The sequence below is a fragment of the Triturus cristatus genome, chromosome 1_2 (assembly GCF_964204655.1).
Source record: "Triturus cristatus chromosome 1_2, aTriCri1.1, whole genome shotgun sequence".
Taxonomy (NCBI): Eukaryota; Metazoa; Chordata; class Amphibia; order Caudata; family Salamandridae; genus Triturus; species Triturus cristatus.
Window position 1 is genome coordinate 788,999,881 of NC_140580.1, and position 288,358 is coordinate 789,288,238.

Below are 288,358 nucleotides of genomic sequence, written 5' to 3' on the forward strand. Positions count from 1 at the left end.
AGTGCCCAGACATGTGAGGGGTGGGTGCTTTCACTCCCAGCAGTGCCCAGACATGTGAGGGGTGGGTGCCCATCACTCCCAGCAGTGCCCAGACATATGAGGGGTGGGTGCCTATCACTCCCAGCAGTGCCCAGACATGTGAGGGGTGGGTGCAGAGGACTCCCAGCAGTGCCCAGACATATGAGGGATGGGTGCCTATCACTCCCAGCAGGGCCCAGACATGTGAGGGGTGGGTGCAGAGGACTCCCAGCAGTGCCCAGACATGTGAGGGGTGGGTGTCTATCACTCCCAGCAGTGCCCAGACATGTGAGGGGTGGGTGCCCATCACTCCCAGCAGTGCCCAGACATATGAGGGGTGGGTGCCTATCACTCCCAGCAGTGCCCAGACATGTGAGGGGTGGGTGCAGAGGACTCCCAGCAGTGCCAGACATGTGAGGGGTGGGTGCCTATCACTCCCAGCAGTGCCCAGACATGTGAGGGGTGGGTGCAGAGGACTCCCAGCAGTGCCCAGACATATGAGGGGTGGGTGCCTATCGCTCCCAGCAGTGCCCAGACATGTGAGGGGTGGGTGCAGAGGACTCCCAGCAGTGGACAGAGACATGGGGGGGTGTACATCATAATCAGATGACCACAGCTCCATGGGTGAATGTACGTATCCCTAACTAGGGACAATGAGGATAGTGCCATAACAACACATCACTGACAGCATTGTCCCACTCCCAGGAGGAAGGAGGTCTAACCCCCACTGCATGACACACCACATGTGGGTGTGAGGACAAATAACACATGCATACCCACCCCTGGCAGATGCAGCACAATACACACACTGAGATCATGCCACAAGACTGTATAGTCATGTCACTGCCTAACAAACTAAAAGAGCCAAAGAGAACACACACTGTCACGCACATCCCAGGACTGATAGGAATGTTCAGGTGCTGGGCTAGCCACCAAGATGTTGTCTGTCATGGAAGGAATAGTATGGAGTTCCCACAGATACAATGCCCACAATTGTGAGTCAGGTGTTCAAATACCCAGCAGAACAAGTACCATATGTGTACTAGGCTGGGATTACACACATGCATTGTGCGGAAAAGGGACCATTTATCCATGAAGGCATGGCAAAATACTCTATACACAAGTACAGTGAGTACCAAGGATGGCACAGATGATGCAGGCAGACACATTGCTGAGCAGGCATGCCCAGAGTTGAAGGGATCCATCACCAACAAAGGACATGTAGACACAGGGCAACACAACAATTGTGCAACTCTCTGCAGGGGAGATGTCAGGTGCCACAGAGGAAGGAACACCCCTTGGGACAATGTCTCCAAACACAAAGAGCATACATGACAAAGAATCTTTGCAGAGATCGCGTGATGGCACACAGATACCAGGTTCCACCCCATGAGCAGCAGACCACAACATATCCCTGAAACTTAACACATGCCCACAACCCCAACTCCTGTAGCATCAGCATCAACATCAATACCTGAAATGCAAGACTTTTCCAAAGAAAAAGAAAATGCTTTATTCAGCATGAAAATAATAATGTGTAAACGAGACTATTCACAAAGGCCAATGGCCAGTCCATATCAGCAGTCCTTGGGGGGGGCACATGGCCATGCGTCTCCCCTAGCTTGCCTGCACATCACAAGAGTGTTTCGTCGACTGGGGGAGGGCATCATGTGGGGAAGGACCAGGCACCGCAGGGACAGGAGGGGGAAGGGTAGTTGTGGTGGGTGCAGGGACGGACGACTCCACCACAGGGGGTGGGGCAGCGCCAAAGGTGGAGGCGAGCTCGGCGCTGCACACTTCTGCCAGTTCTTCAAGCGTCTCCCCTGCACCCGGAGAAACAAAAGGCCCCAAGGAGGGGGGGGGGGGTCGGAGGGATGGGTTACAGCGCTACTGGGGGAGGTGGTGGACGGGCTGGGGGACTTAACTCCCCTACCCGTGGAGTGCCTTGACCGTTTACGTCCAGGTGAACTAGTGGGGCTGAGGCCCAGCCCAGCAAAGTAGGCCTCCTTCTCCGAATCTGGGGCAGGGGAGCCAAGGGGAGTGACATCGGAGGGACTGGGGAGTGAGTCATGTGGATGAGGACTGTGGCTACGTGCATGCCTGTGTGCCCCAGACCCAGTGGGTGTGCCTGCTACCCCCTGAGTGTGCGTGTCAGGAGGTGTGCGCTTGCCCTTACGTGGTGGTGTGCAGCTTGTGTCGGGTGGGGCGCGTGTGTGTGGATGTCTGGGTGTGCTTGGGACAGGCATGGGTGTTGGACTTGTGGATGGGCCAGGGGTAGGGGGGGAGGCAGAGCTGCAGGTGACTCACTACTGCCGTCAGTGACGAGTCCAGGGACCTCAGCAACATCCGTTGGTCAGATATCACTGATGACATGCCCTCCATGTACGACACCATCTGGGTCAGCAGTCTGGTGTGGCCATGGAGGACAGTCAGGATCAATGTCTGCCCAACTTGCAACTGCCACTGAATGTCCACAGACTCGGCAGTGAGGGCAGCAGGGGGAACAGGGGCAGGGGGTGCGGTGCCTGGCACAAAGGAGACACGGTGTGGCCTAGCACGGACAGAAGGGACCCAAGCAAGTTGGAGGGCGGTGATGGGAATGGAGGGGGCGGCGAGAGATGTACTGCTGCTTTCAGCTCTGGGAGCAGCCTCCGCCCCCTCTGGGAGCTCAGCCTCGGACCCGTCTGCCTCGTAGTCTGTGTTGGTACTGGGCAGGTCCTCCGCCTCACTCCCCTCGCCCTCCGTGCCACTTGGTTCCGCCGACTCCTCAGCAGTGGTGGTACCACTGCTCGATCCCTCCTCCACGTCCGTGCAGGTGTCTCCCTCGGTGTCCTCCGATGATGCTGTGGGCAAGGTGAAGAGACAGGAAAAAATCAGTCACCTGTATACAGCTGACACATGAGTCCAAACAAAATAGGCAACAGTGCATATCAGGAAAGGCATCAGGAGTAACATCTAGGATACTCCCCACATATGTAAGCCCTGCACTCCCCAGTTGGTTGACGCACCATGCCACTTGCAAACAATGAAAATTAGAACACAACAGCAAATGACTTGAATTCACAAGATCATGAGAAGCTAGTGTCTGGGATCAGTTGAGCACAGCAAGACTATGAAGGCATGCCACCTCTTGTTCACTGGGAAACAAACAGTATTGTCGCACCCAAGGCCAAATGCCACATGCCAATGCAGAAGGTGTCCCCAGACTCAGAGACCTGTGAGTACTTTTGACACCCCAAAGAAATACATTGTGACTCCTGGAGAATCACAACCCTTTACAAAATGGACATGTCTAGCATGTGTGAATGTGGCACTCTGTGAACACAATACACATGTGTCTGTATAGCAGAAGTCACACAAGGAGGTGCACACCAAACTACATGTACACAGTCATTGTCTGAGCTGCCAGACTCATTCAAATCAGCCACTGTTAGGAAGAAATGGCCTAGCAGTAAGTAGCAGTAAGTACATATACATGGCAACAGGGTGGCTGGATGACTTGACACTCGTAATTTTGTATCAGCAACAACCAAGGACTAACCCAAATGCTAGCACACTGTGGGAACATGTATATGTATGAACTCCAAACAAGTGTTGTCCAAACTGTGAATTACTTTTAAATGTGCCAGCGTGTCCCTGGAAAGTGTAAAGGTGGTGTCTTGTGCACTTCCCTGGGAGACATCTGTCATGCAGGCACATCATTGTCCTTCACAACCAAACAACAAGGTCAAGCATATGAAACATTGAGACTTGTTGACAGGTGTAGTGAGTGCCAATGGACAACTTGAATAATGTCATTTGTCACATGGCTATCCGTCACCTGGTCACACAGTTGGCTACACATATGACCTACTGACTGTCATCTGGAGTGGCACACATGTCCACTCCCAGGACAATGCATGAGCTAATGGGCCTGCAATTGTTTAGCAAAAAAGCCTAGCTGTACTGTGGGTTCCCCCTCATGGCAAGCCAGAATGTACCCACAGATGTCAGCACACAAAGTCACAACTGTGTAGCATCTGAACAACACACACGTGCCAAAAATGTCCAAGCAGGATACATGATTGCCAAGAACTGACACAGGCAATGAAGCACCAACAGCAAGCAATGGCCAACATCACGGGGGCACTGCACGATGACTTTCTGTACTGCGAATCATCACACACAAGTCAGAACTGGCAATGAAACATCAGGGTTGAACATGTACGCCCCTCCCGCGCACACCCACCCATACCTGAGTCAATGTGACTGATACCAATCAAGAAGTGAGAGCACTTATTCAGGGTTACAATAACTGTGCTTGAAAAGTAGCTTCATTAACACGACATCACCTTGTAGAGCTGCCAAAACATATTGTTCACAAACAAACATCAACAGATTGTTGTGAATAGCCACACAGGCACTGCCCAGTGTGAGTATGCACAAGCAAACTGCTGTATCCCTGTCCAGTGGGCAAATGTATCACACATGTGAAAACTACTACCCAGGCCAGGGAACAATGCCACAGAGGCAGAGCCATTATGAACCCACAGTGAATGTGCACAGTCTTGGATGACACACATGAGTAGGAGAACAGGCTGTGACAGGGGACTGTAGTGTGCACACTGCTCCATGGTCCTGGAATGAGCTGACTGTTACAGGAGCAACCGTCCCGGCACTATGCATATATCCCACTCATGCACATCATGTCTGAGGCCCCAACATTGGTAATGCATGCAGCAAGTCTGTTCATTTTAAACCTCACACACCTATGTTGGGACTCTGCATCAGTGGCAACAAATATGCACCCCCTAATGACTGTACAGGACAGGGCACAGGCAGACCACCCCCACACATGATGCTGAAAGCAGTGTGCACCTTGATAAACTGGCAGCCTAGATGACCATGTGCAATAGTGATCACACACAGACCAGGTAACACATGTCAAGGAGGGGATGGGAGGAAGAACAGCACAGGTTGACTGTGGGGGAACAAGATATGCACTGCACATATATACCCTGGCAGTGTCTCCAGGCGACTGAGCAGCAACAAAAGCTGCCGACACACAACAAACACACATGTACCTACCCCCTTCCTGCTGCTGTAACTCCCGTATCCGCCTATCCGGGTCAGGGAAGACCACCGCCAGGACACGCTGCATCTGGTGGGTCAGGCGCCGGCACCCGCCATGCTTGCGAGGAGCCTCCTCCTTCAGCATGACCCGGGCGATCCTCCGGGTCCAGCACCGGATGTCCTGCCATCTCTTCCTCACTTGTGGCAGGCGCCGACTGCGACCCTCTGCCGATTGCACGGCCTTGACGGCGTCCTTCCAGATCTTCCCCTTGTGGTAGGGGGATACCTGTGTGGATGACAAAGTGGGACAACATCACTACACCTGCACCATGTCACAGAGACACACAGTTGAACATCTTAGATTTGTGGAACAGGGCATAGTATGCTGGCAAGTAATAGCACCTCAGTCATAGGGACTTTTTCCACTGGGGACGCAGCAATGCACTACATGGCATAGTAAGTACACAGGTGGCATGAGGGGTGCGAACCAATCCCTGATCATGGCACACACTGTGCATCCCAAGCAACACAAGGCTGATGGACAGCAACGCTAAGCAGTCACATGCGCCAGGCCACTGACAAAACATCAGCAGATTACACAGACACACACAGGCACACATCAATCACCTGCCATTGGCAACAGCAGATGCAAACCTCACTCTGCACATGTGCCACTTGCCAGGGGGGGGTCACAGGTGTGGGGCTACCTCAGCAAGTCAGACACACAGCACGGCTTACTTCACACATCAGATGGATTGAGCAGTTGCCTCCTCCATGCAGCTGTGGTGCAACACTTCACATAGACACTCATCCACATGACAAGAAACATTCACACACATCAATGTCCAGGGGGCGTACACATAATTTGGACACTCTCACCACTCTCACCACTGCTCCACTCAACTCTCACACACTTCTGTGGGCGCAGTCACCTGTCACACCGGGGTGAACACTGAATCACCGCAGGACAATAGAACAAGAATGCCCAAGAGGATTTGACTGGCGGAATGTGCCATGCACTATGCAGTGAATGTCACAGTAAGCACAATGCAAGTGAGGAGTGCACACATGAACTACATCAAGCCCTGCATGAGAGACATAAGCCATCCCCCCCCCCCGCGGGACCCACTCCACCCAACATTACATGTCTGTCACACCTGGCCACAATGCCAGAAGTGACAGACACAATAAAGGTGCACAGGCAAAGGTACTGGAGTCAGCACTCACCTGCTCCCCTGGTCGACCATACAGCATGGGGTACTGTGGGAGGATCACATCCAGCAGGGCCTCGTTCTCCTCCTGGGTGAAAGTCTGGGCCCTCTCCACAGTCCTTGACATGGTGCCAGAGTGAGACAATACAGCAGCAGTGGTATCGACTGACATGTTGTGCAGGCAAGTGCCCTCTCATGGGTTCTGCCTGCCTTATATCTGCCTTGCTGGCTTATTTCATATACAGGAGTACAGAGTGATTGGTCAGACTCATTTGCATCCTACGTTTCCTCCAATCCCTTTAAACATACACCAATGACAGCCTTTGCATCTTTCGATTTAGCAGCATCATGTCAAGTCAACAACGACTTTGCAACATTGTTAAATGTGGCCAACTGATTTTTCCAGATCACATGGTGTAAAAATTTGAACTTGAAACTCGGTATCCATGACAACCAGCATGCATTTAGGCCCTAATACTTGTCTCCCCATTGTAATTCTTAAATCCCCAAACAGGTACGGCGCTTTTCACACGTACCCCTAGGGACCATCACTACAGTGATATGGGCCGTACTCACGCGTGTACGGCCCGTATCACTGGGGCCTACGGTACCCCCAACGATAGTGATAGGCATGTGCTCACGCATGTACGGGCCATACACGCGTGAGTACGTGCCGTATCACTAGGGCCTACGGTACCCCCAACCATAGTGATAGGCACGTACTCACGCATGTACAGCCCATACATGCGTGAGTACGTGCCTATCACTATGGTTGGGGGTACCGTAGGCCCTAGTGATACGCCACTTACTCACGCGTGTACGGCCCGTACACGCGTGAGTACGTGCCGTATCACTAGGGCCTACGGTACCCCCAACCATAGTGATAGGGACGTACTCACGCGTGTACGGCCCGTATCACTGGGGCCTTCGGTACCCCGAACGATCGTGATAGGCACGTACTCACGCGTGTACGGGCCGTACACGCGTGAGTACGTACCGTATCACTAGGGCCTACGGTACCCCCAACCATGGTGATAGGCACATACTCACGCGTGTACGGCCCGTACATGCTTGAGTACATGGCGTATCACTAGGGCCAACGGTACCCCCAACCATAGTGATAGGCACGTACTCACGCGTGTACGGGCCATACACGCGTGAGTACGTGGCGTATCACTAAGGCCTACGGTACCCCCAACCATAGTGATCGGCACGTACTCACGCGTGTACGGCCCGTATCACTGGGGCCTACGGTACCCCCAACTATAGTGTTAGGCACGTACTCACGCGTGTACAGGCCGTACACGCGTGAGTACATGCCGTATCACAAGGGCCTACGGCACCCCAACCATAGTGATAGGCACGTACTCACGCGTGTACCGCCCGTACACGCGTGAGTATGTGGCGTATCACTAGGGCCTACGGTACCCCCATCCATAGTGATAGGCACGTACTCACGCGTGTACCGCCCGTATCACTGGGGCCTACGGTACCCCCAACGATAATGATAGGCACATACTCACGCGTGTACAGGCCGTACACGCGTGAGTACGTGCCGTATCAGTAGGGCCTACGGTACCCCCAACGATAGTGATAGGCACGTACTCACGCGTGTACGGGCCGTACACGCGTGAGTACGTGCCGTATCACTAGAGCCTACGGTACCCCCAACCATAGTGATTGGCACGTACTCACGCATGTACGGCCCATACACGCGTGAGTACGGGCCCTACACACGCCCTCAGAGCGTGTGTACTGCGTTTCACTGCTTACACTGGTGATAGGAGGCGCACACGAAAGGAATGGAGGTGTCAGACTCGCACAAGGCTGTACATCAAGTCATTGTCAGTGCAGTCCTTCATGTGCAGGGCCTAGGTGTGTCAGGCAGTGATGTGGCACATGTCTCCTCATGTTGTGGCACAATAGATGTGTAATGAGCTGTTTACACATGTCATGTGTGATGGGGCACTACGTGGCACACTTCCCCTTCACACTTTGCACATGTGTGCATGTGCGACACACGTGTCAAGCACTGCATCACTGGTATGGCACAGTCTGCAACACCCGCAACTGTCCCCTGATGCCAGGTACACGGATATTTACACCTGACATGTGACTCCCAGTGTGCCACGATGTGACTATGTCATGTGTGTGTCATGTGTTCCCATGAGCTTTCCGCTGGTGTTCCGTCAACTCCACCTGCTGTTGCAGCATCCAACATGTGTATGTGTGCATTTGTGCATGACACACATATACGCACACCATGCCACATGTGGACTCACACGTTACATGTGTCATGATGTTTTGTAGATGACTTCCTGACATGAGGCAATGTCTGCGTTGTCTCAATGTCTGTGACATAAGTTTTTGACATGGACCCCTTAATGGAAATGTGTGTAATCTGTCCATTTCCAGATAACATGTGACCTGTGCGTCTAGACTCCCGCCAGCTGTCTGTATGAGATGACATCCTTCTAATGCTGATATGTGGATGTCTGTCACTCATGTAATGTGTCTGGCTTGTCACTTACACTGGCCAACCACTATTTCATGGCATGTCACGTCAACATTGCCATGCAACTATTGTGGCTGGCTGTTCATAGGAGTATCACCTGGCTGGCCCACGTGTCCTGGATGTATTGCACAGCACAGACTCTGTATTAAGCAGATGTGTATTAGCTGTTGACCATGTGCTCACCTCAGTGACATTGGTGTGGTAATGTACTCACCCTTCGTTATTCCTTCCAAATCTCTGCAGGGCACCACCTCTCCCCAGACTAATGCCAGACCTGGATGCCATGCGTGTACATGACTGCATACGCAAATACAGATTCTCGCAAGAGTTGATAGAGGATTTGACCTGCCGGCTTGCACCACACCTCCAACCACAACACAGGTATCCTACAGCTCTGACCCCCAAGGTGAAGGTGATGGCAGCCCTACATTTTTTTGCAACCGGCACATTTCAATTGACCCTAGCTGATGTCGGTGGCATGTCCCAGACTATGTTCAGCCATGTCCTGCATGATGTTATAGAAGCCATGTTGTTGCACCTGGATGAATTCATCCATTTTCCCACTCGTGAGCAGTTGACAGGTGTCAAGGGTGAGTTCTATGCCCTGGGAGGGATGCCTCATGTAATTGGGGCCATTGATGGGACACATGTGGCTTTGGTACCACCACAGGCACAGGAGGTAGCCTGTAGAAACAGAAAACATTACCACTCCATTAATGCCCTTGTGGTGTGTCTGCTAACATGCTGATTTCTCATGTCTGTGCACGTTTTCCAGGGTCCGCACACGATACATACATCATGAGGCGTAGCAGGGTGACAGAAATGATGCTGCAGCTGCACGCGGAACGAGCATGTCTTGTTGGTGGGTATACTCTGTTAGTCCTGTGTTCAGCGCTATCTTTGTTTCTTATGGCATCTCCTGACCCACTTCTTCACATGATGTTTCCATGTAGGGGACTCTGGCTATCCCAACATGCCATGGCTGATGACGCCTCTCCGCAACCCCAGAACAGCCGCAGAACACCGGTACAACGACACCAATGGGCAGACGAGGCGCGTGATTGAGAGGACGTTTGGACTCCTGAAGAGCAGATTCCAGTGCCTCCACAAGACCGGCGGCGCACTCCCATATGCCCCGGTGAAGGTCTGCAAAATCTTCATTGTGTGCTGCATGCTGCACAACATGGCAGTGGAGAAGGCCGTGCCACTCATCCTTGATCCGGATGAGCAGGATCATCCACCCGTGGAGGATGAAGGGCTCGGGCACGGGGCAAGTGAGGATGAGGATGAGGATGAGGACATCCGGAGTCAGCTTATCCGCAACTTCTTCTCATGATGGTGAGTCCCTGTGTCTGAGTGTGCACGCTTTGAGCCTTGTGTGGCATGTGTTGCAATGTGTGTGTCGAGCTGACTGTGTGCTAAGTGACTTGGAGGTGTGTTCTGATGTGTCATTCAAGTGATGATGTCATTCCACACATATTAGCTGGGACACTAAATTTGTTAAGGGCGTGGTGACAACATCATTCCTGTAGAGTACATGTACATGTCTGCGGATTACTGGCTCTTCGCTGACTTGTTGTGTGTCTGTCCTCCCCAGGTTCTTGCGGCTGTCGTCTGCTCATGTCATCATTGCCCTCCTGCTATTCCTCATGAGTATAGCAACGTGTGCTGGATCAGAGTTACATGCACAGACATGGTGACAAGTAATTTGGGGTAAGGAGTGCAGCAAGGCATTTTGTGGGTGGTACGTGTTTGTGATATGTGGGGACTGCTCCTGTGCATGTTGTGTTACCATGCATACATGTCGACTCACCATGGGCCACATGACGTGTTGCATGGCTCCCATGAATTGATGGTCACCCTTCCTGGCAGTCATCTGTAATGGTGTGTGGATTCTGATGGAGGCATCAATGTGTGTATAACGGCTTCAAGGAACATACGGGATGCTAATGGTGGACATAGTGTGGGACATCCCCATATGAGGCTCAATAGGGAATTGTAGACTCTCCGTGTGCAGCAAGGGGTGTTAGGCTCAACCCCTTCACTTGTGTGCCAGCTCAGTAGGATTTACACATCTGTGTGTTGAAGGGGGTGTCCAGTGTAGGTCACACATGGTCAGCCAAATGACCTGTGAGTCTGTTCCAATTGATGCATTTCCCTTAGTGTGCGGCTGAGTAATAAAGGTGTTTATCACACTCCAAGGTACCTCATCTCTGTCAATGCAGGTCTCTTGCCACTTTGCATGCGGCATATCTGGCATAGTTGTGGAAGATTATGCATAGGAGTCCATGTAAATTTAGCAACATGCATGCAGTTGCTCATGGGTTAGGCTCCCTATTGGGCATGAAGTACATGGTCGTGTATGTTTTTTGGCATGTTGGTCCGCACAATGGGCCACCAACAGCTGCTGAGGGTGTGTCTCCTGTGCGCAGGTCGGCCTTCAGTTTCCTGATCCGGTGTCATGCTTCTTTGGTGATTGTGCATGCATTGTCTCTGGGTGTGCCATGTGACACTGGACACTCCTTACTTTACACACGCGCCTGTTGCAGTTGTCCTTCTGACATCCTAGTCTATGTGTGCAAATTCTGTCATTTTGCGAGGAGATGCCACCTGCTGCTGCAGCCCCTGCAGCAAGGGCCAACAGAGTATCCAGATTTGGCAACACACACGCCTCCAGGATGCTCCTCACTTCCTCCCTCCACCCATTCATTTTGCTGTCCTCAGCTTGTCTATGCCACTGTTGCCGCCACGCGTGCCAAAGGCTGGACCATCAGCACATGCAAGGTGCACATTGCACCACCATCCTGTCCTTGCATTACCCACATCACACTACAGTCTGATGTATCAGCCACACTCCGAGCTATGTCCATACGCACATCTAACGCCTGCTGTCAGATATACAATGGGCACACACACGACACCTTTGCATGCTGAGTGTGCAACTCCAACTGCCTACACTGCGCTGCCCCGCCTTCTAGGCCCTGTCACACCAACCAGGTCACGTCCCTAATACTCCCCACCAGCTCTGTGGCCCAGCAGGGGCATGGGAGTGGGACTCAAGGCTTCAGCATGTAATATGGTGTCATTGTCTGGGACATGGCATAGGTATCATCTCTCAGCATGTCAATCTACAGAGTGTCCAGGACCCCCCTCTCCACCATCACATGCGCACAGCACCTCATCATCAGCTTGTATGCCATTGACAGCCAGGTGCTCCTCACCCTCAACAAGGACACAGACATTGTCAGTTCCGTCATTCAAGTATGCATGAGATCTATTGATGGATGGCTGTACACGAGCACCCTGAGGCTGGACTTGTACAGGACTGAGGTGAACATCTGAGGATTGTCCCCTTCCAGCTGGGTCAAGTGCCTGTGTCCCACCCGCAAGAGCCCTGCACAAGCACCCAGTACCACACATACAAGATGGTGTGCATCATGTTTGGCTCGCTCACATATGCCATGCTAGTCCACAGCATCTGTACCTCATGCTGCAACGCCCTCTGCATTATGCAACATGATCCACAGATAGATCCACTCCAAGAAAAGACAGACCATCCCCCAGGTCCATGACAACATCCGTGTCACATACTGCCCTGCCCTCTACGGAGCAAGTACATCCAAACTCCCAGGAAACTGGTACACTTCCAGGGTGCATCTGCACACCTCAGATTCAACACCCTGCGCCCCAGCCACCTCACCGTCCACCATGGATAGCTGCAATGGATCACTGTCTGCTGCAGGGTGACCTCCACACTCCCCACCCACACTCAGGAGGCAGTCCACAACCCCGACCCCAACCAACCTTGTACGTCTGTCATCCTAGATCCCGTTGGGCCATCTCCGTGCATCCAACCTTGCCCTGGCCACCGTTCTTCACATCCACCGTACTCCAGCATACAGGACATTGTTCTCCCACCTGGCCACACATACCTGGGAATCCCTCCCCGGGAACCTCCACATGAGCCATGACCTCTACGCCTTGATGATAATCTCCCAAATAGGTCTCTCCGCACAGTTTAGCAAGACCCCCTCAGCAGCCGGAGGCCATCACAGGTGAGTGTTGCGCTCCATGCCTACATTGAATGATACCTTGTGACCCATGTGTGTCCTGTACCAGACTCTGATCCCAGGGTATGGTTAGCTGGAGTTGGTTCAACGCTCAGGCATAGTTTGACATTTCCACACACATATGTCGTTGAATGATGCAAAATGACAGGAACGTCTCATGTCCAAAGTGAAATATTTATTTACGGTGGGGTAAGTGGTTTGGTAGATACAATTGGGTGCTGTACCGGGGGAATAGAATCCAAAGTTCACAGGGGGAGATGGTATCCTTGGCATTGGAAGTCATCAGAGTCTAGACCACAGTGTTGGTCATCATTGGTCAGACTGTGACCAGCAAGTCCATGTGGCAGAGAATGTCATTGGATGAGGTGCTGCTGTTGCGCCGGAGGGCCAGGTGCCAGGCCAGGTGACCTGGGAGATGGGGATGGTCAGCTGACTCTCACGGTCTTTTCCGTGGACGACCCACCTTCCTCCGGGGACCCTCAGATGCAGGCCTTGACGATGCTGGGGACGCTCCGTCAGATGAATCCTCCTCCTCCTCCCTCCCTGTGTCTGGTGCTGGTCTACGCCTGGTGGCACAGGGAGGGTTTGCCAGGCTTTGGGCGATCTGACCGAGTGATTGGCTCACGTCCCTGTGCACCGCCAGGAGCTCAGCCAGTCTTGCCTACATCCGTCCTTGGTGTTGTTGATGACTAGCATGATGCTCGACCTACAGGTTCTTAATGTCATCGAGGGTCCCCTGCATCTCGGAGAGTCTTGACATGACCTGGTTGATGCCTCTGGTGTCACGCCGGTATGAATCCAGGATGTTGCGTATGTGTGACATACCGGGGTCCTGAGCTGGCTGGTCAGGTTCGCGCCTCCGCCTGCCTCCACTCCCACCACCCCTGCCCACTTGAGCCTGGCCTGCCCTTGTGGGCACATCGGGTCTACGGGACCCCTGAGGGATGGCATTTGCAGGGTTGCCTGCCTCCTCCTGGGTGCCCGGAGAACCTTGCCCCTCCTGGTCAGACTGGCTGTGTTGTTCAGTGTGAGCAGGGCTCCTGGGTGTGTCCTGGGATGTGGCAGGAATGGGGATGGTGGTTGGCACAGATGTACCTGACGCAGGTGCTGCAGGGGCTTGGGCACCAGAGGGTCCAGGTTGGTCGGGGTCATCCACGGAGTGGTGAGAGTCGTCGCTGCCGGTGGGATCGTCTTCACGCGGTACCTGGGACTGTGATTCTTCCCCCCCAGTGTTGGGGGGAGATCGACGACGTTGCCCTGTGTGTGAGAGAGAGACAATATTAATGATGTTTCATGAGACATCTATGTTTCATACATATTCAACTTGACACATTTCCTCCAGGTAGTTGGATGTGCCTAGCATTCCTCTCAATGTCCACTTGGGGATGGGTATGTTGCAGGGGACAGATTGGGATGTTCTCTTGAGTGTTTGACCTGTAGATTGTTTGCCCCGGGTGTGTGTGCTTGTGTTAGGGGGGTGGGTTGTGACCGGGCCTGCTGTTGTGTGTAGTGTGATTTGTCATTGGGTCTCCCAGGTGATGTGTCTGTCCCCTCATGCTGCATGCTGGCATGATAGTGAGTGTGAGTTCCTGTGCTAGATAGCTGTGCTTGTGGAGTTGGTGTTTGAGTGTACAGTGGTCCCAGGAGGGCCTTGTGCTGCATACAGCAGGGCCAAGTGTCATCTACCTTGTCAGTACTTTGACAGTCCCTGTGCATTGTGCATGGTTATGTACCTATGCCATATGGGCTGAGGGCATTGGTGTCTGCGTCTCATTTCCACAATGTGTTGTGTGGGGCCCACCCTCCCAGCCTCCCGGACATCCAGTCTTGTGTTTGTGGTTGTTGTAGGCTTGGACATGGCCTTGCCTTGATTTGTGAAGGGTGCATGGTGACGTTAGTGGCATCTGCGTGGTTTTTTAGTGTGGTTGTTTGTGGTGAGTGCTTGGGGGACATTGGGTGCATTTGGTGTGTATGTGGTGTGGACCCCATTGCCCCCATGTTACGTAAGTTGTTTGTGTACTCACCAGGCTCTGCGACTCCTTCGACTCCGTGTACTCCCAACGGCGGTCGCAGGGCCATCACCTTCTCCTCCCAGGGATGGTAGTGTACGGGTCTGCGGGGCGGCCTACCTCCAGTGATGTTAGTCTGGGCATATTCTTCATTCATTTTCCTCTTGACCGCCCTGCGCAGATCGTACCACCTGGCTTGGCATTCATGCCTGGTCCTTCGGATGGGCGCAACAGCATTCACCTTGTCGACAATCCTCTGCCACATGGCAGATTTTGCAGATATGCTGGTCTGTCTGACCAATGTTCCAAACAACTGTGGCTCGACTCTGATGACTTCGTTGACAAGGAGGTCCAGCTTCGCCGTTGTGAACTTTGGATTCTTGTCTGAATGCATGGTGTGGGGTGTGGGTGTGGGTGTGGATGGTTGTGGGTGTGTGAATGTGACGGTGTGTGTGTGAATGTGAAGAGGGGGATGTTTGTGGATGAGGTTGTGTGAAGGTGTGTGATTGAAGGTGTAGTGGAGGTATGAGTGATGTGGAGTAGTTTCTCTGTGGAGTTGTTTCTCAGTGGGGTCTGGCAGCAGTGGGTCTGTTGCAAAGGTTCATGGGTTGTGTGTGTGGGCCCTTTTTATTGGTCCATTTTTGGTAGTGGCTGTGTTTGAATTTTGGTGGGTGTGTTAGAAGTGGTGGTTGTGATTTGGGGCCTCTGTTTGCCTGTTTGGATGTGCCAGGTCAGTCATTGAGATGTATGTTGTCATGTAGACATGTTTTGTGGTGTTGTGCGAGTCGAATTGACCTCCTTGTGCTGTTTTACAGTGTTCTGGTTCTGTAACAGTCATTTTCGCGTAGGTACGATCCGTACATACGCGATGCTGGGTGAGGGTGCTGGGGTACGGTGTTGGAGTGTCGCGCGTACATGCGGTGGGGGTTCGGTGCATACAGGTGCAGCCCTGGGGTACGGCGCGTACATGCAGGGGTGCGGCGCGTACATGGGGGGGTAAGGCGCGTACATGCGGTGGGGGTACGGTGCATACACGTGGGGCCCTGGGGTACGGCACGTACATGCGGGGGGGTAAGGCGCGTACATGCGGTGGGGGTACGGTGCGTACACGTGCGGCCCTGGAGTACGGCGCGTACATGCGGGGGTGCGGCGCGTACATGGGGGGTAAGGCGCGTACATGCGATGGGGGTACGGTGCGTACACGTGCGGCCCTGGGGTACGGTGCGTACATGCGGCGGTACGGCGCGTACATGGGGGGGTACGGCGCGTACAGTTGCGGGGCTGGGGTACAGTGCAGACAAGGTGGTGTACGGTGCTGACATATTTGGGGGTGGGGGGGGGCTGTACGGCTCGTACACGGGCATGAGTTTACCCGTGTACATGTGTGCACCAGCGTTGGCTCCGTACGGGCCTTTTTATGTGTTGAATAATTATTATTTTGGGGTATAAAAAATATTTAATAGTTCAATATTTTTTAATTGGTAATTAATGTTTCATAATTATTATTTTGTGGTATAATTTTTTTTTAATTGTTCAATATTTTTTAATTGGTAATTACTTTTTAATAATGCATATGTGTTTGGTTATGAACATATTTTATTGTTTAATATTGATTATTTGGTAATTAATATTTATTAATTATTTTTTATTGGTATTTATTATTAAGTTATTGTTAATTAAATATTCATTGGTAGTTATGTTTGTAATAATTATTTATTGGTATTTGTAAATATTTTTGAGTTATTTAATAATTAAATCACTAATTATTTTAAATAATTATTTTATTTATAAGTTTGTTATTTTTAACTTCTACGCTATCCAACACTTTCCCTACTGTTGCACTCTCTGGAGTTGGAATAGTAATTTTTATCCCTACGCTATCCAACACTTTCCGTACTGTTGCACTCTCTGGAGTTGGAATAGTAATTTTGACCCTTACGCTATCCAACACTTTCCCTACTGTTGAACTCTGTGGAGTTGGAATAGTAATTTATACCCCTACTCTATCCAACACTTTCCCTACTGTTGCACTCTCTGGAGTGGGAATAGTAATTTTTACCCCTACGCTATCCAACACTTTCCCTACTGTTGCACTCTCTGGAGTGGGAATAGTAATTTTTACCCCTTCACTATCCAACACTTTCCCTACTGTTGCACTCTCTGGAGTGGGAATAGTAATTTTTACCCCTACGCTATCCAACACTTTCCCTACTGTTGCACTCTCTGGAGTGGGAATATTAATTTATACCCCTACGCTATCCAACACTTTCCCTACTGGTGCACTCTCTGGAGTTGGAATAGTAATTTTTACCCCTACGCTATCCAACACTTTCCCTAATGTTGCACTCTCTGGAGTGGGAATAGTAATTTTTACCCCTACGCTATCCAACACTTTCCCTACTGTTGCACTCTCTGGAGTGGGAATAGTAATTTTTACCCCTACGCTATCCAACACTTTCCCTACTGTTGCACTCTCTGGAGTTGGACTAGTAATTTTTACCCCTACGCTATCCAACACTTTCCCTAATGTTGCACTCTCTGGAGTGGGAATAGTAATTTTTACCCCTACGCTATCCAACACTTTCTCTACTGTTGCACTCTCTGGAGTTGGAATAGTCATTTTTCCCCCTACGCTATCCAACATTTTCCTTACTGTTGTTTTTTTTGGAGCTGGAGTAGTAGTTTTATTGTCTGTGCTATTTAATATTTTTTGTATTATTTTAGCTGATGTAATATATAATTAATTTTAACAATATTCAAATTAAATGTAATTTTTTAAATGTGTTATATAATATTATTTAATTTTTATTCATGTTATTGTTTTATGTGTATGATACATTTGTAATTTATAATATTTTTTAATAATTTATAAGTTAATAAAACAATTATTAAAACTGATTATTAAAGTAAGTATGTATATTATATATTACATGTATATGTTTAATTAATGTTTAATTAAATTATATATATTAATTATTAATTTTAAACATTATAAAATATATTTAATTATGTTTATTTTATTTATAAGTATTATTTGGTTTATTTTACATATATTTGTTTAAACTAAAAAATACCCTATATTTTTAATAACAATATTTTTGACATTCTATATTTTATTTTCGATATTTTTGTACTTACCATGTTGCAGATAGGATGTCGATATTCTTGACATTGATATTTTTGCTCCGATATTTTTGTAGGTCGATTTTTTGACCTTCGATATTTTGTCAGTGATCTAAATTTGGTATATCCTCCACAAGAATGCCCAAGATCTCCTCTTCCTTACGAAAACATGGCTGACCACTGAGTCGGCAGCTCACATTGCCACAGCTATCCTAGCAGGATAGAAGCTCACATAACAGGACAGCCAACACAAACCAAGAGGAGAAACCATAATAATATTTATAGACTTAACTGCACTACAACCACAGAGACAGCAACCTCCTACATGGAGCACCTACATTTCAAGCTACTAGCATCAGCAACATACACCCTGAGCAGAACTCTTGTCTACCACCCACCAGGACATCGAGACACTTTTGCCAACAACATCGCTGACTTCACCACCCCCCTCACTATCTACTCCAACAATTACACCCTACTAGGAGACTTCAACGTCCTCCTGAAAGACAAGAAGGAGAACAAAACTATCAGACTCTTCCAGAGCCTAGAGAACCCGGAACTGACACATCACCGGACCCACACACGCAACAACTGAACACAACATTGAGCCTGTCTTCACTATTGTCAATGGCATTGAAATCACCACAACCACATCACTCACCTTGACTGACCACACCAGCATCCAATTCCAATTTAGCATCCCCCGCGTACCTAGACCCGCTATCACAGGCATGGCTTGGCGCAGCTGGAGCAGCATCCGAGAACCCAACTTGGTCTACACCCTGCGCCTTAATCAACTAACTTCTACTGACAACCTCAACAGCGACATCAAAGATCTCAATGAGTGGATCACAAAACACATCAATTCACTCGGATATCGTAAACACAATACACAGAGGAAACCCAGAAGCAGGCCAGCTTGTACACCGAGGAACTCCACGCAACCAAACACCACTGTAAACAATGGAAAGAAGATGGAGAACAAAACACCTAGAAAATAATGAAAAACATACATAAGTGCCCTGAGACGCTACCTCCAACAAATCAAAGAAACCAAGAAGAAGGTCCTAGCAGCGTGCATAGACAGCAGCTCCAACAGCGGCAAACAAATCTTCACGATTATCAAAAACTTCACTTCACCAGCTGCCATCAACAGCATCACCCCCTCGTAAGAACTGTGAGTAAATCTCAAAATTCTTCAGCAACAAAATAAAAGCCATATATAACAACCTCTACCTTCAACTGGGCCCTGTACCCTCATCCCTAGCCTACCCACAAACACCCACAGAAAAATCCTGACCACTAGGGAAACATTACCCATGGAAGATACAGCCAGCACTATGAAAACCATTCACTCTGGGGCACCAAAGGACCCGTGCCCCCACCACATCTATAATATGGATTCTACCTCTATCAGCGAAGTTTTCAACTGCATCCTGAATAGCTGCATCAACTGTGAGATGTCCCCCGAAACACATGATGGTCAACGCATTGCTAAAGAAACCCTCTGCAGACCCCACTCAACCTCAGTAAACCTACCACCCTACACATTGTAGGCCAAGAACCTCATATGTGGAGTTCCCCAAGGATCATTTCACATCAACATACTCTCCTACATAGACAACACCCATCTGATACTCTTCCTATCAGACAAGACCCCCACTATAAAAAATAACTTCACCTCCAGCATAACTGTTGGAACCACATGGATGAAATTTAAATGCTTTCAACTCATCACACACAAAACTGAAGTGATCTTTGGATGTAAATTCTCTGCTTGGAACTGAACTTGGTGGCCAGCTGACCTCTGCCCCACACCCAGCAACACTGCCAAAGCCAGAAATCTTGGAATCATCCTGGACAACAAGCTTGACATGACATCCCAAGTAAATGCAGTGACCTACACTTGCTTCCACCTCCTTAGAATGTTACAAAATATCTTCAAATAGCTACCAGAGAACACCAGGAAAATGGTTACACACGCCCTGATTACTGGCAAACTTGACTACGGCAACACACTCTACGCAGGAATCACTAAGAAGCTCCTGAACAGGCTCCAAATTATTCAAAATGCTGCAGAAAGACTCATCCTCTACCTCCCTCACTGCATACACCACATCTCAGAGAACTGCACTGGCTCCCAATCCACAAACGCACCCTGTTCAAACTGCTCACACACAGATACAAGGCATTTACTTTACAGCCACATGCACTTCCACACACCTTCGCCTCTGCTCAGCCAGACTCCCACTGTCACACATACCCCACATCTGTTGTCCATGACTTCTTCTTTTTCCCTCGAAAGTATGGCACAACCTCCATCACCACATGAGAGCCTCCTCGTTGCTTCTCAAGTTCCGCAAGAAACTGAATACCTGGCTTTTCAAATAACCTAACTAAGGAGACAGCTGCCTAACCCACCTGCAAAGCGCCTGGATATTCTCACGGTGATTAGCATACTATGCAAATACACATAGCACTCATCTCGCACTGTAACGTGAAAGGTGCGTTCTGCCAGGTAGATAGGCAGGAGATTTTACCATCTAGTTTGGAATTTTGCACTTAAAGAACTTGCAGATCAAGCCTATGTGCCATACTCGGTCAAATGCTTTGGCTAAATCAAAAAGACTACTCCATTTGATTTGTTGATGTTAAATCCATGGCTTAATATGTCCAACACTCTGAGAAGTTGAAGATTTGTTGAATGTTCTTTTTACGTAGCCCAGACTGCTCTGTGAAGAGAAGGTTTTTGCTAGATGCAATGTCGCTGCGACGGAAAAGAATGACCTTTTCAAAGAAGTTTGATAATCCAGATAGCAGAATTATAGGACAGTAGTTTGTAGGATCTCTTAGTGATTTCCCAGGTTTAGGAAATATGATGTGTCTTCCTTCTCAGGATTTAGAGAAGTACTGGCGCTGGATACATGTTTTGAAGATCTCAGCAAGGCGATCCACTGCTGTATTTGAAAGCATCTTGATTTCCTGGTTAATTAGGCAGCCTCCACAACATTACCCCAGATTAAGTATCCACTACAGGGCCCAGCCTGCTCCACTTCTGATCCATTGCCGCCACGCACAGCTATTAACATCAGCACCAATCCGGCCCTTGACTCTGTCTTTCCAGCAGAGCTACAGGTTTCTCCCTCCATCTGGTTCAGCTATCAGGATGCAGGTCAGGCATCCCAGGGCCCCTCTTTACATAGCGTGGCTGCTATCTTGATTGAACAGGGTTTGTCTGATGTAGATCAGGCACATGGCAATGCACCCTGTCTCGGTCCCAAGCAGTCAATGTACCCGTAACTCTGTCTTGGGAGCAACATAGGTGCTCGATTTAGGTCCAGGGGAATCCCAAGGGACCCCGAAGGAATGTCAGAATGAGGAGGTCTAAGTGGAGGAGAGAGGTGTATGTCTAATCATGGCACCATCTTGACTTGCACCTTGTTTAACAATTGTTTAGCGCTCCAGCTGTGTAAGGCTTGCATTATATAAAATGGCAAATAAATAAAGTAATAAAGTCACCTGGTTTCACCACTTTTATGACTGTAGGTAGCGACCAAACAACAGGAGAATGTTCGTGCACAAACTTAATAGGTCAAAGTTCACTGTAGCTACAGATTTGTAAAGAAAAGAGGCTAGCAGAGCAAGACAGCATTGCTGAAGGCTCAATGCTGGAACGTGGGGGCCCCTGGATCAGCCTTCCGGCAGCTATTCTGGGTAGGATCCCAGGGAAACATGCTGAATTTGTACTGATGTCATTTTCGGACACCAGGACACATTTCAGCAGTGCCCATATGTTGTTTGTGCTTCCTTAGCTACACTTTGAGCTTGGCTCAAACAAAGACTTATTTAAGGGGCCATCAGTCCTTCTTTTGATCAAATATCAGCCTGGCTGGGAATCATCTAAAGCCTAACATCTTGATGCCAATGCAATGGAAGCGAACAAATTAGCACAGCCTGTTATCGCTTCACACATTTTTAAGAGAAACTATGAATTGGACACAGGGGTGGGTTCTGGTGTGATCCTCCCGCTCCAGACTAAAACTCCGATAAGGGCACAATGTTCTTAACGGCGTCCTAGCAATCTTTGGGGACTCTGTTGGGTGCAGATCACAGCATGTGGGCTTGACCTACTGGTATCAGCAGTATTTCTTCGCTCTGGGCGACGACCTAAACCCTTGTCCAAAGTGGTACCAGGAGACCCTCCTGGCATAGGGTGTTGCCATTACTTATGCAATGGCCCTCACTAAGGTAGCCCCTCCCAGCATATTGGGTCTCTGATTTTGGAAATCACAAGTCCAGCACTCCTATCCCAAAATCAGTTCACCTGTGACACCCTTTGGCATACGAGGTTATTGCGGCATGGAAGACCTGGTAATTTCGGCACATCTCTTCCGGCATGGCTCAGCACAAAGCGGCCCTCTTCTGGCAAATGGGGGGTCACATAATCGATACAGCACATGGGCAACGACCCGAAAGGTGCACAGCCTCACACCTCACTCAGAATATTTGTGCAGGGCTCCCCACTGGACCTCGCCTCAACGAATGCCTCTCTCTCCCTCACAGGACACACTGGTTTTAGCAAGCAGGCAGGCAATGGTGCTCCAGGCTCAAGGGCAGGTGATCTTGGTGTCCTGGGCGATATCTCCTCACCCAGCAGGGAGACTAGCAGGCCTTTGTCCCCACTCCTGGTCACAGGCATAAGTCTTGCAGAGCTTAGTTTCCATCTGACTATGGGTTCTATACGTCTCTGCTCCCTATCATTTGTAAAGAGCTCTGATACCTGCGAAGGTCATGTTCGCGCAATATAAAACTTTTCAAATAAAAATAATTAAATAAAATAACGTTTGGGGTTTCAACCTCCCCTTCTTATAGTCCTTTTGCAGATACCAAATGTGATTTAGGGTCTGAGTCTTTGAAGTTTTATGTTGGGGTTCTTCTTTCCTTTTCTTCCATCCTCTGAGAGAATGTCTGTCACAGCAGGCATGGCGCTGAAGCTGATTGACCCACAGGACAATACATGGGATGGCCAGAGTTCACACCTGGATTTAAAATGGTGAGTAAGCCTGTAGGCCTGTAGGGGAAAAAGGACATGTTCACTACTACTGATCACAACATGGTAAGCTGCCACCTCCACGCTCGTAATGCTTAACATTTGGTGAACGGTATAAACACAATGGGGTAACCCTGTGTCCCTCAGAGCCTGGGTAAGTATATAGAAGGCTACAGTGGGTCTGTCGGGGAGAACCAATTACATCGCTGCTAAGGAAAATTCTTATTGAACATCTTTTTTGTGATCAATATGTAAGAGAGTATCACACATGGGATAAATCACAGCAGGCAACAAAGCCAATCTAGGGACACAACAATATAGGGCAATGACTCAAAGTTGCTTGCAAAGATTGTTATTATTTGTTCCTTTTTGAATTTGTATCAAACATTTCAGAGATACTTCTTCAAAGGGCTGTCAAGATGAGGCGCAATTTTCAAGTGACAAGTATGTCAAAGTGACAATGGGTGCTCAGTGCTCGTGGTGCAGTGCATATATACAGGAGTGAAGCTATGTACAGGTATATACAAATTGAAGAATGGTCCGAACAAACACGGGAACAATATCTCTTGTGGTGGCAATACCGCTCAGTAGTATAAATCAAGAATTTGTTATGGCTGAGCCATATATTAGCGTTGACGTTTCGACCCTGACAATGCGTTAGTGATGTGTCATGGCGGGTCTTCTTCAGGACAAAAGGACAGCCCAACGAGTGGGAGGTATCCCTTGGCGTCCCTCATTGTGTGGGGGCTGCCAGACAGATCTGTACTTGTCAGGAAGACTCAGAGGGGTAGAATCTTGAATAAGAACGCTAAAGGAGTATTCGTATTGGAATCGTGGTGTTCAACAAACCAGGCGTGTGTCCTAGGACTAGTAGAATGATTTGTTAGTTATTCAAATGTACACATCCAGGCAAAAGTCCTTGGATACAAGCTCTTCTTCGGATTGCGTGTCTGTCTGTTTCAAACCTCCCCCCCTCAAGTAAAATGGATTTTAAAATGATTACTGATTTAAGTCATGTGAATTCCAGGTAACAGGTAATCCTGTACTAATGGGCTGAAGTTGTTCATGTCATCTGCACTATAGCCACCCGAGGGGTTGTTTCCAAAAGTCTGTTTTATTAACAACATCACCACCACCACCACCACCACCAATACCACCAATATCAATACCACCAATACCACCACCACTACCAATACACCACCACCAATACTACCAACACCACCAATACCACCACCACCAATACCACCACAAATAACAACACCACCACCACCAGTTCCACCACCAATACCACCACGTCCAATACATCACCATCAATACCAATACCACAACTCACAATACCACCACCAATAACATCACCACCAATACCACCACCTCCAATGTCACCACAACCAATACCACCACCAACACCACCACTAATACCACCACCACCAATACCACCACCACCAATCCAATGCCACCACCACCAATACCACCGTCAATACCAATACCACACTCCACCAATACCACCAACAACACCACCACCAATACCACCACCAATAATACCACCACCACCAATACCACCACCACCAATACTACCACCAATAACAAAACCACTGATTCCACCACCACCACAAATACCACCAACACCAATACCACCACCAACAATACCACCAATACCACCACCAATTTCGCCACCACAAATACCACCAGCACCACCAAAACCACCACCAATACCAGCACTACCAGCAATACCATCACCAATACACCACCACTAACGCCAATACCACCACCACCAATACCACTACCACCAATACCAATACTACCACCACCAATACCACCACCAATACCACCACCACCAATACCACCACCACCACCAATACAACCACCAATACCACCACCACCACCAATACGAATACCACCACCAATACCACCACCACCAATACCACCACCACCACAAATACCACCACCACCAATACCACCACCAATACCACCACCACTACCAATATCATCACCAATACCACCACCAATTCCACTAATACCAATACCACCATCAATACCAATACCACCAACACCTATACCACAAATACCATCACCAATACCACCACCACAACCTCCAATACCACTACCAATACCACCCCCACCAATACGAATACCACCACCAATACTACCAATACCATCACCATCAATACCACCACCACCAATACCAGCACCACCAATACCACCGCCATCACCAATACCACCACCACCAATACCACCACCACCACCAATACCACCACTAATACCATCACCACCAATTCCACCACCAATACCACCACCACCACCACCACCAATACCACCATCACCAACACCACCACCAATACCACTACCAATACCACCACCAGCACCAACAATACCACCACCAATACATCACCACCAATACATCACCACCACCAATACCACCACCACCACCAATACCACTACCAATATCACCACCACCAATACCACCACCAGCACCACCAATACCACCACCAATACCACCATCAATACCTATACCACCACCAATACCACCACCACCTATACCACCAATACCACCAGCAATACAACCACCACCAATACCACCACCAATGCCACCAACCCCAATAGCACAACCAATACCACCACCAATACCACCACCACCAATATCACCTCCATCAATACCACAAATACCAATACCACCATCACCAATCCAATACCACCACCACCAATACCAATACCACCACCAATACCACAACCACCACCAATACCAACACCATTACCACCACCACCAATAACACACACAAATGCCACCAATACCAGTATCACCACCACCAATACCACCACCACCACTACCAATACCACCACTACCAATACCATACCACCACCAATGCCACCACCACCAATACCACCACCAGTACTGCTAATACCAGCACCACCAATACCACCACAAATACCACCACCACCAATACAACCAATAACACCACCACAAATACCAATACCACCACCTCAGCGCCTCTCGCTCACTAGTAATAGTAGGGGCACTGTACGAAGACAGCTGCAGCCGAGATCATCCCTCCCTCACTCCCTCCATGCCTTAAAAAAACACCCCCGCACCGGGAGGTGAGGCCAGGGCCCTACTACAGCTGGAGTGCTTTTTACTAGGTCAAAGATAGCAATAACATTACGCAATGCCACACTGCACGCTCAAATCACGGAGAGGGCAGGAAATAGCCCCCTCCCGCTCTTTCTCCAGAGCTGCGACAGTGTAATCACAGAGCGAAAGGTGTTGGAGCGCTTTGTTAGTGTTTATAGCTCAGATCATATATAATTCTCACTTCACACTTTGTGTCTGTGTAATTTACAACACTTACACATCTTCTTCACTGTACTATTTATCACTACTTTGAAGACATCTCAGGCCGGTCTTTTCCTCTGATATTTACAATCTAACAAGCGATGGAGAAGGCCCTTTATTGCAATGCAACATGATTCTGGTGAAGTAAAAAAGGGAGTGAAAGAATTTCCTATAGGGAACACACAAGATGAGAGGGAAGGCATTTTCTCAGTCAGGCCAGCGGACCACTTGAGGTGTCAAGTTGAATTACCCCCAGAAGCGGTCCCCTATGTGGGAGTGCTCACGAGAGTTCCGATACTGGAAAAGGGCAAAAAGGAAGGGTTTTTTGAGCTTAAAAATAAAACTATGCATTGGCTTACCCTAAACAAGCACCTTCCCTTCAATGTCAATGGAGAGATATTGCATGTTCGACGACTCCCTTGGCTGGGACGTAGAGCTAAGGACATCGAGGGGGATTTAATTGTCATCAATTTTAGAGATCCTAGAGCTGTCATCCACATTCTTAATTACACATTAGGCAAAAGTAACGGCTCTATTACGCCTTGTGATCTGACATATTTTTACCCAAGATCCTCAGTTACCCATAAGATGCATTCCGGGGTTTTAGCTCGAACACAGATATAACTACCTGTACCACCTATACCCCTTGATAATCAGCGCACAACTTATGCACCAATTTCTGTGGCTTGTGAAAATGCATCCGATTGGGTCACTGTACCTTCTATGAGCCACAGAAATGGTTTTAGGAGGACAGATTTTCGGCCACCATTTACCCCGTTGGAAGTTGCAAATAGATTTGATGCCTTTTCAGGCTTTGATGATTGCGATTGACGGGGGGGTTCCTTATCAATAAGCCCACCACTATGGAGCTTCAGGACGAGATTATTGAGTCAATTTCTCTGGTGCAAACTTTTTCACCAGAACAATCTACTCATCCTGTAATTGCTCCTTCTTTTTCCTTTGACCAGCATGTATCGTCCTATAAGCATGTATCTGCACCAGAAGCTGGCTCTGCCATGACTAACGACCTCTTTGGTTCCTTCACAATGATCCAACTAGTCGAGATCTAACGACTACCCACGTCAAAATCCTTTCTTTGAATGTGGCAGGACTTAAGAGCAAATTACCCATTCCTGAGTGGGGCTCTTTTATGGCCCTTCACGATATTTGTATGCTACAAGAAACCTGGGCACTAAAAAATAGTTCAGCCCAGGGATTTGCTACATTTGACATTTTGGCCAATAAGGGCGAGAGGGGTAGACCTGCGGGGGGATTGTCCATATGGGTTGGCACGCACTTGGGAGTCAAGGCAACACAAATTAGTACTAATTCGCCGGACGTTCAGTGCGTATTGTTATCTACACCAAATGGGTCAAATATCGCCCTGTTTAATGTATATTCAAGACCAGTTAGGCGGGGCCTTGTGTCAGAGGCTATTGAAACTTTGTTGACCCTTATTCAGTCAATGGACCCTTCTAATGTGTTAATTCTGGGTGGTGATTTCAACTGTCATTTCGAGCCACTCATGGATTCAAATATGGGTGGCTCGGATGACGTTGATTCACTGTGGGCTATCCCTCAACCATTGACTTCTCGGGTCAAGGCTTGGACCCCTTTAGTTTTACAATTGCAGTCATTTGAGCTTACAACCTCATTACGAGCCTGTAATGGGAGGGTCGAGCCAGACAGACCAGGGAAAGCAACATTTTATCGGCTTAATCAGTCCTCATTAATTGATTACATTTTCTTGGAGGCTAGGCATTGGGATAGGGTGCATGAGTTCAGAGTTATTGAAAGAAGTGACAGTGATCATAATGCCCTGGTACTCTCACTCAAGATGGGGAGCTTCGGGCTTAAATGCCAAATTTCGGATGATCATTCTGCCACTGTGCCTTTAATCATAACAAACTGTAGGCGCAGAGTTAAATGGCCAGATTTCCAGATGTCCGCTAGCAAGCTTGCTGCCTTATATAAGACTATTATCCCATTTATTGAGGAAATGGGGAAATTTGGTCACTTAGGCAGGGCATCTGAAATTCATATCAACTTGGTAGCAGCAATCAAAGATATTCTCTGTCCTGAGAGAAGGGTTACTCGCCCACAGACTACGCCTCTCCAGTGGTACAATGCTTTATGCCGGGCTACTAGAAAGGCACTCTTTAGAGCTTTAAAAACCAACAATAGGGAAGCCGTTAAGGCGCAGCGTTCTGCGTACAAAAAGGCACTTAGTGACGCAAAAAAGGAATGGGAAGTTGCTAAATGGGAGAATCTGGGTTCTGCACTTGATAATAATTCCAAATTATTTTGGTCCATAGTAGCAACTGGACTCAGTGGGCATACCCCGGTTCTTGCCCCCAACATCGCCCCTTCTGTTTGGCAAAGCCACTTTTGTGCCCTTTATGGCACTTCTGAGTCTGGTGGTATGGTTGTTAATACCATTGAATCTCAGCAATCCCTTAGTGCGAGTGGTACTGAAGAGTATGTACGGCCAATTGCCGTCCGCCCATGCCTTTCCACAGATGAATTAATCACCTTGCGTGAGGTAGAGATTGCATTAGGAAACTTGCTCCCAAACAAGGCTCCTGGCTTGGATAAACTGCCAGGGGATCTGTTTGGGACGCAACCAAAAATCTGGGCCCCCTATTTAGTCACCTTATTTAATGGCATCCTGCAGGGGGACGATCTCCCGCCCACTTGGTTAGGAGCAGAAATTGTGCCGATCCTAAAAAAGGGCTGTCCTTTAACCCCTTCAAATTATAGACCCATCAGCTTAATTGACACATCACAAAAGCTGATGGGGAGGGTTATCCTTGATAGGATCCTTGGGTGGATCGAGGAAAAGGGGATACTTTCCACACTCCAGGCAGGATTTAGGTCTGGCACTTCTACTCTGGACCAGATATTTCGCCTGCAGGTCCTGTACTGGAAAACAGCTAAGGTGGAGGGTGGCAGCCTCTACCTTGTGTTCGTGGACCTGCGGGCTGCCTTCGATCTGGTCCCACGTGGGAAACTCTGGAGAGTGCTTGTGGATATGGGTCTTCCGCCCTATTTGTTAGCTATTCTCTCGAGGTTACACCAAAATACTTTTGCGCAGGTAAGGTGTGGAAGGTATGGTGAACTCACAGATCAATTTCCCGCTTTAAAAGGAGTTCGCCAAGGGTGCGTTCTGGCACCTACCCATTTCAGCCTTTATATCAATGGCCTCATAAAACACTTGAATGGTGTGATTAATAATGACGCCCCTAGACTGGCTACAGGTAGAGTGCCCGCTCTGATGTTCGCGGACGACACACTTTTGTTGTCCAGAACATCATCGGGCATTCAAAATACTCTTGATGGTTTTGTAGAGTTCTGCCATCTCCGGGGGTTGGAAATCAATATAGGAAAAACAAAGTTCATGATTTTCAACCCCCCTAAGCGCACACGTCCTAATCCAGTACTTTATTGTAGCCCCCTGGAAAGGGTTAAAACATTTATCTATTTGGGCATTACCCTTAAAGAGAAATTTGATTGGCATAAGCAGATTGCTAGATCCACGCTTAGGCTCACTCAGTTAGCGGGGGGACTAAGCAAAGTTTTTAAGGAATCCACCTTCAGGCCAGTCTCCCCCGCACTTAAAATATATAGCCACCAAGCAAGAACGGCAGCAACTTACGGGGCTGAACTCTGGGGGCACAAGCAGACCTTGGATCTTAAAAGGGTGGAGCAGTCTTTTGTCAGAAATGTAATTGGTCTACCGCCTAGTACGCCTTTGATCCCTCTCAGATTCGATCTTGGGTTGATTCCAATTGAGGAGATCATAAGCGCTAGACCAATTATGTACTGGAAGAGGTTGTGGTCTGTTTCAGAATTGGCTGACTATAGAGTAGAATTTTCTGAGATTTGGCCTATTCTTAGACATAAAGCGATCCCTTGGCTTCAGCATATCAGTACAGCTTGTACTCGGCTTGGCTTCTCCGGACTATGGGATAGTCCGGAGACTAATTGCATTGGGATATCTAAGAATATACTCCTTTCTCATATTCATATGCTAAACCATCAGATGTTAATGAGCTCTACATCATTAGGTAGGCTGTCATCTGAGTTCCTCTTAATAAAAACAGAGCCCAAGGCCGAGGAATTCATGGATTTAATTGAACCTCCAGCTGCCCGTAAACTGTATATCCAGCTAAGACACGGCACCCTTCCCATAAGGTCTTTCACTTCTAAATGGACCAAATCGAACACTGTAGCTTGCCCTGCATGCACCTACAATATTGAGAATATCTCTCATGTTTCGTTTTTCTGTCCTGCCTATTCTGCACTTAGAAAACGTTGGTTGATCCCTATTTGCAGGAACTTGGGATTCCTGCATTTTACACAGGCTTGCAGGATATTGACTTACGATACCCATCCTCCTATTGGGCCCGATTCACAGAACTAACTTAAGACAAAATCCTAAACTTACTACCATTTTGGTATTCACAGAAGGCACTTACTCATTTTGGTATTCACAGAAGGCACTTACTCATTTCGGTATTCACAGAAGTTAGGACTCCTAACTTTAGGACTCCTAAATGCCTTCTGTGAATACCGAAAGTCTTAAAATTAGGATTTTTCTCAATTTAGTACTAAATTGAGAAAAATCCTAATTTTAAGACTTTCGGTATTCACAGAAGGCATTTAGGAGTCCTAAAGTTAGGACTCCTAACTTCTGTGAATACCGAAATGAGTAAGTGCCTTCTGTGAATACCAAAATGAGTAAGTGCCTTCTGTGAATACCAAAATGGTAGTAAGTTTAGGATTTTGTCTTAAGTTAGTTCTGTGAATCGGGCCCTCTGTGTTTGCGGTTTCTCGCTTCCTGTTGTATATGTGGCGTAGTAGGCAGAACTTTTTAACTTAACTGTTGTATTTATTGCTTTATTTTTTTTAATGTTTTTTGTAATTTTTATGGTCTGTTGACCGAAATAAAGTTATTACAACAACAACAGCAATGCAATAGGTATCGCATTTGCGAGAGTTGTAAATGGGATTGCCTTTTATTTATGTTTTAAAAACCAAAACATAAATAAATGGCATTGTCATTTACAATGCCAATAGCTCAAACTGGCATGAATGCGAGACCTATTGCATTAAAAATGCTTGCTTTAATCCAGCCCCAATTTGTAGAGTTCTTATTACCTCTGTTTCTGATCACTTGTTGCATTCACGTTATTGGGTGTATTTCAGGAAATATGCTATGGCCTCCCTGTAGCTGGAGGAGGGAGGGGTTGAGGAGGGGTCTCCTGGCAGTGGGAGGCCTGGGCGCTGTCTTCCTCCCCGCGCAATGGGTGCCACTGCATGGAATTAACCCCTTGTGCTCGGTAGCCAGCCGTACCTCGCCGTGCAGAGACTGTTTTCCTAAATTAGACCCTGGCCTTCCCTCTCGCCGCTACAAGTCCATATAACTCATAAAATAGCAGGCAGGCTCGTTTCTGCTCCAGTGACTTTCTTAGCCGGGTCACCGCACGTGGAGCCAGCCCAGCTGCAGATGGCAGCTCAATCCTCCCGTGAAAGGAAGGCCCGAGTTGGTGAACCTTCCACCCCCCTCCTCCTCCGCCTCTTCCCGCTTTGGAACAAAACACAGCTCTCCGGATCCCGAGACTCAATTCGGCCGAAGGAGCGAGCGAGAGATTTCCTCTTCCAGGCAGCAATAAGCGATTTGGCAGGCACCCAGCGCAGTTGGATCCGGTCCACCAAGTTGACGGGGAATTTTCGATACATGTAAACGTAGCACTTTTCAAGAAACCAGGGCCCGCATTAATCGCCAGGGGAACTGGACACAAACAGCACAGACGTAGAAAATAAAAGACGCGCTCGCTCCGGGACCACCCAACACTTCAGCGGTGAGTTACTTCATAATCTGTTAGTGTGAGGGGGGGAGGTGCGGTGCTGGTGCCAGGAAGCCCAGCAGGTCCAACAGTTAGCGCTGAAGAGCTTGAAAGTAGAGTAGCGTTAGCAAGAAAGATCGACTTGCACCCTGCATACCCCAATGCCTGCGTCCTCAGCTATTCCACGGGAACACGTACCAGTTATGTAGTGTCTGCAGCCGTGGTTTTAGAGCTGTGGTCTGGGAACATTTGAATCAGTTAGAAATGGCACTTCCTAACCCCAAATGTTCATTATTGGCTATATAAACAAGCATTGACAAAGTTAACAGTTCGGACTGTTGTACATTCGGAACTCGGAAAATTTTATCAAACGTCGCAAACGCACACAGAACAGGTACAGCGAAGCCAGCAGCGGTGCAAGCTTCCTACCCACGGAAAAGGTTCGGCAGAAGGAAGTGGAGTAAGCTTGCTTTACGCGCAGATAGGCACAGCCGAAGTACACGTAGTGCAAACATCAGATACAACCACAACAGACGAGTTGTGGCACGGGCAGCAGCACTACAAACTTACCTCATCCACAAAGCAAGCTTCCCTCAGGCGCACTGAACAGGTGCAGCTGTCCGCGGTGCAAGCTTCTCTTACGTACACATAAGAGTGTACAAGACAGGAAGTTCACAGAGAGAGCAGTTGCAGAGCCAGCCAGGGGTCTGGCTTGACTCTAACAGCCAAAACACGAGCCCAGTCATAAAAGGTTATGCATGTAACATATACTGCAAAAGTCTTGTAAAAACGCGATAAAGACTTTCAGATTATAATTTTTATTCTAGGAGCGAACCAAGAGATGTCAGTGTATCATGTGCACTGTATACATGGCCGCCGATGTTATACGTCGAACAACATTATCTATTACGCCACACGCGTGTGTTTTTTAAAATATATAGCATGCTTCCAAGTTTCAAGTTTAAGTTTATTGTTTAGTTATTTAAAACCTTAACAATTGTGGCAAAGAAAAGCGATCGCAACTACATTTATCAGATTGAACAGATTACTTTGAATTGAATTCACATGATCCTGATCGGTTTTAACTAAATAGTTAGTTGCTAATCCTTAGCAACACCTAATACTTCACAACCAATTGTAAAACCTATTAAACCTTATTTAAACCTGAAAACAATCTGAAGCTTTCTTCTGCGAAGGAGACAAAATCATTTGCAATACGAGACATTCCCACCGTCTGAATATTGCATGGTGCATGGGAGTAATGTTGGAGATACATTGTGCTAAAGTGCCTATGTGCGTTAAATAACTCATCCTGCTGTTTCAATGTTCTTGGTTGAGTACTTTCTTGCCCTTACAAAACGTTTTAAAATACACAGTCAGTCATAAAGCCTTATTTACGGGAGAGGGTGTGGCCTAACGGCTAGAGCGGTGGACCACGAAGCTGGGGAACTTGGTTCGAGGCTCAGCAGGGAGGATCAACACCAGCGATTCTGGGCAAATCACTTAATCTCCACGTGCCTAGCAAAAAAACACAAACAAAATGAGTGCTTGTGTAATACCTTCGGGTCTAGTCGCGCTATATAAAACTAAAAAAAAAAAACAGTTAAACCCTTTTGAGACACTCGGGCTAACCAGGTACGAACGAATCAGCAGTACTAGACCCTGGGTCCACCTAGTTCTTACATTTGGGCCGGGCAAAAGATGTATGACCTCTCTGGGGAGCTGTGGCTTTTCTTGATAAAGCTGGTACTTCAATGCCCTCACGTATTTGGCACATCGCCCCAGAACCCTTGGTGACCTGCTAATATTAAAGCAAATAAAGGAAGCCTGTGTGCAAGTCCGTGCTCCCTCGGGCAAAAGTCTCTTGTTTTAGTAAAAGTCTCTGTTGCAGATCTAGAACGGAGCAACAACACAACTAATGAGCCACGATTCTTGCCTTTTGTGGCATAACCTGCAGGCGCTGACGGTGCCCAGTCCAGGCCACCGTGGATTAAAGTCCTGAATAGGGAGAGTGAGTAGTCTCATGTGAAGTATCTGATCCAAGAGGAAAACCGCTATCTTACATCTACTGTTAAGGGCAGGAGCCATGAGGCATATGGCTGCCTTCCTATACAAAACGTCACTGGAAGATAGGGTGGGTAGATCCCTGCTAGACAGGCGTGGGAGGAGGCTTTAAGAGCCCCCTTAGAGGACGCGGTTTGGAATGCAAGGTGTTTGTAATGCCTGGTTTAGATTGACACATTTCAACTATCTGCACCGTACATACCTAGCACCGATTAAACTTAGAAGGATGTATGTGGGGAGAGGGGCAGTGTGTCCCAGGTGCCGGGGGACGGTGCATCGTTTCTCCTTATGCATGGGAATGCCGGGTGGTCCTGCAATATTGGCAGAATGTGGTAGAACGAATGAGGGAGGTGACCGGTCTGATCCAAGCAGCTACCCTGCAGGTTTGCCTATTGGGTATAGTTAAGAAACCAAGGAAGGGTAAGATAACGTTGGAAATTCCTGCAGTTGGCGTTGGCAAAGCGGAGAGTGGCCATTGGATGGATGAGTCAGAGAACGCCATCCTTACAGCTATGGCACAAAGACATGATGGAATGGGCATAGACGGAGGAAGTGTACATGAAGAGGACCCGTAGAGATGATAGGCTGGAGGAGGATTTGACAGAGTGGGCGGCTCTCATGGGTAGCATTTCTCAGGATTCAGGGGAGAATGGAGCTGCAGCTGAGGAAGGAGACAGCTCACAGGGAAAGGGACACCCAAGAGGTATAGCCCAGCATACTCAGACATGTGTCTTACGGAGGGTGCATTGATCATCAATAGGTTGAGAACCGTGGCGGGTTGGGAATCAATCGTAATGTGGCCCAACACTAGGGTCAATTAGGAAAATATACAGCTCCCAAAAGGACCAGAAGGAAGCCTGTTGGGGGGGTTGTGACTGGCACTGTACTTCATGTTGGGACGAAAGCCTTGTTTTTCCTTTCTGTTATGTGTCTATGATTATACAATGCAAGCTTTTGTAGAAGAAATGTGATGCACAGATGGGTACATATCACTTGACATTTTAATTCGATTATCAAGAAAAAGCTGTGTAAACAGAAATGTAATAAAAAGATTGCAAAAATAAAAGTATCTGAGCCCTGGTCGCTGCATTAACTGAATCCAAAAGGTAGGGTTGTGGTTTCCCCACTTGAACATGCGTCCTAAATCAAATTTCTCAGGCCCACTGAAGTGATTTCCATGGGATCCCACAGGTTGGATAAGAGCTGAAGCTGGTGTTTGTACCCTGGTTTCCTAGTTGCACTGTTCAGCTATTGGATATTTCCTTCTTGTTTCCCTTCACCGACAGTGTAAAATGATTACTCTTCAATTATTTCAAAGCTAAATTACAGCGCTATGTTGAATAAATATATAGGAAATATCACAACATCTTTCTTGAACAACGTTCAGCGTAAGAGAATGCAGGACAATCTTTTTATGTTAATATCCTTGACTTCTCCTGATCTAGTAGTAACAATCATTGGCCGAGCCAATAGGTCTCACATATGCAAGAGCTATTGGCTTTGCCAATATGTTTTAGCAATGTTGTACACCAGCGTGACTGCTGTTCATCATGACTAAAAGTTAGTGGGGAAAAGGAGAGTAGAATGTCATAAAGTGGAGTGGAGAGTTATAGAGTGGCGTAGAGAGTCGTGGAGTGGTGTAGTGTGGCGTTGATTTGAGTGGCTTTGAGTGGAGGGAGTAGAGTGTCGTGGAGTAGAAGGGCATAAATTGGAGAAGAGTTGAGTGGTGTATAGTGGAGAAGAGTGTCAGAGTGGAGAAGAGTGTTGTGGAGTGGAGTGGCATAAAGTGTTGTGGAGTGGTATAGGGCAGACTGGAGTGGCAAAGAGGGTTTTTCATAGAGTGTAGTAGAGTAGAGTGACGCTGAGCGGAGTAGATAGTAGTAAAGTGGAGTGGTATAGAGTGGAGTTGTGTAGTTGAGTGGAATGGTGTAGAGTGTTGTAGAGTTGAGTGCCATATAGTAGAGAGGAATGGTATAGATTGTAAGAGTGTAGTGGCTTAGAGTGGAATGGAGTGGCACAGAGTGGAGTGGAGTAGTGTGTCACAGAATAGACTGAAGTAAAGTGGCATAGAGGGAGTTGCGTAGAGTGTCGTAGAGTGGAGTAGTGTCATAGAGTTTTGTAGAGTGGAGTGGCATAGAGTGGAGTAAAGATTAATGGTTAGAGTGCCATATTGTGGAGAGTAGTGTCATTGAGTGGACTGTCGTAGAGTGGACTAAAGTGAAGTGGCATAAAGTACAGTGGGGAAGAGTTGATTGGCATAGAATACATTGGTTTTGAGTAAAGTAGTATTGATTACAGTGACGTAAAGTAGAGTGGAGCAGAGTAGATTGCAGAGGCATAGAGATCAATGGCGTAGAGTGTATTGGCGCAGAGTGGAGTAGAGTGGTGTAGAGTGCAGTGGCATAGAGTGCAGTGCGTTAGAGTACACTGTTTCAGAGTAGAGTGGCGTTGACTGGAGTTGTGTAGGTTAGAGTGGAGTGGTGCAGGGTAGAGTGTAGAGTGGCGTAGATGGCAGTGGTCTAGAGTAGATTGGTGTAGAGTGCAGAGGCATGGAATGCAGTGGTGCAGAATAGATTAGAGAGGCATGGAGTGATGCAGAGTAGAGTGGTGTAGAGTGTAGTGGCATAGAGTTTATTGGTGTAGAGTGTAGTAGAGTGCCGTAGAGTTGAGTGGTGCTGAGTAGAGTGCAGTATCAAAGAGTGCAGTGGCATAAAGTCGAGTGTCAGTGAGTTCAGTGGTGGAGAGTGTAGTCCTGCAGAGTAGTGTCATAGAATGCAGTGTTGTAGAGTGCAGTTGCGCAAAGTTTTGCAGAGTAGAGTATAATGGCATACAGTGCAGCGGTGCAGAGTAGATTGGTGAAGGGTGCAGCAACATAGAGTAGAGTGGTTTAGAGTGCAGTGTCGTGGAGTGCAGTGATGCATCACAGATTAGAGTGACATAGAGTGGAGTGATGCGAGTAGAGTGGCGTAGAGTGTATTGACTTTGAATAAAGTGGTGTAGAATGCAATGGCTTAGAGAGCAGTGGAGTGGTGTAGAGTGCAGTTGCGTAGCGTGAACTGGCATAGAGTGGAATGGCGCAGAGCGGGTTAGAGTGGCAAAGAGTGCAGTGGAGTATAGTAGATTGTTTCAGAGTAGAGTGAAATGGAGTAGAGCACACTGGCATAGAGTAGAGTGTCGTAGAGTGCAGTGTCATAGATTGCAGTGGTGCAGAGTAGATTATAGTGGTTTAGAGTGGATTGGCGTACAGTGCAGTGATGAAGAGTGCAGTGGTGCAGAGTAGTGTGGGATAAAGTTCATTGGCATAGAGAAGAGTGGTGTAGAGTAGAGAGGCATTGAGTGGAGTGGCATAGTGTGGAGTTTTGAAGAGTAAGCTTTAGTGACGTGGAGTGGAGTGGTGTAGTGTGGAGTGGTGCAGATTATAGTGCAGTGACACAGTGTGGAGTGGCATAGTGTGTAGTGGTGCAGAGGAGAGTGCATTGGGGTAAAGGGGAGTATGCATGGTGTGGCAGGGCACTGCTATTACAGACAGCACATCTTCAATTGAAATGACCATTACATTTGCACAAGCATACAGTTTGTAACTGTTGGCTTTCCATATTTTGAAACATCTGCACAGTTCATTTACAGACACTTACATATTGTTTTGTGTTAGAAACAAATATAGCATTGTACAGCACACCCTAGTAGCCAGCATGATTGTTATATAAATCCTTTCACTTTGAGGCCAGAGAAAGAAAAGTAAACACCAAGCTCCCTGGAAGACAGAGCCTTACACTTGAATGCACAGCAAATGTGACAAGATAAGAACAAGATTTAAAGGCCTGTTTACTGAAATTCATTACTGGCGTAAGGATGCAGTAAATAGGCATTGGGCATGGGAAGGTAGGAACTCAAGCTGGGCAGCTTTAAACAAATACAGCCAGCAAGTAGAAAGCAAGCAATTGTGAACCACAAAGCCATAGGTAGGTAATGGGAAGAAGCATTCTCAGGGAAGCTTTCTGAATGTCCACAAGGTGATGTTGGCAAACCAGATGGCTGTGCTGTCTGCTAGGTGAAGAGAGTCAGCACCTTAGTGATGGTAACTACATTGATTAGCAGAACTAAAAGGACTCTGACCTCCCGCAGGTCTTCAGTGTGGCAGGCACATATAAGTTGCAGCTCAGCATGTCTCCCAGATACATACAGCAAATGAGCATGGGCAAAGCTGATAGGTTGCGCCTATGCAAAATTTATTGGCTTTGTAATTTATTTTTAGTTATGTTGTATGATATGTTATGATTTTGTAAGGCCTGTCATGATATTGTATGGCATTTTATTGTATGGCCCGTAATAGTATGGTATAGTTTGATATGGTGATAAGTATAGTATGTAATGGCCTGTCAATGTTTAGTATGGTATGAAATGGCCTGCTATTGTATATAATAGCATGCTAAAATATGGTATGGTATGGCATGACCTGTCATATGGTATGGTATGACCTGTCATTGTATAGTATACTGCAGTATGTTATGGAATGGCCTGTAATGGATCATATGGTATGATAAAGTATGGTATGCCTTGTTATTGTATAGTATGGCATTAGAAATTGGTTTTCTGGTTGGTTGAGGAGTGCACCCTGTTCAAGTAGGAACCACAATCCTAGTCAGGGTAAGTCAGATTCCCCCCCAAATGTACCGGTGTTCACGCTCTGGTAGCTTGGCACATAGCAGTCAGGTTTAACTTAGGATTGTGAGAAGTTGGCCTGGCATATGCTGGTCACTAGTTATAGTGGCCACCATTGCACCAGTCCAAATCGACTCTTATGGTAGATAGGTTTAAGACAACCTTTTAAAGAGTCTCTGAGGAATGTAAAGCAGCTTGTTTTACCTTATAATCTCTTGAATTACTAAATGAAAGGACACCACACAGGTATATATATCAAATATATATGTATTTATTTCTAGACACACTCTACTAATCTCTTTATGAGATTAGAAGACAAGTACACATTCAAATGTCAACAGTTCTCAATAAATTAAGCACAAATATGGCTGGAGCCCTAGGGGCGTACCAGACCATATGCTAAAAAAATGGGTTAACAAACACGACTTGCAAAATGACAAAGCCTAGGGCCTTGGGAATCGCTGGGGCTTTACTACTGCAGTGTTAGCAGGTAAGTAATCAGCCCACGGGAGACGCGTGCAGTGTCTAAACACAGCCGCGGGTTTCCTATTGGTTTCAATGGGGCAAGTCGCGGTTTGTATTTTAAAGTTTTAGGGCACTTCTGGGAAGTCAACAAGCAAGCCACTTACAAGGTAAGTATTTTGAGGGCCAACACACACTTGGGCACCTGAGTGCACGAGTTACCTCACCCAGGGAAGCCGGGTGCATAGGTGTCTTTTGGTGTCGGGTCGAGATGCTGTTTTCAATGGAGATCACTGAAGACTTGCTGCTTGTGACGACTGGAGAGGCGCCCGCTGGAATCCGAAGGGAGATTGAAGATGGAGAAGACCTGAAAATTGAGGGCACAGTGTTCAAGGTCACTTGCCAGTGACCGGTGGCCAGCAAGATGGATGACCACCGATGTCGCGTCAATTCAGGCTGTTGATGGAGTTTTGTCTCTTTGCTCACGAGGTACGGAGTGATCGACGATGACCAGCAGCTGGATTTGGAGGGTCCCACAACGTCTGCAGCTGATGGAGGTGTCGGCAACCGGATTGGAGCCAACAAGCCTTGGCAACTGCAAGTCTCGTGTAGACTGAAGATTGACGATGATGCAGACCAGCAAGGTCTGATGGACTTACCCAGCGAAGGTAAGTGAGGGCAGAACTGGAGCAACCAGGAGAGCCCTTGAAGTTGATTAGAAAGTCTTCGGGGGAGTCACTAGCCAACAGGCAGGTAACCGCGAAGATGCCTTCACAGGAAAAACCTCACAGGAGCCCACGGCCACTTGGGGCGAGGTAGGCAGCTGATTTTTGGTACAAGACCTGCTGGGGACTTGGGCCACAAATGGTCCAATGCACAACTTATAGATTGTTGTTTAGGGTTTGCACTCGACAATAGTGCACGGTCCCCGGGTATTGCTGTTTCTCGTCACTCGTGGGGTCCACTCGCCGCAGCTTCACTGGGGACTCACAGGGGCCGTCGAGAAGTCAGGAAATCCACTTCCGGGGCAACAGGGACTTCAAACTCCGGCGGGAGCGGCAAAGTTTGCAACCATTGATTCAAGTTACTGGTGCCTGCCAAGCAGCGGAGTCACTCCTTGACTCCAAGGGAGATTCTTCTGTCTTCCAAAGGTAGTGGAATGTTGAAGGGCCAGGATTCTTCTTTGTAGAGCGTCGTCCAGGGTTATCTGTATTGCATTGGCAATGCTTGGTATCTTATAGTGAAGATAGGGGAGGGACTAGCTCTATGAGCACTCCTCTAGGAGGGTCAGGGTAGTGGGTGGTTACACCCACTTCCCTTTGTCCAGTTTCGCACCAGAGCAGGGGCAGGTAGCCCCTGAACCGGTTTGAGCTGGCATATGCACATAGGAGCCTACTGCTCCCCCAGTGCAGGACTTCAAAGCACTCTAAGAGTGTACCCACCCAGCTCCAATACACTAAATCCTGTCTGGGAGGTGGTAACACCTCCCTGTGACAGGATGCCTTTTGTTGGGCTTCCTCCACTGCGAGTTTCGGTCAGCAGCAGGAGGGCAGCCCAGTGTCTGTGCTGGTGGCATCCATTTTGTGATGCCAGGGCTCTATGAGATTTCTACCGTTTAGTACAGTGGGTACATGTCATCCCCTCTAGAAGGATGGGATCATACTACCACACCAGTTACTGCTGTGGGGGTATGATTCCAAGTTGTTTGACACCAAACACGACATGTTTTGATGCAGTCATTCCAAAGTTAGCATTTACCGCGAGGTTATAATGCACTTAAGAGTATATGGTTTAACCGCATCCACAAACAGCAGCAGAGAATAGACTCTGCCAGCTGCAGAGGGGTCCTGCTCATGCAGAAGCACCCCCTCACATAGTAAACCAAGCACCCTGCCCTCAGGATTGATAGGGCCTGCTATAGGGGTGGCTGATAGGTTTATATGTGTGTGTATGGTGAGATATAGGAACCTATACCTCAGTGAGGAGTGCTAACACTACCTCACACAGGCCTGTGGTGTCAGATTGAGAATGCTTCCCAGGGTATTATGCCACTCCTGGGAGGCCTGTGGAGTACCAATGCCCTAGGTACCTAAGGTACCATATACTAGGGGCTCATAAGGTACCACAGTATCCAATCACTAGTGCATCTAATATGCACACCAAGTTGTTTAGAGAGATCAGTGAGGCTGGGGCCCTGATTAGCAGGGATCCAGCCAGACTATAGCCAGAAACCAGTGTAAACATCAGAAAAAAAGTGGGGGCAACATAAGTGCAGATCCTACTCTCCTACAAGGATGCAATGTGTTAAGTATTTGTGCAACACTTCAAGCAGTAAAACAGTGAAAACATCACACAAAGCGATACCACACCTAGATATAAAAATAGAGCTCAATTTATTGAACAAAACAAGACATAAAGAACAAAAATCCCAAAAGTATAACCGGAGATATGAATTTTTAAAGAATAAACTGAAATGTACTGCTTAAAGCATAACGAGCCCCTCGGGGCTATTAGATAGGGTCAAATTCAAAAGTTCAGCCGGACCGAAATGGAGCGCGGGTGGAGTATAGGGATCAGTTTTGACCCGTTCAAACAGTAGCTTGGCTCACTGTTGTGTTGATGCCGAGAGGACAAGATGCTTGGAGCAAAGGAAGCGATGCATCAGTGTTGGTCCTTAGGATGTAGGCTCAGATATGTGTCGGAAATGGAAGAGATGCACAGCGCTATCGGCGATGCGATTGCCTCGATGCTCGCAGCAGCTTTGATGGAGATGCAGTGTCCTTGATCCTCACAGCATCTGTGATGCATCGGCGTTGATGAAGATGCGCCGGTTCCAAGCGGTGCAACGATGTTAATGTGTGGATTTTGGCAGTTGCGGCACTTTATACCTACTTCCAAGGGAGCAGGACTAGATTGGCTCATTTTTGCAGGGCAAGACATTCAGATGGCAGAGCCCAGGTGCTGTAGATAGATGAGTTGGAAATTCCTGATGTCCCTGATACTTTAGGGGCTTAAAAGTAAATTAACAATGCAATTGTGGACAAACCAACGTTACCATATTTATAGCAGAGAACGATTGCACTTTGGCACTAGTTAGCAGTGGTAAAGTGCCCAGGGTCCTAAAGCCAGCAAAAACAAAGTCAGCAAAAACAGGAGATCTGAAGGCAAAAAGTCAGAGGGAACCACATCAAGGATGCCAGGTCTAACATATGATATGGCATGTTATGATATGGGCTGTTTTTAAATAAAGTATAGTATGTTATGGTATAGCATATCTTTGTATAGTTTGGTATGTTATAGGCTGTCATTGCATAGTATGGTATGATAATGTATGATATGCCTTGGTATTGTGTAATATCGTAGGGTATGTTATGGCCTGGCCTAATATATAGCATGGTATGTTATGTTATGGCTTGTCTTTGTATAGTATTGTATGGAATGGCCTGGTATTGTATAGTATGGTATGGTAAAAGAAAGACATGTTTACATTATATTTCTAAGTCTTTTATTATAACCCCTGAGACCAGGGATAGTCAAGACAATTCCAAAGGTAAATGATGCCTGTGCCCCTTTGCTATGTATCCCTTCTGTAGCAAGTAGGCATCGTGCAATAATTAATTCCTCACACGTTACACTGTGCAGACAAATGGCTGTATTTACTGCTGCAAGAGCGCCGGTATCACATTCCCTCTTATTGGCTGCATCAGTCCATCCAGGCTGCTTTCTGCAGAATCTTGCTCTAGGCCCTTTACCGTCCACTTCCTGGCTTCTTATTACATAATTATTCACACAAGTGCTCACAAATAAATAGTTCTCATTTGATTCTTAGAGGTGGTAAAGGGGTCATGGGAACCCAGCCCTGGACAAAAGCTAATATGTTGGAAGGGTTAGATTATTTAGATGCCACACACAACTAGAGCCAAGAAGCAGCGGAACACTTTCACAGAGAGTATTTTTTTATTGTAGCAGAAGCCTTTGCAACAAACATAAAGCTGGGTAATCGTGGTATTTGGTTGACGTAATACATCAAATTAATTTAGGTAAATGTAGTACCATTTCGCCCAAAAAAAGACACTGGTGCATTGAATTTGTGAACAGTGTGAGTATTGGACGCCCATTAAAGAGACATTCAGTTGCTCCGGCTAAGCTGTAAAAGTGGAGGAGTAACTAAAGGGCATATCATTACAGCTTGACCTGCCAAGTTTGGAACTGGGGAGCCAGGTTGGAGTGCTGGTGTTGGCTTAACTCCTGTGATACTGGCGCGTGCACAGAAACACACTCTGCTTGAGACCAACATGGTGGGTAGAGAAGTATGCAGGGGAGACAGCTGGGTAAAACATGCACTCTCACAAAGTGCTTCAGAGAATAGAAACAAGCAACAGGGCAAGAGGGATAATGGCAAAAAGCAACGAAGTGGAAGGGAGAAACAAAAGAATCCTCTATATGAATGCAACCAGAGGAAGGACACCTATAAAGAAATGGATCAGGACTTGGTCCATGCTCCACACAAAAGAAGAGGAAGTGAAGCAAGCAAGCGCTGTCCAATTTGGAGGTAGCAAGTAAGAGAGACAATGAAGCACATGAACCATAAGCAATGGGCTGGCTCCAATCCTCTTGTTGTGTTGATATCTCTTGCAAGAGAGAGCGCAAGCGCAGTCTCAGGTGAGCCCCAAAGAGCACCTCTTTAAATTGTGCTCTCATCTGTTCTGCATCTAGCCTTTTTTTGTCTCCCAAAACTGCATTTGGGAGGGAAAACTCAGTGCCTGGAATGCTTGGCTTGACTGTAATTTGGCTGCTCAATCCCAATGAACAAGCACTGAGCCAGAGTCAGCCATTTAGCTTGAGCCAGGATTTAAGTTTGTATGGTTAGTCCACCTTCACATAAACACAGAACAGATATATCCCCGGAATCATTAGTAGTGCTTGTCTCAGACAAACTCACACACACAAACACACATGCACACAAACCGGTCCTCACAGTGTGGGTTATACATGCCCACCCACACAGACCAACACACACACACTGACACCCTACAACAGAGACAGCAGCATTGCAAGTAGCAGCAGTAAAAGCTCCTCTTTCACTCAAATAGCAGTTACTATACAGGCAGCACCAGTGACAGAACAAGTACTGTACAGGCAACACCAGTGTGGATGTGCCAAACATACAGGACAAGTGGCAGCAAATCAAGTGCACAATCACACACACACACACACACACACATACACGTTAAAACAGATATGACAGGTGTGTTGCAGTATGGGCATCAGGAGCTCATGTTTCACTAAAACACAAAAAGTATATCACAAGCAATGGCTGCGCAAGGTTCCTCAAGCACAGAAGAGGTGCGGCAGCGTGGCACAGGTTTCATTCATCATAGATTCTCTAGCTCTCCTGCCATCTCTCTCACACGCTCTATTGGCTGCTAACAAACCTAGGGCCCTTTTCAGCACTTTTATCGCCTTCCTCTCCCCTAAGGTGATGCAAAGCTCTCTTACACCCTCAACACTTCTGTGTGAGGAGCTTGCGGATTTCTTTAAAAACAAAATCAAAGTAATCTATAACCAATGTCAGAAACAGGGCTTAGCAGTAGACCGCCCAGTGAAGGCACTGTCTTTTGGACTGGTGCTGAGGATTTTGAGCCCATTCCCCCTGAAGATTCGGCTATGCTCCTGGCTAACTGAGTCTGGATCTCCTTGGGGCTGCTGCCTGCCTGATATACTAAAGTCAGTCCTGCGTATCATCAATCCAATCCTCAGCAAAATCATGAACTCCTCTTTGGAGTCTGCTATGGTGCACAAGAGGTGGAAACAGGACCACCTGCTTCCACTGCTAAGAAAACCTAACAAAGACCCTAAGTTACTCAATAACGTTAGACCAATTTCCCTCTTTCAGGAACCAGTCAAAATGCGGAGGAAGACGGTCAATAAGCAGATATGCTTGTCCCTTGAATCAAACGCCCTCCTTTATGATACACAGGCTGGCTTTTGGACTAGATACAGTACTCAGTCCGCCTTACTGGAGTTTGCAGAATGAATCAAACTCAACCTTGATCTGAGTGCATCTGCGATGATCATTCTTTTAGACCTGTCATCAGCATTTCACATGGTCTCGCATCCCATTCCACTGAACAAACTCGACAGGATTTGAATTCAAGGGAATGCGTTGGCATGGATCAAAATGTACCTTGAGGAGAAGTGTCAGGCGGTATTCCTTTCTCCCTTTTGCTCAGACCCTAGACCGCTCAAGTATGGGGTGCCGCAGGGCTCTGCCTTGAGCCCTACGCTTTTCAATACCTACCTTAAGCTCATGGCCAAAGCTAGTTTAAGAGCTGGGTCTGAGGATAATTTCATATATTGACGAAACGCAGCTGATGGTTTCTTTCCAGAATGGAGCCTCTGATGCTCTTAAGTCACTCAAGGACTGCCTCAAAGCAGTATGTGATTGGATGGGCAAAAGCTGTCTCAAACTAAATTCCGATAAAACAGATATTCAATTTTTGGCATAAGTACCATCCTTGACCCTCTGAGCTGGTGGACACCTGAGTTGGGGGCTTCCCCCATGCCATCGACCTGTGTTAGGAATCTGGCTATCAAATTCTACTCAGCCCTATCGTTTGAACCACAGGACAAAGCAGTCTCGTCTAGCAATTTTGCTACTCTGGAATCTCAGAGAAGGATGCTACACTTGTTATCTGTGACTTTGCGTACCACTGTGATCCATGATCCTGTCATCACTAAATTGAACTATGCCAACAGTCTTTACGTGGGCTTGCTGGCTCACCCTCTGCAACAGCTGAAGATTATAAAGAATGCCGCCACCTGCCTTATTCTCCACATCCCGATTCGGCAGTCGGTGTCTATACATCTTCGCCAGCTCCACTGGCTCCCTGTGAACAGTCGGATCGAATTCAAGGTGCTAATTTGTACGTGTAGAGCCTTGGAGAACAAGTGACCTCTATACCTTAGATGCAGGCTCAAGCCCTACCACCAAAGCGGATCCCTCAAGTCTAACGCCCAGAGGCTCCTGCATATCTCGAGTATTCATAGGCCGCAACTCGTTGGGAGGTCCTACACCTTCTCGACGACTAAGCTCTGGAATATGCTTCCATTCAACCTTCGCCTTGCACCCTCAGAAAAGCTCCTCAGAAAAGGCCTAAAGACTCACCTGTTTAAGGGTTATATCCATTCTGTTATTTATTGCAGTCCAGCTGTTAGCGCCGATACTTCAGCTGTTAGCGCCGATAAGCTCCCTCTGGAGTAATCGCGCGATCTACAAATGCCATTGTATTGTATTCTATCTCTCTCTCCCTCCCTCCCTCCCTCCATCTGTGTACATCTCTCTCTTTCACACACTCTGCTGAACATTCCTCTCCAATAGAAGGGAAACATTGGCTAATGGAAGGGATGTCTGGGAATTGCATGGTGTTAACATTTATAAAAATTCAATAACATTTTGCAGTACTGCAGCTTTGTTTGTGAAACTTTGGCAGTTGAAAAATTGTAACAAAAATAAAATTTGTTCTAGAAATTGAAAGAGGTAATGAACGTCTCCCTCATTTTGTGTTTAGAATAAAAGAGAGAATTGGTACTGGTCTCTTTGGCCCTCTGCATAAGTTTTGGATATGTGCGCGTAATCTGGCGGGTGGATTTAAATGTAAAATGGGGTACATGGCCTCCAGGGGCCCAAACACAAACCCTGAAATCAGAGGTCCCGGGGACCCAAATCTGGGGGCAGATTTATCAAGCAGTTCTGTTGCACTTGCTCCACGCAATGCGGCACAAGGGTGATGCAGCTACTAAGTAAGATTTATCAAGCCACGCAAGGCCACCTTGCATGGCCCTGCATAGTTTGATAAATCTAGAGTAACGCAACGCAGCGTAAATTGCTCCAGTGGGTTACTCTGCCCCAGGGAAGCATTCCATGGTTGGAGTGCGGGTGTTCCCACGTATCCACCCATGGATTTTAGCGCATTCCCAGATTTACCATTACTGGTACACCTGGGAATGCGTCAAAATACAGCGCCTCCCCAGGTGAGGCATAGCAAAGAGAAATATCTTAATTTCTCCTTGCTTTTGTCTCTTTCTATGTGTGTTGCATTCTGTAGCACACATAGAAAGATTAAAATGCCTCAGGGTTTTGTTATTTTGCTAGAAAGTGTCCCTTTCTGTGCAAAAACCATCCTGTCTGCAATGCTGTCACCCTTGCACAATGGCGCAAGGGTGCCTGCATTGGCGCTAGGCAGCAGATTGTGCGCCAGCACAAGAAAAGGACAGGAGTGTGCTGTATAATGTTAAATACGAGGCATTCTTGCCCTTTCACACAGCACAAGTGGCTTGCTGCACTGCGTGAAAGTTTGATAAATGTGGGCCCTGGAGTCAGGAAAAGCCATCTGGTCCTGTGAATTGGATTGAAGCACTTCTTTATAACTGGGTGGGTGGATGAGGCTTCAAAGAGAAGAAGAGCACGCCCAAGAATTCTCTGCCCACTTGTGAATGACTAGGCTTTAACAAAATCACACCCAGAGGAGTTGGTCCAACTGCTAGGGCGGTCGACCTTGTATCTGGTGAACCCGGTTCGTGTCTCGCCAAGGACTGCAACATCCTGTGATTCTGGGCAAATCACTTCTGGGCATATTATCGAAGAACAGCGTTAAATAGCGCTCAGCGGGCTTAGCGAGGATTTGCCTAACGCTGGCTATCGCCGAGACATCGCGTAATTTACAACGCTTATCTCCATGGCGATGTGAAATCCGACGATGGCCTGCGAAATGCAGGATTATTGCTGGAAATCCAGCAATAATCCTGCAGGGATAGAGGAATACTTGATAATAGGGAAATGTGGATTTAGCCACTCAATCCACCTCCCATCTAAAATATATGTTAGTCAGGAAAAAAGCAGACGTACAATAACGGCGATAACTGTTGTTAGCGTGTCTTTAAATATCGCTAAGGATGTCCTGGGCCGTATTGTAAATACGGCGAAGGACAGTTAGCGATAATTTCCCATCTGTTTTCCCAGGGAACGCCTACTTTTCATCTCATTAGAGAGGCGTTCACAAAACGGGAGCAGAATCAAGGAAACACGCGCTAGCGTGTCCTTGTAAATAATGCGATAATATTATCGCCCCTTTTCGTCTGAAAATGGACGCTAAAGCGGCGATAATATCATCGCCGCACCTTGATGATATGCCCCTTAATCTACCCATGCCTAACAAAAATGATTGTGTCCTCATGTGATGAAACTGGTGCTCGTGTAAAGCGCTCTGATACCCTATACCTTCAGGTCAAGTTCACTATATAAAACTCTGTAAAATAAAAATAACAAGCATTGGCATAGCCAATAGGTCTCGCTTTTGGGAACTGTTTAGCTACGCAACAGTTGCATAACTAAATACTTATAAGGTCCCAAAAGCGAGACCTATAGGCTATGCAAAGCGGCCGTGCGGCCGCGAAAGTGAAAGTGATCGCGATCACGATCAAACATCAAACATTAAAGCGGCCGCGAAAGTGAAAGTAATTGTGGTAAAGCGCGGCGCGCGCGCCCGCGCACATGCGCCGTAGCTCTAGGCTGGCCTGGTAGCACTTTTTGGAGCCCTCTCAATAAGTCTCGCCAGACCAGCGCATGCGCTGGGTCAGGCGAGACCTAAAAATCCATGCCTGTTCCCTTCCTATATCCCCATTCAATGTTATTCAAGATTTCCTTTCCCCCTTGCCCCACACACAGCTGCCAGAATCCAGAGGAAGCTGTGACGAAACACAATGGAGTCCACACTCCAAATAGTTTAGTATTGTTCAAGTGTGAAAGTCAAATCGAACTGCTGAGTTTCTTAGGAAGAGCACAAAGAAGACATTTCTTAATGAGGGGCAGTATACAAATGCAGTCTGGCGTATTTGGCTTGTTGTTTTATTTGGGGTGAATGATCATGATAAGGATCCGGCCCTTTTCCCCAAAACGTTATTTGTGCTAATAGAATGTTGGGGCCAATGATTTCCTTTCTTTCCTGGCATCTGTTCGCATCAAACATTATCCTTACTCAAGGCCTGGAATGACCTCCCCATTCACCTCCGAACCTCCTCCTCCCTCGCTGAATTCAGGAGCGGCCTCAACATCTGGATGTTCGAATAGCTCCCCCCACACAGCGCCTGGATACCCCTGTGGTGATTAGTGCGCTTTACAACTACTGACTGATTGAATTGTTGAAGCAATGCGCCCCGAACCATGATGCAGAGCAATGGAAGCACTGTTCGGAGGCCAGAACAAACGTAGGGGCAGATTTACAAGCCCCTTGCGCCACTTTTGCGTCACTTATGACATGGGAAAAGTGACGCAAAAGTGGTGCACGGGGCTTGTAAATCTGCCCCGTAGTCTCACACAACTTCCCACATCTCACTGTTGTACTACAAATGCAGTATATTTTAGTCCCAGCAGTGTTAAAGGAGTGTCAAATAAAAAGTGGACTTTTGAAATGTTTTTGACTGCAAGTAGGCTGTACGTTTCATGCATCTTCCCTTCTCTTTAATGATAGGAAATCTTCCTGACCCGGATGCTCCAAATGTCTGCTTGCTGTGGTACTCATAAAATAGATGAAATGTCCCCATATCTGCATAAAATGTTGAATGTTGGCGAGGTACTGTCCTCTGTGATTGTTTTAGTGTGATGGAATGAATGAATGTATGAATGAATGTGTATTGCAGAAGGTAGGAGAGTGCAGCAGGAGCTACCGTAGTGTAAGGAGCTTGTACTCTCATGGTGCAGCTTGCGTTCTCGTCTCCTTTGCAGTGGGGATTGCCAGTCAGCGCCGTCCATCAGCCTGTGGACTCAGTTTTCACCTTTGCAGAATGAGCTCCATGTGTGACAGACCTCCTGCAGTCCTTTACCTGCCTGTGCGGATCACCTCTAAAGACCTTGGTTCCACTTGGGACTTCAATCACCTCCTGTTTGGAACAAGTGATAAATTGGACCATTGGAAATTCTGCAAATGGGGGGAGTGAAGAGCGCACAGCAGGGAAGCCCTGACCATGGGGGGAACATTTACAGCTCCCCCTGTGGTGCATGAGAAGAACGGGCAGGCAGGGGCGTAACGCAAAATGATGGGTCCCCTCCTCAGAATGTGTTGAGGGGCCCCTCAGACTTACATAGCTAGCAGATATCCATAGGGTATGTGGTATTTTGGTTCCTTTTTAGGTCTCGACTGGCGAATGCAGCGCGAAAGCGCTGTCGCCAGCGAGATCTATTGTTGCTGACTTGCCTCGGAAGTGGGACAGGAGCAGGGCTTTTGGCGGATTGGGTCTTGTGTACGCACACGTGAACACGCACGTCCACACACGCGATGTGCACAGCTCCTGTCCCCCTTCCGACCACATGCCATCCCCGTTGGAGCGGCCCGCTGCAAGACGGGGCCGCTCAGAATGCCAAAAGGACACTATGCCTCGATCAGGCACCAAAAATAGCCCACACGGAGCCCTCCAGCCCTTCTTCACTCACCGGGCTGCTCTTCTGGCGGGGCTCCTCCTCGCGACGGCAGCACTTCTCTTGCGGGGCTTCCCTGCACTCCTGGGTGCCCCGCGCTGCCGTCGGCAGCCTCGGCCGCTGCACTCTTCACCTGGGCCCCTCCTGGGACCCGGGCTTTTCTCCACTCCGGCCGCCACCGCGGGGCTCTCCCTTCAGCATGGGAGCCCCGCGTTAGCACGGCATGCCAGTTTCTCTTCCTGCCGGAGCAGGCCCCGCCCACGTCCCGGGCAAGGGCGCCTGACTTCCGGTTTGTTAGCGTCCGGGACTGAATACTAGAAGTTAACAAGCATTTGCAATGCAATAGGTCTCGCATTGACGCGAGTTTGAGCTATTGACATTTGCAAATAATAATGCCTTTTATTTTTGTTTTCTTTTTAAAAACATAAATAAAAGGCATTGTTATTTACAATGTCAATAGCTCAAACTCGTGTCAATGCGAGACCTATTGCATTGCAAATGCGTGTTGTTATTGCATCCAGATATATAATGCAACCAGAGCTGGACTGGCCGTAGCGGGCACCGGGCAATCCCCCGGTGCGCCGCACGGGTGGGGGCCGGTTTTTGACCCCTGGGGGCCGTTTTCGTTACAGGGCCGTTTTTGCAGCATAGCTGCAAAATCGGCCCTGTTTCAAAATCGGCCGAAAACCGGCCCTCGCAAAGAGCTCAGCTGCACCCCCAAGCCCCGGGGGGCCGGCTGAGCACTTTGCCAGGCCGGTTTTGGTTCCCAGTCCGGCCCTGAATGCAACCTCTGACGTGTACTGAAAACCAGCCTCGACTATTGGCTTTGTTAACGGTTGTTAGCTGTGCAAGATAACTGATTGTACTGTAAATAATATTGGAAATATTTCAATTCTGAAATTGTGAGACTGTGAATTAAACATTCCTGAGGCTTGTGGAATGTGTAGTGGTCTGCAGAGTGTCCCAATCACTCCTGTTAAGTTCTCTTTAGGTATATATGTATGCCCTTTTTAGCTCCACCTTTCATTATCTGTATATCTTGCACCTCATCTCTGTCCTCTACAGCGCTCTCTTTTCTTTCTCTCCGAATGGTCTTCCTCACATTTTCTTCACTCACAACCCCCTAAACGCACAGCGCACCCGCTCACCTGTAAGCCTTGACAATATTTTGACAACTGTGTACCTCCGTCATACAAATTTGCACAGAATCATAATTGTAACTGGAGCCCAGGTTGGAGCCAGACAATGATCAGTGACTTGCTGCCGAAGGCACCTAGAGGACTTGAAATCAGCCTCATGTGAAGACTTCTTGTCCGTAGACCCATCCACTTATTCCACAAGATCCCACTTAATATTACCAGAGAAATATTGGGAGTAAAAAAAAACAGGGTTGTGACCTTTTCGACACAATGACCAGACAGAATATAGTTGAGGGCATACAGAGGAGTTACCAAGAGTCTGCCTACGCTGCATAAAGAGGTGGAGCGATCCAAGGGAAGTGAGATGAAGTAAGAAGGTCTAAAGAAGTTTCAGATTATTTCAGAGATATTTGAGAAAAGGGAGCTGAGGATCCCGTCAGTCCTGGACAAGAGCTGTTGAGAGATCAAGGAAAGAAGAGCGTTGAAAGAGTGGGACACTCTTCCATCTGTACCCAATCAAAATCAGTCCCTGTTTGATGGATCAACCAACAGTTTGTCTTATTCTTGTCTCCTCTCAACAGAGAAAATCACTATTGTAGCTGTGGGGCACCCTGCAAAATATGAGGGGTCCTTCAGTTGCCCATATTTCACATATATTCATTGGTGTTGGACTGACAGCACCCTATCCCGATGGATTGGGGGCCACTGAAAGGCTGAGGCCCCCTGCCCTGCAGGAGCTGCAAGGCTCTGTGTTCAGCCCCTCCCTGTTACAGCTTACACGTGGCAGGTAACAGACAACCATGAAGAGGACCCTCTAGCCCTGTCTTAGATCATTTTAAAATGTGCTTTGAAACCAAGGCCCAGTGGATAGCAAGTGCCCACATCCCACTGGGCCCTGCAAGGTCCTTGTTACAGTCATGCCTCGGCGCTCTCCTTGTTACAGTCAAGCCTCCGCACTCTCTCTCTCTCTCTCTCTCTCTCACCCACCCCCTCCCCCCCTCCCGCCCAGAGGCCCCATTGTGCTGGGCCCCTATGAACTAGCCAAGAAATGATTGCGTTGATTCCCGTAGGAGTAACGTCTCTTATTCAGCACTCCGATATAGGTAAATGTTCAAATAATTGTGCAACAATTGTAGAATTTGTAATTACAAGGCGTCTTTTATTTCAAACGATCCTTATGTAATTTAGTGTTCATTCAATTATACTCATAATTTTCAGTCGGTAAATTTCATTATTCATCACATGTCTGCCCAATGCATTTCGGGCGAACCCTTCGTCAGGGGACTTAATTCTGAAAACATTAAAACGAATGTCATGAAACAAGGTATAACACAAATAACAAACAATCAATTTCACTGTTCTCATGCTGATGGAAGTGATTATGGCATAGCTGTGAATTGGTGTATGAGATAAAGGTGAAAGGAAAGGGTACCGGACCACTTGAAAGAATTGATAATAAACCGTTGTTGTGAATCAGTAGTTCAAGATTAAAAATAAACGGACCAAAGTGCTTTATTGTGTCAAAAACGATTTGACGTGAGTAAAATACGATGTGTGAAAGAAAAAGGATGTAGCAAATACAAGGTCATGCGAGAGACGTGCTCGATAATGGTAAAGAAAAGGGAATTAAACGCTGTGATTCGACGATATACAATGTTAGATTCTGACCTGTCTATTAGGTTGTGAAAGTCTTAAAAGCATGACGAAAGGATCCATAAGGTAACAGGACAATAGAAACAAACGTTCTGAAAAACATAAAATGGCATCGTGTAAACATTCTGCCATGTGTGGATGTTAATTGACAATTACGAAAAGAAATAATAGTGCGGACATAGCGCGTACGTGTAAGCTTACCACGGTGTTGAATTTCAATCGGTTTCCTCTTTACTGACTTCCTAGGTTCCTTCGAAAATGATAGGACCTGGTGTGTTAAGGATATGACGGTGACGTGGTCACGTGTTCATCAAAAGTAAAGAAAGACTCAAACGATGCGGTTTCGGCCAAACTTTCGTGGCGTTATGATATTAAATAAATTCACTACATAAAAGTGATGACAACCTAAGTTACTGTCACGAAGGTGTAATAATTAAAATACTGGGTAAAACCGAAGTGTGATAATAAGTGTGAACACCAACATTCGTGTGTTCATCCGACGATGTCAATAAAGTTAAAAGACACCGTGATGGTATAAAAAAAAAAAGGGGTTACGGGAAAGAATACAGTGAGGTATACGAAAAATCATAGTGATGTCAAATAATTGTAATGTACCAGGTGATCTGGGGAATGAAGCTACGAAAATTGATTATAGTGGGGTTAATTCTGCTCAAAACGTAGAAGAAAGTGTAAATCGAACTTCATGATATGTATCAGTGTAATGTGTGGACTGGAATAATATTTTACAAAAAACATTATATCACAAAAAACAATTCAGGTCTAGCCGTTCATTAAGACCCTTTGGCTGTAGGGTATTGAGATGGGTAATCCAGAATATCTCTCTGCGAAGAAGATGTTGGGAATTGTCTCTTCCAGGAAGGATGGGTACCTGTTCCAGTATGCAGAAACGTAGTTGGCTTGGGTTGTGGTACTGTTGATTGAAATGCGTGGCTACGGTCGATTTGATGTTCTTGAGTCTGATGTTGCTTTTGTGTTCTATAATTCTTGTTTTTAATTTTCTCTGGGTTTTTCCAACATATGCTAGATCACATGGGCATTTCAACATATATATAACGTTGTTACTGTCACATGTACCAGTTACTCGTAATTTTATGACTGATCCTTTGGTGGGGTGTAGTATTTCGTTACCCTTAATTATAGCGTTGCAATTGCTACAATTGTAGCAGGGCACAGTGCCACGATATTGTATTTTGGAAACGTCTTCCTTTGGTTGTAATAATTCCTTGAAATTACGGGTGCGTTTGTATGCAAATCTTGGATTGTTAGAGAAAATTCCTTTAAAATCTTCTTCATGTGCTAATAATGGCCAGTGTTTGAGAATTGTTTTCTTGATTTTGTAACTTCGTGTGGAAAATTTAGAGATGAACACTTGTCTTTGTTCATCGATTTTGGGTTGTGTGATTAACAACTGTGATCTTTCAAGCTTCCCGACTCTTTCTTGGGCATCATTAAGTGTGGTTTCAGGATATCCTCTCTGTTTGAATTTTTGGATGATGATCGTTTGCGATTCTTTGTAATGATCCGAGTTTGAAGAAATTCTTTTGATCCGTAGTAGTTGCGAAAAAGGTAAATGTTGTTTTAATGAAGGTTGATGGAAACTTGAGAAATGTAAAAAATTGTTTTTATCGGTGGGTTTGGTGAAAACTCTGGTGTCAAGTTTTCCATTGTTGTTAATGACTAGTACATCCAAAAATGGGATTTCTCTTTTATTGATGTTGAATGTAAAGCCTATTCTGTCATCAACTTGGTTAAGCGCTTCAATAGCTGTTATTAATGATGATTCCGAGCCATTCCACAGTATGAAAATGTCATCTATATACCTTTTGTATAAGATGAGGTTCCGATTCCAATTCGGGTGACTTAGGATGTGATCTTGTTCATATTTGTACATAAAAAGATTTGCGTATGCTGGTGCTGCACAATTTCCCATTGATGTTCCTGATGACTGGATAAAAAAGTGTTCACCCCATTTGAAATAGCTGTGATATAAGGTGAAATGTAGTCATTCCATCAAAAATACTTTAAACATCTCTTCCTGATCGTTCAATGTTAGGTGGAATTCTACTGCTTGTAGTCCCAGGTTGTGGGGTATAGATGTATATAGAGATTTAACATCAATGGTACAAAGTGTCATGTCTTTGGTGAATGGTGATTTGTGAGTTTCCAGTAGACTAAGGAAGTGAGACGTATCTTTGATGTAGGTGCTCATACTTTGAACAATCGGTTGCAGGTGTTTGTCCAGAAATTTTCCTACTGGTTCATGAATGGAATTTATTGTGGAAACAACGGGACGAAACGGTGGAGTATAGGCGTTCTTGTGAATTTTTGGGATCATGTAAATGTAAGGGATGGCAGGGTTGGCTTTGATCAAGTATTCTTTTTCTTTGGAGCTGATGATTCCTTGGTTTATGGCTGTGTCAATGATTAGGTTAAGAATGTTCATAAATTCGTTGGTGGGGTCTGTGTCATATCTCAAATAGATATTGGTGTCATTGACATGTTCATTGACGTTTTTGTTGTAAAATTCAGTATCCATAATAACCAGAGCGCCGCCCTTGTCGGCTTGTTGGATGGTAATATCTTTGTTCATGGCTAGTTGCTGTAAGGCTTGTCTTTCCTTCTGAGTGATATTAGTGGCTTTTGATCGTGGTTGTTTGAATATGTTTTGAACGTCTTTCAAAACGATTTTTTCAAAAGCATCCAGTACTTTGTGGCTTACTGGTGAAACGAATTTGCTTGGGTTTCTCCAACCTAATAATTTGTTTGGAGGTGGTTCAGCTGGTGGATCAAGAACATTTGGAAAAAAAATTCTTAACCTTAATGTTCGAAAAAATTTGTAAATGCTTACTTGTGTCTCTAAAAGATTAGAGTGGTATGTTGGGACGTACGAAGTTCCTTTTTGTAGTGTTTGTAACTGGAAACTTGAGATAGATTGCTTTGATATGTTCACGACTAAGGTCTCTGACTCCTTGTGTTTTTGTCGATTGGGTCCGCCGTAGGTTTTCTTTTTTGACCTGCTCCTCCTGGTTCTTCTTGTGACCCTGTTCCTTGCTCTAAAAAAGACGTATCTTTAGATGTTGAGGGTGCGTCATTTTGTGATGTGGAAAAAGGTGTTCTTTCTGGTCTTGAATAAGTATTAGTGGGTGGAGGCTGTTTTCTGTGCTGAGGTTCATCGGAAGAAGAGGTTTCTTCCGAGGATCTACCTGTAGTTGTTCTCTGTTGTCTCCGGCGTGCATATATATCCGCCCAGGTGTAAACCTCTCCGAGTCTGTAATCCGTTGTATCTCTTTTGAATTACCTGATCTTTCGGTCGTTAATTTCTTTGGAATAAGTCTCCAGTTGGTCATTGATGTCTTTTAGGACTGTGTTCCATTCTTCTTTGTTTAGAGAAGTGCTTAATTCCTCTTTCAATGAAGTCGCTTCTTTGTTTAGATCTTCAATGAGTTTTGCCAATTCTTCAATGATCAATAATATCAGGTCTAAGGAGCATTTGTTGAGAATTGCGAACCACTTCCCCTATGAACTAGCAACATACAATCAACAATGTTGCAAGTTTGTAACTTTCTGCTGGGTAAAACACGGTGTTGTTTGTTTCCTGAGTGATTTACTGTAACTGCAAGCATCCTGCAGAGAAGACCCTTCTGGATAGAGTAACCTGGAATCTCCACTTCAACACGAGGGCTGCGGGGTCCTGTGTTACACTCCTGTATTGTAGTAGACAATACCAAGCGTACCCCAGTGGATCAACTCTATGAGGACCTAAGGCCTGTGGTGGAAGCACTGAGAAGGGAAAAACATGAGGATCAAAGATGAAGTAGAGAAGATGTCAGATACCATCAAGGCATCCCTGAAAGGAAATGCCTGCGCAATCCATTGGTCTCAGTTAATCCCCTCTCAATCAGTGTCCAGGGAGAGAATGAAGCCAGAGAGAGCGGAGAAAATGAGCCTATTACTTCTTAGTGATCTCTTCATGACTCCAAATCAGGAGCTTCTGCTTGCAGACTTGATCCCCGGTCCACCCTTCCAGCATAGCACCAATAATACTGGCTTGTTAACGCAGGAAGTGCTAGAGTAAGGAAGGAGCCTTATTGGTAGTGGAAATAAAGAAAGGACTACCCATAGGTACTGGGCTTGGGTGGGTGCTGCATGTAAGGCTGCGCCTCATTCACATGGACTGGGACGAGGAGCAATGTGAGGAGGTAATGGCCTTATTGAGTTAGTAGCCTTGGTTTCTTGAATGGTAACTCTTTCAAGGCAATGACCGAGCAGAACCATACATTTCTACCTCCAGAGCAAAAGGCTAAGCCCAGGTCTTGCAGCCAGGCTCAAAATGGGCAAAATACAAAATTCTGATCAGCAAGGATTACATGCCAGCACTAAAGGACAAAAAAATAATTCGCAGAACTTTATCATGATTAATGTGCCTGAAATGTCAAGACAAGAACCCTAAAAAGCCCACGTTGAACACTTTTTTCTTGCGCCACCCTGAGAAACCCTTACGCCACTATGGATGCACCGTATTTACAATACGGCGCACCATGGCACAAGGATTGACAGATGCGTCAGAAATTCTGATGCGTCTGTTGGGGCAAAAGTCACGCATTGCTGGAGTTGTGTCGCAAGCACGACACAACTCCAGCAATGCATTTTGAGGCCTTTTCCCTTTACACTGCTTCAATCCTTAAACCTGCTTCAAGCAGGCGTAAGGTTTTGACGCAGTGGCGTCCCAGAAGTGATGCAGTGAAATCTTGTAGATTTCGCTGCGTCACTTTTACGAGGCTTTCCTGCGTGGTAACGCCCACCCTGCATACATTATTCCTGATGCAGGTATAATGTGACTCAGGGCTTTACAACGTGACGCACATCTCCCTAGATGTGTCACGTTGTAAATTGCCCACATTTTTTATGCCACCGCTGCGTCACAATAGTGAAGCAACAGCGGCGCAGAGGGTGTCGAAAGGGGCTTGTAAATCCACCCCCCTATCTCTTAGATTCGGCGCATGCCTGCCCTTTTGTTTTGACGTAGGGCAGCGCAGCAAGATTCCTTAATGAATGAGGCCCACAGCGTTTGTTTATCTTGCTCATGACCGCCCCTTACTATGGCAGCTGGTCTCGTTTCATGATGTAGTTTAAATTTCATTCATATTTCTCTTCCTTTTAGGAGGCTACTTGTTGACTGCATTGCCTCCTGCCGCTCAAAACGCATTCTGTCTATATGGACATTGTCACATTTCAATCTAAGCATTTCCTCCTAATGTATGTTTTCCCTTTAGTTTTCCTCTCTGTTTTATTGTGTTGCTGGTTGCAATATTATGCTCTGTTTGTTCTGACGCACCAAAAGACACTGTGCGGTCATTTCAACTCGAAATCAAAATGTATTGAATGAGTGAATGAATGAAAGAATAGCATTCTACCTCACAGCTCTGCAAGAGAATCATCGTTCGGTAAATTATGGCTAGGAGTGGGTCCATGGGGCAATCAGAAAACGCGGGCAGTGTAGTGCCTCGGTGAGAACATTTAAAAGAGGTTTTCGCGTTTGGATCCTTATTCAATAAAGCACCTGTCTCAGTCTCCCAAAATATTTTTTTTTAAACTTTATTTCTTAACGTCGCCCACATAAGTTTCCTTTTTTGAGTGGAGCTAGTTTGAAAAACACGTTTATTTTTTATATGGCTTAAAAAATAGCTTTACTGCTAGTAATGGGAATCTTTGTTTTTTAACAGTGCAGCCAAGTTTTATGTCAGCCTCTCACTCCTAGGTCTTTCCAATGTACAGGAATTCTTTGGTGGGCAGTAGTCCTATGAAAAGAGTGAGGGAGAAGGCAAAGGTAAGTGCAAGCAAACGAACAGATGTCATGCATAAGTGCATGCAGCAGTCATGGAAATGGGCAGGCTAAATGGAGTGACTTTCAGACTATGGATCACATTTATGGTTTGGCGACCCAGCCACCAAACTGCTCTGGCGTTGCACTCTGTCATGCATCACAGCATTGAAGTCCTGCGAGGCCATGACACCCTGGGGAGTTGTAAGGGCACAGACCAGGGTATTGTATCTCTTCAGTACCACTGGCTTTAGGAGATTGGTTTGCAAATATTCTCTAAAGAGCCGGCGGGCGCAGGCACTCGTGTGTGGGGGGATGGGGTTGCACTAGAGGGTGTGTAGCTTGGGAAGACTTAGCTCTTTGTTTACACTTCTTGACCTCGAGTCTGATGTTGTTCTGGCTTCCTACGTTTCAAAAGTGAGTCAGATGTTCCCTACAATTTCCAGCTCGTCAACTGGTAACTTTGTGCTGTGAGTCCAGAGGTGATACGTTCAGGGTACAAGGTTCTTCCTAACAAATTGATGATGGCGCTTACGCTGTCACCCTTTGTCACCAACTTTGAATGTAACTATTCCTCGACCAATGATATATTGTATTGTTGACACTCGGTACAGTGCTTTAGAATTGCAAATAAATACAATTACACTGAAGGTCTCGTGACACCAGGGACCGGATGTGAACACAAGCGTCGTAGGGTGGAACAACTACCCAAATAAGTGCAGATAAATTATCTGCCATTTCAGTCACCTTTCTACATGAAAACTTCACTTGAGTTTAGACTCTTTACTCTGCGGGCTTTTTGAGTGCAGAAGCAAAGAGGCAACAACTACACAGAGATGAGATGGAAGGCATAGACACATAAATAACCTTAAAGCTATTTAAAGAGTAACTCTACAAGAACTTTGAAATGGCACTTGTGAATATATTAAAGGGATCTAAAAGATATTTTCCAAGGGAGGGCTGAACTATGTCCTGTAAACCAAAGCTTCCACTGTGAGCAAGGGTTAAAGTACATGATATCAGGATAATATTGGACCTGGACAGCTGGGCTGGTCTCATCTCCCACCAGTTTTAAATACGTTTATTTGTGTTCAGCATATGTATAACCAAATGCTACCACTAATGTAGGCCCGAAAGGCCGTACTTGAATTTTTTGATGCATGATCCGTTGAGCATAGTGTTGTTGTGTGGCTTATGTGTGGAGTGTCGGGTGTTGTGTGTGAGAACAGTCTTGTTGGTGCACACTTGGCACTATGCATATGGTGTCTCTATCACAGAAAAGTGTGGGGCTGCATAGCTCAACCTGGAAGCCCTTGGGTTTATAGCTTTCTGGTTCATACCCTTCATCCGTATCGTACTAGCACTTTATCAGGCTGTGGTTCTTCGATGCGCCTTTTCTTGAAGGGACTTGTTGATGTTTGAGTGGTGTGGTTCATACAGGAGGGGGAACAGTCATATCATCACTACTTTGCAGAATTTCAGGTGAGTTGAGAGCTTTCTCATTCACGGTTTGAGGATGTCATCGACTTTGACAGAAGTAAAATATTTGCACCAACCTTGCAATACTTCCTTACCTGATGATTGTTAGAGACAATGCCTTATGTATAATATGAGGTATTAGAGGCTCATTCCGATGGCGGACGGACTTAAGTCTATCTGCCATCCTCGCGGAAATTGGGGCCGCCCGGCCCTATGGCGGTGGTCCCGCACTGCAAATTACAATGTGACCGCCACTGTGGCGGCTGCAAAAGGCATTTTTAACATTGCAGTTGGTGCTGCTGGCTGCAGCACCTGCCACAAGGTTAAAAGTGCAGGTTGTGCATTTCCCTGCACTACGTGGCAGGCACCCCAGCATAAGGGTGGGTCCGCAGCAGCTCCCAAAGTACATCCCCGCCAGCCCTTGAATGGCGGTTGAACCGCCATTCAAAGGCTGGTGGGAATGCTGCATCCTAATGTGGCCGACAGTGCCTGCTAGGCACCGCCACCATTCTGGGTATGCTGGCCAGAACCGACAGGCAATTGTAACGATTGCCTGTGTCAGACTCGTGGCAGACGGGCTTTCCGTCCGCCAGCACTCCGCCCTCCATCCTTATTTGGTGGGCGGAGAATGGCCACACGATAGCGGTGAACCTGCCACCCACAGGCTGTCGGTGGCGGGGTCACCGCCATCGTAATGACCCCCTTAGTCCAGCTTTAAATGATGATTGGTGTTCTACTATTTAGGTACTCCTCTCCTGGTACCTTGTCATTCGGGCATTTTGAGCAATGAATGCAAGTTCTAAGAAACTGGTGTCATGAATCACCAACCGCTTCTTCTAAAGGTCACATGGTGCCCAATCTACCCATGGTCAGGGGCATAGCTTCAGGTGGGGGGTGTTTGCGGTGTTACAGCCCCCCTAATAAACATATTTTCTGATAAAAAAGTTGGGTGCAAGTAGTTTCAGATGTGTATGGTGAAGTGTCTGCTGGATTGTCCATAGAGTTTTACATATTCACAGACAAAAACGCACATACAGTTTTCCCTCTCTCCGTTTTGAAAGTCTTCAAAATGTTAGTTATTTTTACACAATTTTGTGCTTTCTCTAACGTAGTAACCCTTCCATGCTGCATTCCTCTCCCTTTCCAATGTCCCTTAAGCTCCTCCTTGTTGTATAATGTATTTTACCATTAAATGCCAGCATGAATGTTGGAAAATATTCAAACCCCCTCAATCTTTCGGACCAAGCTACGCCCTTGCCCATGGTGTGCCAATGTAGAGTCACATCGTAACTTGTGTATCAACCTTTGCTCTGTTAGGACAGGCCCATGGTTGCATTGTGCATTATAGGTTAAGTCTTTCTAGCGGGGATTCGAACGAGTATCTTAAAAGTGAGAAAAAATTGCAACGAGCGCAGGACACCTGTAGTACTTTCCAAGTAACTGAGGGGCATATGTACAAGGAAGTGACGGAGCATGGTGTTAGCCTTCTTAGCTTAACGCCGCACTCCGCCACTTCTGAAACGCAGGGCTGCACAGTATTTACAACAATACGGTGCAGCCCTGTGTTTCCCCCTGCCGTGGCACTACATTTAGCTGCCTGGCGCCAACGCATAATGCAAGGGTGCCACCTGCATTGTGGAGAATGATTGTTTATGTGCAGGAAGGTGTCCCTTCCTGCACATAAACAGTGTTAAATGGCAATTTGGAACTTTTATGTGTGCTGCTTTGTGCAGCAACATAGAAGTTGGAACTCGTCATTTTTAAAATGATTGTTTATGTGCAGGAAGGGACACCTTCCTGCACATAAACAATCATGTATGGTGTTTTGCTATTTCTATGTGTGCTGCACAATGCAGCACACAGAAAAACAGCAAAAACGAGGAGAAATAATGCATTTCTTCTCGTTTCGCCAGGGTAAGACCAGGTTTTTCTTGGTCTTAAGTTTGGCACTGCCCCTTATTTACGCCACCCTCGTAAATATCAGGCAGCATCAAAATCAATGGGTGTTGCCTTCGGAACGCACACCACAATACCCATTGCCCACCCCTTAGCGTGAAAGGGGGCCTTATTTACAAGGCAGTGTTAAGCCACGTTAAGTGGCTTAACTCTGCCTTGTAAATAAGGCGAAACACGTATCGCCACCACAGCGTCAAAAAAAGTGACGTTATGGTGGCGATAGGGGCTTGTAAATATGCCCCTGAGATTGTGAACGCACTGCTATCCTAAGGGTACTTGAAGTACTTCAAAGTTGGGCGGTCGGAAAGCTCCCTCCCTCAAAGCCCAAACATGAGAGCAGGCAGAAAAAAAAGCTTTGCTGTCGGGCTTACACATGGGCACCGTGAAGGGTTACTTATTCATCCATTCCACAGGTTCCTATGGAAACCTGAGTCGCATTCCAATAGAGAACTCTGCCCCAGTGTTCACCAGTGCAACTGGCGGTGCCTGGCATTTCAGTGTAGTTAGATGCATCCCGGAGTTACCTTGTGCTCGATTCCAGGGTGATTTGTGCCTACAACTATTTCTTTTTTCCCCTTTTAAGTAGGGGGCTGGAAATGAAATATATTGGCTTTTGTAGCATTTTAGACCCACCCTTTCTAAAGTGCATCTTCCTGAACATCAGGTCAGCTCCGGAGAATTAAATGGAATTGCAGACTTGAGACCTCATTGCGAGTGTCTCTTTAATTTCAGTGGGATCGGTAACTGCTGTCACAAGTAACATCAACATTTCAAGGTTGTGGGTGTACCGTTTGCCCGGTGTTTTCCTCCCACAAGACTTCACTTGCTTGGAGAAGGCACATTCTAAGAGAAGAAAACTGGGGGAAACGACGAATTACTTGGGAAATTGAATTGTCCAGGTACTTCCTCAATTTTTAGGGTAACCACAGGGTGCCACTCATAATTTCCGATTACCTGCCCACACCACCACCACACCCGGAGTTACCAGTACCCCAGATATCGTCAACTCTAGGGTAGCTCAGAAGGAGTTGCTTAATCTATTCTTTGTATATATGATGCCTTGCCTTTCCCAGTCAATTTTACACATATGAAAAGTGTCTAAATATAGTCATATTGAGGTATACAAAAGTGATGGCTGTAATGCTTGATTTAATCTCAGTCACAGGTAATTTCTCTAGTCATATCCTAATCCATTGATTATTTGCCCACCGTGCCGCCTCAGATTAGACTCAGTCACATGCCAATCAGTCGGTCCTCTCTGAACTGGAACACATGCAGTCCAAGACAGGTTTTAGCCTAGTTTGGCCTCATCAGTCGAGTGCAGTTGATTCTAGTGCCATAGTGAGCACAGGACCCACATTTGGGCATCCCTGTAGCACTAGGGTGTCGCACTAAGAAGTACAAACAATGATGAACTGAATGCCTGAATTAATCTCAGCCAATAATTATTACAGTAATTATTCAGGCTGCATCCAAATCCATCATATTTATGCCCACCATGCCACCTCATATTAAACCCAGCCATATGGAAATCCAACAGAAGCGGTCCAGCCTGATCTGCCAAGTCACCAAATCCCCCAATACATACCCCAAACCCCCCAAAAGAATTAATTTTTAAATTAACAAACATGTAGTTATACAGTTTAACATGAAATCAATTACAAAATAAAGATATTAAGCAATTAACAATAATTAATATATACGTTCAAAAAACTACCCACTCAATCCTTAATATACTCCACAATCTAAAGCACAATACAATAATTATAAAATAAAAACATGTTAAGAAATATTTGTTATTTAAAATTAATTAAATATCTCAAACAATAATATCCAATTTAGAAATTAGAATAATACATTTATTAATAATTTTAAATCAATTAATATATAATTAGTTAAAACGCTACCTGCCCAACCCCACAAGAACTGATGCAACCTGAAACTAAAATTGGAATATATTTTATAAATAATAAGCATATAAACAAATAAATTGCAATTACAAAATTAATTATTTATCATATATATTAGTTAACATTTATTATTACATACTGTAAATGAAAATCACTACCCACCCATTGGCCCAAAAAAGTCGACAACTCTGCAAAATACACATGAGTATAATATTATTTAACAATAATTTTAAATAAATGTTGCAATAACCTAAATAAAGAATAAAAACAACACAATACAATAAAAAGTATAATAAAATATAACATAATACTAAACAACATTTTAACCTTTAATATTATGTTTCCAGCCTAAAAAAATATCTATTTTCCTTCGCTATTTTTGCCCACAATATTTTGTATTCAGGGTATTTTAACCACAATACGTAGATGGAACACCGTTATGGTATCATTCATATCATTATTGGTTGATGTTATAGCATCAAATTGAGTCTTGCATGCATCCTAACGGTTGGGTATTTCTGTAAAATATTTTGGGGTACTCGGGCAGGCAGCGGTTACTGGACAGTATACTGTTTCTATACTATTATTCCCCATTGGTGTCCAAGGGCCACCATTTCTATGGCTTTCCAATTGAATAGCCGAATGATTCATCTTTGGCATTAGATTCACTCTCAGTAGAGGAGGTGAGCTGCCAGGTCTTGGTCTAGGAAGTTATAGGTGGTGGGACCAAGTACTTAAAACTAAATAGCATCAAGGATCTGCCAGTGCTAAAAGTTTTGTAATAGAACTATTATTTATTGGTAGCTAAGGAACCCTAACAGCCAATTTGATCTTACTGGGCTGTGTGCACACTGGGGACTCAGGTACTTTTAGGGCTTGTTGGGCTCTGTCTAGTGCATGTTTGTTTCTTCACATGGGATGCTGTTTTGCATAAGAAAAAAAACTTGCTCTAGAAAGGCCCAAAAAGTCCCACAGTCCCTGGTTTTTCGCATAGGGATATAGGATGTGATGATTTACAGTCAATCCCTGAAAGACGTCCAGTTCGTGCACACCTCCCTCTTGCAAAGGATTCAGTTTCAAAATGTAACCAGTTTCCCCAAAAAAGTCTCATGGTAGTGTCCAGCACAAAAACATTGCCCAGTACCTAGAATCGGATTAAGGCCTCACCCAGCATTCTGATAATGGAGGTTGCCACTTGGCACAATCCAAGTCATAGTGAAATGGCCTCTCAACATTGTAATTGCTAGCTGATAGTTTCTCACAGTTCACTTTCCATTCGGTTACCCTCACTAAACCCTCACATCTTTAACTTTTTCAAAAGGCTTTAGATGTTATCCCTCGGTTGTATGACACAACTATGCATGCCTAAACCACGCATGCCTTAACCACGCGGTGTTTCCAATGACCGTGTCTTTACTACGCATGCCTTTACAATGAATGTCGTTGTAAAGATATGTTTGGTAAAGGTATATGTGTGGTAAAGATCCCACCCCAGCACCCCCTGCCCCGAGTCCTAAAATACAGGCCACCTGCTTTATAAGCTGCCCACCCCAGCCCTATTAATTACCCTGACCCCCTACACTGAGCCCTAAAATCCTGCCCCCTTGCCCAAAAAAACGACCTGAACCCAGCACCTCCGCCCTGAGCCCTAAAACCTGCCCCCAGCTCTGAAAACTGCCCCTTCCCCATGCACTGAGCCCTAAAACTCGGCCCTCTGCCCTGAAAACTACCCCTACCCCAGCCCCTCGCCCAGACCACTAAAATCAGCCCTCCACCCATCTGCTCAAATAGCTAGAACGCTGACTGCCTGAACCACACATATGCGTGGTTAAGGCAAGGGTTGTTCAGCTTGCAGGGAAATTGCACGCGTGCTTAGGCCCACATTGTAAAAGCCGTTCCCCCTATTCCTCTTTACCCAGAGATGACCATACAGCAAGCCTTGTATTCAGTGAAGGAGTGACTATTATCAGGATTTTATGTTGACAAAGGTATTTACCGATTCCATACTACCCAGTGAATTACAGGCATTTACTACTTCCAGCCTGGATCAGAACATCGGGGTCCACAACTAAGAAACGTTTTCACTTTCTTTAGAAGGTTGGTAGGAGGCCTATTTGTTTTTCAGCAATGTCGTCCTTGAAGGTGAGTTTGGCGTCCAAAGAGAATTCAAGTAACTGGCATTTGGTGAAAGTTCAGACTTGAAGCTGTCAAGGTTCCTGTCATTGAGCCAGGTTTGTACTATTTCTTGTGCACTATTTTTGGTGAGTAACAGGAATTGTGTATTGGAGTTGAGCTTCAGGTAGGATGATGAGGCAATAGCCTCTGTTAATGGGAAGGTAAGTACACTTTTGTAGAAACATGTAATATTTTACATTAGCATAAGCAACAGCCATATTGGCTGTAGCTTCCACTTCATTTCCTTCATCCTCTGCTGTTCGCCATTTCACCCTGCTTGAGTCATCAACTTTCGTTGACCTCTTTCGAAATGGCTCAGTAATGTATGTGCTGGGGGTTTGTAGCTGCCGGTGCACCTGGTCTTAGAGGCTATCTATTGATCGTTTACTGCTGCCATATGCATTCCTGCTCCCCCTCCCTATTTGCTGACCAAGTGATCATGCATCTGCCCTTGTTTGCCGATAGCTATTTCTGTGTTTAAACTTGTTCTTTCCATTTCTGTCCATATGCTTACATTGCAACAAAACTGTCTATAAGGACGATGGTTTGTGAGTAGAGTGTACCTCCTCCTACAATACTTGAGAGTGTTGTGTGGACGTGGTCCCGCAAATGAGTGATTAATAAACTTGTTGTTTTACTTCAACTCCAGTGCCGATCTCTCTTTTTGTTAGTCTTCGGACCCGTGGTCACTTTTGGGTACATTACTATAGTTGGCGCCCAGCACGTGGGGCCCATCGGAGATGCGGCCGTCCGAACGAGTGGTCTCGATGGAGGATCGAAATATTACTGAGGATGCGCACTGCATGAGGAGACCCTTGTCTTTGCAGGCCGACGTGACTTTTCCGGTTTTCCTGATGTAACCCTCCGGGTGGTGGCCAGTCTCTACTGGGGCTTTCTTTGGCATATTCTGCAGTGACCATTAGGTCGACCAGAGATCGGCAGGTGGGAGTTGGAGACTTCTGTTTGGTAAGGTCGCTGATACGGCACTCTTGATTTGCTTGGTTTGGTTTTTTGGTTTGGTTTTGGTATTCATTCTTTACAAAGACTGAAGGCAGGTAATGTGGAGATTTTTCTCCTTTTGGAATACTTGCCTGGAGTAGTAATATTTTACATATACTTGTGAAAACATGCCTGTTCTCAGCACACCCCGTAAGTGGTGATGCTGCTCTTGTGGTACCAAGAATGCTTTAGAACAAAGTCAGCCGGCTCCTCCAGAATGGACGCCAAATAGAGAGATGTATATCAAATATGGTATTTGTCCCATAATGTACGGTTCATTGTGGAACAAATACACAAAGAACAAGTCCGATTTACAATGGCCAGTGAATGGGTCATTCGATTCTAAAAAGGTTCAGTATGTAGAACAGTGTTTATTTAAAAGAAAGAGTAGACAGGATATGTTTGATTGTATGCGTATGTGGGATAAAGAAGTGCGAGAGAGAGCAAAGAGAGCCGAAGCTATAGCAGAGAAAGAGCAGCGGAAAACGATATATCAGAAAGGGGTGGAATTAAAAGACAAAGAAATGAAGGAAAGAATAGAAAAGAAAGATAGAGAACGTTGATTAACGATAAATGGCCAGTATCCTATTCGGCGCCCTATCTATCCACTACTTAGTACGCCTCAGGATGATTGCATCCTATTAGAACGACCCCCACCCCGTATAAATTTCCCACTCCAATTGCCCCTGAGGATGAGGCTTCTGATGAGGAGCTGTCTTCCTCAGAGGATAAAGATAAAGACAAGCAAGTTGGGCGACAGACTCGCTCTACTTTGACTAAAGCAGAAAAGGGTACATTAAAAAGCACTGCTAAAGAGGAAGCTCATCGGACTACTACAGTGATGATCCTCATAAATATGGTTCAACCTTGGAAAGATATAGACCATTTATATTTCGTAGAAGAATTCTGTTGGGAGGTAATATATGGTTGGCGGCATATTTCTGACGAAACAGAACCAGCTGATCTGAACGTTGATTATAAGCGGTTAGTAGATGGGACTTACCTTTTTTCAGATATACCTGATACGATGAGACGAATAGTTAAATTACGAAATGAAACATTACATTTACGTAAGGAGCAAGAATTAGCTAGAAAGAGTAAAGTAGTAGAAGCAGTTCAATCCCAGGTAGAGAAATCAGATGTTCCGTTGAAAGAAGGTAATTCCGTCAGTAATAAAGTTACTATGAAAACAATGCGTCAAGCCACACCCCTGTATGTTCCCCCGAAGGTTGCGGGAACAAATGATGATAAAACTTCAGATGATGCAAAGGGATATTTTATATATAATTGGGTTTATACTCCTTGGAGCAGAACAGATGTTATGGCTCTTAAGGCTGCTTTGCCTGACCCTCGGAAAAATCCCGCCGCCTTTTATGAGGAGGTGGAAGGAGCCATCAGCTCCTACACTATGACCTTACCAGATATTGATATGTTCTTCAGGCTTATTTTGCCCCCTGATATGTGGGAACAATCCGTAAAATAGATAACAATGTGGCATTTGGTGATACCTGGGAACATTTAGAAGAAATAGATGCGGACAAGGAGCCTGCGCAGAAACCTCGGATGGAGATATTAGATCTTCCTAAAGCTTTTGTGACTAAGTTGAAGACTCTCATACCCCCTAAGAAAATAGATTGGACTACGTTTGCGTCTTGTAAACAGAAAAAGGATGAGTCAGTTTCTGATTTCTTTTCAAGATTTGAGGAGACATTCCATGATTTCAGCGGCCAGTCATTGGCCGGTGATACGGGTAAGCATTTGTTTGTCGACAAATTTGTCGCTAATATGTTACCAGAAATAGCTAGTCGCTTAAAGGCTAGTGAGAGTTCTTGGACCACGTCTTTCCCAGTTTCCCTTTTGACCATGGCCCAATATTATGAACGACAGGAACAGGAAGCGAAAGGCAGGGAGGATAAGAAGTTTAAAGACTTAAAGACAAAAGTTATGATGGCCCAAGTATATTGTCCACCATTTAGGGGAGGTGGAAGAGGCGGACGTGCAGTGTATACACCCGGAGCGCTCCCTCTTTCTCGAGCAAATTTGTCTCCTAATCACTGTGCCTATTGTAAAGAGACTGGTCATTGGCGTTCTGAGTGCCCTCTTTTGCGAGGTCAGCAGCACCAGCGGGGAAGGGGAAGTATGAGAGGACGCGCAGGGAATTCAGGAAACAGAGGAGAAGCAGGAGCTCGTCCCAGGTTTTAGGTAGTTGAACAAGGGCCAAATTACTCTAATACTTTTGCTAGACGAAATCAATACCAAATGTCTGATTATTCTGCTGATGCACTTGCAGATTCCGATTACGCATAGGGATGCCTAGAATGGGGTAAGGGACCGGTTGAGGTGCCAGTAGATCAAATGGGTCCTTATGTTGACGCAAATGTCTTTTGATCTACGATTGGTTTCTGGTTGACACAGGGGCTACCCATAGTGCTCTGTCTAAAAGATTGGTTCCTAGGGCTCCCCTGTCTGGCACAATGATAATATCGATAGGATTCGATGGAACACTTACACTTAGCCCGCTATCACAGCCACTTGAATTTGGACTTGACAAATTCACTGCAGCATGTCCATTTTTGCTTTCCCCTAACACGCCGGACAACATTATGGGTATTGATATGCTTAAATATTTTTGTGCTACAATACGTTGTTCTCCGGAAGCTGTGCGTGTTATTTTGAATGACAATTATCCAATGGTTGAGAGGTTCTGTCTTATCAATGAGGATGCCGCTCTGGCGTCCCTACCTTGTACTCTGTGGGCAACATCAGATACTGACGTGGGTCAAATGGTTATTCCACCTGTGCATATCCAAGTAATGGAAGGTGTTTCATTGCCTCGACTGCCCCAATTCAAAATATCCCGAGAAGGTGAAGAAGCATTAGCAAACATTGTTCAGGATTTGATCAAAGTGGGAGTAGTGGAAGAAGTCCCCCATAATACTTGCAATAGCCCTATCCTTCCTATTTTGAAAAAAGACACTGACACTAAAATCTACAGATTTATTATTGATTTGTGGGAGGTTAATAAACTTGTAGTGCCCCAATATCCGGTAGTTTCTGATATCACAACCCTTCTCACTTTGGTCCCTCCCACTGCCACTACATTTTCAGTGATCGATTTAAAAAACAAATTTTTCTCAATACCCATTCACCCTGAAAGCCGTTATCTGTTTGGATTCACATTGAAAAATAGATCCTTCTGGTTCTGCAGAGCTCTACAGGGCTATACAGTCAGGCATTAAAAAGACAGCTTGATTCCTTTCCTGTACCAAAAGGGGTGGCCCTTATTCAATACGTCGACAAAATCTTGTTAGCTGCAGATACCCCTGAGCAGTGTGAAGAAGGAACACTGTTATTGTTTTAATTTCTTGCCTCTCATAATCACAGTCTCGCGAAAGAAATTGCAATATTGTAGACAGCAGGTTACCTATTTAGGTCACCTCCTGTCTAAGGAGGGACGTGCACTCACACCAAATCGCATTCAGACCATTTTAGATACTCCTGTGCCCTGTACTCAGAAGGATGTCCGTACACTGTTTGGCCTTACTTCTTGTTGTAGGCAGTGGATCCCCAGTTTTTCGCACATTATTAAACCTTTGTTGGCCCTTTTGAGTAAAGACACTCCGATGCCCCTCCCATGGACTACTGAATATCAGAATGCCTTCCAACAGTTACGCCAAGCTCTTTGCTGTGCACCAGTATTAGAAACTCCAGACTACACTTAGGGGCATATTCACAAGAAACTATCGCCGAGTCAACGGCACTTTATCGCAGCCAAAGTTGCGATAAATCCATTGCTCCATTCACAAGCTGGTGCTAACAGCACCTGTTAGAAGGCGACCTTAGAGGAGCCCGGAGGGGGCCCTGGCTATCCTGAGACCAACCCTCGAGGTATCGTAGCCGGGCACTGGCGGGAGACTCCTCAGGGGAGGAATCTCGTATCTAGGATAGTACACTCTGCACCACACGACAAAGAGACACCACACCAGGAGTTCTTAAGAGCAAATCTTTATCAGATCAGAGTTGTAGGATCTTTATGATCAGCAAGGCAAATATATACAAGTGGAGCGCGGGCTCACAGAGTCTTGGAGGGGGGTAGGAGGTAGCGGGACAGTCTTTGGGGATATGGATCAAATGCAGGAGCGTAACCGGCGCACAGCTCACAATCCTCGAGCTGGGGGATACGCTTGTCGTCGTCGGGGTCCGGCGGGACCAAGAGAGTCTGTGGGAGCCGCAAGTCACTCAGCAGGGCTCAAGCACAAGTCGGAGGTCTTACGATCTTTCGGGGAGCCGCGAGTCACTCAGCAGGGCTCAAGCACAAGTTCGGAGGTCTTACGATCTTCAGGGAGCCGCGAGTCACTCAGCAGGGCTCAAGCACAAGTTTGGAGGTCTTACGATCTTCAGGGAGCCGCGAGTCACTCAGCAGGGCTCAAGCACAAGTTCGGAGGTCTTACGATCTTCAGGGAGCCGCGAGTCACTCAGCAGGGCTCAGGTGTTTCCAAAGGCGAATCTGCCGGACAGTCCCAGAGCACCCCTTGTTATAGGACGACTCCTCTTTGATGTCCGGAGTCTGTGCAGGCAAGGGTCTTGTCACCTGGGGGTCGCTTGTCGGGGTTTCCTGCCATTGTCTTTTGATCCTTTCAGGGCCGGGTCGGGAGGAGTCCCAGACACCCAGCAGGCGTGGAGCCAGCCCTCGGGGAGGCCGGCGGGCCGTGGGCTCGGGGGCTGCGTGAGGTGCAGGGGTCAGGTTATGTGGTGTGGGGACAGGGATGGCTATGTTATGAGGGCCGGGTCTAACACGCGTCCCCCCCAGCTGAAAGCCGGAGAGAACTACCCATCCTCTTGGGGGTTCTCTTCGCTGAGGCGGAAGAACCGGGAGAGGCCATCGGCGTTGGCGTGGTCAGTACCAGGGCGATGTTCCACGGTGAAATCCATCCCCTGGAGGGAGATTGACCACCGCAGTAGCTTGGGGTTTTCTCCTCGCATCTGCATGAGCCATCGCAAGGGGCGATGGTCGGTTTGGACCTTGAAATGGGTGCCGAACAGGTAAGGGCATAACTTCTTGAGGGCCCAGGCTACGGCGAATGCCTCGCGCTCGATGGTGCTCCATCTCTGTTCTCTGGGCAACAGCCTTCGGCTGAGGAAGGCTACGGGCTGGTCTAGGCCTTGGTCATTCACCTGGGACAGGACGGCCCCAATTCCATGCTCGGAGGCGTCCGTTTGGACCACAAACTCCTTGGAGTAGTCGGGGGCCTGGAGGACGGGGGCAGTGCACATGGCCGCTTTCAGGGCATCGAACGCCTCTTGGCAGGCAGAGGTCCACTGCACTTTCTTGGGTTGTTTCTTGGACGTGAGTTCCGTGAGGGGACCGACGAGGCTGCCGTACCCCCGGATGAATCTCCGGTAGTAGCCCGTGAGGCCCAGAAAAGCTCGGACCTCCGTTTGGGTTGTGGGGGGTTCCCAGGCTAGGATGGCGTCGATTTTGGGCTGTAGAGGGGCGACCTGGCCGCTTCCGACCTGGTGCCCCAGGTAGGTTACCGAACCTTGCCCAATCTGGCATTTGCTGGCTTTCACGGTGAGGCCTGCCTGGCGTGGGGCGGTTAGCACCCTCAGGTGCTGGAGGTGCTCGCTCCATTCGGAACTAAAAACTGCGATATCGTCTAGATAGGCAGCGCTGAATTTTTCCAGCCCGGCCAGGACTCTATTTACCAGTCGCTGGAAGGTGGCCGGGGCATTTTTCATCCCGAAGAGCATCACGCGAAAGCGATAGTGCCCATCCGGGGTGGAGAAGGCGGACCGCTCCTTGGCTGCTTCTGTGAGCGCAATTTGCCAGTAGCCGCAGGTGAGATCAAAGGTGCTGAGGAACCGAGCAGCCCCGAGTCGGTCAATGAGCTCGTCGGCTCGGGGAATGGGGGGGGCATCGGCTCGGGTGACTTCATTGAGTCCCCGGTAGTCCACGCAGAAGCGGAGTTCTGGGGCGACCCCGGGGGCAGCTGCTTTCGGGACCAGGACCACGGGGCTGGCCCACGGACTGTCTGAGGGTTCGATCACTCCTAAGGTCAACATCTTCGAGACCTCGGCTTGAATGCAGGACCGGACCCGATCAGGGACTCTGTAGGCTCGGTGTTTCACCGGCGGGCTGTCTCCGGTATCCACGTCATGGACACACCAGTCGGTGACTTTGGGGACCAGGGAGAAGAGGTCGGAAAACTGCCCTAGGAGCTGGCGGCAATCCTCACGTTGCTGGGAAGTGAGGGATGGGGAGAGGTTCACTCCCTCTACGGAGCCGTCCTTCTCTTTGGTGCACAGGAGATCAGGGAGGGGATCCGACTCCTCCTCGGACCCGTCATCAGTGGCCAGCCGGAGGCTCAGCTCCGTCCGCACAAAGTGGAGCTTGAGGCGGTTCACATGGAGGACCCGGAGGGGGTCCCGTGGTGACTGGACGTCCACCAAGTACGTGACCGGGCTCTTCCGCTCAACCACTTTGAAGGGCCCGGTCCATTTATCCTGGAGGGCGCAGGGTTTCACGGGGGCCATGACCCATACCTGCTGGCCCGGCTGAAACTCGACCAGAGTGGCATTCTGGTCGTACCAGCGCTTCATCTCTTCCTGGCTCGCCTCCAGGTTGGCCTCGGCCATCTCTCGGAACTTCCTAGTCTGGTTTCGGAGGGTCAGGACATATCGGAACACATCTCGGGGGTGGCCTCGGGGCGCCGCCTCCCACCCTTCCTTGACCAGGCTGAGGGGCCCCCGGACGGGGTGCCCATAGAGTAACTCAAAGGGGCTGAACCCCAAGGATTTCTGGGGAACTTCTCGGTAGGCGAACAGGAGGCAGGGGAGCAGGACGTCCCACTTACGCCGGAGGGGCTCTTCCAGGCCCGCGATCATCCCCTTCAGAGTCCGGTTAAACCGCTCTACCAGGCCGTTTCCTTGGGGGTGGTACGGGGTGGTGAATTTATAGGACACTCCGCATTGTTGCCACAAGGATGTCATGTATCTGGAGATGAAGTTCGTACCGCGATCGCTCACGACCTCGCGGGGAAAACCCATACGGGAGAAGATTCCCATCAACGCCCGGCCCACTACGGGGGCTGTGACGGTGCGCAGGGGTATGGCTTCAGGGTATCGGGTGGCATGATCCACCAGGACGAGGATAAAGCGGTGCCCTTGGGAGGTTGGGGGGTCCAGAGGCCCCACGATGTCGATCCCGGCCCGCTCAAAAGGGGTACTGACGACAGGGAAGGGTTGGAGGGGAGCCTTGCACTTTCCTCCGTTCTTCCCACTGGCCTGGCACGTGGGACAGGACTTGCAGTGGGCTTCTACATCTGCTTTCATTCTGGGCCAGTAGAAGTGAGTCACGAGGCGACAGTAGGTTTTGTCCTGTCCCAAGTGGCCTGCGAGGGGAACGTCGTGGGCCAAGCCCAGGAGGAGGTCTCGGAAGCGTAGGGGTACCACCAGCACCCGGGCGGATCCTAGCTCCACCGACTTCTGCTCGCTGTACAAAAGGTCATTCTCCCAATACACCCGGTGCGTTCCAGTTTGGTCGCCCGCGGCCTGGGCCTCTGCCTGTTGCCGGGGCCCGACCAGGGAAGGACAGGTAGCCTGCTCTCGGCAGAACTCCTCTCGGGAGGGGCCCCCCTCGTGGCGCCACTTGGCCAATTCGGGCAGATCGCCTAACGCGGTGACCTGTGCGGAGTCGGAAGGTGGGGGTTCGTCACTGGCGACCGACCCTTCTTGTGGGGGGATGTGGGGACCCTCGGCGGGGACCATCCTATCTTCAGTGGTCGGGGCGTCGTCAACTTCCCCCAGGGGGGTCAGTCGGGCCGCCATGGATCGGGTGGTGGCGCACACCCACTCAGGGAGACCCATCATCCCTAGGTGGGTCTTGCGCTCGACTTGTTTCCAGGGGGAACTTTCCAGGTCGTTCCCCAGGAGACAGTCGACTGGCTGGGAGGTTCTCACTGCGACTTTCAGTTTACCGACCACCCCTCCCCATTCAAAAGGCACCAGGGCTACTTTACACAGACTTTCCGTGTTGTCAGCGGAAATGACCGGGCAAAAGACGTTGGGGAGGACCTGGTCTTCGTTGACCAAATGACTGAGGACACCGGTGATGCTGGCCCCGGTGTCACGGAGGGCTTCTACTTGGTGGCCATTGATCGTTACGAGCTGCCCATATTTCTTCGTGTTGGAGGGCAGGAGGCTTCCAGGGACCATTTCTTATCTCCTAAGGATACTAGGCCCATGGCTGCGGGTTCCCACTCTACAGTCTCCTCAACCTCCTCCTCCAGTGCTACATTGGCTATCTGTCTAGCGGGGCTTGCTGCCTGGGTGGTGTGTGGGGCCATGGGGCATTCAGGGTCGTTGGCGTAATGCCCGGGCTTCTGACAACAGAAACAAGTGATGGTCACCCGGTGCCCCCGTCTCAGGGGGGGCCGGATACAGCTGGTGGGGGTGCCGGGAAAGGCAGAGGTTGGGTCTTCGGGGGACTGGACTGGGACACTCTCTGCCCTCCCTGGTTCCCCCCCCTCTCTGGCTGGGTGGTCCCTGACTGGCTCGGGGGTACTCTCTTACAGGGCCCCGGGAGACCCGGGTGTTGGTCCAGCGATCCGCCTCGACAGCCAGCTTTCTCGGATCCGTGAGCTTGCTGTCGAGCAGATGCTGGCGCAGTTCCACAAAGCAGTTCGCAGCCAGGTGTTCCCACAACATAAGGTCGGTTAGTTCTTCTAGGGTGGTTACCTTGCTGCCCTTGATCCACCCATCGAATGCGCGGCTGAAGAAGTTTACATACTCCACCCAGGTGGTGCCCGGGATCTTCCTGCAGTCCCGGAACCGCTGGCGGTACATCTCCGGGGTGAGGCCGTACCTTGTGAGGAGGGCCTCTTTCATGTGGTCGTAGGAGGTCTGCATGGAGGTTGGTAGGTCGAGCAGGGTGTCTCTCCCTTCGCTCAGGAATCGTCCCCACAACCCGGCCCCCCAATCCTTCTGCGGGACCCGATGGGAGGTCATGGCGACCTCGTAGGCCCTGAACCACTGTTGAATGTCAACGTTTTTGTAATATTCTTTGACCACATCCTTGGGGATGTGGACCTTCTGCTCCGCCGGGGAGGCCGCCTCTCGGTTCCCCGGGGGCCGCGCTTCTTCGCTTTTTGCTTTTAACTCCATTTCCTTCAAGCTGCGTTCGTGCTCCAGTTGAAGTCTCCTTCCTTCGTGTTCCCGTTGGAGTTTCTTCTCTTCTAGTTCTCCTTGCACCCGCATCTGTTCCACTGCTAGCTTTTTCTCGGCTAATTTCAACTCGCCCTCGATTTTGAGTTTGGCTAATTCGAGTTTGTGATGGCGACTTCTTTCTCTGTCTGCGAGTTCCTCCGGGGATAGGCCCCCGTCTGGTACGAAGCTTCGCACCTGGTTGCTGCTGCATTCTCCTTGAGAGGGTCCAGCTTCGTCGTGGGGCTCCACCGCTCCTTCTGGGCGGGGGGCTCCAGAATCCACCCAAGCTTTTAGTGCCTTCTGCATATCTTCTTTGGTGTTGAGACCAGTGGTAGCGATTTTGAGTTCTTTGCAGAATTGCTTCAATTCTCTGTGTGTGTACTCCTCCAGTTGTTCCGCCTGGAACACGGTACTGGTGTCGTTTTCTGTGAGAACCACGGCGTTTCCTTCTGCCATCTTTGTCGGTAGTGCGTCAGCCGTTCACGGTACGATCTCTAGATTATGGGCCCGAATCCCACCGCTGCCACCAATGTTAGAAGGCGACCTCAGAGGAGCCCGGAGGGGGCCCTGGCTATCCTGAGACCAACCCTCGAGGTATCGTAGCCGGGCACTGGCGTGAGACTTCTCAGGGGAGGAATCTCGTATCTAGGATCGTACACTCGGCACCACACGACAAAGAGACACCACACCGGGAGTTCTTAAGAGCAAATCTTTATCAGATCGGAGTTGTAGGATCTTTATGATCAGCAAGGCAAATATATACAAGTGGAGCGCGGGCTCACAGATTCTTGGAGGGGGGGTAGGAGGTAGCGGGACAGTCTTTGGGGATATGGATCAAATGCAGGAGCGTACCCGGCGCACAGCTCACAATCCTCGAGCTGGGGGATACGCTTGTCATCGTCGGGGTCCGGCGGGACCAAGAGTCTGTGGGAGCCGCGAGTCCGAGGAGGACAGATCGAGGCTGACTGCGGGAGTGTGCGAGCATTGAAAAACTATAGCTCACTACCCCCCTCCCGGACCCATGATGTTAGTAACATCGAGTACTTAAACATTTATAGCCCCGGAAATACTAGGATGGCTACTTGGTAAAACCGTGAGTTTTGCCATTTCGTTCTCCACAGGTTAGGGTGCGCCTTAGCGTGCGCATACCGCCGTGGAGACCCTTGTGGTCCTGATGAAAGCTTAGCCAATTGGACACATTTAAGCAGAAACATGTCATGTCGACCTTATCACTAATTGGTTAAGCTCTGGTTAACCTAACAAACCAGAACTTGCCCAATTCACGTTTTTATTGGTCTTTGGTTTGCCGACATTAAATTAGTTGACGGTTAAAACCATTTACCTTTTAATTTCACTCCCCTCCACTTTCAGAAACCAGCTCCGCTGTAACTCAGGCGTTGTAGCACACCAGAGAGGCACTCGGCCTCTCTGGTGGGAACCCGATGATGAAGCATGTCACCAACTAGGTGGGTGAGTGAGGGTTCTTTTAACAATTCTTTTTGGTTTTTGCCCGTGTTTTTTTGCTCCTTCTTTTTCCCTTGTCACTCTTTAGTTGTTTAACTGATTTTTTCAGCCTGCCAGGTGTGTGTTGCAGGCCTGGCGCTGCTTATCGCTGATTTCCTCCTCGCGCTTTGGCCAATCGCGTGTTTTTTGGTGTTGTGGTTTGTGTTTTTATCTCCGTCGTGGTGGTTGTATCGCGGATATTGTCTGCGGTGTCGGTGGACTATCGCATGGTACCGCCTTGTTGTGAATTCCACGTTGACACGGGGTTATTTTTCCTCGATGGGCTGCGATATTGGAAGTGGCGGTACGCTACTCTTGCGGTAGTTATCACACATTCTTGTGAATATCCCCACTAAGACTTTCACACTCTATGTACACGAGAGGGAAGGCTGTGCCCTCTCGGTTTAACACAGATACATGGTGATAAATAACATCCTTGTGCATATTTCTCAGCTATCCTTGACCCAGTCGCTCGCGCACTGCCTGGATGTTTCCAAGTGGTAGCAGCAACGGCTGTATCTATACGTCAGAGTGAAGGAATAGTTTTGCTACACAAACTGCTTGTGTTAGTACCCCATCCATTGATGCTTTACTAAATCAAACGAAAACACAGCATTTGACTAGTGCTCGCTTGACAGGATATGAATTGACACTTTTGGCCCCTCATATCACATTGAAAAGATGTTTGACACTAAATCCTGCTACACTACTACCATTTCCAGCTACTCAGCCTCAGTCACAAGAACCAAAGATTGTATATTTCTCACTGAAGAGCAAACAAAGGGTCGTGTTGACCTACAAGATATTCCTCTCTCTATTGTTGATGGGGAGTTATGGGTTGATGGGTCATGTCTGAAATTACCCAATGGCACTACATCTGATGCCTATGCTATTACGACACTTCAGACAGTAGTTGAGACAGCTCGCATCCCACAGAAGTCGGCCCAAGCAGCCGAACTGATTGCACTGACGAGAGCATGTGCACTTAGTACAAACTTACTTGTCAACATTTTCACCGACAGCCAGTACGCATTTGGGGTGGCACACAATTTTGGCCGCTTATGGAAAGAAAGGGGTTTCCTCACCTCACATGGGACATGAAGAATTAGTGCATAATCTTCTTACTGCCCTAACTTTACCTAAGGAAGTGGCAATTGTTAAGTGTAGTGCACACAAGAAAGTGACTGATAAAATAGGAGCAGGTAATGCCTTTGCGGATCACACAGCCCGTGAGACCACAATGCAGCAAAGCACCACATCTATGTATGTGGTTAAGTCACAAGCTGAACGTTGGCATGATGCCAGGCAGGAAGTGCTGGACATGCAACAATCTGCTTCTGCTGACGAACTAGACCAATGGTCTAAGAAGGGAACACTGGATGATGAGGGCTGCTGGAGGAATGAAGATATGACCAAATGGAGGTTACCCACAGCATACTTATACCCCATGATTCACATGGCCCATGGGCCGGCACATGTTGGTGCATCCTCAATGGCAAAACAACTCATCTGTCTTGCGTTACTTCATGTCAGGTAGGCATTATGTAAGCATTCTCATGCATCCATCCATGTATTTTGATGCAAACCCAGATTTACAAAGGCTTTACACCTGGGTGTGTGCCAAAATGAAGTGCCTACCCAACAGAGCTCTGAACAAGTGAATTTAGAAGGTAGACGGAAAGAGACAGAATGTTTTTTTATGGGAGCATTTAAGTCCCGTGTTGGAGGTCTTTTGGGAGTTGTATTGAAAGTTTGATTTTCAGGATATAGAGGACCAATATGGAGATGTTAGCTATCATTTGGGTGCGTGAGTTTACAAGTAGAAAGAATTCGCTTACGTAACTAACTCTAGTTTTACTTGAACAAATGGCGGTATATAATTTTCTCAGGCTGGCCATGTGTGACTCATCGTATAAATATTGCTGCAGGATAGTGCGGAATCAGACACCAATAATGAGTCGGGTGACTCTTGCGTAAATGTACAGTCGAACTTGAATGGATGCCCATATATATAATGCCCAGACTGGCCATTTGTTACAAATTTTTTTGTAGTTCGAAACCAAAGATTTGAGAGGGAGCGTCCACATTGAGAACCTCTATAAAGACATATAACCCACGCCGGAGGATCGTGTGGGTCGGAAGTATTACCGCACGTTAAGTAGGTACCCGAATTAGTGACAAATTATGTCCTTGGATGATTCAGACTTCTGTTTTGAACTTTGCAGTAGATACAAAGAGAAGCCAATTGAGGTTTGTGTATCGAATTTCTTTACTTCTTGCACGTGTGGGTGGCAGGGCACTCACTTTTGGGTTATCCGGTTGTTGGTTGACTGCATAGCATCTACGGTATGCAGGACGAGTGGTGAATAGTCACATAGTAGACTTGTTTTTACACATAACACATAACACATTATGTCCATATGAGTTTGGAGCTGATTATGACAAATAATAAGAAATGTGTGTAATGCGTAGCATGAGTAGGAATTGGAGGAGGATAACTAATGTTGCAATATGTAGTGTTCACACTATAAACATTTTACACAGCGTGTCACAGTGGAGGAACAGTGGTGCAATGTCTTAGAGCCATGTACTTGTTAATAATGTAATAATAGTTACTGTGGTCTATTTTTTATAGCCTTGAAAAAGTTGCATTGTAAATGTAAGAAAGGCGACGAAACACGTGTTGGCTTTGGGCTCTCGACCTGTCACAGTAACTTACATAAAGAAGAATCAACAACAGAATAAAAGACTAAAGATTCTAATTAATTTGTTTTGTTTGGTACATATGTTCTGATTGACTTACTTAGCTACTGACGTCACAGTGCTAATGCTTTAAATCGCACGTATGCTAGGGAATTTTGTAAATACCTACCCAACAGAGGCATAACGAGGAGAAATATCTTTGGCCCTGATTATGATGTCGGTGGGACTGCCACCGACAGGCCGTCGGTGGCGGTCCTACCGGTATCCAGAAAAGCAGTCCAACCACCACATTACAATGCAGTAGGTTGGACCGCAGAGGTTGGAGGGACCGACCGACGCCTCCGATAGGTTCAAGAAGCCTGTCGGAGCATCGTCCGACTGTAATCCTTACAAATGGGGCGGTGCCTGCGGAGGCACTTCCGTAGGGATTACGATGGCCCTTTTCCGATTGACTTTTCATGGCGGACTGACCACCATTAAAAGGAAGCCGGAATGGGAATTTGGGAACCCGTATCAGGGCCCGTCCCTCGTGGGCCTCCGCTATGGGTGCCCCCCAAACATCCATGTGCCTAAGCACACAAAGTGCATAGATGCTTGAAAAACTCATTTATCATTGCGGCTTGTGCTGTGGCCCTTTTCAAGCTGCAATGGTAAAAGGCATTTTTACGACCGCCTACACGGCGGTCGCATTGTAATCTGTTAGGTGGAACAGCCGACATATAGTCAGTCAGACACCTGCCCGACACAATGGCGGTCGGACCGCCATCATAATCAGGCCATGTATTTCTTCCTATTATTTTCTCTGCACACTTGGAAAGAGGAAAATGTCCCTTTGGGTTGTTTTTGGGCAGGGAGGTACCCCTTCCTGCTCAAAAACAATCCTGCCCATAACACAGATATCCTTGCATAACAGTGCAAGGGTGCCTGCGTTGGCAATAGGCAGCAGACAGTGCGCCAGCCCAAGGAGAGAGCAGAAAGCCCCATATCGTTCAAAATATAGAGCATTTCTGATCTCTCCCAATGCATCACAGCAAATTCCCCTGCTGCGACATGTGTGAAATAATAGTAAATCTGCCCCTTTATTTATCTACTTAGGTTTCATCATACAGAAGTGCTGAGGAGAACGCTTAAAAATAGTCACCCCGCTCGGCATTCAGTGGTACCTTAAGTGCATCCGGTGTGCTGGTGGATACATTTAAGGCACAAAGATCCCTCCAGATTGGTAGATATCCCACAAACCAGCGCAATTGCGGTGGGCAGTCCTTTGCCAGAATAGAGGGTGGAGTTGCGGGCCTCCGGTGACCCAATAGGTCACCCACCCAGATCTGTTGGCAGGGCCACTGGAATTATATGATTTTGATACAGCATCATTTTCCGCATAGTTATGGATTTGCTGGATTTGCCACATAATCCATGGTCTGTTGCATAATATGTCGATTTTACCCCCCCAAAATATTTCTAGCTCAAACTGATCAAAAGTTACTAAAAACGCTGCAACACGTATTTCTACACAGGTGAAGAGCCTTCACGAAGGTCAACTGGTCTCCTTTGAATTGCCTATTACTGACTATGTGTGTTAAACTGTTACTAACGAGGTGGTACCTTTGCCCAGACAGTGTTAGATGTGTAGAAAAATATTACGCCGCATAATTTTCAATTTCTTGTTGCATAAATTCCTAAACTGTGCTGCATAATTAGGTACTTCCCTGTTGCAGAATTCCAGTGGCCATGTCTATAGGACTCCCTTAAGGATTGGTCTGGAGAAGCGTGCCACAAAACCGTGTTTATATAGTGGTTCGTTTTCAATACGTTTCTTACTACAAACAGATATATAGTAGCCCACAAGGAATATGGGAGAAGACGCTCAATTGGAAGGATCTCCCCAAAAGAGTGTTTTTTGTTTCATTGTAGTTTTTCTAGTGGGGTTACTTTTTCCGCCGAAAGGAACCCGTGTGAATGGAAAATACGCAGGTGTATTTGTGTACACGTAGCAGGAGCAAGTGGAGGGGTGTGATTCCAACATCTGAGGTTGGCCAGGGCAGGATGTAATCACGTGAGAGCACGCACTGACCCGGCACTGGAGTTGGTGACACGGGTCGCACGTTCACTTTATAAAATACACAGATCCCTTTGTTTTCCTCACAGTGCGTTCCACTGAGTACCTATAAAAGGCCAAGGGGGTAATACGCAAGCGAACAGCCAGGATTTAATGAATGACGGGATTAGAAAGCTTGTGTTTCAGCAAATACCCATTACATTTTTGGCACCAATGGGGATTATTTTGCAAATAAGCCCCATTGTGCCCGCAGCACAGCTACGGATTTTTGGCCCACGCCGGAAATGCCCGTTGAAAAGCTGTAATGTGAAAATACACCTTCGAATTGGCATATCCAGTGTTGACGTCACTGAGACACTGTGGCTTTATCCGAATCTTGGCTTGCTGTTTGTTGAAATGCAATTCATGGCATACATCTAGGACGTCATCAGATGCCACAGGAAGCTTCAAACCTGGGCCTACTGCCAGTGGATGAGGGTAAGAAATTGTTACTGTTCCTAGAAGGCAAAAATCCCGCCGCCAGTACATTCTCCAGCGACTGGTGTACTATGGAACAGGTGCAAGCACACTGTACCTCACGTTCAATCGTCTCTGCTGAACTGCTGAATCTCTAGGAGTCTGGTGTACTGTTTAATTTACCAAGCGCAGATAAAGCCAGTTGGTCTAGATTTTTTTAGAGTGTTGAGTTTTTGTTTGAGTGTATAGATAGATGAGAGAGTGAATGTGGGAATGAGTCAGCAGGTGAATGAATGGATAGATGAGTTAGTGTCTGGATAGATGAATGGCCGAGTGCATGAGCCAGTGGGTGGGTAAGCAAGTTAGTGCATGGCTGGCTGAGTGGCTGAGTGCAGAGATGGATAGTTGAAAGGGGAATAAGTGCTGGGATGTGTGAATTTGTTAAGTGCTTGAATGATGGATGAATGGGAGAGTGAGTGTATGGCAGGATGAATAAGTGAATTAAGGATTGAGTGAGTGAGTGATAGGATGGGAAAATGGATGCCTCAGTGAATGGTGGAGTCAATGTGAAAATGGTTGAGTGAGTGCATGGGTGGTTGAATAGGTGGACGAGTGGGTATTCCTATAGTTTTCTCCCAGTGAAGCAAGCCAGGAATTATGTTTACCTTAGGATGCCGTTCACTATGATGATGAGGATTATTATTATTAAGGACAATGTCTTAAGATGGCATCCTGGTGGGCGAGCCTTAAAGAGGCTCCTGCGCTTGGGATTTTTTTTCAGTGAATATCCCTGATTTAACTGCCATCGAGACCCTCAGTCAACAGCAATTGCTTTACCTGCATGCCTGCTTCATCTTGATCATCTTTGGTCTCCATCTGGTCCCTGACACTACTCTCCAAACGTCCCTGCGGCTCCTGGTGGGGAGCATCCGCTGCTCACTCAGACATCCCCGAGGCTCTCAACCCCTGGCGGACTGGTGGGGAGCGTCCCTATGCTGATCACGGTGAGCATGCCTAGATTAAGTTGACTATAGCCCACGTTCCGTTGGGGCCCATGAGACGCATTTGTCAGAGGTATGGGGTGTGTCTGCAGGAGATTTGGGGTTCATTTGTTGTGAAAGAGTCTGCCATCTTGCCAACAATGTACTCCGTCGGAACGTTTGTAGATGTCCAGCGCTCCTCGCCTGACCCGGTACTCTATGACAATGTCACTGCACTGCACTGTGCCCTGATGCTTTCACACTTGGGGTCTTAAGAAAAACAGATGCCAAGCTCCTGGTTCCCTCCTTACTTCCCTCAGAGTTCCCAGTTCAATATCTGCATCCCGCTGTGCATTCCTGATTGCTTTGGTTAAAGCCAGCCATCTTGCCGACATGGCTGTCTGGACTAGGACATTTACCAGGGCCCGGTGTCCTCTGCCCAACTCAAGAACCTACAGCGCTGCCCCCACATTATCGCTCCACTGCACTGTGCCTTTCCAAGCCAAGATTTGACCTGGCCAGTTTATCACGGCATCCAGTTGCTGCTCAATGGAACCTCGGGCACTTGGCCTGTACAACGTTGAGAATCTCATGTCCCTGCTAAAACCCTAAATCAGCTGCTGCTCCGCGATAGGTCTCCGCCTGTGATGTCGCCCCTCCTCCACTGTGCCACAGCTTGAAGCCGAAATGCTGAGCAACACATAGGACAATGCTCCCAGCCAATCCTGCTACCACAGGGTAGCCCTTGGTACTTGTAGGATCCCTCCCAGGCTGCCTGCCCAATTAACTCCAATCCAGCCTAATCAATCTGAACCGAGAACATCGCCCACGTTATATTGCATGCTGCTGAACTGTCGATCAGCAGTTAGGCATGCCACCGCATTAGCGGAAACCATCCTACTACATAAAATTGACATTTGATCCCTGACTGAAACCTGGCCAAAAGCCCATTCATCCACTATTATCGATCTCCTCAACCCACTGAACTTCTCAATCATTTGCTGTGACCGTAAGGATCATACTGGTGGTGGTTTAGCTATCATACACAAAATCGTTCTATGCCTAAAACCCTTCTACATAGCCAAATTCTCTACCTTTGAAGATCTAGGAGTTGATCGCGCGCCTCTAAAGGCTCCAATCCTATCACATTCCATGTCATCTACCACCCACCAGGTGAAAAAACACAATTTCTCGAAGATCTAACAGACCTAATAATGAATAACTCCTTGAAGGACATCACAGACATTATACTAGGAGGTCTGAACCTGCACTTGAACAATGCCGAAGATACAACAGTACAAGCCTTATCCACCCTCCTTAAAACAAAAAATCTCACTAAACATTGCAAGAAGCAAACTCACATTAAAGGCTCCACCCTTGATGCAATCATTTCCAACCATAATACCATTTCCCTCCATTCCATGCTATTCACCGACTGGACCGACCACCTCCTATTTCTATTCAAACTCAATGTCAACCAACCTAAGCGCCACATCCAAACTAATCGTCCTAAGTACTGGGTGAGGAATGCGCACCAAATCCCTCAACCAGAGTTAGAATCCCTAATCAGGTCCCAAATTCTACCTCCACCCGACCTTACTTCCATTGATGACCTCACCTCCTGCTATAACACAAAAATTGCAGAATTTCTGACACTGTCGGCCCTTTAAAACTCGAAAGATCAAGAAATATCCCCTCCAGAACCTGTTTCAACAAAGACCTTAATACAGAGAGGCAACAACTTCTGGAGACAATGGGGACTGCCGACGCCGGGCCGGCGGTGGCGGTCCCTCAGCCATCTGACTCCCATTTCCCCCTGCCACATTAGGATGGCGGGGGGAATCACTTTGTGACCGCCGCGGTCACAAAGACCGCCCTCCACGCTTCCGCCAAACGCAATTATCACGATTGCCTGGCGGAGCGGTCAGCATGGATAAATTGGCGGCGGTGCCTAGGAGGCACCGCCTGCCAGATTACAATGCTGGTGTCAGCCAGCCTTTCCGTGGTGGTGGAACCGCCATGGAAAAGCTGGCGGAGGTTGGGTTCGGGGGCCCGTTGTGGGCCTCCTCTGTGTGGGGGGAGGGTGTATGTCCACTGGGGGGTACCCATGGTACCCCCCAACATTTCCATGCACAAGGTGCACCGCGTGGTGCGTGCCAGGTTGTGCATGGAAATGCACTACGTGGCATTTTGGCATTGGGAACGGTGCTACAGCCGCAAGCACCATCCGCAATGATTAGGGCCCTGGATGTGCGCGCCATAGTGGCGGTCACGTCCTAATTCACTCAGCGGGACCGCCGCCTTACCAGCGGGTGGTCCCAGCACAGCAATGATGGTGAGCGGACATCGTAATGAGCCCCAATGTTTCTCGCTGACCCATCTTTCATGCTCTCCTCCCAGCTGAATGCCTAAAATACAAAAAACATATATACAGAAAGAAATCCTCTTTCTTTCAAGTCCAACTTGACCATTCCAGAAACAGACCTAAAGACCTTTTTAGCATCATCAAACAGCAAACCTCCTCTTTACCACAACACTCCACTGATGACTCGGCCAAGTGCTGTGAAGAGTTCGCCAAATTCTTATCTGAAAAAATAGCAAACAAAATACTTTCACTGGACCCCCCCACCTCATCACCCCTTACCATACATGCCCTTTCACCAGAGATGGTCCCCCACTACCACACCCTCTACCAATGGAAGTCCCCCCCAACCTACCTCCTCACTGAGCCAGAACACTAGAAAAACAATGTAACCTGGACCAAATTTGAAAATATCTCTGAAGAAGAAGCCATTACAAAACTTGCATACATTTACAGCGCAGTATGTTGGGTTGTTTTGCTTTGTATTTCTCAGACATAAAGCCATGTTGATGTATGCATATCTATCTGTATGTATAAGCGGTCCACTAGGGCCCTGCTATAGCAAAATGTTTATAAAATATGTTGTGGAAAAAAAAGACTTTCATGCATGAAGCCGACATCGCACCTCTCTTACCGACTTCCCTCCTCTCTTTTCAAACATTTCAGACACCCTCCCTTAAACTTGGCCAAGTCACCCCCCTCATCAAAAACCCGGACGCCGACTCGAATGACCTTAACAATTAGAGACCTATAACTAACCTCCCTCTTCTTGCCAAAACTATTGAAAAATGTATGCCCTCTCAACTTAACGACCACATTGAAAAATTCACCCTAGACTGCAGAGCGGAGACTGAAATACTAAACATCACTGATGATTTACACGGATCTCTAGATGATGGGCAGGCTTGCCTCTTAATCCTCCTGGACCTTTTAGCGGCCTTTGATACAGTCAACCACAACATTCTCCTAGACACTCTCTCACAGCATGCCTGCATCAACGGTACTGTCCTTCAGTGGTTTGCCTCATTCCGAACCAGCAAATCTCACCTAATCAAACAAAAATATTCCACCGCACCAGCCTTATTAGTCTCACAAGGAATTCCTCAAGGATCAATCTTGTCCCCTGCCCTGTTCAAACTCTATATGGAACCCCTTGCAGTGATCCTGAAACAAGCCAGAATTGCCTACCATGTCTATGCAGATGACACCCAACTCTACATTAAAATCTCACAATCTAAAGACATCTAGCACTTAAATAACATGCTGTCCATGGTACAATCCTGGCTGACCAGCAACCAGTTAAAGCTTAACCCCATCAAAACCAAACTCCCCCTCATCCAACCAAATGGAAAGTTCTATCCAACTGGCTTGACAACCTAACTGTTTCAAACTGCAAACTATCTCCAACTTTGTTAAGTTACTCAAGATTACACTTGATAAAAACCTGAGCATAAAAGACCATATTAATGACTCATCGAAAAGCGCCTTCTAAAAGTTGAAACACCTGAAAAAAATCAAACCCTTTATCCGCCATGAAGACCTAAAGATCGTAGTGCAATCGCTAGTCGTCTCCAAACTGGAATACAGTATTGAATGGTCACTGGTACTCCACCGTATCGGTATATTAAAATCCACACTCAATGCAGCGGCTAGACTTCTCTCCAGAGAGAGCTGCTTGATCGCATCACTCTCACACTTCTCTACACTGAAAAGCCAAACTACATTGCACACAAACTACCCAAAACTGGCCAAAAGAGGCGTCTGTGAAGCTCAAACCCCTTTCTCCCGATTCCGCCCAAATTTGAGAAAGAAAAATTACCCGTTCATTCTCTGGGAATGCACCTAGAATGTGGAACGCTCAACCACAGGATCTACGTGACAATCATTTCTACACTTTAGAAAAAAACTTAAATTACTTCTCAACAAATACCTATGCCCTCCCTCCTAATATAAATTGACCTGCCTTGATGCACTTCCCTCCCCAACCGCCAAAGATCCAAAGCACCATTACCTCTGGAAATAACTGCGCATTTGTTCCTTCAACTTCTGAAATAACCTACCATCGATACCTCCAAGCTAATATACATTATTACCCTGTATGCCTACCGTTTTTCTGATCTATTCCTTGTAAATAATGCTCTGCAAACTCTGTAAAACGCTCTGATACCCTAGGGCCAAGTCCGCTCTACGCACAACTCAATAAATAAGATAAATACTAAAATTAATTATTATTATTGTTGTTATTATTATTAATAATTATTATTACAATACCTTAGGATGCCGTATATTATTGTTGTTATTAATACTATTGTTGTATTCATTATTATAATTAACAAAAATAAAAACAATATTAATGATAATAATAGTGAACAGCATACTCAAGCATGTGTCTGTGTCCTTGTCATAGACATCCTTCGTGCCTTTCACCTTCTCATTGACACTCTGTGGGTCCTGGTCAGGTGTTTGTATCCTGACACACTGCTTGTTCCTGAGGAGGCAGTCATAGCTGCCAAATTTTGAGATTGCATGTGTGTGGCATTTTCATGTTTTTTGTTCTGCTGTGTGTGTCTCATGCCTTAAGTGAGACTTATGAGGGGAAATTCATCACAAGTAAAACAAAGCAGTTATTTCCCAGTAATATGTTAAATATCAGAAATTATCCACTTTTATGTAAGGTAATTGTTTGGAAATGGCCGTTTAGCAGTCCAAAAGACAGTGATCCAATTAATAAGCTGGATCCGGCTGAAGGTTTCAATCACGCAGGACTTTTGAGGTTTGTCACTCCCCATGGTTTCTGCTTCCAGTGAGAGGGATGTAGACAAGCATGCATGCACCTACAAACTTTGGAATATTGCAAATTATTCTGTTCAGTAGGGCTTTACAAAATACATGATCTGCAAACATAAACCTATAACCAACAAAAGCACTGTATTCTCATAACGTATGTTAATAGGCCTAATGAAGTTAACCAAAGCTACAATTCCCAAAAAATTATGTTTAAGGAGTGCTCAGAACTAAGTTATCTATTCCTCAGTTCCATGAGATGATAATTCATTATTATTAGCTTGAAAGGCTGTTTAGATATCGCAATACAATAGACATAATTTTCTTGAGCTGAGCTGGTTAAAATGCAGAGTAGGCATTGCCAGGATTTTAGCCGGTGACCACAAGATTATGGCGGCTATAGGTAGCTGTGGCTCAAAGTTTAACCTATCCTGTCATAAATGAATGTCAAAACAGTAAATCTTCCATCAGCTCAGTCTCACAAAAATCACAAGAATTGCATCACATTTCCCAGATTCAGAAACTTTGATATTACCAAGAAACCAGCATTGGCTAAGCCAGTAGGCTTCGCCTACTAGAACTATTGACTTTGCCAATGCCTTTTAGCCATGTTGTACAGCAGAGCTTGCTGTGTCTTAGAGCTTTTTTCTGGGTTTTTTGGTGGGTTGGGAGGGAGATTTAGTGGGAAGGAGCAGCAACCCAGGACAGGGGCAACTAACGATGCAGGACAGGTTGCAAGCAAATACAGACAGCACCAGGCGAGGGGGCAAGCAACAACCCGGAATTGGGGCTAGCAACAAACAACAAGGGAAAGGGGATGAAGCAATTAACAGCAAGGGATGGGTGAACAAGCAATAAAATAAGCAGGACTTGGGGCAACCAACAAACAACATAGGACTGGGGAAAACCAACAAACAATGCGGGATAGCTGGAAAGTAACAAACAACTCAGGACAGAGGGCAAGCAACAAACAACGGGGGGAGCACTAAACAGCATGGAGCGGGGGCAAGCAAAAAACAATGCGGAACAGTGGGCAAGCAATCAACAACACAGGGTTCAGGGAAAGCAACGATAGACTTGGGGATTGGCAAGTAAGAAACAACGCGGGCCAGTGGGCAACCATAAACAACGCAGAATGGGCGTAAACAACAAACACAGGATGGGGGAGCAAGCAAAAAACAACTCACGATGGCCTAATGTCAAAGCCTTGTTTCCTGTAACCCCTAGAATGTGTAACACCAGCCAGTCCTTATCTCTCCTGCCAACAACAATTTGCATTGTAGGACATATAGTTCAGATTTTTCCCATTAGATACATGGCCTTCTCAGTTCTGGTATCCAAGTGGTGTTGACTTTAAAGAAAGATTGTCTACAATGCCACAAATCCAACCTTTCGGGCCAAAACAAATTATATTGTGTTTTTAACATGTCGATTATACAGCAGGGCTGATGTTGTACATGTAAACAACGTATAGCACTGTCATGTATAAAAAAAAAGTTGTACTGTACTGAGATTTACTTTGCAGGTTTCCTTTTGGCACACCGCTTGCAAAGCTTCCGAGTAATTGCTGTACACAGAAATTAATTTTTATACGTGCCAAAGAATGTGAGTGTGGACAGCCTGGTGCCAACAGTTAAACATAATAACATGTGTTGCTGCCTTCGGAGTTTAGTACCAGGCTAACACAGCAGCAAGTACATATGTAGATAACAGTGATTTATTAAATAAAGCGACAGCCTCGCTGAAGCACTGTTGCCCACAGTCCTCATTGTATGCTGCGTTGCCGATATGTGGCCTGGGATCAAGACTTAAAGGTGTGCAGGGATGCTGGATAGCTCTACTTCCGCACAGCACAGTGACAGCTCTCTGACATGATAGTTGCGCACTATCGAGGAGCAAAAAGAATGGTCTCACGGCGGGGCGGCAAGCAACACGACCCAGTGCTTGGGCAGTTTCCATGGCAACCACCTCCCCTCCGTCGGCCAGGAAAAATCATCTTGCAGCTGTAAACTGTAAACCAGTGCTTTCCAAACTTTTCATGTTGGTGACACACTTTTTAGACATGCATCATTTCGCGACACAGTAATTGAGTTCTACCAGCAAAATATATGATTTGTAAAATAATAACATACATACATTTCCAAGACTGCTGTCATTTAGGAGCAACAATATGTAAATATGTGCAAGAATTAAAATAATAATTTGTGGGGGGTGGCTCAGAGCACTGCACTGCAGGAGCCACCGGAAGTCTACTCACCACCACTGCTGCTGCCGGATGCTTCAACGGGTCTGCAGGTGGGTGGCTGTGAGCAGCAGCGGTGCTCTGACTCCAATCATGGCTCGCTGTCCACCACAGGAGACTCTTCCTCTTCCGCAGGAACAGGTAATGCATCAGTAGCATGCACAGTACCGTCCTGCATGACGCCTAGACCGTGTTGCCTAGACACATTGTGTGACACACCTACAGACAGCAGCTGACACACTAACGTGTCGCGACACACAGTTTGGAAAGCACTGCTGTAAACATTCCCATTGCTCAGCATTCACTAACAAATAATTTAATATATTTCATATATAGTGAGCAGCTGTGGCAAAGGGCAGGAGCTCAGAGTTGAGTGACATTACAAGTCATTGCAGGAATATGAAGAGAATCGCTGATATGTATCAGTGTAACCTGTGATGAGTGGCAATTGGTTGGGCTGTGCAGTTAAATTTACTGTTCCCACTCCAACTTAAGCAACAGTGGGGAAAGTGCTGGACTTTGGAAAAGTTAGATTTATTATTCTCGCTGCAAAGTAAGGAACAATGGGGAAAGTGTGGACTTTAGAAGAGTTAGACTTACTATTCCCACTCCACTCTAAGCAACAGAAGCGAAGGTTTTGGACGTTGGAGGGGATAGATTGACTATTCCCACTCCTTTGTAAGCAATAGTAGAGAATGGTTGGGACTTTGAAGTAGTTAGATTTACTGTTCCAACTCCAACTTAAGCAAAATTAAAGAAAGTGTTAGACTTTGGAAGGGTTACACATATCACTCCAACTCGTAATCATTTTAAAAAAATAAACATTTAAATACCAGCAACTTAAAAGTATGGTAACAAATTCAAAATAAAAAGCATTTACTATACAAATAAATACAATTAAATCTAAATAACTGCAAATAAAGAAAACAATAATAAATAAAACAATAATAACATTAAAATAGTAATTAAACAAAAAAATACAATTAAAACCAATAAATATAAAAAACATTTTGCAAAGTTTATTGTTAAATACACGCATCAGTGAATTAACAATTAAAATACTACAAATAATTAACATAACAAATATTTTAATAATCTACATAATTATCAATCAAATATTTATTCAACATAAAAATTAAGTTGAAGAAACCAAATTATAATTTAAATAACCTACCACCCTAGTCACCTACAAACCCTAGAACCAGCTGCTGAATTATATATTAGTTTTGAAACTATATAAAGAATACACTTAAAAAAATCACAAATACACTTAGATAATTTAAATGACAATTAATTGAATAAACAATTTGCATAATTAACTGACTATTTAATATTTAATTAGATAAAAATTAATTTATAAAAAAATCCCACCCTATTCCCCTGGAAACCCAGTAACCCACAAAAAGCACAACATAAAATGTAAATTGAAAATCACAAAAGACACTTAAATAAAAAAAATAGCAATTATTCAACTAAACAATTTCCATAATTAATTACAACTTATATATTAAATTAACATAAAAATATTTTAAAATTGAAAATAATTTAAATACATTTCCACACCACTCCCCTACAAACCCAACAACCCACTACTAATTCATAAATTTCTAAAACATTTGATTAATGATATTAACACCTAAAACTAATATACCAACTAATATAATCAATTAATGTAACAATATTTAATACAACTATGTTAGAGTAAACAATGTGATATACAATATTGAAAAAAAAATGGCGCTAGGTGGCGCACGACCAAGATGGCCGCACGCCTGTGAGGCTCTGGTCGCTTGGCCTGTAATCCTGTCAATTATCCTTTGCCTCTGCTACACCATCCGCAGGAGTGCACTGGGTTTTAATAGCACAGCAAGTCGGCTGTCTCCGGTACTAGTTTCAGCCGAAGGCGACGCTCCGTGAAGCAGTCGGAGCTGTTTGCAGTGAGTGGCGGGGGGCGCACTGGAACCCTGTCTGGAGCTCCGCCCGGCTGTGCTTGGCACCTGAGTTCCACGGTGCCCGTATGGTTGGTGGGCCGCGTCCGGGGCATCGCGAGCTGAAGAGAGAAGCAACGGACCTTGCGCCCATCACCGCAGCAATCCTACAGCAACGCGGCAGGGGAGAAGCGGTGAGTGAGACGGGCTCGCGCTTTCAGGCCCGGCCATGGCCCGCCTGGACATACACCCGCGGTGTGGGGCGGCGGCACAGATTTCTGCGGCCTGGGCCTCCTTGCCTGCCTGACCTTGGGGGAAACTGCTGCATCCAGCGTTCAATAAGACTGTGTCTCCATGCGCCTGGTGGGCCCCTGCTCCTACGCGAATATTGCCTGTAATTACCACGACGGGGCAAGACACGCGTAGCTGCCTAAACGTCAAAACCACAAACAGAGCTGCACAGGCCTCAGGACATAACACCGGCACCCATAATTTGGATGGCCTAGAATGGTAACGCTGGGCCCTTACCTATTGGGCTGGACTGAACCCTGCACATAAGCCGGGGCCTACGTAAATAACAGGGGCCCTGTAAAAACAAAAAAACTCAGTCTTTCACATCCTCCAACCTGCACTAAATGCGATTGCACACTTGGCGATTTAGTACTCACTGAATGCAGCGCTGACAGTCTCTGCCTGACCACTGCATGGAAATCATTTGGGCTGGACTACCCTGGATGTTTCTTGGGGTGCAATACACGCTGTTTTGATCAAGCTTACATTTGGCCTGCTGGCTACATAATTTTCTTCTCCTCCAGGGTGACTTGGCGGACCCACGCGCAACTTGTGCTTCGTCACCTTCGGGGGGCCATCTGCATGGGGGTCGCATAAGCATTGGCAGCACGTCCCTTGCCGGTATGCCAACCCCATCTTGCTCTGACTGACCTGGCAGCTAGAGTTGGTTGTGTGGATCTCCGAGGGTCTGCGAGGTTTTGAGACACAATACGCCACGGCAGTGCACATTTGTGATCCTCGTGGCCCCTCCCTGTCGTTTCTGAGCTCCAATGTGCTGTCATTCTCACCCATGCTTGGAGGTGTAACGACACCGGAACTACAGCCCTCCACTGCTGTCATGGGAAAGCCGGATGGTCGACAGCCTAAATTGGTGTTTGAGGCCAAGAGGGTGGCCACACGCTCCAACTCGGAGGACACCAGCCCGGCGACTGGTGAGATGTCGCACACGCCGCCCCCCACGCAGGGAGATGAAGTCAAGACGTTACTACTGGCCCTGCAACATAGCGTGTCCAATTTGTCAGGGAAAATGGACACCATTAACACTCGCCTGGACTTTCTAGTCTAGAAAGTGAACAAACATGATGGGCAGCTAAAAGAAGCTGAGAGATGCATATCGGACAATGAGGATGCCACCTCACAACTACAGCAGCAGGTGTCGCACATGGATAAGTTGCTCAAGGTGCTTGCTGCAAAGAATGAAGACCTTGAAGCCCGCAGCTGCCGGAACAACATCAGGATCGTGGGCATACCAGAAAGCACCAACACAGGTCGCATGGAGGAGTATGTTGAGCAGCTGTTACGCGGCGCCAGCGAAGACGATCCTTTCTCCGCCCAATTTATCGTGGAGCGCGCACACCGATCGCTGGGGCCTCGTCCTCCTCCTGGAGGACCCCCCAGACCAATTGTGGCTTGACTCCTCAATTATCGTGATCGAGATGCGGCCCTAAAGCTGGCGAGAGAAAATAAGACTTTGCGATACGAGGGAGTTGAATTCCCCACCTTTCCCGACTTTACAGTTGTGGTGCAGGAGGCGCGCTGAAAATTCATTGGAGTCAAGCAAAAGCTCCGTAAAGCCCAGATTGAGTATGCCCTTCTATATCCGGCTCGCCTGAGGGTGTCCCATCGAGGGAAGAGCACCATCTTCATGAACCCACACCAGGCGGAAGAATTCCTAAAACGCTTCACCGACGCTCTCCTGGAGGTGCATCCAGTGATCATGCTTCTAGATCGCCTTCTCCTCACATGGAATGACGACTTCTTCCAAGTGCACGGTTGGTGTTGGTAACCATGAGGCCCCCTACGGGATTGGCCTCCAATGGATTGATGACCCCTTCCAGCTGCATAGTCTTGTGTTGCGAACTATGTGGCCCTCATGGTATTGGAAACGTTTACTTCGTTTTACTTCGCATGTTACTACGGACAGTCTGCTAAGAATGGTTGGCGAAGATGTATTGGCCCGGAGTCATTTTACCGGAGAATACCGGATGAACTCAAATAAGTGACCATTCATGATGCGGACATGACATGCACTCTTTTTATTGATTTTGCTTGTAACTATGTTCCATAATAGTAGATGGTATAACTTTATGAAGAGCCAAGCCCCCTCTCCACCCCCCCGGACTGTTCTCTCCTTACTGGAACATGGAGACCGTCACTGAACAGGGTTGTGGGAGGAGAGCTTTCTGTGTTGCCCTGGCGACCCCCCTCATGGGCGATCCCCCTTATAAATTTTTTTTTTTAATGTTGTCAATAAGCTCAGTTTCTCTTTGGTGCGCAATGTTATGGTTTCATTGGGACTTGAATGGGTGGGACAATCCCGGCACGATTGGGGTGCTGTTGTGGGTGGGGGTGGATGGGGTTTTCTTATTGCATTGCAGAGGTTCCAACATGAAGCATAGCCGGTCGTATGCACTGACACACATGGTAGCATGTACACACAAATTTAGTCCTGTGACATCACTTGTTATTCATCTAAGGCATTGTAATGGCATCGAACGCTGACCCCTTACGTGTAAATATGCTCACATGGAATGTCGGAGGCTTGGGTGGCCCATGTAAGTGTCGACAAATGTTGGCATATCTCGACAGACATCAGATACATATAGCAATGCTCCAGGAGACGCATACAGACCCCCACAGGTTAGCCTGTTTTGGCAACAGATGGGCATCGGTCAGAGTCTTTTCCTCCTACTCGACATACTCCAGGGGCACGCTGATTCTGGTAAAGAAAGGCACTCCCTTTGTCCTGGGCGGCTCGCTGGGCGACTCATCTGGTAGACACTGCCTGCTTTGGGGAGTCCTGGGAACGCAATCAGTTACTCTGGCATGTTGTTATGGACCTAATATCGATGACCCCGACTGCTACACTACTCTTTGGGGGCAGATCCTACAGGTGGGTTCTATGCACGTTCTTTGGGGGGATCTTAATACGGCATTATGTCCTACACTAGATCGCTCCCATCCTCAACTACACCATTACACAAAGACCCAGGAGACTCTATCACAACTTTTCTTGGCACACAGGCTCATTGATGCGTGGAGATATGACCACCCGGGGTGCAGGTAGGGCACGTATCACACCACGGCCCGTGCTGCTTGGTCTCGCCTTGACTACTGGATTATTTCCCATGGAGTGGTGCCCTGGGTCGCCGCCACAACCCACATGGCCAGAACATTCTCAGACCATGTACCTGTACTCTTGCAGGTCTCCCCTCCGAACTCCATAGCCTCCCCCTTTAGTTGGAGACTGGTGCCCGAGGCACTCTTGGACATGGTCTTTCAGAAGGAGCTAGGAGAAGAGATTACCGATTTTTTTGACCGGAACAAGGGTTCAGTAGATAGTATGAGCATTCTCTGGGAAGCTTTTAAAGTTACAATTCGCGGATTTTGTATGGCAAAGAGCTTTGGAGTGCTCAGCAACATCCGGCGCAGTTTGAGGCGACTAGAGGGTGAACTAAAAAAACTAGAGGCGGACATTTGGCGCGAACCTTCAGGTACACAGAGAGCCGCGCTACGGGACAAACTTACCGAATACACGGATACTGCTGAACGGGAGATTCGTTTCCGGGGAAAACATTTTATGACGCGTCGATACGGTGAAGGGGAGAGGCCAGGTAGGGCACTAGCCCAGGATATACAAAAACCTAGGTTCTCCAACTATGTTACAGATGTTCTCGATGCATCGGGCACATGTCACAGGGATAGTCGTGGAATTCTTCACATGTTTACCTCCTTTTATGAGACCCTGTACTCCACCCAACGAACGCCCCCCCCGGACTTTATCCCCTTTCTTAATGATATTGCTCTGGGCTGGCTGGGTGACTCCCAACGAGAGTTTCTGGCTGCGCCTTTTGAGAAAGATGAGTTCCGTGAGGCGATCATGAAAATAAAATCCGGAAAAACCCCGGGGTCGGACGGCCTACCGGTGGATTTCTACAAGTCCTATATTGAACAGTTGATACCTATACTGTGTGAAGTTTACGAAGAGGCCCTGGAGGCTCAAATTCATCCGGACACTATGAAGGAAGCACTCATCATCTCCCTCTTAAAGCCAGGTAAACCTGCGGATCATTGCGATTCGTACAGGCCTCTATCTCTTATTAACACAGATGCAAAGATTCTCGCGAAACTCCTGGCAAATCGCTTGACCCAATTAATGGAGAAACTTGAGTTACCCGATCAGGCAGGCTTTATACCAGGAAGGGCAACTTCCCATAACCTGCGCACACTATTCTCTGTTATGCATAATATTGATCCCCAGCTGGCATTAGTGGCTGCCTTTGATTCGGTTGAATGGGATTACCTGTTCACCATTCTCCAATGCATGGGATTCCCTGTTAGATTTATTACGTGGGTACGCAGTCTTTATACTTCTCCCACTGCTCGGGTGCGCATAAATGGCCATACTTCCTCCTCCTTCATGCTTACGAGAGGCACCTGTCAGGGATGCCCTCTCTCCCCGCTGCTATTTTCCCTTGCAATCGAGCCCCTCGCGGCGAGATTGCGACAACATCACCAAGACGAAGCCCTTAGATGTTTCCTATGTCCCATATTAATTTCGCTGTATGCGGATGATGTCACTTTATATGTAAAAAACCCGGTTCAAAATCTCAATCCGCTACTGCGAGAGTGTGTTCAATTTGGGGGACTCTCGGTAATTACTATTAACTGGGCCAAATCCCAGATCTTCCCACTACTATTAACTGGGCCAAATCCCAGAACTTCCCACTCACTTTGGCGGTGGTGCCATTTTCTACCGATTACCCTATTGAGTGGTGTACCGAGGGTGTGAACTATTTAGGGGTGCAAGTCACCAATGATCGGGAGGAACTACTATGCTGCAATTACGGCCGCGGGCTCGAACACATTACAGGCTGCATCACTAGATGGATAGCCCTCCCACTCACCATGGCGGGACGTATATTGCTTATAAAAATGATTATCCTCCCCAAATTCTTATATTTCTTCCTAAATATGCCGCTCTTCCCTGGAAAGGCTTTCTTTACTATGCTCAGATCGGAACTTATACAGTTGATTTGGGGTGGTAAACAACCACGTCTGCAATGGGATATACTTACTCGCCCTTATTTCCGAGGAGAGTTTGACGTGCTCAATTTTGAACTGTATTATTCGTGTGCTCAGGCCCACTTTGCACACTTTTGGTTTCACCCCCCCAGATACGGAACATTGGCTGGCACATCCTATCCCACTGGACGGGGTGATCTTGCCAATCCCTGACAATCCCTGAGAGCCGACCTGAAGAGCCATCATCCGTTGATTGCATGGTTAAAGCATGGCAACGCCTCTCCCTTATACTCTGGGCGCAGATGATCTATTCTCCGCTACTCCCACTTACGTATCACCTCAAAATGCCACTGCTCCTGGAGGGAATATTTTCCATGGTCAAATCTAAATTCCACCTCACCTGCTGGGGTGACCTTTACATCAATAGTAAATTCAAAGACATGGCACAACTTTTTCACAAAGCCCAAGTGTCCTCTATGGATATCTTTCTGTACGCGCGTCTGCGGCAGGGTATAAAGTAGCACACACCAACATACCCTAATGAGCCCCCTACATTAGCACCATTGCACCACATGCTGCGCACCACGTGTCTACTTTATACCACAGTCTATACACTGAACTAGATTACACTCCTTGTCAGGCACGCGCCAAATGGAGCGCGGAATTGGGGGAAGACATCACAGACCAACAGTGGGACTATTGCTGCAACCAGACCGAAACTGTTTCCTCGAACAGTCGACTACACATCACACACTATAAATGTGTACATCGTTTATATTATATACCTGTCCGATTGCACCGCTGTGGATTGCGCAACAAAGCTCGCTGTGATAGATGCAAGGCAGACAAAGCTGGTTTCTTCCATTTGTCATGGTATTGTGGGGCAGTACACTTCTACTGGCAATAAGTATTTACATTTCATTTCAACTTTATTTCGGCCACTTGGGCCATAAAAGAATAAAAGACATAAACATACAATAAATAACATGTTATGCACCACATTAAAATACTCATTTAGAGTTAGCAGCATAGCAACATTCAGATCAGTCCATCCTCAATTTTTGGGCTTTACATAACGATTGCGGCTGATCCACATAGCTGTTAAAAATTTCGCTACCGCAAATACTATTGGTGGTGATAAGTCAGTTTTTAAAATCCTATAAGCTGAAATGTAATGCTTAAAACCCAGGTTTTTTAAAAGTGGAAGAAGCCAGTATCTCCGTGGTCTGTGGTAGGCTTGGCAGAAGAAAATTATATGCAAGTCAGACTCTGATGGGTGGCCACACGCTGGGCATAGAGTTGTTGAGTTAGGGGACCAGCTGACAGTATGGGCTCCAAGAGGCAAAGTACCGTAGCGCCATTGTAGGTAAAGCTTCCTGGTTAATGTTGGTTCAATATCATCTAGGACTGGTTCCCGGGTGTATGTATCTTTAAATGCCAGGAACTGTTCAGTAAGGGACCCAGCCCTAGCCTTCATAACTAGGGTACGTAAGTTGTGCTCATAGTAAGTTGAGGAGATAGTTTTGCGGGAAGACATTGGGCATGTATTAACTGGGTCAGTCCACAGATCAGATCTTCCTATTAATTCACAGGAATGTTTAATATAAGCAAGCCATGGTACTTGATCAATTCTTATAAGGCGCAGAATATCTTGTAGCTCTTTTCTGTAATTCTCAAGCTCTGGGGTACGCCATAATTTATGCCAGAAAATTAGAGGTTTGAGGCCTAGTTCCACCGCAATGGGTTTTAAGCCCAAGTCCAATCTTAAGGGTAATAGCGGGGTGCTTGATGGTAGAGCTGTCAGCTGCCTCAAGAAGTTGTTCTCTACAACCTGTATTTTCTGGATAGGTACATGTCCCCAGATTTCGCCCCCATATAGCCCAGCCGCCCTAGCCTGGGTTTTGTAAATGTGAAGGCGTCGGCCTAATGGTTTGTAGCTCAGCCCACTCAGCATCCTGGAAATGGCGCCCGTCATCTGGGTTAGCTTCAGATTCACTTTTGTCTGATGTGAATCCCACCTCATTAGGGGATTAAAGATAACCCCCAAGTATTCAAAGGTGTATACCCTCTCAAGACTGGAAGTCCCTATCCGCGGGCTAGATCGGGTAGAGGCAGGTGGGTTGAAGATCATATATTTTGTTTTTGTAGTGTTGATCTCCAAACCATGCGACTTGCAGAAGTCGACAAAGCCGTCAAGGACCCTTTGTATACCCATAGGTGATTTGGAGAGCAACAGGGTATCATCAGCAAACATAATTGCCGGTACCCTGTTGCCCGCCAACCTTGGGGCGTCGATGTTACTAATCCCGTCAAGATGGTTAAAGATCCCGTTGACAAAGAGGCAAAAAAGGGTGGGTGCAAGCACACAACCCTGTCTAACCCCCCTGTCAACGGGAAAAGGATCTGAAAGGGTACCTCCTCTGCCACATCTTACCCTTGCGTAGTTGCCCTGATGTAGTTTTTCCAGAATAAAGAGTAGATCAGCAGGAACCCCTGTAGCTGCCAAAACTGCCCAGAGTTTGTCCCTAGGGACTAAATCAAACGCCGCCCGCAGGTCGACGAATATTGTGTATAGACTGCCCCCCTCGATTGTTACTGTTTTCCAATAGAGAAGATTCAATCGGAAGATCTGGTCCACCGTCGAAACCCCCCTTCTGAAACCTGCCTGAATTGACTCAAGATGTTATTGTCATCGATCCAGGCCTGAAGCCGGTTCAGAATCACTCTACCAAAGATCTTTTGTGAGACATCTATGAGGCTTATGGGTCTGTAATTGGCTGGGAGCAGAGGAGAGCCCTTCTTAAAAATGGGAACAATCTCTGCGCCCAGCCAAGTAGCAGGAATCTCCATGCCTCTCAGAATGTGGTTAAATAATAAAACTAGATATGGAGTCCAGACATCCACATCCTGCTTAAAAAGGTCACCTGGGATACCATCCAACCCTGGGGCCTTGCCTGAAGCTAATCCAGCTATAGCCGCTCTAACCTCCTTGAATGTAAACAGGGAGATTTCTTTAGGATCCTCAGTGCATAAAGGGTAGAAAGCAGCCTGCTCCCCATCTGGTAGTTGGTATAGCGATTTAAAATGATCAGACCATGCACTAGGTGAAATGTTCGGCTCCAGTGCAGGGGCCAATTCCAGTGAGCCAGTGTTCACTGTTCGCCAAAATGTTCGTGAGTCCCCCCTGGCTAATGATACAGAAAGGGATTCCCATTTCTGGTGTTCCCATTCTCTTTTCGCATTACAGATTAAAGTTTTGTAAGCGGATCTCTTGGCTCTAATTATCTCGCTTCCCAGACCTGCTTTGATAGAGGTCAAGAGGCTTGATTTTGCAGTACGACAGGTCCTATTATACCAAATTGGGCCAGCTGCACAGGCAGTTGGCCTCCTTAGGGTACGAGTAAGTGTTGCAGATACTGTCTCAGAGAGGGTTCTATGGCACTGCCCTACTTGTTCATGGTTACTCTGGTTTATATCATTAACCATGATTTCCTGAACTTTTTCGAGTATAGGGACAACCCTTTGATAGAGTATGGGTATCCTCTCTGGGTTAGAGATGAATATCTCCCACTTTACTCTTCGTTTATTTTGAGTCAGGCCAAGACCGGTGTCCCGGGAATCCCTCAATTCCAGCCTAGAATCTATACCAGGATGAGCAAATTCTAGTTTCAGTGCATTATGGTCACTGTCATCCCTAGGCAATACCCAGAAGTCAATGATACTTGACCACATTGGTAGTGGGGCCAGTATATAGTCCAGTCTTGACTCCCTACCCTTGCTGTTAAAAGTGAAGCTAGCTGGGTTATCTGAGGTAGACCTGCCGTTACATGCCCTCAGACCAAATTTTAAGGTTAAGGCGGTAACTTGTGTAGCTAGGGGGTCCAAGCTCTGGGGGCTGTTGCTCGCAGGGGGGGTATGGACCACTCCATGTCCTCCTCCATTGCTAAATCCAACAGTAATCCCGGAAGGGGCTCATAATGGGAGTTAAAATCTCCTCCTATCAAGAAGTGAGTGCCCTGTGGAATGTCATCTAAAACTCCTGAGAGCTCCTCTATCGTACTTGAAGTCTGGGAAATCTTGGTTGGCCTGGAGTATACATTAATTAGCAGAAGGCTGTTTGCGTTCGGCCAGTCAAGCCGAACCATAAGAATGTTCGGCGAATTTTGTGGATATGCAATAGCCTTACAACCCAGATCGGTGGCTACCCAGGTAGCCAGACCACCTGAGGGGCGTCCAATGCCGGCCCATGTTGCCTGCACAGAAAATGCAGCGAAGCCTGTTTGGGTGAGATGTTCTCTCGCCCAGGTTTCCTGAAAGAGGCAAATGTCTTGGGCCTGGATACATTCTCTCCATTCTGGGCAGTTGGCTTTATTTACCAAACCTGCCACATTCCAGGACAGGATCTTGAGGGAGGGACGGTTAGATATTTCCGGAGCAATAATTGCAGAGACATCGTTCTCCCCCCTATCCTGGCCTGGAAATTCCAAAGCCCGTGATTTCGCCACTTGGGGTGCAGATACCTCATGTGGGCAACACGTTGGGAGAAAAGAACCCATGTTTTTATCCCTAACTTGATGTACTCCAAGTATTTTTATATTTTCAGAAGGAGTAGTTGGCCTAAACGGTTTGTTAATAATGTCATTGGGCCCTGTTATTACCGCCCCTTTCGACTTTATTGGTCAATCGACCATATCAAGACTGCTAAATCTATTTTGAGTTAATAAGCAGTCAAAGCGTGGAGGCTTGGAGTGTGGAATTGCTCTAAAACCTGAGGGGGCCTGATTTCTAGACCTTCTGGACACAAGTTCCCAACAATCTTCTCCCCGTTCAGGATCAACGGTTGGATAAAAAAAGGATAGAGGGAGGGAATGAATCTGTGATCCTTGGGGCTGTATTTGAAGCTTTGGAACACATGAGTCTCCTAGAAATACCGATGTCACCGTTGCTTGCACTATTGGGGTATACAGAGGTGATACCAGCTGCCCAGTGAAGATTTGTCGCCTTTAGCATGGTACTGGCCAGGCGTAGGGTGGCTTGCAGGTGGGGTAGAGGCAGAGCGCCAAAATTTAAGGAATGGCTTACAGACCTGATGCTATGGCAGGAGCAGCTAAATACATATGCCGAATAATTGCCAGCGCCTTCCAGACCACGGGACATATGGGCCCCCCTCACTATGTACCTCATTGAACATCCACTGGTGCCCGCTTCTGACACAAGTTAGTGCCTAAATACGATGTTTGCTCTGAAGTGTACACTATTGGGGGAGAGTGCTTTGAACATTGCTGACATTTGTACTGAATGTATAGAATGTTTGTTTCTATTTATTGTGAGAGTTCCTTTCTAGGTCTCTGCATTATACTCATTTACAGGAGATCCCTCTTGGGAGCCACCTAGCTCCAGATGACCAGCATATGTCACATTTAAATGACTTTCATGCTAATCTCATTAATGCATACATTGATGTATTATGGCTGGACATGCCCAAGTGAATATTTATGTAATGGAACAACAGGTTCGACATGTTATTTTTTGCAGAATAAAATTTCATAAATCTTTTTTTTTTTTTAATATTGAAAAAAAACTATATTATATGCATAAAACAATGATATTCTTACCTTCTATATTCTGTTCCTCGATATTTTGGTGGTGACAATATTTTCTGAAACAATATTTATGAAAGACAGTATTTTTGAATCAATGTTCTTTTATTCACCGATGTACACCATGAAATATGTAGTTATAATAACGAACTTGTATCTCCGTTGTTGAATTCACCCAATGTGACCTCGCCCTCAACTGTGAGTCAGAAATACGTAGTTAGGCAGGCCCTGCGACCTAGGCCTGAAGCAACTGATTGACAGATCACAGGTGGGGGGACAAGTAACGCTTAGACAAAGCACACCAACAGGAAAACCCGGATCGATCCCACAGACAGCCAGCAACACCACAATAGGCTCAGGAAATTGGCCCCAATAAAACACTTTTAGCCAGAGGGGCGCACATTCTCAAAAACACCATAAAGTTAGATGCCACACTAAGGGGTCTATTAGGATGGCGGTTGGAAAATCACCCCAACCGCCATGGTCGCCATAATCGCCGGTCCAATTAGTATGCTCCGCAGTCGAAATCCGACCGCGGCGGTACGATCGTGGCCTTTGCTTTGCGGTTGCTGCTGCCAGCAGCACCACTGCGATGTCAAAAGGAGCATGTCCTGCATATCCCTACACTGCGTGGCAGGCATTGCGAGGTGCATGGACATGTAGTGGGGTACCATGAGTACCCCCCAGTGCACCCACACCCCCCACACATTGGGGGCCCGCAATGGGCCCCCCCCGAGACATTCTCCTTATGCCTTTACATGGCGGTTCCACCGCAGCGGAAAGGCTGGCTTCCGCCAGCATCATAATCATGCCGGCGGAGCCTGGCCCTGCACCGGCCCCATTTTAGCGGTCCAGCTCTTCCTGCCAGGCAAGCATGCCCACTGCTACTGGCGGAAAAGTGGCAGGTGGGATTTCACACTGCTGCGGTCAACACCGCCATGCTAGAGTGATCGGCGGTTTCCAGATTTCGATGGCGGACGGATGGTCGCCGCCGGCCCGGCCGTTATCACCGCCGTTCGGGGCGGCCATCCGTCCGCCATCCTAATAGACCCCTAAGTTAGGCACACACTCAATCAGAACACAGCATGCATACTACACGCAGTGATGACATGTTCCTAATGTCGGACATCCAGACACGTACCCACTGGCCCTGCATTTTGTTCACACAAGGACGAGGCCCAAGCACACCAATAAAGGGTTCGACACCCTCTGCCTGCTATTTCATCTCCCTTCTTTTCGACGGAAGTTCACTCCAACGGGGTGTAGACCCTTAATACCCTTCTTATGTTTCTATTCAAGACAGTGTAGGAGTATTCTTCCCATTTTAATAATCACTCTTGGTCACTTCCATTTTCATGTGCATCCATGTATTCTTAGCAAGACAGTTGTTTCAGTGGCAAATGAATCTGGAGAACAGCTAGGAGTACAGGACTTTGCGTCCGCCGGGGTCCCCCCCGCCATAGTAACATGGCGGGGGGGGGGGAATGGGTGGCAGGCGGTGTATAATGGTATAATTATAATAGACCCCATAGAGTGTATTTTTATCTAATTTAGACACCAAATCTAACAGAATAGCATACATACTAGTAGGAGAGTGCAAATGTTTTTTTAATAGATTGTAACTGGGGATCGCAGGAACTTTGCAAATAAATGTCTTCGTTTTATTATGTATTTATCTTTTTAATCAGTGATTGACTGTGATTTGGATTTGTTTTAAGAATCTTTTGTATACTATTGTGCTTATATGGCTGTGTCTCACTGCCGAAATAAAGATTTTCAAATGAAATGAGTGCAGAAAAATATATAGACAAAATAACATTGTCGTCAATGGCAAAATCCACTAGTGACAGTCGGTCACTTGCAAGTCGAGTTAATTAGAACCCTTATAGGGTTACAGTCATGTGGGTGCCTGAACCAGGCCACAACAGTCAAACCAATTTTACCTATCCCATGGAGTCTGGGTGCAGAGTTGTTCTGGCTGTCCTTGCTGCTGAATGGGAGCAATAGATTGTGCAGTTTGTACCGGTGCTGCAAGAAACAAAATGCAAAAACACAGCTGGTACACAGCTGCTGATGGTGAATGATGGTTGCACTGTGACCAAGAAGAAGACATGGCAGCAGTAACTACAACGAAAAGCTTCTGAAACGTCACTGGGTCCAAGGGAGTAACGTAGCTGCCTGCAACTTTGGAGCAGGCGAAACTACAGCTCCCACAATGCACTGGACCACCTGTATTTGGGTGATCTCTCGGAGGGCCCAAAGGCCAGTGATTCTTTGGATCCTGCGAATGTTTTTACCTGCAGTTTGCTTCCACAAGGGTGCCTCTCTTCGCGAGCGTCGAGTTTTAGCCAAGGACTAGGGTTGTTCACTCAGTTCCAAGTTGCCTCAGGGACAAAGTATCCCGCTTTTGCTTTGTGCTGGTGGGCAAAGTCCTGTTGTCGGCAAAACGGGTATCCTCTTGGTCCTTCTTTGAAGTAAGTTGTTCAGATCTGAGGTTTTGGTGTCAAGGGAGTTCCTTAAATCCTAGATTTAGGGGACTTAGGGGTATGGGAGCTGGTAGCTAATGGGTAGCTAGTCCCTGCAGCTACTCCACCCCTGATGTGACCACATCCGGTTGTGAGGGTCACCTTTTCTACCCAGAACCCACTATTTCTGCCCTCCTAAAGATGGCAGAGTTCAGCTTTAGGTGTACAGCCCAGGCTACCCACCCTAGAGGTGTGGCCAACCTTCCTAGGGGTGTACACCTCCTGCATAGCTAATTTCTTGTCTTGTCTGGTTCCAAGCATGCTGGGGGCAAGGGCAGGGCTGTTACCTCCTCGGAGGGACAGCCCAGATGCATTTCAGAGGTGGTGCATCCTTTGATGCTCGCCACTCTTTTACCTCCTCAGGGGACAGCCCAGATGCATTTCAGAGGTGGTGCATCCTTTGATGCTCGCCACTCTTTTACCTCCTCAGGGGGACAGCCCAGATGCATTTCAGAGGAGGTGCATCCTTCGAAGCTCACCACTCTGATGTGCCAATTCCCTAGCCAGCTGGGGAGGAGAGAGGTGTGACCTCCTTCCTACTCAGCTGGTATTTCTGACTCCTGGGAGTGATCACACTGCCTGGCAGAAGGTCAGAATCCTGTCTTGGCGGCAGAAGACACGGGAAAGCATGGGCTGGTCAGCCAGAGCATAGTAAAGACGGGGGCAACCAGGGAGCAAACTCTAAGATGCCATCTGGGTTCATGCCACGTCACCCAGGGCACGAGAATCGTGTCGGGTGAGAAGGCACGTTGTTCGATACCAAACATGACTTATTTTAGTAGTACCATAATGGAGCTGCCAATCTCAAGAGTGCCCGGCTGGCAGCCCATGTTATCCTATGGACAGCAGATGCATACAGTATTTTCCAATTGGGAATGCTACTAAAAGGACATATAGGCTTGCACTTATTTTTCCACACCTGTAATTCCTCCTAGGCCCGGGAGGCCTACCTTAGGGTTGCCTCAGATACATCAAAGGCAGTGTAGTCAAGTTCGAACACTGCTTCTGTTGTCTTCAAGGACAGTCCTGCTGTCAGTAGTTCGCATGGGTCGCCCAGGGTGTCACAAAACCATGCTGCAGCCCTGGGGACCCCTTTACCACCAATGCCCTGGGTATCCCTGGTACCTTTTTCTAGGAACTTATAAGGGGGTAAAGCTTTTGCCAATTTGAGATTACCAAGTTGAGCATAACTGTTTTTAGGGCTGAGCACAGGCACTGGAGTCTCAACCATCATCATTTGGAGCAAAACGTGGGATGGTGACCATAGAAAAAGAGGCACTTTCCTACAATTTGTACAATGGTAATAAATTATGTATTACTCTCTGCTCGTCTGTGTATATGGTTCAAGCAGTGCTGTTTTTCTTGTACAAACGGATGTCTAAGTAGAACCACTGCTAGATCCCATTGCATAGGTCCATAATGTGATCAGGGAAGATAAAGCAGATGATGGCCTAGAGTACATCCCCACTCTACTAAAGTGAAAACATGGGTTTTGAAATTTGCACCGTAGTCACCAATGACTGAATCTGTGTTTCTATTGTCACTGTCTTGACATGTATAATAGACATGCTGATGTGAATAGTATAATATGTTATTTAATTCAACTTTGGAGAGTGAGGAATGGGCAGGACTGACATGTGCGAAGCTTCAGGTTGGCTATGATGCTCCTGTTCTTTCTTAGAGAATTTTATAAATATACATCTTGATATATATTTTATGGACCACTGATACAGATTTTTAGTTATGGTTACCTCTAACTTGCCATTTTTCTATTTTTAGATCTTACTTTCCATTTTCCATTGAAAAGAAACCTTGCTTTGCTTATAAATTTGGCACCATTTCACAATTCCTCATGAAAATCAAAAGGTGAGGAGGGCAACAGATATGAGTTTACAATTTTAACTCTCAGGAAAATTTGCTTTATGCTTCAGTAAAAATCGCTGAATGGAATTATAGCAGACTTTGCATAAAACTAGAACTTCACACACTGGTGGGCCTTTGGTTGAGTAGTTTCTAAAAAATAATAGCCTTGCAAATAGGTACCAGGCGGGTTTTTAACTTAGAGATATTGGAACCTTGATTTGCAGACCCTTACTTGACCCAATCTTCAAATCCTCTGAAAATATTGAATTGGATAAATAGGTGAATCCCATAGACAAAGAGGATATTTCTCTTCACCCAGTTCGGAATTCCCTGAGTCGTTTGTGGATCCAAACAATCTGTTTGGCTGGCAGCCGCTAAAAATGTTTATTGCAGTGTCCTTTAGATGATGCTAGCCACCAACGACGTGTACTGACAAAATTAACAGACAAGACAAAGAGGACTAGACGAGCATCCCCTGACCTCAGGGAGGGGGTTGACGAGTGTCAGAGGGGCAGATACTGCCATCAAAAGTAAAATAAATACACCTCAGGTTTACTTGCAGGTTTTTGGATACAGCTTCAGGTCTGCAAATGTACAGGTAGATCTAGGAGTGGGTCTGGGTTTTTCGACATTCTTTTTTTGACCAAAAATCACAGTGCATATATGTATGACAAATATCAGGTACAAACACACAGGGACCCTGGGGGGGAGTTGAAGGCCTGCCCATATCCAAGGAGTGTTGGACACCAGTGATAGGTTGGCCACTTGTAGAGGGCTTGGCGCAAGCCAACCGCTACTCCAGTGTGGAGTGACTACCCGCAGAGGATTGGACACATGGCCTGGCGAAAGGCCAGACTCAGCTTTGTACCCCGGGGATAAGCCACCCATGAAGGATTGAGTACAGTCCTTTTCTGTGGTAGATTTGCTGTGGCTCTGCTGGAAAAAAAGGGTACCAGACCCACCAGCTTAGTTTGGATGGCTGGTCTGATGCCATTTCCAGGGGCGTCTCGCCTGTCTGCAGTGGCTGTGCCCTCAGGAACCCGCCTTCCACGACCATCCTTAAAAAGGCAGATGGTTGGACAGAACCCCGATGCCTTGGTGACTATAGACCGTGGGCAGACAGGAGTTTGCAGCATTTTTGAAAGATGTTTAATTATTACCCATTCTAAATCAGGGCATTTATTTTTTCTTTAATTGATTACTGGTTTAGGGCAAACACAAACATATTAACTAATACATATCAGATAGTACTGTTCCATTCATATGTACTTTTCTGAATGTCTTTCCTTTTATTTCTTGCATGATAAATAAGTATATAACTATTCTTTGTTTTACTTGCTTTTCCTCCACACGCTCACACAACAGCTTTACATTCCTTCAACAGTTTAAACATCAGGCCTTACGCCGCCGGAAGGTCACTTTTTGTGGCGTCCCCTGGCGCAGGAGCCTGCTCCATATTTACGAGGCAGCACTAAGCCACTTTTTTTGGCTTAATGCTGTCTCGTAAATATCGTTCCCTTAAGGGTCATCATGCAATGGGTGTTGCTGAGGGTGTTCCCAGCAACATCCATGGCTTTTTGACACTGCCCCAGATTTACGAGAAATCATAAATCTGAGGCAGCGCCAAAAACGTACGCCTGCTCAGGGGAGGCGCAAGGAAGGCACAACGAGGAGAAATATCTTTATTTCTCCTCGTTTTTCCTTTTCTATGTATGCTGCATTCTGCCAGTGTTGGCGCCAGGTGCCAGTGTTGGCGCACGGCAGCCGATTGTACATCGGTGCAGGGGAAAAAGACAGGAATGTGCCATATCTGATAGATACAGCTCATTCCTGTCCTTTTCTTTTGCCGTAGGGTAGTGCCACTGGAAGGCCTGCGGCGCTGCCCTATGGCAAAACCTCATAAATGAGGCCCATGATTCTACTGGCTACTTCAAATTATTTCAGAAATTTGAGGTCCTACTGGCACTTTCGCGCTGCCTGAACCTCATTTTATTGACGTTCCAGTGGCGCAATGGGCATATTTATAAGACAATGTAAAGCCACTTTACTTGGCTTTTCATGGCCTTATAAATATGTGGGTGTTCCCATGCAAAACCCATGGAACCTGACACATTCCCAGATTTACAAGAAATCATAACCCTGGGAATAAGAAAGAACCTAAGGCCAGCCAGGGGTGGCGTTTTAGAGGGGTAACGAGGAGAAATTATTTTATTTCTCCCATTCTGCAGCACACATGGAAAAAGGAAATCGCCTCTTCTAATTAATTTTGTGTAGGAAGCTGTCCCTTATTGCACAAAATATATCATCCTCGCAATGCAGGCACCCTTGCACCATGTTGCAAGCATGGGTGTAACACAGGCCCCCGCATCCCCCGCGGTGCGGGGGAGCCTCCCAGCTGCAGGGGGCCCCCTCAGCACAGCGCTCGGGTCTGAGCGCTCCGGATAAAATCCGGAGCAGGGGCCCCTCTGTGTACATTGCAGGGGGGCCCCTTAAACTTTCGTTACGCCACTGGTTGCAAGGGTGCTTGCGTTGGCGCACGGCAGCAAAATGTGCGCTGGCGCAGGGGAAAAGGACAGGAATGCGCCGTATCACATAGATACAGCGCATTCCTGCCCTTTTGCTTTGAGGAAGGCGGAGCAGCAAGATTCCTTGCGGCGCTGCCCTACGTCTGCCCGTGATTTGTAACTCTGTTTTTTATGTTGCAACCCTAGAACAGTCCGACCCCGTGCCCCTCCCTTCATTTGGCATTTTAAGAATTCTGTTTTTTATGAAGGAATGTTTTTCTTATTCTGCAGGTGATTTTTTTTTGCCTTTTTTATTTTTTACATCTGAACCCTCATTAATCCTAATACTGTTTGGCAAACAGTGCACATTATTTATTAATCAGACTGATGAAGCTACATTTACGCTGGTATATCTCCTTTCTTTTAATCCCGTTTATCCAGGAGGGTTGAAAATTGTTTTGTTGCTATGACAGTGTGATCTGAGACCTGAAATTTTGTCAGGAACATGGTTCTCCGAGTACATTTATTTTTATATATCCTTACATCTGCAAGATTAAAATCACATCCATTAGACTCTCGCTTTGATGTGTTGTAGCCTTGCATCCGTGAATGTTTTTACTTCATATGCATTTATCAGAATAAATGATCTTAGTCATGCTGTGCCCTTTGGTGGACTTTACTTCTTTGGACCTTGTTGGTATCCGTGAGAGGCTCTACTGTTCAAAATCACATTGTTTTTTTTTCATTGGTGCCTGCCTTTGGCAAGATGGAAAGTATCTCACAATTACCACTACCGTATAGTCAATGGTCTTGTCTAAGTGCTGCGCCCATTCTCCCCAGAGGCAATAGACCAGGCCTTGTGCGTGGTACCTTCAGAATTGCCATCGAACATACCCTGTTGGTAGTGTGGGCAAGAGTAATGGGCAAAGGACTACTCCAAAACGATAGCCCAGTGCCCATTACCCACCCACCCCTATGGGACTTGCTACCATTAGTGCTGCACCGAAAGTATGTACTAAGGACATACCCTATGTTGAGTAGAATGTAACTTAAGATGTCATGTCCCTTATCTGAGGTCATGAGCCGTGCACTGGGGAAACTGATAGCATCAATGCCATCAGGGATGACATTAAATAGCATGTCACTGATGTACATAGTCTGTGACATCACCGACCCATTAAGGGTTTCTCTTTTCCACATTGTTTATTGATAGTAATATGAGGCCTTTTGCCCAAAATCCACAGGGCATGGTTCAAACTCCTGCCTTGCAGTCTTTGAGTGCAACACGATTTGGTACGTCATGGGTTCTCTTCCCTGTATATTAATGTCTAATTGCAGATAAAAGCACCTCGCTCTTGCAAATGCATTTAATGTAGTGATGTCGTCGACGTAGCCAATGGTGTGATAATATCTGATTTACCGGTCTTCTGTGATGTCTTGTCCAAAACAGACCTTTTTGCATAAAATATAGATAAAAAGGCGATCAGAAATGGGTGCCCATGCACACTTAAAAAGGCCATGAAATTACATCAACATCATTATGTAGTGATGAAATGGGTGACAGTACACTGATCATTACTAAAAATCCTTACAATTAATTTATATAGGAAAACAAGCCTGCAACTCTAGTGCCTGTCCACACTGTCATGGTGTATTGAAAACATGACCAGTTTACCTTAATTGTCCCTGAAGACATGAATAGTTATTTAAAGGCCATTGCATGACCTAAATAGCATCACATCTACTAAAGGCACTAACCTATTCACCTAAGACACCTGCTATTCTAACCTGGTCTATCAGGCACACAACTTGTGCTGTTATGTCCTTAGGACTTGGCAATGAAGAACAGAAAGAAAATAATGACCCCTACACCCTGAGAGACACCACATTAGCTTTTGTTTTCTCCCACCTTGGAAGTTTTTTTGGGAAAAACAAAAATAGTGTTAAAAGTTTGGTGGAAGATAATTTAAAACGATGGCGGCTGTCCACCAAATTTTTTGTACCGTGAAGGGAAGCACCAATATCTTGAAGTAACAGAGAGTATCACTGGACCATTGGTCCTCTCTAAATTTGACAGATGGTAGTCAATCAGGATGGACGAGATAATGTACCTGACAGATGGAGTTTCTCCAACAGAATATAACCCTCAGATTACTTTTAAAGAAATAATGGAATGTATGACATTACAACGCAAGCAATTGCAACGCATGCCTTTACAACGCGGTTTTCACATCGCAACTACCATTAAAACACATGATTTTACAACGCATGGCATTGCAACTCATTTTTAGAAACTACCATTACAATGCATACCATTACAATGCATACCATTACAACGCATAATACTTTTGGGGCAAAAGTGGGGTAAGTGTTGGATAATGTAGGGCTAAAAATTACTATTCCCAATCCAGTGAGTGCAACAGTAGGGTAGGTGTTGGATAGTGTAGGGGTAAAAATACTATCCCCATGTACCTGTGGAAATATGGATTTTCCTGGTCAGTTATGTCCCCTATCTTGGACCCCAACGGTCCCATGTGCATGTCACAAGTACATGTATGTTTCCCTCCAGTTCCAGTTATGAAGACGCAAACACATGTGCGTCCACCGTCCACATGTCCTTTGACAGATCCGCCATGAATAGGCCGGATATTCCATTCCTAAATATGAAAGGCCACCGGCTTTATATGGTTCACTTATGCCACTTTACAGTCCAGGCAAGTAGGCCCTGATTCTGTCATCAAAACTCCTCTTGCCTTCTCCCTCTGAAAGCTCCAGTCCGAGCCTGCATCTGTGACCATGAACTTTGTCTCATTCTCTGCGCGGCTCACGAAGCCTGACATCAGCCTACTCTCTGCCAAGAACTGTATTTCACCTTCGAATTATCTGCCTCTCCCCCAGCCGATGCATTCCTGCCTAGTAGTTTAAGTAAACATTCTTCCAGTTATCAAGCAAAAAGGCCTATCTTCTCTGTCCTCATGCAAGTAATTCATAGCCCTGTTACTAGGAAATATTCTGCCTCTCGCATTTCAGTGTAGACACTTAGACGCTTGTGCACGTACACACAGTCAGTATAGAATAGATTCTGTCCGAGAGTCCTTCCTTGTGGATAACATAGTTCTTTAAACATAGGATGTTAGATATGATTTGGGATTAGGTTGACTTGACCCCCCAGACTTTTTGTCTCCACATGTAGAGCTAAATGTCAAGTCCCCGTCACCCCCTAGTTGCACGTCAATTACACGTCATACTGCTGCGCGCGCATTTAGGCCAAGTATATCTTATAGATCCACCTATGTATGACATCATAACCAATCATGTTCCTTTTCACTCATTATTACACCCATTTTCTAGTTATGCAGACCAAACGTCAATGTCCTTATCAATTGTTACGCCTACTGTATTCATTTCATTGTAATGTATGTTCTATAAAAGCAATTTCCTGTCAATAAAGTATGTACTTCACTTCCTGAACCCCCGTGGTGACGGAACCTGAAGGCCGCGACTCGAGTCGGCCATTTTGGAATAAAGCCCATTCAGAAACCTCTTATACCACGGATTCTGCCTCTTATTATTCTGAGCTATTTTATTTAAGACTCCGTATGAAATTCAGTCCAGGTAATAGAATATTTACCACATAATGGCGCCCGAACAGGGACACTTTCTCATCTCACGCGCCGGCGGTGCGTTGCAGGCCCGGTCTCCTGCCACAGCTGGACGGACCATAACGCGTACCAGCAGGATTTCCTGTAGCTCCCTCCGGTCAAGCGGGGGCGACTGAGGCTGCGATCAACCCAGACGAGGCGGTGAGAAGTGCGAAGTATCCCGACCAGAGCCTAGCTGAGAGAGCAAGATCCGAGGTATACAGAGGCCCACCAGGTTTTCGAAGTCCCGATGTCCAGAGGGTCCGATGTCCGCAGTCATCGAGTCCAGTCCATTCTCCGAGGCCTTCCGTTTCAAGGAGCTACCCGGTGAGTACCATCGCCGGGGAGGCGTGTTGACGCGCACATAGGTTGTGCCGGTCAAGACGGATTTGGGTACACAAATCCGGTCTGCACTGTTTAGCAGTGTATATGTACTGTTTAGCAGTATATCAAGTATTCCGAAGTATCTAGTTATTGTCGAGAATTAAGCTTGGTGATTAGTTATGCAGACGATCATCATTGTTGTTTCAGTTAAAGGTTTAATGTTTAATGTTTAAAGTGTTTAAATATGTTCTGTATATCGTGGTATGAATGACTGTTCATTATCGTGTTTACTGTATTAAGTCTGTTCAAATTCAAGTATCAGGTCAAAATCAAGTATAAGGTCAGTTCTCAATATGCCGCTCTTTTCGAAATTAAGACAGATCACTACTAGGAAAGGGGTACTCGAAGAAGCCGTCCCTATTCCTCCTAGGGATACTCCAGGGCACTTCATGTATCACAAACATGGCTTAGACGCTATATTATTTCTTGATTTATGGGTAGATTACACCAAGGGATTGCCAGAAAGTCAAAGGTGGCCCGCAGCGGGAACCTGGGATGCAGAGTGCATCATGAAAGTCGAGGAAGAATTATGGAAAAGAAAGGTCAGACAGTCACAGAAAGACGCTGTTGAGTTATGGCGTAAAGAATCTCATAGACGTACAGAAAAAGCACGTAGACAGGAAGAGAAGAGTAAAGAAAGTTCAAATAAAGTTCAAGAAAATCTATTAATTGAGGAAGGTATCAGAGTGAAATCAGAACAAGTGGATAGACAGAGAAATGCCCTTATGAATGGTATGTATCCCCTTCTAGCCGAAGGATTACCTAAGGCTGTTCCAGAGATACCAAAAGACTTGCCACCCCCATTGTTTCCAATCAAGGCACATCCTAAGGGGCACCCTAGAACAGCGGAAGATGTTTTTCTTTCCTCATATTTAGATGACGCAGCTCCCGAGTATGCTAATTCCGCCCCACATAGACCGCATACCAGGGAGGTCCAACGCCAAGATCCAGCACCCGTATCCCTACAGCAACAAGTCGAGTCACAAATTCCGGCAAGCACATCTGTCTCCGCATCTGTCCCTACAGGTACTTCCATGGCTGTGTCCACACCTATAGTTGCTGTGTCACGTTCGACGAATCCATTCACACCCGACGCCCCAGATGGGGCCACGGGAGGTGCTAGCAATACTTTTACGCCACCTAGAATAAATAAACTTGTTTTTCAAGAGTCAGCGCATTCACGTACACCCAAATTCGTAAGTGAACGTGCGCTTAAGGAACTTCTTATAGATTGTAGATATGACCCAGTGGTCGGTAAAGAGGACGAAATGGTCCTGGCATCATTACGCATCAGACGAGCCGCAGGATATTTAGCGAAGTTACCAGGAATGACTGCGCATCTAGAGAAAATATATCATTTTGTTCAAACAGGGCGAGATCCAGAATGTATTAATAGAGCTATGGAATTCCAGAAAGTAGAGATACAGGGGGAACTGTTACGTTTCCTCATAAACTGTGTGATCAGAAATCAAGACCGACCGGGGGTAGACCCGAATGCAATGCTTATTCTTACAAGATGGAGCCAGAATATATCAGAAGGGAGACACGATAAGCAAAATTGTATAATAGCCATGTGCCGAAAGATCCGTAAAGAAATAGAACGTATTCATGAAGAAAGATTGGAAACAGACGAGTTCGAGCAAGATGAAATGTCCGAATCAGGGGATTCCGTAAGACAATCGGACACCATAGCCTATGTAGGTAGAGGAAGATCCTGTAATAATACTAGATGTTTTTCTGATCCAATACACTCTGTATGTCCAAATAATAGCAGAACGTATCCGACGCCAATAATAAATCTGAAGTCTCCTGAACATTCGTTTCAAGCCGCAGATAAAATACTCCGAGAACGAAGGGGTTACCACCTCCTCGATTCCATGGATGAGCAAGAATTAGCCAGATCAGCCGTCCACTGGATTGACAGTCCTGGAAAATACGGTGATGAGACCGTAGCACACACGTTTTTTAACCTCAGTCCAGATGAACAACGTTTAGCTGGGATCTATATGATTCAGCAACTCCTTATATTATATAAGAACCAACATGCTGATCCTGGTCCTTTACCTGATATATTAACTGAACTACTCACGAATAGATGGAGAGGTTCTAGTAACAAGTTAATTAAAGAAATATTAGTGTCACGTAAACAGTACGTCCTTTTTGTAAGCCCAGATCCTTTCTCGCTGCCCAGCAAGGAAAGAATGCCGGATTACATGGATAGACAAAATCCCTTACGAGAAGTGCACCCAATAAAAGGCGAAGACAATCAGTTTCACCGTGTATTTGTATACACACCCATAACAAAAATTGAATTGCTAGAAATGAAGAAAGTAGTACCCAGTCATGACAAAGACCCAGCGGGTTTTCACCGAGAAATTAAAGACATGTTACTGATGGGAGAGTATACCTATCCTGATATTATGACGATATTAAAGGTGCTAATGCCTGCTGGCATTTATGAAAAACTGAAAGAAAAAGAGTGGGAAGTGGGAGACCAAAAAAATAGATTGGACAGCATTAGAAGCAGAGGAAAGGGCCCGAACTGCAGGTTCAGGGCTCGGGGATAAAGTTAAAGCATTACCAGGTTTACTAGTACAAGTACTGCCACGTTTATTAACTACGAAAAAGGAAGATTGGGGTGCAATCTCAGCCTGTAAACAAAAGCATGATGAAGACACAAGTGATTATTATGCCCGATTTGAAAAATGTTTTGGTGTAAATAGTGGTATAAAAGCAAGTAGTGAGTCGTATCCACATTTATTTGTGACAAAATTAGTGGAAAATGCATTGCCTCCAGTGAAGAATAGGATATTGAAATTTGAGAGTACCTGGCAAAGTAACACTCCGTCACAAATGCTACAAATGTTACAGTATCATCACAATAGAATTAGAGATGAACAAGAACACGAACAAAGACGTATGAAGGATACAAAAATGAAAATGCTAGTTTCCCAGACAGTACCAGCTGAAGGACATAAAAAGGGTATGACACATTCCGATTCAGCAGGACCTGTAAAAGGGACATGCAATTATTGTAAAAAGCCAGGTCATTACGTACACGATTGTCCAGTGCTAAAACATAATATCGCCATAGGTAAAACACAAGAAAGATCACGGCCACTAAGACAAGATCAGAATGAACAAGGAGCTACGCAGCATGCCCAGGCCATGCCAGCCGCACAACAGCCAATACAGTTTGTGCCAGCTGCACCACCGTTGCCTGCTACTGCCACACAAACCACAACACGACAAATGTATCAGACTGCACAGTATGAATATCCCGAGTATCAGCGTTACGCATGAACTAGCCTAGAGAGGGAAGTTGACTTACCCCTTATTGAGATTCCTGTAGACCAAGAAGGACCTTATGTACATAGTGAATTATTAGGCCAAGATAGAAAATTTCTACTCGATACAGGGGCAAGTCGAACAACAATAAAGCGTAGTGAAGTTCCAGGGGCACCCCTCTCAGGCTCTCAAAATGTTTCCCTTGGTTTCTCAGGAAAACCTATTGTTAATGAGGTATCACAGCCACTTCCACTTACGATTGGTCCCTTGACACGAACTACTGATTTATTGCTTACCAAATCTTGTCCAGAAAACCTGTTAGGTATAAAGACATTGAAAGCCCTAGGGGCTATTATCTGTTGTTCTCCGGAAGGAGTAAGATTGTTTTTACGTGATTTTAAAGGTCATTATGTATCCAGAGACATGGATCGCCGATTACAGACTTTACCAGCACATCTATGGGCACAAGGCCCTACTGATGTTGGTTGTATGAACATTACACCATACCGAGTCACATTAAAGGCAGGAGTGGTACTACCACGAATGCGACAATACAAGTTACCGCAAGATGCTGTAGTGGCTTTACTACAAATCATTGACGAGCTAATTGCCCAAGGAGTAGTTGTAGAAACAGACTCCAATGTATGTAATTCACCGATAATTCCGATTCTTAAACGAACAGATCCTACAGCCCCGCCAGTATATCGATTGGTTATTGATTTACGCGAATTAAACAAATGCATTGTGCCACAATTCCCTGTGGTCCCCGATATCTCATCATTATTGACAGCCATTGATTCCGAAGCAACATTCTTTACTGTAATTGATCTCAAGAATGCTTTTTTCAGCGTCCCCATAGATCCGGAAAGTCAATATTTGTTCGGATTCAGTTTAAATGGGCGCAGTTTTAAATTCTCACGCGCTCCTCAAGGATTTACAGAAAGCCCCAGCATCTATAGCCAAGCACTGAAACGAGAACTTGACAGTATCCACATGCCAGTTAACACTGCACTGCTTCAATATGTCGATGATCTGCTGATCACCGCGAGAAGCGAGCCCGAATGTGAAAAGGCTTCCCTGACAGTTTTACATTTTCTAGCCGACAAGGGGCACAAGGTGTCTCCTTCTAAGCTGCAATTCTGTGTCCAGCGAGTTATTTATCTTGGTCACTCGCTGTCCAAGGAGGGAAGGCAGCTTACACCAGATCGCATTCAGTTAATTGCTAACATGTCAATACCCAAGACACAAAAGGAGGTGCGGGCTTTCATAGGCCTCACTTCATATTGTAGGCAGTGGATCCCTCAGTATGCATTCCTAGCAAAACCACTCATTCAGTTGACAACACAGGAGGCAGCCACATCGACTGTCCTCCCTTGGACTCAGGATCACACACAAGCTTTTGAAAGCTTAAAGAAAGCTCTATGTCAAGCACCTGTTTTAGCGACACCATGTTACAGCAAATATTTTACACTCTTTGTTACAGAACGCGAAGGTACTGCCTTGTCAGTACTCACTCAGGAACAAGCAGGATCACACAAGCCATGTGCTTATTTCTCTAGTACATTAGATCCCGTAGCTCAGGCTTTGCCTGCGTGCCTGAAATCAGTGGCAGCAACAGCTTTAGCAATCAGACAAAGCGATGCCATAGTGTTAGGACATCCATTGACAGTACAAGTACCACATGCAGTAGAAGTTCTTGTGAACCGAACGCAAACACAACACCTGACCATAGCAAGACTTACCGGTTATGAACTGACATTGTTTCAGCCACACATAGAGATCCGACGTTGTAATACATTGAATCCTGCTACACTTTTACCTGTAATTGGAACAGACCCACTAGCTCATGATTGTGTTGAAGTTATTGAAATAAAGACGAAACCCAGACAAGACTTAACAGACGTTCCATTGTTAGATCCAGACCTGACGTTATATGTAGATGGATCGTGCATGAGAACAAGTACAGGAGATTTAGTGGCCGCGTATGCAGTCACAACAGACACTGAGGTTATTGAAACAAACTGTATAGATACTTTGTCAGCCCAAGCAGCAGAACTTATTGCTCTAACACAAGCCTGTATTCAAGCCACAAGTAAGAAAGTTAACATATACACTGATTCACGTTATGCATTCGGAGTTGTACATGACTTCGGGGTGCTTTGGCGAGAGAGGGGTTATTTAACTTCTCATGGGACCCATATTCAGCATGGGTCTCTCATTCATGCTTTGTTAGACGCAATCCATCTACCCACTGCAATATCAATTATGAAATGTAAAGCCCATACAAAGGTTACTGATACCATTTCCCAAGGCAATGATCTAGCCGACAGAACAGCTAAACTGACTGCTCAGACTCGCACATCCGACATGACAAAGACAATAGTTCGGACACCAATACAGTGTATGACGATTAAGGATCCCGCACTTGATATAATTGACATACAGTCACATGCCACAACAGAAGAAATAAAGAAATGGACTGAACTAGGAGGGATCCAGACAGATCAGGGATGGGTGACAAAGGAGAAATCTGTATGGTTTCTTCCTGACTCAATGGTCCAAGTCATAATTAACACTATACATAGTCCGGCACATCTAGGAGAAAAAGCTATGCTAGACAGCATTCAACACATTTGGTTTAATAAACATTTACGAGCAGCAGCCAAACAAAAGGTCCGTACCTGTATGATCTGTTGCCAGTTCAACCCAGGAAAAAGTGTTCCCGTAGAACAGGGTGGATTTCATCCTCCTGATCACGCTTTTGAAGTCCTCCAGATGGATTATATCCAGATGGAACGATGTCGAGGATTCAAATATGTCCTTGTAGTTGTCTGCGCTCTGTCCCGTTGGACAGAGGCGTACCCGGTTTCAGATTACACTGCACCGACTACTGCCAAACAGTTGGTTCGAGAATTCTTCCCACGATACGGTTTACCACGTGTTGTCTACTCAGATAACGGCCAGCCGTTCTCATCCGAATTAATGAAACACGTTTCACTTCTGCTAGGCTATCAGTGGAAATTCCACTGTGTCCGACACCCTGAGGCAGCAGGTCTCGTAGAAAGACATAACCAGATACTGAAAATCAGACTGTCCAAAATATGCAGAGAGAAAGGGGTCGACTGGATAGTAGCATTACCAGTTGCACTTTTTTACATGAGAATGGTAGCACACTCTAGAACAGGGCTATCCCCGTATGAGGTGATCTTCGGTAGACCACCGAATATGTGGGGGACGCCTATACCACGCAAAATAACTGATATTGACTGTAATATGCTGACAGATTACTTGGCTTCCTTGATGTCTGCACTACAATCTTGTCGTTCACAGGTAGCTGCAGCCTTTCCCGACAACACTGAGGTGAAACCCCATGACGTAATTCCGGGGGACCTCGTCCTTGTGAGGAATTTCGACCGAAAGACTCAGCTGGAGCCCAGGTGGAAGACACCCAAGTTGGTCCTGTTGACCACAAGAACAGCCGTGAAGATCGAGGGCCGCAAGGGCTAGATTCATTCAAGCCACATCAAGAAATTTCATGGACTATCTTCGGATATAGACATTGTGCCCTGCACTCCCTCACAGACTGATACAAAACTCCCTTTTGTTGAACCTAACAAATCTGAAAATTACAAACTAAAGCTTAGGCCCAACCAGTCGAGCAATTTGATTGTTTAAGTCCTCTCCAAGGTGAAGCGGTTGAATTGTCTCTGACATGTATCCCTTGGACCTGAGTAGAGAAAATACCCGAAAAATGTTGAAACGACAGGCGTATTGTAAATCACTGCGTAGCCACTGCATAGTGACATTATTAATTTTGTTTTTATTGAGTCTTTTAATAATTATTACAAGTATGTTGTTGCACATATATTACCCTATTTCTAGACATGTTTATAATGTTGCTGCTGAACATTCTTTTAGTGACCTACCCCCACATGAATTATCCTATAGACTTGCGCTGCGCAATAACACTTTCATTAGTATGTTACATCATTCCCATCAGACTAGTAATGCCACCAATTGTTGGGTGTGTGGCCGACTCCCTCCCTATCAGAATTATGAAGGAGTCCTGCCTTTCTTTCCACATCCATTTACACATAATGGCTCCTGTGGAGCATGGTTTAGCTTAATTAATTCCATAGACTCAGACACAGCAGTTTACCAAGATCATTGGGTATGGGGAAATCTGAACCTAGCTTTACTCAAGGTCTGTTACCCTGACAAGGAGGGTCGCCCCAAAAGAACAGGAACTGATCTAGAAAATGAAGTGTATGGATTAGGTAATTTTACACCTAATCTTATGATTCTGAATGTCGAATCCGAAGTTGAACTAATTCTGCCCACTATGTCAGTACTTCCAGTTAAGGGTGAATTATGTGTAAGAAAAGTTGGTTCCATACATATGGGCCATAGCAAATGCGTTACTACAGTAGAATATAGTGATCAAGGTAAATCTTCATTTAGAGCTTCTCGCCACTCCTACTTTATATGTGGTCAGACTGCATATATGCGTCTACCTCTAGATTGGGATGGTACCTGCTACATTGCATTCCTTTTGCCACCTGTTTTCCTAGCTCCTCCCGATTATTATAGAAATATTCATTTAGTACACAACAGAGAACGGAGAGATCTCCCCATTGTCGATTACACTGAGACGGCATGGGACAAGTATGTAGATTTTAATAAAGGCATCTTTCCCTATATAGGTACTGTTACCAACAGTAAGCTGATACGTAGATTAACTAGAACCCTTGAAGCAGTAGTGAACGAGACTATTTCCGCCTTAGGCAATTTAACGGAAGAGCAGTCTGCTATGCGGATTGTTGTGCTTCAAAATCGTCTTGTCCTTGACGTCATCCTGGCTGATAGGGGCGGAGCTTGTAGGGTCATCGGATCAAGCTGCTGCGTATTCATACCAGAAAATTCGCCATCTGTATATAAAGCCATCACTCGCCTTCATAAGATTGTAAGCCAGATACACCAGAACCCAGGCACTTGGACTTGGTCCAGTTGGTTTTGGAATGCGGTATCAGCCTGGGGATGGAGAGTTTTATCCTTCCTAGGTATTGGCCTTCTTATACTATTCAGTTGCTGTCTATGTCTACAATGTGGACCAGCGATTTGTGGTCTGTGTGCCACATCGTGCATTCCACATCAAGATTTTCATTCAAGATCCCGGAAGAAGAAAGAAGAACAAATGATGCTATATGAACAGATCAATGGATTGATGAAGATTGATATCTCTTGAAGGGCAAGTAGGGGACAAGGAGGGAATGTGGAAATATGGATTTTCCTGGTCAGTTATGTCCCCTATCTTGGACCCCAACGGTCCCATGTGCATGTCACAAGTACATGTATGTTTCCCTCCAGTTCCAGTTATGAAGACGCAAACACATGTGCGTCCACCGTCCACATGTCCTTTGACAGATCCGCCATGAATAGGCCGGATATTCCATTCCTAAATATGAAAGGCCACCGGCTTTATATGGTTCACTTATGCCACTTTACAGTCCAGGCAAGTAGGCCCTGATTCTGTCATCAAAACTCCTCTTGCCTTCTCCCTCTGAAAGCTCCAGTCCGAGCCTGCATCTGTGACCATGAACTTTGTCTCATTCTCTGCGCGGCTCACGAAGCCTGACATCAGCCTACTCTCTGCCAAGAACTGTATTTCACCTTCGAATTATCTGCCTCTCCCCCAGCCGATGCATTCCTGCCTAGTAGTTTAAGTAAACATTCTTCCAGTTATCAAGCAAAAAGGCCCATCTTCTCTGTCCTCATGCAAGTAATTCATAGCCCTGTTACTAGGAAATATTCTGCCTCTCGCATTTCAGTGTAGACACTTAGACGCTTGTGCACGTACACACAGTCAGTATAGAATAGATTCTGTCCGAGAGTCCTTCCTTGTGGATAACATAGTTCTTTAAACATAGGATGTTAGATATGATTTGGGATTAGGTTGACTTGACCCCCCAGACTTTTTGTCTCCACATGTAGAGCTAAATGTCAAGTCCCCGTCACCCCCTAGTTGCACGTCAATTACACGTCATACTGCTGCGCGCGCATTTAGGCCAAGTATTATCTTATAGATCCACCTATGTATGACATCATAACCAATCATGTTCCTTTTCACTCATTATTACACCCATTTTCTAGTTATGCAGACCAAACGTCAATGTCCTTATCAATTGTTACGCCTACTGTATTCATTTCATTGTAATGTATGTTCTATAAAAGCAATTTCCTGTCAATAAAGTATGTACTTCACTTCCTGAACCCCCGTGGTGACGGAACCTGAAGGCCGCGACTCGAGTCGGCCATTTTGGAATAAAGCCCATTCAGAAACCTCTTATACCACGGATTCTGCCTCTTATTATTCTGAGCTATTTTATTTAAGACTCCGTATGAAATTCAGTCCAGGTAATAGAATATTTACCACATACCCCCAAACCCATACCCACCCTAAAACAAAAAAATCCCCATTACTTACCTTATAATGCGTTGTAATGGCATGCGTTATAATGGTATGCGTTGTAATGGCATGCGTTGTAGTGACATGCCTTGTAATGGCATGCGATTTAAAGGCAGTTGCGTTGTAACAGCTGTGTTGTAAAGGTAGTCGTTGTAATGACTGTGTTGTAATGGTTGTTTCCCGAATTAATGTGTATACTGTTCTGTGAATTAAGTATAGTATAATTAATAACGCTTTTTGTCTCTTGCAAAATGTATTGACCACCCACTAGTGATTGCCTTCCCCCCTTCAAGCAGGGGGGGGAGGGAGAGGTGTATCCAGGCTGCTCCCCATAGCCTCAGAAAAACGTTGTGTAGAACCAGCTCATGACTCTGCTGAGACTGTTTACGAACTTTGTAAAGCTTATTGGAGCATACATACCCTGCTTGCTAAGCCAGTCATATTTATTCAGTTTATGAACTATCTTAGCTGGTTTGCAAACTTTGAGATGGTCAACTGGAAACAGTCAAGTTATCGCCCTTTTTTTGATCTATAGCAAACTAAACATCCATTAGCAAAGCAAAAAGCCTGAGTGAAATCAAGCTGATGCAATATTTATTTATTTTCATTGAACGCATAGGTCACAAAAATAAAAATATTGAAACCATGCAACCACCTGCAAATGGTGGCCGTTTTGTTTAAAAATAAAAACATTTAAATAAAAAAAAAAATCAGAGCTCAGTCTATCATGTGGGTCAACTAAGATTTTATTCACCCTAGTATGTATTTTAGATACCATATGGACTCTCTCTTTAGCTCCTGTTCGATGTTTATGGGATGCTCATTTTGATCAAGTAGATTGGAAGTCATCAAGTCACACTGAGTCATTGAAACCGCACCATGCTGCCTGTTTTGTTATAACTGTTATTTGGGTTTAATTTCCAGCCTTTCTGAAATAATGTCCTCAGAAGGTGGATTTAGAAATCCTTTAGAGTCATGACTTGATCTCATAGGGGTTGTATCTTTAAGCCTCCAGCAGCAAGCGCACCAAAATCACTTCACCCCACTAGACACACACCACTTTGGTTTGCACCCAGGTCTGTAGGGACTGCTCTACCCAGCAAATTCGCTCCCCCAGCCACATTAGTTCCCCAACACCAAGCAGGGTGCTGGGTGTGCGTTAGGGATGCCCCCAATGAGCCTCGAGCGATATGATCTTCATGTTTGGACAACATAGACTGTAGGATTGGTGTCCAGACTGATTCTATACACCCCTACTGGGTATGTTTGCCTGTATACCAGCTAGCTCACAGTGCCACTAGAAACCCCTCTTACTGAGGAGAGAATAGTTCCTGGCAACTATCGAACATAACAACTCTGTCCCATCAGGATCGTGGAAACAGTGCATTACTTTTCGCTCAGTCACTCAGGTAGCCAATGAGGAGGAAGAAAATAGTGCAGAGAACTCACCAGCCAGGCCAACTGCGTTTGGAATGCTAACCCCTCCCAAGAGGAAAGCCCACACCTTGGGCAGTGATTAGTGCCAAGCGCACAGGTACCTGGCGCCACACTTCATGCCTCCTTCTGGGAAACAGGCAGTGCAGCCGACAGCTGGAAGAGTTGCACCCACCTCGAGGATCAGGTACCTGGCGCCACACACTTCATGCCTCCTTCTGGGCAACAGACAGTGCAGCCGACAGCTGGAAGAGTTGCACCCACCTCGAGGATCAGGGAGCAGGTGTCAGAGGGCTCTCAGACATCCTGTGCATCATAGGGCTTGTGCAGTATTAAAAGTAACCCAGCAAAAACCAAAGGAAATGATGGACGGAGTGTTGAACATTGCAAGCAATCACCCCCAGTCAACTGATCTGGGTTAAATACATCACCGTTCTTTAGCCCACTCTGCCACCCCAGTTCAGACATGACCATATGCAAATCAGTCTGACCCTGTGCCTCATGGGAACAGTCCAGCCGGAACTGCCAAGCCATGTCTTCCCTGGACCGGAAACAAGCTTCCTAGGACCGGTTTCTGGCATTTCAGCCGTCTTCAGCCAGGCTTGCTTGAATCCAGTGGCAAAGTGTGCAAGGGACTCACGTCTGAGCATACCCTGCCAACTTATGGCGAACAAAGCAAAAACCAAAGGAAATGATGGACGGAGTGTTGAACATTGCAAGCACTCACCCCCAGTCAACTGATCTGGGTTAAATACATCACCGTTCTTTAGCCCACTCTGCCACCCCAGTTCAGACATGACCATATGCAAATCAGTCTGACCCTGTGCCTCATGGGAACAGTCCAGCCCGAACTGCCAAGCCATGTCTTCCCTGGACCGGAAACAAGCTTCCTAGGACCGGTTTCTGGCATTTCAGCCGTCTTCAGCCAGGCTTGCTTGAATCCAGGGGCAAAGTGCACAAGGGACTCACGTCTGAGCATACCCTGCCAACTTATGGCGAACAAAGCAAAAACCAAAGGAAATGATGGACGGAGTGTTGAACATTGCAAGCACTCACCCCCAGTCAACTGATCTGGGTTAAATACATCACCGTTCTTTAGCCCACTCTACCACCCCAGTTCAGACATGACCAAAAGTAACAACAAGCAGAGTGACTTGCACGTCCTCAGAAAATTCGTCAGGGGAAACATGGCCGCTGCAGTATGTCCCACAGAGCAACAAGCATTGGCATAGCCAATAGGTCTTGCCTGTGGGATCTTATAAGTGTTTAGCTAGAGCTATTGGTTTTGCCAATGTTTGTAATGGCAGCGGGGCATATTAGTTTGAAATTAGTATAATATAACATATATATAGAAGCATTGATATCAGCGATACAGAACGAAAGTTTGAAGTAAGATGTTGTGAGTATAGGGGGTTAGAAATAAACATGTGAGAAAGGGAGATGGAGTTAGTATGAGGGGAGAGTAATTGAATATAAAGAATTATACCCAGAGGAAGGATAAAGAGTTATAGAGAAAGAGTAGTAAGAGAGAGAGAATGAGTTTGAAATTGTGTATATGTATGTGCTTGAACGAGAGATAGAGGAAGTGAGAGAGAGAATGACAGAATCAGAGGGGGAAAAGATAGTTGGTGTTATGATAATAGCGACTTTATGATGATATAGTAAAATAATGATAGTATTAGTGCTTGTAACAGAGAGAGGAGGCACAAAGAGGTAGAGACAGTAAACAGATTTAAGAGCACAAAAAGACAGATGCATAAAGACACACGTAGATGTACAGGGGCATGAAGACATAGGGCCGTAGAGCAAGGGGCCATAAATATGTAGGCAAAAGGGACAGCAGCTATAGAGAATTAGATAAGGAATACAGAAAAAGATGCTTGGAGCATAGACAAGTGAACAGAAACATAAAGGGAACAGAGGGATGTGCAGCATAGAGAGAGGATACATTGAGTGAGATGGGATACAGAGAGCGTTAGAGAAACATGGAGAGATAATTGTGCTTTGAGAGACAGAGTGAAGAGAGAGATAAAGTATGAAGATAGCAAAAGAGTTAGAGATTAGTAACAAACAGGTAGAGATATATGGAGAGAGAACTGAAAGGCAAAGTGAATGGAGAGAGACAAGACAGAGAGAGATGAGTAATAGAAATTGGATAGAGACACATGGAGAGACAATTGTGCTTTGAGAGGCAGAGCGAAAAGTGAGAGACAAGGTATCAAAATAGAGAAAGAGAGAGATTAGTAATAGAAACAGGTAGAGACACATGGTGAGAGAACTTAGAGGCATAGTGAAGAGAGAGATAAGATACAGAGGGAGAGAGATGAGTTATAGAAACAGGGAAAGACATAGCTAAATGGATTAACTAACACAATGGTTTTGTGTTTGTATGAGTTGGGGGTGAAGCTGAGAACGGGAGGGCGGTACAAAAGAGTTCAGGAGAGTGAGGGAGTTGCAGAAAAATGTCTGGATAGATAGTTTTTCTTGCAATCCGTTGTTTTGGTAAAAGTACCACTGAAGGTCAAAATGAAGGAGCAGTGGTCAAGCGGGCAGGTACGGGTTAGTAAACGGGGCTGTGATGGAGACAGAGACACCTTCAGATTCATGGTTTATTCAAAACAAAGTACCGGAATGTAAAAAGGTTTAATGTCTTTCTCACTTAGGGTGAAAGAGCATGTCACACTTTAGAACACACATGAAAGGGGGAACAGAACGAGGCTGTGCATTGACCCCAGTGATATCCGCTTGACTGGGGCGGTTTTGTGTTTTAACTTCCGTGTGTAAGCAATGCATGCCTGCCATGAAGGCAGACTCTGTGGGATGTTTCCATGGTATGTGTGCTCGCGTCAGTACTGGGGCACCTTGCTTTCCCTGTTTACACTGCATGTGAGTGGGGTGGGGGCAGGGCACAAAAAAGCATAGCGGCGAGAAATGTCGGGCAGTGTGTTTTAAACTTCCTGGAGGCCTGCTATGCTTGCTGCTTCACTGTTCTTGTTTGAACCGTTTTTTTAAAGTATAAAAGTACTTATTACAAAACTTGCTGTGCAGGGGCACAGACGCAGGCGAGAGATGGCATCACATGTGTGTGAGGGCTAAAATCACAGAGGCGAGAGCGCGCGACGTGGAGGCACTTCTGGAACCCACCACCAACTACTAACGTGTAGAAATGGAAGGACATGCGCGTTGAAAGGCTCTGCACCTGCTGTTATTATGTGCTCATCCCTGCGTGTGCTGGAATTTGCTACATCTGAGTGTCACTCGCTGTGTTTTGCAGAAGAGAGACCAATCTGCATGTAGATCAACTACTGGATGGCCCAACTTCCTACATATCCCCTGAAAAGTTTGTGTTGAAATCAATGAGAGACTCATGTACTAAAAGGGTAAAAGTGGTTGCAATGTGCACTTCAATGTTTACCGAATGCGCTCCTATTTTGTGAACCGGGCTACAGAGAACGGGAGGAGGTGGGAGCATTGTGAAGATGGACAGCAGGATGGTCCCTGCGCGCTGAAATCTTTTCTAGCACTCATGCTTGTGCTGGCATCCACCTTGCGGGAGTGAGCAGCGGCGCACAGGCCATCTGTTTTCAATTAGCACGCGCGCTGCTGCACGCTCCCGCAAGGTGGATGCCAGCACAAGCACGAGTTCTTGAAAAGAGCTGACCAATTTCTAAAGGTCATCTCCTAGGGCAGCGCATGCGCACCGCCTAGGCGAGACCTAAAAAGCAGGCATTGCAAACTCTGCCGGCGGAAAAAAAGGAATGCTAGCCACACCCCCTTAAATACCAAATACACGGTCGAGCAGCCCCCTCCCCTCCTCCAAAAGGAAGAGCAGCTGCACGACTGCGTCTGAATGGCGGACGGAGGAGTGTCCAGGATGACCTGATGCACCCCTTGATGAGACGGAGGCCCTGCCAAACAGCCTGCCACACTTGGCACGAGCAGCTGTCCAACCTTGGAAGCCGTGGACACCAGGAGCAGTGGTGAAACACTCCCTGGCGACCAGCAAGTAGGCAGGTGACACCACTGTCAGCCCCAACAGGGCTTCTCTACAGGTGGGCAGTGAGGCTGAAGCAGGGTGCACGGGCAGAGAAGACAAAAATCAGCTCACTGCCAACCTGTTATGTCAGAACGTGCAGCCTGATCAGCAAACGCCACACGTATAGCAACTGACACAGACGACAAGTACTTCATTTAACTGACCACGAGGTCCAGACCTTTTAGTTTTTTTCCCACACACGTCATTGCCAATATCAGTGGGCTCATGCATGACAGGGTTGTCCCACAACACCCCCCTCACTTTCTTTACCACGTGGGGTGTTCCACATCCCCAACAGAGCGGTCATCAATGCTATTTGTTTACATCTTTGAATACGGTCTATGTTTATTATTAGAGGTTGTTATGCACTATATGACTATATACCTTTGTATTTGGCAAACAACACTTAAAACAGTGAGCACAGTGTTGTTTTAAGGTTTTTGGGGCCCCTGTTAAAAAAAAGGATGAATTTTTATATCCCTTTTTCTGCTAATTCACGCCCCATAATGGCAAGCAAAACTGAATTTTATGTTAAAGGTTGAGCTAGAGACATACATAGAAGTAAAATAAAGAAAAGCTTCACTTTTCCCGGGACCCCTTGGTGGTTGGGGGCCCTGGGCAATTGCCCACTTTGCCCATGCCTTAAAACTTCTCTGATCAGCACAACATTAAGTACTAAGGACCCGATTCACAAAGGTAAATTCGGGTGTAAGTGTAAGTTTACAACCAAATTTGGTTTTTTACAGTTGCCTTGCGTGAGAAGTTGGCCTGGTATATGCTGTCCACTAGTTAAAGTAGGCCCCTTGCACCAGTCCAAACGATCCTTATGATAATTAGGTTAAAGACAACCTTTATTGAAAGCTATCCTAGTGGTAGCTATGGAGAGCAGCATCCAGGCTAAGTCTTGAAGGAATGTAAAGCAGCTTGTTTTACCAGAACAGAACCTCCTGAGTAATCAAATGAAAGGAGAACCACACAAGTGTTATATAAAAAATATGTATTTATTACTAAACACTCTATACTAATCTCTATACGAGATTAGAGCACAAAGCACACAATACTTAATCAATAGAACAACAGTAAATAGCACAATACACAGCGGGCTCCAGGGGGAGACCGACCATGCACTAAAAAAATGGTATAACAACAACCACTTCAATAGACACAGTGCCTAGAGCACGTAGAATCGCTGGGACCCCAAGGAACCTCCCAAAGGAGTGACACAGGGAGCCCATGTAGACGGGTGCAGTGTGGGTACACAGACGTGTGCTCCGTACAACTCTATGGGAAAGTCGCGGTTGGAAAATTACAGTTTAAGGACACTTCGGAGAGGACTTCAAGCAAACCCTTTGGAACATAGAAGGTTCTAAGGCCAGCACTCTTGTGAGTACTGAGGTACCCGTAATACCTATCCCAGAGGAGCTGGGTGCATAGGGGTCAAGTGGTGTCGGAAACCCTCGTCGTTTTCAATGGCGTGATGCGAAGAAGTGCTGCTGCTGGGAAGATGAAGAGTGTCCGGTGGAATCCAAGCCTGGATCCGAGGTGAGAAGAACCTGAAAGCCGAGGGGACAGAGTCTGGGTCACTTCAGGGTGACCAGGGGCTCGATAGACGAATGTCCACCGATGTCGGTGCTTCAGGTGTGAAGATAGGATGCTTGACTCTGCAGCCACGGGGACCAGGAGACGTTGATGATGACCAAAGTCCGGAGGTGAGCTGTCCCACGAAGGATGTCGAATGCTGAGGGGTAAGTGTCCGGATTGAACACCAACAAGCCTTGGCCAAGGCAACCCATGCGGGCAGAGGAAACCGGTTACGGTGTGGGCCAGCAAGGTCCAGGAGACTCTCCAAGCTATGGGGAGTCAGGGCACGTGTGGAGCAACCAGGGAAGCCCAAGGAAAATTAAAGTGACCCTTGCCTGGACCCACAGGTCAACGGACCAGGGATTGCGAGGGGACCTCGAGCAGAATCACAAAGCACCAGCCCACAAAGCACTCGTGGAGTGGAGGCCGGAGATCTTCGGTGGAAATGCTGCTCGGGGTCTGGACTACACGTAGTCCAAAGCACAGCCTCAAGGATCACCAAAAAGCATATTCTGCTGCAAAAGTACACAGTGCACAGGGGTTCGGGTTGCACGGTCCCCACGAGGGATACTGGTCTCAGGATTGCTGAGAGAGCAGATCGACCTCAGGGACGCTCGGGAACCCATCTCCTGTGTTGCAGAAATCTTTGGAGTCCTCAGGAGCTCGGAAGATGCAAACCGGTCAGATGCGTTTAGGTGCCTGCTGCTGCAGGGGAGTAACTCCTTTACTCCAAGGGTGATTCTTCTGTCGTCCAGCGAAGTGTAGACAGTCGAAGTATTTGGTTTCTGTTGCAGATTAGTCCAGGTAAAATCCAAAGTCCTGTAATCAGGTTTCACTCTTTATACCCAGGGAAGGGATTGGAATGACTCTGGGGACCCTCCTAGGGGAGGGGCAGGACAGAGGGGTGGCTACACCCATGTCATTTGTCCAGTTTTGCGCCAGAGCAGGAGCAAATGGCTCCTTGGAATGGTTTGAGCTGGACTATGCATGGGGACACCAAATGTGACCCAAGTGCAGACTTTCTGGCTCTCTCAGAGTGCACCTACCCAGCCCCAATACACTAAAGCCTGTCTGGGAGGTGGTCACACCTCCCTGTGACTGGAATCCTATTGTCAGGCCTTCCTCTGCTCGAGCTTGGCTCAGCAGCAGGACGGCAGACTCGTGTCTGTGGCTGGCAGCATCCATTTTGTGATGCCCAGGTCGAGAAAGCTGGTACCGGGTGTACTGGTGTTTCACATAAATCCCTCTAGGAGGGTGGAATCATACTTCCCCCGCCAGTTACTGGCGTGGAGGTATGATTCCAAAGTGTTTGACAAAAAACACAACATGTTTCTAAGCAGCCATTTTAAAGTTAGTATTTACCGCAAGCTTATAATGCACTTAAGTATATACGGTTGGCTGCATCGCAGGCAACCCCGGAAAATAGGTTCTGAAGGCTGCAGAGGGGCCCTACTCATGCAGGGGCATCCTCTCACACAAAACCCAGTACCCTGCCTTCAGGATTGTTAAGGCCGGTCATAGGGGTGACTGATAGGTTTATGTGTGTAGTGATTTAGAATAGATATAGGGAACCTCCTTACACAGGCTGCGGTAGCAGACCTGTGGTGTCATTTTGAATGGCGTCTCAGTGGTGGCACAATACATGCTTCAGCCCCTGGGAGGCCTCTGGGGTACCTATGCCCTGGGTACATGGTGTACCATATACTAGGGACTGATAAGGGTACCCCAGAACCCAATCTGGAGTGTACCTAAAGTACATGCAATCAATTTACAGGAGAAAGCAGATAGACTGGGGTCCTGAATAGCAGGATCCGAGTCAGTCCAAGTCAAAAACAGTGACACATCAGCAAAAAGTGGGGGTAACCACAAGAGGCAGATCCTACTCTCCTACACCCTGAATCCATGAAAGAACCCCTGGCAGGCTTAAATTATTAATCGTAACGGGTGAGAGTCTTTTTAACACCATAGGGTGATGCCCTTGGGCAAGTACTGAGAGATAGGCTAAACACAGTAGGGGTTTCATCCAATGAAACACCATCAGGCGCCAATGTAGCTCTATCATAAATTGTGTTGCCCTCTTTATTTTAATAGTCTTAGTTTTATTCTTCGAGCTATCAACTGTAAAATTTTACAAGAACACTTAGAGACTATGAACATTTCAAATGTAAAAGGCCATGATAAACAAGCAATAAGTGGAAAGCCACACATTGTATAATAAAAACGTCAGGTGGGTAGTAATATCAAAATGTCGTGTCTGCCTCCACCAATAAATAGTCAGTATTAACTCTGGACATTTAAAAATGGAAGAACATCCATGAGTCATTCTCCATTTAAATCTAAATTCTGAGCAATTGCACAAATACTGGATGCACACTTACAGAACTGGAATATCACCAGTCAGACTGTCAATGTGTAAATGTGGGCCTTGGCATTCTGCACGGCAATTGGGGAGTGAGTGGCACTGTAAAAATGTCTTCTCTCAAAGTTTTTCTTAGTGAAATTTTTTATTCTTCTTTAACCTTTGGGGATTCATTCTTACAGGTGGCAACAAGGCCTTTGTCATTTCTTGACATTCATCTCCCGCCAACTCTGGGGCAGATTTACCAGAATTGGCGCATCTCTGCATATTAGCAGAGATGCATCAGTTCATTTGCATCACGGAAAAAAAAACTTGCGTCACCATGGATGTGTCGCATTTACAATGCATTGCACCGTGGCGCAAAGATAGACAGAAGCGTGGCGCATCTTTCGGCGTAAAGGCAGCGCATTGCTGGAGTCGTGTCGCAAGCATGACGCAACTCCAGCAATGGTGAAGAATGCCTATTTCTATTATGGTGCGTCACTCCTATGCCTGCTTCAAGCAGGCGTAAGGTTTTGACGCAGTGGCGTCATAAAAGTGACTCAGTGAAATCTTGTAGATTTCACTGCATCACTTTTATGAGGCTTTCTCACGTCGGAACACCCACCCTGCATACATTATACCTGACGCAGGTATAATGTAGAGCAGGGTTTTACAACATGACGCATCACCCTAGATGGGTCACGTTGTAAATATGTCGCAACATGGCACATTGTTAACGACAACGCTGCGTCACAGAAGTGACGCAACGGCAGCATAAAGTCGTAGCGAGGGGTTTGTAAATCTGCCCCTTTGTCTTTAACATGAATCATTGTATTGTACTGCAGTTCTATTTATACATAGTTTACTACCTCTGATGAGGCATTGACACGTTTTACATCTAGCAGCGTGCTGCTCCAGAACCCAAGGTTAGTGAATAGGCTGGTGCTAACGGTTATTGTTGGTTATTGGGATTAGTCTTAAGCACTCAAATAAACCATTCTGTGCATCCACTCCAGTCTCTTCTTGGTAGATTGAAGTAATAGAAAGTAGGTGTGACCATTAGTGGACATTTTTGGTGGGGTTAATAAATAAGCTAGGAGATAAAACAGAGTTACGTTTTCGGAGTATTACTTTCCAGAAAAGGAGAGGTTGTGATCTTGAATGAGTTGTGGGCAATTTGCTAAAATATATTAATAGAGATTTAGAGAAGATTTTGGTCAGAGAAAAGAGGTATGCAGAGGATGTGAAGGAAGAAGAAGAGACAAAAAGGAGAGGTGACCATCAAAGGTTATAAATAAAGATCAGTTATTCATGCTCGGTTTTAGAACTAGGACTGTTTTTTGAGATAGCATGCAATTTGAGGATGCAAGACGAGTGAGGATAGTGCTATATTCTGTACTTTGATGGGTGCTAGAGTTAGGCAAACAATCTGTCCACTGCTAAGTTACCACTAGATCACCGCTTTGTCAAGGAGAGCTGATCAGCTCAGGGGGCGGAAGGATAAATGAATGTCTGGACGCAAACCTTGAAGTGAGATTCTGAAAATACTGGAGTGGATGTCTTCTGATGTTGTTTGATATGGCACAAGATGGAGGGTGAGGATAGCTTTCCCAAACAACCACCTCTTGAGTCCTCTGCCTATTAGGCAGCTAGTGATTTCCAGTTCCATCTTAACTTGAAGTGCACAAGTATGGCAATTGTAATACCTGAAAGGTATTTTAACAGGGTAGGCTAGCAAAACTGCAATAGTTTGTAAGATAGCCATAAAGAAAATGAGTGACCTTTAGGAAAAGTGCACAAGGGCATGATGTGGGACTGTGGATGATGTCATTAGAGGAGACGTAAGGTCAGTGGTGGAGTCTTTATTAAGTTAGAGAAGGATGCTCATTGAACTGGATATTCCTTCTCTGTGCCAGTCTCTATTGTTTGTTTTTTATAGTATGATATTGTACAACAGTATAGTGAGCGGTTGAGACTTGGCAGTAATGCATCACTTGTATGGAATTGCAAAAGAGCTGTGGTTTATGATGTATCAGGGATACTGACACTCCCCAAGCAGGGAAACACCATTGAATGAATGAACACCTGGTCAGTCTCAGATTAGTGTATATGAAAAGCTTGTCCGCCTTTTCTCTGCCGAAGAGGTTTGGCTGCAACCATCTGCAGATTGGTTTAGTTAAAGAGAGATTACCAAGGATTGATTTGTAGAAGTGGCAGTGAAGCTATGGAGTTTCTCTTTCTGATGCCCCTCTGTGGGTGGTAAACAGTAGGTGGACTGTCCTTTATGGAATAAGGATGGCTTCTTGACAGGGTGACGGCTGGGAATGACTGGTGAGATCAGTGAGTCAGGTAAGGTTGCGCCTAACATGACTGGCTCCATGTAAGCGCTACCGGCCCTCCAGAGGCAATCTAGGAAACATCTATATGTTTTTTAACCGGCCAATCCAACATTTAAAAGGACATTACTGAATGCAATCCCATATTTTTCCTGTGCAGACTCTGTAAGTGCAATCTGACCCATTGCCAGTGCCGACTGGAAGAATGCAGCCCCAGGACGCGGCTGGCGTGCAGTACAGCAGGTGGAACGACAGCAGCCAGGATGAAGTCAGCGTAACCACAACGCCTGTCGAAGCATCCAAGTGGAACAGGTAAGTTTAAGGAAAACTCAATTGTGATTTGACTATTGATTCCATGCTGGGGCCTGTCGCAACCATCTATACTGAACTTCCTGCTAGGCACTGTCCTTGACTTTGGCAAGTCCAAATCCCTAAAGAAGGAGTTGTGGCCTAGAGCCTAAAGGTATACCAGGAACTGTGTGACCATATAACACAATTTGCCATAGAAGCCTAATTTGCATTTTCACCCACTCTTGAAATCTTGGGGCAATCTGGTGTCTAAGCAGAGCTCCTTCAGTGGAACCCAGCGGGTGGACACAATAATAGGAATAGCGACTCGTTTACCTAAGGTTTGGTCTCATGTAAAGGAGCTAATGTCTTTATTAATCAGGAAGTTCCATATTACCGAAGCATTTACTCTCTACAAACCAGGTTGCGCCCCAGTGGCACCCTTTGGAAATTGTGCATGGGGACAGCCTCCAGGATCCTCTTCCCACATGGGAAGTGTATTCATAGACAGCATTCTATTGGGTGCTCTCTGCATACAAACAATGAGTAGTGCTTAAACTACTAATCCATATAAATTATGTATGAAAGTGGAATAATATGTGGTATGGCTGGGTGGCCTTACCATGTAATATTATCACAATACCCCAAAGATGCTCCTTGGATTCACACCAATAAATAGTTAGCTCAGACTTGGTAAAGTGCAAAGAGCCGTACAGCTTTAATAGATGAACATGTTAAGCATTTTAGAGTACCAACGTGGACGATAACTAATTGACACGACTCGAGAAAAATCCAACACCAAATTATAAAACTAAAGTGTATTTTCATCTTAATTTAGACACCAAAACAAACAGATTAGCATACATATAACCGGAGTTATGGATCTTTGAATCAATACGAAATCAATGCAGTAAAATACATGGAAACGATAACATTCCAGTCAATGGCAAAAACCACTAGTGACAGTCGGTCGCTTGCAGGACGAATTATGTGAAACCCTTACAGGGTTAAGGTCATGAGGGTCCCAGGACCTGGCCACAACAGTTAGATCAATTTTATCTAGCCCGTGAAGTCAGGGTTCAAAATAGTCCTGGCTGACCTTTGTGCTGAACGGGACTCACGCTGGTACTGATTTTACCGCTACATGGTGTTGCAAGAAACAGAATGCAAAAACAAAACAGATACACAGTTGCTGACATAAGATTATGTATGCACGATGTTCCCTGTAGACACAACATCGAGTGTGGGGGTTGTTTACCCAATTGGCGACCAACAAGCCTGGGCAGCTGTAAGCACAGCGAAAAGGTACTGGAACGTCACTGGGTTTGGGGGAGGGACGTAGTGGCCTGAAACTTCAGGACAGGAGAGACTACAACTCCCACAATACACTGGACTGCCTGGATGTGGGCAATCCCACTGAGGTCCCGATGGACAGCAATTCTTTGGATCGGGCGAGTGATTTTGCCTGCAGTTTCCAGGGGACTAGTGCCACTAGTCCAGAGGAGTCTGAGGGTGCTTCTGCCTTCCACACGGGTCCCTCACATGGGAGTGCAGAGTTTTAACCAAGGACAAGGGTTGTTCGCTCAGTCCCAAGTCTGTTGCCACAGGGACAGCGTATCCCTCTTTTGCTTTGTGCTCTGGGTGGCGACCTGGGTGGTCCTTCCTTGTTGCAAGTTTTTCAGATCTGAGGTTCTGGTGTCAGGGGATCCCTTAAATACTAGATTTAAGGGAGTTAATCAATCAATCAGGTTTCTCTTATAGCACGACTACTTATCCAGGAGGGTCTCAAGGCATGGAGGGGTGGGTGGGTGTTGGGGATCTGAGGTTCAGTCAAAGAGCCAGGGGCCATATGTGATAACACATTTTCCCATAGGCACTCAATGGGTAAAAACCTTTGATACATCTGGCCCAAGGTTTTGAAGCTCTTCCTGAATTGCGGCAGCGATGGTGATTGCCTGAGATGCAGAGGACAGGAGTTCCTGGTCTTCACAGCGAGGTAGGAGAAGGATCTTACTCCAGCCGTGGTTTTGCAGATCTGTGGGATGAGAGCTAGGGTCAATTGGGCAGAGTGGAGATGTCTGGTGGGAGTGTAGCAGGAGAGGCGATGGTTGAGGTATGCATGTCTGATGTTTTGGAGAGCTTTGTGGGTGTGTGTGAGGAGCTTGATGGAAATTCTTTTGTTGATAGGTAGCCAGTAGAGGTCTCCCAGGTGGCCGGTGATGTGGCTACGATGTGCGATGTTCAGGATGAGTCTGGCAGAGGTGTTCTGGATGTTCTGTAGCTTCTTTTGGAGTTTATGGGTGGTGCCAGCATAGAGTGCATTGCCGTAGTTGAGTCTGCTGCTGGTGAGCGAATGGGTGACCATTTTCCTAGACTCAGTAGGGATCCACTTGAAGATCTTACAAAGCAGGCGGAGTGTGTGGAAGTAGGAGGGCGAAACAGCATTGATTTGGCAGTTCATTGAGAGCTAGGAGTCCAGGATGTTGCAGCGGTTTCATGCATAGTCTTTGGGTGTGGGGGAGTTCAGAGAGCTGCAGGTCACCAGGGGTCATCCCAGGCGGACGGGGTGGAGTCCAGAATGAGGACTCTGGTCTTGTCAGAGTCAAGCTTGAGGCAGCTATTTTTCATCCAGCAGGCCACTGTCTTCATCCTATTGTGGAAGTTGCTCTTGACAACTGTGGGCTCGTCTGTGAGTGAGAGAATCAGCTGGGTGTCGTCCACGTAGGAAACTATGTTGAGTCGTGACTTCTGACGATGGCTGCAAGCTGGGCAATTTAGATGTTGAAGAGGATAGGGCTCAGGGAGGATCCCTGAGGCACTCCACAGCTGATCTTTGTGGGTTCTGAGTCGAACGGTGGAAGTCTAACTCTCTGTGATTGGCCGGTGAGGAAGGAGCAGATCCATTCTAGGGCTTTGTCGCGGATGCCAGCGTCATGAAGTCTTGCGCAGAGGGTGTGGTGGGAGAAAGTGTCGAAGGTGGCTTAGAGGTCCAGGAGGATGAGGGCAGCAGTTTTGCCTCAATCGAGGAGGGTGCGGATGTCATCTGTAGTGGCCAGGAGAGTTGTTTCAGTTCTGTGGTTGCTTCTGAATCCCAGTTAGAAGAGGTCCAGTATGTGGTTTGTTTCCATGAACTCAGAGAGTTGGGAGTTGATAGCTTTCTCGAAGGGCTTTGGCTCATAAAGGGGAGCAGAGAGATGGGTCTGTAGTTCTGGAGGTCCATCGGGTTGGCAGAGGGTTTCTTCAGCATGGGGTTGATCTCTGCGTGCTTCAAGTCTTCGGGGAAGGTGGCGGACTTAATGGAGCAGTTGCTTCTGCGGCAGAGTTCGGGTGCGATGGGTGAAGATATGGTGACGGCAGGGATCCAAAGGCTCCCGAGTGGATGCTCTTAATGATCCTGAGGGTGTTGTCCTGGGTGAGGGTGGTCCAATTGGTTACGTTCTGCTAGGGTCTGGAGCCATTGGGTGCGGTGGTTGCGGGAAGAGTGGATGGGTCTTGGGTAGCGAAGCTTTCGTAGATCTCCTTGATCTTGTGGTGGAAGATGGTGGCAAGGTTGTTGCAGAGGTCTTGAGAGGAGCGAATGTCTGCTGTCTCTGTGCTGGGTTTGGCAAATTCTTTGACCACGGCAAATAGTTATTTGCTGTTGTGTGCATTGGCGTTAATGCATTCCTGGATGGCTGCTTTCTTTGTTGTTCTGATGAGGTGGTGGTATACGGTGATGGCAGTTTTGATGGCTGCGTGGTTTGCCATGATCTTGTTGCTCCTCCATCTTTTCTCAAGCCATCTGCAGATGTGCCTGGACTCTTGAAGGGCGGGGGAGAATCAGCTGGCTTTCTTGGAGGGTTGCTTGTCAGAGGGTTTCCTTTGGGTGACCCATTGTGTTGGTGAAGTTGGGGATCCAGCGGTGGAGGTTACGTGCTGAGGTGTTGGCATCCATGGATGCCGGTGGTGGGGTTTTGCTGAGGGAGGTGGTGAGTTGCTCTTCAGTGACTTTGTTCCAGCTTCTGCGAGGATCACGGTGGGCGTGGTGGTGTACGGTGGGTTTGGGGAAGGAGAAGTGGACGCACTTGTGGTTGGTCCAGTGTGGCTCGGAGGTGTGGCTGACGGAGATGGTTTTGCTTGCGGAGACGATGCGGTTGAGCGTGTGTCCTGCTGAGTGGATTGCCGTTGTGACCAGTTGTTTCATTCCAATGGTGGAGAGGTTCCCCAATAGGGAAGAGGTGTTGTGGTTGTCGAGGTTGTTCAGGTGGAAATAAATGTCGCAGAGGAGGATTTTGTCCATTGAGGCAAGAGCATGCTAAGTGATGAAGTCGGCTATGGTTTCTCTGAAGAGGGGCGGGGTATGCGCGGTCTGTAGATGAGGGTGCCGCAGAGGGTGGCGTTTGGGTTGGTCTGGATTTGTAAGTGGAGGTGTTCCATGTTGGGTGAGTGGTCATCAGAGCTGGTTTTGAGGTGGAGAGTGTTTATGTATATGATGGCGATGCCTCCTCCTGGTTGGTTGACACGATCCCTGTTGTTGATTTTGTAGCTGTCGGGGATGACAGTTGCGATGTCCAGCGCGGAGGGGGGGATTCATCCAGGGTACCGTTAAGAAGGCAACGTCAGGGGAGATGGAGTCGAGCAGGTCCCATGATCTCTACGGCTTGTCTTTTGTGGGAGCAGGTGTTGAGTAGGATGCATAGGAGGTGGTCGGGTCGGGTCCGGTTCTTGAGGGTCGTTTGATTGATCTTTCTGGTGTGCAGATGCAGGCGAAGCTGCAGTTGCAGTTGTGGCAGGTGAACCGGCCTTGGGTTCTTAGTTGATGCGAGGTGGCAGGTGGAGGAATGTCCGGAGTTTATAATGTGGAGGTTGCTGGAGGTTGCTGGAGTTGTATCGGTGGATGGGCCGAGGACCAAGGTCTGTGGCACTGGGTGAGGTCCAGGCACGGATGGCGCAGACTGGCTTACCTTTGGAACGCCAGCTGCATGCCAGCTGTGCAGCCACCATTAAGTATTGTTGGTGAGGGCTGGACAGGTGGGAAGCGGGAAAACGGCACGGAAGGGTGACAGGGCCACGGGGGCCGAGCAGTGACAAGGGCACAGAAGGGAAAAAGGCACAAAAAGAGGAGAAATAAGAAAAAGTGAAAAAAGCTAAAACAGAGAGAAAAGCAACAGATAGATCAAAAGGAAGGTGAAAAAAAGAGCAGAGGAGTAATAGGCAGAAAGCAGAAAATAGCACTAGAGGGGGCGGGCCCATAGGGGCACACAGCGGCAAGGGCACGGAAGGGAAAAAGCCGCCAAAAGAGGAGAAATAAGAAAAAGTGAAAAAAGCTAAAACAGAAAGAAAAGCAACAGATAGATCAAATTAAAGGTAAAAAAAGCAGAAGAGCAATAGGCAGAAAGCAGAAAGAGAGATGGCAGAGAGCAGCAGCAGAGGAGAGATGCTTCCCACTGGACCACCAGGGATACGGGCCTCGAACTCCAGACCTGGAAGGGTCAGGAGGCAATAGCTACCAGTCAAAGTTGTGGGCCAGGGAAGCAATTTACTGACAAGGTCAGTAAGATCACCCCTTCACCGCACTGTGGCTGCCATTCAGTAGTGTTGGGGAGGGCTGGACAGCTAAGAGGCGAGAAGTGGGAAAATGGCGCTGGAGGGTGATGGGGCCGTGGGCCACGGAGGGGAGCAGCGCAAGAGCATGGAAGGGAAAAAGGCACAAAAAGAGGAGAAATGAGAAAAAGTGAAAAAAACAAAAACAGAATGAAAAGAAACAGATAGATCAAAAGGAAGTTGAAAAAAAGAGCAGAGGATCAATAGGCAGAACACAGAAAGACAGAGAGCAGCAGCAAAGCAGAGATGCTCCCCACTGGACAACCAGGGATATGGGACTCGAACTCCAGACCTGGATGGGTCAGCGGGCAATAGCTATCAGGCGGAGCTGTGCAGCGGGGGAAGCAATTTACTGACAAGGCCAAGGGTGTGGGAGCTAGGAGCCAATGGACAGCTAGTCCCTGCAGCTAGTACGTCCCTGAGATGGCCACATCCAGGGGTGTAGTTCACCGTTTCTACTCAGAACCCTCTATTGTGCCACTCCTAAAGATGGCAGGAATCAAATTGTGGTGACCATACCAGGCTGCTCACACTGGAGGTGTGGCCAGCCTTCGGGGGTGTACACCTTCCTGCATAGCCACTTTCCCACCTGTCCGGGTGCAAATTGTGCCTGAGGCAGGGGGCTGTTTTCTCTACTGGTAGGCAGCCCTGATGCATATCAGAGGCGGTGCAGCCTTTGAAACTCACTGCCTTGATTTGCCAATTCACTAGCTTGCTTGGGAGGAGGGAAGTGTGACCTCCTTCCTGCCCAATTCTTTGTTTCTGTCTCCTAGAAGTGATCACACTCCCTGGCAGGAGGTCAGAATCTTGTCTTCATGGCAACAGGTTTGAGAAAACGTGGGCTGGTCAGCTACAACACAGTGAAGCTGGAGAACCAGGTGGTCAACCTCTAAGGTTGCATGCCATGTCACCCAGGACAGGAGATTCCTGTCAGGGATGAGAAGGTATGTTGTTTGATACCAAACATGACTTATTTTAGTGGTACCATAATGAAGCTGCCAATATTGAGAGTTTCTGGTTGGTAGCTTGTTTTGTCCTATTGACCTATAACATTTATGGTAGTTTCCAATGGGGAAAGCCACTATAGGGACATATAGGCTTTCACTTATATGTCTTCCCCTTAAATAGACTGTGCCCTGCCTCCTGGGCTGAGGAGGCCTACCTTATGGGTGTCTGACATATAATATAGGCAGTGCATTTGACTGTGCCACACATGGTGAGGGCGCAGTTGACTTTTGCAGTTTGTACTTCTCCTGCAGTCTGCAATGGCAGGCCTGCTGCCAGTAGTTTGCTTGGATCACCTAGGGTGGCACAAAACCATGCTGCAGCCCCGGGTACCCCTGGTACCATATACTAGGAATTTATAAGGGGGTAAAGTCTTTGCAAATTTCGGATTACCTAGTCAAACATAACAGTTTTGTGAGAGAGCTCAGGCACTGTGGTCTGGGCAGCAGACTCCAGTACACTATCAGAGCCAAGACCATTAGCATTTGGAGCAAAAAGTGAGGGGTGACCATACAAAAAGGGGCAATTTCCTACAATATACAACCCAAGAAGGCATCAGGTAAACCAAGTATTAGTGTATGTAACGCTAATCAGGACTGTGTGCGTATTTGTAATCCAGTCACTAACTTCTAACTCTGGTTTCCTCTAATTTCCTTATTTATCTAAATTGTGAGATCCAGAGCAGACCACTTTATCTTTCTTTGTCGTAGTTCTTAGTTTGGACCCTGTTCACAATGGTAAATTCAGTCGCAAACAGAAGTTTATGACCTAATTTAACTATTTTATTGCCTGCCAATAATTCACAAAGCAATTTTTGGCAAGTGTAAGCCCATTTAGGTGCGTGGGGAGCTCTACCATTAGCGCAGAACTCTCCTCACCCATTAATCTTACTCAGAAAATAGGCATTTGAAGGCTTGGTTTGCCTTGGAAGTTTGTGAATGCCCACAATCAATGTTGTTTTCTCTGCTTTCACAAATTCCTCCCACACCCTTTCCACTGTGATAACAGTAGGATTTTATCCAGGCAAGGTTGGACAGGGAAAGGGTCAAGCCTATATTTGGTGGGATGATGGGGAATCGCTTTCTCAATGGGGTAGTAGTCTTTCCCCAAGGACAAAAAAGTGTGCTTTTCCTCAGGAAATTCAATGACCCCTTCCATCCATGTAGAGTTATCTGTTTTGCAAAACCCCTTCCATGGAGACTAGGAGGCATATGTACAAGTCCCTATCGCCACCACTACGTCACCTTTTACGATGTTGTGGTGCGGATAAGGACATTGCCTTATTCACAAGGCAGTGTTAAGCCTTGTAAATAAGGCACCCTTTCACGCTATGCTTAGCTTGAAAGGGGTGGCCAGTGGGTATTGCGGTGCACGTTCGCCCAGTGACACCCATTGATTTTTACGCTGCCCCCTATTTACAAGGGCAGCGTAAACAGGAGGCAGTGCCAAAATTAAGACCGGGTGGCGAAACGAGAAGAAATGCATTATTTCCCCTCGCTTTTGCTTGTGCAGCACACATGGAAAAAGCAAAATGCCTTGGATTGTTTATGTATTTCTTAAGTGGCGGAGTTAGGCGTTAAGCCATGGCGGCTAATGCCTCACTCTGCCACTTCCTCAAACATATGCCCCTAGGTCTCTGATTTACAAGTTACTTGATCTTCCCAAGATTGTGCCAAGAAACCTGCACGTGGGCAATGGAATGTGTGTGAATAGTGTTAAGTTGGAGATCTCTGCCCACACTTTTCTGACTTTATTTGCGAATAGGGCCAAGAGTAGTTAGCTTTGTTTGGCAAAAAGGGCACTTTACTTTGCTAGGCACTAGATGAAGATTGAGGTGCCTGATATCTATATGTACACCTGCTGCACAAACAGATCTAAAATGTAGTCAGAATCTATACTTTTAATGCTTACATGGATATTTTAAGCTTCTCAGTTAAACACCTGTTTTTGGGCGCTGTTGCTTCTCATCATATGCTACATCCGGCCACAGAATAGAATTAATGCTCCCATTCTGAGGCAGTGCCAGACAGGTGGATTTTGAATTATGGTGAAAGAATTTCCATTCACACGTGTAATCCAATTAGGTTCTTCAACATACTTGCTGTGGAAAATGTTGCTGTTTTGAGTTCTTCAGCATGGTTGCAGATGGTAGAAGACCTAGGGAGCATTTCCTGCTTATAAGGGATGTTACATTTACCTTTTAGTAAAAGTCTGCTCCGTTTACATGTGGGTCAGAGTTAACTCTGTCAAAAGTGGTGACCGATCAGTCCCCCTAAAGTGAGTGGCCATCCACCACTATTTTTGGGGCATTTCTCTTTGCATTTGACAGACCCAGGGGTGGACTAATATGTAGGGGCATTGACTCACTACACATTCTGCAGGGTTTAGATTGGTGGCAAAGATTCCAGTGGCATGAATGAGCTATCTCCCATTCTTTGTCACAATCCTGTTAGCGCCTCTAAATCAGACTGTTGACTTGTTTCACGGGCATCTGATTAATCACGTTGTTTTAACAATGCTAGTGGGTCAAGCTTAAGTTTTATAAATAGCCAAATCAAAACCTGATTCACAGCACTCAATTTGAAAATATTTCTTTCATCCCCATCAACCACCAAATATTCAAGAACAAACAGCTGACTCTTACCCATCACTTCAGACGCCAATTGCAATCAGTCTCCATCTGGATGGCAGTGACTTCAGTGGCGGCTGGTGATACTTATAAGCGCTGAGCATAAAAGGTTGCTTTGACTTTTATGTAGTGAGCGACGTGGGCAAGCTTAATGGACAAACGTGGGGTCCAACTGGATCCTCCTCCAGAAGAAAAATTGGAAAAAGATCTGCACATCTTCAACTACCGCTCTTTCCTCTTCAGGACCCTCTTTTTACTCTTCCCTGAATTCACTTTTTTGCATCTCCCTCACTTCACCCCGTTCAAACATACACTGCACTCACTCACATTTAAGCAATTTATTTTACTTTTGCTTTTGCCCTGTAAATATTTTGCCATCTGTGCACCCCCTTCACACATATTTTCACAAGATTGAAATTACAGCTGGAATACATGACCATTGTTCTGTGTGCTCTGCAGAGAGGCAATCCACTGACAGGTACTATTGCTTTTGCATTTGGGTCAGTGTCAGAGCTCTCAATCAAAGCCCCTCATAAACACCTGCACGGCTCAAAGTATGCACGAAAAAAATACAGAAAGTAAAACAACGTGATAAAATAGTTAACTCTCGAGGGAGGCAAGCTTAAGTAAAACTTGAAATAAGACAGGAACTAAATCACTGACCTGCATTGCCTTAATGTTTTTAATGGTCATTGCTTATAAATCAAATCTTGTTTTTGGCATTTATATTGTTAAGTGCACGAAGATCAGGCCAGTTTTAATGTCATACAGCAGATAACTGTCCATTGTAAGCACATATCTGTTCTTTGCCCTTGACTCGGATATATGTATCAACTGCACAATGGAACAAGAACACTGGCCTGCTCATCTTTTGCATCCATTTCACGGGGGAACAAAAGCTGCAGCTCTACTTCTCACAGAGCAAGCGACGTGCAGCCAGGGCCTGGGGTGTCTCAGTGAGGGAGGTTAGCATGGCGAGGGTTCTCAGAACAACTTACATCATCGAAGATTAGCATTCAAACACTACATCACATTGGACAAGGCACCAAAACACATGTATATCAGTGCTTGCATCCAATCTATGCCTGTGAATGATGGACGGCTGCTCTCATGTTGGGAGGGAGACTCCAACGCCCCAAACCATGATGCTGACAGTGTCATTTGCCTATAGAATACTGCCATAGACTACAATGGCAATGATTCAAAAGGAAAAACTTCAGAACAGTAAGCCCTGCATCGTGCATCCCAGTTCAGAAAGTTGATTTTCTGTCTGGCTTTGTCTCCTGATTCAGAGCGAGGCAGGGCAGGAAGCCTGGGACACACAGCCTAGACTTAATTACATCGATTTGTTTAGAGATATGATCATATCTCTAAATAAATTGATCTCTTTAATATTTGTACAGTAATGTGAAGGAAATAATTTCAGGGGGGTGCAGCCCCAGAGCCCTAATGGAGAATGCATCCCCTGAGTGACTTCATTCTGCCCACAGCTTCAAAACTGCTGACCTTCCAAAGGCAGTGAGTACAGATGTTTGGTAGGGTGAGCTCATTAAGCCCAACAGAGAGAGGTCATTTTTGAGAGGGCATGTTTTGTTGTTGGGGGTCATGCTGAAAGGTAAGAAAGCTTTTCGATGAAGATATTTCCGGTCCTGGTTACACCTTCAGCTTATGCCAGGAATGTTTTAAGAGCTGCTGTATTCAGGGATGCAGCTGGTTACAGAGTCTAACTGCTCTCTTTTGGAGGACTTCCTCCTAGGCTGCTTTTTTTGAATTGTTGGTTGGTTGCAGGGCTGGTCCTAGGATTTTTGGGGCACCAGGCCGAATAGGAACATGAGGGGCTACTATAGTTTGCATAATATTTAACCTCACAGGAAGTGACAGCAGAGGCAGTGACATTACAGGAAGTGACATCAATTAACAATTATCTGGCATCACTGAAGCCTCTTTGCAGGAAGCTACTTACCTACTGTGGATAACAATTAAAGGCTAAAAATATAAAGAATCCTAATCAAACAAGTACAAATAATGTCAAGCTCTATTAAGTGAAATACATTGCATTGATCGAACTAGGTGGAAAAGCTGGTTCTGTGTCTCTCCAGAACTGATATCATTATTGCAATGTTCACAGATAGTTTACAGATTAGTGCATGATTAACATTCCAAGATAGATTGTCACAGAGCTATACAGCAGATCTTCAAGCGACACCTCAAACTTCCCTTTATGCCAATGAGATCGATGAATAAGTCATTTTGGTTTCCAGCAGCCATGGGGGATCAACACAAAGAGATGCATGCTAGATGAGGTGAGTGAACTGCAAATGCTGCAGTACAGAACAGAAAGCACAGATTGCCAGAGATAAGAGGAGGAGACAGCCCAGATGTCTTACACAGGTAGGGTGGTTGATATATTGGTAGGCAAAAGCACCAACTGCTAGACCACAACAACACTGAGTATCTAAACACCAATTGCCCTCAAACTCCATGTTTAAGAGATAAAAAGAGCTGAGCTAACTTTAATATATAAAGATGAAATGGCTGAAAAGAGATACAAATTTGCCTTCAGCAGAAAAAAAACTCCCAAAAGTTATAACGAACCAGTCACTAAGCAGGCAAGTAGTAAATTAAAGCAATAAAACAAAAGGGACTTGCTATAGTAAACTCTTTGGGGCAGATTTACAATAACTGGCGCATCCCTGCATATCAGCAGGGATGCGCCAGTTATTTTGCGTCACGGCAGACACCTCTAGCACCACCATGGAGGCGCATCTGATGTCGTAAATGTGGCCCAAGCGCGACGCAACTCCAGCACTGCTTGGGGGCGCCCTATACTAGCTGTGCTGCATCACTCCTTACGTCTGCTACAAGCAGACGCAAGGTTTTGACGCAGCGGGGTCGGAAAAGTCACTGAGTGAAATCTTGTAGATGTCACTCAGCCACTTTCCTGAGGCATTCCTGCGCCGGAACACCCCCCCCTTGCGCCGGAACGCCCACATGAAACCTGGCGCAGGTTTCATGTGGCGCGGGCTTTACAACGTGACGCATCTCCCTAGATGCGTCACGTTGTAAATACCCTGCAGCATGGTGCTGGCTTTGCGCCGCCGCTGCTTCACAAAAGTGACGCAACGGCAGCGCAAAAGTGGCGTGCGGGGCTTGTAAATCTGCCCCTGTGTTGTTTACATCTATAAGTACAAGAGATCCAGCAAGATGGAATAGCTATAGGTTTGGGGAGGTGGTGGGTGACTTGCAAAATAAAGCCAACACAATTCCAAAGATTTACAATTTTAAAAAGGGAAGACACTTGCCAAAATGCAAAGGGTAAGTAACCAAGCAGCACAACTCACATTTAGCCTACGATGTAATAATCAAATTGCACCTGGCTGTTGCTTAAAGAGATACAAGACTCTTGCAAGACCCCTTCGATCATCCACAAGTCACTCTAGCCATGCACCAAGCTTCCTAACCAAACACTTTTGGTCCTTCCACCCTCCAATGCAAGATCTGCCTCCTTGAACATTCTGGATACCTACCTACTCATATATATCAACGATTGGCAAATCACTCAGTGTGCTTTATTGTACGATCTGGAATTATCCCTACTCCTCAGCAGCCCCCCTCTCTTTGTACACTCACCCTTCTTTACCTCACCACCCACAAGGCGCCAATTCTAACTGTGCTGCTGAAAAGCAGCAATTTCCCCAGGCTTTGGTTTCACGCCTTGTGTTTTGTGACTTTTTGTTGTGGGAGAAAGTGCACCCATTCCGTGCCTATCCAGGCCGGCCCATTGTCATGCTGCACATGACAATGAGCTGGCTGACTTTGTGAACACCGTCAAACTTACCCTGTGCACACCAACCCTAAGTCGGCAGTGGTCTTTTGAGTTGAGCCCCACTCACCAAGACAGTCCAAGCCAGGGGTCAGTTTACCAAGCCATAGGCCCATCGGTCCACTTTGGATTTTCCGACTACATGCCTATCCGAGCCTGGCCCCTTTCCCTGGGCCACACAACACTTAAGTGTTGCAGATTGGCTTATATTCCTTATCACTTCAAAGGACAGTTGGAGCACACTGAGACATAGATGTTTGTTGAGGATTGGGGTACTATTAGTCACACAGAAAGATTTTGGGTATTTCATTCCATTAACACGTTCTCGAAGTTCCATCATTTTAAAAAACGGAAACAGAATGACTGAATAAGGTGCTTATGTCTCTCATCCAGCCTCTTACTTTCTCTCTCTTGTTCTGCCACATTTACATCTATCTTTTCTCTCCATACTTAACTCTTTACCTCTCAATTTTCCATTCAGCCTCTCAACTTGTTCTGCTGTTCCTGCCCCCTCTTATATCCACATCTCCATTTCTTGCTCAACTCTTCACATTTCAATTCTCCACCCAGCATTTCATCTTTTCTGCCGGTCCAACCCTCCTAAATCCACATAGCAATTTTCCTTTTCTGTGTCCCATTCACACCCAGCTCTCTCCCTTCATCCTCCAGCCTCATACTTTCTCCCACTGTTTCTTTCTCCCTTACATCCACCTCTCACTTCCATGATTTACACTTCACCTCATCCCTCCTCCTGCCTCGTACCTTAATTTGTAAAATAATGACTGCTGGTGCCCAAAGCGCTGCTCAGAAACTCGTGGTCAGATTCATTATATATCAGTGCGCCAAATTCCGAGGCTGCATGGTCCTGCATCTTCCTCAAGCTTCTTTATTCCACTGCCAACTATTTTATCTCACTCTTAGAGGATCTTGCTTTCTCCCCTGGTGACTGTTTTTCTCTCTTTCTCCTTCTTTCTGGCTTGTGTGTTTTTCCCCCTCTTGGTCTCGTTAAATGCCTGACGCAGACAAATAAGGGCTGGCGGCCCCCATCAGCAATCGCCGTCTCAAATTAAGCACTGCTTTGACATTTCTTTCTGATTCTGTTCCTCTTACATCCACCTCTCTCTCCTGTCTGCTATACACATCACCTCCTATCTCTCTCCAGCATCTTACCTTTTCTTGTTGGTTCTGCCCCTCTTACATCCATTTCTTCTCTGCATCTCTCCCATAGCCTCTTAACCTGTTCTTGGTGGTCGTGTCCTCTTACATCGTGATCTGCCTCTCACCAGTCCCTCTGCCACGACTTAAGTTGTTATGATCCTGCCTCTCCAATCCATACTCCCCTTCAGTTTTTATCTTTCCCTCCAGCCTCAACATTTTTCTCTGGTTCTGCCCCCTTTACATCACCTCTTCCCACCATGGGTTAGTCTTCATGTTTCATCTCCCTCCTGCCTCTACCCTCCTCTTGCATGCTCTGTCCCTCTAACATACACCTCTCCCCTCCATGCTCTTCTCTTCATATTTCATCTCTCCTCACTATATTATCCTCTTGCTGGTTCTGACCTTATAACATCCTCTGTATGCTGATCTTTACTTGGCTTGTCTCCCTCAGTCTCTTACCTCACTTCACTTGTTCTCCTCTTTTATGTCCTCCTCTCCACTTCTGGACTCCCTACTCCTCATACCTTTTTGAGCAGATTCTGCCCGTCTTATATCCCTCTCTTTTGCATGGCATGCCCTTCCTCTCATCTCTCTTCCAGGGCCATAGCTACCATTTGGTGCAGCAGATGCAGTGGCACAGGATCTAGAGCTCTGATAATTGCTGTATTTTACAACCCCAACAGAAGTCAAAGGGGCCATTTTCCTTCCTTGCACCAGGGCCTATGGTATTCTTGCCACGCTACTGCTCTCTCCCAGCCTCTTCCCTTCTGTCACTGATTCATGCCTGTTTCATCCACCTCTTTCTCTTCTGCGCCTCCCTTTCCTCCACCCACTTACTCTTCCCTGCTAATTCTGCCTATCTCTCTTTCCTACTTTACTATCCCCTATCAGCTCTTCTCCCTCCTCACACCTTCCCCCATTTGTCTTACCCAGTTTATAAGCAACTCACCTGGCTATGCTCTGCTCTACTCCCTTTCCCTTCTTCCTTGGTGAGAAGTGGCCATTGTGATGCAACGTCATTTTTAGGTCTCGCTGAGCCCCAGCGCTTGCGCTGGCTCGGAGAGACATTTTGTATCTGGGAATTTTCAAGTGCTGCCTGTGGCCTAAAGCTTGAGTGCACGCGAGCGTGCACGCGCGCAGCCGGCAATCACTGATGCGCGCGCATCACTCGCATGCCGTCCCGTCCTAGCGATCGCGATCACTTTCGCTTTGATCGCGATCGTATTACTTTCGCTTTCACGGCCGCGCGGCCGTTACTTTCACGGCCGCGCAGCCAATGCTTGTTTCTTTAGACAGAGCAACTCCGAGAGGCTTGACTATCACAGCCATTTCCCTTTTATTTGAAAAATGTGTGCCACTTCATTTATTTGCGTGTGATTTTGAATGTAACGCCTGCAGCTGATGTTATTGCCTGAACTGCAGGAATGTGGATATTTTGTAATTTGCAGTAAATAAAATATTGTTCCCGATAGCAATGTTCTAGAATTTTTTGTGTTGTTTAACCCGTAGTAGGGAATAAGCATTGTGCTAGATAAGAAATTGGTGCGTTTTTCAGTCATGTATTATATTTGTCTTCAGGCATATTTAGGTAAGCATATTTCTGCCACTGGTTTGGTCTCGTAGAGCCATCGAAGTGCGGGTGTTCTTTCTGTATAGTTCTGGGCTGTTCACCCATTGGGGTCCAGCTGGTCAATGACACGCCGTGGCTATGGACAGGGAAGAAAGATCTTGTAGATATTTGGGGTTTTAAATTATTGGACCATGTTTGCAAAGCGTGTTTGACATTTACGCTGCCTCGTGGCTCTGGTTTGGTGATGTGTATTTCATGTGATATAAATTTACCATGAAATAAATAATACACTATAGTTATGAATCAGCTGGGGAGATTGTTTTGATTTACAAGGAGTTGCAACACGGCGAGCTGATTTAGGCATTCATCCATCCCTGATAAAATGCTTACAGGAACTGTTATCTATTATATATATATTTTTCACGAAATCAATAATCTGGAATGCATACCATGCTGGACTCCAGTACAGACATCCGCCTCCCTGCTGAGGTAGCGATCTTCTCTCGTTTCAATGTTTGTCTTCCGGTACGAATGAAGAAAGAAAAAATCTAACTTAAAAAATTAATTGCCATATTTTGACTTGCAAAACGACACCTTTTTTAGTACTTTAAGTATGTTGGCTAGCTTCCGTCTGCAGCCACATCTGCTTCTGTCTACAGGAGACTTTTAATAGCTCCTTTACAAAGGACTTTTATTGCCTCATTAATCAAACCGGTGTCCCAACCAGTCTTACCTAAAAGGAATGCAAACATTCCCCTGCTCTGTTCAGAGGAAGAAGGCACAGAAACACTTTTATAACGGCAAGTGATTTCAAGCTATGCCAAAGCAGAAACTCGGGTGCAGTTCAGTGGGTTTATTTGAAAAGGATTGTGTGGAGTCTGGGTATTTAAACAGTTGCCTGTTCATCTGACCTCCTTAGAATGCGCTGTATGTTCTATAATGCTGATGTTTGCTCCTGTATGACCACACAGCCTTGAAATATCAATAGCTTTAAAGTGCACTGAAGACAGGGGAATATATTCATAATTATATTTTCATTGTGTTTTTTCTCATGGTAATGAAAGATATTACTTTGGCCGGCCAAGATTATTCTTTAGTTACGATACTGCAAGGAGTATGACGGATATTTTCCTAAAACATGTTTATTTATTTCAAAGGACACCTCATTGTCATAAAATAGCATGGAGAGGGGGGATAGTGGTGCATGCTCTGTTTTTATAACATTTATTAAGGAGACAGCTTCACGATGGCCGCATACAGAATGTTATAGCTCTGTTGACTTGCATCAAGGCACTTGTCTTTGTGCTTTAAAGTGCCTTAGAATGTGTCCATAACTGTTCACTAACGCGAGCATATATTTCTAAACTTCAGACTACATGAACCAGTGTGTAGCATTTGTATATCTCTTCAATTCCTGGCTTGCACAACACCCAGGATAATGTGCTGCCTGGCTAAACACTTATAAGGTCCCAAAGGCGAGACCTATTGGCTATGCCAATGCTTGTTTGTTTTGAGTTTGAGCCCTGTAGGATACCCCTGCATTTCATTCGTACAGCGAGCACTTAACACTTAAGGGAACTTTAAGAATCCGTCTAAGAACCGCTGTGGTTATGCAGATACAGTGATGAGGCTCAGAGACATGGGCCAAGAAGGGAAGGTGATAAAAAAACACACATTTAAAATTGTTGAGCTGAAATGTTTTGAGGGAGGTGACGGAGAATTGCTCAATGGAATTGGAATTGCAGCCAGCAGCCCAGCACAAGCACCTGCCAATGGGTTGAAGGCTGAAGCCCTTTCTTTCAAAGGCTGTGGGGCTCAGAGAGGGGGCCCCTTCTTTTGCGCTTCGCATGGTTGGGAAGTTATATAGGGAGGGCGGTACGCCTGTGCTCCGGCCTCTTTGAAAATGGGGCACAGTGGTGCGAGGCCCCAATGAATGTGATCAGGCGCGGGGCTCTGGGCAGCTGCTGACACTGCCCATGCCTAGCGCCGGTCCTATTGGTCTGGGTCAGGGCAAATGACAGCTCCTACCCTCTTTTCACTGGTGGAACGCAAAATGATGGGGGCCGCCTGCAGAATGTGCTGAGTGGCCTCTGAGACTCTCCCATATGTCACCGGTATTCATGGTCCTAAGTTTGATTGGGGGCCCCTTGGAGGGTGGGGGCCCTCTACACCGTAGGGGCTTTCGCTACACCCCTGCCTATTAGCTATGTAGAGGGACTAGCTTGTTATTTAGTCTCCCTTTTTAGGTCTCGCCTGAGCCAGCGCTTTAGCGCTGCTCTGGCGAGAGTTTTAGTAAGTGGGTTTTGGAAGTGCAAACTAGTGGCTTTTCAGGCCTCCAGCTACAGTGCATGTGCGCCGGGCGCGCGCACCATTTGTCAGCCTGCGTGATCACTTTCGCGGCCGCTTTGATGTTCTCAGTGAGCCGTGCGGCCACTGACAACATCAAAGCTGCCGCGAAAGTGCACACCATTTGCCAGCCTGCGTGTCTCTCTTCGCCTTAGTGCGCGCAACGTGCCCTACACCCCCCCTTATCCCACTTCCTGCTTGTTATTTTCTTCCTGCTAGGGGCTCAAGGTTAGGGTTAAATCTGAACCTCGCCGCTGTGGCTTTCTTACAAAGTCCCTTTAAGTTAAAAAAAATAGAAGAGCGTGCCGATGTTGCCCCGAGTCTAAAATAAATATCCTCGCGTTTTTGTTGACTGCCCGCTGCGAGCTCTAGTGGTCCGCATTCTTTCCACACACCTGAAAAGCCTTTTGTCTCGACTCCAACGGTTGCTTCTGCCCCAAGATAATCGTGACCATGTTTTCCTGACGCTTAAATATGAAGGTGAAGCACCGTTCACTTGGTGTTGCTCACGTGGTATCCCAATTGAATATCAAAAACTTTATTCCTCCATTCTTGTTGACAGTGTTTACATGCACTTTGGTCAACCGACCGGACAAGGGTTTTTCAATTTGAGATGTTTGTATTTGAAACAGGTTGAAGAACTTGTAGCAGAAAAATTAATTCTGAAATAAAAGGTTGACTTTGAGAAAGTCGTTTTTACATTCAGTTTGCTCATGAAAGATGTATGATGCCATTTTGAAAGCAAAGGAAACAAGCATTGGCATAGCCAATAGGTCTCGCCTTTGGGACCTTACAAGTGTTTAGTTATCCAGCACAAAATCCTTGGTGCAACAACATCAAGTGTTGCATGGCTAAACACTTAAAATGTCCCAATGGCGAGACCTATTGGCTATGCCAATGCTTGTTACCATTGGCCAGCTGTGTGGTATTTGCTTATTGCATATTTACTGCAGCATACTAATTCCCTATTTATGCCACCGTCCATTATTGCGTTTTGTAGCGTTTATAAAGATGGGTGCAGATGATTTGAAGCAAATGTCCGCGGAGCCACTAAAACATAAAATTTAAAATACTCACATATTTTTTATTTCTTTTTTTTCTCAGACTCTACAGCCTGCTGTGCACCGGGAAGTGTGGCATTGCTGTGAAGGTGATCGGTGGCATGGCATTGTTTTGGATCATTTTCATCATCGGCTACCTTACAGGTTACTACGTTCACAAGTGCAAGTAGGATGAGGGGAGTGATAGATGCCAGAAGACAGTACCAATGTGCCAAGCGAAACGTCATCGGTTTTGCAGCAGAGTCGTCGCTCACTGGTCAACAGAGACATTACACAAACAGTAATGATTGTACTTAAGGCCTATAATGCACTCAAACGGGTTTGCCACTAAAAGGACCAACCTGATCTGCACATTTGTTATTTTTTCACCTTATTAAAAGAATATGATTTTTGAACGATTTTGAGAGATTTATAACATAGGCTGAAAATGTCACCAACCTCAGGTAGATTATTCAGAGTTTTTACTTGGAATGACTGTGGCTAAAAAGTGAGCATTCCTCAGGGGCAATGTTCATATCTACATCTTCTTGTGCTGCTTTTCTTGGAAATGCCATGAACATGAGTTAAGGAACTGGTAGCATGTAGATGACCAAGGGGAATCTATAACAGACCGGATAGTGTTCCACATTTTATTTTACTGTTGGTATCAGTTGCCCAATGATAAGAAACTCTTTCGGTTTGGTAATAAAAATGTCCCTTTTCTCTTCCTGTCCCCAGACTTGCGGCCATTTTGTGAGGGAGGGCCTAGTAAATAGGATAGGTCATGAGTTAAGCTTCCTTTTCTTGCATAAAACGTGATTTCCGGCATCTAAATACAAGTGCTTGCATGACCTAGGAAAATCCATTCAGGAACAGAGGAGACAGAAACAGGCAGGCAGGATTGAATTGACTAATTTCCAACAAATGTATCCTGCAGGTGTGGCCTGTTCGTGAGCCATGGTGAGTGTAAGTGGAATAAACACAGTTTTACTCGGCGAGGAGACATACACAATTCGGGGAGGGGACATGTTTAGGGAGATACAATGCGTGCATGTGTTACTTGAAATGTAGTATAATGTATGAAGGATTAATTAAACAAAGAATCTGTAGCATGTCTCGGTAATCTTATGTGAACCCTTACAAGACCTGGTCACTGCTGCAGGAGAAAGGTCGCACGTTGTTTCTAACGAGGTGTGAGCTTGTTAGGTGATTCAGTAAAAAATGGCAGAAGGTAATAGAAAGAGCCAGCCTATCTTAATTGCAGTGTAAAATGTACCCTTTTCCAGCTTTGTTGTTGATGTCAGAACTGTGGAAGATGACCCCTGCCTTCTGATATTGCTGGAACGCTCAGCTGCCATCGACACAGTCATCCATGCCAGCCTTATACACACCCATAAGGTTTGAATGGGGTACATCAGGAATATTGTTCACAGGTTCTCCTCCTACCTTTCCAACTGACACCAGTGTGTTCATATGGGCACCTCCAGGTTACAAAAGATCTCTATCACCTGCAGAGCCCCCAAGGGCTCCATACCGTCTCTTGTGATCTTCAAGCTATATGTGGAGCTTCATGGTGCTCTGCTCCTAGATAACAGCGTCAAGGTTTACCAATACATCAATGACACACAATTCTACTTGAAAGTCTCCGCGGCTTCAGACATCGAACGCCTCAAACACTATTTGCACATCATCCATACCGGGATGTCCACCACCTACCTGAAGCCCAACCTAACCTATTCCTGTTATTTGCCAAGAACAATCATAATGATACAGTGCAAATCTGGCTCAGTGACATGAACTTCTTTTTTTTAATCTTTTTATTAAACGAGCTCATTAGACACAACAAGATTGAAAGCATTCACATGTACATCACCAGTTATGTACAAAACATCATGCTCCACCATGGTGGAGTAACCTAACAACAGTCACTGTGATCCATATAAGAGGTTCCTTCATAGTTCGATCTTGCACGGGGAATTACATGAACGTTGACAGTTTTGAATCCTAACTTTGACCGAATGCCAAGTTATTTGGATTCACGTTGGACACCAACCTCACCCACAAAGAACAAAGTGCAAAAGAAAAATGGCCTGGTACCAACTTTCTCTTCTAAAGAAAGGCAAACCATTTATTCCTAAAAGCGACTACAGAAATGCTGTTCAAGACTTCATACTCTTGCACCTGGATGATGGTAATGCCCTACTCCAGGGCCTCCCAGACTCCACACTTGCACCTCCTATGGACAACCTACATACTTCAGCACATCTCATTCAGGGCCTGAAGAAATAGGATCACATCACCCCATCATGATGGAACTCCGCGGGCTCCCTTTGGTGGCCTGCACTATCTTCAAAACCAGCTGTATCATTTACAAAGCTATAACATCCACTTATCTTGCAGACTAGCTAACCATCTCTTTGTATCTCGGCACACCAGCAGCCAGGACACCATCAGACCACAGACTTAAGTGTATAAAAGAAAAAACAAGACAGCTAGCTATTTCCAACTATGCACCCAGGATATATAACAAAATCCCTGTATCCATCAGGACTGCCCCAACAGTGCTCCAATTTAGGAAAGAATTGGTCTCACCTCTTTAAAGAACATTACATTATAATGCATTAACCATCCTCAACCCAGCCCCAACTCCACTTACTCTGTGACAATATTCCTGTCTTTGACCATGTTCAGTTCTTCTCTAACGTTGGCCTTGGTGTAGTTAGCACTTTACATATACAGTTACTACTCTTTGTCACTCTTCCTCTTTAATGCTAGTATTTTACTGCAAACCAGTTTTACCTACTTGTTTGCTCTCTCGTTTTAGATTTCAATAACTTTTACCTTTGTTTTTTATATTTAAACTTCCACAAACTCAAAGAAAACATGGCCTGGCTTTCCCAGATTCTGGCATTAATGCACAGTCATTTCTCTCTGTATTTCTGTATGCAACATTTTGAAATCATTGGTGATGGGTAAGATCTGCCCCACAAAGCGAGTGAGAGTGAACAAGCAGGTAGATGTGTAATTGAGTGAATGGTAAGTTAAATGTGAAATCTTCAGTCTGGGTTATTAAACTCACATGACTTGAACATTTGGTACTGGTAGTCCTGTATTTATAAGGGTTAGAAAACCTCAAAGTACAAAACTACAAAGTAGCGTACACTAAAAACCAGAACTAGTAAGAAATTTTACACCAAATATAGAACAGCTTGAAATCTTGTTAAGGAGAGCGAGTACTCGCAGTTCAAAATGAATTCCTTATATATTGTTACTTTAGAACATGCAAGCTGGTCAGGGTCCCCTTACATTGTCCCCCTTGTATCTAATATCTTTTGTAAACCCAAGACACAGAGGCCGAGTCCTGTAATAGTGGCCTCAACATTTTTCAGTATGTTACAGCCAGCCAATCAGATTGCTTGATCCTGCGGGACCGTTACCATTCAAGCTGGACCAAATGACCGAAGGGAAAAAACCCTCTCGGCCAATCAGATCACTCTGTTTTACTGTAACATGGTACTCTTGCGAGACCAACTGTCCAGATATCATTACATAGCTGCCAAGTTTTCATTGTGATCAGGTGTGATATTTCAATGTTTTCACGGTGATCATGTGTGACATTTCAATATCTTAGGTGTGACACTTTGACCCAAGACTGGAGCTGTCAATCATGGCACTGTAATAGTTACATTTAAAAAACTGCTCTTGGGGGCGTGGCCAAGATGGCGGCGAGGTGAGACGCATCTCTCTGTCTCTCCCTCGAGCGCCCGAGAATAGCGCCGGTGCGGGACCGATTTCCATTCCCGTTTCCGGCACACAGCACCGCCGGCGGAGCCCGAGAGCGGGGCGCACCTGTGGGGGCCCAGCCGATGTCCCGGGGAGCGGTGGGGCTCGCTCGCCAGCAGAGGACGTCGAGGCCGCGTGCGGCCTAGCTGCGAGTGGCACGGCCCCGGCCTCAGGTACGGAGGGCCCAGCGTGGGAGACGGCGACCAAGGCAGTGCGGTAGCGGCCCGGGGGCTACAATCCAGCAGACGTGGCACTGCGCCGGTTGTTGTGGCGGCGCGGACCCAAAGGTCGAGGAGGTGACTGGCGCCCAGGAGGGTCCGCGGCCTAGCGAGACACGGCGCGGGCTCGGCCCGACGCGGAGCCTTTGGAGGCCTACAAGGGGCTTGACGGACTGGGGATCTCCGCCCGAACTGGACAGCGCGGTAAGATCTGGACCCGGCGCTGCAGAGTGCATAGAGGATGGCGGTGTCGCCAGGGGGCCCCCGGACTCCCGGAGAAGGGACGACCCACGACCCCGGGAGTGCGGAACGCGGCGCGGAGCCCAGCGGGCGGGGATCGGTGTGGACCGGCCCTCCTGAAGCAGTGGCGAGAGTGGAGGAGGTGGGGACTGCGGACAATCGACCCACGATCGGTGGGAAAGAGCCCTGAGACGCGGAGAGCGGTCACGGACGCTGCCCACCCCCCGTCGGCAGCGGCGTAGGGACGAAGCGAGGTCACCCGCGGAGGCGCGGGGGGCGAGCCTCGGAGTCCTGCCCGGCCCACGAAGGGCGAGTTTCCTGCGACCCCCTCCGGAGGGCCTTGGCTGAGGCGGGCCTACCAGCAAGATGGCGACACAGAGGGGTAAGGGCAAGGATAAGGCCCAGGGCAAGTCGCTGCAAGAGCTGTTTGCCAAGCCCCAGGGGGGGGCGCTGACGGTGGCCCCGGACACGCGGTCGTCTACGGCTGGGGCGACGCCGCCGAAGGGCTCCGGAGATGCCGGATCGGAACCGATCACCAAGGCCCTTCTGCTGTCGCTATTCGCGGAACAAAAGGAGGAACTTAAAAGCATGCGGCAGGAACTGGCGGCGGAGCTACGGGAGGTCCGTAGGGACCTGGATGGCCTGGGGGAGAGGGTGCAGGCGGTGGAGGATAGGGCGGACGCACAGGACACGGAACTCTCCCTAGTCCATCAGGACCTTCTCCGGCTACACGACCAGCAAGTGGACATTCAAACCCACCTGGAGGACCTGGAGAATCGGTCAAGGAGGCATAACATCCGCATCCGGGGGGTGAAACGGGACGCTGAGGCGGGCGACATCTTCGCATTCGCCCGCGAGCTCTTCAATCAGATCCTGGGTAAGCCGGCGGACACGGCGCTCATTCTGGACAGGGCCCACCGGGTGGGTCCTCCACGTCCGGACAATGCCCTTCCTGCTGACATCCTGGTTTGTGTCCAGGACTACACCACTAAGGAGGAGATCCTCCGTGCGGCTTGCACACAGCATCCCATCACCTTTCGGGGTCAGCACCCGGTGCTATATCAGGACCTGTCCGCCCTGACACTGCAGAAGCGCAGAACCTTCCGCACTGTCACGGAGGCCCTCCGCCAACGGGACATTAAATACTCTTGGGGCCATCCATTTCGTCTTATTTTCCGTCACGAGGATCGGCTGTACCAGCTTCGCTCTCTGGCGGAGGCGTGCCAGCTGCTGGGCATTGATTGCCCGAAGGAGGAGGGGGACGGCCAGGCATCGAGCTCTCAGAGAACCAGCGGCCCCGGCGTGGGCTGGAGCGTCTTGAAGCAGCGACGCAGGGGCTCTCGACGGCGGAGGCCGCCCCCCGAGGAGATCGCCCAAGGCCGCCAGGATGCCATATCCTCAGTGGCTGAAACGCTGGCACCGAAGGGCGAGGTCCCCTGAGGGTAACTAATAGGGGTCTGCTGCGGGGTTGGGTCCCTTTCCTCTGATGGCCTGTGCCCTCGCTCTTGCTGGGACTTGGGCTGGCGGACACGAGGGCGGCCGGGCGGGGGGGGGGGGGACACTTTGGTACGCCACGTTCCCCTTTGACTTTGGACTTCCTGATCTTCCTTGGAAGATGGACTTTTGGTACGCTTCAGGGTCTTGGGGTTGGGGAGGGGGGCGGTATGGGGTCAGTTGGCGTTCTTTGTTTCTTTATTTCCTTTCCTTCCTTTTCTTCTCTTTCCTGTGTCGGGTCGGGGGGGGTGGTGGGGGGCTGCCAGGGACGCCTTTGGGAGGGTACGGGGATGTGCATAGCAAGTGGTGGCTCGTTGATTGTTAGGAATGCCTCCAGGGTCACTTAAGGTCCTTACGCTCAATGTCCGGGGCCTGAATAACCCAATTAAGCGCCGCTCCATCATTTCCCTTCTCACACAGTCCGGGGCGGAGATATGCCTCCTCCAGGAAACACATTTGCTCATGCGAGACACACACAGGATGCAATCCAGGTCTTTCCCGGTGCAGTTTTTCTCCTGTGACTCCTCGAAGCGGGCGGGGGTGGCGATCCCCCTCGCACCAAGATTTAGGGGGCTCCCAGTGTGTAAGGTGGCGGAGATTAAGGGCAGGCTGCTGGTCTACCAATTCCACATGGGTGATTACACATTTACGGCGGGTACGATTTATGCGCCCAACGATGGCCCGGAGCGGTTCCTCCAGACAGCACTGACGCACCTGTCAGCCTCCTCGGACCGGAGGTTGTTGCTGGGAGGCGACCTCAACCTGGTCTTCGACAATATGATGGACCGGTCGGCACATCGCACGGGACAGGTGGGGGCCTTGTCCCAGGCGGGGCACTCGGCGCTGCAGGACCTAGACATGGTGGACCTCTGGCGGCTACACAACCCCACGGCCCGGGAATACACACACACGTCGGGTGCGCACGGTACGTATGCACGCCTAGATTACTTTTTGACCACCCGGGCACTCGTCCGGGAGGCCTCAGAGGTGGAGATACTGGCGGCGTCCCTCTCCGACCATGCGGCGGTGGTCATGACGTTGACGCTCCCGCCCATGGGCAGGAGGATGCGCCAGTGGCGGTTGCGAGACTCGCTCCTGCTTCGCCCCGCGGTGGTCACACAGCTACAGGGGGTCATGGAGGATTACCTTCGGCTCAACGACAACGGGGCCACAACCCTTGCCACGTGCTGGCTGGCCCTGAAGGCTGTGGTCCGGGGTGCAATTATTGCCCTCTCTGCGGCGGAAAACAAAGAACGCCAGGAGAAGCGTGCGGAGCTTTCGCAGAAAGTCAGGGAACTGGAACAGATGCACAGCCGGACGGGTGCCCCGAGAATCTGGCGGTTGTTAAAAGCGCAGAGAGCGCAGCTGGAAGCGCTAGATCGCGATAAGGCGGAATATGCAGCACTGCGCCTCCGGCACAGCTACTACGTGGGAGGGGATAAATGTGGTGGCCTTCTGGCCCGCTGCCTGCGGGAGCGTCGACAGCGAGACGGCGTCCGGGAAATAGAGGACTCCCATGGGGCCCTGCATACGGACGACGGGGAGATTGCCGCGACGTTTCGGGATTTTTACGCCCGGCTCTATGACGCGCAGCCCCTCGACGGTGGCGGGATAGACGCTTATCTGGACCAGGCACGAGTTGAAGGCCTGCTCTCACTCCAGGCCGAGCTGTTGGAATCGCCGATCCGGCCGGAGGAGGTGATTTCAGCCATCGCGAGGCTCAAGGTGGGCAAGTCCCCGGGCCCGGATGGCTTTTCGGCCATGTTTTATAAACAATTCTGCTCACTGGTCACTCCACTCCTCACGCGCCTTTTCAACTCGTTTGACACGCTCGGGGAGTTGCCCCCATCCCTACTGGATGCGGCGATCGTGGTGATCCCCAAGCCCGGGAAGGACAGCAAGCAATGCAACTCCTCCCTCCTTAACGTGGATCTCAAGCTGTACACGGGGATTTTGGCGGCTCGTATTGCGCCCCACCTGCCGAACTTCATAGACCCGGATCAGGCGGGCTTTATCCCAGGCCGCCAAACAAGCGACCACACGAAACGGGTCCTGCATCTTATAGAGAAGGCCTCCCGCTTCCCGGCCGACTACGCCCTGCTAGCGGTAGATGCCGAGAAGGCATTCGACCGGGTGCACTGGCCTTATCTCGAGGCGGTCTTGTGCCGGTTCGGCTTCCGGGACAAAATGCGGGCGCGGATACTCAACTGCTATCGCGACCCCCACGCAGCGGTCCGGGTTAACGGCCATACGTCGTCGCCCTTTCGGATTTCCCGTGGCACGAGGCAGGGCTGTCCCCTTTCTCCGTTGCTCTTCGCCATGTACATGGAGCCCCTGGCGCAGCGCATACGCCTAAACGGCCAAATTGCGGGGGTCCGGTTCGGAGGGGACACCCATAAGATCTGCCTCTATGCAGACGATGTCTTACTGACCTTCAGGGAGCCCTTGACGTCTCTGGGAGCGATCCTGCAGGAGCTGTCGGTGTTCGGGGATGTATCAGGCTTTAAGGTTAACATCACTAAATCAGTGGCGCTCTCACTCTCTCTCGCGCCGGGCACGGTGGCGGAGCTCCGCACGAAATATCCGGTCCCCTGGGCGTCGGGCCCTGTCCCCTACCTCGGGGTGCTGCTAACACCCACGATCCCGGGCATTAGGACCGCGAACTACGATCGTCTTTCCTCCGCCGTTAAAGCCGATCTCCATCGCTGGCGCCGCCTGCCGATCTCGTGGCTAGGGCGGATCGCGGCCATTAAGATGACGATACTGCCGAAAATCCTGTACTTGTTCCACACGCTCCCCATATATCCACCGAAAGGGTGGATCAAGCGGGTCCAATCGGATCTGGCGCACTTCATCTGGCAGGGCAGGAAGCCGCGACTCAAACGCCAGATTAGCGTGCTCCCGCCGGAGTACGGGGGCGTTGGCGTCCCGGATCTTCTGCTCTACTTCCAGGCCGCTCAGCTACGGTACCTGGCGGAATGGATGAAGCCCATGTCCGAAAAGCATTGGCTGTTCCAGGACCGGGCGGTGGCTGGGAGGGCCCTGGCCGCGGTCCCGTTTCTTCGGCGGGACCAGCGGCCGCCCAATCTGTATGCCTAGTGGGTGACCCAGGCAACGGTGCGGATTTGGGATCAGACGGGCGAGAGTCAGGACCTGACATTCTTCCCCTCACCTCTCACCCCCTTGTTTGGAAATTCCGACTTCCCGCCGGGGCTTCCGGAATCTACCTTCCCGGGTTGGCGCTACTCCGGCTGCAGAGCGCTGGGGGTCCTTTACGACGCCCGGGGGTTTATCCCCCTAGCACAGTTGGCAGCCGAATATGGCATTCCGGCCACGGACCGGATCGGGTACCTGCAGGTTAAACACTGGGCCACTCGGCCGAGGGAGAAACTTGCGGCGCAGCGTCGGCTCACCCCGTTCGAGCGCTGGCTGATCACTCGCCAGACTGACAAGAAACTGACATCGGATCTCTACAAAATGCTCCTGTCGACACACCACCATTCATACCATGCGGGGAGGGCGCGCTGGGAGAGGGACTTGGGAAGGGACCTGCTGGCAAAGGAGTGGGAGGGCTGTTGCTACAGGGCTCGCCACACAGCCACGCACGCAGGGCTCACCGAGACATTCACTAAACTGGTGACATACTGGTACTACACACCGGAGCGTCTACACCGCATGGATAACTCACATAGCGGGGTTTGCTGGAGAGGGTGCGGTCAGCAGGGCACTCTCGCACACATCCTTTGGGACTGCCCCTTGCTAGCGCCCTACTGGCGTCAAATTCTAGATGAGGTGGACAAATACTTTGACACGGAACTGCCCAGATTCCCTGCATACATCATCCTGGGGGTCCCCAACGCCCTTACTTACCCTCTCAAATCCCGCCGGGGGAAGCAGATGGCCTTGGCTCTGGGGGCGGCCACGCAGTGCCTCCTGGCTTGTTGGAGGACGTCCCGCGTACCCACGCATCTAGAATGGCTGCATCGCCTCTGGCACATCTTGGGGATGGAACGCATCTCTTTGACACTGGCGGGGAAGGGCGACGCTTTCGCAGAACTGTGGCAGCCGTTCCGGTCCTTGCTAGTGCAGGACTTCAGGGAGCTGACGTGCCCCCGATACCTGCGCCTCCTGCGGCTTAGCGACGACCTGGAGGAGGGGGAGGCCACATAGCCGCCCTGCTTGATCATCGGGCTCGGGGCAGAGCGGTGCATACGCCTTCTTGGCCTCTTCGTTCCCGGGGCAGGGTCTCTACTCTTTCATTTCTTCCTCTTTCTTTTCTTTCTTTGTCTTTCTTGATGGTGGGTTTGGGGGGGACTGGGGGTGCCGTGGGGGGGGGGTCCAGGGGGGGGGGCGTAACGGATAGCGATTGTAAGGGCCTGAAAGTGCTTCTTCGGTTTCGCATCCACCTGTGGTGGGGGGAGACCTCAGCTGCGGCTGCTCTTGCATGGGCCCGGAAAGTGTGTTGGCTTGTCGCTATTGGTTCTTTGTTGAAAACCTTTAATAAAAGATTTAAACCTAAAAAACTGCTCTTTTTTATGCATTGTCATGGTATATGAATAGTCTTAGGACAGCTGCAACACAGTAGAAGTGGTTATGCTAGGTCTGCAACCTACATCTCTTTTATAACAGGAATATAGTGCAGATATTTGTGGTACCTCATAAACAATAGAAATGTGATTTGGAATGAGAAAAGTGAGGTGCGGCCTCACTGTCTGAGAAGAAACCTATAGCTCCTAGAAGTGGAAGGCGTACAGTACAACTCACTCAACAAAAATGTTATTAGTGTGAGAGCTTTTTCCACAATGCAAGGTACAACAGTCTACAGTGCATGAAATAAACCACATGGTCTCATGCAACATCGTGTTCTGAGACGTCTCAAGTTTTGTTACCCCACTGGAATCAAGTTTAGAGAACAAGGTCAGGAGTGACTCGCCTTTATGCTGCAGTTGGGGGACTGGGAGAATGAGGGACCTACGTCAAAATCAATTTTAATCACCAGAAAGTTTATATTGAGAAAAAAATAACAAAAGTAAGGTTCATGGCCTAATTTTATGGGGCTTATTTACAGGCCCCTTGCGACACTTTTGCGCCCCCATTGTGTCACTTTTTGTGACACTGGCGGCGTAAACAATGTGCCATGTTGCGCCATATTTACAAAGTTATGTGTCTAAGCAGATGCATCACTTTGTAAATGTCTGCACTACATTATACCTGTGTCGGGTATGATGTATGCAGGGTGAGCATTCCCACATGAAAAAGCCTTGTAGAAGTGGCGTAGCGAAATTCTTCAGATTTCACTTCACCACTTCTAGGATGCTACTGCGTCACAACCTTACGCCTGCCTCACAGCAGGCATAAAGGTGACGCAGTGCAAAAGGAATAGGCCTCCCCCATGCATTGCTGGAATTGCGTCTTGCTTACGACACAACTAAAGCAATGCGTGGGTTTTTGCATCCAGAGATACGTCAGGATTCCTGACATATCTGTCATTCCTTATGTCAAGGTGCCCCGTACAATAAATACAGCGCATCCATCGTGTCGTAAGGAGGACACACTTAAAAGTGTTGCATCGCTGCTTTCAAACAGCGATGCAACACTTTTCATAAATGAGGCCCTATGTATTTAAATCTCAGTCAACCTGTTCATATTGTACAAAGACTAAGCAGTCTGTTTGGAAAAATAGGTGCATTAACTAACACTGTTCATGTTGTGATGAGACAATCTCTTAGACACATCTAAAATTTTAAAAGGAGATAATAGAAAATGTGAATTAGAGTCATTTGTTTTTACCAGGGGCTGAGTAGGACACAAGTTGCAGCAGAAATGGGATGTCTTTATATATTGGATGAGATTGACCTTTTATCTAGGTTTCACCCTTGAGAGCTCGTCCCACGCGCTTAGGTCTGCCCTTTTTAGTGTGGCTCATTTGCACAGCTGTTAATTCTGAGAAACCAGCCTGAAAATGATCCAGCTGTTCATCATGTTCTCCTGACCACTCATTGCTGCCTTTCTGGTCTGCCCAGAGAGCCTGTGAGGCTGGACAGCAGGCTGGACTGATCTGAAGAAGCTGAGTCCCCGCTTTAATTATTATGAATAAACTAACACACACACCCACACAGGCAGCGCTCACCTCTTAATTGAAAACAATTTATGAGAGGCTTTGGGCAGCAGCATCCCCACAGGCACTTCTGTCAGAGCAAGGCAATTTAAAAAGCAGTGCACAGGTCACTTTTGTGAAATGCAGCCTTGGTGTACCTTGTGTTCGGGTGGTCCCAGGAGGAGCGGTTGTGCTCGACTAAAGCATGTTAGTGCAGGGATGCAGATACCAGCACTAAGATGCAATAGTCTAACTCCTGATGTGTGGACTTGGCAGGGCTGTCACTATAAGTTTAAACCCATTATGATCACCCGGAGATCCTCTATAAATGGAAGTTTCTCGAAAATGGCTGAACGGATTTATATCAAATAATAAAAAGCACACTTTCTAGGAAAATATCTACCTTTCTGCCATATTTGATGCAATTCTGTCCCACCATTTTTTCTGTATTATTATCTAATTTTCCATATGGAAATTGCATGGGAAAAAAGCATTTTGTGGCCCACTCCTTTTTCTCAGCCACCGCTTGACAGATCAGCACAAAACCTTCCAGCAAGGAGCTGAGGTGAATACACTTTTGTTTTTTGGAATGGTTTGTGAAGATTTGTCAAACAGTGCCCAAGTTATTAGCAAAACAAAAAGCTTTCTTCCTACGGAAATTCTGACCTCACTATAACTACACAGTGTTATATACAAATATATATTAGTTATAGTTATGAAAATTTAATGTTCGTGGCATATGTAGCACTAGATACACATGCTGTTCATACTTCTGCCATCTAGTGCTAAGCTCGGACATGTGCAAGTTGTTTTTCTTAGAAGAAGTCTTTCGAGTCACTAGGTATAGTGACTCCACTCTTTACTGGTAGTGCGCATGGGCATCGACTCCATTATTAGATTGGTTTTACTCCGCCATTAGGTTCAACTGTGTTCTTTTGAGCTGCGGTTCGAGGCCACGTGGTGTTCTCACCATGCCCCTTCGGTTGACGGTATCTTGTCAGTTGAAGAAACAGTGCATCTATGTCGATTCCTTGCGTTTGAGTTTGAGTTGTCTCTCCTTCACTATTGCGATCGACCACTTCGACACCACGTATGGGGCCTGGCCCCTTCTGGCCTCCTTCCATTCCACAACACCAGAGAATGCACCCGTAATGGAAAGGACTCCATTCCGCTACTGCCCAAAGTGTCGAGCAAAGCATCCTAGCACAGACCTACATCAGGTTTGCAACCTGTGTCTGTCCTCAGACCGTCCATCAATTGTTTCTTTTGCATATGTCGCCCTAGGTGGGAAGGGTATGCCCAGACGTGGGTCCCGTGCTCCCTTCACCACTGGATTCAAGCTAGCCTGGCTGATGAAGAGTGATGCCCCGAAACTGGTCCCAGGATGCTTGTTTCTGGTCCAGGGAGGACCTGGCTTGGCAGTTCAGGCTGGATTGTTCACACAAGGAACAGGGTCAAGACTAATATGCTTATGGCTGGGTCCAAACTGGGGTGTTGTGGTGAGCAAAATAATGATGGATTTGGTCCAGATCCTGGTGACTGGGGGTGAATGTTTGCATTGTCCAGTATTATGTCAATCAATTGTTTCTTTTGCATATGTCGCCCTAGGTGGAAAGGGTATGCCTAGACGTGGGCCCCGTGCTCCTTACACCACTGGATTCAAGCTAGCCTGGCTCATGAATGGTTATGCCCTGAAACCGGTCCCAGGATGCTTGTTTCTGGTCCAGGGAGGACCTGGCTTGGCAGTTCTGGCGGGACTGTTCCCACAAGGAAAAGGGTCAAGGCTGATTTGCATACGGCTGGGTCCAAACTGGGGTGGTGAGGTGAGCAAAAGAATGATGGATTTGGCCCAGATCCTTGTGACTGGGGGCAAATGTTTGCATTGTCCAGCATTCCGTACATCAATTGTTTCTTTTGCCTATGTCCTCAGACTGCAGCACACATAGAAAGAAAAAATGTCTCTTAGGATTTTTTTGTGCAGGAAGGTGTCCTTTGCTGCACAAAAACAATCCTGCATGCAATGCAGGCACCTTTGCACCATGATGCAAGGGTGCCTGCATTGCCAGGAGGGAGCCCATTGTGCGCCAGTCCCGGGGGAAATGCCAGGAATGCGCCATATGCCTTAAATACAGCGCATTCCTGCCCTTTCCCAGGGATGCAGTACAGCGCAGCAAGGTGACTTGCTGCGCTGCACTACGCCACCATAAATATGCCCCAAAGTGTCTTGCAGTGGTAGCTCCTTACGTCAGACAGGGCAGCATCAATGTATTCCCTTACCTGGATGATGGGTTGATCAAGAGCACACTGCAACAGCAGTACCTAGAGCACACATAGGCTACCATTCATCTCCTGCACACCCTAGGCTTTACCATAAATAGCGTAAAGGCCCACCTCCAACCCCTGCAGGTACAACCTTTTCCTGGATCTATACTCGGCTCTTGTGTGGGGAAATCATTCCACAGGCCAGCAAGGGCTCAAGCACTCCAAGCTCTGATTCCTCTTTTTCAGCCAGATAGCCAGGTATCAGTCAGATAGGTCATGCACCTCCTAGGCATAATAGCCTCTTGCACTGCTAACGTCCCACATGCCAGCTTACCCATGCGCCCTTTGCAGTAGTGCCGAGCAGTAGAAAGGTTCCAAGCAGAGGGTCATTTTGACAATCTAGTGTTGACCTGGGACGGTACTCATCGCTCTCTCAAGTGATGGAATGCCAATGTCCTGTTCCAAGGCTGGCTCTTCTTGGACCCAGTACCACAGATGACCATTACAATGAATGCCTCTTTCACTGGCTGGGTATGGGGCATTTTTAGGAGTTGACCATTCGAGGATTATGGACACCCTGCCAACAGGGATTCCACATCAACCACCTGGAGTTGCTTGCCATCCAGCTGGCCCTAAATCATTCCTCCCCTACATTCAACTCAAGGTGATACTAGTTTGGACAGACTACACAACTGCCATGTTTTTCCTATACAAACAGGGTGGTACGCACTCCCTGTAGCTGTATGCTCTAGGCCAGAGCAATTAGCGGTGGGTAATATATCACAGAGTCCATCTCCTGATAGAGTACATACCAGGGCTGGACAATGATTTTGCACGGTGCATCAACAAGTCCACGAGTTGGAACTCCACTGCAAGTCATACTCCTGTACTGTCACCATTGGGGATTTCCACATGTAAACCTGTCCGCCACAGCAGAAAATGCAAAATGCCCACATTTTGCATCCAGACTCCCACAGCCCATCTGCAATGCACCATGGATGAACTACTCTGGGAAATATGCCTATGCTTTTCCGCCTCTTCCATTTGTAGTATGCAGGATTTGGCAAACATGCCTCACTAAAGAGGCCTGAGGAGATTTAGAGACCGGCAGGGGGCGACTCCCCTCATATCAATAAATTGTGGTGACAAACATCCTTCACTCTCATCTTAGTAGCCCCAACCTGGGCCAGGCAGTCCTGTCACGATTCGCTCCCTGTGCTTTTCTGCCCTCCACCAGGGGTCCGAATTGTGGGACTTACCAGTGTTCCAATAAGCTTCTGGACACTCCCCTGCATGCATATCCTGACTTCTAGCCTTTTAGACACTATTTGGAAATTTCCATCCATTCCCAATCCAAGCCGGGTTTTGTAGAAGCCAGTCCGCTCATGCATGAATCTCCATTACCTGTAACCCCCTGCTCACTGCTTCGCCCCCATCCCTGCAGGCCAAGGATGGCTGGAGGAATTCAGCACACCTGTGGTTGGCTGCTGCTAGCCTGCTCACACCTGATTCATAGGATTACGGTGAGCTGTTTTTAGGACCTGCTCCCTTCAATCCAGTGTTGGTTATTGTAGCTGTGTTCCAGTGAGACCGACCCTTGTTTTCTAAGCTTTTGCTAACATTGTTTCCAGAGTTTCTGAGCTGTAACTATTGCTAGTCCCTGTTCCTGAGCTGCAGCTATTCCTTGTTCCTGATTAGCACTACTTCCAGTGATCTCTTGACACCTTGATTTATGACCTGTAGCTATTCCCTGATTCCTAAATTAGCACTACCTGCCAGTGCTACCTTGATTCCTTAGCTTTAGCAATTTATTGATTCCTGAGCTGTAGCTATTTCCTGTTTCTAGAACTAGTACTGTCTGCCCATGCTACCTAGATTCCAGAGCTATTCCTTGTTCCTGAATTGGCATTCCTTGCAGTGCTACCTAGATTCCAGTGTTATTGCTATTCCTTGTTATTGAACTAGCACTGCCTTCAGTACTACCTTGAGTCCTGAGCTTAGCTAATTCTTAGTTTCTGAACCAGCACTGCCCGCAGTGCTACCTTGTCTTCTGGATTCCTGATCCAGTCTAGTGCTCCCTCCTTCTATGTTTAACTTTTCCCAAACTCTGCTTGTCTTCCTATTACCTTTGATCCAGTTCCTAGTTTGCTGTCTTCCTATTTCTGCTGTCTTGCTTCTAGTTTCCTTGTATGTCTGTCACTTGCTTTCTGCCAAGTGTGCCTGTTTTTCCCTCCTTACCTGTTAAACACAGCTCGTTGTCTATCGTGGCTGTGTATTTAGTTCTACACCTTTGCTCTTACAGCCTTAGCGTGTTCGTGTATAATCACCAGGATCCGTGGGCTCAGCTGACAACCTAGATGGTGTTTCTTGTCCACTTCCTTTGAGTTACTTTTATAATATCATCATAAGTATCATCTCCACAGGCCCCGCCTTTGCATGTATATCCAATACATAGGTTTTCACAGTCAGTATTTGTAACAGCAATTGTGGGTCAAGAACGTTCGAGGCATGTGGGCTGCTGAATTCATATCTGTGCATAGATCGCCGCCTAGTGTTGGGTCCGGATGATTGCACATTGTTGTCCTGGAAGAGTCTTCGAAGTATCACGAGATAGGTGGCTCCTCCCCTGGACTACAGTGCGCATGGGCATCCTCTCCATCCTTAGATTGTTTTTTTCCGCCATTGGGTTCGGATGTGCTATCTTAGCTCAACTTAGGAATATTCAGTTTTAGGCCAAAAGGCCTTTAGTTTTCGTCGGTACAGTTACCGTTCGGTGTCGACTACTAGCTTTAGTGCTCCGCACCTTCTTCCAACTTTCAGACCGGTTTGGTCCAAACATCGAAGTTCGATCGACGATGGAATCGAGGACTCCATTCAAGAGGTGTCCGTTATGCCACGCGAAGTACCCTCATATCGACGTCCACCCAGTCTGCAATAAATGTCTCTCGCCGGATCACGACGAATCGAAATGCATGGCCTGTGCACGATTCCGATCTAAGAAGACTCTGCGGAATCGACGGGCAGCGAAGCTGGAGGCGCAGCAAGCAGCGCCTGCTCCCACCAACATATTCAGCACCGAGGACGAGGACGCCGAGAGCGTGGAAGAAGTAGTCTCTAGCCCCGCTTCAGAACATGATTCCCGATCGGACGACGACGATGAAGTGATCTTTCGACGTGAAGAAACCGTCGATGAGGTAGGAGACTTCAACGAGGCCTACGGGGCCGAAGAAGACAGCTCTCCTGAGGAGCTAGGCCAATCCGTCGAAACGGAGGCCGAAACAGTACGTCGTCATCAGGCTCCGGTCGAGGGATCGCCTTCGGGCCTTACCCAAGATCAAACACATGGTTCTTCGGCCCCGCCTTCCGGTCCGGCCTCGAACACTTTGCAAGAGCCAATATTACCGAAGACGACCGGGTTCTTAAACCCAAAACCATCCATCGCTCCAGTCCCTTTGAAAACGAAAGTGAAACTGGTGGTGGTCGGATCGAAGGCGTCGAAACCATCCTCTGCTCCGACGCCGAAAAAAGTCGTCGGCTCCGACCACGTACAAAGGGACTTCGGTGCCGAGCTCACCGCAGCGGATGCGGTTGACACCCAGAAAAGGCAAGCCCTCGGGCACCGCAAGGCACCGAGACCTTCGGCGCCGACATCGAAGGCCATAACCTTCGCAGTTAAAATGGCCGCCCCAGCTACGTCAACGTCTAGCGCAACGGCGCCAACTAAGTCCTCGACTACGTCGAATGTCGATATATCCATTCAGACCAGTGACCCCCTTCCTACAAAAAAGTCGTGGCTGGCCTCGACGCCTACTACTAAGGTGCCCATCAAACCACCATCTGCGTTCACTGTGCAGCAGGTCTCCGCATCTTTGCAACGCATCCATGACCGGGCAACCATCCACTCTATCTCGGGTCCCGACACAACCAAACCCTGTAAAGTGCACTCGGAGCCAACCAACATTACGTTTGGGTTGCCACCGGCATCGGCACCGAAACTATTTCAAATTCGGACACGTGTCCTCCACACACAGTCCACCACCTCTGGCCTTCCAGAACAAGACTCTTCGGGGCCACAATTTATCGACGCCGACACTGGCAGGTTAATGCTCCACAAGCGCAAAATAACGCCAGTTAGGGAAGAAGAGCCCTACAAAATTCCTCTTAAACGCAAACTGCCAGCGGAGCAAGAACCAGTGCTCCAGGAACACTTCCAACCCTTCCATCCAGATCCGCAGTCCTTTTCTCCTACCCCTTCCGAATCGGACGCCATACAGGACTATGGCGGGGAGGATACCATCTACCCTGGGGACGTAGATCCTGATGAGCACCTACAAGACCCGGATCAGGCATGGGATGACCCCACAGACCAAAGTGTCGCGCCACATACCCAAGATGCGCAACTCTATAACGTAAAAACGTCTCCTACAGAGGACACAGCTGCCTTCAATGCCCTCATCGAACGGGCTGCTGCTCATCATGGGGTGGAACTCCATTCTGATGCCATTGAGGAAGACTTCCTGCTAGACACTTTCGCATCTTCAGAAAGAACTGTCAAAACTCTGCCCATGTTAAAAGGGGTTCTCAAACCTGCCAAAGACATTTTCAAGGACACCACAAGAGCACGGGTGTTAAATCCCAGGATTGAAAAAAAGTACAAACCTGCACCCGGTGACCCTAAATACATTAGGGGTCAGTTGCCATTAGACTCCATGGTGGTTGCCAATGCTCGCAAGAGAGCCCACTCACAAACGACTGGTGATGCTCCTCCCCCAGACAAGGAGTCAAAAGTACTAGAAACATCGGGCAAACGCATTGCAGCGCAAGCAGCGAACATCCTGCGCATTGCCAATACACAGGCACTCCTGGCACGTTATGACAGGTCACATTACGACACGCTAGAGTCACTGCTCCAACATCTACCAGATGAGTATAAAGAGTCAGCGGAGCTACTCATCAGAGAAGGACAACTCACTAATGCATCCATTAAATGCGCCCTTGACGCAGCTGACACAGCAGCTAGGGCAATAAACACAAGCGTCATGCTACGACGCCATGCCTGGTTACGAATCTCAGGTTTCAAACCCGAGATCCAAAACAATATCCTGAACTTACCAGTTAACACAGAATTCTTATTTGGCCCAGACGTTGACACTACCCTAGAAAAAATAAAGAAAGACACTGACACTGCGAAATCAATGGGGGCTCTGCAGACGCAGCAATTTCGTAGTGGTTCCTTTCGTCGCACCGGAAATAGGGGAGCAACAAGGGGTCAGGGGTCACAACAGCAGTATGCTAAAAGTGGCACACAAAGCACCTATGACAAAAACAACAGGGGTGGATATCGTGGATCCAGCACCAAAGGCAGGGGACGTGGCTATGGCAACACCAGGTCCTCTCCAAAAAACAAACAGTGATGCCCTCTCCTTACCCCCCGACCACATAACACCTGTCGGGGGACGACTCCAGCTGTTCCTGTCCGCGTGGAAGAACATCACCACGGACAGGTGGGTCAGGGACATCATCCAGCACGGGTACTGTCTAGAACTAACTTCCACTCCACCCAACACACCACCAAAGCACCGTCCTATGTCAGCCGAGCACTTAGATTTACTCCAGCAAGAAGTGCTTGCTATGCTCGCAAAGGGAGCAATAGAAGTAGTGCCCATCAACCAGCAGGGAACAGGGGTGTACTCTCTGTACTTCTTAATCCCAAAAAAGGACGGCTCGCTCAGACCTATTCTAGATCCTGCGACCCCTAAACCTATATATTCTGTCAGAGCATTTCCATATGCTCACCCTCCAGCAGGTTCTCCCACTACTCAGTCAGGGGGATTTCCTAGCCACGCTAGACCTAAAGGATGCATACTTCCACATACCCATACACCCTTCACACAGGAAATACCTCCGGTTCACTATTCAAGGGAATCACTATCAGTTCAAAGTTCTCCCCTTCGGAGTAACAACAGCACCCAGGGTCTTTACCAAGTGCCTGGCGACAGTGGCCGCACATCTGCGAAGACAAAACATTCATGTCTTCCCTTATCTCGACGACTGGCTAGTTCAAGCCAAGTCAGCACAACAATGTGCCGCCCACATGTCCCAAACCATTCACCTTCTTCACGATCTGGGATTCTCACTAAATTACTCAAAATCACATCTCCAACCTGCCCACGTGCAACAATACTTAGGCGCCACAATCAACACTCTGGCTGCCACAGCTCAGCCTACTCTAGTGAGAATCAACAGCATGCAACTGCTGATCTCAAAATTCAAACCTCAACACTCCCTTCCTGCGCGAGTGTTCATGCAGTTGATAGGCATGATGGCCTCCTGCATTTTCATAGTCCCGCACGCGAGACTACATATGCGCCCGCTTCAAGAGTGCTTGGCACGTCAATGGAATCAGGCTCACGGGCAACTAAAAGACCTAGTGTTGGTGAGCGGTCGGGCATACAACTCTCTGCATTGGTGGAATACACAAAACCTTTGCAAGGGCCGACCGTTCCAAGAGCCTGTTCCACAAATCATACTGACAGCGGACGCGTCTCTCCAGGGATGGGGAGCGCATGTGCTCAATTACACAGTGCAGGCACTATGGACAACACAACAAAAGAAGATGCACATCAACCTTCTGGAACTGATGGCAATCTTCCTAGCCATGAAGGCATTCAAAGTACACTTGTGCAACAAGGTTGTGTTGATCCGGACGGACAACATGACTGCCATGTACTACATACAAAAGCAGGGAGGAACACACTCTCCACAGTTGTCTCATCTGGCTCAGAGCATGTGGAAGTGGGCCATTCAGAGGAACATGTTCCTCATGGCGGAACACCTCCCGGGCAAGGACAACCAGATGGCGGATCTGCTCAGCAGACACAGCCACCAGATGCACGAGTGGGAGCTACACCCATCAGTTCTCCAACCGTACTTCTAACACTGGGGTCATCCAGAAATAGACCTATTCGCAACAAAAGAAAACACAAAATGCCAAAGCTTTGCCACCAGGTTCCCACACCCACAGTCGCAGGGCAATGCGATATGGATGAACTGGTCCGGCAAATTTGCGTACGCTTTTCCCCCAGCACCATTAATACTGCTGGTGGCGCGCAAACTGAGGCAACACTCGCTCACCCTTATCCTAGTTGCTCCAACGTGGGCACGCCAGCCATGGTACACCACCTTTCTGGAACTCTCCGTGGTGCCTCATCAAAGACTGCGGATAAAACCAGCGCTTTTAACGCAGAACCATGGCGAGATTCAGCACCCAGATCCCCAACAGCTGAACCTGGCGATCTGGCTCCTGAAGTCTTAGAGTTTGGCTACCTAAACTTACCACCTGACTGTATGACTATCATCAAAGAAGCCAGGAGGCCCACTACTAGAGCCTGCTATGCGGCCAAATGGAAAAGGTTTGTCATTTACTGCAACAACAATGACATTAACCCACTGGACGCGTCTATTCAAAACATCATATGCTACCTCTTACACCTGTACCGCTGTAATCTAGCATACAACTCAATACGCATCCATTTAACCGCGATAGCAGCCTACCTCCAAAACAGGCAGCACCTCTCCTTATTCAAAGTACCTGCCGTTAAAGCGTTCTTAGAGGGACTCAAACGAGTAATTCCCCCAAGACACCCACCAGCACCGGTGTGGAACCTCAACTTGGTCCTCACCAGACTGATGGGTCCGCCCTTTGAACCTCTCCATTCATGTGAGATTCAATTCCTCACCTGGAAAGTGGCTTTCCTAGTGGCCATCACTTCCTTAAGGAGAGTTAGTGAACTCCAGGCACTAACCATTCAGGAGCCATTCATTCAGGTCCACGCAAACAGGGTTGTCCTACGCACCAACCCCAAGTTCATGCCCAAAGTCATATCACAGTTCCACATTAACCAAACTATCGAACTGCCCGTTTTCTTCCAAAATCCGCAAAATGTCGCGGAAAGAATGCTCCATACACTAGATGTAAAGCGGGCTCTCATGTACTATATTGACAGGACAAAGGATTTTAGAAAAACTAAACAACTCTTCGTTGCCTTCTCTCCACAACACAAGGGCAACGCCATTTCCAAAGCAGGAATAGCCAGATGGATCGTTAAATGCATTCAGATTTGCTATCACAAAGCTAAACGCACATTAACGGTTCCCCCACGAGCCCACTCAATACGAAAGTTAGGGGCATCCATGGCTTTCCTAGGAAACATCCCTTTACACGAAAATTTGTAGAGCAGCCACATGGTCCACTATACATACATTTACCAAACACTACTGCGTAGATGTACACTCAAGACAGCAGGCAGCTGTAGGACAGGCTGTTCTCAAAACTCTTTTCCAGACTGCTGCAGCTGGCACAGGTAGCCGCCGCTAGGGGAGGTACTGCTATATATTCTATGCACAGATATTAATTCAGCAGCCCACATGCCTCGAACTGATTATGCTACTTACCAGTATGCATCTGTTCTTGGCATGTAGGGCTGCTGACATTCATATCGCCCACCCTCCTCCCCGGCGCCTGTCGCGGCTGCAGCACTCAGAATTTCTGTATAGCATGGTCATCACTTCCTATATCTACTCCATCACTGCCACAATGGCGAAAAACAATCTAAGGATGGAGAGGATGCCCATGCGCACTGTAGTCCAGGGGAGGAGCCACCTATCTCGTGATACTTCGAAGACTCTTCCAGGACAACAATGTGCAATCATCCGGACCCAACACTAGGCAGCGATCTATGCACAGATATGAATGTCAGCAGCCCTACATGCCAAGAACAGATGCATACTGGTAAGTAGCATAATCATTACTGATCTTCAGTCCTACCGATTGGAGCTACCAAGTGCTTTACCCCACATTCCCTCCATTGTTAATGATGTTAATATATACATATATGTCTTGCACTTCCGTCCCACGCATAGTTAGTCTGAATGCCACATTACCTCTTGAGTGCCTGTCCTTGTTTAGCCTTAACTCTCTTATTACCTTGTACAGTGCTTCCCCTTTGGATTGCCTTTCTCCTCTGACTCTCTGTGTGATCTTGGGCAGCTTTCTACCTAATATTGTGCCTACTTTGTCTTCCTTGCCACCAGCTTGCCAGAGTCCCTGACACATGCTTGTGTCCCGGACTGAGTCCAGTCACAACCCTGGTTCACCACCCTCCTCAAGTTGTCCCTAGTACCTCACAAGAAGCTGTCCAACCAGCTGGATGTACGCCTCACCCCAAAACTTACTATAACTCACACACTTCCATACAGTGTGTTGTCTACTTGCTACCCAGACTTAATTAACTATAACCCGTGCCTTCCTCGTGCACTGCTTATATACCCTTTCATATTACATAACTTATACCATGTAAAAGATCATTTTTGAGAAGGGTGTGCATGACAGAGGGCCGATTTATAGTGAGTATAGTCTGGCTAGTGAGTTGACAACACTCTGTACAGAGGTTTGCGAGTTATAGCAAGTTTTGGGCAGACATAAATTATAACTTTGAGTTATAACTATAAAGTTATAATTATATTGATGTTTGTATAGTTTAAGTTGTTATTGTAAAGAAATAACTTAACTCTCTGTCCTAACTATAATTAATATTAAAGCTTTGCTTTTTTCATTGAATTTGTATGTTTTTCTTTTTTTAATTTGTTTCTACGAAGTGTTGGCACGGAGGAAGAAATTGAAGGTCTCCATTGCATGATATCTTTTTTTCTTTGCCACCTGCCGTAGAAAAAAGTTAATTCCTAACTTATTACATGCAATCTAAGTCACAAAGTTATTTCCCGTTGGAACATTAAACAATACTCCTGTGGTTCCACAAGAATGAAAAAACACCTGACCTGAAGGCAATTTTTTAAACCTGATTGGTACATGTGGAAAGAAGGCATCAGAAGGAAATAGAAGAGGCCACATCAGGAAGATCGACAGTGGCCACTTCTTCGGTTAATGCAACACTTTCGACTTCTGGCAAGTCAGCACCTTCACCACCACCCGATGCATCTGTACCACCAGGAGCACCTTGTATTTCTTCTGCTCCATCAGCACCTCCATCAACACCTGGTTCATCTGTCCCTCCCCAAGTACCTACTCCAGGAACCGCAGTGCCACTACATCAAAATTGGGGGCCAGTTTTATGGAAGGATTGCGTTGCCCTTGAGCAACACAAGATGACGCAGGGGGAGAGGAAGCCTTAAGTAATATCCAGGGCCTTATTTACAAGGAAGTAATGCAGTGTGGTACCGCAGGTCATTTGACTGTGGCTTGCTGCGTTACTTTCAAAGGACAGGGATGTGTCATATTTACAACAATATGGTGGATCCCTGTGCTCTCCCCTGGAGCACAATTGGCTGCCATGCGCCAACGCAGGCACCCTTGCACCATGGTGCAAGTGCGCCTGTGCTGCGGGTATGATTGTTTTTGTGCAGGATGGGACACCTTTCTGTACAAAAACCATCATGAGAGATATTTTCCTTTTTTTATGTGTGCTGCAGAATGCAGCATGCATAGAAAGGAAAAAACAAGGAGAGATAACAGTATTTCTCCTTGTTGTGCCTCCTTACGCCTCCCCCTGGGAAGGTGTAGGATTCTGACACATTCCCAGGTTTACAAAACATTGTAAATCTGAGAGTGCGGCAGAATCCATGGATGTTGCGCGGGAACACACACACAGCAACACCCATGCAAAGTGCTGCATGAACAGGGACCGTATTTACAAGGTCATGAAAAGCCACTCAGGTTGGCTTTATGTGGCCTAGTAAATATGGAGCACCAAACTGCGCAGCTGGTGCGTCATAATAAGTGATGCACCGGCGGCGCCAGGGGCTTGAAAATTTGTCCCCCACTATGCAATGCAGAGCTACCTTGCGTGGCCCTGCATGGCATAATAAATCTGGAGTAGAACAATGCAACGCAAGTGGCTGCCGTGCATTACGCTGCCCTAGGAAAGCGTTCCATTAGTGTAGCATGGGTGCTCCCACACATCCAACCATGGATTTTTGCGCATTCCTAGATTTACTACCAATAGTAAACCTGAGAATGCGTCAAAAAGGTACGCCTTTGCAGTGGAGGCACAACGAGGAGAAATACCTATTTTTTTGCCTCATTTTTTTCCTCTTTCTACGTGTGCCACATTCTGCAGCACACGTACAAGAGGATAAAGCCTCTAAGGAAACAATCCTGCAACAAAGGCACCCTTGCACCATGCTGTAAGGGCCCGTGTGTTGTCGCTAGGCTGCACTGTGTGCTCCAGCAGAGGGAGAGAACAGTAATGCGCCATATTTTTGTAGATATGACACATTTATGCCCTCTCCTTGGGACACAAGTGAAGGTGTTTTGCTGCTTTGCACTGCGTCACATCTTCTTATATCTGGGCCCTGGTGTCTGACATACAGCAGCCCCATTTTCCTCCCCTGCACTTGTGATAGTTTGCTGCAGGGACTGCCTGCGTGAGCTTATTGGTGACAGGTCCCCCCTAAACCTCCCCTCAAAACCTTTTGCAGAAGGTTGGTCATCTCCTTGTCTCCATCATTGCCCCTTGTCCCCAGATCCTTTCCATTCTGCAACCAGACCTGCTTCCTAATCTAAAACCTCGGATGAGGTCTTTCCAGCAATGCTGAAATGATTATCTGATCTGCAGTGTTAGGGCCTGATTCACAAATATAAACCTGTACATTTGTACAAATGTATAATTGTTTGCTATTCACAAAAGGATTTACGAGTAATCTCTTTATGAGTACGGACTAAACGCACATAAAAAGATTGGCCAATCCTATCTTCTTATGTGCAGAGACTGCACGTGTAAAGATAGTACTTATAAATCTCTTTGTGAATAACAAACTATTGTAAACTTACAAAAAAGTGTAAGTTTACCTTTGTAAATTAGGACCTTAGGGGCAGATTTACAAGCCCCTTGCGCCTCCATTGCGTCACTTTTTTTGACACAATGGCGGTGCAAACAATGCGGCCAATATACAATGTGACACATCTAGGGAGATGCGTCACGTTGTAAAGCCATGCATCACATTATACCTGCGCCAGGTATAATGTATGCAGGGAGGGCGTTCCCACGCAAAAAGCCATGTAGAACTGATGCAGTGAAATTTACATTTCACTGCGTCACTCTACGCCTTCGCTGCGTCAAAATCCCTACGCCTGCTCAGACCAGGTGTAAGGAATGACGCAGGGCTTTTTGTATGGGACTCACCTATCTGCTGTGGCACATTGCTAGAGTTGCGTCACTTTCATGAGCAACTCCAGCAATGCGTTATTTTTGTGCCAACAGTTGCGTCAGTATTTATCACGCATCTGTTAATCCTTGCGCCATGGAGCATTGTATTGTAAATACAGCGCATTCATGGGGGCGCAAGGACATTTGGCACTAGCGTAAGGAAACTGACACATCTATGCATATGCGTCAGTTCCTTGTAAATCTGCCCCTTGGTGTATTCCGCCAACATAGCTGTCAAGCAGTGCATTGTCGTGTGACACCTTAAACCGGTCTTATCTTTTTAGCGAACAGCACTTTGCAAAATGGTATTTTTTATCTCAAACGTGCAATGATAAAAGTAAAACTACAAGTGCCAGAATGTGTTGTACTCTGGCTGACGTTGTCACATATCACAGGGGTCACTGAACAGCTATGCACCAAACGGTTTCGGACAAAAAGAGAACTCATGTCAAAAGCTTGGGGACAGTCATCAGGACAGTGTAGATTAGAGGAATCAGTGGAGACAGTGTAGATGAGAGGAATCAGTGGAGTCCACTCAGTGGAGTAAGCAGAAGAGAGTAAGGAGCAGATCCAAGACACTGAAGAGTAGAGTCACGATGGTAGAGACATGGAACACGAAAATCAGAAATTGTGGAGTTGGGAGAGAATTGAGCGACAAGAGTGGACGAGAATGGAGTTAAGATTATGAAGACAAGCTGGGGAGTGGAGTCATAAGAGCAAAATCAGGGGAGTGTGGTCAAGAGATATGAGCGAGCAGTCAGATTGCTAGAGTCACTCTGGAGTCAGAAAACTGTGGATTCTGGGCTCAGGAGAACACATTTACTTATCAACGAAGTCAAGAGAAAAGATTCATAAGAGAAGAGTCATGAGTCAGTGGAGGCAAAGCATAGGAACTGGATTCACTGAAGACAGGGGGCCTTATTTTTGAGGTCTTACGCTGCCATTGCATCACTTTTTTGTGACGTTGCGGCGGTGTAAACAATGCGTCACATTGCGCCATATTTACAAAGTGATGCAGCATCTAGGCAGATGAGTCACTTTGTAAACCCCTGAGCTACAATATACCTGCGCCAGGTATAATGTATGCAGGGTGGGAGTTCCCACGTAAAAAAGGCTCGTAGGAATGGAGCAGTGAAATCTATTAGATTCTACTGTGTCACTTCTACAAGTTCACTGCGTCAAATCCAGTGGCGTAACAAAAGTTGAGGGGGTCCCCTGTAAGGTACATGGAGGGGCTCTCGCTACGGATTTAATCCGGATCTCTCAGGCCATAGTACTATGCTGATGAGGCTCCCTGCAGCTCGGGGCCCCCCATGCCACATAGGGTGCAGGACCTTTGTTATGCCAATGGTCAAATCCTTACGCCTGCTTCACAGCAGGCGTAAGGACTGATGCAGACCCTTTTACATGGGTCTTGTCTATGTGTAATTACACATAGTTGGAGTTGCGTCTGTATTGCGACAGACTCCAGCAATGTTTCATTACGGCACCATCAGATACGTCAGGGTTCCTGACATATCAGGTCAATCCTTGTGACAATCCTGTACTGTAAACATGGTGCATCCACGGTGTCGTAAGGAGGGAGCACTGAAAATTGTTGCGTCACTGTTTTCAAACAGCAGTGCAACTCTTTCAACAAATGAGGCTCAGGGGGTTTCATTGGCTCGCGAACTCAATGGAGTTAAAAGAGTCAGTTGAGTAAAGCTAGCAGGCAGGATAGTCATGACAGTACAGTCACTGGAGTGTAGTCAGTAGGGAAGAGGGAGAGAAGTGGTGTAAAAGTAGGGTTGGCACCTTTTATTTGCTGGCCTCCATAGAAAAATACTGGTCAGGATGGTAAAAACTGGCCCAGGTGGCATCTCCAACGGAGTGAACAGTAATAAGTGGAATTAGAAGTAAATAGAGTCTGGAATTACAGAATTTAAAAGACAATGAAGTGGGTGCAAAAGAGTCAAATGTCAGTGGAGACGAAAGTGGAATTAGGAATCTGTCGAGTCAATCAAGTGAGATTTCAATAAATAAAAATAAATAAATACGTATTTGTAAAGTGCAAACTACTCACCCTTACAGGTCTCAAGGCGCTGGGGGCCGTCGTGGAAATTAAGTGAGCTATTGCCCAGAGTCACATGGTGCTGAGCTGAGCTACCACCGGAGCCGGTGATGAACCCTGTGCTCCGAAGTCAGCTGCCCTCGCCGCTGCACCACACCTCTCCACAGGAATGAGGAGGGAGAAGCCAAGAATCAGTGGGGTCAATGGAGCCATGAACCAAGGCTGTCAGGACGCAGGAGTCAGACATTAACTGAATCAACGAAGTCAGGACTCAGTGGAATCAGAAGCAGGAACAAGTGGAGCCAGTAGATTCAGGTGTCAGAGGATTTAGTGCACATAATTTGGAATTTGGTGAAGTCTAGAATCAGGGGGCAGAGTCCAAGCAGATCCTTTGGGTTTTATCATCATCACCTTGTGTTATCGAAGGGTCTGTCTTGCTCCACTTTACCCTGATATTTGTAACCAGCTTACATCTCCAAAGGAACCGTTGAGACATGGCTCCTGAGGTCACACAACTGAGGAGTGAAGTGCAAGCAGGCTTTGACCTAAAATAAAATCACAATGCATGCAACGTATGGATTAGAAATCTCCTCAGATCCTACTTTTGACCCAGATGATAGCGGCAGCAAATGACTAGCCTTAAAATAATATGATCCTCCACCATTCTTTTCCATCAACGACAGACACTTGCACGGACCCGGTGACTTCCATGAGCACCAAATGCCTGCTCACAGAAAGGCCTCCACAATGTAGATACAGGTAAGAAAAATGATAAGAAGCCTTGTCATAATAAGATGCAATACTGTTCTACAGGGAACACTTTAAACTTGAGATAGTCCTGCTGATGCCCTGCACATGTGTCATAATCTGCATGTAATACACTTGGCACTGCTCTAGACATGCTCAACTCACAGATCTATCAAATGCTTTTCTGAAGTCCTTTGTATACAACATACAGTGAACGTAAAGCTAGGATAACTTTGAAGTGATTCAAGAGGTTTGTTAGAAATGGGATTTCTGATTGGCTAAGGCTTGTGCCAAAGTCAGGCAGAAACCACCACTCTACTCAGGGCAAGGGGGATACACACTGTTGATAACCTCTGCTCACACCCTTGGTAGCTTGGCACAAGCAGACAGGCTTATCCCGAAGGCAATGTGTAAAGTATTTGTACTCACACTCACAGTAGTATAATGAAACACCACAAAAGGACACTACACAAGTTATTTATAAAAATATAAATCACTTTACATAGATTAGGCAGAGTCAAAATGGCATAAAACACACATACAAAGAAAATAGATTCTCCCCCTATAAGGGGTTGTCAATAAAGTGGTTCACTGTAGCAATGTTGTTTTATTGGGGAAAGTTCTTGTAAAGATAAAAACACTGGTGGGCTCAATATGGTAGTGAGCCCTGGTTGCTAGTGTGGGATAAGTTATCTCAGCAAATGCAAATGAGGCGCTCCTTAACATTGACGCTCCTTGGCGTAGTGAGAAACTGAAAGCAAGTGGGGCCCTTGACAACCAAATGCCCCCGCCGTAGCATGGAATGTGCTACACTTATCTGCTCCGTTTCAGAGTCAGGACCTCACCCCTAGCCAATGTGTGGTCGCGAGCCAGTCACTGAAAGGTCGCTGTCTTTGCAAAATGCCCTCGTTGCTCTTTAAATACCATCTGGCGTCGTTCTCTTAACAGCCCCTGCTGCATCTTAATCACCGCAAGGACGTTGTCTTTAAGTATTGCCCTTTCAATCAATAAAAGGTTGCTGGCGCGGCACGGAATAGGCTACCCTCGCTGGTTTTAAAAGCACAAGCGCGTGCCAATTTCAACAAAGGACATGATATTTGAATATTGCCCCTCTCTCTCACCAGGAAGCGGGAGGCCGAGAGCGCTCTCCCGGAGAATCGCACTCCCCACTCCCAACGGTAACACAAATCTGCTCTGTCAGCCGATCGGAGCCGTTACCTGTGTCTGCGGTCTCCTCTTCCTGCAACAGCTGATCACTGGGGCACTCCGCTTCCTGGCTCTCGGCACGGCACCCGCACCGGACGAGCCCCTCGCTGCCAGGCAACCCGCGACGCTGGGGCCAATCCCAGTGCGGTTTGCCGTGACGTAGGCAGACACAGGGGATCAATGCCGATGAAGCTCCCGGCCCGGCGGCGGCGATTCTTTTGTAGCACAGCACTTCCGATTAAGCTCCCGGGCCGGTGGCGGTGATTCTTTTGTTGCACAGCGCTTCCAATGAAGCTCCCGGGCCGGCGGGGGTGATCTCGGCCCCTTAGGTGATGGCCTCGGGCAGTGTACGGCATGCACTCTCGAGCACCGAGTCAGTTTCACATGGAGCTCCAATGTGTGCTGATTGCACACCGAGTCAGTTACAGATATCACATGGAGCCCCACTGTGTGCTGATTGCACACCGAGTCAGTTACATGCAGGCAGGCCGGCAGAGGTCACAAGGCCACAGGGAGTGTCCAGTAACACGCACTTAGAGCCAAGATGATGGTTCCTTCTGCAAACTTTTGTGTCCCTGAGTTTGCTAACAGGAGTCCAGCTCTTCCCAGGCCCTTGGAGACAGGTGGTCTTCAGAGGGGGCAAAGCACTCAGCACAGCTCCTCTTCAAGCGGGGGGACACAGCACACAGCAGACAGTCCCTTAGTCCTTCTCCTCAGTAGTAATAGCAACTGTAGGTCAGCTTCCATACACTTAGCAATGGCAGCACTTTTACTCAGTCTTCCTGGCTGTTCTTCTTCGGCAGGGATTACTTCTTGATCACGAATTTTGCTAATCTAATTTTACAGGGGTCTTAGTTCTACTTTTATACCCCAAAAGTATTTATTCTGACTTTGTGAAGGGTCCTGGACCCAGTCCAAACCAGTTCTGGGTGCACTCTGCCAGGGCACATCACCTTCCTTTGTGAGTGTGGGCCAGGGCCATCAGATGCACCGTAGGAGGTGGATCCAGCATTGTGGAAGGCAGGCACAGCCCTATTCAGACCCAGGTGCTACTCCTCCCCACCACTGTACATGCAGATGGGTCTATTCAGCCTATTGCTGACTCACCCAGTCTCCTGGAGCCACCCCAGCCCCAGTCACTCACAAACCAGACAGTCAATCCACAGACTGGCAGAGGCACACAGAAAGGCTGAACAAGAAAATAGCCACTTTCTAAAAGTGCCATTTGCAAACTTAAAATTTAAACACCATCTTCACTAAAAGATGTGTTATTAAATTCTGAGTTCAGGTATACCAGGTTCCATATGTCTATCTTGCCGCTATGGGAAGATATGCAGGTAACCATGTTACACAGCATTCCCCATTCTATCCTATGGGCAAGATAGCCTTTCAATAGTGAAAAACGAAATTGGCAGTATTTCACTATCAGGACATGTTACCCACACTAGAACATGTCCTACCTTTCACCTACACTGCACCATGCCCAGGGGGATACCTTGGGCCTACCATTGGGGTGTCCAATGTGTAAGAAAAGGGAAGGAACAAGCCTGGCAAGTGTGTACACTGGCCAGGACAACATGGCAGTTCACAGACTGCGCACAGGCGCTGTGGTGGCAGGCCTGAGGCACCATTTTAGGGCTACTCATGTCGGTAGCACAATCAGTGCTGCAGGTCCTCTAGTAGCATTTGAATCCCCAGCCCTGGCACAATCAGTGCACTTTACTACGGACCTACTGTTAAGACAAATAAGCAAATCATGGATAACCAATCATAATATCAATTTACAGAGAGAGCATATGCACTTTAGCACTGATCAGCAGTGGTAAAGTGCCCATAGTCCTATAGCCAACAACCACAGGTCAGGAAAAATAAAGGAGGAAGGAGCAAAAAGTTTGGGGATAACCCATTTCGAACAAGGTTTATTTTTCAGAATATCATATACAGCTGCACTGGCAACCTTATGATCCCCCACTCTCCTCAAACCCCTTTTGCTACCAAACCCCCTTTCTCAACCCTGCTTCTCTCCTGACACCTCCTGTTGCACTGTCTCTTTCAGTTGAGTTAATATCGCTCACTAACATACACCCCCATGTCTTTATGTGTATGTAAAGATTTTAGTTTTTAGTTTTAGTTTAATGTTTAAGGCATGTAAAATATCATTGATGGGCCCTTATTCACTAAAGTTTAGCCTGGGCTCTTTTGCAATACAATGTAATGCAAAACACAGGGGTAAATTTACAAATATATACCATAACGCGGTATCAAAGTTCTGTGTAGCATTGCGTAAGAGTAAGAGAGCAGGACAGCACTATCTACTAAGATATGGGACTGCTGGTCTCTTCCCTAGTGCTGGTGCACAAACAGACTGCCAAGAGCCACGCACCCAACTTTGCACCATAGTGGAAAGAAGTCTGCATTAGTTTAGTATAGGTTTTGTACCCTCCAGTACAAGATACTATGCCTAGACAAACTTTGGATGTATTCTGTTCAGTGCAGCACACATGGAAAGTTGGAAATGTTTGGAGAACTAAAAAACATTTTTCCATTGTAACGCCTGCCTCAATGAGGCATTTTGTTTGGCTCAAAGCCCTCTCTACTATCGTTAGTTGATAGGGCTTTGCGTCAGATAGCGTCCTAGTATTTTGCTTGAATATCGACAGTTACACTGGAAATATGGGTGGGAATGGCACTCAAAGGCCATCACAATTGTTAATTGGCATTTGTATAGCTCTAACTCTGTCAATAAGATGGTATTGCAGCACCATCCGGTTGTGCTGGTATGAATTTCCTAAACAACAATATCACCAATGTGTGTCAGAATAGGCACGCAAGGATTACTACGGCACGACTGCAAAACAGGAATTTGCTTCTAGGCTCGTGTGATGATTGTCTGTCACAGGTAAATATATCATAGGGTTTTGGCTGCATTGCAGGACGTGGATAAGTTAAAAAAAATCCTTTTCACCAGCCTCGCTGGTGGTTAGTTACCCAGCCAGGTAAGGGTAACCTGAGTCAGAAGTAGGTAGTAACAGGGACTGATGACAAGTGCCTCCAGGGGATTTTGTAAAGGATCCCCTAGATCCAGATGTGTATGAGTTGAGTGTAGCTCACCTCGAGGTTCAGACCATCTAGGGAATAAGGATAGAATATGGACCTCAAGTGGCCCCTGCAATAGGAGAAATGGCACAGTCTTAACAATATCCATATCCAGTCCTTTTCCACATAAACTTGCAGAACTATGAAATGCAACCAAACATTTCTTTATTCACCAGCCTTATGAGAAAAGCAAAGGTTGGTGTGAAGATGCAATAAGTATACACCTAATGACACACAGTCCAATGAACTGGCTCCTTCCCTGGAGCTCACACGTCCTGGTGGGGCGCATTTGGATTCCTTGTAGAAGGAGATGAATTTGTGCGAGGTTGAGGAAAGGGTTTAGGGCTTGAAGCCCCTGCAGTGACAGTCAAATGGACAAAGACCTCACAGTATTTGCTAGGAAAGGCATAGTAGTTTGGCCACTGCCTGGTGATTGGTCTATGTATATTGTTGACATAGAACTACGCTGATCTCTAACAACGACAGCAAGTAGTTAATCAGCTGTGACCAATACGGACAACACAGTTAAATCCACATTCTGGGATTAGAACAGACCATCTACTCACTGACTCGAGGATCAGCTTGAACGCCTACACCAAGAGAACCAGCCACATGCACCCAGCCCAGACACTCACACAGTACCTCCACCAACACCTAGGAAGGTGCAGTAACACCCTTTATTATACGAGGCCTGGAAAAAACCCTAGCAATAGACTACAAACCACAGAGAACATAGGTTAGGAGGAGGGTCAGAAGAATGTCACCCACACTGTGAGTCACCCTGCTTACGCAACCCTAAGACGCAATAACCACATATGGCTAGGCCATTAGGATGCAATAACTAGTTGCATGAGTTACACACCAAGCATCTAATACAACAACCCTCTGAGCAAGATCTTACCACAGGCAGTCCTTCAAAGGATTTTCATGGGGCAACGTTGCAATTGCAGGCATACTGATTTTCACAGACGAAAACAAGGGAAAATCATTTATTTACTAATTTTCCCTCGTGGTCGTCTGTTGATCCTCCTAATCAAGAACCCAGTCAGTGTGCTTCCTCCCTAAATTGGCTATGGTGAGTACCTTGGTACATTCCTAATTTGCTGCTGGTGTACCCGAGTCAGTCCCTAGTATATGATACTAAGGTACCTAGGGCCTAGGTACACCAGGGTTCCCGCATGGGCTGCAGCATGTATTATGCCACCCATAAGGGACCCTCCAAAATCTGACTACAAGACTGCCATTGCAGCCTGTGTGAGTTGGGGCTTGCACTTCTCACAAAAGATATGTGTCCTTATATCTAACATCACTGCACTTAAAACCTCTAAGTCACCCCTCTAGTAGGGCTTTCAGTCCTAAACAGTGGTATTAGGGAGAACACAGCTTTCAAAAGTCTGAGCAGGAATGTTCCGGTGTTGGGATTAGGGCTTGAGGAGCGGTTCTGGGAGTTTTGGCTGAATGGGATAGCTTTGCAGCAGCACATGATTTCCTACAACGTAGTTACATTGAGTATATCGCAAGTTGTCCTTTAATGGTGCTGGAAGTGCCCGTGATTGAAGAACATATCTGTTCATTCACTTTACTTAATTGGATGGCAACGCTTTTTTCAGCCGAGAACAATGACTTCCTCTTAGAGGCTATTGCAACATACTGTTCGTACACCCTACCCTGCTGGATAGAATCAGCCACTGTATCCATGTTGGATTTATTTTTTTATTTTTTTGTGTGCCTTTTTGGACACAAACTATTTTTTTCTTTTCACTCTTCACTATCTTTCTCTCTCCGAATATTCCCCGCAAATCAGAGGTATCACTGATAAAAATGCTCTTGATTCTTGCTCAGACTTTTGAAAGCTGTGTTCTCCCTAAGACCACTGTCCCATGGACTGACCAAGGGGAGGGTGTAGTGAGGATATAGACACACCAGCGGACATTGCTAAGTTAACATAAGTTAGTGTATGCTTGGCCGCCATTTTGCCGCTTTTGCTTACGTTACTACATGGCACATTTCTTGTAAACACTTTCCTTGCTCGCTTTCACATGAGAAATGTCTGCATCTCATATATTTAGTTGAACACTCTGCTCCTCGTCTGCACAGCGTGTTCAAGGTCAAAAGACAATGAGCTCTGTTGAATTGCTTTGGTCAGTCTCACGTCCCTAGCCATAACATAGAACACAGCTGCAACCCTGGAAATCTGGTGTTTTTAATATTGCTGTGCATGCATGTTAACACACTTTGAGAAAACGCTTTCCAGGATAGAAGAGCTGTACTTGTCCGGAGATGTAAATTCCTGCATCTGAACTCGGAGGTATGGGGTCCCCCTGAGAAAGCCTGGAGATCTTCTATAATTATAACAAACTAGCTTCTAGCACGGGGAGGGTGACAAGGCGCTATAGTCCTGTTTCCACTATCATTGTAATATGATTTCCCCTTTTGTTCTATATGGAATTGTAACTATGCTGATTTGTTTGATCTTATGCATTTTGCTGCTAGTAATGGCTCGTGTACTGCATCATAGAGCATGTTAGTTAAAATAAACATTTTAAACTATACTTCGACTCTATTCACTCATGTTGTGGAAAAGTACAAGAGTTTGAACAAAAGAGTGTCCTTGTTCCCACATATCCTGAGAGGAACAGAGTAGCATGTTCTAGGATGTCTAATCATTGGTAGCTTTGCTGTAGCACGGAGAACGAATGAGACACTATAGCTAGTCGGATAGGGGATCTGGGCACCGAGGTGGGTATTTTGGTACACCACTACACACTGAGGTCCTGGTTTCCTGCGCATAGTTCTGTATATGTGCAGAATCCCTGCAACAGCAGGGTGCTCGGTTCTAAGTAGGAGGGTACACCTGCATGAGCAGACACCCCTACAACCTTCAGAGTCCATTCTCCTGGGGTGTGAGTGCATCAGCCATTACGATATATAGAGTGGCCATGCGTTATTACGCGATGAACATCTCTAAACTGGCTGTAACAAACCCTGTCATGTTTGGTACCAAACATGTTGGATTCATAACCCCATGGGAGTTATGATTCCATGTACTGTAAATCTCCTTCAGGAGGCCATCAGTGCTCCCGGTACCAGTCTTCCAGAACTGGACACCAAGCTAGGTCCTGTCCCAGGGAGGTGCGACCACCTCCCAGACAGGGTTAAGTGTATTGGGACAGGGCGAGGGTGCTTGCCAGCACCACTCAGAATGCTTGAGGGGCACATTTGGTGCCCTCCTTGCATACTCCACCTCACACCAGTTTGGGGAGCCATTGGCTCTGGCACGAAACTGGACAAAGGACATGGGAGTATCCTCCCCACTGTCCAGCCCCTCCTCTAGGAGGGACCCCTGAATCATCCCAACCTTTTCCTAGGGTACTTAAGGGGTTACCTGAGGGTGGGTCCCTAGATTTGTCGTGGGATTCGATTCAAATCTAGCTCAGCAACCTCTTTAACCGTCTGGACATTCTGATCGAGTCGTACTGACATGCGTTGGACTGACCGTATCTGAATTCGCTTTGGAAACCGAGACTGCAACCGGGAAGACTCCGTCTACTACTGACCTCTTCGTTCTGCAAGCCCGCTGCACCGTCAGTGTCCGTGCTCCATACAGGTTCCATCCAGGGCCTGTGGACATCCAAAGACACCCGAAGGAATCTCCCTTGGAGTGAAGGAGTCACTCCCCTGCATCAACAGGCATTGCAACGTAGCTGACCGATTTGCTCATCCTGTGCTCCGATGGACTCCATCAGGTTCAGTAACACAGGAGGCAGTTCCGCAACTTCTTTGAGGTCTGCACTGTCTTTAAACCGAGTCTGAGGCCAGGATCCCTCGTCGACACCACCAGAACCGAGTGCTTGTGCACTGCGTCGGCTGGCAGTTGCTAAGGTTGGGCGACTCTCGTCTCCAGAGATCTTCGGGCTCTGTTCAGGGTCTTCTTTGATTCCAATATGCTCCCCTGCTTGCTTGGGGCCTACTCTGACCCACTTGAACGTGGTGAATCTCTGTGACCTTGCTGGTCCCAACATAGTACCTTTTCATCTTCATCCATGTGTTGCCAAGGTGTGTGGATGCTACAGCTGGACACTGACCCCCTGGATATCGACATCCGATGTGGGACAGCTCGTACACCGTTCCTGGTCGTCTTCAGCATCACCTGGTCCACGTTGCTGCAGAGAAAAGGTCACCATCAACTCTCCTGCAACAGCCGACGTTGGTGGGCACTCAACTCCCATGCCTCCTGGTCACTCCTGAATGACATAGACTCTGTCCCCTCTGCTTGCAGGTACTCCTCTTCTTGAATCCACCCTTGGATTCCACAGGACTCTTCCAGCGTCTTCGCCAGCAGCATCTTGCTTGAAGTCCTCCATTGGGGTCTACGGCGGTTCCAGACGCCACTTAGTACCTATGCACCCGGCTTCCTTGGGGCAGGTAGCCTGGCCTCCTGGGTATCCACAGGTGGGGGGACTACCGAACCATCCATCTTCCACAGGGTGTCTTCCAAGTCCTCTGGGTAGGGTCCTTTTTCCTAAGAATTGCAATAGCGACCTCCCTATTGACTTAACCTTGAGCAAGCGGCAGTGTATTCACTTAGAACACAGCCTCCATGGGATTCCTGGGTCCTTACCTCGGGTGGTTCCTTGGTTCCCCAGCACTTCTAGGTCTTCTGGGTCCACTTTCAACTTTGGTCGTTAGTCGCATTCCACTATTTTGGTATATGGTTCGGTCTCCCCTGGGAGCCCACTGTATTTTCGTGCTACTTACTTATCAAAGTATTGTGTGTATTGTAATTATATCTCCGGGTAGGAGATATTGCATTGGGTTAGTGAGTGTCTGTAATAAATAACTATTTTTATAACTACTCTGTGTGGTTCTTTTTCACTTAATCTACAATATAAGGTTAGATACTGGTGAAACAAGCTGCTTTACACTCCTCCTAGACAAAGCCTAAAGGCTGCTCTCCACAGCTTACACTTAGAGAGATTTCTAAGGTTGTCTAAACCACTAGCAACACCATAAGGGTTGTCTTAATTTGTGTAGGGTGCTCCACGTGAATAAGTGTGCACCATATACCAAGCCAGCCTCCTACATCCCTAACTATGTACCGCTAATGTGCTGAAGAAACAACGATAAAAAACACACTAGCCTTAATAATTATGCCACATGATATATTCCTGTCTATGTTTTCTACCTATTTCCAGTGGAATTAATCTACTAATTGCACATACAGCCCCACATCTGTTTAATTAATTACGTTTATTGGACATGGAGCTACAACCATTGCTTAGTGAGAAAATAAATAAGTGCCAGGGCCTTCGTCAGGAGCCACTGAAGCGTGCACAGCCTGTGTGCCCTGCCAGCACTGCCAATGATAGTACCAACACAACTACTAATGATCATTCCATTCAATTGTGACAATTCAGACTATTCCAGACCCGCAAAGCTTTAAGAATAGTTTGGGTGGCAGGTATTAGTCACTTTTAATGTACATTGATTTGATAAACAACTGTTATTGTGCTATCTCGAAAGTAGAAAAACAGCACCACCATGTCTCAGGCTGTCATAAGTGACGTTGTTCACAGTTAAGTGCCGGTGCTGAGCATCTGAAACCACTGGCTCAAATTAAGCACTGGCTACAACTCATGCAATGCCAGATCTGGGACTCAACAGATTTATAAACAATCTATGTATAATTAGCAGTGAAGCACAATTGATAAACTTGGTGAATGGGGCAGCCTAGGGAGCTGTGACAGCTAAGGAACTTTAAAAAGTCAGTTGTAAATGCCCTCTGTGATTGGCCTTAGTGAAAGTAAAGTGATCAGGCCTGACATTATTTAGGGAAATTTTGGGGGTGGCATATTTGACAATTACCCCCCCCAAATGTGAAAACAGCAGGGTCAAGTGGTTAATTTTACAACACAAATCCAACGGTGTTGCAGGGGCACTAATGTATATAACACCCAGTCCCTAATTCATAAAGAATAACTGTGAGGGCCCTCAGAAGCTCACAGCCAACCTAGGGTCCTGAATATCAAGGCTGCGTAGTCTTGAGTCCACCCGGTGCCTCTTTAATCCACCACCCCACACTCTCTGTCGGTTTTCATACTATTTGAGGTTGTGTTTTTTCTTTTGTAACTGTTTTTTCCATACTTGTCTTACTCCTTCTTTTGTGTTTTTCTATCCCATGCTCTGGATCACAGTCTGTTGAAGAACAATTAGTGCTGTTGCCCAATCAGCTCAAACGAACCTCTGATAGCATCTTTGTTTCCATCATTTTTTATCTTTTAACTTCCAAAGAGAATCTCAGTAACATGATATGACTGAGAATCTACTAAGAAGGAGCAGGGTGAAACAATTAGTGATTCTAGAAAGTCATAGGCTGTTGGCACCAAAACTAGACAACTCCTTTAGGCTTATACTGCAATGCTACTGCTTCGTTATCGTGGATCATAGGCATAGACAGAGGACAGGTTGGATTACATTCTCAGTTGTCAGGCAGCAGTAGTGATAATGTCACAAAAGGCTTTATCAAAGAAGATGTTGAAAGGTTCCCCCAAGAAACCCTCAGAGAATGGTTCAGTCACAGATTGCTCCTCACTTAGGGAGGTGCGGGCTGGGGAAAAGTCCCTACCCTCTACCTCCAAGTTCGCCTGGTTCCACCTGTAGGCGGGAGAAAGTATAACCACTACTCTATCCTGGGAATGTGCCGGGATCTAACGCCACCCTGGGGTGGCGTTAGGGAGGTGCAACGAGGAGACATTTTTTCATTTATCCTAATTGTTTTCCTTTTTAGGTCGAGCTTTCAAGACCTATTGTATCTTCTTTTGGAGGTAAAATCCACCCACTGCTTCTCATTTGTTTGTTTCAGTGTCCTTTAAAAATGCTCTGTTGCTAGTGGTCAGTCATTCCTCTTGTCCCTCCCTTTTGTCATTTGTTTCCTTCCACACAGCACTGCCTAACTACTGTATCTTTACCCCTTGCTGCTTCATCTGTGTTTTGTGGGACTATTTTTATCTTCTTTTCCTGCCCGTTTTTGCTGGTGCCTGTTTTTTTGGTCACTCTGTTAATTATTTTGTCGCAGTTGCTGCTAATGGACGGACTGCCCCTTTAACAACCCTCATCAATTTGTCACGTTCTTTTAATTTCCTTCGGCCATTGCGGAAATGACCATCTGTTGTGCTCCGATCGGAGCTGCTGCGAAGGTGGTGCTCCCACTCGCTGCGCTGGTAGATCCTCCTGATTTCCTATTTACGTTCAATATCTTTTTTTTACCCCTTAGACTTCTTTGCCAACCTTGCTTAACTACTCACTTCATCATAGTGGATGAAAAATATTCGCAGACTAACGTGGTTTATTTTGGAATTAAACGTATTCCAACATGGCTGTCTCATCATCATCTGTTCAGTTAGACCACGCCCAATGCTGCAGCGACAGCTTACGGTGTCACACATCCGTGTCTTGCCTGATCACTTTCGAGTCGAGATAAACATGCAGACTCTCTCCTTCCTCAGTGTGCGCAGTGCAGAACCCTCTGCATTCCCCGACGATCCTTCTACCTGCCTTGGAAATGCACTGCCTAGTAACATCTAGATTGTACTTTTCACAGGGGCCTAAATAAAGCTTACGCAGGGACTCTCCGCAGAGCGAGGCTTCTCCTCATGCTGCAAGAAAATGAGGAAACTAATGAAGTAAGGGTGTGTTCTGCAGCCAATCAGCGCACGCTTGTAATTAGCCTGCATCCATGTGCGTAGCTGGTTCTTTTTTGGACAGTGTGGTGTTCTCCAGGTGAAGAAGAGGCAGGAACACCAGATGAAGATTGGTAAGTAGATTTATTCACCTCATCCACCAACAGCCAGGTTCAACTGTCTCCCACTAGAATCCCAACAATAGTCACATCAAGTCATTCTAAAGCAGAATACTATATACAGTTCTAACTTCTAGTTCTATGTTACATGCAAGTGGGAGACAGAGATCAAACAATATCACACATCTTCCCCCTCAACAGTAATAAATAACAAAAGATTTAAAAAATAAACAAAATAGAAATAAAGTAAAAACATACCTAAGAATAACTAAGAGTATGCATAAGACAACATTAGAAAATGACCAAGGTATATTATACATAGTCCTTCATGTACACAGGAAGTCTCCGCAACCTTTGACTTCTTTCTCTAACACAACTAGGAACACCGGATGAGCCAGAGAAAGAAGGTGAAAAACTAGATAATTTCGAATAAGAGTCCAGCTTATTATCATGAGTCTGATTTGACGGAACATCAGAATTTACAACAACTATGCGACTCTTATTCCAAATCCTCCCATCACTGGTCTTGACAGCATTCTTAAAAATTTTACCCACCGGTCTGACATTAGTATACTTAGACCAAGGTTGACAACCAACAGGAGCTTTAATTTTTACATGGTCGCCAACTTTTACCACCTGAAATTGGGCACATTTCTATTCATCAACATAAGACTTTCTCAAAGACTGTTTAACCAGTTCTCTTTTCCTCCAATGCCCTATCTGATTATCAACGAAGCCTTTGTTTAACTTCATCCAACCAGGACATAATAAAGTACTGGGGATTCTCCCTTTAAAGAGTTCAAAGGGAGACCTTCCAGTGGTAGAATGGGGAGATATGCGATAAGCTGTGATTCTGTCTTGAAGGGACTCTTTCCAATTCTGGCCATTGGCTCTTGCCAGTTGTATGCTTTCTTTAAGAGTTTTGTTAACCCTTTCTATTGCTCCATTCGTTTCAGGGTGATAAATAGCACACCTTTTATGAAGAATACCACAGTTGTCAAGGAAGCGTTTAAAATCATTAGAACAGAATTGTTGCCCATTATCTGAGAGAATGCTGTTGGGAAAACTCTCTCTCTTGAAAATATCTTGTAAGAATTTAATTACACATTCAGTGGAAGTTTCTCTAACCGCACCCACCTCTATCCACCTGGAGTAGAGATCTAAAACAACTATCAAATAGGGAGTGTCACTCACACCATGTAACGGACCTACAATGTCAATGGAAATTTCATCCCAAGGATGGTGGGGTAATTTCCTGCAAACCATGGGAGTTTGTTTTGCCTTCAAGATTTTATCGCTAGCGCAACATTCTGCACACTCCCGAACCACCCTCTCAATATCAAGGTCCATACCAGGCCACCAAAACTGTAATCTTAGCAATTCCTTTGTTCTAAGAATCCCAAGATGGCCAACGTGGGCAAAACTGAGTAATTTCTTCCTTATGCCTTGAGGTGGAACTAATTTCATCCCCCTAGCAAGCATTCAACCCACAACTGAAAGCTCATCCGAAACAAGGCCACACGGCTTCTCCAAACACTTATTATTCCTCAACATCTCCATCACTTTCTTCATCTCATCATCCTTGTTAATCTCAACCTTCCAATCAACCTCAGTGACAGTACCATCCGTGATCTCACATACGTTAATTACATCATCCACTAGAAAGACTTCATCCTCAACACTATCATTGATGGCAACCAATCTAGAAAGGCAATCAGCAGATTTATTAATGACACCAGGAATATAATCCACATCAAAATTAAATTCTTGAAGAGAAATAATCCATTTCTTGATTCTAGATGAAATGGAGTCAAGACCTTTCTTCGAAAACACCTCTTTTAAGGGCTTATGGTCAGATAAGACATTAACCTTTGTTCCTCAAATCAAGTTTCTAAATTTTCCTAATGCCAAAAATATGGCCAATGACTCCTTCTCTATGACAGAGTAGTTGATCTCGGACCCCCTGAGACATCTTGAGGCACAGGCAATAAAACAATCTAGACCTCCTGTTTTTAAACCAAAACTGCACCTAATCCATTTTCACTAGCATCGGTCATGATGAAAGTAGGGTCACAAGGAATGAAGGCATGAAGAGCAGGAGCTTTACTCCGTTCCTCCTTGATTGAAACAAACTCTTTCTCACACTCACCTGACCACTGAAACACAAAACATTTTAAAGTGAGTCCCTCAAATTATAAGTTTTACTAGCATAGTCAGGAATGAATTTACTGTAAAACTCCACCATGCCAAGAAAAGATAAAAGTTCTTCCTTGTTAACTGGTTCTGCAATCTTCATAATGGAATCCACCAACTCTTTCTTAGAAAAGACCCCATGACCAGTTATGCGATGGCCAAGATAATTTACTTCCTCCAAACCAAATTTGCATTTGTCTTTTCTAAGAGAAAGACCAGCTTTTCTAAGACATTCCAATACAGCAAATACACGAACATTGTGCTCCTGAACAGAGTTACCAAAGATCAAAAGGTCATCCTGATAACATTTCACGCCAAGTAAGGCCTCTGAGAATGTTGGACATAACTCGCTGAAAAACTGAAGCAGCTGAAATGAGACCAAACGGCATTCTACGAAATTTGAACGTTCCCATCACAAAAGCAGTTAAATCTTGAGAGGATTCATCTAATTCAACCTGATGATAGGCTGATGCCAAGTCTAGAGTCGTGAAGTATTTTGCGCCAACTAAGGTACTAACCATTTCATCAATGTTGGGTAAAGGGAACTTATCAACAATAACTTCTTTATTCAAAGCGCGTAAGTCGATGCATAAACACAGTTCCCCACTGGCCTTCTTAGCTACGACTATGGGAGCCAACCATTCAGTAGCCTCTAACGGTACAATGATTGCCGCATTTACTAATTTTTCGATTTCCCTCTGAACGCCAGCCTTTTCATTTAACGGAATTCTCCTTACTTTGGCAACAACTGGTACAGCCCCATCTCTTACCTTAACGTGATGTTTGTACCCTTTGAGACAACCAAGACTGTCTTTAAATATGTCAGAGAATTGTTCTACAAAAGTGGAAGAAATATCCTCAACTGTTTGTACCTGAACTTGCGGAGAGGCATTAGGATTCAAACGTACTCCAAGCGAACGTTGGCGGGGCCAGCCCATAAGAGAATCACCACGTTTAGCCATGTATACCTTCCCTGCAATCATTCTTCCACAGAGCTCAATAGTGGCAAAAAAATATCCCGACATTTTTATAGGTATGTCCCCATAACCCAAAGGAGAAAGATCATTCCTTGATAGTTTGACTTTGTTAACAAAGTGTTGACAAAAGACATCTTCACCTATCATTGTCAAATGTGAACAAGAGTCAAACTTAAAATTGAGAGATACACCTTCAATATTCACAATATGAGAAGGATGATCAGCTCTTTTTACATCAATCTGAATGGTGACCACCTTCACTTCTGGTTGATTTTTTGTAGATGAACGATCACCTCTACTAATTTTGCTTTTGCAACATTTTGCGAAATGACCCTTCCGACCACAGGTGTTGCATACAACACGCAACCCGGGGCAAAAAGGCTAATTTGCAAGATGTCCAAATCGACCACACCTTAAACAAGTAGGCTTCTCTCCAACAACAGAGTTAGCAACATTGTTAGTTTCAGAGATATTTTTATCCTTATCCGTCGAATCTTTCTTTTGTACTTAACACACCACCTCTTCAACTTTGGTTTCAGTTGTGGTAAGTTTATTCTTCTCACCACTAAGTTCATCCACGCACTTCATCATGTGTTCAACTTGTTTTGCAATAGTTATAACTTCTTCCAACGGAGGTTCATCTTTCAGCCAATGTTCTTTTCTGATATTATCATGTGCACACTTTAGAACAAACTGGTCTCTGATCCTCTCCTCTACAGCAGGACCAAATTTGCAAGAAGATGCAAGTTTTCTAAGAGCTGAAACAAACTCTTCAACAGATTCATCTTTCTTTTGTTCTCGAAGTTCAAAATGATACCTTTCCATTATTGTACTCAACCTTGGAAGGTAATGACGATTCAATTGTAAAATACATATCTCATATTCATTTAGATTTCTTTATTCTGCAGCACTTAGTTCTGGTAAATGTTCCAACACTTCTTGCCCCTCACCTCCAAGACAATGTAATAATAATGAATGTTTACGTTCAGCAATTAAATTTGTACCACACACCCTTGCGTAATTTACAAAGATTTTCTTCCATTTCTGCCATTTCACATTAGGTTCACCTGGACTCGTTAAGAAAAATGGAGGCTGCGTTACATTCTGCATATTTTGAATTTCAGAGTGAAATTGCCAGGTAACAATACACTAATTACACTTAAAAAAAAGCCAAAAAACAAAATTGAATTCAATAGAGCTTGACTTATTTTCACTTAAGCACTCACTAATATTGTGGTGGCAAATAAAGAAGAGAATTTTTCCCTCTTTTTTTTTTTAAATAAAATCACTAATAATTAACAGAAACGCTCTTCAATCTCCAACTGGAGAAGTCACTGATATTCTGTCACAGCTTAGAGATTGCCCTACCTCTAATTACTTTTCAAGTTTGACTAAATTATAAGAAAAAAGGTAGGAAATAAATATTTAAAAGAGAAGGAAATATTACGAAAGATTTGCGCAATTTCATTTTGAAACAAGGCTTTGACGGGCTTAGGGGGCGTGTGCCGTGTTTGTATGCCCTCCCATTGCACAAAAGCATCTCTCTCGCCCCAAACATAATCCCTACCTCCCTAGGCGTGACAACATTTCTATCAACTAGGGCATTCACCCGACTTCACTGGACGCCAGGCATCTTTATGAGGTAAAGCAGTCTTCTGATTTCACTGAACACAAGAACATTTCTTCAACTCTGACTCAGACCTCCTCTTTTCTGGCCCTGACAGCATCTCTACCAGCTAGAGCCCTCACTCACTTCACTGGAACCAATAGCATCTCTATCAATCTGGTTTATGGGAGCCAAGGGGCATATTATCAAGCACGGCGTTAAACTTATCCCCGCTTTAGTGGCATAAAACTGCCACTAAAGCGGCGATAATGGGCTTGATAATATGCCGCAGAGAATTCCAATAGAAGCCCATGTTGACACCAGAACATGGGCTTCTATGGGAATTCTCAAGGGCATATTATCAAGCCCATTATCGCCGCTTAAGCGGCAGTTTTCTGCCGCTAAAGCAGCGATAATTTTAATGCCGTTTCTTGATAATATGCCCCCAAGTGCTTTAAATATAACATGCTTCACATGGCAGTGAGGGAACTTTTCAAACGTGCAATTAATGGCAGCTGTGCTGGAGTTAGCGTTCAACCTAAGTTCCTTTCTCGGTTCCTAAATGTGCCCCACCCAGATTTTTATTATAAACCCAACAAAATATAACTGTTCGATTGAAATATGCCTGTATAATTCATGTTACAGGACGCCACCCCTCCGTCGTTTTGACCTTCCTCTTTTGAAGGAGAATGGCTTCCCCCGGTCCTACATAAATACCTCACATGCTCCCTGCCAAAGTGGTTTCATGATTGCCCAGGTTGTCAACTGCTTTTGTTGTATATGTTATATAGTGACTCTAACACATTTACTTCAGTGTATCGTGCGAGTGTTACAGAGGCTGACAGTAGTGTTTCAGGTACTGACGACAGAGAGTGCTAATATGCAGCTCAGGTATGCACAATTGGGGTTGTAGCAAAATCTGAAATGACCAGGTGTCTGAGATCAAAACCAGAAAAATGTAGATTTACTGAGATTTTTTAACACTAATTCTTTTTGTAATGAACTCATTAAAGTCCACCTATTGCTGGCTCATTCAGAAGCCGGGTGAAAATACTCTGTGGGCTTCACTCTCTTTCATCAAGTCCCAAGTTGTACGTTTGAGTGCACATTTGTGCAGTGGTGGGCATAATCTTTTTTTTCTGGCATTCTCATTGACTGAAGTTACAGTGGGCTGTTAAGATTAGGGTTGGTTGCGTTTTGTACTGGTATTGGTAAATTATAGTGGACAGTAGTTGGCAAGACTAGGATAGATTAATGTATTCTTTCCTTATGAATTATACTGAAAGTGTACACCTTGATCCTGTTGTGGCCCTGTGTGGAGCACTATGTCAATTTATGCATTTGCAGAATAACATTACCTTTTATTTCGTACTGCTTTGGTGAACAGTGGTCCATTGCTTAGCTCAAGTGTTTATGTTTAAATTGTGGGTTTGTGTGTGTGTGTGTGTGTGTGTGTGTGTCTGTGTGTGTACGTGCAGTGCACTGGTCCACCTCTTGCCTCTCCCTCCCAACACCCTGGGTGCCCTTTCCACTCGTACCTCCTCTCTCTCTCTCGTACTCTCTCTCAACCCTCTCTCTCGCTCTCTCACGCACTCTTCCCGCTTCTCTCATGTGGTTCACTTCAAGTCTTCCACAACATACTGCCACATATTTCCACTACACAACTTCACAGCACACAACACAATTCCACACCGCACAATTTCACAACAAACAATTCTAATTCAACACATCTCTCCATTGCACTTGTACCAACCTTGTCAACTCTCCCCCATACACCCACTGCCATTCTCATCTATACCTCACACTGCTACTACCCCCTCACCTCTAAATACCACTGCCCCCTCTCATCCCTCCCTCACACTTCGTCTTCTCTCTATACTGCCTGCTCACACATGCTACCTTCCTGTACCTCCTCACGCTGTGCACTGGTCCACCTCTTGCATCTCCCTCCCAACACCTCGGGTGCCCTTTCCACTCGTGCCTCTATCTCTCTCTCTCGTACTCTCTCTCAACCCTCTCTCTCGCTCTCACACTCTTCACGCCTCTCTCATGTGGTTCACTTCAGGTCTCCAAGCACAGTTTCTATCCTGTGCCTTTTCAAAGTTTCCGTCCCTCATTCTCTCCCCTTCTTTCTCTCATTCACACACATTCTTTCTGTTCCTTTATCTAGAGTTCATTCGCCACTTCCTGTACAATCTACCTATCCCTCTCTATCTATTCCATGCAGCTTTCACTCCATCTAGTCACCATACCACATAATTCAACTCCACACAGTTCCACAACTAAGAATTCCAATACAACCCACATAATTCCACTTCACACCCTATACATCCACTACCCTCCAAACCAAAACACGTAAGTAAAAAGCATTGTCATTTACAATGCCAATAGCTCTAACTCGCACAAATGCGAGACCTGTTGCATTGATAAGGCTTGTTCTATGTGTGCTGCAGGGCACACATGGAGAGAGGTAACCGTCTGAATTGATTAATTTTGTGCAGGAAGTGTTGGACAGGCCACACGAAGGGCTGGCTCCCTCCCCGCATGACAGGGCCCCAGCCCAGGCCCACCAGGCGTGACCCACGAGAATCACCCGCACCCCGTCTCCCGACGGAATTCCTGCCCTCGGACCTCCATGTATCACGGACCCAAGCCACCACCGGCTCCCCCGGCCGGGTCAAGCCGCCATCTTGGGCCCTGCGCCACGAGGCCGCGTGGCCTCCATCCGACCCTAACCCTGGGCCTGGCCGGCCCCGACATCCCGGCACCACCATCCACCCAGGAGGTGAGCGGACCACTTGGCAGGTCAATGGGAGAACGAAGCGCCAAGGACTCTCCCCCGCCAGGTGCCGATCGCCTCCAGCTCCCCCAGGCGCTGGCTCCACCCCCTGCTGGGTGTCTGGACACCTTCATCCCGGACCCTCCGACCTCCAAGTGCGAGGGTCCGGACATCAAAGGGCGCCTGCCCTATAACTGGGGCAGCTCCGGAGCAGGGGGGCAGTTGTATCCTGGAGTCGAGAGACACCGAGAGAACTCAGCCTTGACGGACTACTGGCGCTGCCGTAGCCCTACCTTGCGAACTATCGTCCTGCCTGCTGGCGCTGCCGCGGCCTTCTGCAACATCCATCCTCGTCGGGACCTGCTGGCGCTGCCGCGGACCGTTGTACCCACCACCTTCACCGGGACCTGCTGGCGCTGCCGCGGACCGTACCTCGACCATCTTCACCGGGACCTGCTGGCGCTGCCGCGGACCGTGTATCGACCATCTCCACCGGGACCTGCTGGCGCTGCCGCGGCCCGTACCAGCTAAACCACCAAGCTCGAGGATTGTGAGCTAACCACCAGATCATCCGAACTACCAGACTGGTAAACAGACTGTCCCGCTACCCCTTTTTCCTATCTTGAGAGACTTAATCGAGGGGACCCCTGAGTCCAGACCTCCTTGTACCATTTCATCGTACCTTAAGAAGTGCATATAAAGAACGCTAAATCTTATCCTTGTGTGGTATCTGTCTGTGGGGGGGAAGTTATTTGTCTGTACGATCGCTGGAGACGGCTCTCCCCGGAGACCTCTCCCCTTGTCCTCGGCCGACCCTCCCGGTCCGTCTAACATTGGTGGCCAGCGGCGCGATCCGAATCAACGCGTAATCGTACAGAGAGTAGCTCACCCCACGACAAAACCACGATGTCAGCCAAAGATAGCGGTTCCACTGAAAAGTTCCAAATGGATAAGTTGGAAGAATATAGCCACCGCGAACTTAAACAATTCTGCATGGAACTAGGCATTGCTACCACCGGCCTGAGTACCAAAGATGATTTGAAGCACGCCCTTGAGTCGTGGACAGAAACTGGGATCGCCGGACCCTCCGACCAAAACAGTGTCGCACCAGAGGGGAACGCCACGGCTCCCGAGGAGCGGGGAACGGGCCTCTCGCAGGAGGAGATCCAGGAAAGAGAAAGAACCAGACTACACGAATTGGAAATGGCACGACTCAAGATGGACGGTGAACTCAAGTTAGCCGAGCAGAAAATAAATCTAGAGCATCTGCGGCTCCGAGAAGAGCGAGAAGAAAAGCAAAGACAGAGAGAGCTTGAGGAAAAAAGAATAACACTCGAACACGAGCGCAAACTGGTGGAAATAGAACTTCGGAAACAGAATAAAGAACCGGGGATGCCTGAGCGACCGCACACCCCGGGGGCAACCGAGAAAAAAGTCCACATCCCCAAGGATGTTGTCCGAGAGTATGTTCGAGAAGACGACATACAACAGTGGTTCAAAGCCTACGAGATCGCCATGACCTCCCACCGGATCGACCGGAGTGATTGGGGAGCCGGACTATGGGGGAGGTTCGTCAACGAAGGCCGCGATGCCCTGCTGCAGCTCCCAGATCACCAAATGTCGTCCTACGACCACATGAAGGCTGCCCTCCTCACCCGCTACGGCCTCACACCTGAGATGTACCGCCAGAGGTTCAGAGATTGCACCCGGATCCCGGGTACAACTTGGGTGGAGTACGTCAACTATTTCAGCCGAGCCTTCGAAGGTTGGATCAAGGGGAGCCAGGTAACAACCTACGAACAACTCTTTAACCTTATGGTATGGGAACACCTGTCGAACAACTGCTTCGTCGAGCTCAGGCAGCACCTCCTCGACAGTAAACTGACTGACCCCCGGCAGCTCGCCGCTGAGGCTGATCGACGGGAAAGCACCCGAGTGGGCCGAAGAGGACCACACGAGCAAAACCGAAGCAACCAAGGCCAGCACCGTCCCCGGGGAGGAGGAGGAGGCCAGGGGCGAGGGAGAGACAGCCCCCCGGCCACAACCGTGACCAGCACCCCGCCCCCGACCGGCCGGGGCAACCCCCCGATGCGTCCTGGGTTCCGAGCCAACGTCACGTGCCACCGATGCCAGCGAGTCGGCCACTACGCCAATGACCCGAGCTGCCCGCAGAACCAAACACCAAGGCCCCGCCAGGTAGCTGCCGCCGCCCTGGGGGAAGAACGACTATCAGAGGAACAGGACGAGTATGAGCCGGCCCAGCAAGAGTGGGAACCGGCCGCCATGGTTCTAGCGTGTCTAGGGGGAAAAGACATGGTCCCGCGGGCTCCCCTACCCGCCAACACCAGGAAATACGGTCAGTGGGTGACCATTAATGGGCATCGAGCCGAGGCCTTACGTGACACAGGCGCCAGTGTAACGGCCGTCCGCTGTCACCTGGTGAAACCCGAGCAGATCCTGCCGAACATTCTCTGCCCCGTCCGCTCAGCCGACAACTCCGAAAGTCTGTGTCAAATGGCCTGCGTCCCCTTCGAATGGGGAGGGGTCTCCGGCCTGTTGAAGGTGACGGTCCGGGATGATGCCCCCGTGGACTGCCTCCTGGGGAATGACCTTGAGAGTTCCCCGTGGGCCACCGTCGAGAGAAGAGAGCACCTGGGGATGCTGGGCCTCCCGGACTGGGCCTGCGTAACCACCCGGTCCATGGCCGCCCGTGCCGTCCCCCGATCCGAAGAACCGGAATGGCCAGCACCTCCGCCCCCGGTCGCCCCAGTAGAAGACAACGACGAGGCCAACCCCCCGGAACCAACGATCGAAGGGGACACGCAACCCCAGGACTTACCCGGCCTGGCTCAATGGCGTCAAGAAGGGGGGCCCACCCAGGAACAGTTCCGCCAGGAGCAAAAGACCTGCCCCTCCCTTGAGGGACTCCGCCAACAAGCCCGCGCCCAGAGCGCAGGGGACTCCACCGGAACTCACTGGGTCTACTGGGATAACGACCTGCTATACAGCGAACAAAGAATCGCGGAGCTAGGGGCCGGTCGAGTACTAGTGGTACCTCTCCGCTTCAGAGACTTTCTGCTCAACCTGGCCCACGATGAACCCCTGGCTGGACACCTGGGCCAGGACAAAACTTACAGTCGCCTAGTAACCCACTTTTTCTGGCCGAAGATGAGGAACGACGTCCTGAACCACTGCCGGTCCTGCCCCACGTGCCAAGCCAGCGGGAAGAGTGGCCGTAAGCTGAAAGCCCCTCTACAACCCTTCCCAGTGGTCACTACCCCGTTCGAGAGGGTAGGGATAGACATCGTGGGGCCCCTGGACCCCCGCACGGCGCAAGGACACAGGTTCATCCTAGTACTGGTGGACCACGCCACCCGCTACCCCGAGGCGGTGCCCCTACGAACTGTGACCGCTCCGGTGGTTGGCCGGGCCCTAATGGGGATCTTCTCCCGGGTGGGCTTCCCCCGAGAAGTCGTCAGCGACCGAGGGACGAACTTCATCTCCAAATACATGAAGTCCCTCTGGCAACAGTGCGGGGTCACCTACAGATTCACGACCCCCTATCACCCCCAAGGGAATGGACTAGTGGAGCGATTCAACCGCACTCTCAAGGGGATGATTGGGGGATTGGAAGAGCCCCTCCGTCGCCAGTGGGATGTACTACTCCCGTGCCTCCTCTTCGCCTACCGAGAAGTTCCCCAGAAATCCCTCGGTTTTAGCCCTTTCGAACTCCTGTACGGGCACCCTGTGCGAGGGCCCCTCAGCCTAGTCAAAGAAGGTTGGGAGATGGCCCCCCTAAAGACCCCTCCAGACGTCTTCAAGTACCTCCTGGCCCTACGCAACCAGACTCGGCGCTTCAGGGAGATGGCCAAGGCGAACCTCGAGGCCAGCCAGGAAGACATGAAGAGGTGGTATGATCACAATGCCTCCTCCGTCGAGTTCGAACCTGGTCAACAAGTGTGGGTGATGTCCCCCACCGAACCATGTGCCTTGCAAGATAAGTGGACGGGACCCTTCAAAGTGGTCGAGCGCAAAAGCCCCGTCACTTACCTCATCGACATGGGGACCCCCCGGGACCCCCTTCGGGTCCTCCACACCAACAGACTCAAACCACACTTTGTGCGCTCAGAACTTAGCCTCCTGATGGCTACGGACAGTGGGGCAGAGGAAGACTCCGAACCCCTCCCGGATCTACTGAAGGCCCAGGAGAACGACGGTTCCGTGGACGGGGTCCGGCTCTCCGATGCCCTCACCCCAGAGCAACGCCAGGGCTGCCGGGACCTCCTGCTGCGGTTCGCTACACTGTTCTCCCTCACCCCCGGGGTCACCCCTTGGTGCTTGCACGACGTGGACACCGGGGACAGTCCCCCTATCCGACACCGGGCCTATCGCGTACCAGATCGGGTACGGGCTTGCATACAAGAAGAAGTAGCCAGAATGCTCACGATCGGGGTCATCGAGCCCTCGGACAGTCCCTGGGCCAGCCCGGTTGTATTGGTACCCAAAGCCGCTGCCCCCGGCACCACACCTGAACTGAGATTCTGCGTCGACTACCGGGGCTTGAACGCTGTCACCCGGACCGACGCTCATCCTATCCCCCGGGCGGACGAACTGATCGACCGGCTGGGGGCCGCCCGCTACCTCAGTATCTTCGACCTAACAGCGGGCTACTGGCAGATCGGCCTCACACCCCGGGCTCAGGAACGATCTGCCTTCTCTACCCCCGATGGCCACTACCACTTCAAGGTCATGCCCTTCGGCATGAAGAACGCCCCCGCCACGTTTCAACATCTTGTGAACCAGGTCTTGGCGGGGCTCGAAGAGTTCAGCGCGGCCTACCTGGACGATATCGCTGTATACAGCCGCCACTGGTCCGACCACCTCCTCCACCTCCAAGAGGTCCTACAGGCCCTCCAGCGGGCCGGCCTCACGATTAAGGCCGGCAAATGCCAAATTGGTCAAGGGTCCGTGACCTACCTTGGGCACCAGGTGGGAAGCGGGCTGGTGGCCCCGCTGCAACTTAAAATTGCTGCCATCCAGTCCTGGCAGCCCCCCGTCACCCAGACCGAGGTCCGAGCCTTCTTGGGGCTCACCGGCTACTACCGGCGGTTCGTGAGGGACTACGGCAGCATTGTGGGGCCCCTCACGGGTCTCACGTCCAAAAACCAACCGAAGCGGATTAACTGGACCCCCGATTGTCAAGCGGCCTTCGAAAAGCTGAAGGTCGCCCTGTGCACCGCCCCTGTACTCCAGGCCCCCGATTACAGTCGGGAATTCGTGGTACAGACAGACGCCTCCGACCACGGCATCGGGGCGGTTCTTTCCCAAGTGAACCCCGAAGGTCATGACCAGCCGGTGGCCTTCATCAGCCGACGTCTCCTGGCCCGAGAACAGCGCTGGAGCACAATCGAGAGGGAGGCCTTCGCAGTGGTGTGGGCCCTCAAAAAGCTCCGGCTCTATCTCTTCGGTACCCACTTCCGGGTACAAACCGACCATCGACCCCTGCAGTGGCTGATGCAGATGCGGGGGGAGAACCCAAAACTATTGCGCTGGTCCATCTCCCTGCAGGGAATGGACTTCACCGTGGAGCACCGACCGGGCCAAGACCACGCCAACACGGATGGCCTGTCACGCTTTTTCCGCCTCGACGAGGAGAGTCCCCAAGGAGATGGGTGACTCTCCCCGCCTTCAGCTGGGGGGGACGCATGTTGGACAGGCCACACGAAGGGCTGGCTCCCTCCCCGCATGACAGGGCCCCAGCCCAGGCCCACCAGGCGTGACCCACGAGAATCACCCGCACCCCGTCTCCCGACGGAATTCCTGCCCTCGGACCTCCATGTATCACGGACCCAAGCCACCACCGGCTCCCCCGGCCGGGTCAAGCCGCCATCTTGGGCCCTGCGCCACGAGGCCGCGTGGCCTCCATCCGACCCTAACCCTGGGCCTGGCCGGCCCCGACATCCCGGCACCACCATCCACCCAGGAGGTGAGCGGACCACTTGGCAGGTCAATGGGAGAACGAAGCGCCAAGGACTCTCCCCCGCCAGGTGCCGATCGCCTCCAGCTCCCCCAGGCGCTGGCTCCACCCCCTGCTGGGTGTCTGGACACCTTCATCCCGGACCCTCCGACCTCCAAGTGCGAGGGTCCGGACATCAAAGGGCGCCTGCCCTATAACTGGGGCAGCTCCGGAGCAGGGGGGCAGTTGTATCCTGGAGTCGAGAGACACCGAGAGAACTCAGCCTTGACGGACTACTGGCGCTGCCGTAGCCCTACCTTGCGAACTATCGTCCTGCCTGCTGGCGCTGCCGCGGCCTTCTGCAACATCCATCCTCGTCGGGACCTGCTGGCGCTGCCGCGGACCGTTGTACCCACCACCTTCACCGGGACCTGCTGGCGCTGCCGCGGACCGTACCTCGACCATCTTCACCGGGACCTGCTGGCGCTGCCGCGGACCGTGTATCGACCATCTCCACCGGGACCTGCTGGCGCTGCCGCGGCCCGTACCAGCTAAACCACCAAGCTCGAGGATTGTGAGCTAACCACCAGATCATCCGAACTACCAGACTGGTAAACAGACTGTCCCGCTACCCCTTTTTCCTATCTTGAGAGACTTAATCGAGGGGACCCCTGAGTCCAGACCTCCTTGTACCATTTCATCGTACCTTAAGAAGTGCATATAAAGAACGCTAAATCTTATCCTTGTGTGGTATCTGTCTGTGGGGGGGAAGTTATTTGTCTGTACGATCGCTGGAGACGGCTCTCCCCGGAGACCTCTCCCCTTGTCCTCGGCCGACCCTCCCAGTCCGTCTAACAGGAAGGTATATTTTCCTGCGCAATATCAAACAGCCCCACAACTCAGGCCCCCTTGCACCATGGGCTCAAGGGTGCCTGTACTGGCGCATGCAGCTCATTATGCGCCACTGCAGAGGAAAAGGGCAGGAATGTGCTGTATTTTATAGATACGTTATTGACAACAAGAGCACCCATATAAGGTCGGCCAGGGACCATGGGAATTAAGTAATTATAAACAACGAAGGTCCCTAGGCATCAATGAGATAGAGAACGAAGTAAATAAGGACCCAATCAGCGCTTATTTTCCAGAGACTTGTCCAGCCGGACAGTGGTCATACGTATTTACTGATATAGTAATATAGACAACAATTTACAGAAAAATCCTCAAAGTAGGACACAAGCCTGTGTACCGTACAATTAATAGGGAAGAAATTATTTACAAAAGAAATAGTTCAGGCAAAAAATGTTTGTAGCAATTGACAAGAAATGGAGAATGAAATTAACAAACATTCCATAAAGAACCCTTATGTGTATAACAAAATGTCGTTAGGAACATATAGGGTGTGCGCAAATGTCGACGACGTTTCGATCCTCACACACAATATTGGGATCATCATCAGGACAACATAAATAAAAGCCTGTACAATTGACCTGAATAACTAAGTATGAGAAAGGGAGAAGAAAGGGGAAAATGAGAAAAAATATTATTAATGTATAATTTAGAAAAAGAAAAATCAATGAACAGAAAGTCTGACTAAACACACTGTGACTGCGCTTACGTGAAGAATTCAAGTCATAAACTATCGCCGTTGTGAAACCGGAGTGGAGGTGAAAAGGGAAGTGAGACGGAGTGACCTTTACTATGAAGTCAGTAGAGCCTTGGGCATAGTACAAGACAGTATTTGTTTCAGTATTACAAGTGAAGTAAAATGAGGGAAATAGCGAGAATGAGCAAGCCCGATATTGTAGCATGCACCTGGCAAGTGTTAAATTGAATAAGCACCGGCTTCAAAAAGTGAGGGCGATCCCTTGGTACGAGGTGAAGCATGATGAAGAACTGTGGGTGAATACGGCTGTAAGGAACCAGTGCCACTATACATCGTGACGATGCGTGAAAATAACGCAGTGAACCGATGAAAGCGAATGAATTATAACCGTCGTAAGCTGAGAATACAGTGAGGACAGGGAACTAACCGGAATGGGAAGTGATGGGGTCCAGGGGCAGAGTGGCGCCAAGGCAACAGGGCAGGTTGAATGAATATAATGCGTTGGGAGGTCCGAATGACGAGCCAACGACGGAGTGCTGTGGACATAAATTGAAAAATGAATAAGGGGATGGGGCACCCAGGAAGCCAAAACGGGGCAAGGTAGCCAAGGGGCGGAAGCACTAACCTGGGTAGCGTGAAGGTCGCAAGAATTAAGGAGTCGGTAGAATTGCTCAAGTAATTTCAGCTCGGATGGCTCAGACGGGGCCCAGACGGGGACGCGGTAATGCGCTAAAGGGGGAGGCACGGTGGTTAGAAGGACCGGGGTGAGGCCCTAGGGAATTAAACGAACGGTTGGCAGAACTTACCAGGATTGGGTGATTTGAGTCGGCAGGGCAGTGCGTCTAGATGACAGTCCGGGGGACTTGCGACCTCCACGCTACCCAGGTTAGTGCTTCCGCCCCTTGGCTACCTTGCCCCGTTTTGGCTTCCTGGGTGCCCCATCCCCTTATTCATTTTTCAATTTATGTCCACAGCACCCCGTCGTTGGCTCGTCATTCGGACCTCCCAACGCATTATATTCATTCAACCTGCCCTGTTGCCTTGGCGCCACTCTGCCCCTGGACCCCATCACTTCCCATTCCGGTTAGTTCCCTGTCCTCACTGTATTCTCAGCTTACGACGGTTATAATTCATTCGGTTTCATCAGTTCACTGCGTTATTTTCACGCATCGTCACGATGTTTAGTGGCACTGGTTCCTTACAGCCGTATTCACCCACAGTTCTTCATCATGCTTCACCTCGTACCAAGGGATCTCCCTCACTTTTTGAAGCCGGTGCTTATTCAATTTAACACTTGCCAGGTGCATGCTACAATATCGGGCTTGCTCATTCTCGCTATTTCCCTCATTTTACTTCACTTGTAATACTGAAACAAATACTGTCTTGTACTATGCCCAAGGCTCTACTGACTTCATAGTAAAGGTCACTCCGTCTCACTTCCCTTTTCACCTCCACTCCGGTTTCACAACGGCGATAGTTTATGACTTGAATTCTTCACGTAAGCGCAGTCACAGTGTGTTTAGTCAGACTTTCTGTTCATTGATTTTTCTTTTTCTAAATTATACATTAATAATATTTTTTCTCATTTTCCCCTTTCTTCTCCCTTTCTCATACTTAGTTATTCAGGTCAATTGTACAGGCTTTTATTTATGTTTTCCTGATGATGATCCCAATATTGTGTGTGAGGATCGAAACGTCGTCGACATTTGCGCACACCCTATATGTTCCTAACGACATTTTGTTATACACATAAGGGTTCTTTATGGAATGTTTGTTAATTTCATTCTCCATTTCTTGTCAATTGCTACAAACATTTTTTGCCTGAACTATTTCTTTTGTAAATAATTTCTTCCCTATTAATTGTACGGTACACAGGCTTGTGTCCTACTTTGAGGATTTTTCTGTAAATTGTTGTCTATATTACTATATCAGTAAATACGTATGACCACTGTCCGGCTGGACAAGTCTCTGGAAAATAAGCGCTGATTGGGTCCTTATTTACTTCGTTCTCTATCTCATTGATGCCTAGGGACCTTTGTTGTTTATAAGTATTTTATAGATACAGCGTATTCCTGCCCTTTTCCTTTGATGCAGGGCAGCGCAGCAAGATTCTTTGTGGCTCTGCCATGGGCCAAAATATCATAAATGAGGCCCTAAGAGTAGCATGAAAGGGAACTTATTTACAAGGCGCTGTTAAGCCACACTAAGTGGCTTAACGCAGCCTTGTAAATAAGGCAATAGGGGCTTGTAAATATGCCCAGAAGAGCGGCCAGGCCCATGATGCAACAGGTGTTGTTTAGTTTCGGTGTCTGGGTGCACTTTTTGAAATACAAAGCAAGATGATACATGTAACTTATATTTCAAAATGTTAAAAACAGAAGCTGGAGAGGAGTGGCCATTTAAAGATTTATATTGGTCAGGGGATTTCCAACGGGCCTCTGGGGCACAGAGAGACGTGTAAGGTTTTCCCGAAAGACCACCCCCCACCTGTCCCCCGCTTTCGAAACACCATGCAGATCTGTTCCTGCTGCTTCAGAAGCCTGCCATATTGCTGCAGCAATGTGTAAACCAGTTTACCATGGATGACGGCTATCCTTTTCGCTGTTGCGTTAACCTCTGACCTGAAGCTGGTTTGAGAAGTCATGTCACATGGCTTATCCTGCCTGCGCTACAATGCTTTCTTGTATGTAGACTAGAGCTGTTCATTTATGTTTAGGGTATCATGTGTTGTGTCATAAGACTGGGTTGCTGACTTATGAACAAACACGGCTTTTAATTTAATATGTGTGCCATGCTACACTTTCAGAAATGCATGCATTAGTACCAGGGTTGTTGTTCGTTCTACTAGAAGATGAAATGGCAAGACCTCAATATCTTCATTTAAGGTCTGGCTTGGAAACGCAGCTGTCTAATAAACCTATTGTTGCCATTTCTTTAAAATATACATAGAGTGAGCTTTGGCTCCTCCCAAAGAAGGATTTCGACTGAGTGAGTAAATGGCAAGATATCATGGACTCCTTTGCATTTCAAAAGTACTCGGAATCATCCCACACTAAATGATGAATCTCAAAGATTCTGTTTAACTAAAAAATCGTTTTTGTTTTATCAGTGCAGCAGCTTTTGAAAAGTTTTAGTCAAAACTCAAAATGCCGATCAGACCTATTAACTTTGCCAGTGCTTGTTTATGTTATGTCATGGTTGAGCTTCAGAAGGACCAGATGAAAACGACAGGAGTGGTAGTAGAGTCCATGAAATGGACTACGTAGAAGAAAGTAAATAGATTTTCTTTGCCAAGGGAGTAGGTGCGTTGCTCTGAACGGATGCTGAAACGTCCGCGTGCTGCTGTGGTGGTGCACGAACCGTCTTTATGCAATGGCTGCTTCGCCATTTTGGAATGTTAGCGGGTCATCGCTTAAAATGGAAGGGTTGATGTACTTGTTGGTATAGAAGCTGTTTTGGCTAATACTTTGTTTAGTGTACTACCAAAACCAATTGTTTAGGTGTCAGGTCAGCCTGAGAAATCATTGACTTGTGGGTACAGAGTAGACAGGTAACCAAGGAAGATTAATGTCTGTCTGGAATATGTTCTGGCGCTATTTGTCCTGTTCCATATTTTGCTCCTCCGCCCCACTGCTCTTGACCTCAGTGACTATCTTTCCATACACTAGTGGCCAATTCCATGAGAAAGGAGCTCTATGTCTGGTCTGTGCGGAGGTCCCAATTTCACACAGTAAAGGAGTGAAGGGACTAGGTTGCCCTGTATGGAGTTTCTCATTTCCACAGCATCCTTTGAGCCAGAGACAAAAGTGAAAGAGGCGTTACATCTAACTATATGGCTATTCTCCCTTCCTCTTTTCCTCTATCCACTGCTTTCTGCTTCTGCTAGGCCCAGAGAAATGATTTGTGCATTTGGTCCACGGGGTCTTTCGTCATTTCCTCCCCTCTTGCTATCTCCAATCTGCACTTACTCCTTCAAGGCAGGTCATAGTAGAACATATGTGAGATGGCATCAGCTCAGGTAAGAAAGGACCCTTTTTCACAGCTTTAATGGAGGCTGATTTTCTCTGTATGTCAGATAGGGACCAAACTGCTCCTGGGATAATGGGAATTCTTCGCAAGAGACTTGATGCCTGTTGATGTTGAGCGGAAAGACGCCACTAGACTCAGGACTTCGAGTAATGTACTTCTTTTTTCTGCCGGCTCGGTAGAGAAACACAAACACACTGATGGGGAGCCTTCCAACACTTCTGCACATAATGACCTGTTTGCATGTGAGGATGTTTGCATTACTAATGTCTGGCTTATAATTGTTTTATATAGGTGAGGGAAACTTGCACTGTTCCAGAGACCATACATGTTCTGTGTGTTTGAGAAAGCATGATCTGCTGCTATATGTGTGAGTAGTGTTCTTTGTTTGTGAGGGAAGCTTGCACTGCTCTGGAAACAATACCTGCTGTGTGTTTTACAAAGCACGAACTGCTGCTACCTGTGTGAGTTGTTCTTTGTATGTTCTTTGTATGTGAGGGAAGCTTGCACTGCTCCAGAGATAAGACCTGTTCTGTGTGTTTGAAAAAACATGAACTGGTGCAACCTGTACAGTTGTTCTTTGTATGGAAGGGAAGCTTTCACTGTTATGGAGATAATATCTGCTCTGTGTGTTTGAGAAAGCGCAAATTGCTGCTACCTGTGCTAGTAGTGTTATTTGTATGTGAGGGAAGCTTGCTCTGCTCCAGAGACAATACCTGCTCCATGTGTTTGCGAAAGCATGAACTGTTGCTACCTGTGCGAGAGTTGTTCTTTATTTGTGAGGGAAACTTGCACTGCTCCGGAGTCAATACCTGCTCTGTCTGTTTGAGAAAGCGCAAACTGCTGCTACCTTTACGAGCACTGTTCTTTGCAGGTGAAGGACGTTTGCACTGCTTCAGAGACAATATCTGCTCTGTGTGTTTGTGAAGCACGAACTGCTGCTACCTGTGCAAGTACTGTACCTTTATGTGAGGGAAGCTTGCACTGGTCCAGAGATAATACCTGCTCTTTGTGTTTGAGAAGGCACAAACTGCTGCTACCTGTGCGAGTACTGTTCTTTGCAGGTGAAGGATGCTTGCACTGCTCCAGAGACAATATGTGCTCTGTGTGTTTGAAAATGCACAAACTGCTGCTACCTGTGCGAGTACTGTTCTTTGTGTGTGAGGGAAGCTTGCACTGTACCAGAGAAAATACCGGCTCTGTGTGTTTGAGAAAGCATGTCCTGCTGCTACCAGTGTGAGAGTTGTTCTTTGTATGTGAGGGAAGCTTGCACTGCTCTGGAGACAATATCTGCTCTGCTTTGTTTGAGAAAGCACAAACTACTGCTACCTGTGCGAGTAGTGTTCTTTGTATGTGATGGAAGCTTGCCCTGCTCCAGAAACTATATCTGCAATGTGAGTTTGAGAAAGCACGAACTGCTACTACCTGTTCGAGTACTGTTCTTTGTAGGGGAGGGAAGCTTGCACTGTTTCGGAGATAATACCTGCTCTGTGTGTTTGAGAAGGCACAAATTGCTGCTACCTATGCTAGTAGTGTTTTTTGTATGTGACGGAATCTTGCACTGCTCCGGAGACAATACCTGCTCTGTGTGTTTGAGAAAGCATGAACTGCTGCTACCTGTGCAAGATTTGTTATTATATGTGAGGGGAGCTTGCACTGCTCTGGAAACAATACCTGCTCTGTCTGTTTGAGAAAGCGCAAACTGCTGCTACCTATGCGAGTACTGTTCTTTGCAGATGAAGGAAGTTTGCACTGCTCCAGAGACAATATCTGCTCTGTGTGTTTCGCAGCACAAACTGCTGCTACCTGTGCAAGTACTGTTGTTTGCAGGTGAAGAAAGTTTGGGGCATATCATCAAGGCCATGCGATAATTATCGCTCAGCGCTCTCAGCGCGAGGATAATTATCGCTGGCTAACTCTGAATTTTATCGCGGAGATAGCGTGCTATCAGCAACACTTCTCTCCAAAGCGATAAATTTCAGAGCGCAAGCTGCCAATTGTGCGATTATCGCTGGAAATACAGCGATAATCGCACAAGGTTTGGCGATAGCTTGCTGATAGGGCAAGGCATACTTAGCCATGATATCCACCTTACATAGGATATCATGGCTAAGTCAGTTTTGAAGCAAGCGTAAGGAAAATAGCGATAACAGAGGTTATCGCTACTTCGCTTGTGGCTCTGCAGGTTAGCGTGCCCATTGATTATTGGAGAAATGTCGCTTAGCGACATTTCTCCAGTTATGTCAGGGCAGGAATGCCCACTTTGCTTCTCATTAGAGATGCAAAGATGGGCGTTGGGGGAAAGGACGATAATGCAAGGATTCATGCGATAGCGTGACCTCGCTGATTAGGCGATAAAATTATCGCCGCTTTCCGTCTGAAAACGGACGCTAAAGGGGCGATAATTGTATCTCCGGGGCTTGATGATATGCCCCTTAGGACTTTTCCAGAGACAATATCTGCTCTGTGTGTTTGCGCAGCATGAACCTGTGCAAGTAATGTACTTTATATGTGAGGGACGCTTACACTGGTCCGGAGATAATACCTGCTCTGTGTGTTTGAGAAGGCACAAACTGCTGCTACCTGTGCGAGTACTGTTCATTGTAGGTGAAGGAAGCGTGCACTACTCCAGAGACAATAGCTGCTCTGTGTGTTTGAGATAACACAAACTGCTGCTACCTGTGCGAGCACTGTTCTTTGTGTGTGAGGTAAGAATGTACTGCTCCAGAGAAAATACCGGCTTTGGGGCATATTAACAAGGGCTTTATCTCAGCTTTTTTGGCTTTAAAAGTCGTAAAAGCGGAGAAAAAGCGTTCGCCCTATTTACAAGAGGGTGCTAACATGCATAATCACATGTTAGCACCCTTTTTCCCGACGCCTCCCTTTGCATCTCTAATGAGTTGCGAAGTGGGCGTCACTGGGCAGTACAGCTTTGCAAATATCGCTGATGTGCACATCGCGATATTTGCAAGGCTGCCCTAGCATTTTAGCAGACGTTAGTTTTTGGAGATAACCGCTGTTTTCTCCAAAAACTAACGTCTGCTAAAATCCTGACTTATACATCCCTAACATAGGGGGTGGATTATGCTGCTACGACCACAGGGTCATATCAGCAAGGTTATCGCCCTTTCTCAGGGAACATCGCTGGAAAACCAGCAATGTTCCCTGCAAAACGGCGATTTTCCCCGCTATCTCTGGAATTTGTATCGCCCTGGAGCAACGCGTTGTTGATAACGCGCTACCAGGGCGATAAATTCCAGAGATAGACGGCGATGAATAACAAAAAGCGCTAAGCGCGCTTTGCGTTATTCATCGCCGTTCCATGCTGATATGCCCCTTTGTGTGTTTGAGAAAGCATGAACTACTGCTACCAGTGCAAGAGTTGTTCTTTGTATGTGAGGGAAGCTTGACCTGCTCCGGAGACAATATCTGCTCTGCAGTGTTTAAGAAAACACAAACTGCTGCTACCTGTGCGAGTAGTGTTCTTTGTATGTGATGGAAGCTTGTCCTGCTCCAGAAACTATATCTGCAATGTGAGTTTGAGAAAGTACGAACTGCTGCTACCTGTTCACGAACTGCTGCTACCTATTCGAGTACTGTTCTTTGTATGGAAGAGACGCTTCCACTGTTCCGGAGATTATACCTGCACTGTGTGTTTAAGAAAGCACAAACTGCTGCTACCTGTGCGAGTAGTGTTCTTTGTATGTAAGGGAAGCTTGCACTGCTCCTGCATATGCTATACCTGAGATTAGAATGTTTTCTGAGGGCATAAGAGTGTGTATGCCATTTGAGTCTTGCACTACAGTAGCTGTACCCACCTTCCCTGCACTGAACCTTGACCAGGCGTGATTAGTGTGGCATGCTAAGACTCTTTCTGCTAATAATGAGCATTTGAGCTTCTGTTTAGCTGTTGGTTGTTGGAGCACAGGGCCCTTTGCCTAGGTAATTTAGATCCAGGAGTCCCCTTCTTTCCCATGTGACAGCCTGCTCCCACCGGCCGTGCTCAGACAGTGCTGAAGGACACCAGCAAAGTGACTCTCTCCTTGCAGTTTCAGGCATTTCAGGTCTCAAAGAGCACTGATGCAATCTCCCTGACCGCTTAATAAATTCACAAGAATAACTATAAATGGTCCTGGGATGCATCAGCCATGTTTCTTTCCTTTTCTTCGTTTTGAGGCACACTCCTGCTGAAGAACATACAATGATGCCTTTATAGAGTTCGAAGGTTATAGGCTGTTCAACAGGTTAAAAACTGCCTAGTGAAATTTGAAGGGCGTTTCTGAAACTGGCATCGTTTTAGTTTACGAGAAGAATAAAATGTAAACAATATAAATGATGATAAAAAAGATATTTATGATACAATACTTGAATTACCATTAATTTGGATGCTACTGAGTCAGAAGTGTTCAGCGCTTAATTTGTGCCAGCACTTATTCCTAAACACCAGCAGTATTTATGATAGCGCACCACAACGTGGCGCTGTCTGTCTATTTTTGAGCAATGTACGTAAGTAGAGTGGTTACAAAATCAGTACACTACAAAAAACATATAAAAAAACTTGCACTTGTGGGCCTTCCTTTTAGATTGGGGTGAGCTGGCAAAGACCAACATTTCACACCTGCTTTAGTGTGATGATTAGTAAGTATTTAATTGCTGGCACTGGCATTTACAGCAGCGTTAAGAGATCTGAGTGATGACAGCAGCACTGGCAAACCTTGGCCCCTGGCACTTTTATTTTTACAAAATAAGCACTGATCAGAACGAGCTTTCTCGCGCACCCCTGTACAGCGCAATAACATATCACGGATAATCGACAGACCCGAGAGGCCAACGTATCTTTACCCGGTGACAACGTGGTTTTGTCTACTAATTCACTTATTTTTCAATCTCTTTAGTGTGAAGTTTTTTAACATGGTGGAGTGGGCCACCTGGTGACCATCTCTGGCATGACATGCACATACTCTGGTATGGAATTTGAAGTTGTCACACAGGCTCTTAAATACAACTTTATTCAGTGGTTTAGGACTACACATGTGTGTAGACTTACTCATTTCAGGTATTCACAAACAAATTGCAGGCTACTTCTGAAAACTTTTAGCAGTTGCAGCTTTCAATGCATATTCTTGGGAAAAGTTATGTGTGTTTCTTTTTTACATAAGTAAGAATTTACACGCCTATAAAAGGCAAAAAAAATATCAAAACGTGCAGATGCACCTGCTAACTTTTTACTTTCTTTTCCATTCATTTTCCTTTTATTGAACCATTACCAAATCATTACAAAGAAAGAAAGAATAATAAAATACAATGCTTATAGTTTAGGGCTCAACTGAAGCGGATCTAAATTACAGAAATGTAACAGGGAATTAATCACAATGGAGGTCAGAAAAAAGAAATACATCCCATGATGGACGTTAATTAAATAATGATAAAATATTTGAGAGAACCAAACATTATATAAACATACATTGGTGACCTGGAAAACTCCAACTCTCAACAAGCACTGGCAAAGCCAATAGGTCTCGCCTATGCAAGAACTATTGGCTTTGGCAATGAGTTTTAGCCATGTTGTACACCAGGTGCCTGCTGTTCAGCATAGCTTATACTTAGTGGCATAGAGGCGAGCAGCATGGAGTGTCGTAGAGTGGAATGTCGAAGAGTGATGTAGAGTGTCATAGAGTGGAGTGGCATAGAGTGTTGTGTATTGGAGTTGCATAGAGTGTAGTCGCATAGAGTGGCATAGAGAGGAGTCGCATAGATTTGCATAAAGTAGTGTGGTGTAGAGTAGAGTGGACTAGTGTAGAGTACATTGGTATAGAGTGTTGCAGAGTATAGTTGCATAGAGTCAGCGACACAGAATTCAGTGATGTACAATTCAGCACCATTGAAAGCAGTGGCATAGATTAGAGTGTTGCATAGTTGAATGCAGTGTCGTAGAGTGCAGTGGTCCAGAGTAGAGTAGAGTGGCATACAGTGCAGAGGCATAGAGTGGTGCAGATTAGAGTGGCATAGAGAAGTGCAGAGTAGAGCACAGTGCCTTAGTGTGCAGTGGCATAGAGTAGAGTGCTGGAGAGTGCCGTGGCATAGTGGAGTGATGGAGAGTAGAGAGTCATTGAGGGCAGTGACGTAGAGCGCATCAACATAAAGCATAGAGTGCAGTGACGTTTAGTACAGTGGTACAGGGCAGAGTGCAGTGGCATAGAGTGCACTAGCATAGAGCAGAGTCGTGCAGAGTAGAGTAGAGTGAAGTCACGTAGAGTGGACTGGTGTAGACTGCTTTGGCACACAGTGTTGCAGAGTAAAGTGATATAGAGTGCCGCGGCATACAATACAGTGACGCAGATTAGAGTGCATAGTAGAGTGCAGTGGCAGATTGGAGTGGTGCATAGTAGAGTGGCATAGAGTTGAGTGGCATAGAGTACAGTTAGATAGAGTGCAGTGGTGTAGAGTAGAGTGGTATAGAGTAAAGTGGCCGAGATGCAGTGGCGTAGAGTGGTGCAGAGTTCAGTGGTATAGAGTGCAGTGGCATAGACGGATCACTGCTGAATATCAGAAACAAAAACATTGTGTGGACAGAATATTGTGTCAAAATATCAAGGAGCAAAATATCGAGAAGGTAAGTGAAAATAGGTAAGTATAGATAAGCTATTTTTAATTCCACATCTACATACCCTGAATATATAGATTGTCAAGGCATATATGTGGAGTTATATATATTAAAACTTTGCTTACCTATAGAAACTTACCGTCACAATATTTTTGCCCTCAATATTCTTGACACGATATTTTGTCACACGATATTTCTGTTTCCGATATTCTGCCTAAACAATGGCATAGAGTGGAGTGATGCAGAGTGCAACATCACAGAGTGATACAGAGTAGGGAAGACATAGAGTGCAGTTGTGCAGAGTAGAGTGGCGAAGAGTTCAGTGGCAGAGAGTACAGTATTACAGAGTAGTGTGTTGTGCAGTGGTGTAGAGTGCAGTGTTGTAGAGTGGCCTAGAGAGCAAAGGCTTACAGTTCAAAAGTGCAGAGTAGAGTGCAGTGGCTTAGAGTGCAGTGACGTTCATTACTGTGGTACAGACTAGAGTGCAGTGGTGTGTTGTTCAGTGGCGTAGAGTGTAGTGGCAAGGAGTGCAGTGTCATAGAGTAGAGTGGCGCAGAGTGGAGTGACATAGAGTGGAGTGGCATAGAGTGGAGTAGCGTGGCGTAAAGTGCAGTGGAGTAGATTAGATTATTTCAGAGTAGAGTGAAGTGGCGTAGAGTGGAGTGGTGCAGGGTATTCTGATATTCTGCCTAAACAATGGCATAGAGTGGAGTGATGCAGAGTGCAACATCATAGAGTGATACAGAGTAGGGAAGGCATAGAATGCAGTCATGCAGAGTAGAGTGGCGAAGAGTTCAGTGGTGGAGAGTACAGTATTACAGAGTAGAGTGTCCTAGAGTGCAGTGGGGTAGAGTGCATTGGTGTAGAGTGGCCTAGAGAGCACTGGCTTAGAGTTCAAAAGTGAAGAGTAGAGTGCAGTGGCATAGAGTGCAGTGACATTCACTACAGTGGTGCAGAGTAGAGTGCAGTGGTGTGCTGTTAAGTGGTGTAGAGTGAAGTGACAAGGAGTGTAGTGTCATAGAGTAGAGTGGCACAGAGTGGAATGGCATAGAGTGGAGTGACACAGAGTGGAGTAGAGTGGTGTAAAGTGCAGTGGCGTAGATTAGATTATTTCAGAGTAGAGTGAAGTGGTGTAGAGTGGAGTGGTGCAGGGTGGAGTGCAATGACCTAAAGTAGAGTGGCATAGAGTGTAATTGCATTGAGTAAAGTGGTGCAGAGTTCAGTGGTGCAGAGTAGATTAGAGTGGCAAACAGTGGAATGGCATAGAGGGGTGTAGAGTGGAGTGGTACAGAGTAGAGTGCAGTGACAGAGAGTGCAGTGTTGCAGACTGGCATAGAGTGGAGTTGTGCAGAGTAGAGTGGAGTAGCCTAGACTGAAATGGTGTAGAGTGCATTGACATAGAGTAGAGTGGTGCAGAGTAGATTAGAGAGGCATAGAGTGAGGTGGCATAGAGTGGAGTGGTGTAAATTTGAGTGGTGCAGAACAGAGTGGAGTGGCATAGAGTGGAGTATGCATGGTATGGTACCACACTATCATTACCGACCAGACATTTTTAACTGAGATGACCCTTACATTTGTACAGGCATAGTTTTTCTAATAAAAATATACAGTGATAATGTGTGGAAATAGCATCACCCAGTGTTTTGATCATATTAACGGATTTGTGTCCAACACACTTCAAAATTAACAAAAAATGTGCTTCATTTATTCTTTCGTAATTCTGATATATTCTGAAATACCCACACAGTTCATTTAAATGTTGTAGTGTGCTAGAAAAAAACCTTTCCTACCCCTAATATCCAGGAAGATTGTCACATAAATCCTCTCACTTTGAAGTCAGAGAAATAAAAGTAAACTCCAAGCTCCCTCGAAAGACAGAGCCTGACATTTGTCCCCTGTCTTTGAATGCACAGCAGTTGAGACAAGATAAGAACAATGGGCCTCATTTACAACAAAAAAATGCGGCGCTGCACCGGAGGCCATTTTGCTGCGTCGAGCTGCATTATTTTAAAAGTACAGGGATGTATCATATGTTTCACAATATGATGCATCCCAGTGCTGGCCCACAATTGGCTACTATGCTCCAATGCAGGCACCCTTGCACCATCGTGCAAGAGTGCCTGCGTAGCGGCAATGAGATTGTTTTTGTGCAGGAAGGAACACCTTCCTGCACAAAAACAATCATTGATGGTGTTTCCTATTTCTATGTATGCTGCAGAATGCAGCACGCAAAGAAAGAGGAAACAACGAGGAGAAATAAAAGTATTTCTCCTTGTTGCGTCTTCTTCTGACGCATTCCCATGTTTACGAGTGTAAATCTGGGAATGTGGCAGAATCCATGGGTGTTGCGTGGGGACACCCACAGCAACACCCATGGCACGTCTCTTTCACGCAAAGTGATGCGTGAAAAGGGGCCATATTTACAAGGCCATGAAAAGCCACGCAGGGTGGCTTTGCGTGGCCTTGACCATATATGGGTCATCACACTGCACAGGCAGTGTGTCAAAAAAAGTGACGCACTGGCAGCACAAGGGGCTTGTAAATAAGCCTCAAGATTTATAGGCCTGTTTACAAAAAGAAACCCTCGTGAAAGAAAACAAGGTAGGTAGTGTGAATAGGCTTTACTCCTTGGGAGGGACAAACCTCCACCGGACAGCCTAAAACATATAAAGCCAGTAAATAGAAAGCGAGAAAATGTGAGTTGCAAACCACAAAGTCACTGGTAAGCAATGGGCAGAATACATTCCCAGACAAGCTTTCTGAATGTCCCCAAGATATCTTTAGCAAACCAAACAGCCGCGCTGTCTGGTAGGCTTCAACCTAAAAAAGGAATTTACTAGTCACAACTAATCACCATCAAGCCGGAAGTGCTCCAGTTGGGGAGGTGAGTGCTGTGCCAGAGTCAAACATTTCAAAAGCCCCCAGACAGTTGGGGTTCCAAGCATCTTAAACATGCAATTACAGCATCTGTAGAATTTCTGATACCCAAATGTAGCCACGTGATTCAATGCCTCCGAGCATTAATAAAACACTAACAGATATATAATATATGCACTAAAGATTTCTCTTGAGCTGAACATAGGCAACAAAGCGCCTGACCAACTACACCTTTCCATTCGGATCTAAAGCACTGGACAGTAAACAAACATATGCTTAACAAATCTACGCTTTTGTTCTAGACATTGGAAATGTGAGTGTTTCTCTTTTGCTATTGGCTGTTAGACGCTATAGTGACCCACAAATATTTCTCCTCTCAAGTCCGAGGTAATCCTCATTGTAAAAGATTGATTTGGCTTGTTTCATTATCAGTAATTGCCTGTTGCATCTGAGCATCCCAGAGATGATCAAGCAGCCAGCTGCAGATTAACATCTCAAAGTATCCCCTCCACTGTGCAATATCTTGCATGTCACGTTTAATCAGCTCTTGTCGGATTAGATGTTGTTAATGCTCCCACTGAGACACTCCTGAGCTTTAAGCAGGCAGGGATAGAGGTCTCCTCATTAAATAGATTAAACTCAATTTGAATTTGGGGGTGTTGTATTATCTGGTAGCCCAAACAGTATTCTTTAAGCGCAGCCCTGTACGATGTCCACCCAGATTGTTAGCTTACTGTGAAATAGATGAGTCGACGAATGAATGAATGAATTATTTACTTATAAAGTAATTTTAAAGGGCAAAGGCTAGGGCTTCTTGGCACTAGAACGGGTAAGGAATAGTTAGTGACTTTAATAAACCCTATCAGGAAAGATACTTTTTAAAAGCTTTTCTGAATAAGTGGAACTCATTCTGTAAACTCAGAGGGCGACAGAGAGACTGAGTTAGAGCATTGCACAGAGTGGGAACACCTAAGGGGCATATTAGCAAGGGCGGTATCGCCGCTTTGGCGGCACTTTTTGCCGCTAAAGCGGCGATATTTCTATTGCCCTATTAGCAAGCTGTCGCTAGCAGCTGTTAGCGACAGCCTTATGGCGAAACAACCGTGTTGGTGCCGCTTTGCATGTCAGCGATGTTTATCGCTAATGACATGCAAGGTAGGCGTTCCTCCACACAACTCCTTGGCAAACACTCGCCAGCCCAGCTTCGGGATATTAGCAAGGCTGCACAAGACCCGCGAAGCGAGCTTGTAAACCGCGCTAGGCCCCCGTTACCGCAGGTTTTTAACACCTGCTAAAAATACAATTGAGCCATCTTCAACATGGGAGGTGGATTGCATGGCTGAGTCCATGCCTGCCTATCAGCAAGGTTCGCAGTGTCGCCGGGAAATCATCACTTGTTTTCCCGCGATACAGCATGTTATCACGGCTATCACTGGATTTAATATCGCCTTGGAGATACGCGTTGCTAATAACGCGCTATCTCGGCGACTAAATCCAGCGATATCCGGCGATAAAAAAATGAGCGCTAAGCGCGCTTTGCGATATTTATCGCAAAGCGTTGCTAACATGTCCCTAAGCTTTCTATGGCAAAACTGTGGTATAGTCACAGTGGTAGCTTGCTCAAAGTAGGGGAGGAGTGTCTCGGTAATAGCTTCTGAAAGAAAAGGGCTGTGTCCGTATAGCGCTTTGTGATATAGCATAGCAATTTAAATTGGATTTGCCTTCTAACCGGAGCCAGTGAAGAGTTTGCCAGGCTTCTGAGACTCTGTCATATTGTTGTAAGTGTAATCTTAGCCTAAATTCCATATTTTGAACACTTTGTAGCCTACACAGAGATCTGGCAGTAAGGTCACTACAGAAGGCTTTCTCGTGGTCCAACATGCGCTCTTTAAGTGCCTACAACTCCTCCTGTCTCCGCTGCTAATGCGACATGGCTCCAAACTTGACGGATTGTAAGTCAAAAATGAAATAGTTTTGTCATTTTATTTTTCATGCTGCCGACTGCATTTTAGCAGTGGAGGACGCTCCTCCGCCATTGCGGAGGAGCCTCCCCTGGCCACTGAATAGCAGTGGTTAGATTGTTGCAATGAGGAGAAACACTTTTATTTCTCCATGTTTTTGCTCTTTCCATGTGTGAGGCATTCTGCAGCACTGATAGAAAGAGTAAATTGCCTTTAAAGAGTGTTTACCTTCAGGAAAGTGTCCCTTCTTGCACATAAACAATCCACCCTTCAACACAGACACCCTTGCACCATGGTGCAAGAGTGCCTGCGTTGCAGGGAACCATCCCTGCAACATCGGCACCCATGCACTATAGCACAAGGGTGTCTGCCAGTGGCGTCACTAGGGTTGGTGTCACCTGGTGCGGGTAACTCATGGTGTCACCCCCTCACGACTTACCGCATGGACCTCCTCCGCCCGAGTCCGCCAGTGGACACAGTTGGCAAATAACGGGACCATACACAATCCTTAGTAACGTTTGTAAATGTAGGTCCTATATTTACAAAATGTGCCTGTTAACAATAGTGTGATAATGATTAATTAATCAGGTTGTACAGTGGGCTACCTGCTAGTCAACAGTTTATTGGAATTTATAATATCATAGGTATGGTACTTTTTACTGGTGTGGTGTTCCCACTATCCAGCAACACGATATATCAGTGGTCGAAGTGGGGGAAAACAAGCAGGGGAACTGTGGGCGGAGAATCAGAGGGCGGGAATAACCCAAGGATTGGATCAGTGGGCAGAGCCAGAGGCGTGGCCAGAATGCGCAAACTACCCAATCTTTTGAATTTGTTTGGTTTCACTGCCCAGTTTTATCAACCAATTGATACACATGATTTTTTAAGGTTATAATGAGTTATTGACAGTAAAATGTGTTCACAAAGTGGGATATGCTTCTAATCACAGAATGTCCCCAAATACGATAAAATGTGGAAGCACAAGCCATTTGTTTCCGAGCCATGGAGTTTCTGTCATCAGCACTTCTCCCTTTTCCAAAACAGCAGTTCAAACATGAATGGCTAAAAATCCTAGTTTGCAAATGTTTTCTAAATAATAATGGCTCTGCCATATTTGCCTCATAATGTAAGATCTGCAGCGTGATCTGACCATTTAAACTAATAAATTGTTTGTTGCTCAAACGTATCAAAAGTTAATAAAAAATGTGACTTGTGTTGCTGCGGAGTAGATGACAGTTAATAGCTCACTGTTCTATGTTAGGATTTTAACTTATAAACTGCAAGTAACAAAAGGATCTCTCTGACAAAAGCAGTAGCCCACTGGCCTATTTACATTATGTGCACTTTGTGATCTACATGGTACATGTTCTGTGCAGCAGGTACATTAACCCTCTGAGCTACCTTTCCACGAGTCAAAGCTTCCTGTAGACAAAATTCCGATCTCTCTCTAGGAAGAACATTAATCACCAGAGTCATCATGACATTTTTATTGTTACCGAAAATTACTGGAGGCCAAGAAGGAGGCAGCAAGCGCTTTTAAAACCATAATATACTTGCAAAAATGATGCCTCCACCTAAAGTGAGCACCTGGTGCGGTCACACCGGTTGCACCGCCCTAGAGCTGGCCCTTCTCAAGGGTCCTGTGATCTCAGTGACAGGGTCACTGTTCTAGGGTGTACTGCTTCATAGGCCTGCCCGCAAGACTGGAGGTGAACTTCAGTATGAATAGTGGTGGACAAGCCTTGAAGGTTAACCTACACTTGTCATGCTAGGGTCCACCTGCTGGTGCTACGACACCGGGGCTTCTAATGTCTTGCGAAGCCTTCTAAGGCCTAGCATGAGATAGTGCTCTCTCAGGAGAGTGGTCTGGCGGACTGGTTATTAAGGCTGAACCTGGTTCCCCAGTTCCAAATTCAGCAGCTCTGGCCATAGTGCCACATCCTCTCCCCCACTGAACACCATACTGCCCCACTGAGAAAAACTCAGACTGCCTTCAACTACAATCCAATTGTTGCCAGCTATAAACACCTGGATGCGGCTCAATTTAAATCACGCACTGGGCAAGAGCAATATGTGGCCCACAAAAAAAAGTGACAGCATCCTGGAAAAAGCAAACAATCATAGGGAATGCAAAATTTTGCAAACCATGTGAAATGTAAGCAGGAACAAAATGGTTACCTTAACGCTTTTACACTCACTGTTCAGAAATCAGTGAGTGCTTTTGCCTGAAAACTTAAGGACATGACAACAGGGCCCTGAATGGACCCATTTCAATGGCCATTGCTTATATCCTTACAAAATGTACGCAGTATGGTATAAAAAGACAACATCCCTAGATACAGAGCAGCAGTACAAATTTTGTTTTTCAATCCTCACATTGCAGTACCTCCAGGATTGGTGCACTAGTTCCAAGCCCAGGGAAAACAAAGCCAAGACAACAAAAATAGCGCTTCACTGGCAAACTCTGTAAAAGTGGCGCTAATGTGTTTGGGTGTGAATAAAATAAATCTGGACAGTTTGCTACCACTCTGTCTTACTTTATTTAGGTATTTATTTTTCATATTTTTTAACTTTTATTCCAGATGCTGCACTTTGGAATTAAATGTCAGAAAAATACGACATTGATTTCCAACAAAAGTGATTTTCTTTTTTGAATCCATTTCACAGGGGAGCAAATAAAAGAAAGGAGAGGAGACAGTGCGCACTGCGCGCAGGCACCTCCTCCTCCTGAAAGGTTAGGTTGCTCTGCGCACACCGGGTGTCACCTCATGTGAGGGTGTCACCCGGTGCGGTCCGCACCCCCCGCACCCCCATAGTGACGCCGCTGGTGTCTGTGTTGGCGCTAGGTAACTTTTTAGCACCAGTGGAAGAGAAATCAGAGGTGCACCGTATTCTTGTAAATATCCCTCAGTATCTTTCCAACTGTGGAGTCTCCGCACATGAAATGATAGGACAGTCCTATAATTTCATGTGCGGAGACTAAGCAGTCGGAAACATACAGATTGCAAAATACTTTTGTGAATAGCAAACAATTGTAAACGTACACACAATTGTAAGTTTCCCTTTGTAAATCTTGCCCTCCATGTTGATTTGAGGTACAAGGATGAGGTCCTTATAGAGCCAGGAACGTTAACATATTGCCAACATTTCTTCAAATTGCTCTCCTTACATACTTCAAATAGCTAAAGCAAACAACACTACACTCTGGTGAATGTCTGGCTTACCAGATCACTCCCTTATAGGCTGCCCTCATTTGCTTTACACCGCACCCCCTTTTTATATCAGGTGAGATTCTCCGGGATTTGCTGTCCTAAGGTTTTATTTAACAATCTTTTTCTTTCGTCTGTTCCTGCAAATGTCAGTTCACCTGGTTCACATCCTTTTGCTTGTATAATTTATGCAATTTCTGCCCTATAAGCAGGTGCACAGATCTGCCACTGTAATGGACCAAGAGATTTCGCATTTTATAGTGTTGTTTTCTGATCAGCCCAAATGGCTCATGACATTATTTGCTTCCTTTTTTCCTGGTAGATGGACCAACAGTCATTCCTCTTCAATGACCACTTCACTGGCTTTTATTTCTGGCCACCCATGGGATTTCCTGCTCGATGAGCGTGCTTCTAAAATTGTCAATAACTCAGAAAAGTGTTCGCTCTCTTCTCTCGCTAAAATTACAAAAACCTTTTATAAATATAAAAATCTGTACGGACGCAAAAGTAGAAACTAGCATTGGTTGTCTATCCAGCCTGCAAATACGCCTGCTGGTTAGAATTTGCAGACTGTTTATTCAAAATGGAGGGTGTTGCTTGGGTGTTAGGAATGATTTATTTTATTTTTTATTTATTGATAGTATTTAGAGCGCACTGTGACCAGACTGGTGTCCTGGCGCTAAAAGCAGCAATTGTCTACAGGGGAGAACAAGCATTTACAATGCAATGGTCTCGGCATTGTTAAAGTTAGAGCTATTGGCATTGCTCATGACATTATTTTTGTTTATGTTGTACTGAACTGTAATCAGTAGGGTGTGCCCGGTAGAACTCTGGCTTAGGGTGGGGGCACTCTGCATGCAGGACTGCCTGGAGGGGGCTCCTTGAACTTGGGAGGGAGGAGCTCTATGAAGGAGCATTTCCTAAACTTCGGTGCGGGACCTAAGTGACGTTGAATGTCTGTACAACTGGGTTAGGACAAGGAACCCATCCCAACAGGGAAAAAGTCAAACTAAAGTAAAGAAGGGGCTTTCTGAAAGGGGCCTTCGTTTTGAGCCTGGGGTGGGACCAGCGGGAGGGGGGGCAGGACAGGTGACGTGAAAAAAAGCTGTGCCTTCTCGACACTCCTATTGTGCAGCTTCCGAGATTACAGCTCGTGCATGTGGCATATTTCACATTATGAACGGAACCGCTCTGTTTTACTGTTGTTTGATCTGTTCCCCCGAGCAGTGCTCAATCTGCATACATTAAAGGGCCGGCCCAGCGAGAGACTGGGAATTGGTAAAAAGGGTAATAGAGGTCCATCAACCTCTGGAGAGGCCGCTCTGGCCCCCACTGGGCTGATGGCAACAATAATACAGCACTGACACCGCCCAAATCGGCCACCACGCTGGACAAAAAAGCGGCCCTCAGCTACAACTGTGATACCGGCCCATTGCCCGCCTTATCTATTCTATCCTGCTAACAAGCAGGCGCTGATGCACCGCTCATGCTCACTGCAGCCTAAAGTGATCACAGTCCACCTGCGGTCTATCGGCGACTCCCTAAAGCCGTAAGTGGATGCCTAAAATCCAAAGTCGTTCAAACAGTAGTCCACTATCTAAGATGCATTTCAAAGCAAAGTTACTTTGAGCAAGACGAAGGTTTCGATATTTAGAGCTGTCTATTAAGATTAGCTTTGCTCAAATACGTCATCTTGTCACCACTTACACTGAAAGTATGCTTTCACCCTCCCTGGCTGGAATTCAAGTAGCTGCACGCAGGGCCCAAGCTCTTAATGCTTCCACCGCTTCTAAAGACACGAGGGTGGTTTGGCACGACTCACAGTAAGCGAGTATCACTCAAAAGCTGCCGCAACGCATAGGAAACACAAGACGAGCTCAATGCTGATGACATGCACTACACACACAGCATTTAAAGAGTTCAATTTTTACATACTAATGGGTTGGTTTGTTTACATTCCATTCTCCAGGCGTGGCTTGCGTGCGACAGCAATGCAGGTGAAAAGCAAAATGCCCAAGGACAGCAAAAGTATGATGTGAAACGGGAAATAACAGCAGCTCTTACACACAAATTTGTAAATTGAACATTCGGAGCTCTCGCTTAAAAAATACGTAACCTGCAAGCGCCTCGACTCTAGCTGTGATCCTTGAAACGTGTCCACCGTGTGCATTTTTTTTTTTTACACATTGAATAAAAGCCTAGCCACTGTACTTTGTCAGCAGTCAGTACTGTGCAATATTCTTAGGACATCTGCAGTCAGAAAAGAGGTGCAGCCTGAGCATCTAACCCGCCCTCCCCCCCCCCAATACCTGGAAAGCAGAGGATGGGTGAGATATGAGCAGCGAGGGCAGCACACATCTACTTTCAGGCCGATTCGTTCGTTGTCGAGTCACAAGATATTGGCATAGGATTAGGAAGTAGTAACACAGGCAAGTGGGGTCACAAGATACTGTACGCGAAGTCTTTTAGGTGTCGGTATCAGGCAGTAAACAATTCAGCAAAGAGCGTGTTAAGTTAACCAAATCAGCAAACCTCACTCGCTCAACGCACCATCCTCGAATACAACACCTAGCAACCCACCCAATGTCACCTGGTTGGAGCTTGCATGCAGAAAACTTCGGACCCTGCACAATAGAAATCATGCACAAGTTCGCATGCGACGCCATTTAACAGCACCAAATGGCGATGCAACCGTCAAAGTTTTACTATACAAAAACAGCATTTCCCAAGACAAAATACCGGCAATCAAGCATGTCCGAACGTGTCAACTTAACGGACGAGAGTGCGCGAAGTGGTACCTCTTCTCATCACTCCCTGCTGACTGCCAAACGCAACAAGTTGGAAGACAACCGATTTTGAGGGTAAAATACGAGAGAGACATCTGCCTTTCTCCGAGGCGAAGCAGAAATGCCTCGGAGAAAGGCAGCGGCGTTTCCGGGTTCGGGGGCGTGTTTTGCTTTTCTCTCCTCTTGCCATTGGCTGGAGGAGATAATTAGAAAAGTTGCAAAAAACACGCCCCCGAATCCGAAAAGGACGGGGCCTGTTCGGAGTGACAAACCTCTTCTCCAATGGCTGTCCAGCATTCAAGAGGCCAGCCAATGGAGAAGAGGGGCGGGTTCAAGCCCCTCTTCTCCAAGTCATTATATCTCACGAGCGAGACTGCGCAAGCGCAGCCTTCGCTAGCCGAGACCTAAAAAAGACCGAGAACAGTACATCTTCACGGGCATCCATTGTTTAGGGAACAACCAGGTCTTCAAGACTTTACCGAATTTCAGCAAGTCTGTCAGAGCTCTCAGATCAAACAGCAACCTGTTCCAAAGCTGGGCAGCTTTCACTGTAAAGGCGCGTCCCGCTTGTTGAACTTTTCGAAACATATGTTCCTGAATAAGGTTAGCAATTGCTGACCGAAGAGACCTCCCCCAGAGTGCATCTTTTCAGTCTGCGCTGCAGCAGTACAGGACCCTTGTTCTGAAGGCCCTTAAACACAATGCACATTGACTTAAAGAAGATCCTCTGCTCCACAGGGATGGGTCGGGATTGGTAATGGGGTGAGTGGAGAATGGTGCTACTTAAAGTGGAAATTGTCATTCTGTTTGTGATATTAGTTGCAAACGTTGGGGAAAATTTCTCAATCCGTTCCCCGCAGGTTAGAGTAATTAAATCATGAATTGAATCGACAAAATTGTTCTCCTATACAGTGCAATGCATAGTACCCTAGAGTTCCTCTCTCTCCCCTTTGCTCTTTAAAATCTACCTGTTCTCATATAACAAACAATTCATTAGCATCAGGTGCGACCATCCCCCCACCTTCAAATCTGTCTGGAGAGCAATTCTGAAATGCAAGTGCATGTCACTGAGTGCCTTGAACACACCAACAGCTGCCCAAACTGAGTCGTAATTATTATAAGATTATATGTGCTTCCCCCAAATCCCCCGCCCCTCTTAACTAGACAACGAGCCTTGGTCCTCTCAGATCTGATCTTTATTTGTAGATGACAAGAGAACAAACCTTCAACTAACACTGCTCCATAAGCTCCCAAACTTCTCCAAACTAATGACACAAGCCCTGGTGACGGGGCGCCCCAACTACTGCAACATGGCCTATTCCAACCTCCCACAAACACCACCAGTCTACAAAGGGTACAAAATCAGACAGCAGGAAAGTGTTTGCTTCTGCACATATCTATGTCAAGTTATCTCATTGGCGTCCACTACAGTCTAGGTTAATTTTAAAATTCTCTGCATTGTTCAAAAAGCACATTAGGGCAAAGGATCAGGAAGTTAACTATACATCAAGCAGGACCTTGTGGTTGGCATCTTGACTCTTGATCTTGCAGGAGACCAAAGCATAGAGTTTTAAAAAGATAACACAAGACAACAACTTTTTCTATCAGTCTACCTTGGATCTGGAACAACATACCCATATCCATCAGGACTGCCCCAACACTGCTCCAATTTAGGAAAGACTTCAAGACCCGCCTCTTTAAAGAACACTAGATCACAATGCATTAACAATCCACACTCAGCTTCCTCTCCTATAACTCCCTGACTTTAAGCTTGCCTTTGATTTCATACAGCGCTCCACTGCCTTTTGCTATGTGTGCACCTTAGAAATACCATACACATACATACATACATACTTCGGTAGATTTGTAGTAGTTCAGGGCCATGCCTATGTCCTAGGCCCTCGGTTCTAGTTCAAACTAAGTAAACTTTAATTAAAGAAGAGTTACTCAGATCAGTATTTGACTTAACACCACTCTTGCAAAGGGAAGAAAACAGCAACGCTGGATCCAGGAGTGGTTCTCACGTCCAGCTGGACTCTAATTCTCTATTACCATTGACATTTTATCACCCTATGTGTTTCCTAACTAGTGCTCAGAAGTTGTTCACGTTGACCTGGTGCAGTATACAAAACTCCTTAGTAAATACATACTGCCCACTCAATAACACATTTCCTAAATTGTGGAAAAAAGCACTCTGATGGGCTCAGCCTATCACAATCATCTCCAGTGACATGAACCATCTGCCATTTTCAGCATCTCAACCCACCTGACGCGACTGGCCTCCCATATATGATGGGTGTTCTGTAGATGTACCTGCACCCTGTTCAGCCGACATCATGAGCGAGAGTTGTGGCACAGCAGCTAGAGCTGCTGACTCCGGGGCCCGTGGTTCGATCCCTGGTGCAGGCGGCAGCTCAGCTCAGCATCATGTGACTCTGGGCAATAGCTCACTTGATCTCCCTGATAGCTCCCAGGGCCTCGAAGGGCTATATGTTTGCGCTTTACAAATGATTACATTATATATCATGGTGGAAAATCTTTAGGAGCTCCTAGTGCATCCCTTACATCCTCTCTCTTCCTTGTTTACTGCCTGCTTTCCAGTCTCTGGCAATAATCCTCACTAAAGCTCATCTAATGGACACAAGCACACAATACGCGACTCAATGATAATGCTTCAGCCAAACACAACCTGTAACTTACTATCTAATGTGGCCTGGGAAAGAATGACAGCCTTTTCTTTCTCTGAGGGATTTTGGTGGGATGTGTGAGGGATGAAGCAGGCCATTATGGCGAGTTTGTGGAAGTTTGTAGGTCCAGACAGAAGGAAGCTAAATGGCTGCAACTTGCTTTCAATGTTGTTGCCTGTGTGCCACACTCCATCCAGTCTATTACCTGCGTTTCACGTTGGTGCACATTTGTTACTAGGATTTCTTCCTAAAAGGCCAATCCAGGAACATGTATGATCATATGGAACCATGGAGATGCAACACATGTTAGGTCCTGCTGGTATGATGGGTCCTCTTAGCTAGGAAGGTGTTTTAGACGTTGCATGCTTGCAGTATATTGATTATGAAATAGAAAGGAAGCAGAAGGTAGTCACCGGTGTAAAGGCTAAGCCACTGAGCTCTTAGGATCTGTAGAAGTAGTTAACCCAGAATGGCAATGGAGGATTAGTAGTTAGAAGCCAATAAATCATGGACAATCAACTCTTGGGTAAAAACAGGGCTGTAAATTGGGATGTAGGGCCAGCAGATCCTTGCTAGAATTACGTATATGCCAAAAGAAGAGTGGGTGGGAGGTTCATATTGTTGGTGAGTTAGGGAGTGTATTAGATTGCTGCTTAGAGACGAGCAGGTGTAGCAATGTTTGTAGGTTCAGCCCCGTCACAATAAAGCAGTATTTTGCATACTGTTGCTGTGATTCTGGTTGACTGTTCTGTGTCATCCAAAGAACAAAAAAAGCAATTGGTTGGGGGGTACTTCTGGCATTAAGAGGGCAGAACAAATGTCTCTATTTCTGGATGGCTTAATAGTGGTGCACATGACAGAGTTGAAGGGACATGTATTCTGGGATTTTTGCCATCTTTTTGGGGGTAAATATATGTGAGCGGGCATTCTTATATTTCTTAATGGATTATAGGTGGTGGGCATGCCTTAGTAGGGTATCTTGGAAAGCTGAGTTCACTACTAGGTTGGAGGATCTTTCTTGATGGCCCAATGCTTACCACATATTTATGGCACAGCGCTGCAAAATGGCAGGCCTTAGGGGGACTCCACCAGAGCGGGAGTCCGTAGACATGTTATGACTTCTCCTGATAGCTCCAAAGCACAGTGTGGGGTAGGTGATTCTCCCCATAATACTGACATATTACTGGAACAGGGGCCAGACGTCAGCCCTAAGATGTGTGCTCCATGATCCTGTAACTCTGAGCAGCCATGGCCCGTGCAGGTAAGAGCGGGTAGGCCAGGTTGGGGGGGGGGGGGGGTGGATTCGAAGGACAACCACGAAGGAAAATTAAAGAAATACATTAATTTTCCCTTGTCGCTGTCTGTCAAACTCTCCCGCCCACCCACCCAGCCCCACCGCCCCACCGCCCCACCGCCCCACCGCTCCACTGCCATGACCTGCACAGGCTGTGGCTGGCTCTGAGTTACAGGGCATAACTGGAGTGATCTCCATGTTGTTTTGTGGAATCATGCCCTGGAAAGACACTACTGGGTGGACTTGATGATTTAGGTTGGAGAGCCTGAAACATGATCAGATGGAATACAAAATGACCCCCGGGGCATTGTTTTATTGAAGCAATCCTTGAGACTCACTTGTACAAATATCAAAATGGCGGTATAGAAAGTGCTTTAGCAGAAGTCAATAGTGTAGGTGAAGAGTGCCCACTTTTGTGAAATGCAGTCTGTTGCCAGGCTTTAATATGCACCTCTAAAACATGCAACCTTTTCATTTGGAGGGGGGGGGGGGGAGGGGTGCAGGGTTTGATTGCAAACATGACTGCATAGACACTGGTTTAGATTTCCACTGCAAGAATGAGGCTGGCATGTGAAAATAACCGAGCTCTAAACCCACATGGTGGTCTAAGCACTCCGACAGCCCGGGAGTGATGGTTCTCTCACACAATCATATCCTTCTGAAAACATCTTTGGTGAATTTTGAGGCCCATATTTATGACCCCGTTTGCATTGCTCTTGCACCATGCAACGTGGTGCAAGAGCCACGCAAACCTTAAGTCATATTTTCAAGGCAACGCAATTGCGTGGCTTTGAGTGGCTCCAATAACCGGGAGTAATGCAATGTAGCATAAATCGCTGTGTTGGGTTACTCTACCTTGAGAAGGTGTTCCATGGACGTTGTGGGAGTGTTCCCACGCAACTCCCATGGTTTTTGACGCATTCCCAGATTTACAAGACCTTGTAAATCTGGGAATGTGCCAAAAAAATACGCCACCCCAGGAGAGGCTCAACAAGGATAAATATCTTTATTATTCCTCGTTACTTCCTCTTTCTATGTGTGCTGCATTCTGCAGCACACATACATAGAAGAATAGGCCTCCCAGGATTATTGTGCAGGAAGGTGTTCTTTCCACCACAAAAACAATCCTGCATCAAACGCAGGCACCCTTGCACCATGGTACAAGGGTGCCTGTGTTGGCACTAGGCAGCCCATTATGTGCCAGCGCAGAGGGAAAAGTCAGAAATATGGCATTTGCTTTAAAATAGGTGCATTCCTGTCCTTTCTGAGTGACGAAGTGTAGCCCAGCAAGGCGACTTGCAGCACTGTGCCACTATTTCATAAATATTCCCCTGAGTCTCTATGCCAAGGAAGACACAAACCAAAATACTAAGGGGCATATCATCAACGAGGCGATAAAGAATTATCGCCGCTTTTGTGTCCGTTTTTGGACGAAAAGCGGCGATTATTTTATCGCCTAATCAGCAAGGTCACGCTATCGCGTGAAACCTTGCCTTAGCGCCAGTATTCTGAACGCCCAGCTTTGCATCTCTAATAAGATGCAAAGTGGGCGTTCCTGCCCTGAAATAACTGGAGAAATGTCGCTAAGCGACATTTCTCCAATCATCAATGGGCACGCTAACCTGCAGAGCGACACGCAAAGTAGCGACAACCTCTGTTATTGCTACTTTCCTTACGCCAGCTTCAAGACTGACTTAGCCATGATATCCTATGTAAGGTGGATATCATGGCTAAGTATGCCTTGCCCTATCATCAAGCTATCGCCAAACTTTGTGAGATTATCGCTGGATTTCCAGCGATAATCTCACATTTGGCAGTTAGCGCTTGGAATCTTATCGCTTTTGAGATAAGCGTTGCTAATAGCACGCTATCTCAGTGATAAAATTCCACGGTACCCAGCGATAATTATCCTAGCGCTAAGTGCGCTTAGCGATAATTATCGCCGGTCCTTGATGATATGCCCCCAAGTCAGTAGCAGCATAGCAAAGGTGCCATGGGTTCTAATGCATGGAAACATGCCCCACCACGTAGTTTGGTAGTAAAAGCTCCTACAATTGGGATGCAGTGGACCACTACACGCCTGGGCCCCAATGCCACTGCGCTTGCTGGAATGCACAGTGAGTGGATAGTTACACCTCTGGAGCCAACAACTTAATATGCTGTGAAATATCAGTTGTTCTGTTTAAGCCAGACCTACTGACGTTGCCAATGTGTGGCATTTGTTAAAGTTTGCCACTTAAACCATACTGCTGTCACCGCTTGGCTGCATCACCTTCCTCCCTTGACTCCTCCGTTGCTTCTGCATCCCTCCACATTGTGTTATTAAAAATATATATATCTTTTATGGTGGTGGGGTGCTGCCGCTGTAATTTTGTACCTGGTTAAGTCTTTTTTTTCATGCGTATTCACACAATTTTTTTAATTTACCAGTCCAAGATTGGGGTTTGCCATAAATAAATTTCAAAAACAAAATGGTCGCCACAGAATGACAAATATGTGCACATGCATGGTGACGCATGCATGTGTACACGTCATCACATGACAGCCAGCAGCATCATGTCATTCATGAGGATACATCACCACCTTTGCACTTGGAAACATCACAGTGCCCAGTTGTTGTGTTTTTTCTTTTGCCTGGTGTTGTTTGGCATAGGCAATAACCATGGTTCTCTAATTTTTACTGATGCTGAACAGCATCAGCAAAATCCTCTGCAAAGTCAATCAGTATGCAATGGAACAGCCAAAGGGCGAGCATGGACACCTTTGCCAATACTTCTCTTCGTCAGCTTCGTACACGTCATGACCTCATTTGTCCTTGTATCTTGTGCCCTTTACCTGCGGATTGTGCGCCTGTTTCTTCACGTGCTCTCTGCGGCGAGCGCTTTGCTTGGTGCCTTTATGGAGATGCAGAACCTTTTGAGCCCAATGTTTACTGTAGTGCTGCCGTTTCTGGCACTCTTCTAGGGCGTGTGTTAGGGAGCTGTTTGTGCCCTTTATTTTATAACAAAGTAAATGAACAACCAACACATTTCATTCGAACTCTAGACACACACATACATACTTTGAGGGACTGGCATGAAAAGAACTTCGTGCTTCGCTGCTCTCATTCAGCTTGGTCACAGGCTCATGCCCTAGGGATGGCTACACAACAAGCACTTGCAATGCAAATTGGTCTAGCATTTGTGAGAGTTAGAGCCACTTGCGTTGTAAATTATATTGTTTTTAATTTATGTTTTTTTCTTTGGAGTGGATGTATGTTGTTTGTAGTGGAATTGTGTGGTTCGAATTGGTATTGTTAGTTGTGAAATTGTGTGGTGTGTAGAGTATTTGTGTATTGGAAATATGTGGCATGGTGAATAGATGGGGGTGACAGCTGTATAATATGGATAGAAACTAAGATTGAGAGTGATAGGTAATTTGTGTATAAAGTGGTGAATGAACTCGAGATAGACTAGTAGAAAGAGTGTGTGAGAAAGAGAGAATGAAGGGGAGAGAAGGTTATAGATGTATAAAGAGGCTGCGTTTGTGTACGCACGTTTGTGTACGCAAAAGACATCGAAAGAAGAGGAGGAGGGGGTGTGGTTGCGGTTTGGATTTTTTGAAAAGCTATGGTAAAGAAACTGTGCTGAAAGACCTCTAGTAAACCAATATAAGAAATGCTGGATGAGTGCGTGCACGTGCAATGGAATTATGTGGGTAGTAATGATGTGGTATTAAAGTGTAGCGGATTTGTGTGAAGTGGTATTTGTGTGTCGTGGAGTGGCATGTAGTATGTGGAATTATGTGGTGTGGTGTTGAATTATGTGGCATGATGTGGAATTGTGTGGTGGGCATGGGATGTATGTGGTGTCCATCGCTCAACCCACCCAGGACTGAGCTGTGATGTCACTGGATCCAAGCTATCGTTACAGCCCTAGCCCCGCCTTCCCAGCCATGGCTCCACATACACGCCTCCTTTAAACAGCTAGTTACAACTTCATCCCCCCTGCAGACCGGAGATCTGCAGCTACCAGTCCTGGCATGCCACCACTAACCCCTCTGTGCCACTCAGAACAAAGTTAAGTACACAATTAGTGAAATACTGTTTGGCTGATAGAGGCTTTCCAGAGGACCTGAACTCTGGCCATTGGTTAATATTTTCCCTAGGCTACAAAATCATTTTGATTATAGCGCCTTGTGCATAAGCGCTGGAACACATGCTTCGGAGTGTAGCTTAGGGCCCGTTATTTCAGATGGATGGCAGCATGGCTTTGCTGCATACACATGAAGACTGGAGTTCGCTCTGGGAGTCCTCTGAGGCAGAGGGTTGGCCCTCTTGGTCAGCAGTGGGAATTCTAGGGGCATGATGCTACCTTGTTAGAATCACTTTCTAACCAAACTCCTGTGCACAAATGTTCCTGAAAACGCACCATGAGGCTTAATGTTTAATAATGGATGAGGCTCTTTTTTGCACGAGGCTGTTCTCTTTATCAATAGTACCTGAACGCTTACATAGCATCTGTGCACGGCTCAAGGCACTTTAAAAAGCAATGTTCCTATTAATCCTTTCCAGGATAACATATTGTCAACATTGGAAGGATAAAAGGCTGAGTTTCTATGCGGAGGTCCCTTAATCCAACTATGAGTCGCACACACCTCACTACCGCAGATGCATTAACCCTCAGAGCTATCTTATCACACTGCCCTTGCAGAGACATCTTGTTGGGAATGCACAGATTCCTCTGAAGGTAACTCAGGGGCAGCACAAGTCAGACGAGACACTCGATAAACGAGGTGGCTTAGCTGCGTGCACTGCCTGCTGCCTGCTGCAGGTTTGACCCCTGGCGTGTACTGCACCCGCAGAGGGCCAGAAGGCGTGGGAGGGCTGGGCGTCTGTGTTGTCACTTGTGTATTGCAGCAACAGGGTGGAGGAGTCATTGTACCGTGCCCGGAATGTGGGGCGCTAGCTCCTCTCAGGGAGGGGGACTTGTGTAATGGAGCAGCGGGAGTGGTGGGGTTCGGTCCCTGTCCCACACACAGCTGTGCACCCACAGAACGTTGACAGGGCAGACTAGGCCCCTGGCCCAGAAAAGGACAAGGAGGGGGCACATTAGGGAGATGAGTGACATTTGTTTTGGTACTAAAAACAAAGGAGGCAGCTTCCCAGCCCTCAAGTGTTTGTCGTCACAGGCTGGCTGGAGCTCCCTGTGGTCAACCTGCCCCCCCCCCCCGAACAGAAACATGGTTTAATTCAACACGTGCTATCTTTGCAAATGTGTGTTGCATTATTTGTACAAAACATGAGCTGTCCAAAAGATTATTAAACCACCGAAAAACAAAATTATACTGTAGGCAAGGAACCTGTATCACTCAGAGAGAAGGACGTGGCAGGAGCAGAGTGAGGGAAAGATATTGTATTGTGGCCGGCTAAAGCCAGATAAGAGCAGCTCCTCTTAAATGCGCCGTCGTGGTGCAGAAAGTGAAACACTGATTGGCTGATTTAAACGAGGTGAAACAAGAAAACCTGGCTAAATCGCGGCTTCCCTACTCAAATTGATTGAGCTTAGGCAAGTATTTTTATTTCACAAATACTCCTTTTTCATCATTAAAGCATATGGAAGCACTTTTTAGGTCGAGGGACCGTCCGGTCTGCCAAAGGCAGAACCGGATGTCCGGAGATCTTATGATTCTTAGAGTGGCTATTTAGCCCGCCTCTCTTTTTGCCTCTCCTCCATTGGCTGGCTTCCTAAACGGAGGCCAGCCATTGGAGGAGAGAGCCGTCCCTCCAAATAGGCTCCGTCTTTTTTAGATTCGGGGGCGTGTTCCGTGCTGTTCTTTCCACTTTTTAGCCACGCCCTTTTTAAGGCGTGTCTTTCTCTCCTCCAGCCAATGGCAAGAGGAGAGAAAAAGAAACACGCCCTCGAATCCGAAAACGCCACTGCGTTTCTCCGAGGCATTTCTTCTTGACCTCGGAGAAAGGCAGTGGTGTCTGCGCAGAGCGGGTGCTAGTCAGAAGCTTCTGCCATGTACAGCTGCGAGCGGCATCGACGTTGCTAAGAGGTGTCCCAAGTGTTGTAAAGAAGTAGACCGCAAACGTATCATTTGAGGAAAAAACATGAAGCAGTCAGGTACGCCATATTACTAGAACGGAAGTTTAAGAAGTCATCCTGGGTGTACTTAGATCGAAAAAATTCACGAGCTAAGTGATTTGAAATGTCTGGGACTATTGAGGAAGACACCCGTGTTGGGTGGTTGTCAGATCGTGTAAGCTTTAGTAACAGCTCTATTTCCTTAAAATTTGAGTTGCCCGTTCCTCCTGCACACCTCTCAAAAGCCCATAGTTATCCCTTCGTGCAATGCGGCTTTTGAGCATCCGCGTTTGGAAGCAGGGGCGCTCTGTCCCGTTCGTGAACTCTATAGTTTCTCCTTCCAGCCTGCTCCTTCGCACCAACCCAAGAAAATTAAATCAAAGAGACAGCTGAAACTGCTAACCAATCGGAAACTGCTGTCATTGGATAGGCGTGGTTAGGAGCGGGAATCCACGGAGTTCTGCTTATCACGTGGCTCCGGCACCGGGGAATTGGTCGCTTCCTGCTCCCGAAATTAACCGCCACCTAGAATTCCTCCCCTGCTCCCCGATGTATCCCATGTCAGCCTTCACCGTGGAGCCCTTGGGTAAGTAGTCCACGGCTTTTGGAAGAGCTAGGCCCACTCTAGTGCGTCTTTTACAGAGGTTGTGTGTGTCTACAGCAGCTCATTAGAGAAGCAGTCTAGTTGACACGCATGTTGAGTGTGTCACTGTCAAGGAGCACTCTCCGCAGCATAGTTTCCTGACCGTCACCCCAGTGCCGCTTGGTTGGCAAACGCAGCCAGTCATCAGCACATAGCCGCCAAGATTTCAGTCTGCTTATGTGTAATGTTTTCTTTTTTGATAACACTTATGTGTGATAGTTCAGATCTTTATGTGTCACTTGATTAGGGTGACCAGATGTTGAGAAGCAAGTACTGGGACAGGTCAGTCATAAAAGCAGGACTAAAGCCTCTAGTCTCACTGTTACATCTTGTTTCTGGGAAGTGCCAGTACTTTCCAATTAACAGTGTTCTGTTTTTCGTGAGAAGTGCAGATACTCTCCCTCTCAAAATAAAAAAGTGCTGGAACTCAGTACCGGCCCGTTGAAATCATTGTATATTTATGTGTATATACGCACAGAAATTTACAAGGCTACTTTTACATAACATTAGCTATGGCAGAACATCCACATTGCGTTTTGTTATAGGTCTGCATGTTAGGGTAAGAATGGACTGAACTTCACCCTACCACTCCCTTTTGTCCACCGTATGGATGTATCTACGGCTTAAAGGGATTGTGGCTGTACAAAGGCGAGGTAAATACTAACTCTGTGAATGTACACTGGAACGGTGTGGCTCTACATTTTCTAAGACCGCGTCAGTGAAGAGTTTTTTTTTTAGTGCTCACAGATTGGAGTATTTTCACAGTTGTGCACACTACATGGTGTCTGCCCTGGACCTATGGAGTCTATTTAATCTGCTAGGAGTGGCTGCACAGATGTGATTTATGGTTTGACTCAGAGGATAGACTTTGCATATATGATGCAGTCTGATGGAATGAGTTGAAGATTATTCAAGCTTTTTCCATGTTTCACAGATATTTGCTCTGTAGTCATTATGGCTATTCTCAGCCTTTGGACATTTGACAGTTACAGCGTGTACTTACTCGATGAATTTACAGGTCTGGCATACTTCTACGTGTTTTGATACTCTGCCATTACAAGGTCCTTATCACACGGTTTCGGCATGAGGGGACTATCAAGGTGAGATCTATGTTTTTCTATTTGATTTTTCATCAAATACTATGGCTTAATTACACAATAGCGTGTGTAACTGCTTTCCTAAGTTTTAAATTTAAATTAGTCCTCACGCACCTTACCGTCCTGTTGGTATCACGCACAGCTGCTGTGTAATCTTCTGTGACGTCCTGGGGCCTTCGGAGCTGCAGGCTGCCTCTGGACGCTTCATTGCAGCAACGTGCAGTGAGCCACCTGGCATGACGCCAATAGCATGCCACCATCTTGGGGCTGGCACGCTCCACCTTGTTATTGCATTTTCTCCCTGCTGCCAATCACACAATTGTGCTAGTTAATAAAGTTTCCACATGACGGCATGCAGTCTGGGGACAACGCGATTTATACGTTATGGATGCATCGATTTTTGAAGGAGGACTGTCAGACTCACGTCGACTTTTGAAGGAGGTCTGACAGTCTCACAAAACTTTTTCTTTGCCGGTAAGCTTCCAAAGCAGAAGAGACATTTCAATGGCATATATCTTTGACAGAGTGGAAACGTGATTACATTTAGTTTAAAGATGCGCGTCATAAGGGGGCCCAGCAGCTATTGTATTGCACTGGCCGGATTGACATTGGATTCATGTTTTGTACATCTTTAGTATTAGTGAGGTCAGTCTAAATTTCTATGAGAGTCAAAATAGCAACGTTACTTTCTCTATTTGTCAGCAGCATATTTTTGCCTCATTTGGATCTTGAACATGTTATTTTAAAAGTTCAAGTTGCAGCTGTTTTACATATGTGAAGATCTCATAGCTGTGAAATTAAAACATTATTAGTGTGTGTCTAGATTAGTACTCGGGTGAGAGGTCGCTCACCGGCATAGGGCACAATTTTCTGGTGTTCTACAGTGTTTCATTTTCTTGTATTGTTGCAATGTTCTACGACAGAGCCTATTTACACTGTATCAACAATATAGGTCGCATTCTTTAAAGTTTGTTAGAAATGTAACATTTACAGCAATTTTATGTCGTGATGCCACAGTTTTACGCTGTTTATGGTTGGGACGTCATAGTTTCCTGGTGGGTGGACATCACATGTTACTCCTTACTTGAGGGTGGTTCTGGTCTTGGTGGGTGGTTTCCCACTTCTTTGTGTTGTGTTGGTAAGTGGTCTTGCGCTGCATGTCTTGTCCGTTTGTATGTGTGTAAGTCGCTCTGCGCTTCACGTGTTGTCCTCTGTAAGTCGCCCTGCGCTTCAGATGTTGTTGTGTGTAAGTCGCCCTGCGCCTCATATGTTGTCCTGTGTAAGTCACCATGCGCTTCAGTTGTTGTTGTGTGTAAGTCACCCTGCGACTCACGTGTTGTCCTGTAAAAGTCGCCCTGCGCTTCAGTTGTTGTGTGTAAGTCACCCTGCGCATCACGTGTTGTCCTGTGTAAGTCGCCCCGCGCTTCAGATGTGGTTGTGTGTAAGTCGCCCTGCGCCTCACTGTGTGTACCCTCTATGTGGTCCATATTGTGGTACACGTGTATCTGTAGTGTTGGTTCACCTTTGTTGTCTGTTTCTGGCCTCGAGTGTTTGTCGTGGGGTGTGTGCACCCTTCACTACTTTATTTTCAAATGTTCGTGGGGAAGGATGGGGTTATTGCTAGTTTGTAATTTAAATTGCTTGACAATTTGTATTCCTTCCCAAATGTACGCAGTGTTAGTCTGTTTCTCTGCGTTTTAACATCGTTTGTGATTTGATAATTTATTTCACACTTTGATATGACTTAATCTTCATGAGAGAGGATGGGGAATTTTGATGCATGTTTTTATATGTCGTATTTTGCCCATCTTTTCTTTATTTGCATTGTTTTCTCTTTTGTGATATTTTACTTTTAGTTGCATCCTTGAGTTGCGAACATTACTGCTTCTCTTGTGTATAGTTCTCGGCTTTAGTATTGTAATCTTTGTTTTCATTTAAAAAGGAAAGGGATAATGTTATACCCTGAGTATTACATTTAATTGTAATCTGCCTAGGCCTTCCTAGCTGCTCAGCCAGAGTAACAGATGGCGACGGAATATTGGTGTGACAGTGATGCGTGGAATGCCTGGGTGCCTGAGTGGATGTGTGGATAACAGTTGGAGATGGGCTGAGCAGCTAGGCAGGCTGCTCCTGGTGGGGCTGGTGTAGGAGCTGGTACATGGCTGATCCTTGATTGATAGCACTTGACTTGGAACTAATAAGGAAGACTTAGAAACTTACAACATGGCTACCAGTGTCTTCATGTAAAGAGCACAACACGTTTCCCCTGCTGATCTTTTTATTCTGTCTCTGACTTAATTACATTATTTGGGCCCCATGGATTTACGTGTGTACAATCACCTAATATTGGTGTTTCGTGGGATGTTCACTCATTTAGTATCGCTAGTGCCCATTTGACTTGAGACTTACTGACTATGTGTCTAAATTACAGAAGTTGGTTGATCGATTGCAAGGTTTTTTGGGGGGGTTTGCAAAAAGAGCTGATTAGGGATCACGTGGTAATACATGCCTGCTATCCAAAAGAGTCTTTGGGTTAGTTAGGGTGTCGCACTAGATGACGTTTTTAGGTCTCGGCTAGCGAAGGCTGCGAGTAAAAAAAGATCCCCTGCGGCCTTATTTGTTCGAGGCTGCAATCTCACGAGGTTATGTGAATCCTTTGTTCCCACAGGACTACAAAATATTTTATAGAAAGGAGTAATTTGTCACTCCGAATCACTAAACAGTGTCTAAACTTTTTTAAAATAACAAATATCAGTCCCGTCTCGTGTAATTCTAGGGCTTGGCCGTTCCCCCTCCCCCGACCCCCCCCCCCTCCCCTCCCCTCCAAAATAAAGCATTTGTGATTGGTTTATGGAAAGGTAACTAACCTGGGCAACAGTGCTCTGCGCGAGCCACAAAATGGGACAAACGCAAGCAGCTAGCTCTGTATGTGTAAGTCAGTGGCTCTGTATGTGGATGTCTGTAGCTCTGAATATTTGTGTGGATAGCTCTCTATCTGTGTCTGGCTGACTCTGTAGGTGAGGCTCTGTATGTATGTCTGGGGGATACACTTTGTATGTGTGTGGCTCTGTGTGGGTGGTTCTGTATGTGTGTGGGGTTGGCTCTCTCACTACGTCACTCTCTCTCCCTAGCTCTCTCTCTCACTACCTCACAATCTCTCACTACCTCACTATCTCTCACTATACTACACTCTCTCTCACTAACTCTCTACCTCACTCTCTATCTCACTACTCAACTCTCTCTTTCTCACAGCAACACAATATCACTACCACAGTAACTATCTCTCACTCTAACACACTACTTAAAAACTTCACTCTCTCTCTATCTCACTACCTCACTCTCTTTCACTACATCACTATCTATTTCTATCTCACTCTCACTACCTCACTATATCACAACACACTCTCTCAAAACTTCACTACATCACTCTCTCACTACCTCACAACTTCACTCTCTCTTTCTAACTCACTTATTCACTCTCTCTATCTCACTACCTCACTCTCTCTCTCAAATACACTAAGTCACTTACACTCACTCTTTCACTACCTCACTCTATCTCACTACTTCACTACATCACTCTCTGTTTCTATCTTAATACCTCACAACATCCCTCACTACCTCACTCTCTCTTTCACTACCTCAATCTTTCTCTATCTCACAACATCACTCACTGTTTCTATCTCACTACGTCAGAAAATACCTCACTCACTAACTCACTCTTTCACTACCTCACTCTCTATCTACCTCACTCTCTCTCACTACATAACTCTCTATACATCACTACTCCCCTCTATATCACTACCTCACTATCTCACTACTTCTCTCTCTAAAAATATCACTACCTCACTTTCTCACTACCTCACTCTCTATATCACAACTTCACTCTCTCTCTAACTCACTACATCACTCACTATCTCTCTACCTCACTCTTTCTATCTCACTAACTCACTTTCACTGTCTCTTTCACTACCTCTCTCTATCTCACTACATCACAACACCACTCTGCTTACATCTCACTACCTCACAACATCCCTCTCCCTCACTACATCACTGTTTCACTACCTCACTCTCTCTCACTACATAACTCTCTCTACCTCACTACTCCACTCTATCTCACTACCTCACCATCTCACAACTTCTCTCTCTCAAAACATCACTACCTCACTCTCTAGCTCACAACCTCACAACTTCACTCTCTCTCACTCACTACCTCAATCACTCTCTATCTCACTACCTCACTCTTTCTATCTCACTAACTCACTTTCACTCTCTCTTTCACTACCTCTCTCTCTATCTCACTACATCACAACATCACTCTATGCTTATATATCACTACCTCACAACATCCCTCTCCCTCACTACCTCACTCTTTCACTACCTCACTCTCTCTATCTCACTACCTCACTCTCTATCTACCTCACTCTCTATCTCACTACCTTAGTCTCTATCTACCTCACTCTCTCTCACTACCTCACTCTCTATTTCAATACCTCACTCTCACTCTCTATCTCACTACCTCACTCTCTCTCTGCTAACGCAATAGGTATCACATATGCAAAAATAAAAGCTAATGCCAATAGAAATGACAATGCCATTTATTTAGGGATACAAAAATGATAAAAAAAATAATGAGCAATACCAATAGCTCTACCTATAATATTGCCGAGACCATTGCATTGTAAATGCTTGTTTCAATATGTGAGCACAGAATACCAGTCTCCCTTACACTCTCCCTTTCACTTACCTTTGAACTAACTGGGGGGCTGGCGTAGAGCTCACATGACAGGCAAGGGTGCAATGCCTAAACAGGAGGAGGGGCCATCACACATTGTAGCAGTGTGATGGCCAATAAAAATGTTCTCTTATTGAAATCGCCGGGTAGGGAACTAAACAAAAAAGAGGGACATTTACAAAAATGCACCAATAACAAACCAGCCTTTCTGAACAGATAACAACCAATGGCAATTGGTGGGTGTGCCAAAAGCCCAGAGAAGAGATACAACAGGTCGAGGATCGACCTAAGAAGAAGCTCTCAACTGCCAAAGCACCTTTACCTACCACAATTAACAAATTGGACTCTCTTAGATACCTTGAGAATCAAAGGTACGATAATCCTGGGAGAATGAAAGGGGAACCCACTTATCAAAAAGAATGGGCGGGGTTACTCTGGGCCCACAGAGCACCTCAGAGATGTTGCCCTATAAAACAAGCATTGGCAAAGCCAATAGGTCTCACCAAAGCAAGAGCTAGTGGTTTTGCCAATGTGTTTTAGCCATGATGTACACCAGTGTGACTGCTGTTCAGCATTGCTAAAATTTACCAGCATAGAGGAGAGGGGCATAGAAGGGGGTGGAGTGGCATAGAGTGGAGTAGAGTGATGTAGAGTGGTGTAGAGTGGCACAGAGTTGGGTGGAGTGTCCTGGAGTGTTGTAGAGTGGCATGGAGTGTCATGGAGCACCATTTTGTAGATTGTCATAAAGTGGAGTGTCATGGAGTAGAATAGAGTGAAGTGGCTTAGAGTGGGAGGCATCAAGTGGAGAGGCATAGGGCAGTGATCACACAGTGTGGGGCAGTGTGTTGTAGAGTGTCATGGCATAGAGTGGAATAGAATGGAGTAGTGTTGTCGAGTGGAGCAGAGAGTCGTAGAGTGGGAGGCGTAGAGTGCAGAGGCATAGGGCAGAGAGACACAGAGTGGAGTAGTGTGTTGCAGAGTGTTATGGCATACACTGGAGTAGAATGGAGTAGAGTATTGTAGAGCGGTGGGGCTTAGAGTGGAGTGGCATTGAGTGGAGTAGAGTGGAGTTGCATTGAGAGGAGTGGAGTGTTGTAGGGTAGAGTGGGGTGGCACAGAGTGGAGTAGAGTGGAGTGGAGTGGAATGGAGTAGAGTGGAGTAGAGTGGCGAAGAGTGGAGTGTCGAAGTGTAAAGTGTTGTAGAATAAAGTGTCATAAAATATTGAAGGGTTGAGGGTCATAGAGTGTCATGCAGTGGAGTAGAGTGTTTTAGAGTGGAGTGGCAAAGAGTGGAGTAGAGTGGCATAGAGGGGAGATGTGTAGAGCTGAGTAGAGTGTTGTAGAGTGGAATGGTTTAGAGTGTCACATCATACAGTTGAGTGTCATGGAGTAAAGTGTCATAAGTGGAGTGTCATAAAGTGTCGCAGAGTGAAGTAGAGTGGACTGGCATAGATTGGCGGGGAATAGAGTGCAGTGGAGTGCTGTAGAGTACAGTACAGAACAGTAGAGTACAGTAGAGTGGAGTGGAGTGTCATAGAATGGAGTGCCGTAGAATGAGTGGTGTAGAGTGACATAGAGTGGAGTTGAGTGTCATAGTGTATCATAGAGTGGATTGGCATTAAGTGGAGTAGAGTGTCACAGAGTGGAGTGATGTAGAGTGAAGGGGCCTTCAGTGGAGTGGTGTAGCGGCGTGTAGCGTAGAGTGGAGTAAAGTGTTGTAAAGTGGAGTAAAGTGTTATAGAGTGGAGTAAAGTGTTATATAATGGAGAAGAGTGGGGTGCCATAGAGTGAAGTGCCACTGAGTGGAGTGCAGTGGAGTGGAAAAGAGTGGAGTAAAGTGGCATAGAGTGTCATTGAGTGAAGTATCTTAGAGTGGCATACAGTGTCATAGATTGGAGTGGCATAGAGTGGAGTGGCACAGAGTGTTATAAAGTGTCAGAGTGGAGTAGAGTGAAGTAGAGTGGAGTGGCACAGATTGGAGGTGCATAGAGTGGAGTGGTGTGTAGTGGAGTGTTAAAGTGGAGTGCCGTAGAGTGAGTAGCGTAGAGTGGTATAGAGTGGAGTAAAGTGTCATAGAGTGGAGTAGCATAAAGTGGAGTAGAGTGTCCCAGAGTTGAGTGATGTAGAGTGGAGGGGCCTAGAGTGGAGTGGTGTAGTGGGGTGTAGTGTAAGGTGGAGAAAAGTGTTTTACAGTAGAGTAAAATGTTATAGAGTAGAGTAAAGTGTTGTAAAGTGGGGTAGAGTGGGGTGCCATAGAATGGAGTGCCACAGAGTGGAGTACAGTGGAGTGTCATAGGTAGGAGTGATGTAGAGTTGAGTGGCCTAGAGTAAAGTGGCCTAGTGTGTCATAGACTGGAGTGGCATAGAGTGGCACAGAATAGAGTGGCATAGACTGGAGTAGAGTAGAGTGTTGTAGAGTGGAGTAGAGTGGAATGGAATAAGAATGTCAATGAGTGGGGTCTACTGGAGTGTCAATGAGTGGGGTCTAGTGGAGTGTCGTGGAGTGGAGTAGAGAGGCCAAAAGAAAAGTGCCATAAAGTGGCATGGAGTGTCATAGAGTGGAGTGGCATAGAGCGTCGTAGAGTGGAGTCTAGGAGTCTGTGTTTGTGCATTGTAAGAGCTGAAGAGGCAGTAAGACAGTGGACATTAGGCTGCTCACCGATTTCCCCTGCTAGCGGCTGCCACTAGTTGAGAAGAGTGGAGTAGAGTGTCGTTGAGGAAGTAGAGTGTTCTGTAGAATGGTGTATAGAGGAGTGGCATTGTATAGAGGGAAGGGGAGTTTCATAGAGTGCCCTGCAATAGAGGGTGTGGTAGCCTACTGCCATTACAGAAAACACATTTTCAATAGAAATGACCATTACATTGGCAAAGACATGCTGTTTTACTGAAAAAAATATATATAGCACATACTATAACGTGTGGAAATGACATCACCTAGGGTACTGATTTGTTTTGATCGCATTAAAATATTTGTTTCCACCACACCTCAGAATTACAAAAAAATGTGCTTCATTGGTACTTTTCTAATTCTAATATATATACTAATATTGTGAATAAAACTTGCATTTAATTCACTATAGTGCCACATTGACAAGCATTTAATTCACTATAATGCCATATTGTCTGACCTTCCTATGATGGTCAGCGCTGTCAATTAGGTCTTTCTGTGCACCTCAATCAATGCAAAATCAGAGTGCTACTTCTATTTTTGTGGACTGTCCCGGTTTTTGTTGACAAAATCTGTCCAGTAGGATGTTATTGACTGCCACTGCCCAGCTATGATGTGCCACTGGTCGAACATAAGGCTGGCTTGAAAACCACACATATGCAACACACCTGATAACAACGGACTGGAAAAGGAAAGTCAAGGACTCGATATATGAAGTCTGCCTGGCGCACAGCAGGCCTGGCAGCTCTTTGTAAATAAATAAACTAAAAGCATCAATATTTCATGGTGCAATCTAAACCAGGTAACACAATGTAGGTAGGTTTCTCTCACCTTTCAATTCGTCTGACTTGAGATCCATTCCAATGCACTCAGATAGATTGCACCTCAATAATCAATGAGATGGCATGCTCCCTACTCACATGGGCACTCAGAAGAAAACGTGCAGCACTCAACCACCCCCAGGCCCATAAATACCAAAGTGACCTTTGTGCCCTCATAGAGGCCTGGAGGTCAGATGGCCGAATCTTGGTGGAGGTGAATCAAACTTTCATCCATCCATGGTTAATAAAATGAGCAGCACCGAACTGGGTACTAAAAACAATTGAACACATGGCACTTGCTACATAATAGTAGTTCTACATAGTTATTATTATTATTAGTAGTAGTAGTAGTAATAGTAGTAGTAGTAGTAGTATTGGTATTATTTTAAAAGTAGCTGTTTTGAAATTATGATATGAACTTGAGTGAATTAGGTGGTTGGTGCAGCTCCCGTAGCAGGGCACAGTTCCTTCACAGCTTGGCGAGTGCATTTCTACTGAGTCTCTACAGGTGAGCATGGCAGCGGCATTGCAGCGACATGTCAATGCCTCAGGAAGTTTGTTTTTTCCAACATGCTGTGAAGGGCAGTTTCGCATCATGCATCAATTATGTGTTGAGGGTGCCCAGGAACTTCTGCTTGTGGTAGACACAGCGGCACCTGTGTGACTTCTCGGTTGTTAGGTTGCTCACAGGTGTCCTCACTAGTGAGACGTAAAGCCACAAATGTAAAAGTCCATTCCAACCACTCAAGGCTCAGCATGTCCCCCATTAGGTGACAAGCGGCAACTCTTAATGCTTGAAGGGTTCTGTCCACAACTCATCCATCAGAGACCAGAGGAAGTAAAAAGGGGCATGCGCAGTTGAGCAAGCCAGCCACTGCGGCGCACCCACACAGATGCATCTAAATTGTAAGGGAATCTGCCAGACTGGTTTACCCACTAAAGCAAAGGGTCCTAATGGAGGTCGGCCTCGTGCGCCACAACTTGGTTGACCAGAGAATGCACTGATTATCCAATGAAGCAGAGCTCTTTGTGGGTTGAAAAAACTGGGCTTTCTCTTAAAGTGGCGTAACCTATGCAATAAAGGGCGTGGCTTAAACATATAAGATAAAAATCTGTGCTGACTGACTGGTATTTTGCTGCCTCTTTCTGTTATTGCATGCAGAGGTTGGAGGTGTGGGATCAGAGGAGCACGACGTGCCCATACTTTTTCGATTTACGAAAAAAGGTTCCCCTACTTTTTTTGTAAAAAGACATCCATTTAAATGCTTCAGCTGAAGTGTCATACAATGAGTCTACTGTGCTGTGAAACCGAACAGACAGCTGAACAAGCCTTCTGTCAGGGTGCCTGCTTGACTGAAAGAAATGCAAATGTGTGCTAGGTTAATCTGCAAATGTAAAGAGTAATCGGCAAATGTAAAGGATGCTTGGTAGCTGGTACTGGCTTTAATTGATGGAATCACTTGAAGCCTTGCGATGACAAAGATTTATTCTTTTTGAGTGGCTGTGAAAAGAGGTAACAACTGAGCTGTGAAGTGCGTGCTTTTAATTGTAATTATAATTATATAGCTCTTCCTAGCCCAATGAAGTGTTGAAGGGCCAGTTCTGTGAAAAAAATAAAAAATCGCTTTTAGATGTAGTCTGGGTATTACTAAAATCTATTTTTCGGAAGTATTATTTTATCTTAAACCTTTTTGCGAATTTTGCTGTAATCTAACTTGTACTGTGTGTAATGCAACTTTTAAATAATGACATACATATTCACTGGGCTTTCTGTCACAGGCTGTGACCTTGTACCATTAAAAATACACAAGTCACCATTCCCCACTGCACCAACCAAGATTTAATACTGCTGCTCTCTGGTTACACACAGACCTCTGCAGTGCATAGACTAATAGAGGTTTCATAATGTACTATAGTGAATTTCTGAATGAATAACATATTTTTTAAATGTATTTTTCATTTAAGCTGCGCATATTTTATATGTACCTACCTGACGGTTAAGACCCAAAATATTTTACAGAATATTTAGTTTTTGTAGACACACCTCTTACCTTGCTACCATTGCATGTGGCATCACAGATCCCATAATTTTTTTTAATGCACTTCAACTGCTGATATATATCAGAACAACTGGCATGCACTTAAAAGAAGCCCAGACTATTGGCTCTATCAATGATTGTTTGTGGCAGAAGATGAATCATTAACAACAATGACTTTGTGGTAAATAATAGTGATATTGCTTCAAATTATGAAACTTTGAAATAACTATACCACTTCATTAGAAACGTTAAATAAAATTTAACCCTGGGCGCAGTGGGTGTAGTGGGGCTACGCGGAGCATCATGGAGTGGGGGCAAATCTACGCACCCCCACACACTCCGCGCAGCCCCACTACGCGCCACCCGGATCGCGAAGTAGGCAAAGCTACGCACACTCCGCGGCCGGAGCATAGCACTGCGCCCAGGTTTAATCAAATTCTTTGTAAATTACGTACTTTTTAGGTCTCGCCTGGCGTTAGCAGCGCGCATGTGTTGCGTCGCCATGCGAGGGCTTCTTTGAATCAATACAATTCCAGAAGCTCGCTTTCTGCTCTGCCCGTGTTTTTCATTGGTGCGCGTCATTTTGCGTCACCAATTATGCAAAACCGGGTGTTATGATTGTCCAGGAAGCTTTTTAGTCCCTCCTGGTTACCACCCTGTCCACTTTTGGCCCCGCCCACTGGGATCGGATAATTTACTTGCGTCGGGAGACAGTGTCTCTTAATCAGCCGCTAATGCGCTGCTCTCTCCATGCGAGGGGATCTTGGAATCAATACGATTCCAGAAGCTCGCTTTCTGCTCCGTCCGTGTTTTCCATTGGTACGCGTCATTTTGCGTCACCAATTATGCAAAACCGGGTGTTATGATTGTCCAGGAGGCTTTTTAGTCCCTCTTGGTTACCACCCTGTCCACTTTTGGTCCCACCCACCGGGATTGGATCTTTTATTTGCGGCGGGAGACAGTGCCTCTTAATTAGCTGCTAAGCATTTTATTTGGTATTACCGCGCATTTCTCTGGCGTGGCTTGTTCCAAGCGCAAGCGAAATGCTTTCACTTTCGCGCTTATTGAAACTTCCCCAGCCTATGCCACAGGCACATTTAAGGCACACAGTGCTATATTTATTGAAGCTGGCTGTCCTGAATGCGCACTGCACTTCTTTAGTGACTACAGGAAACTTGCTAAGCAAGAAGTAAAGACTCTTTCCCACGCAGGACATTTGATATAAAGAATAGACGAGTCGAGAGGAGAGTACGGTAGCTGTAAGATGAGATATTTATGCTAAGACCAGCTGCCTCTCACAGGAAGGTTAACTCTGATCGTGTCTATTGGTTGTTAGTATAACTCATTTGGGTGAAATCACCGAGTCTCACCAAAGTATTCTTTCCGTACCTAGTGACGGGTTCCAGCTCAGTCCAGTATCTAATGTATTTCTTGCCCCGACAGTACTACAAAACTGTCCATAAACAGAGTACAGCTTAACTGTAGGTTTAAATGGCCCATTCTCAGTAGCCCTGTGCAGGACTTTAAGTGGGATGAAAAAAAAGGGGGGTCTCTCAAAGGGGCGTGGCCAATGTGATTAAGGGCGTGGCTTAAACACGCACGCTAAAAGAAATTGAATTTAGCAAAGACCACTGCAGTTGTTCTACATCATTTTTGATCATCAGGAACACATGATGTCATTACTCAGTCACTCGTTCTCTGGCGTGGCTTGTTCTAAGAGCAAGCGAAATGCTTTCACTTTCGCGCTTATTGAAGCTTCCCCAACGTCTGCAACAGGCACATTTAAGGCACACAGCGCTATATTTATTGAAGCTGGCTGTCCTGAATGCACACTGCACTTCTTTAGTGACTACAGGAAACTTGCTAAGCAAGAAATAAAGACTCTTTCCCGCGCAGGATGTTTGATATAAAGAATACATGAGTCGAGAGGCGAGTAGGGAAACTGTAAGATGAGATATTTATGCTAAGACCAGCCGCTTCTCACAGGAAGGTTAACTCTGATCGTGTCCATTGGTTGTTAGTATAACTCATTAGGGTGAAAGCACCGAGTCTCACCAAAGTTTTCCTTCCGTAGCTAGTGACGGGTTCCAGCTCAGTCCAGTATCTATTGTATTTCTTGCCCCGACAGTACTACAAAACTGTCCATAAACAGAGCACAGCTCAACTGTAGGTTTAAATGGCCCATTCTCAGTAGCCCTGTGCAGGACTTTAAGTGGGATGAAAAAACGGGGGGTCTCTCAAAGGTGCGTTAAAAACAAGCATTAAAAATGCAATAGGTCTAGCCTTTCATTAAGTTAAAGCTATTTGCTTTGCTATACAATACCATTAGCAACGTAAATGGCTTTAACTTAATCAAAGGCGAGACCTATTGCTTTTTCAATGCTTGTTTTGATTGTGGGCTTGAAACAATGTCTAGAAACTGGTAATACTTGGAAACAGCGGCCCATGCAGCAGCTTTATCACAGCCGACCCGTTAAATTTAGAGCCTGCGCTCTGCCCTTCAACCCTTGTGCTCGCTGTGGATCTCCATGGCGTCCACTTTCAGATCGCTAGCAGGTGATCGTATCTTCTGATTAGCTCCCTCGTGGCAGCATGCATAACACAGGAGTCTCTCCAGGGTTACATCAAAGGCTGGTGATGGCTGGTAGTGCACCAAGTGAAGTTTTTTTCCCCTCCCAGGGTGAGGGCAAAAATAAGAACCTTATAGAGACCCGTCTGAGTACCTGTTTTTTAAAACTACTGGGGGTAGATTTACAAGCCCCTTGCGTCATTTTTACGCCGCCGTTGCTTCACCTTTTGTGACGCAGCAGTGGTGTAAAAATGCGGCCCATTATACAACGTGACGCATCAAGGGAGGTGCGTCATGTTCTAAAGCCCTGTGTCACATTATACCTGCATTATGGTATAATATATGCAGGGTGGGAGTTCCCATGCAAAAAGCCTCGTAGAAGTGACGCAGTGAAATCTACAAGATTTCACTGCGCTACTTCGAGGATACCACTGCGTCAAAACCTTACACCTACTTGGAGCAGGCGTAACGGGTGACGCAGCACAATGAGGATAGGCCTCCCCATGCATTGCTGGATTTGCGTTGGGCTTGTGGTACGACTCCAGCAATGTGTGACTTTTGGGCCAACAGATGCGTCAGAATTTCTGACACATCTGTCAATCCTTGCGCAATGGTGCGCCGTATTGTAAATACGACACATCCATGGTGACGCAAGGGTTTTTCAGGGTGGTGCAGGGAAAGTGACGCATCTCTACTGATGCGTCACTTTCCTGTAAATCTGCCCCCTTTTGCCTAGCACCGGCAGGACCTAGCCGACTTAAAGCCCTCCACAGAAATAATCCAGCATAGGATGGTCAGACTGCTAAACCTACCACAAATTTCTCGGAGTGCTGCTGTCGGAGTAGTGCAAATCTACAACTTTGACACAAGCAAAAAGTTAGCAGTACACCGAGATCTCGAATTTCTATGTTACACTGGGACTAGTTTAAAAATTTTCATCGCACCCGCAGTTTTTTTCTGAGAACTCTGCATTAACATTGGGCAGGCTGCCAAATAAAATGGCGCTCAACATCATATGCGATCACTCAGTTTGCAATAGGTATTTCTCCTAGTAATGTTACCCGGACTATTCCTCATAATTACTCAAACCGAAAAAAGTGGTCTTAGCGAACCCAGCAGGAAATGATTGAACTTGTAATTAAAGGTGCTTACATCTCGTGTACAATAAATGACAGAGCATTAAGTAAGAGGGAGAGGAGGGAAATGTTTGCGAGCTCATATAAAATGAATACATAATATACTATGGGGCAGATTTACAAGAAAGTGCCACAGGGTGGCACTGCGAGCACTTTGGCTGCGCCACGCTGCGACACTTTCCGAGCACAGGAATGCGACATATTTACAATGATGTGTCGCATTCCTGTGCTCTCCCCTGCGCTAGTGCACAAACAGCTGCCATGCACCGGCGCAGGCATCCTTGCACCATGGTGCAAGAATGCCTGGGTTACGGGGAAATTGTTTTTGTGCAGGAAGGGGCACCTTCCTGCACGAAAACAATCATTACATTTTCCTCTTTCAATACGTGCTGTAAAATGCAGCACGCATTGAAAGAGCAAAACAACGAGGAGAAATGAAAACATTTCTCCTCGTTGCGCCTAGCTACGCCACCCCTAGGGTAAACCTGAAATGTGTCAGTATGCTATGCCACCACTAGGGTGGCGTAGCATACTGACGCATATGCAGGTTTACGATTCCTCCTACATCTAGAAATGTGTCTGGTTCCATGGAACGCCCCTTTCAAGCAAAGTGCTGTGTGTAAAGGGGCCGCATTTACAAGGACAGGAAAAGCCACGCAGGGTGGCTTTTCCTGTCCTTGTAAATATGGGGCAGAGAAATGCGCTGACAGTGCGGCACAAAAAGTGACGTACTGGCAGCGCAAGGGGTTTGTAAATCTACCCCTACATTGGAATTATGTTTGATATACCTAATGCATTTAAAATGGACAAATATGCATGGACTTACCTTTACACACCCGAAATCGAATATATGTCGCCAATGTTTACATGATTATCATAAATTTTATATGAAGCTACTGATACTAAATGTAATGTGAATATTACAAAATTAATAAAGTTTGCTAAAAACCAAATGCGACCTCTCAGTTTACCATTGTCTGGCTGCACCCGCTATTTTTCTGGCACACCGACCCCCCATCACTCTTTCTTTCTCAGGGGTTTTGCTCAGCGCTGGCCTGTGCCTGCTCGTCTTCTCTCTTCCAGAGCTCAACAGTAACCACCATAGATAAGCTGGGGTTGTCAGTGTCCTGGTCATCCCAAACACATCCCCAGACCCTAAAGCCTGGACTGGAAATATGAATCCACCCTATTGGCCCCACTGCCAGTGTTGACCTACTGTGTGACATCAAACTTGTCTCGTCTGCGGCAAATACTCTCCCAACTCCCTCATGCTGGGACTCAGCCTGAGCAGTGCTCCATTCCATCACAATGACCATTCCTCTAGCATTGTTTTGGATGTAAGGCTGCGCTCAGAATTTGCCTTAAGATACATGTTGCTGGTGTGATGATGCAATCAGACTATCTAGATGCACATATGAGTCACAAACTGTACGACAAAGCCACTGCACATCATATATGTCATGGTAGCAAGTGTCCATGAATGGCTGAGGGAATCTTGTAGGGGCAGCAGACTACTGATGTCTGTAATGATTGGTACTGATCTGTGGATCTCACAGGGCCGGTGGTAGTTTGGAAGAGTTAACTGTGCCTGAGCATGTCTTCATGATGCCCAGATGTTCTCAAGAGGATGTGTCTACAAGCTGAGGACCAGATTGTCAGTGTTGTGAACACATCCATCACCTACCAGATATATTACCATCTTTAACTAAGAGTGCCTGGTGTCAGAATCCATCATCATGGACTGATACCCAGATAGTCCCCCTCTACACACCTCATGGGATGACCCTCCCTCCCCCACTACCACAGACCTCACGGTCTCCTTCCTAGAGAGTGGTTAGTATGAGATGGATGGTAGCGCTCACACCCTCACCACTCACTTCTATCCTACACCCTTAAGCATGCACTGAGAGGCTTGTGTTGAACCGTAAAACCAAATTCTTTATGTGACGATTATGATGATGATTGCATTTGTAAAGGATTACAATACAGTAGGAGAGTGTCCTGGAGCTGTCAAGATTGGCTGGAGAGTGTATTAATTGGAGCCTGGGTGAAACAGGTGGAAGATAAAAAGCCCCTACCGGCACTTTTGCGCAGCCGGAACGTCACTTTTTTTATGTTCCGTTGGCGCAATGTGCCACTGGCATAGTTATAAGGCCATGTAAAGCCATGTTATGTGGCTTTTCATGGCCTTATAATTATGTGCCCCTTTCATGCAGAAAAATGCGTGAATGGGGCATTCTATGGGTGTTGCTGGGGTCGTTCCCAGCAACATTCATGGCTTTTTGATACTGCCCCAGATTTAGGAGAAATCATAAGTCTGAGGCAAAACCAAAAACGTAAGCCGCCACAGAGGAGGCATAAGGGAGGCACAAAGAGGAGAAATATCTTTATTTCTCCTTGTTTTTCCTCTTTCTAGAGAAAAAGCCTCTTGTGATTGTTTTTGTGCAGTAAGGTTTTCCTTCCTGCACAAAAATAATTATCCCCGCAATGCAGGCACCCTTGCCCCATGGTGCAAAGGTGCCTGCGTTGGCGCACGGTAGCGCATTTTGCACCGGTGCAGGCGAAAAGGACAGGAATGCGCCGTATCTAATAGATACAAAAATAACAGTTGATGGACAGAGTGCAGAACAATGTCATACGTACAGAGATCTGGGCCTAAATCCATCGGTTTTTTGCTCACCATGCCATTCCAGTTTGAACCCAGCCATATGCTAATCAGTCTTGACCCTGTGCCTCATGGGAACAGTCCAGCCCGAACTGCCAAGCCAGGTCCTCCCTGGACTGGAAACAAGCATCCTAGGACCGGTTTCGGGGTTTCACCCCTCTTCAGCCAGAATTGCTTGATTCCAGTGGCATGGAGAGCATGGGACCCACGTCTGGGCATACCCGTCCCACTCGGGGTGACAAATGCAAAAATAGCAGTTGATGGACAGAATGCAAAACAATGTCATACATTCACCCCAGTATAGAGATCTGGGCCTAAATCCATCGTTTTTTTGCTAACCATGCCATTCCAGTTTGAACACAGCCATGTGCAAATCAGTCTTGACCCTGTGCCTCATGGGAACAGTCCAGCCCGAACTGCCAAGCCAGGTCCTCCCTGGACTGGAAACAAGCAGCCTAGGACCGGTTTCGGGGTTTCACCCCTCTTCAGCCAGGATAGCTTGATTCCAGTGGCATGGAGAGGACGGGACCGACGTCTGGGCATACCCGTCCCACTCGGGGTGACAAATGCAAAGGTGCCTGCGGTGGCGCACAGCAGCGCATTTAGCGCCGGTGCTATACAATACCATTAGCAAAGCAAATGGCTTTAACTTAATCAAAGGCGAGACCTATTGCATTTTTAATGCTTGTTCTCTCAGGCTTTTGGTCCCACACATGTAGCCTTTACAGTGACATGAGGACTCAAGGTGCACAGACTGCACAGCCATCATAGCAGCCCGCGGATGGCAGCAGCATCTAGTTCGATTCACATGCATAGGGCATACATTACCTCTTCCTTCCTGTATGTGGGTATGCATGGGGTCCTTCCTGTATGTGGGTATGCATGGGGTCCTTACTGTATGTGGGTATGCATGGGGTCCTTACTGTATGTGGATATACACGTGGTAAGCATGGCAACCGCAACAGCGAGTGGCAGCAAACCCTAGGATTCATCCTCATGATTAGTTGGGACCAACTTACAGGATTAGTTGTCAGGCACATTGTTAGGCCCAAACATTAAAAGAGTTGCCTGTCTCCGTAGGGTTCCGCGCCTGACCCTGCTCACGCAGGCATTTCTTTTGATTACAGCACAGACTGGAAGTCGGGAAGTGAAAGACACATTGATGGGCAGAAAGGGGAGATAAAGTGTCTGCATTCAGAAAGACCATCCTCCCTGTGGAGTTATGATCTGGCTGACCCTGTTCTTATTTTTCAAAAAGAAAGAAAGAAAGAAAGAAAGAAAGAAAGAAAGAAAGAAAGAAAGAAAGAAAGAAAGAAAGAAAGAAAGAAAGAGAGAAAGAAAGAAAGAAAGAAAGAAAGGGAGAAAGAAAGAAAGAAAGAAAGAAAGAAAGAAAGAAAGAAAGAAAGAAAGAAAGAAAGAAAGAAAGAAAGAAAGAAAGCAGTACCTTACAGTACCAACCTTTTGAAATACACATATGTATATATATGGTATTTTTATAACGTGAACCTAGCCAATAGTAGAGGAACGCTATACAGGGTCAAAGACAAGAATAAAGCGAATGAGTGATAGGACAGGTGGTAGCCTGTAGGGTTGTGGACAGTTGATGTACCATGATGCAGTGTTATTTGCTCACCAGAGATGGTGAGCTTGTCTGCAAAATATGCAGGGCTGCTGGCCGTGATGGCTTTGTAAATGATGCAGCTGGTTTCGAAGATGGTGCGGGCTGGCAAGCAGAGCCAGAGGAGTTCCATCAGGGTGGAGCTGATGTGATCATATTTCTTCAGGCCCTGGATGAGACGTGCAGTCAAAATTACAGACATGGATGTGAAGTAGGGAGAAGGCAGGTCCACTGTGACAGTAGGCTGGGAATAAGCAGGGAAGAGAGAAGGACACAGATGTGGAGAGGGAAAGGTACAGGGAGTGACGGAGACTGGACATTTGGCGGGTGGGAAATAGAATAAAGGTAGTAAACGGAGCTCTGCTCAAGCCTTTTAAACACAGCATCTTTCTAAAAGCCGAGCAATGTGGCCGGTTTAAGAGCACTTTGATTGACACAGAACACTTACAATAAGGATATTCACAGACTTCATCAGCAAGATATCTCCTTGTAGTAACATAAAGACAAGCTACTGTACCGCACAGTGTCACTGGGCAACAATTGGTTCAGAACCTGTCTGGCCACCATATTTGTGAGGCCCAACCCAATTTGTGTTCATCAGCAGCATCAGGTTCTACCTGGATCTCCAGCAGTGCTTAATTTGAGCCTGTGGTTTCCGGTGCTGGGCACCGATACTTAATTCTTGGCACCGGCGCTTGGATAGTCTGCCACATGGTGGTGCTGTCTGCTAAACGTGGTATGAGCAGAAATACAGCTGTTTATTACTTTAATATGCATAAACAATCAATAATACCTGCCACCCAAGCCATTCTTACTGCTTTGCAGGCCTTGATTAGTATGAATTGTCACACTTGTAGGAGTGTGCTGGTTAGTAGTTGTGTTGGTACTGTGATTAGCAGCACTGGTACGGGCAATGGATGGTGCAAGCTACCGTGTCCGCCTAACGAGTGCCCTGGCACTTCTTGTTCTACAAATTAACTACTGCTCTCCAGTGTGAACCTCAACTGCTTTTCTGGAAAACCACCCCGTGCACCAAATCTCCTGGCTTCAGATGAAATACAATATTTCTTTCAAGGACCATATAAAATGAAGACCTCTCAGCAGTGCTGAGCCTCCCCCCCCAGAACCAATGCATTCCTGCCACTGGATGACTTCCCTCCACCGCCCAAGCTTTTACTCCATCCCACAGTGACAACCATCTCTTTTACACAAAGCACACTCTCCTCTGAAAGCCCTTTCTTCAGTCCCCTGAATGATCAATCAAAGGAAATTTATGTTCATTATCCTCCTTTAAAGAATGTTTATTTCTTTCTTCCTACCGTCTCACTTCACGCTCACAACTACGTAACTAGTAGATTACATCACAGGTTACATCATAGGTAAGCCTCATCTGATCTACGGTGGTCTCCACACCACGTGTTGCACATCCCAACAGTGAGATAAGTTTTCATTGAACAAGCCAACTATTGGGGGTGTTTAAAGAGGTCCTGTGTGAACCTCAATGAGCAGTGAAAATGAAATGTTTGCGCACCCCATTTTGACCAGGAGATCCTACCAGATGACTTCCTGTACTACAGAAAGCCCCCCATTGCTTTCTGGAACCATGTTAACGCTACTTAAATATCACCAAGAAATGTAAAAAATTAGATAAGCCGGCCATGTTTTTTCATTTCTCTGCATTAGTTTAAGAAAACCGTCTGGGTCATTAATTGCATCATTTTCTTTTTTAACCCATCTTTCCGGTGTGAGACTTTCTGATACTGGCATCCAAAGCTGTATCGAGTCCAAGTAGACGATGCCGTCATGGTGTGTACTTACGGTTATAAGTACAGTGAGTTATAAGAGAAAAGACAGCTGTAAAAGAGGGAACTGGTGTGTCAATAATTCAGCTAAGGCATGTAAAGGTCAGGAGGTCAACATTTTAAAGAGGCCATTTTCAGGCTCAAGGAGGTTTACGATCAACTTTGACATCTGATGTGAACTGGAAGGTCAAAAGTGTGAATACCAGCTAGTAAACTCAGCCTCCCATAGTTCAGTTCGATAAATGGAGTTTCACCTAATTTAACTATTTACAGCACTTGAAAATGGCATAGGAGGGAAAGATAACTGCTTTATACATTTCTTATATATATTATTTTTGGAAATCTTTCTGGAAACAATAATTACAAACTAGCAGTTTCCACCTGTTGACCATGATTGGCCTATTTCCTTTTTTTGTGTGTAGTAAGAGGTCAGGCAGCTGCCGTTTGCAGCCAATGGCCGGAGTCAGAGGCTAGTGAAAGCCCCACACTGGCCACAGCAGGAAGGCTAGTCGGGACTGGTGGCATAGGTAAAGAGCAGGTCCAGTGCTATTTAATGGCAGAGCCCACCACATGGCCGTCTGTAGGAAGGACGTCTACTTCCATAATGTTCAAGCAATAAGTAAAATGTGCCATGATGCCAGTGAAGAGAAATGTGCTCCAATAACACTTTATTTAGAAATAATAAATTCACATGTATTACTGGAGAGCAAGCGTTAAACAGCATGGTGAGAGCGAAATTGACAAAGGCCTGGTTACTGCCTCCCAGACTTCATGTCTTCATGTTCCAATAATTTTACACAGGAAGCACACTTCTGCTATAGTCAAGACGCCTCATAGCTATACAGATGTATAGGATGTGCGTGCTGGGGTGAGACTGGGTGGGCACTGCAGGTTGCACAGATGCAGGCATGAGGCTGACACCTTTAGGGGTGCAACTGACCCCTGCAGGAACCAAGTGCACACAGAAAAACTTACATGAAAGAAAGAACTGCTCCAGAACTCACACGCAAATACCACATTAAGGTAAGGAGGAGTATGGACCATGAAAGCTCCCTATTGGTGGGCAAACCAAGGTATGCTGAACCTGGCTCGTGCCAACGCTGTGGACCTTGCTCGGCTGTGGCCCAGCTGGAAGGTGCCTCACAGACGAGTCAGGGCGCTGCCCTCTCTCCTGCTTCGTTATGCAGCTTGATAAAAGCAAGAACACCAGCAGGGCCCTACACAACGAAGGAGAGATGTTTCACCTCTGTGGGAGCAGGAGTAAATGTGAAACGTGTGTCTTTTCTGCTCAAAGTAAAGCGCTTCAACGCCTCGTCAGAGTTGGTAAGCGCTGTATAAATGCAATTACAGTACTTCGGAATCCTCAATCTTCATTAAAAATATAGGGGGAAGGTGAACTGACATCGACGGGCTTCCAATGGTCCATCTAAGGCTTTAGCCTTTAGGGTCAAGGGAGACCCTGGGTGGGCTTCCCCGTAGGACTGATGGCTTGCACACACACCTCAATTCCCCCTCATCGGAGCTAAGTGGGCTGATCACAAAAGGAAACTTTCAACTTTCTTTTCAAGTTTTAAGTCAAGTCTCACTCCAACCACGGTCACTTGGGTCTGGAGAGGTCACGAGGCGCGACACACCCCACTGTACCACAGGCTGTCATGGTAACCATCAAGAAATGCATATGAAGTGTTTATTAGATTTGTACGCGGTGTGGCGTGTTACCACCATTCAAAGCACACAAGGAGGGATTTTAACCAACACCGACCACAGGCCACACAGTGTCATCGCCGCACCTCAGAATCGGTGCTAAAGACCTCTTCCTAAGATAGGCGTTACCCTGATGTGACTTCCACAAACCTCGAAGTCAAAATGGGTGAACCAGTTGACTATACCACTGCAACACTGGCACCGTTTCCAGTACAGGTCTTTCAATAAACAGTGCATTCTGGGAATTGTAGTCTTGGTTCATCTCCAACTAACACACATGAAAACATGCACGAAACCTCAGACTGGGAAATATGGGTCTTATTAACCTGGAATCCTCTGATAATGACTGGCAATCTCAACAATTTTCTTCATGCATAACGTACTGATCCTTTGCGAATTTGTCGTTTTGCTAGAGCCAACATAAATGCAAGCTGCCATTAACTGACTGCAATGGGACAACTACAAAGGGATGAGCTACATGGAGCAACAAGTGGACCTGTGAATCTGAAGAGGTGCCCGTCTCTGTGCACGTATGCAGAAGATTGTCCAGAATGGCTTGCAATGTGCTATTATTGGTTCTCACCATTAAAAATGCACGAAAAACTCATGATTACCGTTATCAGAAAGAAAAATTCTAGTTGCATTTTGCACCAAAGATCTCTCTGCACACTTAAGTTTCGGTAATAGCAACGTCCATTTACAGCACTTAGAAACAGCTGCATAAAACAAGCTCTTGTTGCAGGCCGCTGTGGTTGACTGACCATTCCCCAGTGTTGCTCACCTACAGTTCACATACCATGGGGCGACGTCGCGTATTCCCTCTATACGCTGGTTTCCTTAAGAACCCTCCGGTCTGTGGGCCATCCACAACTCCAGAGGGGCCAGCTGACGGGGCCGAGTGGTCTTTACTGAATGTACATTTATCCAGCTTATTGGTCTGAACTGTCCTTGGACCGCGACCTCCCATAGTGCCATTGTCACTGGGGTCTCAAAGAATGGGGGGGGTTGCCCCGCAGTAGTCGCCGTTGCCTGACCACGAGAGTTGCGTCCACGTGCGGCCTTCCGTTTTTTCTGCGTGCCGCCTTCCCCTCCTGAGGTGATGCCTCTGCGACTTTACCCCATCTCCGAGTCCTTCCACAGTGTGCCGGCTCTCGTAGTGTGAAGCGCCGAATGCAGTTTGGCAGATTGGGGTAGTGGGGTCCAGGCACTCCGCCCCCAGAGACTACCTCACCGCAGTGGTTGGGCCCGTGCAGCGCTGGGATCAGTGGCTCCTGCAGTGTAGGCACGGGAGCACCTTTGTCCACCCTTCAGGTATACGGCGCCGCCATGAGCACCAGGGCCCGAGGGGGCATGTGGCCCCTGGCGCCGATCGTGTGCTGTAAGAAGGCAGCGCGATGCTGGGGGAGTCCGCCTGGGGGAGAGACGTGGTGCTGTGTACCTCAGTGTGCAGGCCCTTTCGCGGAGGCGGCACGATGATTGTCAGCCCCCAGCCTCTGTATATGTTCCGGTGCCAAACGTGCTTTGCAGGAGGACAGGCAGCGCGACACTGGAGAGTCCACCCGGAAGAAGGATGAGACGGCGTGCACCCAGGTGCATCAGTCCGACTGTGGAGGTGGCGCAGTGAGCGGCAACCCGTGGCCTCTGTGAGCGCTCCGGCCCCAATGCTGGGATTGCGGGTGCCAGCCGCCGATACTTTCCTCCGTGGGCCCTGAGGGTGCAGACTCTGCTTTCCGCCCCAGGCACTGGGTTCAGCGGCTGATGCAGCGCCCCGGAAGGGGACACAGCCGGTACAATCCCGGGCAGCGACACCCGGAGGATCGCCGTCCGGAGTCGCAGGGCCCGCTCGCTCTCGCCGGTGGTAGCGCTCACCTCAGTCCCCGGCTTTTGCCATGCAGCTGGGCCGCCGTCCCTCCACTCGGCGCTGCACCACAACGGCCGCACCAGTCAGCCCGCAACTCAGGACCGGCATGCGGCAGGCATTGGTGTACCCTCGTCTTCATTTGTAGAGCTTCAGTTGCCGGATTCGGTGCAGGATTTATAGAAAGAAGGATCGCCGACCGCAGAGCTCTTTCAGGCTGCAGCCATCTTCATTGGCTGCTAGCCACGCCCCCCTGCATCTGATATTTTTAACACTTTCTGTCAAACTGTTCAGTTATGGTTTTGGAATACATCAAGGGGAACTGATGAAAATGCCTTTTTTAATATTTATAAATAAACACTGCATGAAAAAATACTTGTTATCATACCTGCACTTTTAATACCCTGGCTGCCTCTCCCAGGAGCGGTTGGCAAGGAGTAACAAGAAGGGCGCTGGTGGGCTGGTCCCAGTTGTACAGGTGCAACTATGTCAAAGATATACCCAGTGCTTAATTTGTAAAACTATAAATAAAGTGCCAGTTCCCAAAATCTTTCTCAGGACGCCCACCTCAAACTACCACGTTTCCCAAAATTTTTTTAGGTCTTATTTAGTTTTTTGTATCACCAGTAGGTGATGGACTAAAGCAGCGTGCTCACCTCTTTTTATCAAGGCACTTGCGCTCCCAAAAAAGGGTTGAGCACTATATTGCAGCACCCGCTCCATTATAACATTGCAGTTGTCTCTTTTAGTGCCTCAATGTCGAGTGTTTTCTATCATGGTGAATGCTGTCGATTGAGTAATTTTGTGTCTCACTGTCGCTGCAAAATCACAGTACTAATTCTATGTTAGTTACATGTCCTGGTTTTTGGTTTTTAAAAAGCTGGCCCCATGTATATTAGCATTTGGTCAAATACCTTTCCAAAGTCAAACTCTAACACACCCCTACCTTTAATACCACATTGAGCATTTAATTGGACTGGCCACCAGTGCTTAATTTGAGCCAGTTTTTTCAGGTGCTTGGCACCGTTACTTAATTGTCAACACGGCACTTAGTGGCGCTGTTTGTCTAATTTAGAGATGATTCCAGCAACAGTTGTTTATTAATATAATATACATTACAAATGACTAATACCTGCTGCCCCAGCCATTCCTACAGCTTCGGTTGCCTGGAATAGTCTGAATTGTCACAATTTCAGACCTGCCAAATCACACGTTGCCACTGTGTGTCATATGTTGCCACCGTGTGTCACACGATTTAGGCTCCCTTCACACGGTCACACAGTGAGGAGCCGAAATCACACTGTGGAAGAGAAAACAAGCTGAAACCCACTGTAAACTGTGGATTTCCAGCTCTTTAGGTCTCGCCTGGCGTAGGCTGCGCACAAGTGCAGTCTCACTAGCGAGATTTAATGATATAGGGTATTTCTGTAAAGGGCATTAAGCCTCGCCCCTCTTTTTCATTGGCTGGCGTCACCGTTTATGCTAAACGGTGGCCAGCCATTGGAAAAGAGCTGTTGGTGACATTTTTGCCCGGCTTTTTGAGCCATCCTATTTGGACGGGCTCGTCTGCCTTCTGTGCGTCGTGAAAGCTTTCTTATCTTTATGGGGCCATGTGTTTCAAACACATGGCCCCATAAAGACAAGAAAGCTTTCACAAGGAACGAAAGTGAAAGCGGACCGTGCTTGTTGGGGATCTGACATGTTGTTACGCGCTGAGCTGAGCGCAGCACTTCTGCTTTTCAAGCTCTCTCTCTCTGAGGGTCTGTGGAGCCCCAGTCACGAGGTGAGCAAGGTGAACGAGGTGAGCGAGAGACACACACATTGGGCAGCTGCAGCAGCGCTGACCCTGTGAGTCTGACTGGCTTGGAACTGCTTGTTTATTGCATTCCTGAGGCAGTCAGCGGGGAGAGAGAGCGCCTTTCGTTGCACGGACAGAGGGAAGCTGATAATACTTGCGAGTGGACAAACGTGGCTGCTTCGTGGATGATACCGGCGTTGGACTTCGCGGCTGTGTTTGCCGCGGTACTGGCGGACCCCGAACGAAAACCGAGGCCACTTGGGGCTTCTGAGTCTGTGAGCTTCGATGAGAGCGGTGTGCAGAAGGCGCTGAGTTTCGCCATGAAAGAGTACAACAAAGCCAGCAATGGCAAGTTTGCCTTCAAAGTCTCCGAAGTAGTCGAGGTCAAGAGGCAGGTCAGTGAGAGCGACAATTCGGGGAGAGGCTGTAGCCTTAGGGCAAGAGCTGCCGACTATGGAGCTGGGGCACAGGGTTCCAGTCACGGCCTTCGTTCAGCATCCTGTGATTCATTAATCTTCGCGTCTCTATCAAAAATGGATGTGTCTTTGTGTAACGTAACTTACATGTAAAGCGCCCCAATACCTTCGGGTCGAGTTTGCGCTACATAAATCTGCAATACAATTACAAAACATACAAAACAACACGCAAGGTTGAAGTGATATTTGCTTTTAACAGAGGGTCCTTCACTCTATAAGACGACACAGTAGCCCCTTTCTTACAAGCTGCAACACGCAGGCTAACATTAGTTGAGGTCTATATGTTTCTTGTGAAATGTTGCTACTAAGCTTCGGTCTAATGCCAGTCTGTGAAGTGTTTATTTACTGTGAAGATTTTATTTACTGTGGAGATTGGAGGCGTAGTTGCAGTCCAGGCAGTCACCCAGACGCTCTCTGGACTCCGGGGCCACGTAAGATAGGGAACGTGTGTCTGTCTGTCTATGGGATGGAACAGGGCAAAGGGGTGTTTCCCTCTGAAGACGGCGATGTGTACCTCCAGTTCAGCCCTCTTTGGCTAACGAGAAAAGCGCATCTCGCTTGGACGCACAGCCACAAGAGGACTACCCAGCTCTGGGGGATGGGGGGGGGACGTAGGGAGAGGCATGGAGAGAGCACCCTGAAACTTTGAAAGTGGAGAACAGGGTTTAGTTGTTAGCTATAGATATTATGCTACATGTTTTGCTGCTGTTATAATATGCAGCTACTTTCAAAACATTAACATATAAAACAAATACCGAATTTAATCCTAAACCTACTAATCCTTCAAAGGACATTCAGGATTTTTATTTTGGATATTGCATGTTTCTGTAACTTTTTGCACATCACTTTAACAAAGTTTAGTGAGAGACGTTGAAGCGCAAATTCTTGTATACTCCCTCCCCATTGTATTGAAATGTACATTGAGAATTCGTTTGTGCTACATAACTAAACACTTATAAGGTCCCAAAGGCGAGACCTATTGGCTATGCCAATGCTTGTTGGAGGCTGTAAGCAGCCAAGTCCATAAAAGGTATGAAAACACCCCAGGACATCGGCGACAGCTTTGATGACCCTTTGTTTTCTGGAAAGGGGTAGCTTGGCGAGGAGCCTCTTCGTTAGCGCTCAGCACCGGGCCCCGCCCCCTCAAATGCCTGGCCCCTCCTCACACTGTGAAAATATTTTGTAGGTTGGCAGGTAGCGTGCGGTGGTTAGTAGTCGTGTTGGTACTGACACTTGCAGTGCGATAGGGGCAATGGGTAGTGCAAGCTGCAGTGGCCTCCTGACAATTCCCTGATATTAATATCTTTCTTTACGAATTAAGCACTGCTGACAGCAGGTTTTTTTCATGGCTCATTGAGACTGCACTCCGAATGCATTAAAGCTTGGCAGTGGCCGCCCGCGTCAGTCTTCCGCTCAGGCTGTGACATGGCGGCAGGCACTTAACGGAAGGTGTGCTCCCAGCACCAAGGTCTAAACTGTACAAGGTGGCTAGCGAAGGCTCTTTGAAATGACGCAGTCTGGTTACACAGGAGAAAATTTCCCTTGGCAGCCTGCGCGATGGATGGTTCCAGGCCAAGAACCCGGTGTTCGGGGTGGCTTGCTGTCTGGGACAGCAAGTGAAGCATATTGTTAGCAGCTCGATTGCGCAGTACTTACCCATTTGGCTCCCAGCGAAAATTCAAGAGTTTTAATGCCTGGAACAAAGTGCCAGCTCGCCTGAGACCACAGTCGGAGGCCAGGCAGACAGCCAACCTGAATTCCGATATCTCACCGAGTCTCCAAGCAATAATGTCTACACTCAAAAGCTTGGGTCTGTGTGTGGGCTCGGCTTGTCTCTGAAGCGCCGGGTGGAAGCACTTGGTTACAGGCGCAAACCTGCATGCTGCTGCAGCAGACACGATGAACACGTTACATAACAAGATAAACATTCGTCATGTATTTTAAAAACATTTATCTATTTCTTAAGAGAGGCAGACGATCCGCAGTGGGATTGGAATATTTCCCATCGGGGCGGTGCCCCCAAAAATGTGCAGGAATAGACCTGGCAACAAAGACATCTTAAGCATTTCGGGGGCCCGGGGCCAAATTTATTTTTGGGGGCCATGTTCTGAACAGCTTTGAATTTATGATCTAGTTTCAGCTCTTTCAAGCCCTCTTTTGTAAGGTCACCCTGTGCACAGGGACACTGGTCCAAATTCTAAATGTATTTACATCTCATTTTATAATAGTGACATGTATTTTTAATATTGAAACTCATCAGCAGCTCACTAATATTACTGCAAATAATCTCTGTGACACCCTCCCATTTCTCATATTTGAGTGCACAGTGTTGAAACACAAATATTTCTATGCCAAATGTCTGTAATAGACTTCCATACATCACCAAGATTAGAAATAAATGAAAGGAAAATTATATTTAAAACGTTCTGTTTTTAGAATTATTCAAGGTCACCAGGGCAAGAAACCAGGCAGAACAGAGCGGGTTCTGTCGGGTCTCCCCTGAGAAGCTGGGGCTCTGGGCTAGGGCCCACTTTGCCCATGCCATAAAACGTCTCTGCCTAGCACGTGTCTGCCACAGCTAGCATTGTAGTCATTTACTGGAAGGCTCTTTGTGGGCAATGGAGCAGCTTGATGTCACGAGGGTGGCTGTGAGCAGGGGCGTAACACTTACCCCTGCGGCGCAGGAGGACCCCTAACCCTTGGGAGGGTGGGCGGAATTCAGCCCAAGACCAATTAATGTCTTTGAGATATGAGGGACTCGGGCGGGGGGACTTGGGGGAGGGGGACCTCTTCACATTCTGCAAGGGTGCCAGTCGTTTTGCATTACGCCACTGGCTGTGAGGAGAGGATGACAGAGACAAGACATTTATAACCTCTCCATCAGGGAAGCTGAACCCTAAAATAGCCGATTGTAAGACCACAATTTTATAGCAATAGATTTTGTAGAACCATTAGTTGAACTACTATAAAAACATGGGGTCTTATTTACAAGGCTCTTGCGCTGCCAGTTCATCACTTTTTTGACAGACTAGCAGCGCAGTGTGCTGGCCCATATTTACAAGACAAGCAAAGAAACCCAGCATGGCTTTTCAAGGCCTTGTAAATACGGCCCATTTTGACGCATCTCTTTGCCTGAAAGGGGTGTGCCATGGGTGTTGCAATGAGTGTTCCCACGCAACACCCATAGATTCTGCAGCTTTCCCAGATTTCCAACATTTTGTAAACCTGGGAATGTGTCAGAATCCTACGTCTCCCCATGGGAGGTGTAAGAAGTCGCAACGAGGGGAAATATTTTTATTTCTCCTTGTTTTTTCCTCTTTCTATGTGTGCTGCATTCTGCATAGAAAGAGGATAATAACATCAAGGATTGTTTTTGTGCAGGTAAGTGTCCCTTACTGCTCAAAAACAATCATCCCACGCAACGCAGGTACCCTTGCACCATGGTGCAAGGTAGAATGCGTTAGCGCATGGCAGCCAATTGTGCACCAGCGCAGGGGAAATCACAGGGATGAGTCATATTGTGGTAAAGATGACCCATCTCTGTGCTCTTAAAATGATGTAGCAAAATGAGTGAGTGCAGAAAACACCAATATAAAGAAGGTCAATGGCTCTCAGAGCCTCCTGTCCTTGACAAAGTGCATATGAGATATTCAGAACCAGGTGAGTGACAGGAAACAGAAACTTAATGCCCAGAAAAGAGATTTCTTTGTCCTCGTCTCAAACCCTGCAGCACACTATCTCCGGACTATTAAGAAGCAAACAGCGTCTCAAAAAGACTCTTCTGCTAAAACTTTCAGCATTACAATTGACTCTTTGCTGTAACAATCTCCTTTGGTGCTCAACACTTACCTCGAGGGAGCTTCTCGGAGGGCAGGAGACGGGCTGTGTTGTTGGACGCTCCTCGCTGTTGGTGCTTTTCGTTGCTGCCGTGAGGTGAACGGCCCACACGCACTACAAATCCCAGCACTACCCGGTTATCGGCGCTTGCGGTGACGTCACCAGGCTGCGCCGGAACACTACATAGGCCGCCTGGTGACACCGCAGCGCGGGACGCTTTGCTGTAACAATCTCGTTTGGTGCTCAACACTTACCTCGAGGGAGCTTCTCGGAGGGCAGGAGACGGGCTGTGTTGTTGGACGCTCCTCGCTGTTGGTGCTTTTCGTTGCTGCCGTGAGGTGAACGGCCCACACGCACTACAAATCCCAGCACTACCCGGTTATCGGCGCTTGCAGTGACGTCACCAGGCTGCGCCGGAACACTACATAGGCCGCCTGGTGACACCGCAGCGCGGGACGCGCGCGGGCAGCGCCCGGGCCAAGGACGGGCCCGTCACTGCCCGGACCTGACTGGACTGGGCCACCTCCCTAACATTGTGATACGTGCCCCATCAGGAAAGGTATATTGGTTTGTCGTGTTGGTTCTGGCTATAAGAGCAGTGTATAACGAATATGTTAGTTGAGGCTTGTGACCTGTTCTATAGATTATTGGAGGGCAGTTTTTGGGCCTAGATATTCGGATCACTTCTTTGAGGCTTTACCATATTGACAATACTTCTCTGACTGCATTGTTGTAGGGGCGAACTCTGTATAGAATGACAATCAAGGGGAAGCGCTTGGGAGGAGGGGGGTCCGTGTCTGGCACACTTGACCAGTTTATCACCAGAGCAGTTTCTGTCCTAGAACAGGAACTGGCAATTACAGAGCGGAGGCTATCCTCTGAGTTAACACAAGCTAGGCGCTCATCGTTGGGACTACTCGCTTTGGCCAAATCCCCTAGGGACTTAGTTTTGCAGGCTGTAGGTGATGTTGGGCAGGAGCGGGATAGGGGAGTCAGTACTATCATATCACTCGGTCGCAATGACATAATTGACCCTCCGAGTGAGGCTGCCCTCTTAGTTACTAACACTATAAATCACTCTAAACCTGCTTCGCCTCACCCACAGACGAGAGCTAACAAAAAGGGGGTTAAAAGTGTTGTCTCAAAGAGGAAGAGAGAGGGGCCAACCCAGGGGGGGAGACAGGCTAAGCACGCTAACACCATGACACATCCACCATTAGAGACTAGCGAGGTTCAGGCTGTTGATAATTCCCCTGTGGATGAAACCCCTAATAGGCCTCGGGACCAGTTCCAACTTAGCGATTTGACTTCTCAGATTGAACAAATAGTCCGTTCCCTAGTATTGCCACTTCTAGAAAGAGTAAAGGTGGTTTTTGATAAAGTGGATCGTCTTGAGCAAACTATTTTAGATAATTTTTGCTCATTAAAAAATGTCATTAAATTAGCTAATAAGGAAAGTGCGGTCCACATCAAAGCGAACCCTATTCTTCCTACCCCGTCATCTTCTTTTCCTAGCATGGACACACCATCTATAGCTAATTCTAAGGTCATTCCCCCTAGAACCTTGTCTCCAGATAATACCACCTCTCGAGGGGATACTCAGGTCAGGACTGGCTTAAGGGATTCACCAGGAACTAACTCTGTTAGTAGGAATACACACTTAGGATCAAAGACAGATACCAGGGATAGAACAATTAAATCCAATACTCATATCAACCTACCCCCTGATTCTATTCCTTATGTCGTTGTCTTGACTGGCGTCCCGGAACTGAAAATTGGTACAGAGGAATCCTACGAACAACTCAAAAATAAAGTCATTTTCTGGCTTAAACAAAAGAGACCAATCCTGAACTTTCTGGACGGGAAGATTCTCTTTGCCAGAAGAGTTAGTTGGGTGGTTCCCAGACCAAAAAATGTCCCAGGGGATTGTATCATTATTAATTTCAAGGATACTCGAGTGGTGCGTTTTATTTGTGACTATTCATTTAGTGGGGTCAGGTCAGAAATAAGGGCTTATGATCTAAGGCATTTTTATAATTTTCACCCAAATACCCTGGGAAGCCTTGGTCAAACCCAGAAAGGTAGGGAATTCAACCCAAACCTTGCTACACTCTCCCTTGAGCCTAGTGAGATTAGATTCCACCCGGACACTTTAGCCTGACCGGGTCAGGAGGGGTCATCTATTAGCATGTCTCCCCCACTAAAAACTCTGACAAGTAGAATTGAGGAAAAGGGACCTGCAGCATTAGAGCCGCATGATTCCACCCAAAAAAATATTTGCAAAATTTTAAGCTGGAACATTGCTGGCAGTAGACTAAAAAGTAAGGATGAGTTATGGGTGGGTTATGTTGTGTCACATGACATCATTGCATTACAAGAAACCTGGGACACAACAAATAGCCTTTTCCTGGACGGTTATGTCCGTTTTTATATTCCAGCCACACCGAGTGTGGTGGGGAGGGCAAAGGGGGGTCTTGCATTATTGGTTTCATTGAACCTGAAAGGATCTGTTAAACAGGTAGACTGTGGTTCCAAACACTGCTTGGCTGTTGAAATAGTGGCGGCAAACTCCTCATCTTTGCTTTTGATTAATTTTTATAATTCTAAAGATTCTGTCAGTCCAAATCAGCATCTAGAATCTCTGGGGGAGGTTCTGGATAAATATAGAGAGTCACACAACAGTTTTGAAGTCATCCTAATGGGTGACCTAAATATCCATCCCTGTAGTCTGGGTTGTATTCTGAATGAGGAGGATGGATCTCCCTATTCTTCATCCACTCATTTTGAACACACCAAACAAGGTGAGGCTTTGGAGAGCCTACTGGCTTCTGCAGACCTCTCTGAACCTGCTTGCTGCACGGAAGGGCAGAGAATGTCCACTTTTAAAGGTTCTGACTCAGGGTCTGTCATCGATTATATTTTTGTTTCTTCTTCGATTTTTTCTTTGATTTTAAATTACAGGGTGGAGGACTCCGCATTTAGTGACCTCAATCCAGTGATAGCTGAGGTTGCCTCGGAAGGGTTTTTGGTCTTTAAAGACTCAAGTATTTCGGGTACCAGAGCCCTCGTAGCTAAAGATCAGGGCAGGAGGTTAAAATGGGCCCAGGTGACTCCGATCACCTTTTTACAAGAAGTTCTGTCTAAGGTTGAACCGGAGATGGGTACTTGCTTAGACCATGATAATACCAACTCTAGCATAGTCGAAGCCTTTACTACTATTTGCCTACATATAAATTCGGCCCTCTTGGTTAATTCCAAGCCAGGATCTTTTAAAGGCAAAAAATGGTTTGACATCAAATGTACCAAGGCCCATTCTGCCCTTTTGAAGGCAACCAAGGGCAAACCAAGAAATAGACATTTGATTGCTTCTCTGAGAAAACAGTATAAATTAGCAATGAAAGCTCGGAAAAAAGAGATTCAGGAAGAAGCATGGAATGATCTATTGTCACCAGATACTATGCGGGATAGCTCCAAATTCTGGGGAGTGATAAATCACTCTTTTTTTACCGGTAGCGAGAACCAGGCCATGGAATGTTGTATTCCTGATGAGCAGTGGTTAGCCCATTTTGGAAAAATCTATAGTTCAGTCTCGCCTGGGCAATCAGAGGGGCTGTTACCCTTGAACCAAGTTGGTCCAGTCGCGGCCTTTAAGGAGGAGGATGTTGAAAAAGCTATCCTAGAGACATCTAAGAGTAAGGCCCCAGGTCCAGACGGTGTTCCTGCAGATCTATATAAGTCTGCACCTAAATTGTGGGCCAAAATATTAGCAAATGTTTTTAATGCTGCTAGAAACAAGCATATTCCCGATTCCTGGGCAAAATCTATAATCATCCCAATTTTCAAAAAAGGCCAGAGGGATGATCCGGCCTGTTATAGGCCTATCTCCCTAATTGACTCCTCCGTTAAAATTCTAGGTAGAGTCATTTTAGGCAGATTGAATACCTGGCTCGAGGGTAGCGGCATACTATCAGACGCCCAATATGGCTTCAGGGCAAATAGGAGCTCGCAGGATCAATGCTTAAATCTCCACTTACTTATTTCCAAATACACGATTGCTAAGGAGGGGTCTCTGTATATGGCCTTCATGGACCTCTCCTCAGCTTTTGACCTGGTCAACAGGTCAAAATTGTGGAGTATTCTCTTGGAGATAGGGGTTGACCCACCTCTAGTTGGATTTCTGGCAGATCTCCATCGTGGCTTATTATCCACGGTGAGAGTTACCCAGGGGGGAAGGTGCACCAGCTGTTTTAATTCAGAGAGGGGCGTAAGGCAGGGGTGCATATTGGCACCTCTCCTTTTTACATTATATATAAACGCCTTGGGCCCAGTCTTGGCCAATGCAGTGGTGGATGTACCTCGTGCAGGAGATACTAAGATCCCAGTTCTCCTATACGCGGATGACGCCGTGCTTTTGGCACGCTCTGGGGGGGCTCTTGACAGACTACTGGCATCTTTCGGTGATTTCATGACATCATTAGACCTGAAAATTAACACTCAAAAATCACAGGTCATGGTCACCGGCCAGGCCAGCAGGAAAAAGAAATCTAAAATCTTTCTGTGCCTAGGTCACGAGGTTAAAAGGGTACCAATTTTCACTTACCTGGGTGTCGTCTTCGATGAGAAAGGTACATGGGGCCCGCAACAAAAACTAAAAGGCAACTCTCTGGCCAGATCGGCTACAGCTATACTTGGTTTTGCCAAAAGGCTGGGAGCTCACCCCCTGGAGGCCATTCTGAAAGTCTATAAAGCGAAATCGTTGGCAATAGCCACCTATGGCTCTGCAATATGGGGCTATACTAATACCAACAACATACAGAGGGCGGAAAATAAGTTCTTAAGATCTTTGCTGTTTGTCCCCCAGTCTACACCAACTTTTACAATACACTCAGAACTGGGTATGGGGTTTGTCGCAGATTTAATTAAAGTGGCCCCTGTGATATGCTGGCTAAAATCTTGGCTTAACCAGGAGATTTCTCTAACCCATCGGATACTCAGGGATTGCCTTGCTCTGGATAGAGCCCTGAGAATTTCATGGTTAGCATATGTTAAAAAGATGTTGGCAACAGCAGGCAGACCTGAGCTATTTCATTCCCCGCATCGTATCAATAAAAAGGACATTATGGGGATTAAGACTGCACTACTAACACGTTTCATGGCTGACAGGGAGGACACAGAATTAAATAAACCGTTAGCGAGAAGGAACTACGGGTTAATAACTGTCCCCGGTCTTGAACCTTACCTGATTTTTGTAACCATGCCACTTCATAGGTCCCTTCTTACCAAGTTCCGCCTAAATTTGATACATTTTGTGCTAGGTTCTTATTCCACATGGGCTACTCCTGACAATGCTACACCATGTGATTGTGACAATTTTTCTTGTCAAGATACATTACATTTTATTATGTTTTGTGAACATTATGCGCAGATTAGGTCAAAATACTTGTTACCTATACTTAAAGGGGCTGGTTTTGTTCAGGTTCGGCCTGCGCTTCTGTTCCTACAGCTGATGCCTAATATTACTGTTGCTTTTCACGTAGCAAATTTCCTAGTGGCTGCCGTTCGTATTAGCAAGAAGCGCCTTAGTGTACGGCCTAGCTTTAACGTAATTGATGTGGTCATGACGGAGGGTGGCTTTTAGGTGTGGAGTTTTTCTATCCCTGTTAGATTTTTTAACATGGAAATTTTATCTTTATATTATATTTATCTTCTTTTAAACTTAGAATCGAACCCATGAAATAAGTTCTTTTCAAAAACTTTTAAACATTGGTAATGTTCTTATATCGGCAATTGATGACTATGCACCTTGTATTTTATGTAATGTGACTTTCTGTTTGTATTGTCTCTTTTTATGATCTTTTATTTATCGAATAAAAGTAATTGACTGACTGACTGACTCAAACTTAGAAAGAAATTACACATAAAAGCCATGGTCATAAAAATAGTAGGTTGTCGAGTGCTCCCTTTCCCTTCTCCTGTTTTTATAATTTTGTCTCTCTCCTCCTGTCATCTCTATTCTCACTCTTATATGAGTTCTTATTCTCCACCGGCCTATGGATGTAGGTGGTTGCTGTAGTGCTCTGTTTCAAAAACCAATAAAAAAGATGTAAACAATAAAAATAGTAGGTTATAGTAATAATGCCCTGTACACTGCTCTCCACAAGAAAGTGTATTTCACTCTTCTGCCCAACTCATCTCTGGGAAAAGGAAATTCGACCACATCTCAACACTTCTGAAAACGTATAAATGGTACTCCAGTGAAGTACGTACAAGAATATCTTTATTAGCAACAAGGTCCTACAAGCACCCATCCCTACCTACCTAAATACTAAACTAAATTGAGAAATTAAGAACCTGAGAGTCAAAGTCTCTCTATGCTTCAATCTACCCAGGCTTAAAAAAACCTTCACCATGAGGAAATTCTTCTACAGAAAACCTTTAAAATATATAGCTTGATAGATACTCCCAAACATCCAAGACCCTCTTTCTCAATCTTCAAATTTGGCTCAAGCATGTAGAAATTTGATGATTTTTAAGGACATTTCACAAATCTGTCTTAGCAGCTTATTTATTATGATTGCATTCACTCTATGTATAAAGCCAATAGATCCTGGCACATTATAGTTTCCTTTCATGCAAAGTACTCTGGCACCAGAGCATGGGCTGGGTAATGCTATAAGAACCAAGTAAATAAATAATCATGCTTAGAGAATTAAAAAAGGCATGACCTGTCTTCCAGTAAAGTGGATTTCAACCATGAGATAAGAGTGCAGTTTTGTTTATACTTTTCCACCTGATGCGCAATGCGCCAGGAGGTATGCACCTCAGAAAGAAAGAGCCCAAAGTGGGCCTCTGATTAACAACAGGGCCAGAGGAATATCCTTCAAAAAATGCAGTTCTAGGAAGGGGAACTAAACAACCCAGCTTTATTGAATCAGAGCAAGTGGGAAAGGGTTAAGGTGTGGCATTTGTTACACCCCTATATAAATGTGAGGTACCCCAAGACCAGCAGCAGTGCAGAGTAAAAATAAAATGATAAAACATTATCATTTTATTTTACCGTCCCTAGGTGCGGGCGGGGCTGGCCAGAGCAGGAGCCAGGGGAGGAGTGGTGAGCGCTCTAAAAGTGCCCAAGACTGTTTAGCTGGCCGACTTGGGCTGGCCAAATAGTCATGCGCACTTTGCATGTTACCCATGGACTGCACTATACAGCCTGGTGGGGAACATGCACAGGCTCCCTGTCCCCATCTGAGCACTGAACCACTGCGCTCAGCTCAATCACAATGCTGCATTCCAGCGTTCTGATTGGCTTAGAGGAACCAATCACAACGCTGCGTTGTCATTGGGTTAGGGATCCTGGGTGCTTCCTGCGATGGAGGAGAGGTGGCGGCTGGTGACGCGACCAGCAGGTAAGTGTTCTTTATTTTTTTATTTTCTACTCCCCCGCCACAATTTCCTACCAGTCGCCACTGTCCAAAACATCCTTAAACTGGTTAGCAATCTGACCATTAGACAAGAACTTCCAGTCTTATGCCACCTATCCACTCTGACATAATTTACATAGAGTTTATGGACAAAGAGAGTGGAGTTTTTAAAGAGCCTACCAAGGTATCTTGAGTCTCACGAGTGATCAACAATTTAAAAAGATCCTATGAGAATGCATTCATTTTGTGCAGCGTGATGGTAGACAATCAGAGGAAACAACAATATCCCACAACTCTTATCTAAGCGGGTTAGATCCTCAGGTCCACCAGGTTTTAGAAAGGGAGTAGTACAGAGAAAGTCTCAGGACTCAGAAAGCATAGCTTTAAATGAGATGATCAACCAACAAATTCAAAGACAAGGTAAGGGTAGCATATAGATTCTATCACAGACCCAAATACATAATCAAAGATAAATCAGACAGAAAGGACAGGGCCTGTGGTCTAGCCACTCTAGCCTAAGGTTCCATATTCGATCTACAGTAAACACTAAAACTCCCCAAAATGGAGGAGTATGGGAAGAGAAACAGAAAGGACTGGTGTGTGAGTTAAGGATTGTCCAAATCAAACTTGGGGGACCTAAAAAAAAAAAGCCACAAAGAAAGTGGGGCTCCATACGATAATGCCCTGACTTTAGTTACTATTTAACCTGGTATTTACTTTGACTATAAAAGATGTCAGACATTTCTTAACATGGTGGGAGTAAAGGTAACATGAAAAATATTTAGTTCACAGCTGCCATGAGAGAGCAGAGAATGCTTGTCTGCCAAGGAAAGAGTATTGAATGGCTAGATGGTCTGACAATCAAAGCTATTTTGCCTACAAATGGACCAAAATGTTTGAAATAATAAACAGAGAGGTTTATGTGTAATTCTGGAAAGCAGTAAATAACATAATCACAGTAATTTTCAATAAAAAGGCAGTGGAATTAGCTTTAATGTACATTCACAAACACTGTTGTGGTTCTTTCGGCATACCTAGAGGAATTAGTCCTGCTTTTCCTAAAGGATAAAAATGTGATTATATTTCAGACTGAGTGTTAAGATCTTGCAGGTAGATGCTCCTGTTAGTCTTGACAACACCTTCCAAGGGGCCTCCAGGAAAGTGATCTTTCTCTCTATTTCATATCTATGGGCCGGATTATGAGTTTGGTGGTGTTGGAGCAGGCCGCCATGCCACCATCCTGCTCCCAAACCCTCAAACCTCACCACTGGCCGCCCAACAGATTACAAGTTACCTCGTGGTCTGGTGGGCGGTGCCTATTCAAAAGGCTCCACAATGGGGCGCTAAACCCTGTTGCTGCACAGCATGGACTGTACATTCCATACCGTGCAGAAAAGGGGGTGCAAGCAGACAAGGGGGCACACCATCAAGCATATTGCAGCCTCAGACTGCCGCACCACTACCACAGATTGTGGATCCCTGGGGCTTGCAGCCAGTCCTATAGCGGTCCAACTGCTGTAGATGTATTATGGTGGTCGGACCGCCAGTGCGTCAGTCACCGACCTCCACCGCGGGTTTGGTGGTCCTATGGACCGCCAAATTCAAAACCGTGCTCTATGGCTTTATCTAATCCCCTTTCCCTCGCTCTACCTACTTCTACCTCTCACTCTTTATCTCTCTCTGCAGCGTCATTCTGAGAATTATTTGCACCCTGGGCAAGAAATATTTCAGCTGCTTTCTTATGACCCAATTTCTGAAAGCTTAAGCATAAGTCAATGCTGTTTGGCATCATATGAGCTTGAAGTAGTAGAAAATGTGTAATAAAATGCAAAGGTGCTCTGAAAAGCAAGCCCAAAAATGTATTTTTCCCAGGGCCATAAAAATCCTCAAGATGATATTGAATTTGTTGACCATCAAGGAATAACTCAAAACCATGTTGAATGGGCTTCAACAACATCAAACTGATGGACGGCAGGCTTAAATCAATCTCAATTATTGACAATTGCTCTCAGCTGCATTCTAGTTCATCATTTTATGCCAACCGTGCCACCCTAGACTAAGGCCCATCTTGCTTTTATGGACAATACGCATCTTGTTGATCGTATAATCATGTTCCTAGGACAATTAAGTGTTAAAACTGGGAGATCCTAAATTGAAAGGAATAATGCAGAAAACACTCTATCATTGTATTGTTCCAACCCTAACACATAGATGCAGCAGAGAGCCTCTGTGTAAAATCTACTCTCTAGAATGACTTCTGCGTAGGATTGGATCAGCACTAGAAAAGTCGTTCATATTGGAAAAAGATCAACAGGAAGTAAAGTTGATGGTCTAGTACTCTTCTAATCTGCAGGAATAGTAACGTTATACCAAATGCTTCCTAATTATTTGTTTTGAAGTTCATCATCATAGGAGTCCATGCCTGGAAAGCAATCTTCTTTTAGTTCTTTGTTTTTTTCAAGATGCGAGAGACCTTCACGTTCAAACCACTACCAAATTTTGAATTTCTTTAGAGCGGACACCCATAGGGTCCAGCGCGCTTCACAATAAGAGACTTGCTTAAGTTCAGTGCACTGCTAAATACCCACTTGCCACATGTGGGACTCAGAGTGTTTCCTTCTGCCATGCAGAGTGGAGAAATAGTCGCCATATATCAGTAAATCAAACTATGATTGAACTTTAATTTGTAATATCAGACGCTCATCTCCAGTGGTGAATGAAACTCTCTTTTGTGATTTGAATTGAGCAGTACGGATATTGATCTGTCTTCCAAGAAACTCATTAAAACTTTGTCTTTTAAATAATACATTTGTATTCCTGAGATGATGTGACTTGAGAAACTGATTGCCCATTGTAGTTCATGGATTTGTAATACCAAGACAGGTAAAGTTTTGGTTATGATTATTATATTTCAAGGTACATTTATATAGGCTGTAATGCAAATTTATATCTTGGTTATGAACTACCTTATTATTAACAATTATATATGTGAATTTTAGGAAATAAATAGGTAGCATCCGACAGAGAAACAGTGTCAAGCACAGAAAGTCATAAAGAAACCTATGTAGCATAGTTGAAGAATGAATATATTTATATATGTATATAGGTACACATGTATTATATATAAATTCAAGTACACATGATAACCAGTGTTCTTTTTAGAAATCTTTACAAAGAAAAAACAAGGCTGTCCATCAACTGGTGTTAAATCTTTTCCTTTCCGTTTTCCCTTATGGTCTCTCGGTCTTCACATTTTTAAGAGCAGACAGATGATGTTTGAATATTTCTAGACATTAAGATTTCTATACATTTATTTAGCTGCTAGGATGGCTAAAATAAATAAAAATCAGTGACACAAAGGTGCAGTGTCTTCTTTGAAGCTACCAAATAACTCCATGCAATGTTGAGGTCAGCTTCCGGCCTGAACATTACTAATGGAATCTATTATAATGTCATACTTTAGTCAAATTGGTTCAGGGCATAAATGGTGACAGGTATGCATGGATAAAGTCTCTTTACCCTTTACAGGGACAGAATGCTGCCTTCTTACACCAGGGGAGGAGAGTGCATATGCCTTTTTAGGTCTAGCTTGACACAGGGGCAGCTCCTCCATTAGGGAGGATGAGCATCGTCCCACTGCTTTCTCGCAGTGCGATCAGCAGAAACATAAAAGGGTAAAAATACCATTTTATGTTTCTGCTTCTCGCACTGCGAGAAAGCAGAAGTGTTTGGTTGCGGGCAGGTGGGCGGGGCAGCTCTATGAGCAGGGATGGGCAGGGGAGGAGTGGTGTGGCCACTCCTGAGTGACCATGACTGGTTTGGTCGGCCCTCTGGGGCTGCCCAAACCAGTCATGTGCACTGTGAACTTTCTCCATGCAGGCTGCAATGCAGCCTACATTGAGAAAATGGCCTCCCCATAGGCGCCTGGCTGGGCGGCGTCCCCACTAATCACAACGCTGCCATTGCAGCATTGTGATTGGCTTAGGGGAGGGAGGCTGCCTGCTCCCTGTTCCTGCCGGAGGCAGGAGAGGAGAGCAGGAGAAGGAGCCAGAGCTGTGAAAACGCGGGACCCGGCCCTGCCGGAGGACAGGTAAGATATTATTTTTTTATTAATTATTAAATTTCCCCCCTCCCCACACTACCCCCCACCCGCGATTAATGCCGGCCGCGACTGCCTTGACAGCTCATTTACCTCCAGACCTTTTGTGATTGACCTAAAATACAGAGATTTTAGGATAACTACAGAGAGGGTATTTGCCTCTGCCCACATGTTGGACAGATGCAAAAACAACAGTTGATGGGCAGAATTTTGGACAGAAGCACATGTGATTGGGAAGAAGTGGTTTGCTTCCAAATAAAGTGCTTTCCCTCCTTGCAGCAGTGATCATTTTGTTTCTCCTGCTACCTGATCCAGCAGAAGTACGGCTGCTAGTGAAGAAGGTTCAATAGCAGGCATAAAGTATCAAGTTTACCATGGCGTGAAGCTTGACCTTTCAGGGGCACACACACATGGCAAGGTAATGCTGTTAAAAGTGTCTTAGTTAAGTAGATCATTTACAGTGCTGGGAGGAGGGCAGCAATGAGGAATGAATTGCTGTTTTCCAGACCCAACACCCTCC

The 288,358-nt window shown here is 46.7% G+C and overlaps 1 protein-coding gene across 1 annotated transcript; it reads left to right on the forward strand.

Annotated features, from left to right (window-relative positions):
• Positions 1-31,664: 31,664 nt before the first annotated feature.
• SMIM1 (small integral membrane protein 1 (Vel blood group)) lies at positions 31,665-157,433 on the forward strand. Its single transcript, XM_085608858.1, has 3 exons — positions 31,665-32,240; positions 137,733-137,884; positions 157,079-157,433. Exons 2-3 carry the CDS (start codon positions 137,778-137,780, stop codon positions 157,203-157,205), a joined length of 234 nt encoding a protein of 77 aa, XP_085464984.1. The 5' UTR covers positions 31,665-32,240; positions 137,733-137,777; the 3' UTR covers positions 157,206-157,433.
• Positions 157,434-288,358: the final 130,925 nt, after the last annotated feature.

Coding starts and splice junctions, on each gene's coding strand:
- SMIM1 (XM_085608858.1), top strand. CDS start 137,778: ATGCAGCCCCAGGACGCGGCTGGCGTGCAGTACAGCAGGTGGAACGAC. Junction 137,885..157,078: donor GAAGCATCCAAGTGGAACAG/GTAAGTTTAAGG, acceptor TTTTTTTCTCAG/ACTCTACAGCCTGCTGTGCA.